This window comes from Canis lupus, chromosome 15, assembly GCF_048164855.1.
Source record: "Canis lupus baileyi chromosome 15, mCanLup2.hap1, whole genome shotgun sequence".
NCBI classification, from domain to species: domain Eukaryota; kingdom Metazoa; phylum Chordata; class Mammalia; order Carnivora; family Canidae; genus Canis; species Canis lupus.
In genome coordinates this window covers 28,146,772-28,407,409 of record NC_132852.1, presented here as the reverse complement: position 1 = coordinate 28,407,409, position 260,638 = coordinate 28,146,772, and the positions used below count along the sequence as shown (strand labels likewise).

The 260,638-nt window shown below is 38.9% G+C and overlaps 3 protein-coding genes, 1 long non-coding RNA gene and 2 pseudogenes across 13 annotated transcripts; 4 read left to right on the top strand and 2 right to left on the bottom strand.

Annotated features, from left to right (window-relative positions):
- Positions 1 to 34,317: 34,317 nt before the first annotated feature.
- LOC140605505 (uncharacterized) lies at positions 34,318 to 38,530 on the top strand. The gene is made up of 3 exons (XR_012008155.1): positions 34,318 to 34,454; positions 37,861 to 38,031; positions 38,121 to 38,530. It is a non-coding gene; the product is annotated as an uncharacterized lncRNA (long non-coding RNA).
- Positions 38,531 to 58,665: 20,135 nt separating this feature from the next.
- On the top strand, positions 58,666 to 149,684 carry TEX15 (testis expressed 15, meiosis and synapsis associated). 6 transcript variants are annotated; one of them, XM_072776350.1, is made up of 12 exons: positions 58,666 to 58,789; positions 73,311 to 73,386; positions 92,598 to 92,655; positions 93,903 to 94,053; positions 104,135 to 104,300; positions 123,716 to 123,953; positions 129,247 to 129,393; positions 130,503 to 130,665; positions 133,738 to 141,113; positions 143,124 to 143,182; positions 145,811 to 147,072; positions 149,602 to 149,684. In XM_072776350.1, the coding sequence occupies exons 4-12, from the start codon at positions 93,915 to 93,917 to the stop codon at positions 149,637 to 149,639; spliced, it is 9,588 nt and encodes a 3,195-aa protein (XP_072632451.1). In that variant the 5' UTR covers positions 58,666 to 58,789; positions 73,311 to 73,386; positions 92,598 to 92,655; positions 93,903 to 93,914; the 3' UTR covers positions 149,640 to 149,684. The 6 variants fall into 6 exon arrangements, with proteins under 6 accessions (XP_072632451.1, XP_072632453.1, XP_072632452.1 ...); XM_072776351.1 differs by lacking the exon at positions 58,666 to 58,789 and adding an exon at positions 59,767 to 59,916; XM_072776352.1 differs by lacking the exon at positions 92,598 to 92,655.
- Positions 149,685 to 167,192: 17,508 nt separating this feature from the next.
- PPP2CB (protein phosphatase 2 catalytic subunit beta) lies at positions 167,193 to 201,185 on the top strand. The gene is made up of 7 exons (XM_072776347.1): positions 167,193 to 167,350; positions 189,267 to 189,476; positions 191,845 to 192,018; positions 194,365 to 194,454; positions 194,595 to 194,756; positions 196,240 to 196,358; positions 200,480 to 201,185. Exons 1-7 carry the CDS (start codon positions 167,249 to 167,251, stop codon positions 200,550 to 200,552), a joined length of 930 nt encoding a protein of 309 aa, XP_072632448.1. The 5' UTR covers positions 167,193 to 167,248; the 3' UTR covers positions 200,553 to 201,185.
- On the top strand, positions 179,184 to 179,314 carry LOC140605555 (U4 spliceosomal RNA; annotated as a pseudogene).
- On the bottom strand, positions 187,541 to 188,408 carry LOC140604795 (RNA transcription, translation and transport factor protein pseudogene; annotated as a pseudogene).
- Positions 201,186 to 224,629: 23,444 nt separating the features above from the next.
- UBXN8 (UBX domain protein 8) lies at positions 224,630 to 256,741 on the bottom strand. 5 transcript variants are annotated; one of them, XM_072776342.1, is made up of 8 exons: positions 256,284 to 256,737; positions 252,399 to 252,521; positions 247,659 to 247,729; positions 239,955 to 240,077; positions 237,043 to 237,180; positions 234,837 to 234,878; positions 228,851 to 228,925; positions 224,630 to 225,732 (listed from the first exon to the last, which is right to left on the bottom strand). In XM_072776342.1, exons 1-8 carry the CDS (start codon positions 256,369 to 256,371, stop codon positions 225,565 to 225,567), a joined length of 828 nt encoding a protein of 275 aa, XP_072632443.1. In that variant the 5' UTR covers positions 256,372 to 256,737; the 3' UTR covers positions 224,630 to 225,564. The 5 variants fall into 5 exon arrangements, with proteins under 5 accessions (XP_072632443.1, XP_072632445.1, XP_072632447.1 ...); XM_072776344.1 differs by lacking the exon at positions 228,851 to 228,925 and having other exon boundaries at positions 256,284 to 256,741; XM_072776346.1 differs by lacking the exon at positions 239,955 to 240,077 and having other exon boundaries at positions 256,284 to 256,741.
- Positions 256,742 to 260,638: the final 3,897 nt, after the last annotated feature.

Genomic DNA, 260,638 nt, shown 5'->3' with positions numbered 1-260,638 from the left:
TTGGCCTATCATTATTAGGTTTTTAATATCCAGTCACGTAATTTGGTAGGCTTTGCGAGTTAAATTTCCACGAGGTTGAGCTCTTTTCTGGCATGATTTACACATCTTTAAAGCTCACCAACCCAGTTCATGCTCCATCTCTGCTGTATATTAGCTGTACGATCTTGGACATTTCCTCATTGTACAATGAAGACAATAATAGTGCCTATTTCATTAGATTATCAGGGATTAGATGACATGCAGAGGGATCCCTGGGTGGCGCAGCGGTTTGGCGCCTGCCTTTGGCCCAGGGCGCGATCCTGGAGATCCGGGATCGAATCCCACATCGGGCTCCTGGTGCATGGAGCCTGCTTCTCCCTCTGCCTGTGTCTCTGCCTCTCTCTCTCTCTCTCTCTGTGACTATCATAAATAAATAAAAATTAAAAAAAAAAAATTAAAAAAAAAAAAAAAGATGACATGCAGAATATTGTGTGGCACATTGTAAACACTCAAAAAACAACATCTTCTACCACCATGTCGCCACCATCATCATCAACAGGCTACCAGAGTCTATTAGTTGGTACATCTTGAAATCTTAAATTGTTTCCACCCAATGTAAAAACAGCCACTCGGAGAAGTCAATTCATTAAACATTTCATGTGACCTAATATAGACAAAGCTCCAGTTCTGCATTAGATTTTTTCCCCCACTGCCTTTCAGCTGATTGTTTTTGGCATTATAGAGGAACAGACCACGGAAAGAAAATTTCTTTCCATCTAGCCAGTATTTTCTCCCTTTGGGAAAATTGCTGCCAACAGGAATAGTCACTTAAACAGCAAGGGATGGCTCTTCTCTTTCAGGGCAATCTCTTCTTGTTCTGGACATTATCAGCCCACTGATTAGGTAGCAGTGAAAACAGGTCACTGCAAGTGCTTAGCGTTTGTATTTGAGGCTTTCTCTCTCGCTCTCATCACTAAACTGTAGAAGCTGTTGGAACAAAGCAAATTCATTCATTGCAAAAAAAAAAACAAAACAAAACAAAACAAAAAAAAACCCTCAGGCTTGAGTTTCTGCCCCTTTTTCCTTAAAAAGATTTCAAACAAAATTCATTTTCTCTACAAAGATAAAGCAAATTTGTTTTGCCCTTTGCCCTATATGTTCAATGGATTTCTTACACAAAATCCAAGCTATATCTTCCATTTCTCTTTTAAGTTTAAAGAAAGCTACTTATAAACAATATCCCATGGTGGGAAAGGAAATAAGGACCATTCTGAATGACGATGATTTTAATTCCAAACATCAGCCTTTGGAGCAGAAAACATTAAAATACCTTAAGAAACATCACCTTAGGTCTTTATTCCTCACTTCTCTGTATCTTTTCCCCAAAAGCAAAATCTTAGGTCGACAAACTTCTCACTTAGAAACTACTCATTCACAGTATTGTCAACCTATTTTCAGGTTAAATGTTGACTTCTCACTACTGTATCGCTGGCACCTAGCACATAAGTAAGTATCCATTACATGAAAATAATAATGCTGAATGATTTTCTTTATTTTACCATAATTTAAAAAAAATGCTTAACTTTATTTTTTAACTTTTTTTCTTCCAAGTTTTTATTTAAATTCCAGTTAACTAACATATAGTATAATATTAATTTCAGGAGTAGAATTTAGTAATTCATCACTTATACACAATATCCAGTACTCATTACAAGTGCACTTCTTAACCCATCACCCATTTAGCTCATCCCCCCACTCTCCTCCCCTCCAGCAACCATCAGTTTGTTCTCTATAGTTCAGAGTCAGTTTTATGGTTTGTGTTTCTAACCCCCCCAACTAAGTTCACCTGCTTTGTTTCTTAAATTCTAAATATAAGTGAAATCATATGGTACGTGTCTTTCTACAATTGACTTGTTTCACTTAGCATAATAGTCTCTAGCTCCCATGTCATTGCAAATGGCAAGATTTTGTTCTTTTTTATAGCCAAGTAATATTCCAGTGTGTGTGTGTGTATGTCTGTGTGTGTGTGTGTGTGTGTGTGTACACACACCCCATATCTTCTTTATCCATTCATCAATCGATGGGCATTTGGGCTCTTTCCATAATTTGGCTATTGTTGATAATGCTTATCAACATCAGGTTACATCAGTATCTCTTCAAATCAGTATTTTTGTATCCTTTGGGTAAATACTTAGTAATGCAATTGCTAGGTTGTGGGGTAGTTCTATTTTTAACTTTGTGGGAGTTTTTTTTTTAAGATTTATTTATTTATTTATGATAGACGTAGAGAGAGAGAGAGAGAGAGGCAGAGACATAGGAGGAGGGAGAAGCAGGCTCCATGCCAGGAGCCTGACGCGGGACTCGATCCCAAGACTCCAGGATCGCGCCCTGGGCCAAAGGCAGGCACTAAACCGCTGAGCCACCCAGGGATCCCTGTTTTTTGGTTTTTTTTAAGCAGGCTCCGTGCTCAGTGTGGAGTCCAATGTGGGGCTTGAATTCATGACCCTGAGATCAAGAGTTGGACACTTAACCAACTGAGCCACCCAGGCACCCCTCTATTTTTAACTTTGTGAGGAACCTCTCTAAGGTTTTCCACAGTGGCTGCACGAGCTTGCATTCCCACCAACAGTGTAAGAGGGTTCCTCTTTCTCTGCATCTTCACCAATATCTGTTGTTTCCTGTGTTGTTCATTTTAGCCATTAAGACAGCTGTTAGGTGATGCCCTATTGTAGTTTTAATTTACACTTCCCTGATGATCAGTGAAACTTTTCATGTGTCTGTTAGCCATGTGTAATGTCTCTTTTTGGAAAAATGTGTATTCATATCTTCTGCTCATTTTTTAACTGGATTATTTGTTTTTTGGGAACGTTGAGTTTGATAAGTTTGTTACAAATTTTGGATACTAACCCTTTATCAGATATGTCATTTGCAAATATCTTCTCCCATTCCATAGGTTGCCTTTTAGTTTTGTTGATTGTTTCCTTCACTGTGCAAAAAGTTTTTATCTTGATTTCTTATTTTTTAAATATTTTTATTTTATTTTTATTTATTCATGACAGACACAGAGAGAGTGAGAGAGGCAGAGACACAGGCAGAGGAAGAAGCAAGCCCCATGCAGGGAGCCCCACATGGGACTCCATCCCAGGTCTCCAGGATCACATCCCAGGCCAAAGGTGGCGCTAAACCACTGGGCCACTGGGGCTGCCCAGATTTCTTATTTTTTAAAAGAAAGATATATACAATGTAGGTATGTAATCAAAAAGAATTCTAAGAAAAATCACTCCTTTTGAGGACTTGTAAGTAGATAATGCAATCTTGCAAATTACTATTCTTCTACTTGCTCAGAAGAGGTGATTTATTAAAGACAAATGTAAAAAGACCAATTAGTGCCTATGTTAAGCACTTGGTAAAATCAGAGATGGTACTCTTTTTTTGGACTAGGCCTAATTTTGGTTCTTTTAAATAAATTATAGGAAAAAGTTTTAAAATGTCAAAAGACACAGCACCAATAAAAATAATTTTTAATGCCTGTGTATTCTGTAACCAAATCAGAATTAAACAACATTCAGGTATTGTCACACCAGTTTTAGCCTTCTTTATGGGAGTTCTTCCCTGTTTCATATGTTTAATCAGAGATAGCCCTCCCCACACTGAACAAAAATGTGAGCATAATGTTTCTCACTTGTAGTGGTTTTCCCGGACTTAAAGGAGAAAAAGCATCTGGCCCTTTTTAAAATTTCTGATACAGAGGTGCCTGGCTGGCTCATTTGATGAAGCATGTGACACTTGATCTCAGGGTTGTAAGTTTGAGCCCCACGGTAGGTAAAGAGATTGTTTAAAAAAAATCTTTTTTAAAAAAGCTTCTGATGTAGAGAAGAGGGCAACAATGACCTCTGATTGTATTTCTATTACCTTAGTTAAGAAGGGATCAGTAGACAGGGCCCTCTCTATTCCCTAGTACTAATATTAATATTTCTATTAGTTCAAATATTAGTACAATATTAATATAGTTCATTTTATGCTAATATTAACACAAATATTAGTGATTTCCCTTAGGAGCTTTGCAAACATCACACATTCCATTTGTGGTGATAATGCAAATTTTTTTTCCAGGAAAAATGCACACAGATCCTGATGAGACTTGCTTAAGAAAACTAGTTAACAGTCACAGTTATGTATTTCTTTTTCTTTTTTCCCCAAAAGAGGAGGGGAAGTAAATGTATAATGAGTATCAATAAGCTCAGGAGTATAAAAAAGAATTTTACCTAAGGTCTTCTAGAATAGAACTCCAATGTATAAATAAAATATTTACATTAAAAAAACATGCAAATTGACAAAATGTAAATAGATTTACTTTCAAAGTGCTGCTAGGGTCACTCCTAGTTAAAGAGTATCTATGGAAGTTTTTTGTTTTGTTTTTTTTTTGAAATTGGAGAATTCCTTTTTCTTTTTTTTTTTTAGAAATGTATTTTTCTTTAATTTTTATTTATTTATGATAGTCACAGAGAGAGAGAGAGAGAGAGAGAGAGAGAGAGAGAGGCAGAGACACAGGCAGAGGGAGAAGCAGGCTCCATGCACCGGGAGCCCGACGTGGGATCCGATCCTGGGTCTCCAGGATCGCGCCCTGGGCCAAAGGCAGGCGCCAAACCGCTGCGCCACCCAGGGATCCCCCTTTTTCTTTTTTTTTTAAGATTTTGTTTATTTATTCATAGAGACACAGAGAGAGAGGCAGAGACACAGGCAGAGGGAGAAGCAGGCTCCATGCAGAGAGCCTGACGTGGGACTCGATCCAGGGTCTCCAGGATCATGCCCTGGGCTGCAGGCGGTGCTAAACCGCTGCACCACCGGGGCCGCCCTGGAGAATTCCTTTTTATATAAATCTTCTAACAACTTGAGTGTATATTGAATTTTCTTACTAGACAATTCATCAACAGGTAAGTGAATTGAGATTCACTATGGAATGGTCTAGTATGCATGTAATACTATTCAGCAATGAAATGGACCAAACTACTGATTGAGAAACTGACCTCCATGGGAGCTACTCCCCAAAAGCATTATGAAAATTTGACCACCAAAACACCCCACAAACACCCATGGACCCCAACTTTTTCCAGGAAATGGCTGGCCACAGAACACTCTTTCTTTTTTTTTGAAATGTCCCCAAACTGCTCAGGTTCCCCATTGCAGGGTACCAAGGACTACCAAATACCTGAAAACCAATTAGAAAGTCTCCCGCTTCCCCAAGTCCCACCTTAATAGAACACTTGCCAGTCAGGGACTATCTCAGTATTTCCTCTTTTTGCTCCATAAAACTTACTTTCCCTTCTAATACATCTGAATCCCTGCTGAAGCAAAAGTGATGACAGATGGGTTTCCTTGCCAAGAGTAAATGAATAAACAGTCTTTGTTAATCTTGTCTCAGACTTAGTTTTATCTTTGACATGATATACACAAGAACATGGATGAATCTCAAAAGTATGAACTTGCTTGAAAGAAGCCAGACACTGTATGATTCCATTTATATAAAGTTCTGGAGCAGGCAAAACTAAGTTATGAGGATAGAAATCAGGTTAGTGGTTGCTGCTGGGAGTGGAATCGACTGAAAAAGCCCTGAAGTATCTTTCTGGAATGATGAAAATGTTCTATATCTTGATTCAGGTGGTGCCTATACCGATATATAGTTTTTCAAAGCTCATTGATCTATACACTTAAGACTTGTGCATTTTGTTGTATGTGAATTGTACCTCAATTTTGCAAAGTGAGAATGTCTCTGGTTTGGAAGAGCTAGAAATTATAGCATTCAGTGTCCACCCATGATTGACTTAGAAAAACCAAAGTTTGGATTGCCTGGATGGCTCAGTCATTTAAGCATCCAGCTCTTGGTTTCGGCTCAGGTCGTGATCTCAGGATCCTGGGATTGAGCCCCTCATCAGGCTCTGCATTCAATGGGAAGCCTGCTTAAGGGTTCTCCCTCTCTCTCTGCCCTTCTCACCCCCACTCTTTTGCTCTCTAAAATAAATAGATATATCTTTTTTTTTTAAAGATTTTATTTATTTATTCATGAGAGGCACAGAGAGAGAGAGAGAGGCAGAGACACAGGCAGAGGGAGAAGCAGGCTCCACGCAGGGAGCCCGAAGCGGGACTTGATCCCGGGTCTCCAGGATCACACCCTGGGCTGAAGATGGTGCTAAACCACTGGTCCACCAGGGCTGCCCTAGATATATCTTTTTAAAAAAGAAAAACCAAAGCTAATTCTGTGCCTTATAAGGAAATCCACCATCTCTCTAATGAACTCCAATTCTTATGCCCCTAAAGCTGGCAATAGAGGAGGAATGTCTAGAATAAAAATCATAATCACTATTTCTTGAACTTTTACCATGTTCTTCACATATATTACCTCATTTAATCCCCACAATAACCTTCGGAGGTAGTATTATTTTATCCTCAGATAAGAAAAGAGAAAACATAGGCCCAGAGAGATTAATAAACTTCTTAGTTTACTAGTAAATTGGAACTAGTAAGTGGAGAAGTCAGTAGGAAACCCAGGCAGTTTGATCCCAAAGTCTATGATTTTAATCATTGTGCTATATTGGAGAAGGGGCCAGTTGGACATCACAGCCTTGGCTTTGACCTCAAAATTCACTTTGTCTTTGGAAATTCTCATTAGCCTGCTGTTACAAGACACCAAAAAATAATATGTCATTTTAAGAAGTTTATTTCTGCCTCTCACAACAGTCTGAATGACGGTGCAATTTGGTAACCAAATCTGTCTACATGATCCTTCAGGCACCCAGGCTGATAGCTGCCCTGCAGTCTCAAAGTGGTTTCCAAGGACACTTTGGTCTTCATCTTTCCAGGCAACTGGCAAGAGAAAAGAATGGTCACCCAAAGTTAGGGGGGATCTCCTCATAATCAAGTGGAAAGTCGCAGAGATCATTTCTGTGCATTCCATGGGGACTCTTTAGGCACAGGGCATACCTAGCTGCAAGGGATGCTGGGAAATGTAGTCACTAACTATGCAGTGTAGTATAGCATAAGTCTTTTATTATGGAAGAAACAGGGAATGGATTTTGCTGGACAGTTAGTAGTCCCTACCATATTACCCTAGACATATATACATCATTCATAATTTCCCTAGACACACCTAAAACAAAGCTGGAATATTAGATAAGATTATACTTTTGGGAATAGCAAAAGAGGAAGAAATAATGCACAATATACCACAAAATAATGTGTCCTAAAAGGTACCATTTGTTTGCTAATGTCTTTTCCCACATCCTAGTCTATTTCATGAAGTAAGTACTATCGCAATCCTTGCTCTTTGTAGGAGTCAGAGGAGAAAAGAACTACAGTCAAATTTAGCTCAGGGGAAAAATAACTATCTTTTGGAAGGGACACACAGGTAATCTAAAAGATATTCTCATAGAGTGCCTGGGTGTCTCATTTAGTTGAGAATCCCTCTCTTGATTTTGGCTCAGGTTGTGATTTCAGAGTCCTGGGATCAAGCCCCACATCAGGCTCCACACTCAGCAGGAAGTCTGCTGGAGATTCTCTCTTTCTTTTTAACTTTGCCCCTCCCTACCCCCACTCTCTTGCTCTCTCTCTCTAAAATAAATAAGTAAATCTTAAAAAAAGATATCCTCACATAGGAAATAAAGTAGAATTGATTAAACTACTTAGAAAAGAACTAGAAAAAGAAAGTTCTGAATATTATTCATTCAACAAATATTTATTAAAAAGAAAAACAAATGTTTATTGAGCATCTATTATAAGCTACTGTTTTTTTTTTTTATAAGCTACTGTTTTAAGTAACGTAGACACAGCAGTAAAAAATCTCCCTGAGCAAACCTTCTTAATCATAGAGTTTGCACTGTAGTGGTGGAGACAGATAATAAACAAAATAAGTAAGGGAAATATATAGCATGTTATGTGGTTTTAAAATGTTATGGAGAAAAAAGAAAGAAAGAAAATGGAAGTAGAGGGGCACCTGGCTGATTCAATCTGTAGTGTATGTGACTCTTGATCTCAGAGTTGTGAATTCGAGCCCCACATTGGGTGTAGAGATTACTTAAAAATAAAATCTTTAGGGGCATCTAGGTGACCCAATTGGTTAAGCCTCTGACTTCAGCTCAGGTCATAATCCCAGGGTCCTGAAATCGAGCCCCACATTGGGCTTTGCGCTCAGCAGGGAATCTGCTTATCCTTCTTCTTCTCCTTCTGCCCCTTCTCCCCCACTCAGGCTCTCCCTGTCTCTCTGTCTATCTCCTAAATAAATAAATAAAATCATTTTTTAAAATCTTGGAAAAAAAAGAAAATGGGAGAAGAAAATATTAGAGTGGTTGTTTGCAATAAAGATTGGTCAGCTACTACTCAAACCCGCCTTTCTCTTCCTCCTGGGTACATGGCTAAATTACATTTCTCAACCTCACTTTGTAGTTACCTGTGGTCATGTGACTGAGCTCCACTCAACTGTGCATGAGTAGATATGATACTCATGTCTGAAGGATTAACTCAAAGAAACCACTTACACACAATCCTCTTCTCTTTCCCCATTTGGTCACTGAATGGAGAGCACTCTGAGAACTTAGAGGGGAAGAGAACCACAGATAGGATTCTGGGTCCCAAAATGACCATATGGTGGGCTGGCTGTTCTTCAATCAGAAATCCCAAAGAGGGCTTAAATGAACAAAAAGTAAATGATGATTTAGTTCAGCCAACTTAGGTTTGAGAATTTATCTGTTACAGAATATTATTTACTTTAACATAGTAATCAGTACCAAAAAATATAAATTATGAACCACTAGACCAGAGCCTCAAGAAGGAAGGGCCATAGGTCCTTGAATGGCTAAGTACAAGGCCACCAACCAACCCAGAGCACCCAATTGGATTTTGTGTAACTAGGAACTACACAAATCATTAAATCATTAAAAGGTGTATGTTCAACCACTGGATTTTATCTATTAGAGCAACTAGTATTATTTCCTCTGACTAATCAGGGATACTGTATTATGTATAGTTTCTTTTTGGCTGCATTGCTCTGTCATTCTCCTGTTTCTCTTTGAAGACTAGAGCTCTGGGTTCCCTATAATTTTGGCCGGAAATGAAATCAACTCCAGCCCTGACTATACATGACCTTTCAAGTACCCAAACTCATTTATCTGATTCAGACTCATTGTCACAGTTCCAGTGTCTCAAAAGCAAAAATCTAATTGGCGCATCTAGTACCGAGTATCTCCAACTTGTCCTAGAGCTGTGCTAGGGGAAGGTGAGTGTCAATGGGCAGAACAATATCTAAAAATACAAAACAAAACAGTGAACAAACAACAACAACAAAACCCCACAACACTGGATAGGAAATATCTGATAGTCCTAGATAGTCCTGGATAAGAAAGCAATGTTTGCAAAATTTACCATAAATACTATCTTTGCATCTCTTATCCAGGACCCTACACCCAGACCTCCCTGAAAACCTTCTTTAAAATCTAACAAGAGCAAGACCTCAAATGGGATACATGTTCCCTGTTATACATTCTATTCTGGTTTATTGAGTTAAGGTCAATTGGATAAATGACACCAGGAAAAATTGATTCCTTCAAAGAAAACTCTCACTCAATAGGGGGCATGTTATTCCCAACATCTGCAACACATTAACCAAATCTAGATTTGGCACAGTAACCCCAACATGATAAAAGAATTATCCATAGAGTAACAAGCATGGCAAATATTTTGATCATGGTGAACTACTCTCAATTGCCTTTCATCATTAATTCCTTCTCTTCCCTGTAAGAATTGGGGGAAAATATATTACTTTCACTTTTCATAAGAATTCTTGACCATTATCACTTCTCCTGAATCTTCTATTGAAAGATGTCAGTGGCCCAGCGGTTTAGCACCGCCTTCGGCCCGGGGTGTGATCCTGGAGACCCAGGATCGAGTCCCCACGTCGGGCTCTCTGCCTGGAGCCTGCTTCTCTCTCTGCCTGTGTCTCTGCCTCTCTCTCTCTCTCTCTCTCTGTCTGTCATGAATAAATAAATAAATAAATCTTTAAAAAAAAAAAAAAGAAAGATGTCTGAGGGCTTGAAATAGCAGAACTCCGGAACACACAATCATCCAAAAACTACAAGGAAATTTCATGCCTGGGTACCAGGGAATATGACTTCTGAACTCCATGCAGCTACCCAGGAGAAGAGGGCAAATCCTTTGGGAAATCAAGGAGATTCTATGGATTCCTAAAGGGTTTTGGGGACATGCTGAAGTCATGCTGCTGTGTCTAGTATTGCATGCAGGTTGGACGCAAAGGAGATGAAGAAAGGGCAAAGGGCACATGTGGGAAAGCTTGTCAGGACAGGGGAATAGAGGAACAATAGAGGGAGCAAAGGAAACACTTTTTTGAAGGATTAGAACTGAAAGATTGCCTCCAAAATCCTCTTAGGATTTTTTTTTTTTTCCTCTTAGGATTTTAAGTGAAGGCCACAACTGGTTACCTAGTTGAGCCTGAGACAGTGTTTTTCTCCGCTTTCTCCATATTCTGCACCATCCCTTCCCACCCCTCACCACAACCCAGCCACAACTCCACTGCAGACACACACACACACACACACACACACATACACATACACACACCTCATCTTACTATATCCTAATGTGTATTTCCCATCATCAATTCACTTCGGTGCCTTGTAGTCTTTTTGCTCTAATTTCTTCTCAAGTTTTAAAATGCTTCCAAAATTATTTTTTAGGGATGGCTGGGTGGCTCAGTGGTTGAGCATCTTCCTCCAGTTCGAGGCGTGATCTTGGTGTTACCAGGATGGAGTCCCGCATAGGGTTCCCCATGGGGAGCCTGCTTCTCCCTCTGCCTATGTCTCTGCCTCTCTGTGTGTGTGTCTCATGAATAAATAAATAAAATCTTTTTAAAAAATTATTTTTAAGGACTCAGAAAAGTAAGAATACTATAAATTACAATATCAAGGAGTTGAAGTGTTTTTTTTTTTTTTTTTTTTTTTTTTTTTTTTTTTTTATTTGAAGTGTTTTGATTTGCCAGTGGGAGTCCCATAGTATTTATATATCCATCAGGGTCTCTGATAGTCCTAGTCCACTTTCATTACTTAATAAGACTTTTCATCATCCTGGACTTTTCTGTAATACTAACATTAATGCTAGGGACTAACGTGTCTGCAAAATTCATACATTGAAACTCTAATGACCAATATGATAGTATTTGGAGATGAGGCCTTTGGGAGGTAATTAGGTCATGAGAGTGGCGCTCTTATGAGTGGGATTACTACCCTTATAAGAAGAGACACAAGGAAGACAATCCCTTTCTCTCTCTCCCTGCCATATGAGGAAACATACAGTGAGGTGGGCCATCTGCAACCAGGAAGAGAGATATCACCAGGAAGTGAATCATTTGGCACCGTGATCCTGGGCCTCCCAGCCTCCAGAACTGTGAGAACTGTTTGCCGTTTAAGCCACTCAGTCCATGGTATTTTATTAAAGCAGCCTAAGCTAAGATAATTAGAGTAAGAGGTACTCAGGGAGCAACAAGATTGTGTCCACTCAATATGAAATTGGGAGAAATAGCTCCTTTGTGACTTGTGGATAGCTTATTTCCTGGCCCCCACAGTATTGCCAGTAAAAGTTAATTTCATATAATGGTTTTAATTCAGCATCACTAAAATTGACTTGATCTTTTAGAAAACAGATTATAAAAGAAGAAAATTTACCTGAAATGTTATTTGCTTTAGAAAAGGTTAAGCTAAATGGATAGGGTGATAGTTGTACAAGATTACGAATATATTTAATACCACTTGGACTGTATACTTTAAAATGGTTAAACTGGAAAATTTTATGTTACATATATTTTACCACAACGAAAAAGACTACACTTATATTTAAAAAAGACAAATCAAATAGAGCAATGCAAAGAAAAGGCCATTGATCAATAAAAGGTTCTAATACCAGAATTATTTGGTTCTCAAGCACAAGAAAGGCAACTCGAATTTGCTTATGCAAAAATCAAAAAGGGAAAAGAAAAAAATGTGTTGGCTCATGTAACTGAAAAGTTAAAAGATAATTTTTTTAAATTTTAGTCATTGCTAGATTGCAATATTCATTGTTATCATGACTTCTGTCTGCGACTATCAGCTGTGCTTTCCCCTGCGTTGCAGGTTTCATTCTTTTATGCAAGTTCTCCCCAGATGATAGTAAAAGTGGCTACACACAGCCTCAGGCTTATATCCTAGCACCTTAGCAACCACAGCAGAAAGAGAATGTTCTCTCCCAAAAGTTCCAATAAAAATTCTGGAGCTAATTTCATGGTCTGACTTGGATGGGGGCCATTTCCTGAGCCAGTTACCTTGTCAAGGGGCAATGGCACACTCTAATTACCCAAGCCTGGGATGTGTTCTTACTTTTACTTTTACTTTTTATTTTATTTTATTTTATTTATTTGAGAGAGCGAGAGAGCATAGCAGAGGGAAGGGCAGAGGGAGAGGGAGAAGCAGGCTCCTCTGTGAGCAGGGAGCCCAACATGGGGCTCAATCCCAGGACCTCATGATCATGACCTGAGTTGAAGGCAGACGCTTACCCAACTGAGCCACCCGGGTTCCTCTTTTCTTTTTTTTTTTTTAAGATTTTATTTACTTATTTGAGAGAGAGAGCACAAGAGAGATGTGTTTTCACCTTTAGAGCAAGGAGATAAAATCAGTCCCACCTAAGTCACCTAAACTGAAAGTGAGAGGGAAGTGATTTCCTAAGAAAATTGAGAGGGAGTTACCAAATAGGAGGAGAGATATTGGGCAGGCAAAAAAAACACAGATATCCAGGAAGGATACAAAATAGACACTGGGACACTTTTGCCAAAAAAAAAAAAAAAAAAAGAAAAAGAAAACCAATGGAATCATTTACAATCTAAAGACCGAGACAAAAGTTTCTAACTTTATTTGATAATATCCCATTAAGATGAGTGTTGCTTCTCTGACGGCTTGCTGGGTTTTGACCCTGCATTCCTCTATAGCTACCACTCTCTTTTTCACTTTCCTTCTTGGCCAAGATTCTTAAAAGGCTTTGAGACTCCCACGTAGAATTGTCTGAAATGATAAACTTCATCACCACTCCCCTCTCCTTCCCGCCCCCCACCCCAAAAGTTAACATCATGGACTGCCAAGTGCTACACACTCAGTGTGTGTTAGAGATTGAGTCTATGTCTTTGGCCTTGTACTACATCAACTTCTCAGACTGTTTCTATGGGAGAAAGAGCTGACTTTTGCAGGCTAGAATTACATGAATACACCTTCTGTGTCTTTTCTTGATGTTCTCTGTCAGGTTAGAGGAGAGCTCCCAAATCAAACAGATAGAGCATGAAACTCTCAGCTTTCAGAGTTCCTGCATGTGGCACCGATAACACAGAGTGGCAACGCCCTCCAAGCTCATTTGACTTTGTTCTTGCATTACCACTGGAGGCACACACAGACTTCTTCATGTCTGACCTTGACCAGAAAGCACACAGATGGCCAAGAAGATAGCCTTATGGTGGTAATCATATTCACCACGTAGTTAACAGAAATATAACGAATCCTCCCTTACAAACCCCAATTTTTTATTTCCCTTCTTCATATTACTATCTAGAAATATAACCATGTGGTTAAATACTGAGCAGAAATACCACTGTGTCAAGATAACGAATCGCCTTTGCCACCATGTTCAACTGAGGATCTTGTCATCATTATTCCATTGGGCCCAACAATGGTCAGAAAAAGGAAGGCTGATTCCTGAAGCCATGCTTAAAATCCATAAAGGCTATCTGGGATACACGTGTGAGGCAGAGCAGACAGGGGTTGTCTTTTCTCACTCTCTACTAATGCAAGGAAAGTGACCTAGCTTCACCTTGGAAACCAAAAAAGAGCAGAAAATTTCAGCATTACATTAAAATATCAGTAAATTTAGAGACCAGAAATTGCCACAGAGGGGCAGTCGTTATGTGGGCACTGAAATAGGAAGGAAAATCCCAAATGAGCTCATAGTCACTGGAAAGATTTTTAAAAGGGAGAATCAGGTTGAAAGAGAAAAACACACACACACACAAGCAAAGTTAACAGGAGAAAACAGGCATATTTGTCATTCAATCTAGGAGGGATAAAGAAAACCAGAGCCAAATAGATATTGTGCCTACTGGGGAAGAAGTAATTGAAACATGGTGAAAGGAAGTTCATAACAAGAGGATTCTGCTATGGTCTAGCATGAAACCAAAGCCCTGTCACTTAGATGGGAGGTGAGAGAAGTAGGCTGAGGGAATTGCCCCCTCTGTCAAACCAAACTGAATAGGATACATTGAGGCTATTCAATGTTTTTCCATCTCAAGCTACAAATTTCTCTGTAGTATTGTAGCAGCTTGAAGCAGATATGAACTAGTGACAGTTGGTTCTAGAGAATGTCATGATCAAAATTTAGGTTTCAGAGAAATCACCATATCTTTGTTATCTTGCAGCCCTACACCTAGAAAAGTGGCAGGCACATGGTAGGTATTCAATAAATATGGAGTAGTTGATTCAGTTGTAGCAGATGTAGCCAGAGCCTTGATCTTGTCCTCTCAGCCCACCCTGAGGTCACCAGCGGTCTCAATTGTGAAATCCCTTACTTGCTCAAGGCTTCCATTGTGTTGGTCCTAGTCTAGCCATAGCTAAGCTTTAGGCTAGAAATGCCTGAGGTGCTCACCTGGACCCATACGACTTGTGGCAGCCCCCACGACCATTTCTGACCAGAACCAGTGTTGTGGCTGTACTACCCTTGTGGTTCTCATTATGAGCCCAGGAATAGAGGGCAGGAACCTGGGCCTGGGCTCTACCTTTGTGAGGATCAAGGGTAGGGTGCCTAGGGTTTCTCGGGTTCACCCTTTATTGGCAAATATAAAACAGAAGAGTGGGAATTAGGGTGCAGGAAGGGAGAAGTGGGTGTCACTCAAGTAGTCAGTTATCCAGGTTACCCAGGGCTTTCTAAAAGGGGAACTTGATGGGTGGGGTGGCCTGGTTTCTTATCTGGTTGTTTTGCTAGTAGCTACATCCTACAGTGGGCAATTTGTTCATTCAGGATGGGTGTCTTTGAAATGGATACCTCGGCAATTAAAAGTTTAAAGGCAGGCACTTATACTACAGCTTCCTCAGCTTCCTCGCATTTCTCACCTGCAGGACCTGTCAACCTGGGCACTGAGCAGACCACAAGTGCCACAGGAACCATCCTCAACTAAAGAGAGGCAGAAGTGAGGAATGTAAAAACTTCCTTGCTCCTGGGTGAGACAAGTCTGAGTGTCTCTGAGTAGGTCCCTAGAAGACAAACCATTTCCACCTCTGAAACCTGCTCACTAAAGAATATTTACTCACTTTCCTCTCTTCTGTCTTATTTTTCCAACCCTGTAATATACTTCCTGGGATAACATCTGAATAAACTAGTTGCACCCAAATCGTTGTCTTAAAGTTGCCTTTTGGATGGTTCAAAAACTAAAACCAAATTACTATTAAATACGTATTAAGCCTATTAAGTGACTTTCTCATATTATTCCACTGCACTTGTGATTCCTTTCACAGAGTCTATGACCCCTGGGCTCTGAAGTTATTAGTCAGGGAGAAATGTGGTTTTGAATCCCATGAGACAAATTTTGTTACTCATCAGAGTGAATAAAGACTGAATATTCAGATTCTGTTGGTTATAAAGCCAAAGCAAGACATTCATTTATCAAAATTTTTAAAGAAATCTGAATACCAAACTGTTGAACCAATCATTTATAACCCATTTCCAAGAGATTTGTATTAATTCTAATATTAATTCCGCACGTAGACCCAACTTATTTTCGTCCAAATTACTTACCCTCTCAGTAGCTCCATTTTTCTTGTTTGTGGAATGGAGATAATCATGCTCACCAGCTCCTTCACAAGGACACTGTGAGGATTAATGAGTTAATGCTGGGGAGCACGTTTCTGCCTTAGATGAATGTTGCTATATAAATGCAAATTATTGCATTACAGCTAGGCTTACATGTGCTAATGCAATAACTTTTAGATTCTAGATTCTTTCATAATACTGAAAAATAATTCTAATCTGAACACAGCTTCCTCGATTTTTTTGTCCAAGAGAAAAAGCAATCAGTGTGAAGGGTAGCCAGGACGGATGGAGTTCCTCCAGATACTTTTTCTCAGGACTTCTCCCCATCTGCTAATTGCTCAGGGGTGGTGAGTCTGCTCCCTCCTCAGCTACTGTGCAAGTGATCATCCCTCCTTCACCTGCTGTGTGACCAGGTGTTTCCATCACTTCTGGAGCCCTTTGAGACTTATTTAAATGAGCTGTCTGCTTCTATTAAAAGAAAATCTTTCTATATCTTACTTCTTTCTCCTAATTCACCTCTTTGAAGCCTGACTATGTGGATTCTACATAGTCAAAGAGGAGAGGAGAGGAGAGTCTTTAATATCCCTCTGATCAAATTATCCCCTGCATAACACTTGGGCAACTTCCCTGATCTGTAGGATGATGTCCACTCCTTGGCTTGACTCTCTGCCTTCTCCCTTCCGAATTTGACCACAAGGCTCTTTCATCCCTCTCTGTCACTATTATCCTGCACAAAGAGAAAATCCTTCTCTTATCCACCTTTCAGCTTTGAACATCTGGATTTAGTCCTTGTAGGGCCCTTACTACCTGTGTGACCTTGTATAAATTCTTTTTTAGCTTAAATTTTTTAAAAAATCAACATATATGCAACGTGGAACAAAATTCAAAAGATGCAAAAAGCGAAAAAGCAAGTCCAATGATCTGCTGCCTGCAAGCTGAAGAACCAGGAAAGCTGGTGGTATAATTCAGTCCAACACTGAAGACCTGAGAACCGGGAGGGCAACCAGCCCTGGAGTTCAAAGGTACAAGAATCAGGAGCTTCAGTGTCCAAGGACAGGAGAAGATGGGTATCCCAGCTCAAGAAGAGAGAGTATTCAGTTCTGCTGCCCTTTTGTTTTATTTAGGCCCTCAACAGGTGGATGAGGCCCACTCACATCAGTGAGGGGACTTCTTTACTCAGCCGACCAATTCATATGCTAATTTCTTTTGGAAGCACCCTCACTGAAAAAAATAATGTTTTATTAGCTCTCTGGGTATTTCTTAACCACAAAACTAACCATCACAATATCTTTTTTAAAAGATTTATTTATTTATTTATTTATTTATTTATTTATTTATTTGAGAGAGAGAAAGAAAGCTCAGAGCAAGAGAGAGAGAGAGCAAGCAACCTAGGAGTGAACACATGGGCACAGGGGTTGGGGAAGGGACAGAGGAGAAGCCTCCAGGCTGAGCAGGGAGCCCAACAGATTCCATCCCAGGATGCTGGGATCAGGACCTGAGCTGAAGGCAGACACTTAACCGACTGAGCCACTCAGGTGTCCCCATCACAACATCTTATACTAATGTCATACAAATGACATTTCTTTGCTTTGTGTGGGTTTGTGTTTCACCTCTGCACGATCATACATGTCCATCCCTAACTCCCCCTAACTTTCCAGCTTCGTTTCAGATGTCCCTTATTCTTACTTGCTCTAGCCACTTAGGCATTTTAATATTAAATTTTTATTATTACCTAATAAAAACAAGGCTTTATAGTTGTGTGTTCTTTCTTTTTTTTTTTTTTTTTTAAGTAGAGGGGTTAGGCAAAATAGATGGAGATGATCAAAAGGTACAAAATTCCAGTTAGGACAAATAAGTCCTAGAGTGATAATGTACAGCATGGTGACTATAGTTAATAATACTGTATTGTACATTTGAAAGTTACTGAGAGAGTAAATCTTAAAAGTTCTCTTCACACACACAGAAATTCTAGCTATGTGTTATGGTGGATGTTAACTAAGCTTATGTAATCATTTCACAATATATACATATACAAAATCAATCATTATGTTGTACATCTAAAACAATGTCATGTCAATTATATCTCAATAAAAAAAATTTAAGTAGCACTACACATTTTCAGAACTAAAACAACAGTTCCCAAGTCACCCCCAATCATTGTCCAACCCAATTTTCAGCTCCTTTAAGTGTTTTTTGTGGTATTTGCAGATATTGTTATCATAATGCTCTGTTCTTGATTTATTGATTTCAGATATTATCCATGAACTCCTCCTAACAGTAAATAAGGATTCATAAACAATCATTTCTAATACTTCTCTGATAATACCACCGATTTAGATATATCACAATTTTTAAAAAAGAAAGCATTGTGATTTCTGTACTGTGATTATGTAATTATTGTTTACTACTAAACCAAAAGTATAATTTGGTTACATTTTCCTCTGGTCTTTTCTGGAGTTAACAGTTGATTCTTCTATTTCTTTCTTTTATTTTTATTTTCCTTTTTTCTTTATTAAAGATTTTCTTTATTTTTGAGAAAGAGAATTAGCATAAGCCAAGGCAGAGGGACAGAGGGAGAAGCATGAGTGCATGTGTGTTTTCTTAGAGCCCACTAGTCTTCTACTCCAATCTAAACTAATAGTTCTCTAGGATTTTGGCAGAGAATTCCCAGGACTTTCTATCTTACTTTTTTTTTTTTAATCCTAGGACTTTCTTTTGTCATTATCTTGGGAGTTCTCTCTCTATTTCTCCGTCTCTCTCTTTTAAGCAAACTCTACACCCAACATGGGGCTTGAACTCATGACCCCAACCAAGATCAAGAGTCTCACATTCTATAGACTGAGCCCACCAGCGAAGGACCCATCAGGAGATCTCTTTACCCCTCTTCTATGTTGTATCTCCTATTTCCTTGATCTCAAATCTACCTCCTTCTTTTTGTATTTCATCTCAGTGGAATATACCATGCAGATACTTCCTGAGAAAGAGTGCTTGTGAGGTAAATATTTCTGTCTGAGAATATGTTTATTCTCCCATCTGCATTTTTTGATAGTTTATCTAGGTAGAGAATTCTAAGTTAAAAATATTTTCCCTTAAGATTTTGAAGACAGGGGATCCCTGGGTGGCGCAGCGGTTTGGCGCCTGCCTTTGGCCCAGGGCGCGATCCTGGAGACCTGGGATCGCATCCCACGTCGGGCTCCCGGTGCATGGAGCCTGCTTCTCTCTCTGCCTCTGTGTGTGTGTGTGTGTGTGTGTGTGTGTGTGTGACTATCATAAAAATAAATAAATAAATAAATAAATAAATAAATAAATAAATAAATCTATTTAAAAAAAAAGATTTTGAAGACATTGCTTTCTTGCTTCTTTTTTTTTTTTTAAGATTTTATTTATTTATTCATGATAGACATGGAGGGGGGCAGAGAAACAGGCAGAGGGAGAAGCAGGCTCCATGCCGGGAGCCCTACGGGGACATGATCCCGGGACTCCAGGATCATGCCCTGGATCAAAGGCAGTCGCTAAACTGCTGAGTCACCCAGGGATCCCCTGCTTTCTTGCTTCCAGTGCTATTGATAAGTATGGCATCTTTCTAATTCTTGACTCTCTGCAAATATTAGGGATTTTCTTTATTCCAGTGTGGAGGATTCTTGGAAGACATCAGCAGCAGCATTTTTTTTATAATAAATTTATTTTTTATTGGTGTTCAATTTACCAACATACAGAATAACACCCAGTGCTCATCACGTCAAGTGCCCCCCTCAGTGCCCGTCACCCAGTCACGCCCACCCCCCCCGCCCCCCCTCCCCTTCCACCACCCCTAGTTCGTTTCCCAGAGTTAGGAGTCTTTATGTTCTGTCTCCTTTTCTTTTTTTTTTTTTTTATTTATTTATGATAGAGAGAGAGAGGCAGAGACACAGGCAGAGGGTGAAGCAGGCTACATGCACCGGGAGCCCGACGTGGGATTCGATTCCGGGTCTCCAGGATCCCGCCCTGGGCCAAGGGCAGGCGCTAAACCTCTGCGCCACCCAGGGTTCCCTCTGTCTCCTTTTCTGATATTTCCCACACATTTCTCAGCAGAAGCATTTTGAATCTCTCTAAATCCTCCCATAAAATAGAGTAATTATAGGGCAAAACAAAAATAAAAAACTAAGTAATGAGATATCCCCTGAGCCCCAAAGTACAAGCAGGTGAGGACAAAATAGCAGCATAGGATCTGCAATAGTATCTGCATTTAAGCAGGAGAAAAGCAGAGGGAAGCAATGAGAGTCTGATAGACTTGAAAACAGGAGAACCCCATGGCTAACAGGTATTCACTGGAAAGCACAGTGGGTCAAATTTAGAACTGCATCTGAATATGGAAAAGGTTTTATCCACTTCAGCAGCAGCTGAGAACAATAGGTCTTCTCCTTGTAAAATAAGCTAGACAAAACAAATATTAAATCTGTAAGTCAAGAAATCTTGTCTAAGTCTCTTCAATAAATGGTGCTGGGAAAATTGGGCATCCACATGCAGAAGAATGAAACTGACCACTCTCTTTCACCATACACAAAGATAAACTCAAAATGGATGAAAGATCTAAATGTGAGACAAGATTCCATCAAAATCCTAGAGAAGAACACAGGCAACACCCTTTTTGAACTCGGCCATAGTAACTTCTTGCAAGATACATCCACGAAGGCAAAAGAAACAAAAGCAAAAATGAACTATTGGGACTTCATCAAGATAAGAAGCTTTTGCACAGCAAAGGATACAGTCAACAAAACTCAAAGACAACCTACAGAATGGGAGAAGATATTTGCAAATGACATATCAGATAAAGGGCTAGTTTCCAAGATCTATAAAGAACTTATTAAACTCAACACCAAAGAAACAAACAATCCAATCATGAAATGGGCAAAAGACATGAACAGAAATCTCACAGAGGAAGACATAGACATGGCCAACATGCATATGAGAAAATGCTCTGCATCACTTGCCATCAGGGAAATACAAATCAAAACCACAATGAGATACCACCTCACACCAGTGAGAATGGGGCAAATTAACAAGGCAGGAAACCACAAATGTTGGAGAGGATGCGGAGAAAAGGGAACCCTCTTACACTGTTGGTGGGAATGTGAACTGGTGCAGCCACTCTGGAAAACTGTGTGGAGGTTCCTCAAACAGTTAAAAATATACCTGCCCTACGACCCAGCAATTGCACTGTTGGGGATTTACCCCAAAGATACAGATGCAATGAAACGCCGGGACACCTGCACCCCGATGTTTATAGCAGCAATGGCCACGATAGCCAAACGTGGAAGGAGCCTCGGTGTCCAACGAAAGATGAATGGATAAAGAAGATGTGGTTTATGTATACAATGGAATATTACTCAGCTATTAGAAATGACAAATACCCACCATTTGCTTCAACGTGGATGGAACTGGAGGGTATTATGCTGAGTGAAGTAAGTCAGTCGGAGAAGGACAAACATTATATGTTCTCATTCATTTGGGGAATATAAATAATAGTGAAAGGGAATATAAGGGAAGGGAGAAGAAATGTGTGGGAAATATCAGAAAGGGAGACAGAACGTAAAGACTGCTAACTCTGGGAAACGAACTAGGGGTGTAGAAGGGGAGGAGGGCGGGGGGTGGGAGTGAATGGGTGACGGCACTGGGGGTTATTCTGTATGTTAGTAAATTGAACATCAATAAAAAATAAATTAAAAAAAATAAAAAAAATGGACAAATAATCCTAAAAAAAAAAAAAGAAATCTTGTCTAAAAAAAAAGAAAACCCTTAAAACTACACATTGAAAAAGTACGCCAAATACATAATTATATCAACCTGAAAATCACCAATCCAAGACATTTCTAATAAAACTACTGGACTTGAAAGAAAAAATTATCTGAGCATCTAGGCACAAACAGCAAATGACATAAAGAAAGAAAATTAGACTGCCATCAAACTTTTATCAGCAATAGTTATGCAAAAAAAAAAAAAAAGAGTAATAGTTTAAGTTACTCAAGAGAAGAAAATGTGAGCCAAGGATTTTATATCCAGCAAAAATGACTTTCAAATATAAAGGGACAGGGGCAGACTATTATTACCATATACAAGCACAGATTTTCTTGCATGTTGTTCCTATGGGCCCTTCCTGTGGAATCTACTAAAGAAGAGCTTTGAACAACCACGGTGACTAGAAAGAGAGGTAGAACAACTGTCTGAGAACACTCATATACCAATGTTATATCTACACTTCGGGTAGGTGTTTCTTCATGCATCATCCTGGGAATTTAAAGGACCATTTCAATCTTGAAACTTAGTTCAGAGAAATGTCCTTGTATTATTCATTTGAAAAATCTCCTCCCCTAAAAGCAAAAGACAGGCGGGGTCAAGCATCTGGCTGGTTCAGTTGGTCGAGTGTGCGATTCTTCATCTCAGGCTTGTGGGTTCAAGCCTCACACTGAGTGCAGAGATTATTTAAAAATACAATCTTTAGGGATGCCTGGGTGGCTCAGCCAGTTGAGCCTCTGCCTTTGGCTCAGGTCATGGAATTGAACCCCTGCATTGAGTTCCCTGCTCTGCAGGGAGCCTGCTTCTCCCTCTCCCTCTGCCTGCAGCTCCCCAACTCATGCTCTCTCTCTCTCTCTCTCTCTCTTCTGTCAAATAAAATATTTTTTAAAAAAATAAAATAAAATCTTTAAAAAAAAAAAAGAAAAAAGACAATCCCTCCCTTATATATTTTTTTCTCTTCTGAAACGCTTATATATCAGATTTACTGGATGTCCTGTCTCTCTGCCTTTTTGTGATACATTTTGGGAGTTTCCTGACTTTATCTTCCAGCCTCTATACTGAAAGTTTCACTTTTTAAAATTTTTTAAAGATTTTATTTTTGAGTAATCTCTCCATCTAATGTGGGGCTCCAGCTCACAACCCCAAGATCAAGGATCAAATACTCTACTGATGGAGCCAGTCAGGAACCCCTGAAGGTTTTTTACTTAATCTCTCATATTTAAAATTTCCAAATATTCTATTTTTTTTTTAACAGAGATTGTATTGTTTCATGGATAGAGTATCATCTCTGACTTCTGTGAGGACATTATAGTTACAAGATTTTTCTTCTGCTCTTTATAATATCTGTTTCCTCTGCATCACTTTCCCAGCCTCTGTATTTCAGAATCCTGGCTTTCTTCCAGTGTATGGAGACCTGTAATTGTCCGCTCAGATTAAAGTGGAATATTAGGGAGCTGACTAAAACTCTGTAAGCATAGACTGGTTTGACCAAGGTAGGGCATTTAGGCAGGGACCCCGGTGATTTAAGAGACCTAAAAAAATCCATTTTAACTTTTTTCCTCTGGGACCATTCTGTTTCCCTAGAGAAGTGTCTTGTGGTTTGGTTTTGCTTTTTTTTTCCTGGAAAACCTAACCCCGGTTGCTACCATTCTGGGAGATGAACAGGGAAAGGTGTTTGATTGGGTGGGGCGGGCACTCTGCCTTTTCACTGTGCAAATTCTTATTTATGCTGCTTCCTGACAGTACTACACCTGACTCTCTGCCACACTGCCTCCTGTCCCCACGTGAGGAACTTCTCCCATTCAGTTTCTCCAGATTATAAACCTCTGGTGCCCTACAGAAGCTGGAGGAAAGATTGTCACTTAGCTATGAAATATGGGGAAAAAAGAACTGGAATCTATTTTTTTTTAGATTTTATTTATTTGTTCATGAGAGACACAGAGAGAGAGAAAGAGAGAGAGAGAGAGAGAGAGAGAGAGGCAGAGACACAGGCAGAGGGAGAAGCAGGCTCCCTATAGGGAGCCCGATGTAGGACTCGATCCCGGGACCCCAGGATCACGCTCTGAGCTGAAGGCAGACGCTCAACCACTGAACCACTTAGGTATCCCCAGGAATCTGTTTTATATATAGACTTTCAGCCAATCATTACTTTTAGCCCCATCAATCATTTTCTACCATCCACTCTTCCTAGTGCCTCCAGAAACTGACCCTTTCTATAGTTTTTTGGGAAGTGCGCTTTCTCTTCTTTGTCACCCTTATGCAAACATGTAAGTTTTTAGCTTTCTCTGTTCTGTGAAAGTTATTAATCACTCCTCCTCTGCTTAGCATCCTCCAAAAATTCGTTGACATGCTAGTCCGAGGTTGTGTCTGTTTCTCTTTACCCTTGTGAATTCTCATATCTCAAATTCATTTTCTGTCATGTTATTGGGTGTTGGGAAGAAGCAGCTATAAACAAACCTATTCAATGTATGTTTAAAAGGAAGTCCTCCTTTCTATTGCTTGAATAAAAGCATTGTGTTACTTTCAATGGCAGGGTTTTCACACTTGCTGTTTCCTCCCTATAAAAGGTTCTTTGTTCTTCCTTCACTCCAGAATATCCATTCACCTGATGTAGTGGGTTGAATTGTGTCTCTGGGGAAAAGATATACCCAAACCAGTACCTGTGAGTGTGATTTTATTTGGAAATGAGATCTTTGCAGATATAATTAAGGATCTCAAGATGACATCTCCCTGGATTAGGGTGGGACCTAAATTCAAGGACTGCTGTGATGTTCTTATAAGAGAAAGCAGAGGGAGGTTTGTAACACAGAGACAGAGAGAAGACCCAAAGAGGTCCCTGTGAAGACAGGGGCAGAGATGTGAGTGATGCGACCACCAGCCATGGAACTCCAGGAGCTGCGAGAAACTGGAAGAAGCAAAGATGTGTTCTCTCTTCGAGCCTTCAGAGGGAGCACACTCATGTCAACACCTTGATTTGGACTTCTGAGATCCAGAACTCTAAAAGAATAAATTTCTATTGTTTTAAGGTACCAACTTTGGGCTTATATGTTGGGGCAGCTCTAGGAAACTAATACTCTTGGATAATTTCAATTCATTCTGCCGGTCTCTGCCTAAACATCACACTAATATAGGTCCACCAAATTTGGTCCCTCTGATATATAACTTCATTGCATTGATTTGTAGTATTACAACAATTTTCTTCTTTTTTTAAAAAAAATTATTTATTTATTCATGAGAAACACACAGAGAGAGGCAGAAGCATAGGCAGAGGGAGAAGCAGGCCCCCTATAACTGGGAGCCTGATGAGGGACTCAATCCCAGAACCCCACGATGACGCCCTGAGCCGAAGGCAGACACTCAACTGCTGAACCACCCATGCGTCCCATAACAAATTTCGTTGCATAATCATTTGTGTACTTTGTTTTGTACCTATTTCTCATGAGGGGCAGGACTATATTAGTCTTGTTCACTCTTGTATCTATCTTCCTGACACATAGCTCCTACATCCAAAAATCAAATATTGGGGGTGTGCCTGGGTGGCTCAATCAGTTAATGATCCACTCTTGATTTTGGCTCAGGTCATGATCTCAGGGGTTGTAAAACCAATCCTTGTACTGGGCTCTGCTTTGGGATCCAAGAGAGGCTTGGAACCTGCTTAAGAGTGTCTTTCTCCTTCTCCCTCTGCCTCTCCCCCTCTCTCTCTCTAAGGAAAAACAAATAATAGGATTAGAGAGATAGAACAAACTGTAATATGTAAGATTTATTATAAATGCCAAAGAAGTAAAACGTGCAGAGAAAAATTTAGCCAGAGATTCCAGGAAAGTCTTTGTAAAGAAAGTAACCTTTAGGTTACCTATCCTCCCAGCAACCACAGCATCTATTATGGTGGGAGCAAATAAACATTTGTTGGTGGCGGCCATAATAGGTCCTTCAAGAGTTAATCATATTTCAGACACTATGGTTAAGTTGTTTTCTCCTCTGTGTCATCATTAAGCCTTGAAACAGGCAGAAGCAGATGCAGCATACTTTTCCCATCATATCTCAGGTTGGGAAAAAGTCAGTGAGTCTGTGGGCTTCTGTATTTATAATTTTTTAAAAGATTTATTTATTTATTTATTTATTTATTTATTTATTTATTTATAGGACAGGGGGAGGGCAGAGAGAGAGGAAGAGAGAGTCTCAAACACACTCTGAGTTGAGCACAAAGCCCAATGCAGGGCTCAATCTCATGACTCCAAGATCATGACTAGAGCTGAAACCAAGAGTTGGATGCTCAGCTGACTCTGCCACCCAGGTGCCCCTGTGTTTATAATTTTTTTTATCACCGTTTTACCAAGTATTCCTGAGGCTGGAGCAAGGTGTCTTCTAGCAGCTTTATTCTATACTTCTTTTTTTTTTAAGATTTATTTATTTATTTATTTATGATAGACACACAGAGAGAGAGAGAGAGAGAGAGGCAGAGACACAGACACAGGCAGAGGGAGAAGCAGGCTCCATGCCAGGAGCCTGACGCAGAACTCGATCCCGGGACTCCAGGATCACTACCTGGGCCAAAGGCAGGCACCAAACCGCTGAGCCACCCAGGGATCCCCTATACTTATTTTAATCTCTATATATCCTTAGTTTTGCACCCGGCACAACAATATATGGTTGATACATGTGTTCGTGTTGTGTAACTATATATTTCTGTGCTTCCCCCACTAATATGAAAGACCAAGGAGAAGACTATGACTACTTCATCACTGTGAGCCTCTCCCCGAACAAAATGCCTGGCATACAATAGGAGAGCAGCATATGTTTGTTAAATAAATGAATGTCACTTAGTGAAACTTGCTCTATCCCTGAAATTCTGGGATAGAATCCTCATTCTGGATAATTTCTAAGAGTTGAACTTTTTAAAACTGTGGTTATATTACATACATATGAGATGCCTGTAAATCAGGACTTAAACCAAATGGGTGCTCTTTTGGAGATGCTGGACCCAATTCCAATGCATAAGGGTGGGAAGTTTTCATACACAACACCTAGCAATTCTTGAACACCAACAAAGCATCCAAGAATTCAACACAATTCTGATACTGTCTACTTGGAGATAGCATCAGACTCCACAGGTTAAGAGTTCAATCATACTAGAAAGCCCTCCATCCCCCATTTCTGATACCAGTCACCAGCTCCAGGCTGTTTCGTGTGCTTCTGACTGAGAAGCTACAGATTGGAGGATCCAATGACCTCCTCCTTAGGTTTGATTAAGCTCACAGAACTCAGGGAAGCATGTTTACCACTGTATTAAAGTATATGAATCAACAGCTGGGTAAAGAGATACATGGGGCAAGATCCTGAACCAAGAAGCTTCTATATTCATGGAGCTTGGGCCTAAGAGGGATGTGGAAGCATTCTGGTTCTGAAACTCCCTAAAGAGGACAAAAAAAGTTGTCCTCTTGGGTTTTTATGGAGGCTTCATTACATAGTTGTATTGACTATGTTATTGGCCATTGGTTGATTCAACTTCCAGCCCCTCTCTCCTTCCCAGAGGCCAGAAGTTGGGGAGGACTAAAAGTTCCAGCCTATTAATCACAAGGTTGGGCCTCCTGGTCTCCAGCCTCTAGCCTTGGGTAAGGTCCAAAAGTCACCTTCATTAATAGCAAGACATCCGTTTCACCTTTATGGCTCTGAAACATTTTCAAGAACTGTGGATGAAGACCAAATATATCTGAGAAATCTATTTTGGTCATCTGAATGATCAAATATATGTATTTCTTATAAATCATTATATCATGGGTGCTCATTAATTCTCAGATCTACATCCATTGTTCTATTTATTATATGTTCCCATAAATAGGCATGGTGTAGAAATTCATCCACAGTGAAGCAAAAGACAAGAATAGCCACATCCTTCCTTTATACTATTATCACTAATGTTAGAATGTGGACCCATTAACCCTGATGGCAATTAAACAACAGGGAAGACAAGCATATGCCCAGAAGAAACACACTAGTATTGGGAGTCATGAAGCACACACATACATACACACAAGAGAGAATTCTCATCTCTCCAATTTGATAAGTAGTGTAAAAGACCTACTGGTTTGGCTATGTTGTTGTCCAACTGCTGTGATTTGCTCTCCTCTCCCAGAGGCCCAATTATGCATGTAATCAGAAAAATCTCTTGGAAGAACTAGTAGATGTACCACTACAACTCTGATCAGTGCAGTGGACATTTTGGGAATTGCACCTAGATTCCCTCCAGATTCCCTGAGAACCTTGAACTCTCTGGGTCTGCAAAACCGGCTTCATTGTCCCTGGCTAGAGGATAGCAGCCTGCCCCTTATCTAAAGACTACATAAGGCCCCAAGTGAAGCAGATGCCCTGTGCTCAAGACAAAATTTGCCTTCCTCCTCAGGTGTTGCCACCTCCTCCCCTCCTGGCCACTAAATTGATAAAGAGGAACAAATCTCACTGCAACCTGACTTGGGAGGTGCTGGCCTTGCCACAAAGAATATTTGCTGAAGGAGCTTCAAGAACGAGCTCCCAGACGAGTGGATGATGAGGGTGCTGGACCTGAGTGTACTAACCCGGACAAGGAAGACTTGAATATGAGGCACTATTACATCACTCAGATTTAATACCCAGGTCATAAAACCAGTTTTAAAGTACTTTTGAGGGTATCCCTGGGTGGCTCAGCGGTTTGGTGCCTGCCTTTGGCCCAGGGCGCGATCCTGGAGTCCCGGGATCGAGTCCCACGTTGGGCTCCCGGCATGGGGGCCTGCTTCTCCCTCTGCCTGTGTCTCTGCCTCTCTCTCTCTATCATGAATAAATAAATAAATAAATCTTTTTTAAAAATAAAATAAAGTGCTTTGAGATGGCTTTTAGAAATTTTAGGAGGGGTGGGTGGATAGCCCACATTAAAAGACGTGGAGGTGCCAGAAATGCCTTGGCAGAGTGTTAAGGATGGTATTTAAAGGCTCAAAGAAAAAAAAAAGGCTCAGAGATAAGATCCTGTCAGAATGAATCAATTATTTAAGACTCAAGAACCCACTCTGTTCCTTGTGAGGGCCCAAAAGACACTCCTTTCACTTATGCAATAAGGAATATTCTAATGAGAGGTACATAGCACCCTTGAGACACTCAGTTGTGAGGTCCTTCATTATCAAGGGCCGATGGTTCCAGATACTATTATGGCACCATTTGGGGGATACAGAGATACTCACACCATATGGAACCATTTTTCTTAATGACAATAGGGATGGTGGAGTTCCAGAATAGAATTCTGGAGGCCAGAAGACAGATCTTAATCACCAGAGACAAGGTGAACTTAGTTACTATGATGTTTGGCAAGGCTGGAATAGTTCATGGATGGTCAACTCATTGGAGCAAGCTACAAATGAAATGGGCTGCACTATAGCCTGTCCAATGAGACAGTGTTCTTGAAGACAGTGGTGAGGAGAAATCTGCTTAATGGACCAAGCTTCAGCTAGAGTGCCTGGTCCTCTACTAGTATGGAATAGTAGAGGTAGTAGTCTACTAGTACCTTACCAGAGTAAGGGTATCATGGACTCTTGGGCAGATACTGTTGGGAGAAGGGCCAGTGGGAGCCTTCCAACCCAGCATGGAGGAACAGTTTAATACCCACATTGTTTAGTATAGTCACTATATAGTCACAATAAAAAGTGAACTGAATTTTAGGCATTTTTACTATTGTTTGAAAATCTCTGCTGACAACACACACCCTTCTTGCCTACATTAGAGAGTTCTGCTATTGCTCCCCTAGTTCACCATTGCTCGTAAGCTGTGGTGAGTACTTTAGTTGGTTGGTCAGAGATCTGGAAGGAGTAAGACTGGGGACATGACAGCCTGTGGGCCAAAGTGTGAGTATTTCTGTATCCCCCAAATGAGCATCAGAGGGGATCCATTGTAGAAGATGCATTAAACAGCTAAGGACTTGCCCAAAATGTCAGACAGCTATGACTAGCCACCTGGTGCGTGCACAAAGATGGCCAAGATGGACGCTATGCCGGGCCTAGCAGTGTAGATGCCCTTTCACCAGGGCTGATTTATTTGCTATTGCAGCTGTTAAATGTACCTAGTCTGTCACTAGCAGGGAATGACACGGAGCCTGCAGTGTGGTATGTTTTCCTAGGGGGGCCAATTGGTGCCATGGTAACAAGTTAATTACATCAGATCCCTTCCAACCAGGAAGGGGGCAGTGACTGCTCTTGATGAGGCTTGACACATTTTTTTTTAATTTTTATTTATTTATGATAGTCACAGAGAGAGAGAGAGAGAGAGAGAGAGAGGCAGAGACACAGGCAGAGGGAGAAGCAGGCTCCATGCACCGGGAGCCCGATGTGGGATTCGATCCTGGGTCTCTAGGATCGCGCCCTGGGCCAAAGGCAGGCGCCAAACCGCTGCGCCACCCAGGGATCCCTTGACACATTTTCTGAGTTTAATTTCTTTGCCCACAATATCTTGGGATCCCACATAACAAAGCCTCACTTTGCATAGGAATGGAACCAATTAAGAGCAAAGGAGTGACAGCAAGAACCAAAGGCCACAAGATCCAATGGTCCAACCACAGATGGCATCACCTAGGCACAGCTTGCCTGATGGAGAGTTGGAATACTCTTAAAAATGCTCTTAAAGATGCAGCTATGGGACCAGCTTAAGAGATGACTCTGCAAGTTCAGATCACTGCCCTTCAAAATGCTATACCTTCAACCAACAACCTTTCTTTCTTTCTTTCTTTCTTTCTTTCTTTCTTTCTTTCTTTCTTTCTTTCGAGAGGGAGAGAGAGTAGCGAGCGGGGATGGAGGCATGGTGGGGGCAAAGGGAGAGGGAGAAAGAGAATCTCAAGCAGGCTCCATGCTCAGCACACAGTACGACACAGGGCTCGATCTCATGACCTTGAAATTATGACCTGAGCCAAAATCCAGAGTCAAACACTTAACCAAGTGAGCCACCCAGGTGTCCCAACCAATGGCCTTTAAGTGATGCTGTGCACTGCCTTCCACATCAGAACACAGGCCCAGAAACTGAGGAATGGAAATAGAAGGGGCACTGCTCACTATCACTCTTAGAAACAGACCCACTTGGAGAATTTGTCCTTTTTTTTTTTAAGATTTTATTCATTCATGAGAGAGACACAGTGAAAGAGAGGCAGAGACACAGGCAGAGGGAGAAGCAGGCTCCACACAGAGAGCCCGACGTGGGACTCCATCCAGGGTCTCCAGGATCATGTCCTGGGCTGCAGGCGGCGCTAAACCACTGTGCCACCGGGGCTGCCTGGAATTTGTCCTTTTTATCTTTATAAGTATAGGTTCTGTGAGTCTACATATCCTGGTTGCCAGAGAGGAAATGCTTCTGCCATGGGACACCATAAGAGTTCTGATAAACTTCAGCTACAGCTGTCACATGGTCTCTCAGTTTTCTTGCCATGAGAACAGAAGGCAGAGAAAAGAGTTACTACACTGATAGGGGCAGGTGACCCTATTCATCATGAGGAGATAGAGCTGAAGCTACAGAATGATGCAGAAGGGATGCCCCTGGGACTCAAAGAACCCACTGGGGCAAAGCATGCTGTCCTCATGCCCAGTTTTAACTTGAAATGGGCAATTGCAACAGAAATGGTATAAGGGCCTGGGAACCAGTGGCTGACCTAACAAGGATGAGGGTCTGGGTCATGTCAGTAGGAAAGCCCTCTGGGACAGAAGAAATCCTTGCTAAGGATGAGACAAACAAGAATAGGTAGAGGCAGGAGATGATGGATATCCATTATGACCTCCATACTGACTGTACCAATGGGGCCTTAGCTGACTTCGCCAATGTTCTTTTGGTAAGTTCCGGCCAAGAAATGTGACCAACCACCATCTTGAAAGAACCAAGACAGGACAGAATGAACCCAAAGTGAGATTCAAGCAGATCCAAGTGTTAGAATGAGGAGATTGTAGTGCCCACTGTTGGTACTTTACTGGATCCCCTATATTTTCCTTAATTTCTTCTGTGTGCCCCTCTCATTTCCTGTGGGTTTTTTTTGTTTGTTTGTTTGTTTGTTTTGTTGTTGTTTTTACTGGCTTGCATATGCAACTTTCTTCATACAACTGACTGAAAGGTACTGGAGCCTCTGCCCATACTTGCTGAGAGCCCAAAATACCTGGGAGAGGCCCTTACCAGTGACTGACTGGTGGGAGAGTATGAAAATCAAACTTCCTTGCCTCAAGTTTCCACAAACTCCGAGATGTAATTTATACCCCAGAGCTCCCCACAGGATCGTTTTAAGGCTAGTAATATTAACTGTGGTAAGCAGAATTCTCAGGTGGTGGCCAAGGACCCATACCCTTGTATAATCCCGTCCCCCTGAGTGTATGTAGAACCTGTGAATATGGTGGACTGCCACTCCTGTGTATTACGTGAAGGGGTTTTGCAACTGTAATTAAGGCCGTAAATCAGTAGACTTTGAATTGATTAAAAGGAGATTGGGGCACCTGGCTGGCTCAGTCAGAAGAGTGGGTGACTCTTGATCTCGGGGTTGTGAGTTCGAGCACCATGTTGGGTGTAGAGATTAAAAATAAAATATTTTTAGGGATACCTGGGTGGGTCAGTGGTTGGGCATCAGCCTTTGGCTCAGGTCATGATCCTGGGGTCCTGGGATGGAGCCCCGCATCAGGCTCCTAGGGAGCCTGCTTCTCCCTCTGCCTATGTCTCTGTTCTCTCTCTGTGTCTCATGAATAACTTATAAAAAATAAAATATTAATAAATAAGTAAATAAATAAATAAGGTGACTATCTGAAGTGGGCCTGGATCTAATCAGGTGAGTCTTTCAAAGAAAGCTCAGACCTTTCCTGAAGAAGGGAAGCTCATGAGGAGGTGACCACAGTCCAGGCAGGAGTTGATGACAGCGGAGCTAGGGATGGGGTGAGGGGAAAGTGGTCAGATTACAGATAAACCTAGAGGCAGAATGATGGGTTTGCTGATGGTCTTGATAGAGATTCTCTCAAAAGCATCCTCATGGATCTTCAGACAACTCTAATTCAACTAACAACTGATAAAGAATTCATTTTTTTGGACAGCTGTCGTTGACAGAACCTTCTTTTCTTTGGTGCGTTAAGTCAGCCTCGTCTGACTCTGCCATTTGGTCTCAGCTCCTGTGAAATGTAAGCACCTGACAGTTGGCCTTTTTGATTGCAGTGGAAGTGCCTGACATTAAGCTTTTGATTGCTAAGGCATCCACTTCTAAGGCTGCTTTCTCAAATAAACACATTGCCAGCCACCAGACTAAAAAGTTAAGCAGACCCACCTTTGAAGTTTCCTTTGTTTTAGAGATCTCTGGCCAACTTAGCTGGAAAGTTGACTGGAAAAACCATTGTTTTTCCTTTTCCAGTCTTTAGTTACCAATCTTATTTTTTAAATTTACCAATAAAGAGCAGAACCCTAGGCACTCAACCTGATAAAAGCAGAAACCCAGATGCACATGCACTCTCTCCCTGAGACCTCTTGTATGGTCCCAGACCAGCCATGGGCCCTCCAGGATCTGTGAGAAATAAACCTTGTTTTGTTTTGTTTGTTGGTTGGCTTTAGGATTTTATTTATTCATGAGAGACACACAGAGAGAGGCAGAGACATAGGCAGAGGGAGAAGCAGGCTCCATGTAGGGGGCCTGATGCAGGACTAGATCCCAGGACCCCGGATCATGACCTGAGCTGAAGGCAGACGCTCAGTCCCTAAACATTGTTTTTCTTTCCAAAGTTCCCTGATAGTCGGTGCTGAGGTGTATCTTATAATCAGAACGAGAATCACAAAAGCCATTTCAGCCACAACGTTGGCTCTGAAAGGGGAAATGTCTGTGGGGTCTCACCTTGGGCCTAGGTGAATGACCCCAGGCAGTCATAGCCAATAGCGTCACTATCAATGGGCTGAGGTTGGCACAAAACACCCAGTCTCTGAAATGGTCCCAGAGAAGCCTGCTCCCTCTTCCATTTGCCAAATATCAGCGACTGCTTACTCATGTCCTACACTTGGCAGGCTCAGCCTCATTAAAGTGAAAATCTAGTGTGGTAAGAATTAAGAAGCTCCCCTCAATACTAAGTACTGGGGGTATGGAAATAATTGATATACCAAAGAGGAAGAGAGTCCTGGAAGCCTGTGTAAGCACTGAGCCACAGCCTGCCTACAATTTTTCACTCCCAGAAGGCAAACAGATACACACCCACACTTATGGCTCCCAAATATAGCCAGTGTGTCTGATTTGTCTACTAAGGTTCTCTGCCCCCAAGCAATTTCCTTACTGAAAGTAAAGGTTGGTCCTAAATCCCAGCTTGGTAAACCATAATCCAGATTTCCTTCACTGAGTTTATTCCACTGTCTTTGCTCCAGAATTCTTGGTATTCCCCACAATGACTCTACTCTGAGTCTTAAGATTCTGGAAACCCACCCGCACAGCATTATGACCATTGCTATCAGAATCAAGTTTTCCCTTTGAAGAATATGCTGCCTTAGAGTCACCTGGAGTTAGCCACATCCCCATGAATTTGCTGGTTTGATTGCACATCTTTTCCTCAGGCTGAGCTAATGCCCCTGGGGTTTCTCCACAGCACTGCCCCTTTCTGCTCCTAGGTCCCTGATCCGGCTTGTCTGAATGTCCCAGCATGCCATGCAGCTGGGACTGTGAATTATGACATATGATTGAAAGAATGTTAGAACTTGAAGGAATCTTACAGATCATCTTGTCCGGTGCCTCTCAAACTTTTCTCTGAACCATGAATCTCAGGAAAAAACACAAACAATAGCAGTGAATACCTTCTCTTTACAGACAAAAAACAAGAAGCTAAGTGCCAAAGGTCTTACAGCCAGTTATGATTAAGAACTAATTACATGAAAATAGTCTATAGCATTTATTTATTATGAAGAGTCATATTCTTTTGGATCTTTTTTCTGCTAGCTTGGGTTCATCACTCACCTATAAGAATTTTGAGGACTAGTATGTGCACAGTTCAAATTAACTAAATCAAGCTAAATCAGGGATCCTGACAAGTATTGAAAACAATAATACTTAAGGTGGAATTAATTCTTTTAAAAAAAAATTCCTAACTTTATTGAGCTACAATTGACATACCACACTGTGTAAGTTTAAAGTGTACTAAGAAAAAATAAAATAAAGTGTACTAAGGACTTGATACATGTATAGAGTAAGAGATGTTTACCACAATAGTAATAACATATCTTTTAGTTCATGTAATTGCCATTTTGTTGTTGCTGCTGTTGTCATTATGATAAGAGAGAATTCTTTACTTCTGACGTTCACAAAAAAATAATAGTTTGACAATTCTACTTGACTAGAAACAGTAATCCTGATAGCCTGATGGGGAGGGTCACCATTTTTCAAATGGATTCAGATGAATAAAGTTAATATGCAGGGTATAAAGAAGATAATAAAATGTGTATGGAAATTAAGGTATTTTGGCAATTTAATTCTAAACCAGACTTATGAGGTATATTTTTCTTAACCAGTCATTTCAAAAAACAAAAATCACATTGTATTACGTACATTTTCCTCAGTTTCTTATCTAAAGAGCACAAGACTCTATTTTAATAAAATCTGAGCAACACAAAAATGATAAGAAATGGTTGAGAGAAAACAAGATTGAGGACAATAGATAGAGATGAAACTGGAAGTTTGAATCCTTTGAAAAAAGACAAGAGGCGATCTTGGTTAAATGAAAGAATCTTCAAGAAAGATACTAGGGCACTGTATTAAGCCTGCCAGGGCTGCCATAACAGAGTATCATAGTCTGAATGGCTTAAACAACAGAATTTTATTTTTTCACAGTTCTGGGGATTAGAAGTCCTAGGTCAAGGTAATGGCAAGATTGGTTTCTGCTGAGGCCTCTCTTCCTGGCTTGTGGATAGATGCCTTGTCTCTGTGTCCTTACGTGGCCTTTCCTTTGTGCTTTCACACATACAGAGACGGAAATCTCTGGAGTCTCTTCCCTTTCTTTTTCTTTTCTTTTTTTTTTTCTTCCCTTTCTTAAAAGGACACCAGTCCTATCAAATTAGCAGCCCACCCTTCCGACCTCATTTAACTTTTACTACCTCTTTAGAGGCTCTACCTCCAGTACAGCCACATTAGAGGTTAGGGCTTCATCTGAATTTTGGAAGGACACAATTCAGTCCGTAACAGGCACTTATTCAAGTTTTTCTCAATATTATGCACTAATTCACTGCTTTTTTGAAAGTTATCTTGTGTGTTCACAGAAGAGAAACAAAGAACTAGTGTCTGTCAGGGTAGCAGCTTTGCCACTGCAATACAATGTTTATTGTGTGAGTAATGGGTTTATCAGTCTCCAGAGAGCATGCAATACCTGCATTCACCTCCCATTTGATGTAAATGGAACACAGAGGATTTGGCCACTCTTCATCTTGTGACAACTCACTCTGCACTGATCAAATCGATTATTAACAGCTCCCTGCCTTCCTCATGATTTTGTTCAGGCCTTTGCTGTCACCGGGTAGCTTAGTTTTTTCTTTTCTGGAAATACTGCAAGTTTTCTACATATTGTTACCTTGGCAGTCATATATATTAAAATTGGTTCAACATGCTGATATCTGATACAGTAAAAATGGAAAATATTACAAAGGCCATAGATAAATGTGCAACTAAATATCTCCCTTGAACACCGAAGTTGTATGTTGGCAAATTGAACACCAATAAAAAATAAATTTATTATAAAAAAAAAACACTGTAGTTAATGGTGATAATAATGTTGGTTGATTTTATTAAGCCCTGTATGTAAAATGCTTTCCTTTATTTTTTTCACTTATTTTAGTTGTAAAAGCAATACATGATATTGTTTTTATCTTTGTTTTTTAAACCAACCCAGGAAAAATAAAAAATAAAAAAAAATAAATAAAAATAAACCAACCCAGGAGTATAGAGTAAAAAATTAAAATCTTATCTCCCTGGGGTACCTGTGTGGCTCAGCCAGTTGGGCGTCTGACTCTTGATTTTGGCTCTGGTCATGATCTCAGGGTTGCGAGATTGAGCCTGAGACTGAGGTGGGTGTGGGGCCTGCTTGGGATTCTTTCTCTCCTCCTTTTGCCCCTTCTCCCCTACCCACCTCCAGTTCATTCTCTCTCTCTCTAAAATAATTAAAAAAAAAATAAAATCTACTTACCTTATTCTTACCTATCTCACTCCCCACACTAGAAATAATCACGTAATCACAGATGTGTTTTTTTCTAGATCTCTTACTAAATACACACACACAGAGGCATGCACACACTCTCCTTCTCTTTCTGTGTGTGTTACTTTTTTTTTTTTTCAATTTTTATTTATTTATGATAGTCACAGAGAGAGAGAGAGAGAGGCAGAGACACAGGCAGAGGGAGAAGCAGGCTCCATGCACCGGGAGCCCGATGTGGGATTCGATCCCGGGTCTCCAGGATCGTGCCCTGGGCCAAAGGCAGACGCCAAACCGCTGGGCCACCCAGGGATCCCTGTGTGTGTTACTTTTAAAATAAAAATTGGATGATACTTTGTGTATTTGTGCATTTGACTCCTCAAATATATCATGAACAAAAGAGAGAGATGAAATGAAAATTGCAGAATGTTGATAATTGTTGAATCTAGATAATGGATACACAGAATTATATTATTCTCTTTATTTCCTGGCTAATACAAACATTCTTCAATGTGAGTACCAAAAAAAAAAAAAAAAAAAAGCAAAAACAAAAACAGACAAAAAAGCCTCATAGAAAAAAATCAAATATACCAGAGACAGGGGTAAAGAGTGGAAGAACTGGACGAAGTTATTCAAAAGGTATAAATTTCCATATATAAGATAAATTAGTAATGAGGATGTCATGTACAATATGATCACTACAGTTAACACTGCCATGTGGTATATTTGAAGGCTGAGAGAGTAAACCTGAAGACTTCACAAGGGGAAAAAAATTTTTTTCTTTTTTTTTTTTTGTATCTATATGATGATGGATATTTACTAAACTTCTTGTGGTAATCATTTCACAGTAAGTCAATCATTATACTGTACATCTTAAACTCATACAGTGCTGTATGTCAATCATGTTTCAGTAAAACTTGAAAAAATGTTCCACTGTATAGCATCATTTACAGAAGGAGACTTCTAATGGAATAATTGGATTTTCCATGTGTTATGTCAAATTATGCCTAATATCTCCTTTCTGCCACCAACCCCCTATCTAAACCAGGGGATACTTTATCACTAGGGTCAGTTCTAATCTTTGGAAGGCACTGAAGGAATTCTAAACCGAAAATATTGGACTTGATACCATCACATCTATTCTTCCATACTTCTGACATTTTACCTGAATTATTATGACCAGCATTCTTCCATCTTGTTCCACATTCCTTAATTCTAATCTTGGTCACCTTTCCAGGTTAGCAATCTTTTTAGGATCGGAGATCTGATTTCTTCTCAGTTGTCAATTCCAGTGGTTGATCTCTCTACCTTTTTTATTTTTTTCAGGTAGGTTCTATGCTCAACGTGGGGCTCAAACTCACAGCTTCAAGATCAAGATTTGCATGTTCTAACAACTGAGCCAGCCAGGCACCCCTTTACCTATCTATTTGCATCTCCGATTTTCATTGCCTCCAGAATTCACCTTTATTTATTCCACAAGCCTCTTAAGCACTCCCTATCTTACTTTTGGACTACCTTGAGATCAATATTGTTGATTTTCCAGATCTCTCAAAAATTTTATTCTGTCTGTTGACCTGGACTCCCTCCCCACCTTCCAGGACATTCTGTAGCTGCTATTGCAAGGCCCATTCCACCTTGTAGGTCTAGTTCAGAGTCTCCATAATCTCCCATCTACCTGTGATCTGGACTATAATAAAACTCTTCAAATGCAAAAAAGACCATTTTCTTCATACCTCAGAAAATGTCACATGTTTCTAGAAATGTATAAAGGAAGTGTCATTCTGAATTGAGAGAAGCCAGTAAGGATCAAATTATAATAGTTTAGGTGAAACTGGGAAAGACTCACTCTGTAAAGAGAGATGATGATGGTGTGAGTGATCTCATGAGGCTGGTTAAAGATGAGTATTTCAGAATAAATGAAATTGCACAGAGATTAAGGGATTATATTGTCATAAATAATAAATTCTACAAAGCAGAAATTGCTGACCAAAATAATACTGAAAAATAGAAGCTATCAATGAAAAGGAAACTTTTCAAAAAATCAATTGCCTGGAAATGTTAAATGACACCTCTAAATAACTCTTAGGTAAAGAAGAAATTAAAATTGAAATTAGGGCAGCCCCGGTGGCGCAGCGGTTTAGCGCCGCCTGCAGCCCAGGGCGTGATCCTGGAGTCCCGGGATGGAGTCCCACATCCGGCTCCCTGCATGGAGCCTGCTTCTCCCTCTGCCTGTGTCTCTGCCTCTCTCTCTCTCTCTGCATCTCTATGAATAAATAAATAAAATATAAAAAAAATAAAATAAAATTGAAATTATATAATAAAATTGAAAAAACTTTGAAATTACCAACTATTTAGAGTATAGCAACTATGTCACAATATAGTTAAAAATCCTATTCAGGGAAAATTCAATGCTGCTTAATATTTATATTAATAAGGAAAAAACATTGATAGATTATGCATTTACCTCTAGAAACAAAAAAGAGAGAGGGCGGCACCTGGCTGGCTCAGTCAATAGAGCATGTGACTCTTCATCTCAAGGTCAAGAGTTCAAGCCCCACATTGGGCATAGAGATTACTTTAAAAAATACACAAACAAAAAAAAGAAAGTAAAACAAAAGAATGTTTTAAGAACCACACTAAAATCAGAAACCATGAAGGAAAATATTTACAGGTCTAACTACAAAACTTATTTTTAAACTTCCAGAGCAAAATAGACCATAAATAATAATAAAATATAAATGACAAACTGGGAAAAATACACGCAGAAAATACATAGCAGAAATGTAATTAATGCATCTAGCATTAGTACATCTTTCAAATTGATAAAAAAAAATCATCAAACATTTCAGTAAAACAATGAATGGAGATTTAACAAAATTTGCAGAAACAGAAGCTAAGATGGTATTACACAGACTTTATTCTAATTAATAAAATCATGAATGAAAAAGGAGAGATCACAACCAATACCAAGGAAATATACAAATTATTTTAAAAACATTATGAGCAGCTATACGCCAATGAATTAGGCAATCTAGAAGAAATGAACACATTTCTAGAAAACCACAAACTACCAAAACTGGAACAGGAAGAAATAGAAAGCCTGAACAGGCCAATAACCAGGGAGGAAATTGAAGTAGTCATCAAAAACCTCCCACGACACATAAGATCATAAATTCACTGAAAATCAGAGAAACACAAATCAAAAGAAAAATATTTTGAATCAATGAAGCTAAGAAAAATTTGAAGAGAGATTTAGCCCAGCGCTGGCATGGGAATGGGAAACTGGCACTCTTGTCAACTACTGATAGAAGTGTAAACTGGTACAAATTTTATTTTGGAAGATTGATTTTGACAATATGTTTTGAAATTTAAAATTTGCATATTAATTCGGTGGCCTGAGCAAATGTGTTTATCTCACACCTGCCAAACTCGCATTGAAGTGATAGAAAAATACATAAAAAGAAGTTCTTGGGGTCCCTGGCTGGCTCAGTCAGTGGAGCATGTGACTCTTGCTCTACAGGTTGTGAACTCGAGCCTCACCTTGAGTATAGAGATTACTTAAAATCTTTTTTAAAAAGAAAGTTCTTTGCCCTATGGGAAAACTGTAAACTAAGAAACCTGAAACCCAATATAGAGGTCTAAATCCAGCTGAGCATCACTTTCACCAGTGGTTTCTAGGAAGAACTCCCAAGTTCAGAGTGAGCTGCCGCATGTCCCCTAGAGGCAAAATTGCCCTCGATAGAGAACCACTAATACAGATGTAGGGATGAACATGGCCCTATCTATACTGTCTTAACAATGATATTTGTGGTATGGGATTACAGAGTTTGACCTCTGATATGTTATTTGAATATATGATATATATTCACATACATGTGTACATTTCATAGCAGTCATTATTACTATTACTAAAAAAATTCTGAGGAGATAAAAGGTTGAGGCACACCATTTTGTACTCATTGAATAAAGACTGGGATTAAATAAAATCTGAATTATCTGAATATGTTATTCTGAGTTTAAGGGTAAAAATCCAAAATCTCCAGGTGAGAGAAACTGGAGCTGGTCAAACTGAATTGCATTTTATTTATTTATTTATTTGTTTGTTTTAAGATTTATTTAAGAGAGAGAGAGAGCATGAGTGGGAGGGGCAGAGAGAGAGAGAGAGAGAGAGAGAATCTGAAGCTGACTTCAAGCGCTTAGAGCCCAACAGAAGGCTGGATCTCACACCAAGATCCAACCAGAGCTAAAACCAAGAGTTGGAAACTCAACCAACTGCATGCACCACCCAAGCACTCCAAACTGAAATGCACTTTAGGAGAGAATCAGAAATAACTCCTGAGAAAATATACCTGTGGTATTTTGTGAGCGACTTGTTTTCTGAATAATTTCAGTGTGAGATCACCTGTTTTACCTTTACCTTGAAGAGTTTGCAGCACAGCTGAGCTAGGCAACGCTTTCAGGGGAGCCAACCAGAGGATCCACCACTGAGTGTATGTGTTACCTTCTCTTAGACTTATTGTTATTTCTCTAGTCTCTTCCTTTGTAGATATAAAGTCTTAAACATTTCCAGTGACCTATAGGTTAGACTAGGAATTAGAGAATCAACACAACATAATGTTTACTGGGTGCCAAGTAAATTCTCAGAATTCTGGATAAGAAAAATCACCCATGAAAGTAGGCTTCTTGCCAAAAACAACCCTGTAGAAAAAGAAATCCTGTGCTAAAATTTTAATAAATCTCTTGTATTACTTTATCAAGGTTTTGTAGGTAAAAGGATACATGCCTCAGAATAAGAAATTTAGCTATAAATTTAACTTCTCCTTTCTATTTTTTAAATCAATACAGTTCACATACAATAAAATGCACCCTTTTAAACAGTACACTGCAGTGGTCTTCAGTATATTCACTACCTTGTGCAATTAGCCCCAATATGTAATTCCAGAATATTTTTCATCACCCCCAAAAGACACCCATATCTGGTAACAATGACTCACCATCCCCCAGAGTCTCCTGGCAACCACTAATCCACTTTCCGTTCTATGCATTTGCCTATTCTGGATATTTCATAAAAATAGGATTATATAGTATGTGACCTTCTATGCATGGCTTCTTTCATCTAGTGTGATGTTTTGCAGACATCCATGTTGTAGCATGAATCAGAACTTCACTTCTTTCAATGCCTGAAGAATATCGTATTGTAGGGACATATTACGTTTTGTTTAGTATTTATTAGTTGACGGATATCTGAGTTTCTGCTTTTTGGCTATTAGGAACAATGCTGGTATGAACATTTGTGTACACTTGTGTAGATGTATGTTGTCCCTTCTCTTGTTTATATACTTAGCAGTGTTATTGCTGGACCAAATGGTGAATCTGTATTTAACTTTTTAAGGAATTTCCAGACCATTTTCCTTAGCACCTGCACCATTTTACATTCCCACCAGCAATGCATGAGGGTTTAATTCTCTACATCCTTATCAACACTTGTTATTTCCATTTTATTGACAAAGAAATTTAACTTTAAACTTATTGGACACGAATTTAAGATGAAATCTCAAAATGTGAGCATGCAAATGTTCTTCAGATATATACATTGCTTATAACAAACCCGAACTGGTTAGAAGAGGTAAGACAAGACTGATCTTCAAACTGACCTTGGGATTACAGGTCTGAGTTTGAACCCTACAAATTTTGTGACTTGAAGTTGTTAATCTCCTGAGGCTCTATTTTGCTATTTCCAGAATAGAAGCCAGGATTTGGGGTCCTGAATCTTATACAGTTTTGAGGGCCCGAGTTTAAGGAAAAGAATAAAAAATTATGAACACAAAATTGGATATGAATAAGAAAAGACACCATAACAAAGTACAGATTTAAGCAGTTGACAAACATCACAACATCACAAAACCCAGGAAAATAATATATTTTATTAACTACCTGACACACCGCTAATATATTTTCTCTCTGCATTTAATCTTCATTTTCTCTGAATACCTCTTTGTGTGATGTAAATGTTGTAGTACCATTTTCAGTGGTGAGAATAGGAAAACAATTTAGTCTTCCAGCTTGGTTAGATGATTTTTTATTTTACTACTGTTAGTTGGGATATTAAAACATAAGAATTCCTACATATATACTTGCTGTTGGAAGCTCTATTACAGATTTGTGTCCCACAGACAGAGGAATTCTGATAAATATTGGTGCTTTTGTACACATTTAAATCATGATGCAACTTCTCATCGTATATGCTAGACACAGAAGTGGCTGTGAGATACAAAAATATATGATATAAACTCAAATTAAATTAAATGTATCCCTAATTTTAGATCCCCACAATCACATCCTAAAATTACCCACAGCCCTTTAACACTACCCCCAAAGGAAGAGGGAAGTGGAAGAGGGGAAATGAAGTTTAATTCTTGATCTTAACCAACTGCCATTAAAAGATCTTTTGGGGGCATGTGTGGCTCAGTTGGTTAAGCATTGGGCTCTTGATTTCTGCTCAGATTATGATCTCAGGGTTGTGAGATAGAGCCCCACATTGGCAGCACACTCAGCGTGGAGTCTACTTGCGACTCTCTCCCTCTGTTCCTGCCCCCACTTGTACACTCTCTCTCAAATACATAAATCTTTAAAATAAAAATAAAAATAAAAGGTTTCCTGTAAATTTTAACCAAAACATACAGCCATGCAAAGACACTGTTGCAACCCCTTTCAGGATCTTGGGAGGGGTCATACAAATGAGGATCCTGAATCATATTTCTTTAGCTTCCTGATAAACCTACCTCTGCATATTTCATAGAACAGCTGTGAGAGTGAATGAAATAACATGTTAACTATTCACTTTTGTTTTACACAGAACTTTACACAGTTCCAATCTGTCCAGGATAGTCCATTTTCTACTGTCTAAGATCAGTGCATCTCAGTGGGTACATCTTTTCTTTTGGAAAAAAAAAAAAAAAAACAAGAGAAATCATCCTTTCTCCAGTCCTGCACACTACACAAAGCTATACTAGAAATAGAATGCCCTTTATGAACATGATTACCTCTATTTTTTTCCTCTAAGGCAGCTTAGTGTATGATATGAGCCAAAAAGTCATATGGAAATAATTTCTCTAAAGGTCAAGTTAATGTAATATATTAAAGGGTGATGACAACACCTAGAATTTCTAGAATTCTGTATAAATATATCAATATATCAAAGTATTTTTGTTTTGTTTTGTTTTTTTAAAGATTGCCCATATGGATTTTTTTTTCAAGTGTTTTCTAGTAAGAGAATTCTGCATTTCTAAAGAAGATTTTGATTGAGATTTTCCAATAAAACAAGAAAAATTGTTCAAAATAACTGATCTTGATTCTGTGTCTATTGGCATGGGCCCGAGGTGGGGTGGGGTGGGAGTAGGGGAGTGGCCCTCCCTGCTATAATCAGAGAGTGGAAGGAATAGAATTTTTCAAATTCAGAAGGCTGATTTACTCAGTCTTTTTTTTTTTTTTTTTTTTGATTTACTCAGTCTTGATGTAGGGGTTGCTCTGTACAGTACTGTGTGCACAGCTGCCCTCTACTGGATGGAACGACAATTTGCCCAAGTTCATTGAAACTGGAATTCAGTTATTCAAGTGTTCATTTAGCAGTTAACAAATATGACTTCCCTAAGTATTGTGTTGGTTTTCAGGGATACAGACATGGGGAAAAAGCAGTGCTTTCCCTCAAATGGCTCACAGAAAATTGAGGGAGACTCATAAGAAAATAAGTGACTGCAATCAGTGTTAAGTGCTATAATATTGGTAGGCATAAGTACTATTATTAGACTACAAAGAAAATACTATTTATTTATTTTCAAAGATCTTATTTATTTATTCATGAGATACAGAGAGAGAGAGAGAGAGAGAGAGAGAGAGAGAGAAGCAGAGGGAGAAGCAGGCTCCATGCAGGGTGCACCAATGTGGGACTCGATCCTGGGACTCCAGGATCATGCTCTAGGCTGAAGGCGGTGCTAAACCGCTGAGCCACCCAGGCTGCCCGAGGAAACACTATTTATAGTCCGTTTTGGTTTATTAACTGGTATGACTCCTGTTTGAGACCTCATCTGACAAAATTATACAGACATTCTCTAATTTTTACCTTGGAGCAGAGTTAGGGGTAGAGTTGACATAAAAACGGATGCACAATTAAATTTTAATTTCAGATAAAGATTACATAGAAAATACTTATATTATTGTTTCCTTTCCAGGGAAACATCTCTCAAAACCAAACGATTTAGAATTAAGTCTAAAAATATTTAAGAAAATTTTGGCATTTTAATATGTCTGAGTAATCTTAGGAATCTAGTTGAAATTGTATAGCTAAATAATCTATTTACACTATAATTTTAAGCCTATCTTAAGCTTACAATATTGGAACACTTTAAAGATATCAAGAAACACCATATTTATGTGTAACTTTTTAGCATCATAAAAATTATTTAATACTTGGGGAAATTTGTCAGTTGGACAACTCATATGTATCAAAGAATCATTGATTAAATTTAAATATATTAAATTTCCAAATGCAATTCAAAAAAATGAATTCAATTATCTAAGTTTATAAATGGGACCAAATATTTAGCAAATGCCCCCCCCCCTTTTTTTTTCAGAGAGGGAGAAGCGAAGGGAAAGAGAGAGAGAGGGAGAGAATCTTAGCAGGCTCCACACCCAGCAGGGAGCCTAAGGCAGGAGTCAGTCTCAGGAACCTGAGATCATGACCTGAGCCAAAATCAAGTCAGTCACTTAACTGACTGAGCCACCCAGGTGCCCTGCAAAAGGTTTTTAGAGTATTACTACAAATGTATACTTTAATACATTTATAAATCAAATAGTAAGATTTATAAGGTGGATTTAAAAGCTTTAGGAAGAACCAAGCTTTAAATCTATAACTTTAATAAATAGCACATTAATTTTACAAAAGCAAGGAATCCTGGAGTAACCTTTTCTGGGTGTAAAAGCAATCCTGAAGAATACAAATGCATACATTGAAGCCAGTCATTCATTGGATAAATATTTATGAAGCATTTACTATGTGTCAAACACAAGCACACAGTAGTTAACAAAAGAAACCGGAATGGGCTTAAAAGCATAGTGTTTGAGAGGATATGGGAATTACAGATTTTAGTCCAAATAAGCAGACATCAATCAATGGATAGAAGGAAGGGAAAATTCTATAAATGAAATAGCTGAGTATTCCTACTTGAGCCTAAGGAAAGATCCTGCAGTATAAAAGGAGGAAAAAGTAACATTTTATTTTCAAAGGAAGTGCATATATTTGAAAAAAACTAAGGGATGCCTGGCTGGCTCCGTTGGTAGTGTGTGTGACCTTTGATCTTGGGGTTGAGAGCTTGAGCCCCATGTTGGATGTAGAGACTACTTTAAAATAAAATAATTTTTTTAAAAAAAGGAAGAAAGAAAAACTAATAGAAGAAACATAATTTTAGAAAACATCTTTGTACTTGGAAAACTCAGAAAATATAGATAAGCCGAGGGATGAATGATGAGATTATAAATCAGTAGACTGTGATTAAAAAGGAGGTAGAAACAGAAACTGAATTAGGTGCCAAGTACAATGAATGGCAGAGTTAGAAAAGTCATTGTTTTGTGATCATCACGGTGAAAATTGATTTAGACAAAAAAAAAATCAGTGGATACCAAAATTATTAGGGACAAGTTTGATGATAAACAGGAACTATATACAGTCTCAAGGTATATACAGTCTCAAATGTCATATTCACTATAAAGGAAAAAAGTAATGTTACAGTGGAGAAATCTGATGGACACCACTTTAAATGAGGGATCAAAGTTAAAATCACCAGTAATAGGACAAACAGACATAATGTTCTTCCTGATGTGATTGAGAAGGATCATGGGATGCCTGCATGGCTCAGCGGTTTAGCACCTGCCTTCGACTCCAGGATTGAGTCCCACATCAGACTCCCTGCATGGAGCCTGCATCTCCCTCTGGCTGTGTCTCTGCCACTCTCTCTCTCTCTCTCTCTCTCTCTGTCTCTCATGAATAAATAAATAAAATCTAGAAAAAAAAGAGAGAGAGAGAGAGAGAGAGAGAGAGAGAGAAGGATCAGCATCATGTATGTGGTATTCTTGCCAAAACTAAATAACCTGATTCTAATTACAACAAACCCAAATTGAGAGATACTACAAAACAATTGGCCTATACTCCTCAAAACTGTCAAAGTCACAAAATACAAAGCAAAGCTGAGAAAGCATTCTAGGTTGAAGGAAACTAAAGAGACCTAATAACTAAATGTAATGTGTGCTTACTGATTGGCTCCTGTATTAGAAAAAAAATTTAAGCATTACTGAAATAAATGATGAACTTTGAATATGGACTATATTTTAAAATAGTATTGTAACAATGCTAAATTCTCTGAATTTATTTTTTTAATTCCCTGAATTTAATCATTGTACAATGGGTTATGTACAAAAAAGTCCTCACTTTGGAGAGGTAGAAGATGAAAGGTAAAGAAAAATGATATATGTAATTACTCTCATGCATTTCAGCAGTAGTAAAAATAACACATATATATTGAGTAAGAGGATAATAATGTATTCATAGAAAGATATCCTGATAAAGCAAATCTATAAAAATATTAATAATTTGCTAATCCAAGAGGCACATGGGTGTCTCAGTTAGTTAAGCATCTGCCTTTGGCTCAGCTCATGATCCAAGGATCTTGGGGTCAAGTCCAGCCTCAGGCTCCCCGCTTGGAGCCTGCTTCTCCCTCTCCCTCTGCCTGCCACTCACCCTGCTTGTGCTTTCTCTCTCTGTCAAAAGAATAAATAAATAAATAATCATTTTTAAAAACTGATGAATCCAGATGAAAATACATATAAGTTCATTGTACTTTTCATGAGATTTTCTGAGTTTTGGAAATGTTTTTTCAAAATAGGAAATTCCAAATAAAATAAAAACAGAACAAATTAGAGAAGATCTCACAGATAGAAGAAAAAAAAGAAAAGAAAAATGATAAACAGGAAGCTAACAAAAATGAAAAAGAACAAAAACATATCAGGAACATATTCCTGATAAACAGGAAGCTAACAAAAATGAAAAAACAAAAACATATGTTTCAGGAAACATATCTGGTTTCCTGAAGAAGCAAGAACAAACGTTATGTTATATATGCTATAATTAATGCAGTTATAAAAAAAACTGTTAATTGCAGGTAAGCTGGTTTGCAGGCAAAAGGGTCCATCAATTACCAGGCAAAATTAAGTTTTCTTTACTAATATTTAGGTATGTCTGGGTGGCTCAGCAGTTGAGCATCTGCCTTTGGCTCAGGTCATGATCCCGGGGTCTGGGATCGAGTCCCACATCAGGCCTATGGGGGAGCCTGCTTCTCCCTCTGCCTATGTCTCTGCCTCTCTCTGTGTCTCTCATGAATAAATAAGTAAGTAAAAACTAAAAAAAAAAAAAAAAAAGGAAGAAGGGTAGCTATAATAGGACCAATTAAAGTAGAAGTCAAAGGAAGGAAAAAAAAAACATTAAATCTGATAAAGAGGGTCAGGGGATGGGTGAGATAGGTGATGAGGATTTTTTTTTAAGGTTTTATTTATTTATTTATGAGAGACACACAGAGAGAGAGAGAGAGGGAGAGAGGCAGAGGGAGAAGCAGACTCCATGCAGGGATCCCAATATGGGACTCGATCCTGGGATTCCAGGATCATGCCCTGGGCCAAAGGCAGATGCTCAACCGCTGAGCCACCCATGCGTCCCACGTGATGAGGATTAAGGAGTGCACTTGTGATGAGCACCAGGTGCTGTATGGAGTGTTGAACCAATATATTGTATACCTGAAACTAATATAACACTGTAAGCTAACTGGAATTAAAATAAAAGCTTTTAGGAAAGGGGCACCGGGGTGGCTCATTCAGTTATGCATCTGCCCTTGGATCAGGTCATGATCCCAGGGTCATGGGATCAAGCCCTGATCTGGGCTCAGCAGGGTGTCTGCTCCTCCCTCTGCCCCTTCCACCCAGCTCCTCCCCCCTGTTCTTTCTCTTGCACGCTCCCTCTCAAATAGATAAAATTTAAAACAAAAAAGTTATAAAAAGATTTGTCCTACATTGATAAAAGATACACAAAAATATAATCCTCATAAAGCTTTTTAAAAATATTTTATTTATTTATTCATGATATACACAGAGAGAGAGAGAGAGAGGCAGAGACACCAATGCCAGAGACACAGGCAGAGGGAGAGGCAGGCTCCATGCAGGGAGCCCTATATGGGACTCGATCCGGGGTCTCCAGGATCATGCTCTGGGCTGAAGAGGACACTAAACCGCAGAGCCACCCAGGCTGCCCCCTTCATAAGGCTTTATGATACAGCTCTACATATATGAGGAGAAAGCAGTCATAAATTTGAGGAGAAATTGATAAAAACACATTTCTCTGAGTGCATGTTTCTCTGATTTCTTGGAAAGATCAAAAGGCAAAACATTAAGTAGAAAAAAATAAAAATTTGAACAGTCTGAATAATGTGAGTAGTAAGATAGATATAATGTGTGTATGCTAAACTTTATACACTGTAGAAAACAGCACTGGGAATTTTATAAATATCAACACATTTTAGGCTACATATTAAAACTCCAGTAAGTTCCCCAAAGCAAAATTGCACAGATAACATTTTCTGATTATATTGTAATTAAACTGGAAAATAAGAACTGAAAAAAAGCAACACCTAAATCACTTGGAAATTAAAAAGGCTTTTCCAAAGTAACTCTTGACATAAAGAGGAAATTAAAAATGTAAATATAAATTCTTTAGAAAATAACAATAATGGAAATGCTAAATATAAAATCTCATAGGATGATGCCAATATATGGCCTCAAAGGCAGACTCACAGTCTTAAAAATGTTTTCTTAATATTAAAAAGATGAAAATAAAATAACCAAACCACGAAGTTAATAAAAAATGAAGGATATTTAAGAAAATAATACTGAGGAGCAAGATGGTGGAGGAGTAGGCTCCCTGTATCACCTGTCCCCACCAATTTACCTAGATAACTTTCAAATCATCCTGAAAACCTATGAATTTGACCTGAGATTTAAAGAGAGAACAGCGGGAACACTACAGAGAGAAGAGTTTGCGCTTCTAACAAGCACAACTCATTTTTAGCCACTCTGCACTGAGCAAAATGACTAGAAAGAAGAACTCACCACAAAGGAAAGAATCAGAAACGGTACTCTCTGCCACAGAGTTACAGAATTTGGATTACAATTCGATGTCAGACAGCCAATTCAGAAGCACAATTATAAAGCTACTGTTGGCTCTGGAAAAAAACATAAAGGATTCAAGAGACTTCATGACTGTGGAATTTAGATCTATTCAGGCTGAAATTAAAAATCAATTAAATGAGATGCAATCCAAACTGGAGGTCCTAACGATGAGGGCTAATGAGGTAGAAGAAAGAATGAGTGACATAGAAGACAAGTTGATGGCAAGGAAGAAAGCTGAGGAAAAAAGAAGAAAAACAATTAAAAGACCATGAGGAAAGGTTAAGGGAAATAAATGGCAGCCTCAGAAGGAAAAAATCTACATTTAATTGGGGTTCCAGAGGGCACCGAGAGGGACAGAGGACCAGAAAGCATAGTTGAACAAATCATAGCTGAGAACTTCCCTAATTTGGGGAGGGAAACAGGCATTCAGATCCAGGAGATAGAGAGGTGGCCCCCTAAAATCAATAAAAACTGTTCAACACCTTGACATTTAATAGTGAAACTTGCAAATTCCAAAGATAAAGAGAAAACCCTTAAAGCAGCAAGAGACAAGAGATCCCTAACTTATATGGGGACAAATATTAGATTAACAGCTGACCTCTCCACAGAGACCTGGCAGGCCAGAAAGGGCTGGCAGGATATATTCAGAGTCCTAAAAGAGAAGAACCTGCAGCCAAGAATACTCTATCCAGCAAGGTTCTCATTCAGAATAGAAGGAGAGATAAAGAGCTTCCAAGATAGGCAGAAACTGAAAGAATATGTGACCACCAAACCAGCTCCGCAAGAAATATTAAGGGTACTCTGTAAAATAAAGAGGACAGGGGATCCCTGGGTGGCGCAGCGGTTTAGCGCCTGCCTTTGGCCCAGGGTACGATCCTGAAGCCCCGGAATCGAGTCCTACATCGGGCTCCCGGCATGGAGCCTGCTTCTCCCTCCTCCTGTGTCTCTGCCTCTCTCTCTCTCTCTCTGTCTATCATAAATAATTAAATCTTAAAAAAGAAAAAAAGAAAGAGGACACCCAAAGAAATAATCCACAAAAACAAGGACCGAATAGGTATTACGCTGACATTAAATTAATACCTTTCAATAGTAACTCTGAACTTGATTGGGCTTAATGATCCCATCAAAGATGCAGGGTTTCAGACTGGATAAAAAAGCAAGACCCACCTATTTGCTGTCTACAAGAGACTCATTTTATTTTATTTTTAAAGATTTTATTTATTTATTCATGAGAGACAGAGACAGAGAGAGAGAGACAGAGACACAGGCAGAGGGAGAAGCAGGCTCCATGCCAGGAGCCTGACGCAGAACTCGATCCCGGGTCCCCACGATCACGCCCTAGGCTGAAGGCAGCGCTAAACCACTGAGCCACCTGGGCTGCCCTACAAGAGACGCATTTTAGACCTAAGGACACCTACATTCTGAAAATGAAAGGTTGGAGGACAATTTACCATTCAAATGGTCCTCAAAGGAAAGCAGGGGTAGCAATCCTCATATCAGATAAATTAAAGTTTATCCCAAAGACTGTAGTAAAAGATGAAGAGGGACACTATATCATACTTAAAGGATCTATCCAACAAGAGGACCTAACAATCATGAATATTTATGCACCTAATGTGGGAGCTGCCAAGTATATCAATCAATTAATAACCAAAGTAAAAACATACTTAGATAATAATAATACACTAATACTGGGAGACTTCAACATGGCACTTTCTGCAAATGACAGATTTTCTAAGCACAAACTCTCCAAAGAAACAAGAGCTTTAAATGATACACCGGACCAGATATATTTCACAGATATTTACAGAACTTTACATCCAAACGCAATCGAATGCACATTCTTCTCAAGTGCACATGGAATTTTCTCCAGAATATACCACATACTGAGTCGCAAATTAGGTCTTAACCAATACCAAAAGATTGGGATAGTCCCCCTGCATATTTTCAGACCATAATGCTTTGAAACTTGAACTCAATAACAAGAAGAAATTTGGAAGAAACTCAAACACGTGGATGTTAAAGAGCATCCTGCTAAAAGATGAACCGGTCAACCAGAAAATTAGAGAAGAATTAAAAAGATTCATGGGAACTGGTGAGAATGAAGATACAACCATTCAAAATCTTTGGGATACAGCTAAAGCAGTCCTGAGAGGGAAATACATCACAATACAAGCATCCCTCAAAAAATTGGAAAAAACTCAAATACACAAGCTAACCTCACACCTAAAGGAACTGGAGAAAGAACAGCAAATAAAACTACAGCAAGCAGAAAAAGAGAGTTAATAAAGATTCGAGCAGAATTCAATGAAATAGAGACCAGAAGAACTGTAGAACAGATCAATAAAACCAGAAGATTGTTCTTTGAAAGAATTAATAAGATAGATAAACCATTAGCCAGCCTTATTAAAAACAAAAGAGAAAAGATTCTAATTAATAAAATCATGAATGAAAAAGGAGAGATCACAACCAATACCAAGGAAATATACAAATTATTTTAAAAACATATTATGAGCAGCTATACACCAATAAATTAGGCAATCTAGAAGAAATGGACATATTTCTAGAAAACCACAAACTACCAAAACTGGAACAGAAAGAAATAGAAAGCCTGAACAGGCCAATAACCAGGGAGGAAATTGAAGCAGTCATCAAAAACCTCCCACGACACAGAAGTCCAGGGCCAGATGGCTTCCCAGGAGAATTCTATCAAACGTTTAAGGAAGAAACAATACCTATTCTACTAAAGCTGTTCCAAAAGATATAAAGGGATGGGATACTTCCAAACTCATTTTATGAGGCCAGCATCACCTTAATTCCAAAACCAAAGACCCCACCAAAAAGGAGAATTATAGACCAATATCCCTGATGAACACAGATGCAAAAAATCTCAACAAGATACTAGGCAATGGGATCCAACAGTACATTAAGAAGATTATTCACCATGACCAAATTGGATTTATCTCTGGGATGTAATGTTGGTTCAACACTCATAAAGCAATCAACGTGATAGATAATATCAATAAGAGAAAAAACAACCATATGATCCTCTCAATAGATGCAGAGAAAGCATTTGACAAAATACAGCATCCATTCCTGATCAAAACTCTTCAGAGTGTAGGGATAGAGGGAACGTTCCTCAGCATCTTAAAAGCCATCTACAAAAAGCCTATAGCAAATATCATTCTCAATGGGGAAACACTGGGAGCCTTTCCCCTAAGATCAGGAACACAACAGGGATGTCCACTCTCACCACTGCTATTCAACATAGTACTAGAAGTCCTAACCTCAGCAATCAGGCAACAAAAAGAAATAAAAGGCATTCAAATTGGCAAAGAAGTCAAGCTCTCCCTCTTTGCAGATGGCATGATACTGTACATAGAAAACCCAAAGACTCCACCCCAAGATTGCTAGAACTCATACAGCAATTTGGCAGTATGGCAGGATACAAAATCAATGCCCAGAAATCAGTGGCATTTCTATACACTAACAATGTGACTGAAAAAAGAGAAATTAAGGAGTCAATCCCATTTACAATTGCACCCAAAAGCATAAGATACCTAGGAATAAACCTAACCAAAGAGGTAAAGGATCTATACCCTAAAAACTACAGAACACTTCTGAAAGAAATTGAGGAAGACACAAAGAGATGGAGAAATATTCCATGCTCATGGATTAGAAGAATTAATATTGTGAAAATGTCAATGTTACCCAGGGCAATATACACGTTTAATGCAATCCCTATCAAAATACCACGGACTTTCTTCAGAGAGTTGGAACAGATCATCTTAAGATTTGTGTGGAATCAGAAAAGACCCAGAACAGCCAGGGGAATATTGAAAAAGAAAACCAGAGCTGGGGAATATTGAAAAAGAAAACCAAATCACAATGCCAGATTTCAAGTTGTACTACAAAGCTGTGATCAAGACAGTGTGGTACTGGCACAAAAACAGACACATAGATCAATGGAACAGAATAGAGAACCCAGAAATGGGCTTTCAACTCTATGGTCAACTAATATTCGAGAAAGCAGAAAAGACTATCCACTGGAAAAAGAACAGTCTCTTCAATAAATGGTGCTGGGAAAACTGGACAACCACATGCAGAAGAATGAAACTAGACAATTCTCTTACACCATACACAAAGATAAACTCAAAATGGATGAAAGATCTAAATGTGAGACAAGATTCCATCAAAATCCTAGAGGAGAACACAGGCAACACCCTTTTTGAACTTTGCCACAGCAACTTCTTGCAAGATACATCCATGAAGGCAAGGGAAACAAAAGCAAAAATGAATTATTGGAACTTAATCAAGATAAAAAGCTTCTATACAGCAAAAGAAACAGTCAACAAAACTGAAAGACAACCTACAGAATGGGAGAAGATATTTGCAAATGGCCTATCAGATAAAGGGCTAGTATCCAAGATCTATAAAGAACTTATTTTTTTTTTAATTTTTATTTATTTATGATAGTCACAGAGAGAGAGAGAGAGGCAGAGACACAGGCAGAGGGAGAAGCAGGCTCCATGCACCGGGAACCCGATGTGGGATTCGATCCCGGGTCTCCGGGATCGCGCCCTGGGCCAAAGGCAGGCGCCAAACTGCTGCGCCACCCAGGGATCCCTATAAAGAACTTATTAAACTCAACAGCAAAGAAACAAACAATCCAATCATGAAATGGACAAAAGACATGAACAGAAATCTCACAGAGGAAGACATAGACATGGCCAACAAGCACATGAGAAAATGCTCTGCATCACTTGCCATCAGGGAAATACAAATCAAAACCACAATGAGATACCACCTCACGCCAGTGAGAATGGTGAAAATCAACAAGACAGGAAACAACAAATGTTGGAGAGGATGTGGAGAAAGGGCGACCCTCTTACATTGTTGGTGGGAATGTGAACTGGTGCCGCCACTCTGGAAAACTATGTGGGCGTTCCTCAAAGAGTTAAAAATAGAGCTACCCTAAGACCCAGCAATTGCACTGCTGGGGATTTACCCCAAAGATACAGATGCAATGAAACAGCAGGACACCTACACCCCAATGTTTCTAGCAGCAATGTCCACAATAGCCAAACTGTGGAAGGAGCCTCAGTGTCCATCAAAGGACGAATAGATTAAAAAGATGTGGTCTATGTATACAATGGAATATTACTCAGCCATTAGAAATGACAAATACCCACCATTTGCTTCAACGTGGATGGAACTGGAGGGTATTATGCTGAGTGAAATAAGTCAATCAGAGAAGGACAAACATTATATGGTCTCATTCATTTGGGGAATATAAAAAATAGTGAAAGGGAATAAAGGGGAAAGGACAGAAAATGAGTGGGAAATATCAGTGAGGGTGACGGAACATGAGAGACTCCTAACTCTGGGAAATGAACAAGGGGTGGTGGAAAGGGAGGTGGGCAGGGGGACGGGGTGACTGGGTGATAGGCACTGAGGGGGGCACTTGATGGGATGAGCACTGGGTGTTATGCTATATGTTGGCAAATCTAACTCCCATTAAAAAATATACCAAAAAAATAGAAAATAATACTGAATAAAACAAAAATTAATTTTCTAGATAATGGAAAACAAATGGTAGGGTATTTTTTTTTTCAGAATTTCAAAAAGGAAACAAAACTGAGAATAGGGGAAATAGAAACTGATATTGCAGTTTTGGTGTAGTTATATAGTGTTGCTCACAAGATAATTCTTTTGCTCAGTTTCATCATGACATTTTACCTTTGTCCTTTGTATACAGAGAGCAAACTAGTGGTTGCTAGCAAACTAGGGGAGTGGGGACAGGTGAAATAGTTGAAGTCGATTAAGAGGTATAAACTCCAGCTTATAAAATAAATCATAAGGATGAAAAGTACAGCATGGGAAATATAGTCAATAATACTGTAATACCTTTGTATGGTTACAGATGGTAACTACATTTGAGCATTTCATAATGCATATAATTGTCAATTTCAGTATGTTGTACACCTGAAACTTACGTATGTCAACTATATTTCAACTTTTAAAAATAACATCTATTTTTTTCCTACTGATGATATATGTCCATTTTAAGAAATTTGAAAGCTACAGGCCGCCCGGGTGGCTCAAGTTAAGCGTCTGCCTTAAACTCAGATCATGATCCCTGGGTCCTAGGATGTAGCCCCTAATCAGCGGGAGTCTCCTTCTTCCTCTCCCTCTGCCCCTCCTTGCTTGTGTTTTCTCTCTCTCTCTCTTGCTCACTTTCTCTTTCAAATAAACAAATAACATCTTTTTAAAAAAAGAAATTTGAAAGTTACAGAGAAACACAAAGGAGAAAATAAAAATCACCTATAGTGCTGCAACACACTTTCTTGGAAATCACTTTTTGCTTTTCTGTATACTTTAACCATGCAAGTATGCATCCCTAAATGAGCTTAGTTTTGCCTATTTTTTTAAAAAGATTTTTATTTGTTTATTCATGAGAGACAGAGAGAGAGGCGGAGACAGGCAGAGGGAGTAGCAGGCTCCATGTAGGGAGCCTGAGGTGGGACCTGATCCCAGAACCCCGGGATGACACCCTGAGCTGAAGGCAGATGCTCAACCATGATCCACCCGCTGAGCCACCCAGGCATCACAGTTTTGCCTATTTTTTAACTGTATGTAAATGGCAACTCACAATATGTATTCTTTTCTGCCTGATTTCGTTCCCTCACTATTGTGTATCTCCTCATGTTATTGCATATAAATTGTTGTTTTCATATATAAAACTGTTAAATATACCAGTGGATGAATATGCCACCATTTTCATTGACAGATATTTGGGTTGTTTCCAGTATTTGGCTATTATGAACAGTGTTGGTATGGAGTTCTTATACATGTCTCTTGGGTACAAGTTCCTAGGAGTACAGTTGCTTGGTACCCTAATTCTTTTTCTTTTTTTAATTTTTATTTTTAAATAGGCCTCATGTCCAGCATGAAGCCCAATGCAGGGCTAGAACTCACAACCCTGAAATCAAGACCTGAAGTGAGATCAATAGTCCAACAATTAACTGAGCCACCCAGGGAAGTGGAAAGGAAGGACTGAACCACCCTGGTACCCTAATACTTAAGTGTAAAAGGAAGGATAAAAGGGGCACCTGGCTGGCTCAGTGGGTAGAACTTGTCACTCTTGGATCTCAGGGTCATGAGTTCAAGCCCCTTGTTGGGTATAGAGATTACTTTAAACAACAATAACAACAACAACAACAAAAAAACAAAAGGAAAGATGAGGGTCAGTGAAGGAGAAAATGAGAAATAGATTAATTTTGAACTTTTGTTTAATATCAAATAGATTTTTAAAAATATTTTATTTATATGAGAGCAAAAGACAGCTCATGGGTTGGGGGAGGAGCAAATGGAAAGGGAGAAGGAGAAAGAGAAAATCTCAAGAAGACTCTGTACTGAGCCAGGGAAGAAGGGACTCAATCTCAGGACCCTGAGATCATGACCTGAGTCAAAACCAAGATTCTGTTGCTTAACCAACTGAGCCCCCCAGATGTCCCTGAAAACAGATTATTAAGAGGAACAATAAAATTTTATTTTACACATGGAGTAAAACTGGAACTTAAAATAATTTTTTAAAATACTAAGGTTTTATAGGCACATAAATAAGAAGTGGTTCTTACCACTTTGGGGAGAGTCACATATCTGAGAGTCTGGTAACAGTTATAGAACCTTTTCCGTCTAAATTGAACTTAAACATTTTCATATCGTGTTAGTGTATTCATAGATCCATGAAGCTCCCCTTTCAATCTAAATTAAAACAAAGGAGCAAAAACCTTACTGTGTACTTTTTTTTTTTTTACACGTCTCCTGTTACATTCAGGTTTTAAAGTACATTTAAAATTTGCCATATAATAAGTGACTATTGGGAAATGGAATGCTGTATCCTTTGGGTTCCTTGCCTCAACATCTTTACCCATAAACACTGCAGGATGCTTCAGGCATGCAAATGTGAAATTAGATCCAAGTTACTGTACTGGAGAACCTGGATTCTCTGGTCTACATACTCCTTGAATACAGCTGGAAGAGCCATGCAACAAAGATTTAATTTTCTGAATACACGGAGTCTTAAAAATCTTGATATCTCAGATCCCCCCAATTTGTGATGTGTTTGCTACCTTCAGGCTCAAGCCTTAACTAAGGCAGTTGGCCATTACCTGCGGAACAGGAATGGCCCTTTTTGGAAGGGCCATTACCCTTCCAAAATTTTTAAATTATAAAGTCAACCAAACATGTACCAGAATGGCCCCTTCCTAAGAACTGAGGATGCCTGGAGGCTTACTTAAGCAAGGCCCATTCGCCCAATTTAAGGAAGAGAAGCCAGGCTTTCATCTGGGTTGAAAGGGTGCCAGTCGCGGTAACATTCCATTCACGTGGTCATTCAACCAATGTTTGTTGAGCGCCTACTGTGTGCAAGCTTACTGAGCACGCAGCCCACGGTAGGACACCGACTGGCCTATGAAGTCCCTTCCCTCGCAGCCGCTAGCACCCCCTCGGGCCCAGCCCCCAGCACCTCAGAGCTCCTCAGGCCCCACCGCGTGCTCTGCGCAGCCGCATAAGCGCCCCCTCCCCGCCCAGAAGCCTCCGCGTGCGCACGTGCGGGGCGAGCCCCGCTTTGTTCCTGAAGTTTCCGAGGAAGCAGGTGCGAGCAGCTGTGTTTCGCCGGGAAGACTTGGGAGTCCGAGGAGCTGACTGGACCAACCAGGCTGCCGAAGGTGGGTGTGGGGCACGTGGCGGCAGGGCGGTGGAGACACAGGCGAGGTTCTCCGAGAATTACAGAGGGAAAGGCTATTATAACGAAACTCGCGGACTTTTTTTAAAGATTTTTTTTTTTTTTTAAGTAATCTCTACACCCAACGTGGGGCTTGAGCCTAGAACCCCGCGAGGGTCACAGGCCCCCCCACACTAAGCCCGCAAGGGCCTCAAAGTTCAAGATTCTTTACTTGAGCCCAGAGGAGGGCCCCCCCCCCCCGCCGTGGGCGCGGGCGCCCTGGTCCTGAAGGTGAAGTATCCGCTTCCCTCAGATGCGCCACTTCCCACGCTCGCGCCCCGTTTGCTCCGGTGCAGAGCGCCATTGAGGTCGCCCGACGCCTCTGTGGGCATGTGGGGAAGATGAGGCACGGGGTTGGAGGGGACCCTACAGCCTGGACGTGGCTGAGAACCCGGCTTCCGGGAGGCTCAGCTGCCGGAAGGTCGCAGGGAGCAGCGCGAATCCTGTGAGCCTCGGCGCGGAGCCTGGCGCCTCCAGCGTTCCTTCAGCCCGGGTTCCAGGCCGCGCGCGCCCTCCCCCCCGGCGGGGGCGGGGGCGGGGGCGGGGGCGGGGGCGGGGGCGGGCTCGCTGGGGGCGGGGCGGGGCCTCGCCGGGGCGCCGCCCCCTCGGGCCGCGACTCGGGCCCCACGCACTGCCCAGCGGCTCGCGAGCGCGGAGGCGAGGAACGCCGCCCGGGTGACTGCTGCTCTCGCGCCGCCGAGAGAGGCGAGGCGCTGAGCCGCCCGGGCCCCCCGGACCCCCCGCGCGAGCCCGCACTCAGAAGATGCCCGCCGGTGCCGGCCGCCCGCTGTCTCGCTGCAGCAGCCGGTGGACGTGGGGGCGCTCGGGTAGGCGAGGGCGGCTCGGGAGGCGGGCGTGCAGGTGAGCCCGAGGGGAGCCTCCTCCGACGCGCCCCGGGAGGCGGCCGCCGCGTGTCCGTGGCGCCTCGGCCGTTGTAAACAGGGCTGAGTGGAGGTTTTGCGAGACTGCTTCGCCTTCAGTTCTTGACGTCTTGGTTCACCTGTTTGAACGTACTGAAACTTTTCGGGTCCCACAGGGCTGTGGGTGTAGAGAAAGTCTCCTGACCGTCAGGTAGTTTGGTATGAGCCGCTACTGAAGCCCGTTCCTAACTCATCTCTTCTGAGGCAGTTTCCATCTTTTTTTTTTTTTTTCAAAATTTTGTTTATTTATTCATGAGAGAGAGACAGAGGGCGGCAGAGACACAGGCAGAGGGAGAAGCAGGCTCCATGCAGGGAGCCCAATATGGGACTCGATCCCGGGACTCCAGGATCATACCCCGGGCTGGAGGCGGCGCTAAACCGCTGAGCCACCCAGGGCTGCCCAGTTTCCATCATTTCCACTCTAGGGTCGGATATACTTGGAGTGCTCAGCTTGAGGTGCTCCGCCGCCCTGGTGGCGATGTGGGAGACACTGTTTAGTAATGAAGTTACAGAAAGTGAAAAGGTCCAGGGTTATTGGTAACCTCAAGGCTTTAAAAGAACACAGTTCCCCTCCAGTTTTAAAAACTGTGGGCTGCAAGTGCAATGTAAAGCACCCCAACACCGTAAGTGCACTGTTTGCCTTTTGGGTGACAGCAGAAATATGGGACTCTTTGGAAGTATACAGTGGAAGTGACAAGATTATATAATTCGTTTATTTAAGTTTTTGAATTTGCTTTTTGACAATTATGTGTTAACTCTGTGTAGAGAGAAGTGGTACAAGCTTTAAGAAAAGGGTCATTAGAGGCCAAGGCACCTGGAGGAGTGAAATGATTATTTATAGGTATTTTCAATGTTCTGTCATTGCTCATTTTCTTAAAAGCTTCTAATTTAAACACACACACACATCAAAACTGTCTTTATCTTATTGCCCAGATATTTTAAAATCTGAACTTAATCACAAAGATGTCAAAAGTTTGGAGACAATACCTAAATGTCTTGAATAGCCATGCACATATTCTTTTTTAAGATTTTATTGAGGCATTTGGGGCCCTTGACTGGCTCAGTTGGAAGACCATCTAACTCTTGATCTCAGGTCATGAATTTGAGCCCTGCTTGGGTGTAGAGATTACTTAAAACAAAAAAATTGTATGAAGAATTCATAGAACTAGGGTAAAATGGAATTAGCTTTAGAGGTTAATAGTTAACCAGTAGGGAAAATAGCATAAGTTTTATTTACATTTTCTGACATTTTAATTCTAGTGGCTAGTGATAATTTTAACATGTATTTCAGCCATATTTTATAGATTAATACATTAAAAGTGTTTTATTTTACAGTACATACATATGAAATTACCACTGTACACCTGAAACTAGTAAAATGTTATGTCACTTATATTTAAATTTTGTTAATGTTTTATACAACTAGTAAAATGTAATTATGCTACTTTTATTAATAACATATATCATGATGGTGCTTTACTCTATTGCAAGTGACTTGAGGATCACTTTTTCTCTCAGTACACCAACTACTATACTTGGGCATTTTTAAATTGTAAAGTTATTTTTTATTATACCAAAGGACAATATACTGTACTTGGATTGCAAAATTTTTTTTTAAGATTTTAGTTATTTATTTGAGAGAGAGAAAGGGAGAGAGTAGGAGAAGCAGACTCCCCACTAAGCAGAGAGCCCTACGCAGGGCTCAGTCCCAGGATGAGAGCTGAAGGCAGACACTCAACGGACTGAGCCACCCAGGCTCCCCCAAATTTTAAATTAGAGAAAACAATCACCCTTTTCATTATGCCTGAAGATTAATTTTAGAAAATTGGCAGTTATGTTTTTTGGTAAATGTGTTACTTTGGTCTGCTTCCTGTGTTCCTATTTTTTCTGTCATTTATTTCTAAATGCCTTTGCTTTCATGAAGGATTTAGGGGATTAGAAGTGCCTATAAGTTATTTTGTTAGATGTGATGGAATCTGATTAACTGCAAGCCTTAAACGTGTTGCATTATTGGGATTAGTTTTCCTTTAACAGTGCCTTTTTTTAAATCATATTTGTTACTTGTTTTTATTTATCAAAAAGGAACTTTTTGTTTAACAAATATTTCCAGAATACCAGTGTTTTGGGTTTTTTAAAAGATTTTATTATTTATTTATTTATTTATTTTTTAATTTTTATTTATTAATGATAGAGAGAGAGGCAGAGACACAGGCAGAGGGAGAAGCAGGCTCCATGCAACGAGAGCCCGATGTGGGATTCGATCCCGGGTCTCCAAGATCGCACCCTGGGCCAAAGGCAGGCGCTAACCTGCTGCGCCACCCAGGGATCCCCTATTTATTTTTTTTTTAAATATTTTTATTTATTCATTCATGGGAGAGAGAGAGAGGCAGAGACACAGGCAGAGAGAGAAGCAGGCTCCATGCAGGGAGCCCGACATGGGACTCGATCCTGGGTCTCCAGGATCACGCCCTGAGCAAAGGCAGACGTTCAACCACCCAGGAGTCCCAAGAATACCAGTGTTTTATTCATTACTTTTTGTGTCTGTTTATAAGTGATAATCTAGACTGATTTGTTTTTACTTTGTCATACTTGCGGTTTTATGAAGTTAATCTAGGTGTATGGTTAGATTGTCAGAAATAACTTTTCAGTAATAGCTCTATTTTACAAAGTGAAGTAAGGTTTCATAGTAAACTGAGCAAATTTCAGAAAATTTTAAACTCCTATATAGAATAAATTTGATGATTGCTTTAATGAGCAATTTTGCCTATTAAGATAGTCCCTGAAGTCTGGTAGCAACTCTATATCTTTGGAATGTATAATCCACATAATGCACAGCCTTTGTAATTACTGGTCTTTGAAACTAATGATAGTTGCTCCTGAGAGTCTGTCTTTAATTACAACAGCTGAGTCTTTGGCAGAGCTGCAGCTACTGCTTTCACTAGTGTGACTGTGGATATATGTGAACAATTAAATCCTTATCAGAATGTAATCTTCATATTGGATTCCTTGGTGGTACTTATTAGACCCTAGATTTATTTTGATTTTTAAGTTTTTCAGACAAGTTTTTTAGCCTACTATAACTCAACTGGAGGATTTGAAGGACAATATTGCAATAGGGAAAACCACTGTTGTATCTAGTTTGTCAGGATACAATTCTGAAACCTGCACACACACCTCAAGGGGGGAGTACTTTCTGCCAATGAAGGTAAAACTTAATTTCTTTTTCCCTTTTATAAGCATAAGTTTGTTAGCACTGGTATGTTTATAGGTGGAACAGCAAAACTGCAAAGTGCATGTGTGAGAGAAAGAGGAAGAAAGAGAAGGGGAATGACTAAATGGCATTTTTTATATTAAATCAACAGGACCATTGTAATACTCTTGTCTAAAAGTTCTTAACTTGGGATACGTGGACTTCAGTGATTATTTGAAGCCCCTGATTGTTTGCAAAAAAAAATGTGGATTGTGTTGATTTTTGCTGAGGAAAACATACAGCTTTATCAGACTCGAGAAGGTGTGAGCCCCTCTCCCCCAAAACAAATTTAGCAGTAATAAGCTTGAGGTTGTTTTATAGGAACACGTTACCAATGTTATAAACCAAGATAGCTAGATACTAGCAAAACTAGGAGTCAGACTTAAGTTTTTGACTACTAATCCTTTGCTACTTTCCACAAAGGTCCACAGTTACTGAACCTTATGGTGACCTTTTTTTTTTTCTTTTTCTTTTTTTTTTTTTTTGGTAGGCCCATGTTCTCTACTGTGTGGCTCATAAGTAAAGCTTTTAGAGAGACATTTCAAGTTATGGAAGAGTTTTAATGACAGGTCTTAACAGAAACTATGAGCAAAAAATGAATTATTATATGTAAAGGAAGACAGGAGCAAATACTTTCTGATATAGGTAGATGAAAGCTTTGCCATAATTTTGTGCCATTAATATAAAAGAACAAATCCAAAAAGGACAAAGCTTTTCTAAAATCAACAAATTCTCTGTTAGAATTACATATTATAATAGTGGTCAGGGAAGTCCATAAGCCCTTTGACCTTGGGCTTATACTTTTTTTAAGTTTCTATCCAAATTCAAATTCCAATTAGCTGACACAGTGCAACACCAGATTCAGGTGAACAACATAGTGATTCAACACCTTCACACAATACCCGGTGCCCATCATAGCAATCCCTATCACCCACTCCCTCCCACCATCAGTTTCTTTTCCACAGCCAAGAATCTGCCTCTTGATCTGCCACCCTCTTCCATTGAACCCCTTGTTCTGTCTCCTAATTTCTGTATGTGAGTGAAACCACAAAGCATCGTCCTTCTCCAGATGACCCACCCTACCCAGCACACTTTCTAGGTTTATATATCCTTCATTTTCTGTAGCATATATTGTATACAATGACATATTTAGACAAAGAATATGAAGCAACTTCAGGAAATAGCAGAAGGACAAATTTTAAAGAAAAGTTCTGGAGCACCTGGGTGGCTCAGTGGTTGAGCATCTGCCTTTGGCTCAGGCTGTGATCCTAGGGTCCTGGGATCGGGTCCCACATCAGGCTCTCCACAGAGAGCCTGCTTCTCTCTCTGCCTCTCTCTCTGTGACTCTCATGAATAAATAAAGAAAATCTTTAAAAAAAAAGTTCCTCAAATCCATCTCTCTTTCAAAAACCCAATGGTTTTGTATTTGCAGGTGTCTTTCAAGCCCATTTCAATCTAGCATTGTAGTTTTTCAAGTTTATTATGTGCCTGCCCATCTGAGGTATTTAGCCCATACAAATACATACACTTCATATGTTTTGCTCTCTTAAAGCTAAAAAAGAATAGGGCTTCACACGTCAATAAAATGGCTGTTGGGAAAAATGGATGAATATTAGATGATTAACATTAAACTATAAGAATTTAAAAATTACATCTCTTTATGTAATTAAACATGTGCTAATAATAGCCAACACTCAATAGCACTTTGTTCTATAAGTTAGTGTTGAATGTACTGCACATAATTAATCATACAGCAAAAGAATATTGAACTGAATTAACAACTTGAGTAGGTATTTGTTAATTTTTTATTTTTAATGTATAAAGAACTGAAGCACAGAGAGATTAGGTAACTGGTCCAAAGTTGCACAGTTATTAATAAGGGGCAGAGCAGGATTTGGAACTAGGTGATCTGGCTTTACCAAACTGCCACCAAAAATATATTTCTCTGATTTATGGCACAAATGAGTCAAATAATTTTCTTTTAAAAATAATTTATCTGAACTACTTATGTTAAATTTTTTTTTCATAAAGATTTTATTTGAGAGAGAAAAGATAAAGCAGAGGGAGGGGCATAGGGAGAGGAAAAAGCAGACTCCCCGCTGAGCAGGGAGTCCAACTCAGGTCTCCATCCCAGGACCCTGAGATCATGACCTGAGCAAAAGGCAGGCACTTAACTGACTGAGCCACCCAGGCACCCCCTTACGCTCAATTTTTTTAACAAAAGTTATTTGCGGGACGCCTGGTGGCTCAGTGGTTAAGCGTCTGCCTTCAGTCCAGGGCGTGATCCTGGGGTCTGGGAATTGAGTCCCGCATCGGGCTCACTGTATGGACCCTGCTTCTCTCTCTGCCTGTGTTTGCCTCTTTCTCTCTGTGTCTCTCATGAATAAATAAAATTAAAGCAAAAAAAGAAAGATTAATCGCTGCAAATTTTCTGAGCCTGAAAAAAAGCTAATGGCAAATTGTTCTGTTTTGTTCACCTTGTATTTATGGACTATCTAAAAGCAGGACTTACATTTTTAGCCTAATGGAAGACTAGCATGAGAAATGCCAAGAAAAATTATCTAAGTTCATTTCTCTGCCTAGGATGCTATAACCCATGTTCTAGTTAGTTTGGTTGTGGAGACTCGATAATACTCAAGTTTTGCCTACACTTTTCTTTGAAGTCTACAGTCTGTCTACTTGGTATAACCCCCACCAGGTTTATTTCAGTATCCTTAAGAAAGGGAGAGAGAGAAAACGAGAGAGGAAAGGGGGTGGCGGTGGAGGGAGAGAGAGATTCTTAAGCAGGTTCCATATCCAGTGAGGAGCCCAAAGGCAGAGCTTGATGTAGGCCTTAATCTTAGGACCCTGAGATGATGACCTGAACAGAATTCAAGAGTTGGATGCTTAACCCACTGAACCACCCAGGTACTCCTTAGACATTGCATTATTAAAATGCTTCTACAGAACTTTTGAGAAACCTGCTTGTTGCTACAGTCAGGTAGAATCTTAAAATGAATATAATGTTAGAAATAGACAAATTATATTAAAGTCCATTCTTGATAGGAGTATTAGTAAGGATGCATATTATTATTGCTAGTTGTTCTCTTGTCATGTTTAACTTAAATATAGGAAAAGATTTTTATTATTTTTAAAGATTTTATTTATTTATTCACAAGAGACATAGAGACAGAGAGAGGCAGAGACACAGGCAGAGGGAGAAGCAGGCTCCATGCAGGGAGCCCGATGTGGGACTCGATTCCGGGTCTCCAGGATCACGCCCCAGGCTGCAGGTGGCGCTAAACCGCTGCGCCACTGGGGCTGCCCTAAATAGTATCTTAAAAAAAAAAATTTCTTTTACCTCTGGCTCCAGCCATGCATTTCTTGTAGGTTCAGCAGATTGGAATTGGTAACTAATGATTGGTGGCTACATTTTCCATACAATATGTGTAGAAAGGAAGCTGCTATTGAATTTTTTGAACCAACATAGATAACTTAATATTTTAAAATGAAAAGAACACCTTGAATAACAAGAATGATTCAGGGCACCATTCATTGACATTAAAGGGGCAATCTGAGGAATACTATTGGTTTTTAATTAGAAAACCATCCAGGGCAAGAGGAAAAATTGATTTAGTGTTGGTCAGACCTAGTTAGAAATTTATCAAATAGTGCTTCATATATTACCTGTATACATTAATAAGAATGAATTTTGTGGGTTTTTAAATAAGACCAATTTTAGAGATGACTTTGTTGTTGGAGAAAACTGATAAATTTTCTACAAGGATTAAATAAGAAGCTCTTTATTATTCTTTCTCTTCCAAGAGTTTCATGTGTTTAATTCCCTTGAAAATTATGTGTCATTATCTTTAATCATCTGATTAGTTCTTTGTATTTCCCTAACGTCTTTTTAAAAATCTCATAATGGCAATAGATTAGTTACTAATCTTATTCCTGTGCCTTTACAACAATTCCCTAACTCCTTTTGTATGTGATTTTCTTCTGCTACACAGAGAATGCGCTCAGTTTGGAGTTCAATTGATTGATCTATTCATCTTTCACAGCCTGGTAGCACCATATTTTACACCCTTCTTTCAATACATCTGATTTTCAGGCAATCATTTCTCTGTTTATATCTGCATAGGGAGGAAAGAAGTGGCTTTAGGCTGGCAAGGTGGTAACTTTCTTGCTATTTCATCTGCTTTTCACTAGTTTTCAGTATATTAATTTAGAGGAAGGCATTCTTTGTATTTAATAATTGGGATCACTAAGTAGTAACAATCTCTCATTATGTTCGTCTATAGATTGATACATAGGAGAGGGATAGGTAATCCCAGATTTTTTTCCGTGTTGTGCAATAGCAAATTATCCTTTGCTAGTTTACTTCTTGGTGGAGTAGTTCTGTTTTGCTTAAGCCAGTCAGAACTTGGGCATTTGAGAAGGTTGAAGGAAGAACTAGGAGTAGAGGATTGAGTTAATAAAGCGTTGAACTGTTTTCTCACCTTTTCTGTGGCTGGGATGACCCTGGCCCCTTTGTGGAACCTGATCTATTTTTACCAACGCTCCTAGACTCCAAAGGGAAAGAAGCCAGGGGAGTCCTAACCCTTGGGGGCCCCTTAACTTTAATTATTCCCCTGATGAAAAGCAGCTGGACTAGAAGTACTCTTTCCCATAGCCTAGACTCTTGGGATAGTCTTTAAAGCATATAAATTACTTTTAACTTTACTCTCATTTGACCATGTATAATTAAATAGATACGGGATCCTCCTTGGGCCTGAAGGGACAGACTTCCCCAAATTTTTAGAGAAATTCATTTATATAGTATAGGACAATTAAAACAAAATTTAGACGTTCTGAATCACAACAAAATCATGGAAATGTTGGAGTACTAGCTTTTGCTTCTAGTTTAGGAAAACTTTCATATTGGAAGTTGGTTGAGGCAACATAGACACCTGAAGATAGGTTGTGATAAAATAGTTAAATCACATAGTTTAAAAAATAATCCATCCCCCCTTCCCTATTCTCTCTGCCATCATGACAAGAGACTCTCAGCAGTAAATATACATGAAAAGGTCTTGAGAAATGAACTGGTAATTCTTAGACATTTCTTTCCTGGAGTGCCCAAACTTTATGATGCCTGATCATCTAGATTGGTGGTTATCAAAGTGTGGTCCCTGGCCATCAGCATTACCTGGGAATTTATTAGAAAAAAAAAATCTTGGGCCTCAGCTCAGACAGACTGAATTAGAAACTCTGGAGGTGGTACCCACTAATCTATGTTTAATGAGCCCTCCAGGTGATTCTGATAGATGTTAACATTTGAGACCCACTAGCCTTAGATATCATGGATGGACCATGTTATTTTTTTTTTTTTGCTTTGCTAGTCCATTGCTTCAGTGTAAATACAATTATTACTTATCACTTATTTGGTATTGCCAGGAATAGGCAATTATGTTATTAATTATATTGTGTTAATTATTTTGAATGGTATCCAAATTAAAATTGTTGGTAGCTTCCGGAGTTCTCTTTCTTGTCTTTCCTCCTTGCTGAGTACCCTGGAACAAGGTAGCTGTTCGGTGATTACTTTGTTAGATGAATGGTTTGCCTGCTTCCCTTCCCACCCAACAAGAGGCATTCTTTTTTTCATTTCTTTTAGATTATTCCTTTGCAGGAGCAACATTAAAAATGAGGTTTCCAGTTAAGAACATTTCTTTCTCCTAATAGTGACACTAGTTGAAAAGATTGCTAATAACTAAAAAGGAAAAAGGAAAAAAGAAACAGTTCTTATGTAGCTGATAGAATGCTTTCCTCGGAATTATCTACCAGTAGATCTCAAACCTAGCTTACATCAGAATCACCTGGAGAACCTGTCAGATCACAGTTTGCTGGGCCTAATTCCTAGAGTTTTGGATTCAGTAAATCTAGGATTGGGCCGGAAGATTTGCATAGCCAGTAAGTTCCCAGGTGATAATGGATGCTGCTGGTCTAGGGACCACAGTTTGAGAACCACTGCCCTTGACTCACTGAGACCAAAAATAATAGGTAATTTCCTGAATATGAATGTTCCTGGTGCTTGTGTAGCCAGTGATCTATAATTGGAAAGTATAATATAATTGGATAACAAACTTACTGAATACTACCTTTTAGAGGTTTCTGGAAAATCTTTTTTAACACAAGACTTTTTCAAGCCTCTTTAAAAAGCAATTCAAGGGATGCCTGGGTGGCTCAGCAATTTAGCGCCTGCCTTTGGCCAGGGCATGATCCTGGAGTCCCGGGATCGAGTCCCACATTGGGCTCCTTGCATGGAGCCTGCTTCTCCCTCTGCCTATGTCTCTGCCTCTCTCTGTGTGTTTCTCATGAATAAATAAATAAAATATTCAAAAAAAAAGCAATTCAAGGGATGCCTGGGTTGCTCAGTGGTTAGCGTCTGCCTTCAGCTTAGGGCATGATCCCAGGGCCCTGGGATGGAGTCCCGCATCCAGTTCCCCACAGGGAGCCTGCTTCTCCCTCTGCCTATGTCTCTGCCTCTCTCTCTGTGTCTCTCATGAATGGATAAATAAAATCTTTAAAAATTTTTTTAAATGATTCAAAACTCAGCCACCTAAATAATTGAATTTGAAAGGGATAGATTCTTCCTAAAGCGTGCCACACAGATCATTTCTCTGCTTCTCTTTCACCTCAAGTTTTTTGAGTTTAGCTAAGCTACTCCACAGTATTGCTGCCTCAGCAATCATTTTGTTTGGCCAGGCAGCCTTTGGTGACCTTAAACTGACACTAGCCCCCTCATGCAAATGCGCACAGACTCAAAAGCACATGAAAGTTTATGAAATGACTTCCCCAACAGCCCTTCTGATCAGCAGTCTCCTGCCTCCCATTGCCTTTCCCTTAAGCGCATTTAATAAGACCCCTGTGTAGCTTAGCAAAACCCTGCTCTTTTGGTTTATACTGACCAATGCAGCTTAGCCTAGGAACACCAACATGCTTCACCCACAGACCCTAATAAAGGTGTGTGCCCAGGTCCTGCCTCTCTGTTTGCACTCTGCCTTGGTCTCCCCATGCGGCATGTCAGGGACTTCTTCCAGGACCTCTAAAAAATTCCTCTTGTGGTCTGTTGTTGAACCTTAGCTCATCATTCTGGCATCCTGTGCTCCACTTCATAAATGTTAATTTGACAAATTCATAACAAGCTTACCTAATTTTCCAATATTATTGGAAAACTACAAGTGCCTAAAGAACAGGAAAGTTGACATTTCTTGTGGATTTTTTCTCACAACTAAAGTTTTGTAGGCTTGACTGCTTGTCACTTGAGTTCTTACATTGTTAGCATCTCCTAAAACAGTTTAAAATGAGGTAAAAATGAGGTTCCCCCCAACTCTTTTATAAGCCTTTTTTTCTTGCTAAATGAGTGGTTCTAAAGAAGGAAATTTGAAATCTATCTGTGAATATAGAATTTTCATATTTGATAGAAACTTTATTTTTTATTTATTTATTTTTTTATTTTTTTTTGATAGAGAGAGAGAAAGAGAGAGAGAGAGAGGGGCAGAGACACAGGCAGAGGGAGAAGCAGGCTCCATGCACCAGGAGCCCGACATGGGATTCAATCCCGGGTCTCCAGGATCGCGCCCTGGGCCAAAGGCAGGCGCTAAACCGCTGCGCCACCCCGGGATCCCTAATAGAAACTTTAGTTGAATATTTTCAACCATACCAATATGAACGCATATCTCCCTCTGCAGATTTAATTCAGAGGTTACTGTACTGGATACGTTCTAGTAGAGAAAAGTCTTAGAAGACAGTTTGTTGTTGTTTTTTTCCCTTAATAAAATATCTCTCATCAACTTACGGAAAGGCTAACCAAATCAGTACCTTCTTTGTTAAATCTGTAGTTGGTGTTGCTCTGTAATTTCAGTGTCCCCATAGCCAATATTTCTCCCTATTTTCAGGGGTTTGCCTGTTTTGCTATTTTAGAAAGTCTGGAACAGTTCTGTGCAGGTGTTCTTGTGTTACTATCCTTTCCTGAGCAACTTTTATTAACAAATTAGGAGTATTGGTAACTTCTACATCTTCATACATACTTGTTTTGTACACACTCCAATTGTGGTAATTTATGTTTGCTTCAGATTATTATTAATGTACTGACTTAAAAAAAGTGTCCTTAGGTTACTACAATTATAGTAGACATGGAAATCAATTTCCAAATGTATATATTATCCATATAATTTTATTAAATATTTCATACCTTTATTGATATGTGAATGCCAGCTCTCATCATGGAAATTTATGAATGACAGACCATCGCTATTAAATTCTCAGAATTTTTAGTTTCCAAATTATTTGGTATTTTATTTTTATATGTCAGTCTCTTGTCCTTATTACCTTGGTTATATTTACTCCTTACAGTTTCTTTATGTCCTCTACTTTTATTTCTCTGGATCTCTTTGGCAGTGACACTTCATTAAAATACTTAACTAAAACATAGGCAAAATAATCAGTAAAGAGTAACATATTCTTTTGTTTTTATACAGTTTTAAAATGAGTAGTAGTGATCTTTTCAAAAGTAAATCTACAGTGTCTATTTTAAATACCTTTTTCAGGGCATTTGGGTGGCTCTGTTGGTTAAGTGTCTGCCTTTTGTCAGGTCATGACCTTGGGGTCCTGGGATTGAGCCCGAGTTGGACTGCTGCTCAGTGGAAGTCTGCTTCTCCTTCTCCCTTTGCCCCTCTTCCCCACTTGTGCTCGCTCTTTCTCTCTCTCAAATAAGTGAAATCTTTAAAAAAATAATATCTTTTTTATTTGTTTGAATGCTTAACTTGGAGAAAAGAAGAACTCTAGAATTTGGAGTCCAAAGTTTTGCTGGATGTTTCACTAATAAAAAGACACTTTTAAAAAATTTTCTTTTTAAGGTTTTATTTATTTGACAGAGAGAGCACAAGCAAGGGGAGTAGTAGCAGGCAGAGGGAGAGGGAGACTCCCTGCTGAGTAGGGAGCCCAATGTGGGTCTCAATCCCAGAACCCTGAGATCATGACTTGAGCTGAAGGCAAATGCTTAACCAACTGAGCCACTTGGTAACCCCAAAAATAGTTTTCTTAAAGAATGTGTAGCATTAAATTTTTTTAAAAGATTTTATTTGAGAGAGCTAGCATGAGTAGGGTGGGGCAGAGGGAGTGGAAGAAGCAGATTCCTCACTGATCAGGGAATCTGTCTCGGGGCTCCATCCAGAACCCAGAGATCATGACCTAAGCCAAGGGCATGTGCTTAAACCAGTGGAGCCACCCAGGGCACCCCAAGATGTGCAGCATTTTAATGTATGGAATAGTATCATATAGCCACCTGGGTGGCTCAGTGGTAAGCATGTGACTTTGGCTCAGCTTGTGATTCTGGGGTCTTGGAATTGAGTCCTGCATCAGGCTTCCCACAGGAAAGCAGGTTTGGGAAGCCTGCTTCTTCTGCCTATGACTCTGCCTCTCATGAATAAATAAATTTTTTTTAAAAAAGGAAATAGTATCATATAGATATTACATAACCAGTAGTATTATCCTGAAATCAAGACAAAAGTCTGTTATCCTGAAATCAACACATAAATGTGAAGCTAATTATAACAGATCATTAAGATTCAGCTAATTATATAATTGTTTGTGTTTTCATGTTGCATACAGTTACAGCTTAAATGTCTCCAAAAGAAACTTAAGAAATGGTTGGATAGTTTAGTGGTTTAGAACCCAGACATCAAGCCTAGGGGGAGTTGAAAACCAACTAAGCAATTGGTTAACCTTAGCAAGTTTCTTAAACTTTGGGAATCTCTCTGTTCTCATCTGAAAAAATGGAAATACTGCTACCAATCAGTGCAGATTAAATGAGATACTGTATATAAAGTACCTAGATGGTACATAGCATGTACCACAACTGTTATAATGACTTAATTAAAATTTTGGTATAAAACTGTCAGTGTTAGTGTTCAGTGTCTTTTGCTATATGTAAAAATCCAAGAACAAGCTCATCTGCTGTGTCACAATGTCATTTTGTGTACTGGATGACAACGTAAAAGTGGTGACCTGACTCTGAATAGCAGATGAGAATGTACTGAAGAGAGGAGAAAGACAATCAGAAAGAGGAATGAGAGAGGAGAAAAGAATGCAAGGATGTTATAGAGAAGGCACTGAGACATGTGGAAAACAGACCCCTTCCTCCTCACAAATGAGAGAGGACTAAAAGGAAAGCGGAAATCAGGAGGAAAAAAATGGAATGGACAATAAAGTGCTTGTTCTGGAGGGAGCTTCTGACCATAATTCTCTTCATGTCTCCTTTTTCTTTTTTGTAGGTATTCCTTTGTCATTTTTCATGTATGGACTGAATTCTGATCATAACTGTATGATGGTAGATTCCATTGAAGAGTGGTAAGTATTTCAAATAATGGTTTTGCTATTGCTGTTACTTATAATGCTGTATTAATTTTTTTCAACTCACTGTCAGTAATCTGCTTTACAGTTGACTTGTAAATAATTTGGCAATAAAAAAGATACATGAGGGGGATGCCTATGTCTCAGTTAAGCATCTGCCTTTGGCTCAGGTCCTGATCCTGGAGCCCTGGGATCAAGCCCCGCATTGGGCACTCTGCTTGGCAGGGGGCTGCCTCTCTCTCTGCCTGCCACTCCCCTTGCTTGTGGTCTCTCTCTCTCTCTCTCTCCTCCCTCTCTCTGTCAAACAAATAAATAAAATCTCTAAAAAAAATATACATGAGGAATATGTGTAGTCTTTCACATTTTGGAGGAATGCTTTTAAAGCGTCCTTTGCAGTAAATATTTATTGGGTACTTATTTTATGAGGATTTGTGATTGGAGCTTAAGATTGAAAAATGGGTAAATTATAGTCCAGGGGAGAACATTGGCCCAAACAAAATTGACCTTAACTTACCATAAGTATTCAATTTTTTATTAACTAAATTGGAAAGTCAGACCAATATGCAGATATTGCTTAGAGCATTTATGTTATTCGAGATTTGGAACTGCCTTTGAACCACTACTTAAAAAGAATACGAAACTTAGTTATTTTGTAGCCAGATTTCTTTCCTTGCTCCATTTTTAATCAAAAGTAGCATTGTCAAATTTGGTCACCCACATATTAATCAGATGGGTTTTAAATGATATTTGGTTGATTCTAAAAACAAAACATATCAGAGGATGGAAATTGGACCAACTGTTGACATTTAAAAAATAAAAGTGCCATAGTCAGAGACAGAAGTACTCTAAGGAAATAAGTTGTCTAAGTAGTTTAAAAGTTAGGAGAGTTATCAAGGCTCTAACTTATGAAGCTGTTAGATTTTTATGACATGGACTTACATATGCTGTACAGTTTCTTGCATATGCCTATATGTGGAACCACAGAGAAAATGAAAACAAAGCCTGAAAGTAGTAGAAAGAGATATAGGTAAAGGAGGAAGCAAAACATTTTATAGTTTACAATACAGATTTAAGTGTTACTGAAACAGATGAGAAAAGTAAAGATTAAGAGTAGACATTTAGTGAGCAGCAGAATCAGGACAAGAAACCCATGTCTGAAGACTTCTTGAACAGAGCCCTTTCTTTACTGTATCATAAATACTTCAAAAACATTCTTTTTCAAGCTAATTTTGTAAAGACAATTTGAAAAGAAAATGAGAAGTTGGATTGTTAAGTCACAGTGAACGCTATATAGCCAGGTTAGCCTCAGCTACTTGTAACTGGGCCTGAGGATTCAAGATATTTTTCTGCCAATGTGATCAGTTCCAGACTTTTTGCATTTGGGGAAAAAATTGCTTGTTCAATCTTAGCAACATCTTCAAAACAAATCTCAGAGCTCTTAATTTTTGTTTGATAATTCACAGATTTTTATTTAACATTTCATAATGTATTTATTACATTCAGCCTTAGGTAGTAAGATTTTATTTGTCCCTAGTAGTTCAAATTAATATAGTTTTTTAAAATAAATTTCTAGGAGGTTAGATAAATAGTACATCCTAATGTATGAATTTTCTTTTCATATAGCACATCTTTCTAGAGAAGTGGTTGACATGGGCACTGATTTTCAGAAGCACACAGTTGTACTTGTCTAAATCTTTTAAACCTAAGAAACCTATTGACAGAGTAGAACTGTTCTCTTGGGAGTTATGTTGGCTTTTTTTTTTTTTTTAAATCTTCCTTGTTTTCTGTAAGTGAGTCCAGGTAGCTACTGGAATTACTGTGTAGTTATTATAAGCCCTTGTCTCTGATTCAGAGTAATGGCCTCCAGGGAAGTAGGACTCAACAGATGGCTCATCTTTTCCAAAAGCATTTGATAATCTCCACATGGTGCTCTTTCTAAAAGATTCTGAGATTTGGCAGTGACAGAATAAACAAGATGATCAGAAAAGAAATAAGGTAGTCCTAATGTCCATCATAAATAAAATTTAAAATAAAATAAAACTTCATGAGCTTCCTCTGTTAAATTTTCCACTAATTTTATAGAAGATGGAGATGATCTAGAAACATTTTTTATTAAATAATTTCTACCTTTTGTGTATAAGACTGAGCAGGTTTTTTTTTTTTTAACTTTTTTTTTTTAAGTATTTTATTTGTTCATTCATGAGAGAGACAGGCAGAGACACAGGCAGGGGGAGAAGCAGGCTCCATGCAGGGAGCCCAACGTGGGACTCTATCCCAGGATTCCAGGATCACTACCTGAGCCGAAGGCAGACGCTCAACCACTGAGCCACCCAGTCATCCCTTTTTTAACTTACTTATTTAAGCAATCTCTACACCCAACATGGGCTCAAACTCAAAACCTCAAGATCAAAAGCCACATGTTCTACCCACTGAGGGAGCCAGGTGTCCTAAGACACAGTTTAAAAAAAAAAAAAAAGTCAACAACTTGTTATTATCATTGTTCTGGCATCCCTCTCTCCTCCTAAACCAAACCTCAAGAACTTGACAAGGATAGAACTTGCAGAGTCACTACTGTGATGAAATTGTGCTTTCTTAAATGTATGTGTTCATGAAGTGTAGGGGTGCCTGGGTGGCTCAGTTGGGCATCCAACTCTTGGTTTTGGCTCAGGTCATGATCTTGCAGTTGTGGGATTTTGAGTAGGCATCAGGCTCCATGGGGATTCTCTCTCTCCCTCTCCCCCCTCCCATCCCAACTTGTGCCTTTCTCTCTCTCCCAGAAAATAAAATTATAAAAAATAAATGCATGTGTTCACGAAATTTTGACATGTAAACCTTTGGATAACTTATAAATGTATCTAATGGGATGTGTGTCATGTAATAATGGCTAAATAGATATTGAATCTGAAATCAGTAAGAAGAAATTATCTGACACTCAGCCAGATGCTGCTGCCCAAATTGATAGACAAAAATCAGTAACATTCTGTAAGTGAAACAAAAAAATTACCAGATTTTACTGATAGCAGCTTAGGGGCATTCTCTGCTCCTTCAAGGGGTTACAAGCTTCTAGTCCATGAAAAACAACATATTTTTTTACCTCTTCAGTCACCCCTCTCTAATTTAAGACTTTATTGAAAATCTATTTGTGTAAACTTAGGTGTTAACCTTTGAATCATTATGCTATATGTTTTTTTTTTTTGTATGAGCTTTTTTTCTTCTCATGCTATAGATCACAATCCTTTTTTTTAAAAGATTTTATTTTCTTATTCACTGGAGACACTGAGAGAGAGGCAGAGACATGGGAAGAGGAAGAAGCAGGCTCCATGCAAGGAGCCTGATGTGGGACTTGATCCCAGGACGCCAAGATCACGCCCTGCGCCAAAGGCAGATACTTAACTACTGAGCCACCCAGGCGTCCCAGATCATGATCCTTTTGATTATGACCTTGCTCTTTTATGTTAGTTCAGCCTCACCAGTTGGAGAGCTTTGAAAATTCCTCCAGTATTCTATTCATATTTTCTCTCTAAGTGTTCTATTTGTTTATTATGGCATCCAGAAGAAATTTCTCCTTCCAATTTTCTGTCACCACCCGATTCCTCTCCATGGGCCTGGACCTTTCTGCTCTTGGTTTCCTCAGTGTAATGCTTCATTTCCACTTGGAAACTCTTCATTACCAGAAACCAATACTAGCCACTGTGCTAGTGTTACAGACACTTTAACCCTCTTTTTTTGAGGGAAGGAAAAAGAATTTATTTTACATAACTGATTGAAAAATAGTAATTCAGGAAATAGTAAATAAAATAATAATATGGTCTCATGCACCCTGAAGGAGGTGGTGCCCGATTTGGAGTTGTGATTGCTATGTCCAGACAGTCTCCTATTTGGAACTTCTGTGACTGCAGTCATTAGTCTCCTTCCTCCCAGACATGGTGCTGCCAATTTCCTTTACTCAATAGGCAGGCCTTTTAGGATCTGTAAAAACAATAGCAAAATTGAACTGTGTGCCCTTCTTTCTAGCTTCTGGGTAGACTTTTACTAAACTAGTCAGTTCTTTCAGTGTTGCATCCATCCAAGTGTAGTTCTGCAACTCGCTGGACGGCATGTTTCCACGGGAAAACTCGTCCATTCTGTGGTGGCCGCCGGTATTGGTGGTGAAGATATGCAGCAGTAGCAGGCACGTTTTTTCCTGATTTTTCTCCGGCTCCTTCTTAATTTCCTCCTGGGAAACGCGCAACTCCACTGCCATCTTCCTCCTCCCTTGTTTTTTTTTTTTTTTTTTCTTAAGTAGGCGGCGCAGAGCTTGAACTTACAACTGCAAGATCAAGACCTGAGCTGAGATCGAGAGTCAGATGCTCAACTGACTGGCACCCTTCTTTACTTTTTTTACTATGATCTCTTTTCTTGATGTGTCTCCCATTCCATCTTTCCTGTTGTGCTTTTTTAGCTTCATTATAATTTCTTTATCTTTAACCATTGTTGTTGGTTTTTTTTTCCAGCTGCTTTTGCCATACTTTGTATCATGATCGAAGCTAAATTTCCTCCTGGTCTCTTACTTCATTAATAATTTTCCTAAGGTTTTAGATTTCCTTTCCCCTGAAATGCCCACTATTGCTAAAGAGTGTCGTGAATGATTGTACTATACATTCATACCCAACTTGAAATTTTATATTACGTTCTCGGGATCTTATTTCACTACAAATATGTAACCATTTATGTTGGCACTATTTAAAAGATAGGAACTAGGGAAAGAAGAAACTTAGCTGTAATTTAGTAGAGGAAAGAAATAACAAAGGAAAGTCAGAAATAAATAAAATAGAGACCCAGGTAAACAATAACATAACATTGAACGTGATGACCAGTTTTTTTTAAAAAATAAATAAAATTGGGCAGCCCGGGTGGCTCAGCGGTTTAGGGCCGCCTTCAGCCCAGGGCCGCCTTCAGCCCAGGGCCTGATCCTGGAGTCCCGGGATCGAGTCCCATGTCGGGCTCCCTGTATGGAGCCGGTTTCTCCCTCTGCCTGTGTCTCTGCCTCTCTGTGTGTGTGTGTGTGTGTCTCTCATGAATAAATAAATAAAATCTTTAAAAAAAAATACTGATCTGTTCTATAATGATTAAAAAATAAAATAAAATAAAATTGACAATACTTTAACTATATTAACTAAGACAAAGAAGAGTGCCTGGCTGACTCAGTCCATAGAACATATGATTCTTGATTTTGAGGTTGTAAGGTTGAGCCCTACACTGGGTATAGAGATTACTTAAAAATAAAATCTGAAAAAAAGAGAAGACTCAAAAACCAATGAGAAATGGAAGAGAAAACAATACAACAGATAATCACAGAAGTATATACTATAATAACAGATTACTATAAACAGTTATATACTGGGGGACCTGGCTGGTTTAGTCAGAAGAGCGTATGACTCTTGATCTCAAGGTTGTGAATATTTTTTTAAGATTTTATTTATTTATGAGAGACACAGAGACAGAGAGGCAGAGACATAGGCAGAGGGAGAAGCAGGCTCCATGCAGGGATCCCGATGTGAGACTCAATTCCGGGACTCCAGGATCATGCCCTGAGTCAAGGCAGATGCTTAACCACCGAGCCACCAAGGCATCCCAAGGTTGTGAATTTGAGCTCCACATTGGGTGTAGAGAGTACTAAAAAAAATAAAAACTGAAAAACAAAAAAAGAATTATATACTAACAAATAACTTAGGGGGAAAAATAGTTAATTCCTAAAAACACACAGATTACCATGTGACTGAACCATGAATCCAAGAAATAGGAAGTCTTAGACCAATAACAAGAATGAAAGTTGATAATCTCCCAGCGCAGAAAAGCCCAAGACCACGTTTTCATTGGTGAATTCTACCAAACATTTAAAAACAGAATTAATGACAATCTTTATCAAAATCTTCAAAATCTTATAAATAATGGAATAGAGGGAACACATTCAAAATTATTTCCATAAGGTGTACCTGGGTGGTGCCATCGGTTAAGTGTCCAACTTTTAGTTTTGGTTAAGGTCATGTTCTTGGAGTCATGAGATGGAGCCCGGTGTCAGGCTCCGCACTCAGTGCAATCTGCTTGAGATTCTCCTCCCCTCTCCCTCTGCACCTTCTTCTCACGCATGTGCATTCTCTCTGTCTCTGTTTCTCAAATAGATAAATCTTTGGCTGTCTATAATTTTTTCCTTAGAACTAATAAATGCTTTTGTAGCCTGTTTTTCTATAAATCTAATATTTTTTTCTGCAAATGTGTTGGTACTTGTCAGTAATGGTTTTTTGAGTGGTAAGATATATAAGTTCCTTTTTCTTTTTTTTAATCTGGAGAATTCTCTTTTTTTTTTAAATTGTAGTTGATATACAATGTTATATTAGTTTCAAGTGTATGGTGAATTTTTTTTTAAGTCTTCCATTTCCCTGTTTTAGTCTAGACTGATGATTTCCTAGAAATGGTGTGTTACTCTCATCCATCCTAGGGTTACTGCCCGATGTTGTATCCATTCATTTTTTTAATCCCATTTTAGATTCAGTCTTTTTTTTCCCCCCAAAGCACATCTTCCAGTAGCTTTCTAAGAAAGGGTGTATGTTAAATATATACATGTATCTTAGACCTTGCCTACCTTTAAAAGACTTTCTCTTACCCATGTACCAATATTATGTGAGCCAGGCATGGTAAAAGAGCTAAAGCTTCTATAACTTTCTACCCTAGCCCTCTTTTTCCTAGTGTTACCTGAGTTATGAAACTTTAGTCTTACCAGTAAGAACACTGCATTCTGGTTGCACAATTCCTGTCTCTATTTATACTAATTCCATATTCGGTGGTGATTATAGCCAAAACTATCAAAGAAACAATATTTGGTCAAAGTATCCTTTGTTGACATAATCTATTAGCAGTGGTCTGATTAGAGATTTGATCTCACCATCTCTACATATCATGAGATGAATTAATTTTAAAACATTGAGATGTTTCCAGTTAGGATGAACAGAATCTAATTAATACTATTTTTATTTTTATTTTATTTTATTTTATTTTATTTTATTTTTTTACTATTTTTAAATTTATGGTTACTTCCTTAATAAAGTTAGGAATTCAGATTGATAAAAAATGTTAAACTCAAATAAATTATTTAAAGCCAAATTTTAATATAATTCTGGTTGTACAAGTTCCCCCTGAAACATTAGACCAGTTTTGTCATAATAGGCTGGATATTAGTTCAGGATGAGTGCCAGTATGATACTTTAAGAAATTTATAAAGTGTAATAGTTATAGTATGGAATGGTAAATGGAAAGTATTGGAATTATTGGAAAATAGTAAATTTTTGGTGGTCACATTTTCTTTGTTTTTGACAGCATTTAGCTGCCATTCAGTTAACACATTTGTATTTTTTCTGTTGTAGATTGCCATTTGATACAAGACCTATCAACTTAATTGTAATCTTTGGTGGGGGAGATAATAGAGTACATTAAAATTCAGTTGATTTTTAAATTTTTTATTTATTTCAACTTCTTATTAATTTTAATAAATGTCCTAATTAAACAACATTGAAATTTGAAAAAATTGTTTTCTGGAAATGATATGATAATTCTATCAGTCATCAATCATGGGTATATAATGAAACCCCATGAATGAGTGATAAGGAGGAGGAGAATATTTCTGTAGATCTGTTAAGCACAAATTTGTCTAAATCCTTCTTCTGTATGTATTTTTTTTCTAGCCTCACTTAGTTGTTCACCTGGTATAGAATTGAAAAATTTTTGTTGAAACTAACCAAGGTTGCTATACACAAGCTGATGACTTGCTTGCTATCATATTTCTTCTTTTCTTTTTTTTAAGATTTATTTATTTACTTTACAGAGAGTACACAGGGAAGGGTAAAGGGAGAGGGACAGAGCATCTTAAGCAGACCCCACACTGAGCATGGAGCCCAACATGGGACTCAATCCCACAACCCTGAGTTCACAACCTGAGCCAAAAACCAAGAGTCAGATGCTTAATTGACTGTGTCATCCAAGTTCCCCAGTTTCTTCTTTTCTAAATTATTCAGTTTTACTTTCTTTATATAAATGGCATCATACTTTAATCTTTCCAATGTGTTTTGACATTGTTTCATATAGCTTAGTTCATTTTCACTTGTGTTATATTTCCTGACGTATTATATACTATAGTTTATCCACTCTGGTGGTCAGCAGTGGACATTTCAGTTACTCAGTAACAGTGCTGCTTTGAACACTCTTCTACTTGCCTTTAGGTATACATGAATGAGAGCGTCTCTGGGGTAATAGTTCTCAGAGATTTGGGTTTTAAAATTTGCTGTTTCCACCTTAACTGTAGTGTAATGCAGTCCAGTTCAAACACTAGCCACTGACGCCTGGGTGGCTCAGTTGGTTAAGCATCTGACTCTTGTTTTCAGCTCAGGTCATGATCTCAGGGTTGTAAGATCATGCCCCATGTTGGGCTCTGCACTGGGCGTGGAGCCTGCTTGGGATTCTCTCTCTCTTTCTGTCCCTCCTCCCCTTCTCTCTTTCTCCCTCTCTCCCCCTCTTTCTTTCTGCCTTACCCCCTCTAAACACACACAACCACAAAAGCTCTCACACCTGGACTGAGTGGCAGACTCCACAAGACCTGAGTCTTCCACAGAACTTCCCTTACTTCGGATGCTAGTTGCAAGTGGGTTCCCGAAGCCATCCACACCTATGGCCAACTGGTTACATATTCAAGGGTTCCCATGGACCCCTCAACTTCAATAATTCACACAGAACTCTGGAAAGCACTTCACTTAAAACTACAGTTTTATGACAAAGGACATACATAGAATAAAGTCTTGGAGGTTCCTGAACACAGAGCTTCAATGACCTCTCTCCATGAAGTCCAGAAGCATCACCCCTTCCAGCACATCAGTGTGTTTATCAAGCAATAAGCTCTATTGAGCTTTAGTGTTTGGTGTTTATTGGGGTTCCATTAAGGAGGCACAATTGATTAAATCATTGTACATGTGGCTAAACTCATTCTCCAGCCCTTTTCCCCAATAGAACAACTGAAAAGTCCGAACTCTCTAATCACAAACGTCTCTTTCTGGTGACCAACCCTCATTTTGAAGCTGTGTAGGGTCCCACCATGAGTCACCTTTTAGCAAAACAAAGTCACTCCTTCAGGAAATTCCAAGGTTTTTTGAAGCTCTTTGCCAGGACAAAACCAATATATTCTTTATACAGGATCCCTTTCATTACCCTTCAAATTTAAGACCTAAAGAACTTTTGTTGATGAGGGTTACATCTATTGATATTTACTGTATCAAGTTAAAATCCAGAAATTTTTTCATTTAAAAATAATAACACATCCATCATGTATTAATATAAATATTTTAGTAAAAAATACTTCCCACAGAAAAGTGCTGTTGTTTTTCATTATTGCAAATCAGGCCTAATAGAAGTCAGGTGAATTCTCATACCTGCTTCTGCATTTAGTCTTTTGCGATTTCTGTTGTTTTGATCGAAGAATATAAAGAAATAAGACCTCACAGATACGTAGTTGCTGACACCTTGAAATGCTCTTGTGGGGACCCTCAGAAGTTTTCAGATCACACTTTGTGAATTGTTGCTTGAGTGTTGATGCCTAGAGAATGGAGTTGCTAGTCAGAAGATAATGCACATCTTCAACCTTAAAAGATAATAGCTGATTGTTTTTTCTAAAGTGACTGTGCCAGTTTACACAATCACCAGAAGTGTATGAGAGTTCTGGTTGCTCTGCACCTTTTTTCAGCATTTAATATTGTCAGACTTTAATATTTTATCCTCTAAGGGGTATGGAAAAAATACACTTCGTTGTAGTTTTAACTTTTGTGTTTTTGTTTCCATATGGCTAGTTACTGTTTAAATATGATGGATTCCTCACTGGTTTTTTTTTTAAGATTTTATTTATTCATGAGAGACACAGAAAGAGAGAGTCAGAGACACAGGCAGAGAGAGAAGCAGGCTCCATGCGGGGAGCCCAATGTGGGATTTGATCCCAGGTCTCCAGGATCATGCCCTGGGCCAAAGGCAGGCACTCAACTGCTGGGCCACCCGGGCGGCCCATCTTATAACCTTTAGTATTATTTTTGTCAACTTCAAGATTGAATCAACTTTACGGACTTAATATAGGAAGATTTTGCATATCCACAGTAGTAAGTATTCCTCAAAAATAAAGTATGCCTGTTCCCCCTTTCAGCAAATTTTTTATGACCCTCAGTTTTTTAGAAGTATTCCCAGACCATTTCTTATGCTTATGCTTAGGTATTTTATGTTTTTTGTTACAATAGTGAGATTATTTTTGTTTTTAAGAGTTTATAAATTATGAAGATAAAAATTAAGGTAATAAAAATATAAACTAATAAATCGCTCTCCACCCTATTTCTAAATCACTTATTATTCCTTTCTTCATAGGCAATTAATATTATCTTTTTCTTTTAAAGATAATTTATGCACACTTAGCTGAACACTCTTATACTTCTATTTTTATTCTGGAAAATTCTAACATATATGACGACAATACTATAATGAACCCCAGATACCATTTTCAAGCTTTAGCAATTATAAACTGGATAATTTTAAAGCAGACAACCCAGATATTATATCACTCCTTTTTTAGTATGTGTATGTTAAATCAACTAGTGATTTTATTTTTTTTTAAAGATTTTATTTATTTATTCATGAGACACACACACACACACACACACACACACACAGAGGCAGAGACATAGGCAGAGGGAGAAGCAGGCTCCATGCAGGGAGCCCAATGTGGGACTCAATCGCGGGTCTCCAGGATCAGGCCCTGGGCCAAAGGCAGCCCTAAACCACTGAGCCACCTGTGCTGCCCTCAACTAGTGATTTTAAATCAAGTTTATTGAGAATGCAACCTAGGAAAAAGCAATGAAATATATGAATTAGGAGTTAAGAAGCATGAAGAATAAAGGTAGAGATTTGAGCATAGGTAACTAAAAGTTGTAAGGAAATGGAGCAATACCACAACAGTACAAAGATAACATTGCCAAGAATTTCACATAAATGTCAAAGATACCAAAAATTAAATACAAGAAGTCCATGATATGCTTATACTAGAATGTTATAATGAAAATGAAGAACACCAGAGACAAAGAGATCTTCAAAAGCTGTCAGAGAAAAAAGATTTGCCCATAAATGAGTGGCAGTTAGATTGGAGGCAATTTCTTAATAGAAGCAGTGGATGGCAGTAAGTAGTGTGGGATAATAGCTTAAGAGTGCCAACAGAAAATGTCAGTCAGTCTAGAATTTTATACCCAGGAAGATTTAACCTGATATAGCAGGTCTTTCAAAAAAATAGAATTTATCCAGTTCTAAAATATTTAAAACATCCCCTTGAAGTTAGGGAAAGACCAATGCATCTGACATTATCACTTATATTTGGCATATGTTGGAACTCCTAGCCTGCCCACTAAGGCAAGCATAAGAAATAAATGGTATAATAATTGGAAAAAAGAAATAAACTGAAAATTGTTATATGCCCTTCATCATTTACAAAAGATATAGTTGTTTATGAAGACAAATTGTTAGAATTAACAGGAGCTTAGCAAGGTTCCCCAGGAGTCAATGTATAGAAACCAGTTTCACTGAAGGTCATTTTGCTCATAGTGGGTGCATTCACTCTGATACCAGACTGCCTGGCTTTGAATTCCAGATTCAACAAATACTGTCTACTGTATGTCCTTAGGCACATTATTTAATTTATGCTTTTTTTCATAATTTAAAATAAAGGGTATCTCCTAGGGATACAATGATTAAATGGATCAATATGTTTCTAAACCACTTAAATAAGTATTCCTAATAAGTGTTGCAGATGAATGTTAGTCATTATTTTTATCATCCTGTAAGCCATTTTAAACATTAGCAATGAATAAGTGAAAAATTTTTTAAAAGATAGCATATGTAGTAATTTTAAAATTATTAAAAACTTAGCATAAATTCTTTAAAACCTGTTATATCTTCATGGAAAAAAAATAAAGCTTTATAGAAAGATATTAATGACATGAATAAGTGGAGAGATAGCCCATGTTCAAGATAGAAAAACTAGTAAAACAGTGTCATTGATCAGTAGTAGGTTCAGTGAACTTCCAATTAAAACCTAAACAAGATTTCTTATTAGACAAACATTTAAAAATATGCATGTCAGAGCAAAGATGTTTCAGAAGAACAAGATTTCTTTTTTCTTTTCTTTTGGTTATGTCCAAACATGGATCACTTAACATGGTGTGATGTTGGTATAGGAATACAGATGCCTGGGTGAGTGTCTGCTTTTGACTCTGGGTGTGATCCCGGACTTCCAGGATTGAGTGCTGCATCAGGCTTCCCACAGGGAGCCTGCTTCTCCCTCTGCCTGTGTGTCTCTGCCTCTCTGTGTGTGTCTCTCATGAATGAATGAATGAATGAATGAATGAATGAATAGATAAATTAATTAATTAATTAATGTTTTTTTAAATATAAAAAAAGAATACAGAAAGATACCAACCAATACAACAGATCAGAGTGCCCAGAATATGTGCATATATGGGAAGTTGGTTTATGTTAGAGATACCATAGATATATAGGGAAAGGAAAGATTTTTCAAATAAATACTAGCATGATTTTTTACTCACATGGAAATATTGAGCCCTTCTTACTTATCTCAGACCAAAATTAATTTCAGGTGCATTAAAGACTTAAAGGTAAAAGGCAAAACTATAAAACTTTTAGAAGAGAATAGAGGGGATTATCTTTAAACCTTAGAATCATTTCTTAAATTTGATCAAAAGCAAAAATATAAAGGAAAAAAAGTAATTTCAACTACATTAAATATTTTTGTTAAAGTGAAAAACAAGTTTAAAAAGTGGAAAATTATTTGCAACAAGTGTAACTGGTAAAGACCTAATATCTCAAAAAGATTTTTTGTGCAAAAACCATAGAATAGGATAAATAGCCTCATAGAAAAGTGGATAAAAAAACGTGAACAGGCATTTCACAGGTTTGAAAACTCAAATGACCGACAAATATACTCAGTCTCATAAAAAATCAAGCAAATGCAAACTAACCATAGTGAAATAGCTTATGCAGATATCAGATTGGCAGAAATTAATGCCAATCAAATGAGATGAGGATATGGAACAACGGGAACTGTCACACACTGCTGGTGATAGAATAAAAATCTAGTACAATAAAAGATTGAAAAATTAAATAACAGGAAAATTAAAATTTTGCTATGGGAGGCAAATGCCATAAACAAAATTAAGAGAAAAATATTGCAACACTTATTATGACAGACAAAAACTAATTTCTCTGTGTGTAGAGTCTTTAAAAATCATTTAAAAACCATCTTACCTGTAAAAAGAAAAGATGGGAACAAATGATAGAAAAAATAAAATTACTCAACCTCATGAGTAATGAAAGAAATGCAAATTAAAACCTCAAGATTCTGATTTTGTTGTTGACTAAAATTAGTTGGATAACATACTAAAAAAATCTTCAAAGAGATTATTCTCTTCTTTCCTTTATGTAGGTAAAACTTAAAACAGTAATAAAAACCAGGTAAAGATGAATTATTAAAAGGCTGAGAAAAGAAAGCACTGCTTGAAATCAGGATTATGAAGTCACAAAAGTCAGAGGAAGAATGTATTATTTCAGGCATAGATTGGTCAAAAATATCAAATGTAGAGAGGCCAAGTAGTTTATGAGCCAGGAGTATCCTTACATGAGTGAGAGACTGATGTGAAAAATCATTAATTAATAACCGTTGAGGTAAAGTCAGAAATCAAAATAAGATTGAGGAGAAAGTGGGAGATGATCTAGATAAGGGCAAAGATGACTCTGGCAGATTCTGTTTTTGAAATGATTGGGTTTGAGCTTGTTTAAATACTTTTGAGCAAGATCCAGAGAAGCTAAGTGAGTAGGGATAAAATTCAGAATACAGTGGAAAGGGGCACCTGGGTGGCTCAGTCAATTGGGTGTCTCTGCCTTCTTCTCAGGTCATGATCCTGGGGTCCTGGAATCGAGTCCTATGTCAGGATCCCTACTCAGCAGGGAGCCTGCTTCTTACTCTCCTCCCTGCTCATGCTCTCTCTCTCTCTCTCTTTCAAATAAATAAGTAAAATTTTTAAAAACAAAACAATACAGAGGAGACATCAGTGAGACAATGGGAATATAGGAGAAAGAACTCTAAAAGGGGAAATCATGAGACCTAGTTTTTATTGTCCCTATTCCTAGATACTTAGTTGTATTGCATCATCTCTAACAGGTTGGCAAACTTTCTGTAAAGACTAAACATTTTAGTCTTTGTAGGCCATAGAGTCTCTGTCACATTTACTCAGCTGAGCTTTTCTAATAGTAAAGCAGCCATATAGCCATAAAGCAGCAGACAATAGATAAATGGGTGTGGCTGTGTCCCAGTAAAACTTACTATGGATATCATATACCTTTTAAGTGCCATAAAATACTGTTCTTGATTTTTTTGTCATTTAGTTTGTAGTCCCTATGAAAACTAACAGTGAGCTGTAACTTGCCAATCCCTGATCTATAAAATGAAAAATAAGACAAAAATATATTTTATCTTTACATTATACAATCTTAACTGAGGGATTCTTGGCTTAATGTCACTATATATGTAGTTTAACATATGTATGATCTGATTTAACCTTTTGTTTATCAGAGGTAATTCTTAGTCTGAAACATTTAACACTCTGCAGAACAACTCAGAATTTACTTTTGTGACTAAAGTTCTGAGAATTTTATTTATTCATCAGGAACTCTGTCCCAAGATCACTAGAAAAGCAATGAATGATCTTTGCCATATCATCATTATATATCATTACAGTAATTACTGTAATATTATAAAATAGAGTTATTTTTACTTAAGCATATTTTGGGATGGAACATGGATTAAAAATCAGTATTTGGTGCAAATAAAAGGTAATTGTGAAAAGAAGTTAAAATAGAACATTGTTATTTGCCAGAAAATCCTGAAACAGTCATTTTTTGTTGTTGTTAGAGATTAGCAAACTTTTAGACTTTTTTCTTAAAGATTTTTTAAAATTTATGTATTCATAGAGAGAGAGAGAAAAAGACAGAGACACAGGCAGATGGAGAAGCAGGCTCCACGCAGGGGGCCCGATGTGGAACTCAATCCCGGGTCTCCAGGATCACACCCCGGGCCGCAGGCAGTGCTAAACCTCTGCGCCACTGGGGCTGCCAACTTTTAGACATTTTAAAGATAACAAGCTGACCCATCAAAAGTTTGAGGGAGAACTGAAAAAAAACTTTCTAATTAATGCTTTGTGTATCTGCAGTTATTCTCAGTTACCTTATGTTAGGAAACCTTTTCATAAATGATAGCAGTTGAATTTTATTAAACTCTAGGGCTCTCTAAGTTTTTCCATTGAAACACCTAGCTATGTTATTAAGAATCTGACAGTAATCAAGTAAAAGATTTTGCAGGTTTATTTGGTAATCTCTAATCTCCCAAACATTCAGATTCTTAACGTTTGATGGTGGTCTTAGGAAACTCAGTACAAAAACTCTTTTATTTTTTATTTTTTTTTTTTTAAATTTTTATTTATTTATGATAGTCACAGAGAGAGAGAGAGGCACAGAGACACAGGCAGAGGGAGAAGCAGGCTCCATGCACCGGGAGCCCGACGTGGGATTCGATCCCGGGTCTCCAGGATCGCGCCCTGGGCCAAAGGCAGGCGCCAAACCGCTGCGCCACCCAGGGATCCCACAAAAACTCTTTTAAAATAGACTTTGAGAGATCAGATCTTTAGACTAGTTGACATAAAAGGGGTTTACTCTTTTGCTACCAACTTGTCGCTGAACAATGTATTACGATTCATAGTGCACACAGAGTAATACACTGTTGATGTTAGTGAGATATCTAAGGGTTAATTGATTAATTTCTAGTGTTAGAATCAACATCACTTCTAACCTGATTACCTTTGCAATACTGTGCTTCTTGACAAATTCTGTGACTTGGTTTCATAGGATGAGCTTTAGGAATACACACACAGTTAATTCTGTGCAGTTACAGTGTACAGGTGCTACAACCATGTGAGGTGTTGATACTGTTAACCTCAGAGAAGTTAGGCATTTTGCCTAATGTAACATTGTTAATTAATGGTAGAACCAAAATTTGAAACATTTTTTGCCTTACTTGCTATCTACCTCTGTGAAATAAAAAGTATATAAAGGCAAGCTAAAGGGGAAAGGTAAAGGCCACAGGGAAATGAATTCTGCAGAGCCAGGGCCAGGTCTTCTGTCTTCACCCTCCTCTGATTGGCATCTAGCGTGGCATATATGTCAGCAACGTGAAAGAGTGTGAGTCTCAGCTTGTAGGAGAAAATTTAGGTGGATAAAGTTTTAGATGGATGAATGAATTTTACTTAGGTAAAATATCATAACAGCCCACTGTTAAAAGGAAACAGAGATAAAGGAAACAAACATATTCTTGTTTTATTCTTAATTTAGAAGGTAGTGCTTCTGGTAGTTAGCAAATTCCTATAAATTTTTGGTAAATACTCATCAAATTATGAATGTTTCCATCAATTCTTCTTTACTAATTTTTTTTTAAAACTGTAGGTGAAATTTTTTTAGATTTTTAAAAAAGATTTTATTTATTCATGAGAGACACAGAGAAAAGGCAGAGACCTAGGCAGAAGCTCAACCATTGAACCACCCAGGGGTTCCTTTTTTTTTTTTAGATTTTATCTGCTTCAGAAAGAGTACAAGGATGAGCGGGGGCGGGGTGGGGGAGAGAAGCAAGCTCCTTGCTGAGCAGGAAGTTCAGTCTGTAACTCCATCCCATGACCTGGGAATCATGACCAAGCCAAAGGCAAACATTCAACTGACTCAGCCACCCAGACACTCCAATAAGTGAATTTTTAATTTGACTAGATGCTTTTTCTGCATCTATTGAGATAATCGCTTGATTTTCCTTTTTTTGAAGGTTTATGTAGGTTTTTGAAGGTTTGTGCCTGGGTGGCTCAACGGTTGAGCGTCTGACTTTGGCTCAGGGCATGATCCTGCAGTCCTGAGATCGAATCCCACATCAGGCTCTCTGCATGGAACCTGCTTCTCCCTCTGCCTGTGTCTCTGCCTCTCTCTCTCTCTCTCTCTCTCTCTCATGAATAAATAAATAAAATCTTTAAAAATATAAAAATAAAGATTTATGTAGTAAATGAAATGTACATATTTCCTGTGATAAATCTCCTTTGTGTTGCAGGATGAACTCAGCTTGTTTTTGATATATTAATGCTTTTATTTTTATTTTTTTTAAGATTTTATTTATTTATTCATGAGAGACACACAGAGAGAGAGAGAGACAGGCAGAGGGAGAAGCAGGCTCCATGCAGGGAGCCTGATGTGGGACTCGATCCCGGAACTCCAGAGTCACATCCCGGGCTGAAGGCAGGCGCTAAACTGCTGAGCCACCCAGGCTGCCTTGCTTTTATGTTTAGAATCAGTTTGTAACTACTAATTTAATTTTTTCTTAATAGTACTAAGATGATGAATTCTTTTAATTTCTTGAATCAGTTTTAATACATTTTTCTTAAAATTATTATTTTGTATAATTAGTTTTTTTAAAGATTTTATTTATTCATGAGAGACAGGTAGGGAGAGAAGCAGGATCCCTGTGGGAGCCTGAATCAGAACTCAATCCCAAGACCCTGGGATCAGGACCTGAGCCAAAGGCAGATGCTCAACACTGAGCCACCCACATGTCCCTAATCTTTTTTGTTGTTGTTGTTAAGATTTTATTTATTAGAGAAAGAATGAGCCCAACCAGGGGATGGAACAGAGGGAGAGAGAGAATCTGAAGCTGATTATACTCTGAGTGTGAAGCCCAACTCAGTGCTGAATCTCACAACCCTGAGATCATGACCTGAGCTGAAGTCAAGAGTCAGGCACTTAACTGACTGGTTATATAGATGCCCCTTATATAATTTTTAAATGTATTAGCTTAAAGCTGCTCATAATATACAAGTCCTATATGAATAGATGTTTTAGCTGTTGGGGAACCTTTCTGCTTTTGGTTTCTTTGTGTGATCTTTTTCATTCATTCATTCATGCAAATATCTGCTAAGGACCTAATAATATGTGCTGTGCCCTGTGGTTTAACTATTCTTGAAGTTTTTAGAATTGATTTTTCTCTACTACTCATCTAGAATAACTCAGGATCTCATAGGACAGCCTCAGCATAAATACTTAGAATTAAAATATATGATATATGTCATATATGTAGCATTTACATAGTGGTTAGGACTATTGTATATATTTTGCAGTATATAATGGAATATATTTTTGCATATGTATGTAAAAATAATATAAATTAATGGTTATGGAACTTATATATATGAATGTAAAGATTTGTATGAAATTGTTATCACTTTTACATGGCTGATTTGTTTGGCTGAAGTTAAAAGAGTATTATTCCTACTTGAAAAATTGCTGAGTGCAACCTATTTAATGAAGAACATTGAATACCATTGTGCCCTGAATATTCGTCTTTCATCACAGTTTTTAACTTAGCTACTTGGAGGGGCACCTGGCTAGCTTACTCAGTAGAGTATGTAACTCTAGATCTCAGGGTTATGAGTTCATGCCCCACATTGGGAATAGAGCTTACTTTAAAAAAATAATAAAAATAAATGCTTCCTAACTTAGCTACTTTGTGGCTAAGTATTATCCTAAGCACTAAGGAACAAAATCACTGAATTTCAGAGGTCTACTTTATTAGTAAATTCTATTAAAGGAACATTTTATAAGAAACCACAGAGCTGAGGGCAGCCTGGGTGGCTCAGCGGTTTAGCGCTGCCTTCAGTCCAGGACCTGATCCTGGAGTCCCGGGATCAAGTCCCATGTCAGGCTCCCTGCATGGAGCCTGCTTCTTCCTCTGCCTGTGTCTCTGCGCTCCCCCCCATTCATGAATAAATAAAATCTTAAAAAAAAAAAAGAAAGAAACCACAGAGCTGAAATAGCATTATTCATCTTTACTGAAAATACAATTTAACTATAGTTAAAAGCAATATTGAGTATTGTTGCAGTACTTGGCTCCTCAAGTATATTCAACTGATAGTATACCTTTGTGTACAGTAGGTATAGATCATGATTAATTGAAGAGGTTCTTTTGTAATTTAATTCATTAAATAAGTTACTCTTCCCTTCCAACACAGGGCTCAAACTTATACCCCAAGTTCAAGAGTCGTGTGCTCTACCAACTGAGCCAGCCAGGTACAGTGTATCTTAAGGGTATTATTGTTAGGAGGCAACATTACTAGTGTCTATCAATGAGACTGGATGAGGAAACAGACTGATTTTCTTCTATTTCTGTTGGTCTCTGTCCATTCCCTATTTTGATCCACGTTTGATTGGGAGACTGTAAGATTATCTTTCATAGGGATCCCTGGGTAGTGCAGCGGTTTAGCACCTGCCTTTGGCCCAGGGCGCGATCCTGGAGACCTGGGATCAAATCCCACGTCGGGCTCCCAGTGCATGGAGCCTGCTTCTCCCTCTGCCTGTGGCTCTGCCTCTCTCTCTGTGTGACTATCATAAATAAATAAAAATTAAAAAAAAACATTATAAAAAAATTATCTTTCATAAAGGGTGGAGAGGAGATTGAGGGCAAAATCTTTTGTGAGCTTTTTGTAGAATCTTATCCATTGTGATCCTTCTGTAGAATTTTGGCAACTCTTAATATAGATTATGATCTAAGTTTGGACTAAGCAGTTGATAGCTACCAGGAGGCCTGTGAACCATATTATGAAATGGTATGAAAAATCCATGTCTATATATATTTTTCTGTGTGTACGCTCCATAACTCTCCTTCAATACCTAGTATGAGTTTTACTTAAAAGGTTAAGAATCATTGTGTTGAATGGGGAGAGAGGGAGGGCTTCAGAGAGGAAGGAGAAGGGAGGAAAAGAAATCTGGTACTAGTATAAATATATAAGGTCTTAGTCCATTTAGTGATATTATGGAACAATAGCCAGTGAGTGACTGTTTAGGCAATCAATTATAGGGATAGTTGTGCAGAATTTGGTTTACAACTTTAATAAGTTTCTTCCAAAGGCAGAGATTCTGATTTAGAGAATATCATTCTATTCACAGAAATGTGTTGGCATAATACTTTAAAAACTACAGTATCTGGTGAGAATTTTACCAAATGTTAATAAAAATTGTTTGGAAGTTATTAAGCTTTTCAGGAACACAGACTTTTGGTTACCTAATTACAGTTACATATATATTACTCAGGAAAGGTCTATTAGAAACTACAAAATAAATACTCAAGGATTATATAAAAGCTAAAGTTGTTAATTTATTTTTTATTTTGGGTAACCTGGCAAATTGAGATTTGAATCTGTTGTGAATGGACCAAGAATAAATATTCAATTCTATGTAAAAGTTTTTAAAACATTTTACTAAGATTGCCTCTTATATATGTATTGACCTTTTGTTTAATAATTTGGGGTTGATTTTAGGCCACCAACAAAATGGAAATGAAAGAGATTGCTAAAAACAAGACACTATGGAAAATGAACTCAGTCAGTGAACCACTATTAGTCACTGGTGTAGAAGTCAATCCTCTGAAAAAATTCACTATTCCCAAGATCCGGAGGACAGCTGAGAAAGGTAATATTTACTATCTCCATGGAAGATGGGGTTATTTCGTAACTATTACTGCATTTCTCTGATTCTTACTTTATGTTCATCTTCTGTTTTGACTATATAAAATTAGGTTAAGTCATGCATTTAATTCCTTAAACACACGTGTACCTACACAAAGCTACATGGAACAGACATGTTCATTAAGTATACTTAAAAATTCTGGACATCATACGTAAAACAAATATTAGAAGACTTTGAAAGGTTTAGAGAAGAAAATGGACCAGTTAAGGACTCTGGTAATCAAGGAATGTTGTTACAGTAAGTTCTCTGGATTTTATTTTTTTGTTTCCTCCATGTCTTAGGTTGGATGCCAACAGTCTAGGAATGCCAGCTGGAACAGACACAGAAATCCCCAAGAAAAGTCTGTTCTCCCTTGCCAAGGACTGGGAAAGACATATCCTAGAAAAATAGATACCTGATTGACTATAAATACCTTACTCCTACAAAATACTAGGGGCAGGAAATAAAACCTGTACACCTTTGTCAGCAAAGGTTTAAGTGGAGAACTTGGACTTCCACTTAGGCCTTTCCTTTTATGGGTAACAAGTTCCCCTCCCTGCCATCCCCTACCTCTGCAGTGTCAGTGGTTTTCCACCCCTGCCCTCTGGTGATGACCCACCCCTTCTTACTTGGAGTAGAGTCAATGAAGACCAAGTAAAGAGCCTGGACTTCTATCACACCTACCAGTTACATAGCACACATCTCTCTCCCACTATGTCAGTAGAAGCTGAGTTAGGAGCACCGACTTCTACCCCTTCCTCATGGTAACAAAGCATCTCCCGACAGTGTTACTAGAGTGTCACTTTCCACTGCCCTGTGGAGAGCCAGAACTTCAGTCCCACCTGGTAGCAAAGAATAAGTACCTCCCTTTCCCTGCTGGTAGATTCCCTTGCTGGCTCAGTTTCAGTAGAAGCTTGCTAAAACCTAAGATCACTTAACATCCAAAATGACCAAGATATAATTTTTGAAATTTACCACCAACAAGGAAAATCTCAACTTGAGACAAGAAAATCCACAGATGCCAACACTCTGATGAAACAAAAGTTGGAATTATCTGACAGGGCTTTTAAAGCAGCCATTTTAATGATGTTTCAGAAAGCAATTATGAACACTCTTGAAACAAATGAAAAATAGAAAATCTCAGCAAAGAAATGGAAATGTAATAAAGAACCAAGTAGAAATTTTGGAACTGAAAAATACATAATTGAAATAACTCAGTGGATGGGTTCCAGAGATGAATTGAGAAGACTCTGGGAAGAGTCAGTGAATTTGAAGATAATAACAATAGGAACTACTCAGCCTGAACAACACAGAAAAAAAGTTGGCAGAGCTTCAGGGACATGTGGAACAATAATAAAAGATTAAACATTTTTTGTCTTCAGTGTCCCCAAAGTAGAAGAGAGTGTAGAAAAGTATTTGAAGAAGTATTAGCTAAAAATTTCCTAAATTTGGCAAAGAGCATATAGTCAAGGGGCTGAATAAGCTTTGATAAATAAGATAAACCCAAAAAAGTCCATGCTACAGCACATCATAATCAAACTCTGAAAACTAAGGATAGAAAAAATCTTGAAAGCAACAAGAGCAACCATATATCTATAGGGGAAAAAATTATTTAAGATTTATTTTTTTAGAGAGAGAGCACATGGGGGAGGGGGCACAGGGGGAGGGGGAGAGAAAATCCTCAAGCAGACTTCCCACTGAGTGTGCAGCCCAACACAGGAATCAATTTCAGGATCTCAAGATCATGACTTGAACTAAATTAGCCACCCAACCAACTGAGCCACCCAGACTACCCTGGGGGAAAGTGTTTTTAAAGTAAGTTCTACACCCATTGGGGGGCTTGAGCTTATGACCTCAAGATCAAGAGTCATACGTTCTACCAGCTGAGCCAGCAAGGTGCCCCAAAGGGGACAACTTTTTTGAATGATGGAAGATTTCTCATTAGAAACCGAGTCCAAAGGAAGTGGCACATTTTTCAAATATAGAAAGAAGACAACTGTCAGCCCAAAGTTCTGTTCTGTCCCTAGCAGAAATATCCTTCAGAAATAGAAGTAAACATTGTCAGATGAAGTAACAAAATTTTTCATCAGCAGATATACCCTGAAAGAAAAGTTCCCTTAACAAAAAAATGACAAAAGAAGCTCGAAACATTAGGAATGAAGAACAATAGGAAGAGTCAAAATATAGGGAAATTTAATGGACCATCCTTCTCTTGAGTTTTCTAATTGTATTTGACAGTTGGAGAAAGAAGAGTATTCTTTGATGTGATTCTCAGTGTTATATAGAGGAAATAATTATAAAATGAAATATTACCATTGGAGGGAACTGGGTGAATGAGAATAGGTTCTCTCTGTGTTATATATTGCAACTACATGTGAATCTACAGTTACCTCAGAATTAAAAATTTTTTACAAAAACAGATCAAAATGAATTTTTTAAATGTTTAAGTAACCCACAGGTAGTCAGGAAAATGAAATAGAGAATTGAACAATGAAGGGAAAAATAAAATAAACAGATAAATGGTAGGCTTTAAGCCCTAACATATCAGTTTTATTAAGTGTAAATGATCTAAACATATCAATTAAAAAACAGGTTGACACATTATATTAAAAAATATGACTCAAGTATACACTGTTGATAAATTCACTTCAGATACAGTGGTACATTTTTTAAAATAAACATAATCCGAAAGATAGGCCATGCAAACAATCAAAATAAAGTGAGAGTAGATTTATTAATAACCTATAAAGTAGACTTTTGAGCAAAGAAATTACCAGGAACAAAGAGGGATAATGCGCAGTGATGAAAGGGTCAGTCTGCCAAGAAGACATAGCAAACCCTTATGTGTATGCACCAAACGACAGAGTTTCAATATGTATGAAACAGAATTATTAGAACTGAAAGAAGAAATAGACAAATCCAGAATTATAGTTGGAGACTTTAGCACACTTCTCTCAACAATTGATAGAACTAAAACCAGACAAGGACCCCAATAAAAAGAATTTTACATCAATATTCCTGATGAGCATTGATGGAAAAATTCTCAACAAGATACTAGCTAATTGAATCCAACATGTTAAAGGGATTATTTACCATGATCAAGTGGATTTATTCCTAGGCTGCAGAGGTGGTTCAGTATCTGCAAATCAATCAACATGATATACCACAGTAATAAAAGAAAGAATAAGAACCATATGATCCTCTCAATAGATGCAGAAAAGCATTTGATGAAATACAGCATCCTTTCTTGATAAAACACCCTCAGGAAAGTTGGGATAGAGGAATATACCTCAACATCATAAGGGCCATATATGAAAGACCACAGCTAATACCATCCTCAAAGGAAAAAAATCTTGAAAGCTTTTCCCAACTAAGGTCAGGAACATGACAGGGATGTCCACTCTCACCACATAATACTAGAAGTTCTAGCCTAGCAGTCTTCAAGATACAAGCTTCTGCAGAGCGAAGAAACAATCAACAAAACTAACAGGTAACCTTTGGAATGGAAGAAGATATTTGCAAATGACATATCTAATAAAGGGTTAGTGTCCAAAATCTATAATGAACTTACCAAACTCAATACCCCGAAACCAAATAACCCATTAAGAAATGAGCAGAAGATATGAATAAACATTTTTCCAAGGAAGACATCCAGCTGGCTAACAAACACATGAAAAAGTGCTCATCATCACTCATCATCAGGGAAATACAAATCCAAACCACAATAGATATCACCTCACATCTTCAGAAGGCTAAAATGAATAACTCAGGAACAACAGATGTTGGGTAGGATGTGGAGAAAAGGGAACCCTCTTGCACTGTTGGGGGGAATGTAAGGTCTGGAAAACAGGTTGGAGGTTCCTCAAAAAGTCAAAACTAGAACTACTTTATGACTCAGCAATTACACTGCTAGGTATTTATCCAAAGGATACAAAAATGCTGATTCAAAGGGGCACCTGCACCCCAGTGTTTATAATAGCATTATCAACAATAGCCAAATCATGGAAATTGTCCAAATATCCATCAACTGATGAATGGATAAAGAAGATGTGGTATGTACACATACACAAACACACTGGAATCACACTCAGCAATCAAAAGAATAAAATCTTGCCATTTGCAACAATGTGGATGGAACTAGATGGAGTGTATTATGCTAAGCAAAATAAGTGAGAGAAAGTCAAATACATGATTTTGCTTATATGTGGATTTGAAGAAACGAGACAGATGAATATAGGGGAAGGGAAGGAAAAATAAGATAAAAACGGAAATGGAGGCAAACCATAAAAGACCTCTTAATTATAGAGAACAAACTGACATTTGGGGGGGAGCAATGGAGCAATGGGCTAAATAGGTGGTGGGCCTTTAGGAGGGCACTTGCTGGGATGAGCATCGGGTGTTTTAAGTAAGTGATGAATCACTGAATTCTACTTTTGAAATCAATGCTACAATATTAACTAGCTTGAATTTAAATAAAAAAATAATTGGTAGAACTATTAAGATAGAAAATCAGCAGTTGGGGCACTTGGGTGGCTCAGTTGGTTGAGCGTCTGACTCTTGATCTCAGCTCAGATCTTGATCTCAGGGTCATGAGTTCAAGCCCAATGAAGTCAAGCCCCACATCAAGAAAGAAAGCAAAAATATAGAAGAACTTAATACTGTCAAGCAACAGGATCTAATTGACATTTATACGTAAGTTCACCCAACAACGGCAGAATAGACATTCTTTTCAAGAACTCTTGTGACACCCATCAAGATAGACGTATGTTGGGCCACAAAACACATCTCAACATATGTAAAAGAATTGGAGTCCTACAGAATATGTTTTTGGACCACGTGCAAAGTAGAAATTAATAGAAAGTAATATGTAACTCTACAAACACACAGAAAATAAACATATTTATAAATATTCATGAGATTTCAAGGGAAATCAAAATATACATCAAATAAAAATGAAAATATTTCAAATTTAAGGGACACAGCTAAAGCATTGCTAAGAAATTTTTAACTCTAATTACTTACATTAGAAAATAGGGAGGAGGGCAGCCTGGGTGGCTCAGCGGTTTAGCGCCGCTTTCCGCCCAGGTGTGATCCTGGAGAACCAGGATCAAGTCCCACGTCGGGCTCCCTGCATGGAGCCTGCTTCTCCCTCTGCCTGTGTCTCTGCCTCTCTCTCTCCCTCTCTCTCTCTCTCTGTGTCTCTCATAAATAAATAAATGAATAAATAAAAATTAAAAAAAAAGAAAATAAGGAGAAAAGAAAAAGAAAAGAAAGTAGGGAGGATTTCATATCCTCCAGTAATATTGCTACTGGGTGTTTACCCAAAGAATACAAAAACACTAATTTGAAAGATCTATACACCTCTATGTTTATTGCAGTGTTATTTGCAATGGCCAAATTATGGAAGCAGCCCAAGTGTCCATTGACAGATGAATGGATAAAGAAGATGTGATACACACACATTTGTGCACACACACACACACACACACACACAAACTAGAATATTATTCAGACATAAAAAAGGCTGAAATCTTGCCATTTACAACGACCTGGGTGGATCTAGAGAGTATAATGTTAAGCAAAGTAAGTCAGCAGAAAAAGACAAATACCATACGATTTCATTCATATGTGGAATTTAGGAAACAAAACAGATGAATCTACAAAAAAAAGGTGGGAGGAACCCTCCAAATAATAGGTTCAGCAAGGTCACTCACTGGATACAAGATCAAAATAGAAAAATCATAGAAGCAGCCTAAGTGCCCAAGATGGATGAATGGATAAAGATGTGGTATATGTATGTACACACACACACACACACACACACACTGGAATATTACTCAACCATAAAAAAGAATAATATCTTTCCATTTGTGGCAACATAGATGGACCTAGAGGGTATTACACTCTGTGAAATAAGTCATACAGGAAAGCACAAATACTGCATGATTTCACTTACATATGGATTCTAAAAAACAAAACAAGTGAACAAACCAATCAAAAGCAGAAATAGACTCATAAATACAGAGAAGAAACTAGAGTTTGCCAGAGGGGAGAGACGCACAAACTTCCATTTATAAGTAAGTCATGAGGATGAAAAATACAGCCTGGGGGATAGTCACTAATATTGTAGTAACTTTGTATGATGACAGTTGGTAATTACACTTTCTGTGGTAAGCATTTTGTAATGTATATAATTGTTGAGTCACTATGTTGTATACTTGAAACTAATACAATATTGTATGTCAACTATGTTTCTATTTAAAAAAGAAAAATTGGGACACCTCGGTGGCTCATTGGTTGAGCCTCTGCCTTCAACTCAGGGCATGATCCCGGAGTCCCAGGATCAAGTCCCACATCAGGCTCCCTGCATGGAGTCTGCTTCTCCCTCTGCCTGTGTCTCTGCCTCTGTGTCTCTCATGAATAAATAAATAAAATCTCATAGATAGATAGATAGATAATAAGAAAAATCAGTTGAATTTCTTATATTAGCAAAGAATACGTGAAAATCAAAATGATATTAAACATGCCATTTGTAATAGCTCAAAACATGAAATACATGTGTATAAGTCTAATAAAACATCTACAGTATTTTTATGCTTTATTATTTTTTAAATATTTTATTTATTTATTCATGAGAGACACAGAGAGAAAGAAAGAAAGGCAGAGACACAGGGCTGAAGGCGGTACTAAACCACTGAGCCACCAGGGCTGCCCTGTTTTTATGCTTTAAACTGCAAAAGCTAGGTGCCTGCGTAGCTCAGTCAGTTAAGCATCGGACTCTTGGGCACCCAGGTGGCTCATTGAAGCATCTGCCTTTTTGGCTCAGGTCATGAACCCAGGATTCTGGGATCTGCTGAGCAGGGAAGCCTGCTTCTCCCTTTGCCCCCCCACCCTACCACTTGTGCATGCGCGCTCTCTCTCTCTCTCTCTCTCTCTCTCTCATAAATAAATAAATAAAATCTTTTTGTAAAAAAAAAGCATCAGACTCTTGATTCGGCTCAGGTCATGATCTCAGGGTCCTGAGATCAAATGCCACATTGGGGTCCATGCTGAGTGGAGCCTGCTTAAGATTCTCTCTTTCTCCCTCTGGCCCTCCCCCACCTTGCTCTCATGAGCACAATCTTTCTCTAAAAAAAAACTAAACTGCAAATGCTGATTAAAGAAATCAAAGAGAATCTCTTATTAGGGAGATATACTTACATTCATAGATTTGAAGATTCAACATAATGATACCATTTTTTTTTTACAAATTTATCTTTAGATTTATTGCCGTTTTTCTCAAAATCCCAGCAAGTCATTTTCTAAATAAACAAATTTGTTCTCAAATTTACATGAGAAGGCAAAGAAACTAGAATAGCTTAAACAATTTTGAAATAGAGAAAGTTTGTAATTACTCTGCTCAATACTAAGGCTTACTGTGTAGCTACAGTAATCAAGATAGTGTAGCAATGGCAGAGGGAAAGACACATCAGTGAAACAAAATAGAGATTCCAGAAATAGACCCACATAAATATGCTCATTTGATTTTCTTTTAGTTAATTTTTATGAAGGTATATTCAATTGAGGAAAGGTAGCCTTTTTGTCAAATGTGGCTGGAGCAATTGGACAGCATCCATAGGCAAGACAAGGAACTTCCCCCTACTTCACACAAAAAATAATTCAAAATGAATCGTGGTTGGAGCCCCTCGCTGGCTCAATTGGTACAACATACAACTCTTGATCTTGGGATTGTGAGTTCAAGCCCCATATTGGGTATAAAGATTACAAAACAGACTTTAAAAAATAAAAAACAATTGATACATTAACTTTATCACAATTAAAAAGCTATTTTCTGAAGGACTGTTAGTTAAGTGAAAAGGAAGCCTAGAGTGGGAGAAAACGTGGGGTTTTGGTTTTTTGAGGGTAATAGTTGACATACAGTGTTATATTATTTTGGGGTGTACAACAGTGATTCAGCAACTCTATACATTATACTATGCTCACAACTAGTGTACTTACCATGTGTTTACCATACAACACTGTTAACAATCCCACCCACTATATTCTCTACTCTGTATCTTTTCTCCCCATGACTTATAAATTTCATCATCAGAAGCCTGTATCTCCCATTTTACCCATCCTCCCATCCTACTTCCCTCGGGCAGTTATCAGTTTTTCTATTATAGGTCTGATTCTGCTTTTTATTTATTCATTTGTTTTTCATTTTCCACATATAAGTGAAATCATATAATATTTGTCTTTCTCCCTCTGACTTACTTAGCATAATACCCTCTGGGTTTATCCATGTTGTTGTACTTGGCAAGATATCATCTTTTTGATGGCTGAGTAATATTCCTCTGTGTGTGTGTGTGTATGTGTGTGCATGTGTGTGTCACCTCTTTATCCATTCACCTATTATTGAACACTTGGGCTGCTTCCGTATCTTGGCTATTGTAAATAATGCTGCAGTAGACATAGAAGTACATGTATCTTTTCACATTTGTGTTTTCATTTTCTTTGTGTAAAAACTCAGTAGTGGAATTATTAGATCATATGATACTTCTATTTTTAATTTTATGAAGAACTTCCATTTCCACCAATAGTGCACAAGGGTTCCTTTTTTTTTTAATTTACATTTTTAAAAGATTTTATTCATGAGAATACACAGAGAGGAGAGAGAGAGAGAGAGGCAGAGACACAGTCAGAGGGAGAAGCAGGTTCCATACAGGGAGCCTAACGGGCTCGATCCCAGGTCTCCAGGATCACGCCCTGGGCTGAAGGCGGCGCTAAACCGCTGAGCCACCCGAGCTGCCCCAAGTGTTCCTTTTTATCCAGATCCTCACCAATACTTGTAAGTCATGTATCTGAAAAAAAGTGCTTTCAAAACTCATTAGTAAGGGCAGCCCCAGTGGCCCAGTGGTTTAGCGCCGCCTTCAGCCCAGGGTGTGATCCTAGAGATTGGGATCGAGTCCCACGTCGGGCTCCCTGCATGGAGCCTGCTTCTTCTGCTTGTGTGTGTGTGTCTCTCTCTCTGTCTCTCATGAATAAATAAAATCTTTAAAACAAAACAAAACTCATTAGTAAGAAAAAAAGAGGGGGAGACAGTCCAATTAGTAAGGAAAAAGGCATAAATAGACATTTCACCAAAGAGGATGTATGGATGGTAAATGAACACGTAAAGAGATGTTCAGCACCATAGCCATTAAGGAAATGGAAACCACAATGAGTTATCACTACACAGCTGTTACAGACAGCTAAATTGAAAGAGTAGCAGTGCCCAGTGTTAGCAAAGATATGGAATAACCAAATCAGTCATATAACCAGTGGAAACCAGGTAGCTCAGCCACTCTTTGAAAAACAGTTTGATAGTTTCATTAAAAACTAAACCTGCAACTACCATATGACTCAGCAGTTGCATTTTTAGGCATTTATCTGAGAGAAATGAAAACTTACATCCACACAAAAACCTATACACAAATGTTCATAGCAGCTTTACTTGTAAAAACTAAAAATTGGCAACCATCTGGATTTACAGCGAGTGAATGGTTAAACTATGGTACATCCATACCATGGAATACTTAACTCAGCAACAAAAAGAAACCATCTATTGAAATAACTTAGTTGGATCTCAGAGGGATTGTCCTGAATGGAAAAAAAAAATCAATGTCCATGGGTCACAACTGCAAAATTCTACTTACAAAATATTGTTGAAATGACAAAAGTACAGAGGTGGAGAATAGATTTGTAGTTTTCAAGACTTAGAGGCAGAGAAAGGGAATACAATTATTAGTATGATTCTATTTCTAAAACAGCATAAGGGAGATCTTTGTGGTGATGGAACACTTGTGTATATCAGTTATAATGGTTGACGTGGATCTATACATACAACAAAAATTGCATAGAACGATATGTACACACACGTGCATGTAAAACTGGTAAAATCCTAAGATCTGTGAGTTTTACTAGTGTTTTTCTGGTTTATATTATAGTTATATGTGTCATTGTGTAGATGTACAAAAATATAATTTTAAAGTCAAATAACCACTTCCCTTTTCTTTATCTTTAGTTTACTTATCACCTTGTTGCACCAATACTAGAGAGTATAGTTTCATACATGATACTCTTAACCAGTGCCAGCTTGATGTAGACTGTGATCTACAATCATCATGGCAGTTTGGAGACACAAAACTGGTTCACAATGAGGATCTGGAAAAAAATTTTACTTCTAAGAGGTAAGTTCCTACCACCCAAAGGTGGTTGAGATTTGGGGGGGGTGTTCTTTTAATATTGAAGTCATGTATCAATTAGCAATTTCTACCATTTAAGATTTGGTAAGTATTACTAAGAAAATACAGAGATTGTTTATTCATTATTTTGTTGGCTTCTCATAGCCTTGAGTAATAGTGAAGAGCTAAGTGTAAGATTTAGAGGTTAATGTAGCCAGAGTTTCAGACACTTCTAATTTTTTAATCTTGGTAAATTTTTCAGAAGCATACATAAGCACATTTGTTAAGCACCCATTTTGTATATCCCTTGTGCCTCCTGCATAATATAAAACAGCAGTGAAAGTATTCAGAAAAATAACTTTTTCTTTTAATTGTTTAGAGACTTAGTTGATGTTTTAATTAGGCAGGATTGTATCTGGCTGTGTCTACCCATTCTGCTAGAGCCACTATTTTTTTCTTTAATTTTTTTTATTTGAGTATAGTTAACACGAGTGTTACATTAGTTTCAGGTGTACAAATATTTCTGATACTAATTCTTTAAAAGTACTACTTTCATAAGAAAGAAGAAAAGCGTATGCAAAATTCTCATTGTAAACATTTTATATTTATAGATCTAGATCTTATGTGAACACAACTTGTTCATTTTCTGAATTTCCTCCTTCACTAATTGACATTTAACTTAAAACCTGACTGTAGTTTGATCAAGGAAACACACTCAGAACTCATTTTGGAATGTTTTTGGTTTCTTTGTTTGTTTGTTTGTTTTAGAATTAATTCCTCTTGACTCATACTTATCCCCTGATATCACTTTGAGAGAATTGGTAGGAGTGACAGATTCAGGTGGTAGCATACATACTCTGTCATCCAGAAAACAGTTTTGAGCAAAAGTGGAATGCAGTGGGCATTTCCTGCCACTTCCATGTTGAAATGACAGTTTGATCAAAAATTTTTCCTGGTATTGTTCTTTGGTTTCAGTTCTTTTGGTATTGTAAAACTTGGTCCTTTTTCATAATGCCCCCTTCATTTACAACCTGTTGATGTTAACCAGAAAAATCAGAACAAGTACCCAAAAATATGAGACATGTTAGAACATTGCTAATAACCAACAAATGTAGGATTTATTGGTTTCTGAGTTATTTGCACAATTAGACAGACTCATTTGTTTCCCATAGTACATTATACTCATTTCATAGCTTAATACCGTGTGTTTTGTGTGATTTTCCTGCATTGTGAGTTTTATCTTCTTTGTTCTTATGTCCATAGTATGAAGCTGACAACACAGTGGGCACATAATTGTTAAGATACATTTTTATTTCATTAAAAAAAAACAGTGATGCTATAAAATGCCCTTAATTAGCCTTAAGGAACAGTGGGAAAAAAATAAAAGGAAAAATAAAAAGAAGGAATAGCAGAAGAAAATAATATAATGAAAAAAATACGTTAGTAACTGCCTCTGGCTATTCTTTCTTCTAAAGATATTTATTTATTCATTTATTCATTTATTTGAGAGAGTGGGGAAGTGGTCAGAGGGAGAGGAAGAGAATCTCAAGCAGACTCTTCACTGAGAACAGAGCCTGGCATGGGGCTTGATCTCACAAACAAGTGTTGGATGCTCAACCAGCTGAGCCACCCAGGTGCCTCATAGCTTTTCTATCATTCTCTTTAGAGGAGTTACTATATCTATGAGCTCAGCAAAAACAAGTATTTCCAAAAGGATACCAATTTCTACTTCTTATCTGCATTCTATCTACCACTTCTTAAGTCTGATAGTAGCAAAGGCATTAAAAATCTAAACATGGGGATGCCTGAGTGGCTCAGTGGTTGAGTGTCTGCATTGGGCTTAGGGCGTGATCCTGGGGTCCCGGGATGGACCCCCACATCAGGCTTCCTGCAGGGAGCCTGCTTCTCCCTCTGCGTATGCCTCTGCCTCACTCTGTATCTCTCATGAATAAATAAAATCTTTAAAAAATATCTAAACATCTGTGTATTCAGTCATTAAACATTTGAGTGCCTATTGTGTCAGACACTATATTTGATACCCTCAAAGAACAATGAATATTTTTTCCTGTCTTGAAGAATTCACATTCTAATTTAGAAGACATACAACTAAATATGAAATGTTATAATAAAGATATAGGTGCATAGATGAGGGACTGATTAGTCTTAAGAGTTTTGAAAGATGCTTTGAAGAGTTAAACTTGAGCTGATCTTAATGGGTAAAAGAGAAACTGAATTATTCTTAATTCTGCTGCCTTACTTGTATTAGTTTGACCTTTTTAAAAAAAATATTACTTACTTTTGGGGAACCTGGATGTCTCAGTAATTGAGCATCTGCTTTTGGCTCAGTCCATGATCCCGGAGTCCTGGGATCAAGTCCCATGTCAGGCTCCCCACGAGGAGCCTGCTTCTCCCTCTCTCTCTCTCTCTCTCTCTCTCTCTCTGTATCTCTCATGAATAAATAAAATGTTTTTTTTAAATGATTACTTTTAAATTTTTCAAATTTGTATGAAAGGATGTCGTTTTAAAGATTGTCAGTACCCAGATTAATGTTGTGATTGAATTAGTACTTGACATATCAGTTTCTGTTTACTTCAGATGTAGTCTGTGGTTAATTTCATTTAGTTTATTAAGAGTTGGTTTCAAGGGTGGACAGAAGTAAATCAGTTTGGGTCAGTAACACACTCCAAATGGATTGGCTTGGGTCTCTGGGGAAGAGAAGCCAATCTGATGTGGACAAGGAATCATGTTGCTTAAGCTACTGATAGTACCCTTGAGCTAAGAAAAAGACTAGTGGGGCAGCCCCAGTGGCTCAGCGGTTTAGTGCTGCCTTCAGCCCAGGGTGTGATCCTGGAGACCGTCCCACATCAGGCTCCCTGCATGGAGTCTGCTTCTCCCTCTGCCTGTGTCTCTGCCTCTGTGTGTGTGTGTGTGTATGTGTGTGTATGTGTGTCTAATAAATAAATAAAATCTTAAAAAAAAAAAAAAGCAGAACAAAGAGATGGAAAATACCTGGATCCTTGATGACATCTGGAGCTGTGGAATCTATCAATCCTGATAAAGGCTGCCTGATATCTGAATTTCTTGTTATAAGAAATCAACTTATTTTTAAGCCTAGTTGAGCAAGTTTTTGTACTTGAAGTTAACAAGCATTCCAGCTGATAGTTTTGTACTGGATAGGAGGGAGGTACTGGCAAATAAGAGATTCCTAATTATAGATATAAGTTGGATATTGGGAAGTAAGGGTACCAACTTGAGAAGTTGGTAATAATCCTTTATATCTTGGGGCATAACCATTTGCTTCATGAGGCTGTGGTTTTGGGAGAAGTTATACAGAAAATTCAGGATGTTGAAGTACCTTGATCATGTCCTGCTTCAACTCAAAAGGCCTTTAAAATTCAGATTTGTTAAGGATTCTTTCTTCTTATGGTCTGGTTTCACAGATCAGCTTCATAAGATTAGCTCATCTTCTCTGAAGTTAGTTTGAATTTGGGTTTAAAAAGGAGATTTAACAGGAGGTAAGTATGCTGCAAAGCACAAGTCTATTGCCTTCAACCTTTCCCAATATCTCCTTTTAAGTATTTTCTACAGGGTAAATGGAAAGTACTCAGGTTTATACAATAAAGATATATTTCAAGTGCAATTTAGGGGAAGAAATGGGTAGTTTCTTTCTTTTTTTTTTTTTTTTATACTCACACACAGAGAGAGAGAGAGAGGCAGAGACACAGGCAGAGGGGGAAGCAGGCTCCATGCACCAGGAGCCCAACATGGGATTTGATCCTGGGTCTCCAGGACCGCGCCCTGGGCCAAAGGCAGGCGCCAAACCACTGCGCCACCCAGGGATCCCCAAATGGGTAGTTTCTAATTGGAATGCAATAGGTAAAGGCCATTTCAAATTCTGAGCTTTGGAGGATGAGAAGGTTTCAGAGGTTTGTTGCCAGGAGACTGGAGGTCCTAATTGCAACCATAGTCTAAACATGATCTTGCTATGGTTACTAGCCTTTGGAAATTTGAAGGTAAAGAATCCTAGGTTCTTCTTTCAAAAGGATATACTGTTGCTAAGTGTCAGTTAATACCATTTTTGTGTCATTCTTCGTTTTTCTGGATTTAATTGTAGTTATTCCTAATTTTTTCCCTTCATCAAAGTATTTTTTGGTGTAGATAACTTAATCTTATTGCTATATATTGCCTAAATGGATGTTAACTATATACATTTATATTCAGACCTGTTAGAAATGAAGGCATATTACTCACAACATGTATCTAAAGTTAGATGCAGTAACTAGATGACACTTTGGATGGTTCCCTTTTTGTGAGGTGGATCGAAAGTGTTTTATGTGAGCATGAGCACTTCTGAAAGTGTATATGTTGGAAGAAGGATGTTTATGAAAGGTAGTCAAGTTAGTAGACTGCAGTCTTTCTAACAATTCTAAATCATCTTACATAATTTAGACTATTCCTTGTCTTATTCTCCTTTATTGGTTTACTGATACACAAGCCTAGCTTGTATGGCTCATTAGAACACAGCATGAGACTTGCCTGGAAATCCTGAGATGAAGTCAATGTCTTTGTTAAGGACTACAAGCAAGGAAACCTATAGGTCTAGTTGCTGCTTGGCAGCCTTCTTAAGACTTAGAGGAGCCAGAAAAAGAATAAAACTGTGAGCAGCAGTGTGGAGTGTCAAGGCAAAGAAACTTGAATTGTTAATATTGTTGAGCTAAATAAATTCAGAATCTGCCTGCAGTAGGCAGCATATTGCACTCTCAAAGATGTCCACATCCCAATTCTTAGAATCGGTAAATATGTTACTTTACATAAGAAAAAGGACTCTGCAGATCTGATTGAACTCACAGACCTGCAGATAGGTGATTATCTTGGGTTACCTGAGTGGGCCCAATATGAGTAAGTGGACTTACAATATGAACTCTTAGAAATGTAGAGGAAGGCAGAAGAATGGGTCAGAGAGAGGAGACAAAAGAAGAATTTCAGAGGGATTCAGCCTGCTTTCCCTGGCTTTAAAGATGGAAGAGGCTTTATGACTCAAGGAATGTGGGTAACTTCTGGAACCTGGAAGCAGCCTTCAGCTAACAGCTAGAAAGGAAATGGGATGTTAGTCCTCCATCTACAAGCAATTAAATTTTGCCAAAAAATGAAGAGATCCTCTCTTGGAACCTGAGACCAGAACACAATCCAAGTGATATCTTTATTTTAACCCGATAAGACCTATATTGGACTTATGTCCTGCTTAACTGTAAGATAATAAACTTGATTTGTTGGGGGCACCAGGGTGGTTCTGTCAGTTAGGAGGCTGACTCTTGGCTTTAGCTCAGATCATGATCTCCGGGTCCTGGGATCGAGCCCCGTGTCAGGCTCCCCTCCGAGTCCTGGGATCGAGCCCCGTGTCAGGCTCCCCTGAGCAGGGAGTGTGCTCTGGGATTCTCCGCGCTCCCTTTGCCCCTCTCCTAACTCACACTCTCCCTCTAACATAAAAAAATGAATCTTTAAAAAAAAAAAAAAACTTGATTTGTTTTAATCCACTAAGTCTGTGGGCATTTATTACAGCAGCAATAGAAAATTAATACACTGCATTATCTCCAGACTTCTTGTGTAAGTTAGAAGATTTTTCCTTCTAGCTTTGAAATATGATTAACATATGACACTGTGAAAGTTTCAGGTGTATAATGTGATGATACATTATGAAATGTTTACTGTGATAAGGTTAGCTAACTCATCTTTTACTTGACTTAATTAACTATTTTGTTTGTTATTATGGTGAGAACATTAAAGCTTTATTATAGCAGCTTTCCAGTATATGATACAGTATTGTTAACTGCAATAACCATGCTGTCCCATAGATCTTCTGAACTTATTCATCTTATAATTGAAAGTTTGTATCCTTGACCAGCATCTATCTCCCCATTTCCTCAATTCTCTAGGCCTGGCAATCACTACTCACATCTCTGTTTTTATGAATTTGATGTTTTTAGATTCCATATATAAGATCATATGGTATTTGTCTCTCTCTAACTTAAAGTAATGCCTTCAAGGTCCATTCATCTTGTCACAGACTGAAGAACTTCCTTCATTTTTATTGCTGAATAATATTCCATTGTGTGTGTGTGTGTGTGTGTGTATACCACATTTTCTTTATCAGTTCATGTGTTGATGGATACTTAGGTTGTTTCCATGTCTTGGCTATTGTAAGTACTGCTGCAGTGAACATGGTGGGTGCAGATATCTCTTTGAGATGGCAGTTCCATCTCCTTCAGATACATACCCAGAAGTGGGATTGCCTGATCATATGGTAGTTCTATTTTTAATATTTTCAGGAATCTCCATACTATTTTACATAGTGGCTGTACCAATTTATATTCCAATTAACAGTGCACCAGGGTTCCCTTTTCTCTTCATTCTCACCAGCACTCTTTACTTTGTCTTTTTGAGAACAGCCATTCTGACAAGTATGAGATAATATCTCATTATGGTTTGATATGCATTTCCCTAATGATTAGTGGTGTTGAACACTTATTCGTGTACTTACTGGTCATTTATGCATTTTCTTTGGAAAAATATCCATTAGAGTTCTCTGCCATTTTTTAATCAGATTGGTTTTTTGCTTTTGAATTGTATGCTCCTTATGTATTTTGGATATTAACCCCTTATCAAATATATAGTTTATAAATATTTTCTCCCACTCCATAGGTTATTTTTTCTTTTTGTTGATTCTTTTTGCTGTGTAGAAGTATTTTAGTTTTATATAGTCCCATTTGCTTATTTTTGCTTTTGTTGCCTTTGTTTTTGGAGTCAGATCCAAAAAATGATTGCTGAGACCAGTGTCGAGGAGCATACTGCCTAGGTCTCCTTCTAGGGATACATGATTTCAGGTCTTACATTCAAATCTTCTATCCATTTTGAGTTAATGTTTATGTATGGTGTAAGGAAGTGATCTAGTTTCACTCTTACATGTGGCTGTCCGGTTTTCACACCTTTGTTGAAGAGACTATCCTTTTCCCATCGTGTATTCTTGGCTTCTTGGTCATAAATTAATTGACTGTATATGCCTGGGTTTATCTCTGGCCTCTCTATTCTGTTCATTGATCTCCGTGTCTGTTTTTATGCTAGTACCATGCCATTTTGATTTTTATAGCTTTAAACTGTAATTTGAAATCAGAGAGCATTGTGCTTCCAGCTTTGTTCTCTCGCAAGATTGCTTTGGCTATTCGTGGTCTTTGTGGTTCCATACAAATTTAGGATTATTTATTCTATTTCAGTGAAAAATGGAATTCAGTAGGGATTGCACTGAATTGTAGATTGCCTTGAGTTGTATGGATATTTTTTAAAATCTTAACTTTTCCAATTCATGAGCAAAGAATATCTTTCTTCATATTTGTGTCTTCTTCAGTTTCATTCATTAATGTCAGTTTTCAATGTACAGGTCTTTCCCTTTCTTGGTTAGATTTATGGCTAGGTATTTTATTATTTTTGATGTAGTTGTAAATGGGATTGTTGTCTGAATTTCTCTTTTCTGGTAGTTCTTTTAAGTGTATAGAAATGTAACAATTTTCTGTATATTAATTTTGTATCCTGCAACTTTACTGAATTCATGTATGCTAAGGGTTTTTTGGTGGAGTCTTTAGATTTTCTGTGTGTCATATCAACTCATCTGCAAATAGTGACGGTTTGACTTCTTCCTTTCCAATTTGGATGCCTTATATCTCTTTTTCTTGCCTAATTCTTCTAGCTAGAACTTAAATACAATGTTGACTGTTTAGAGCAAGTTTGAATTCTTAGTAGGGTAAATCCTATATCTTCATTTCTTTGTGCAAGTTACTGGAGGTTTACTGTATGCTTTTGGTGGAGACCTATTTCCCTGATTCTTCATAATCCTCATAGCTTTGCATAAGTGTCTGTAAATTTGAAGAAGTGGTCATCTCTTCTAGACTTTATACATTGAACTTTGGTCTTCACCTGCAGATGGGGCCATGCTAGAATGTTGGTTAGTGGGACAGGTTGCTAAGTGCAGGGCCTGTGGTTGCTCCAGGTGTTGGTTGTTGGGTGAATAACAACTCATTGTATCATGCCTTGGGTGAATAGCAATTCATTATAGACAATTGTGTGGTTTTTGGTGAGTGCTGCCAGGCATTCTCATGAGATAAAAAGGCTATTGGGATTTTCAGCATCTCCTCCTGGTCCATCAGATAGGGACCAGAGTAAGCAGTGGTAATGGCCTGAGTCTGTTATATGCATACACTCAGTTGTAGGGGCCTGTGTTGTGGCAGGGGCCAGTTGCTAATGCATAGGTAGTGGTGGGTGCCAGGAGAGGCAGCAAGGGCCAGCCAACAGCACGTGTGCACTGGCAGCTGTGGGAATCCTGGCTGTTGTTCATTACCATGTTGGCTGTATCTCACCCTGGACACATGGCAGTATAGAGGTTAATGATGGGGATGGGCCAAAGGATATTCAGGTGCATAGCTGGAGTGGCAAGCTGCAGGTGAGCCTAGTGATACAGGCTTGACAGAAGACAGGACTTGATCTGGGCCTTCATGCAGCTAAAGGAGCCTTGGCTATGGGTGTGGTCTAATGTGGCTGCAGGTTCTTGCCATGGTGTGCACATAGCAGTTTAGGCTGGTGACAGATGTTTAGCCAACATCATGTAAGTACACAGCTGGAGGAGCTAGCCCTGAGCACCTGCATGTTGGTGGGTCAGCTGCAGGATCTAGCTTTGTGTGTTACAGTCTTGGAACCAGAGAGTCTTCGGCTGGCTTCTGGTAGAAGATGGGTGGGGAGATTCAGGTGGCTGGTGTCAACAAATATAAATACCTAAGGGTCTGAAACTAGTGAAGTTTGCAGGGGTATGCTGCAGCTGCACTGGCTGTCAGTGTCATCTTTCAGTGGTGAAAGATGCTGGTGGTATTTGCTGAACAGTTAGGGGAAGGTGGTTGCTCCTACTGTGTCATTGCAATTGGTAGCCTCTGCTTTTCTTCCTTGTTCCTAGCAGTTTCTTTGTGTCTCAGCTTTGCCATTCTCCAGTTAGGGTAAAACCAAAGCTGATCCTTGATCCTTCGTATAGTGCCTCTACTAAGGTTGGGGAAACTGGTTATTCATCTCACTCTCACTTTCCTGGTGAGGGGAACTCTTTTTATCTGGGGAGTTCCCTCTTGATACTGAACAATGTCAGCTCAGTGTGTGGAATGGTACAGGCAAATTGAAGCTCTTCATCCTTCCCTTCTTGTGCAATTATTCTCTGACTTTTTGCGCCACCATGTTGCCGAACTCCAAAGCTCCCCCAGAGCTGTTTTGTTTATAGATAGCTATCTTACTGTTGATCTTTGTTGGGGGTCAAGTGGTAGGGTCTGCTACTCTACCATCACTACTCTTGAATCAAAAATGTACTTCTTTGGAGGCACCTTGGTGCCTCCATTGGTTAAGCATCTGACTCTGATTTTGGCCCAGGTCATGCTCTTAGGGTTGTGGAGTGTAGCCCTGTGTTGGGCTTCTCACAGGGCTTGAGGTTCTCTCTCTTCCTCTCCCTCTGCCCCCCCCCATCCCCATTCTCTCGAAAAAGGGAAAAGAAATTTACTTCTTTTGTAAACTTAGTTAAATCCCAATTTTTCTTACCTTGTTTATGCTTTATTTCATATATCTTACTTTCTGCCGGCTAGACATTGATCACTTATCAGCAGTCTGATGGATTTGAAAACAAATTATTTTTCCAGCTCTCCAAAGCCAGTTACTTCATTTTCTTTAACTGTTTCCTAAAAAATATACTTATGCTTACATTCTCCCCTCCACATAACCCCAGTAGCTAAACAGAGTTCTTTTGTTTCCGGTTAAAGTTTGAGATATGATACTAAAAGTGTTTGATTTACTCAACAAAAAATTATTCACTACCTATTATAGACAAGGTATCTTGGAAATCTGTATAATTTAATTAATTAGGATATGGGCATTCCACCTGAGGCACTTATCCCTTTTATTCTATTGTAGTTGGTTTTGGTAGATAAACATCATAGTAGCACACAGTCAATTTTAAGTTCACGATCTTCCAAAAGATATCCAAATTTCTAATATTGTTTCTACCACTCATTTGTTGTGCTGTGTTCACTTATACATAACTTCTCTGTCCACACAAATTTTCTTATCTAAGTTTTTACATTTCCTTACTTAATGTTTAATAAAATGGTGGTAAAAAAAAAAATAATGACCAACCCATAACCAAGAGTATTTCTACAGGCTGGGTTGATTTTAAACTTTCCACTCCAGAGCTTAAAGTATGTATAAGGTACAGGGCTGACAGATTGTGACACTTCCTCCTCATTAGTGTGCCTGCATAAAAACAGGAGGAAGTATTTTTGGAAAATTATTCTTTTTTTTTTAATTTATTTTTTATTGGTGTTCAATTTACTAACATACAGAATAACCCCCAGTGCCCGTCACCCATTCACTCCCACCCCCCGCCCTCCTCCCCTTCTACCACCCCTAGTTCGTTTCCCAGAGTTAGCAGTCTTTACGTTCTGTCTCCCTTTCTGATATTTCCCACACATTTCTTCTCCCTTCTCTTATATTCCCTTTCACTATTATTTATATTCCCCAAATGAATGAGAACATATAATGTTTGTCCTTCTCCGACTGACTTACTTCACTCAGCATAATACCCTCCAGTTCCATCCACGTTGAAGCAAATGGTGGGTATTTGTCATTTCTAATAGCTGAGTAATATTCCATTGTATACATAAACCACATCTTCTTTATCCATTCATCTTTCGTTGGACACCGAGGCTCCTTCCACAGTTTGGCTATCGTGGCCATTGCTGCTATAAACATCGGGGTGCAGGTGTCCCGGCGTTTCATTGCACCTGTATCTTTGGGGTAAATCCCCAACAGTGCAATTGCTGGGTCGTAGGGCAGGTATATTTTTAACTGTTTGAGGAACCTCCACACAGTTTTCCAGAGTGGCTGCACCAGTTCACATTCCCACCAACAGTGTATGAGGGTTCCCTTTTCTCCACATCCTCTCCAACATTTGTTGTTTCCTGCCTTGTTAATTTGCCCCATTCTCACTGGCGTGAGGTGGTATCTCATTGTGGTTTTGATTTGTATTTCCCTGATGGCAAGTGATGCAGAGCATTTTCTCATATGCATGTTGGCCATGTCTATGTCTTCCTCTGTGAGATTTCTGTTCATGTCTTTTGCCCATTTCATGATTGGATTGTTTGTTTCTTTGGTGTTGAGTTTAATAAGTTCTTTATAGATCTTGGAAACTAGCCCTTTATCTGATATGTCATTTGCAAATATCTTCTCCCATTCTGTAGGTTGTCTTTGAGTTTTGTTGACTGTATCCTTTGCTGTGCAAAAGCTTCTTATCTTGATGAAGTCCCAATAGTTCATTTTTGCTTTTGTTTCTTTTGCCTTCGTGGATGTATCTTGCAAGAAGTTACTATGGCCGAGTTCAAAAAGGGTGTTGCCTGTGTTCTTCTCTAGGATTTGGATGGAATCTTGTCTCACATTTAGATCTTTCATCCATTTTGAGTTTATCTTTGTGTATGGTGAAAGAGAGTGGTCTAGTTTCATTCTTCTGCATGTGGATGTCCAGTTTTCCCAGCACCATTTATTGAAGAGACTGTCTTTCTTCCAATGGATAGTCTTTCCTCCTTTATCGAATATTAGTTGCCCATAAAGTTCAGGGTCCATTTCTGGATTCTCTATTCTGTTCCACTGATCTATGTGTCTGTTTTTGTGCCAGTACCACACTGTCTTGATGACCACAGCTTTGTAGTACAACCTGAAATCTGGCATTGTGATGCCCCCAGCTATGGTTTTCTTTTTTAAAATTCCCCTGGCTATTCGGGGTCTTTTCTGATTCCACACAAATCTTAAAATAATTTGTTCTAACTCTCTGAAGAAAGTCCATGGTATTTTGATAGGGATTGCATTAAACGTGTATATTGCCCTGGGTAACATTGACATTTTCACAATATTAATTCTGCCAATCCATGAGCATGGAATATTTTTCCATCTCTTTGTGTCTTCCTCAATTTCTTTCAGAAGTGTTCTATAGTTTTGAGGGTATAGATCCTTTACATCTTTGGTTAGGTTTATTCCTAGGTATCTTATGCTTTTGGGTGCAATTGTAAATGGGATTGACTCCTTAATTTCTCTTTCTTCAGTCTCATTGTTAGTGTATAGAAATGCCACTGACTTCTGGGCATTGATTTTGTATCCTGCCACGCTACCGAATTGCTGTATGAGTTCTAGCAATCTTGGGGTGGAGACTTTTGGGTTTTCTATGTAGAGTATCATGTCATCGGCGAAGAGAGAGAGTTTGACTTCTTCTTTGCGAATTTGAATGCCTTTAATGTCTTTTTGTTGTCTGATTGCTGAGGCTAGGACGTCCAGTACTATGTTGAACAGCAGTGGTGAGAGTGGACATCCCTGTCTTGTTCCTGATCTTAGGGGAAAGGCTCCCAGTGCTTCCCCATTGAGAATGATATTTGCTGTGGGCTTTTCATAGATGGCTTTTAAGATGTCGAGGAATGTTCCCTCTATCCCTACACTCTGAAGAGTTTTGATCAGGAATGGATGCTGTATTTTGTCAAATGCTTTCTCTGCATCCAATGAGAGGATCATATGGTTCTTGGTTTTTCTCTTGCTGATATGATGAATCACATTGATTGTTTTACGGGTGTTGAACCAGCCTTGTGTCCCAGGGATAAATCCTACTTGGTCATGGTGAATAATTTTCTTAATGTACTGTTGGATCCTATTGGCCAGTATCTTGTTGAGAATTTTTGCATCCATGTTCATCAGGGATATTGGTCTGTAATTCTCCTTTTTGGTGGGGTCTTTGTCTGGTTTTGGAATTAAGGTGATGCTGGCCTCATAGAACAAATTTGGAAATACTCCATCTCTTTCTATCTTTCCAAACAGCTTTAGGAGAATAGGTATGGTTTCTTCTTTAAACGTTTGATAAAATTCCCCTGGGAAGCCATCTGGCCCTGGACTCTTGTGTCTTGGGAGGTTTTTGATGACTGCTTCAATTTCCTCCCTGGTTATTGGCCTGTTCAGGTTTTCTATTTCTTCCTGTTCCAGTTTTGGTAGTTTGTGGCTTTCCAGGAATGCGTCCATTTCTTCTAGATTGCCTAATTTATTGGCGTATAGCTGTTCATAATATGTTTTTAAAATCGTTTGTATTTCCTTGGTGTTGGTAGTGATCTCTCCTTTCTCATTCATAATTTTATTAATTTGAGTCTTCTCTCTCTTCTTTTTAATAAGGCTGGCTAATGGTTTATCTATCTTATTAATTCTTTCAAAGAACCAACTCCTGGTTCTGTTGATCTGTTCCACAGTTCTTCTGGTCTCGATTTCGTTGAGTTCTGCTCGAATCTTTATTAACTCCCTTCTTCTCTTGGGTGTAGGATCTATTTGCTGTTTTTTCTCTAGCTCCTTTATGTGTAAGGTTAGCTTTTGTATTTGAGTTCTTTCCAGTTTTTGAATGGATGCTTGTATTGCGATGTATTTCCCCCTTAGGACTGCTTTTGCTGCATCCCAAAGATTTTGAACGGTTGTATCTTCATTCTCATTAGTTTCCATGAATCTTTTTAATTCTTCCTTAATTTCTGGTTGACCCTTTTATCTTTTAGCAGGATGGTCCTTAACCTCCACGTGTTTGAGGTCCTTCCAAACTTCTTGTTGTGATTTAGTTCTAATTTCAAGGCATTATGGTCTGAGAATATGCAGGGGATGATCCCAATCTTTTGGTATCGGTTCAGACTCGATTTGTGACCCAGTATGTGGTCTATTCTGGAGAATGTTCCATGTGCGCTTGAGAAGAATGTGTATTCAGTTGAGTTTGGATGTAAAGTTCTGTAGATATCTGTGAAATCCATCTGGTCCAGTGTATCATTTAAAGCTCTCGTTTCTTTGGAGATGTGCTTAGAAGACCTATCAAGTATAGAAAGAGCTAGATTGAAGTCACCAAGTATAAGTGTATTATTATCTAAGTTATTTCTTCACTTTGGTTAATAATTGATTTATATATTTGGCAGCTCCCACATTCGGGGCATATATATTGAGGATTGTTAAGTCCTCTTGTTGAATAGATCCTTTAAGTATGATATAGTGTCCCTCTTCATCTCTCACTACAGTCTTTGGGGTAAATTTTAGTTTATCTGATATAAGGATGGCTACCCCTGCTTTCTTTTGAGGACCATTCGAATGGTAAATGGTTCTCCAACCTTTTATTTTCAGGCTGTAGGTGTCCTTCTGTCTAAAATGAGTCTCTTGTAGACAGCAAATAGATGGGTCCTGCTTTTTTATCCAGTCTGAAACCCTGCGCCTTTTGATGGGGTCATTAAGCCCATTCACATTCAGAGTTACTATTGAGAGATATGAGTTTAGTGTCATCATGATATCTATTCAGTCCTTGTTTTTGTGGAATGTTCCACTGAACTTCTTCTTAAAGGGGAATTTTAAGAGTCCCCCTTAAAATTTCTTGCAGAGCTGGTTTGGAGGTCACATATTCTTTTAGTTGCTGCCTGTCTTGGAAGCTCTTTATCTCTCCTTCCATTTTGAATGAGAGCCTTGCTGGATAAAGTATTCTTGGTTGCATGTTCTTCTCATTTAGGACCCTGAATATATCCTGCCAGCCCTTTCTGGCCTGCCAGGTCTCTGTGGAGAGGTCTGCTGTTACCCTAATACTCCTCCCCATAAAAGTCAGGGATTTCTTGTCTCTTGCTGCTTTAAGGATCTTCTCTTTATCTTTGGAATTTGCAAGCTTCACTATTAAATGTCGAGGTGTTGAACGGTTTTTATTGATTTTAGGGCGGGATCTCTCTATTTCCTGGATCTGAATGCCTGTTTCCCTTCCCAGATTAGGAAAGTTTTCAGCTAGAATTTGTTCAAATACATATTCTGGCCCTCTGGCCCTTTCGGCGCCCTCGGGAACCCCAATTAAATGTAGGTTTTTCTTTCTCAGGCTGTCGTTTATTTCCCTTAATCTATCTTCATGGTCTTTTAATTGTTTGTCTCTTTTTTCCTCAGTTTCCCTCTTTGCTATCAACTTGTCTTCTAGGTCACTCACTCGTTCTTCCACCTCGTTAACCCTCGTCGTTAGGACTTCTAGTTTGGATTGCATCTCATTCAATTGATTTTTAATTTCTGCCTGATTAGCTCTAAATTCTGCAGTCATGAAGTCTCTTGAGTCCTTTATACTTTTTTCTAGAGCCACCAGTAGCTGTATAATAGTGCTTCTGAATTGGCTTTCTGACATTGAATTGTAATCCAGATTTTGTAACTCTGTGGGAGAGAGGACTGTTTCTGATTCTTTCTTTTGAGGTGAGGTTTTCCTTCTAGTCATTTTGCTCAGTGCAGAGTGGCCAAAAGCAAGTTGTATTGGGAAAAGGAGAAAAAGAGAGGAGAGAAAGAAGGAAAGAAAAGAGAAAGAGAAAAAAAAGGGAAGAAAAAAAAACGAAAAAAAAAAGAAGAAAAAGAGAAAGAAAAAGAAAGGAGAAAAAAAGGGGGTGGGGGAAGGAAGCAAATCAAAAAGCAAAACAAAAAAAAAAAAAAAGAACCACGGGGGAGTATCTTCTGATTCTGTGTACTTTAAGTCCCTTGGCTTCTCCTGGAAGTTGTCAGTCTAGCTGGTGTCCTGGGGGAGGGGCCTGTTGTGCTGATTTTCAGGTGTTAGCAGTTGGGGGAGCTGCTGTGCCCCTGCCTGGTGCAGGGCTCAGTGGGGGTTGTTTACCCCGTGAGGCCGCAGGAGGAACAGCCCCAGTGACGGGGCCAGCTCTGGAAACCTGGATTCAGCTCCGGCAGGAACTCCGTCTGCAGGGCCTGGAGGCTCCGGGGCGGGGCCGCTGATCTGCTCAGCTCGGGGCAGGAGCTTCCTTGCTGTCCTGAGCCCTCCCGGCCTCTGCCTGTCCCGGGGGAGGCCGGATCCTGGGCTGTGTCCCGGCGCCCTGTGCTCCGGGGCCTGCGCTGTTGGATTCGCGCTCCCGGGCCGCGCAACCCCCTCCGCGGAGCTGCTCCTGGAACCGCGCAGTTCCCTCCGCGGAGCCGCCGCCCGAGCCCCTCCGAGCTGCTCCGGGTCCCGCCGCGCTGCAGCCCTTAGGGAGCTCGGCGCACTCTCCTGGGCGCGCAGTTGCTCTGTTACTGTCCCAGGGAACCCGAGGGCATCCTCGCCCTCCTGGGTCCTGCTCCAACTTCCTGGAGCCCCTTTCCCCCGGGAAGGTCGGTGCAGCTCCTGCGTCTCCGGGACGGGGCTCTCCTGTCCTGGGGACACTCGCCTCGGCCTCAGCCCGGCTCCTCGCGGGGCCCCTCCCCCTTGGAGGCCTTTGTTCCTTTATTTCTTTTTCCCCGTCTTCCTACCTTGATAGATGCGCGAACTCTTCTCACTGTAGCATTCCAGCTGGTCTCTCTTTAAATCTCAGGCCGAATTGATAGATTTTCAGGATAATTTGAAGGTTTTCTAGGTAATTTGGTGGAGACAGGTGATTTGGAGACCCTACTCTTCCGCCATCTTGCTCCTCCCCCCCTGGAAAATTATTCTTAACTTATTACTTGTTTCTTTATATTTAAGATAATATAAATATTGCAGCATTATTTATAACAACCAAATGATGGAAGCAGCCCAGGTGTCCATCAACAGATGAACGGATAAAGAAGATATGGTGTGTGTGTGTGTATATATATATATATATATATATAATGCAATATTACTTAGCCATAAAAAAGAATGAAATCTTACAATTTGCAACAACATGGATGGCCGTAGAGAGTATAATGCTAAGTGAAATAAGCCAAGCAGAGAAGGACAGATACCATAGTATTTCACTAATATGTGGAATTTAAGAAACAAAACAAAAGAACAAAGGAAAAAAGAGAAGCATAAAATGGACTCTGAACTATAGAGAACAGATGGTTACTGGAGGGGATGGATGAACTAGGCAAAGGGGATTAAGGTTACACTTACGGAACGCCTGGGTGGCTCAGTGGTTGAGCGTTGGCTTTCAGCTCAGGATCTCATTGAGCTCCTCACAGAGAGCCCGCTTCTCCCTCTGCCTGTGTCTCGGCCTCTTTCTCTCATGAATAAATTTTTTAAATCTTTAAAAAAAGAGAGACATTTACCTTGACAAGCACTGAGTAATATATGGAATCGTTGAATCATTATATTATACACCGGAAACTAACATAACACTGTATGTTAACTACACTGTAATTAGAATATTTTAAAACTTCTAAAGGATAATTTTTTATTGCTCACTTTTATCTAAATATTTAGTCCTAAATGATTTTCAAGTGTTATTCTGAAAACATATATTGAAAACAAGAGCATATTCAGTTTTATTACTAATATAAAACTCAGAGAATATTTTCTACTTTAATTTTAAAAGGTTTTTGGAGCTCTGGGTCAAATCTTTATTAAGTTATAATTACATTTTAGTCAATCCTTTAAGAGGATATAGTGCTAAGCCACTAAGATGACTGGATAACACAAAGAATTATTTGGCCCAAAATGTTAATGGTGTGTGCCACTGTTGAGAATCCTTGCTCTAGGGTTTTACACACAGTGTACCTTCATGTAATGTCATATTCATGTGTAATGTAAGAACCTTGCAACAATGAACATTTTCCTTCCTTCCCCCCAAACTTTGAGCTGTTGTTAGTACTGTCATATAGGAATTCCTCCTAGGCACGCTCAGAAAGTTAATACTTTTCCAGATTTTAGGGAAAACTAGTTGAGAAAGTACTCTAATTATTCTGTAATAATTAGACCTTATCGACATTGATATCTTAGTAGTTCATAGAATTACTGATGTTACGTTGTAAGCAAGAGCAGGAGATAACAATATGTGGAGTTCAGAGTTAGGGTTGACATTTCCGGGAACAGGACAAAATGGTCATGATCTAATCAGTCTTTTTTTTTTTTTTTTTAAGATTTTATTCATTTATTCATGAGAGACACACAGAGAGATGCAGAGACACAGGCAGAGGGAGAAGCACGCTCCCTGTAGGGAGCCCGATGGGGTACTCGATTCTGGGACTCTGGGATCAGGCCCTGAGCCAAAGGCAGACACTCAACCACTGAGCCACCCAGGTGTCCCTAATCAGTTAGTCTTCCTTGTACCTGTTGCCATGTGTTTTGTGGCCCTGTATACTGTAAACATTAAGTTATTCATGCAAATAAAATAGATACTAATATGCTGATGTGCTTAGTGTAATTTATACAAACTCTGTGAGTGGTATTCCAGGAAACAACAAATATTGGTAGCATGTGGTATTCAAGAACAGTTTTCCTTTTGTTGTATACACATTACTTTCTAGGTTCTGAAATTCTCCACTGCTGACAATCATTTGGAATCACATTTCTGTCCTATTCTAGTGATCGACCTCTCTACTATATCACCTAGTATGGCAGACATAGCTGCTACTATGTAGATTCCCTGTCTAATCTGCTAGTTGGGGTATATGTCTTATACAGTTAAGTGGCTCTTGTTATGGAATATAAAATTTGAAGAGTGTGTACTTCAGATTATAAGTGTGTGTACTTCTTTTCTGAGGATGATTAATAATTTCCTTACTTCTGTGATAGGAGTACTCTGTAATCAAATCCTAGCTTGTTTCTTCCAGCTATTACCTGGACCCCTGAAAAATAGAGAATGTCCCTAATAATTTACCATGTATGTATCTCTATATATTTATTTAAGAAATGCATGTTCTTTAATCCATAGCACAAATAAGAACTTGAGGAACGCCTGGGTGACTCAGTGGTTGAGTGTCTTTGGCTCAGGTCATGATCCTGGGGTCCGGAGATTGAGTCCCACATCGGGCTCCCCGCAGGGAGCCTGCTTCTCCCTCTGCCTGTGTCTCTCTGCCTCTCTCTCTCCATGTCTCTCATGAATAAGTAGTTTTTAAAAAAAAGAATAACTTGAGCTCTGGAACTTAATGAGCAAAAGTTCATATACATAATTCCAACTCTGTCACCTTGCTGTTTTGGCAAGTTACACTCTCTGAACTTAATATTCCTCATTTTAAAAAGGAGTCTAACAGAGGCAAGGGAGATGAGGGGGAAAATGGCTATAACAACAATAAAATAATAACAATAGCAATCAATTTTTGGAAAATTCATAAAAATTTCAAAAAAATTAGTGTGCTAGGTTTATTAGTAGCATTCAGGAAATGTTAGCCCTTATTATCACTGGCCTCTACCGAGTGTAGTCCATAATTCTGGATGAGTAGTTATCTACTTCTTGAATTCTTTCTTTAGATGATTTTCAGCCTCACTTGTTATTATAGGATAATGATGCTTCTGAATGTTATCAATAGTTGTCTTGTTTTCGAACTGTTGTTAATCTGAAGTATTTACCTTCTCCTTGAAAATTCTGTTAATATTCTCATTTAACTATACACAGTTTGTTTTGCCTTAGGTCAGAGATGCGTGAGAGTGGAAGACATGGCAGAGAACTTGAAGAACATTTCTGCTTTTTAGCACTTTCTCAGAATGATGTGGCTGAAATATATCAAAATGGGATAAGTACCAGAACATCTACGTTGAAGATACTAGGAAATCCTCTTCTTGGAACTTATATGTTTAGACATGTTGATGTTGCTTTGAATTATGCTCATAGTAGAAGCACTACTGTAGAAAGTATTATAATTTTTAAGGTGGGTAGCATAAAACAAATACTAAATATTATATTCAGCTGCTTTAAATTGACCTGAAACATATTGTCCTTTCAGTATGAATTATTAGTGTTTTTAAGTTGCATTATATAAAATAAATAATACATATATTACTTTCATCATCATGATGATTTGGAATTTTCCCCTATTTCTGACTTTAGTTGGGTATGCAGCATAAAACAAAACTCCAACTAATTAAATACAGCCATTATCATCTTTGTCTTTCCAATTTATATTTTTTTCTGTCTTAAATGACTCTTCTCTCTCTTTTGTTCAGACTATAATGAATACTAGAGTATTTTAAGTATTTTTCTCAAAACATTGGTTATAGTAATTCTGCCTTAAGCTAGTTACTAAGCTCTTATTCTTTATTTTAGGTAATAGCATTATACAATGTTAATTTCTTTTTTAATTTTTTATTGAAATGTAATAGACATACAGTGTTACATTTGTTTCAGGTTACAACACAGCAATGTTTCTTAGTTTTGATCATTTTGCCATGCTTATGAAAGATGTTAACTTTAAGAAAACCTGGATACAGGTATATAGGACCTCTGAAAAGTTTCACAACTTTTCTGAAAGTCCAAAATTACCCAAAATTGAGAAAAAAAATAAGTCTTACCAAATCTTAAGCATCAATAAGTGTGTTTAAGACACACTTTTATAAAGTTTTATTTTATTTTTTTAAGATTTTATTTATTTATTCATAGAGAAGCAGAGAGAGGGAGAGGCAGAGACACAGGCAGAGGGAGAAGCAGGCTCCATGCAGGGAGCCCAATGTGGGACTCGATCCTGGGACTCCAGGATCATGCCCTGGGCCGCAGGTGGCGCTAAACCGCTGCGCCACCGGGGCTGCCCTATAAAGTTTTATTGTAGCTTTGTCAGGACTACTAAAATCACAGTAAGTAGGCAGGATCCTCAGGTTTATAACATAAGATGTGTGTACATAAAACCATTGCTTCCATTGGAAGGTCTCAAATATTATCAAATTCATAAAGCATAATTTATTTTTATATTAAAAAGTAATACATACTCATTTTAGAAAATTTGATGCATACTAAGAAATTCCAAAAAGCCCGTTAATAACCACAGTTAATTTTTTATATATCTGTAGTCTTGTATATATAGATAGATATGCATGTATAATGATAATTAAAATGTATTCTTTATATACTGTATAACTTTTTTTTCATTGATTATAAGACAGAGTTTTCATTGCATTAAATAAGTATTCTTCTCCAATAGCCTTTTGTTGTTGTTGTTTAATTTTTTTTTAAGTAAAATCTCTACACCCAGCATGGAGCTCAGACTTAAAACCCCAAGATCAGTAGTCACACACTTTACCAGCTGAGCCATCCAGGTGCCCCTCTAATAGTCTTTTGAATAACTAACTACATAGTATTCTACTATATAGCTCTACCATAAGTCTGCATAACAAATTTTTTAATTTGAGGTTATAAATTGTTTGGTTTTTTGTTTTGTACTTTTAATTACTACTTTGTTCAAATACCCCTTGTAGGTATTTTACACACAACTCTGGTTATTTGCTAAGAATTAATTGATTAATTCCTACCTAGAAATCAGATTAGGAACCAAAGCTATGTATACTTTCATAGCTTTCGATATGTAATGCCCAGTTGTCCTGAGAAAGGTTATATTATACTTTTTTAATAATCTTTACCAATCTTAAATGTAATTTAATTCTCATTGTTGGTTCAATTTTTTTTTCATAGTTACTGCTGAGTTTAAGCATTCTACATATATTCCTTAATAATATATGAGTGTGTGACTCTTGATTTTAGGATTGTGAGTTCAAGTCCCACACTGGTCATGGAGCCTACTTAAAAATTAAAAAAAAATTTTAAATTAAAAAATATAGTTGTCTATTTATATCCTTTCCCAGTTATTATCCATTCATTAAAGTATATTTTGAATATACTTTGAATTATATTTTATCACTTAATATTTTCTTTTTTAGAAAAATAAACTTTCATTTTGGAATGAATTTAAATTACAGAGAAGTTAAAGGTAGTACAGAAAGTTCCTGTATACAGTTCACTCAGTGTCCCCCCTAATGTTAGCATTTCATATCACTATGGCACATTTGTCAAAACTAAGAAAAGTAGCATCATATATGTCAATTATATTTCAGTAAGAAAATTAAAATAATAAAATGAAAAGACTAACATTGGTACAGTACCGTTAACTATAGACTTTATTTGGCTTTTGCCAGTTTTCCTACTATTTTTTTCTTTCAGTACCCAAATGCAGTATATCACATTACATTTAGTATTTTTAATTTTGAGTGAATGTATTATTATTATATTGAAAAATAACACTAATAGAATTGCTGACTTTAATTAAAATGTGCACTTGTCATATTAATTGTACTTTCTTTTCCCTTATTTTTTACCAGTTAATTATGTTTGTGGTTTGGGTTTTTTTTTTTTTAGGATTTAATTTATTTGAGAGAGAGAGTGAGTGTACAAGCAGGGAGAGTGGAAAGGGCAGAGGAAGAGGGACAAGCAGACTCTGTGCTGAGCACACAGCCAATGTGGGGCTAGATCCTAGGACCCTGGGATCATGACCTGAGCCAAAGGCAGACACTTTACCAACTGAGCCACTCAGGCACCCCTGTTTGTTTTCCAAACACAGCCACATAAGTGTTCCTCACTATATCCTACTCAATGCCATTATCTTCACCCTGATCCAGATTAATATATATATGATACATCATAGTCTTACTTTATTTTATTATTATTTATTTTAAATTTTTAATTCCAGCATAGTTAACATACGGTGTTATTTTAGTTTCAGGTGTACAGTGTAGTGATTCCTGAGTTCCATATATTACTCAGTGTTCATCAAGATAAGTGTACTCTTGGAGCACCTGGGTGGCTCAGTTGGTTAACCATCTGACTTGATTTCAGCTTAGGTCTTGATCTCAGGATCATGAGTTCCAGCCCTGTGTTTGGGCACCATGCACCACCCCCCTGAAAAAAGATGTGAGTACACATCTTTTTTAATCCCTTTCACCTATTTCACCCATCCGCCCCCTCTCTGATAACCATCTGTTTGTTCTCTATAGTTCAGAGTCTGTTTTTATGGTTTGTCTCTCTTCTCTCTCTCTGTCTCTCTCTCATAGATTGTATACCCAGTATGGGGCTTGAACTCACGACCTTGAGATCAAGAGTCACAAGTTCTGCTGAGCCAGTGAGGCATTCCTGTCAATTTTCCCTTTGCTCTTTTGTTTCTTAAATTCCACAATTGAGTGAAATTCTTTGACTGCCTTATTTCACTTAGCATTATATGCTCTGGATCCATCCATATTGTTGTAAATAGCAAGATTTCATTCTTTTTTATGGCTGAATATATTCAATTGTATACATACACCAAATCTTTATTTATCGTTGGACACTTGGGTTGCTTCCATAGTTTGGCTGTTACAAATAATACTGCAGTAAATAGGTGCCTATATCCCATTGAATAAATATTTTTTATTCTTTGGGTAAATACCCAGTAGTGCAATAGTTAGATCATAGGGTAGTGTTATTTTTAATTTTTTTGTGGAACCTCATACCATCTTCTACAGTGGCTGCATCAGTTTGCTTTCCCACTGCGAGTGCACAAGGATTCCTTTTTCGCCACATCCTTACCAACACTTGATTTTTGAGTTTTTTATTTTAGCCATTCTGGCAGGTATGAGGTGATAGTAGTTTTGATTTGTATTTTCCCTGGTGATGAGTGATATTGAACATCTTTTCATATGTCTGTTGGCCATCTGTAAGTCTTTGGAGAAATGTCTGTTCATGTCTTCTGCCCATTTTTTAACTGGATTGTTTTTCGAGTGTTGAGTTTTATAAGTTCTTTATACATTTTTGGATACTAACCCTTTATTGAATATGTCATTTGCAAACATTTTCTCCCATTCAGTAGGTTGTCTTTTAGTACATTCATTTGTTTTTGATGTACAAATGTTTTGAAATGCCTTATGATTTCATGGTTTTGGTTTATGGGTTCTTGGCACATATGCTTAGAAAAGAATTCTCACTTTGAGATTAGATAAATGTGACATATTTCTTTCTACAGTGTTTGCATCACTAAATATTTAACTTGTTTGGCACTTATTTTGGTCTATATATTAAGAAGGGAATTTAATTTTTTTCATTTGTCTCACACCATTTATTGAATGTTTTTGGTTCATTTATTTCAAATGGTACTTTAAACATACTATATTTTTACAGATGCTTGGATTTACCTGAAGCTTTTTATTTTATTCATTCCCTGCCCTCCCCACCCCACCCCCGCTTCTTTTTGTGGTAGTAACATCCTTTTAAAAAATATTTAGGAGTGCCTGAGTGGCTCAGTTGGCTAAGTGTCTGACTCTTGATTTTGGTGCATTTCATAATCTCAGTTGTCCTGAGATCGAGCCCTGCATCAGGCTCTATAGGATTCTCTCTCTCTCTCTCTCTCTCTCTCTCTGCCCCTCCCCTCCTAACTCAATCTCTCAAAAAATTAAAAGAAAACAAAAAAATTTAATACCTTGGAAGTGTAAGTCACCTGCCCTGTTCCATCATTCTCTTATCTCTGACCCAACATTTTTTTCTAAAAATTTTTTTCCAAATTTTCTAAGCTATTCTTTTTTACAGAGAGAGAGAGAGAGGCAGAGACATGGGCAGAGGGAGAAGCAGAGTCCATGCAGGGATCCCATTGTGGGACTCGATCCGGAACTCCAGGATCACACCCTGAGCTGAAGGCAGACACTCAACCACTGAGCCACCCAGATGACCCTTCTAAGCTATTCTATTTTGTTTAGTCTTCTAGATAAGTTTTTAGACTGACTAAATTTCATTTCTACAAATAGATTTTCTAAAAAAATTTTTTTAACATTTTATTTATTAATTTATAGAGACACAGAGAGAGGCAGAGACGCAGAGGGAGAAGCAGGCTCCATGCAGGGAGCCTGATGTGGGACTCGATCCCAGGTCTCCAGGATCAAGCCCCGGGCTGGAGGCGGCACTAAACCCACTGAGCCACCAGGGCTGCCCCTATTTTCTAAAATTTTAATTACAATTACTAGAGTATTAGAGTTTAATTTAGAAAGGGAATTGACATGATTATAACTTATCCTAGTCATCTAAGACATGGATTCTCTCTCCATTTGTACTTTTTTCCTTAAAAAAAGAGTTAGCCTTACTTTGCGTTCTAGCATGAGAGTTTAAAATGTTCTGGTGTATTTTTATGAACCTTCTTTTTGCCTAATTTTTTTTTTTAGGTTCTCTTTGGAAAGGTGAAGAAAATTCAGCCTTCAGTGTGTAAAAACAAAGTTTCTTTGGATCCTTCTCCTAATTTTGATTGCCATATGTCAAGAAGTGTACCTTCTCTGAAAGATACCATTGAGTTACAAGCCTACAATTCAGCAGTATGTTAACTTTTTAGGTCATTTGACTACTTGAAAGTGACATGCTTCACTCTGTATGATACATGACTTAAAACAACTTCTCAGAATATTAAATGAAAATCTCTTAATTTATTCAATATAATAAGAGCATAAATAATTAGTATAAGTTGTATTAATATTTGTGATCTAGGAATGTTAGTAAAAAAGTTTCCAAATTTGCATTTAACTATGTTCAGAATACAGTGACTGCTTTCTTTTTTTTATTTCTTCCATAGATTAATTAATTCCTAACTAGCAAAACATGACAACTTTTTTATAAAAAGCGATTTTGAAATAATGTTATTGATTTTCTCTACTTTGCAATAGGAGAAAGACTTAATGTGTTCATTATGCATGAAACATTAATTTTCTATCATAAATTGCTGAAACAGTAGACCCTTCTTCTTCTATAGAAGATTAAATTATATGTAATAAACATTGAATATCATCATATATATGATTAAATGAAGATAAATTTTCTAGAAGTATATATATGCTCCCACATGTAAAATGTATTGAGCTATTGTTATTTTTCTAATTGACGTTTTCTTCCAACTAAAACATTACAGGTGTTCACAGCATATGCAAAACATTGAACTTTTAATAGAAAAATACTTTTTTGTTCAAAAACAGATCATTTCTGCTGCTGCCCACACTGATACCCTACCAAGGAAAATATGTGTGGTTGGCAGAAAAATTTATAGTTTTAAAAAAACTAGGATTGAAGAATGAGGAGAAGCGGCAGGTATATAGAAGCCAGTGAATAAATATCATGCAGTCACACAGCTTTTAAAAAATATGAGCAGGGAATCCCTGGGTGGCTCAGCGGTTTAGCGCCTGCCTTTGGCCCAGGGTGTGATACTGGAGTCCCGGGATCAAGTCCCACATTGGGCTCCCAGCATGGAGCCTGCTTATTCCTCTGCCTGTGTCTCTGCTCCTCTCTCTCTCTCTCTCTCTCTGTCTATAGTAAATAAATCTTTAAAAAATAATAATAATAATAAATAAAAATAAATTAAAAATATGAGCATATCCAATTCTGCTAACACTAATTAGCTTTAAAATGTTCTTTTTTCCCCTTCTTTATCTTTCAGGTATACTTCTATGAATACAATGTTCTTTCAAAGCCAGTAGATAAACCTAGGCAATGTCTTCCATATGCAATAGTAACAGTAAAATTTATTGGCCAAAAAATAGATAATGGGCACCTTATAACATCTTTGAGATTCCTCTCAAGCGGATTTCCTAAGAGGGCTGGTAAGATACATCTATTATTCTGTTTCACTAGCATTTGTGCATGTCTTAGAACTTCTGAGTATTATTTTTGAATACATTATGAATATGTAACCAAAATAGTTGTGCTTTAACCTATTTTTTATTTAATGTATGTAGAATTATAATGCAGATATTTTTTATGACTGCTTTTGCCCAGTATTATGTTTGTGTGGTTCTATGCTGTTAGGTATACTTGTAGTTTTTTCATTCATACATATGTATTCACATGTATTATTCCATTTGTTTGTTGACTATACACTATTTCCCTGGGGATATGTGGATATTTGCCGGTTTTCCTCATATTGCAAACATTGCTGTTTTAAACATTTATGTGTCTCAGTGCATATGTGTATAGAGTATTAAATATCTACATCAGAAATGTGCAACTTAATCCAAAGAGGATATCAACTAGTTTTCAGAAGCAACTGCATCAGGTTACATAATTACTTTATATCCTTGCCAACACATACTTTTTAAAACATTTTTTGTTTCTGCTAGCTTACAGAATGTAATATGTTATCATCATCATCTTAAAAAGAAACTGTGTAAAAAAAAAGAAAAGAACTATGTGCTCTTAGAAAGCTATCTTATCTCTTTCCTCTCAGTCCCTTGCCCTTAAAGCAGTCACTAATATACTTTCTGTCTTTATGTATAGCTGACCCTTGAACATGGAAATTTGAGGTACCAACCCCCTTGCAGTCAAGTCATGTATGACTTTCGACTCTCTGAAAACCTAACTGCTAATAGCCTTGTGTTGTCTGGAAGCCTTACCCAGAACACAAACAGTTGATTAACACATTCTTTGTAGTTATATATTCAATATACTGTGTTCTTACAATAATACCTATTTCTTAATTTTTACTGGCATTTTTAGGCTACCTCGTTCATCTGTGAGTTTTTTTTAAGTTGTGGCAAATATCAAAAAAATTTTCCAATATATTAATTGAAAAAAATCCATGAATGAGTGGACCCACACAGTTCAAACACATATTATTCAAGGATCAACTGTATTTGCCTATTGTGGGCATTTAATATAAAGGAAATCATAAATATGTGAAGTGGCCTTTTGTGACTAGTGACTTTTCACGTAACAGTATTTTCAAGGTTCTTGCATATTGTAATATGAATTAATACCTCATTCTTTTTCATGGAGTAATATTACATTGAATAGATACACTATATTCATCAGTTGAAGGATGTTGGGGTTGTTTTCATCTTTCGGCAATTATGAATAATTCTGCTATGACCATTCTTGTACAAATTTTGGTGTAGACATGTGTTCACATTTCTCTTGGTATATACCTAGGGTTGGAATTGCTAGGTCATATAATGACACTATGTTAACCATTTAAAGAACTGCCAAACTGTTTTCCAGAATGGCTGCACCATTTGCATTCACACCAGCAGTGTATGAGTGTTAGGATTGTCCACTTCCTATGTTATTATCTGACTTTTTCTTAATAGCCAGCCCAGTGAATGTGAAGTAAAGGTTTTCAGGGTGTAAGTTTTATGCTGCTTTTGTTAAATTTACTTCCCCCTTTATTTTCTTCCTTTTTAAAAATTTTCTTTATTTATTTCCCTCCTTTTTTGGCTTTGGGTTTAGTTTGCTCTTTTTTTCTGGTGTCTTAAGGTGGAAGGTTAGGGTATTGCTTTGAGATCTTGCCCCTCTGATAATATATGTATTTACAGCTATAAGTTTCCTTGAAAGTACTGTTCTAGCTGCTTCCCATAAGTTTATGTTGTATCTTCATCTTCATTTTCATTCATCTCAAAATATTTTCCCATTTTCCTTTTATTTGTCCCATTGGTTTTCTTAGAGACATGTTATTTAACTTCCATGTATATGTGAATTTCCCAGTTTTTTCTGTTACTGATTTCTCATTTTTTGTCCACTGTATCTCCTACTCTCAAGAATACATCTTTAGGGGATCCCTGGGTGGCGCAGCTGTTTGGCGCCTGCCTTTGGCCCAGGGCGCGATCCTGGAGACCCGGGATCGAATCCCACGTCGGGCTCCCGGTGCATGGAGCCTGCTTCTCCCTCTGCCTGTGTCTCTGCCTCTCTCTCTCTCTCTCTCTGTAACTATCATAAATAAAAAAAAAAAATTAAAAAAAAAAGAATACATCTTTATTATGGTCATACTTCTACTATAGCTTACTATAATTAAAAAGTATAATTACAAGTGGTTATATAATGTAGAAGTCTTCAACAAAGCTATCTTTCAATATATTGTGATATAGAATCTCATGATACATCCCAATAATATGATTATAGTTTCACATATGTCATAAATCTCACCATCAATTTCTCAACATTATGAGGTTTTTTTTGGTATTACCTATGAATGCTTTGTGAACGTTTTATTTGGTAAATATGTATTTTTACAAGTTCCTTTGTTTATTACATTTAGTTCTTTATGAAATTGTAGGAATGAATTCCTATAAATTAGAAAATATGATTCCATTTTCCAGATTTTTATCTATATATATTATTTGCAGAAATACCTATTTCACTATGGAGCAGGGGTAGTGCTTTTGCTCCTGAGGAGGATTTTATGGACCCTTTTTGCTCTTTTCCCCTGTTTCCCCACCTCATTCCCCTTTTCTGTTTTTCTTCTCTCCTGACAAAGAGAAAAGCAAGGTAACAATAGATGAAGACATTTTTGCCTTATTAATATGAAGATTCTATTATTAGGTATCTGAATATAGGAAATTAATACAAGAAATACCTAGTCTTTGAGGTCTTTGAGCAACATGTTTTTATTCCTTTTTAATTTTTCTCTTTCTTTGTATTTGTCAGAATTCAAAAATTTTTATGGCAAATACTTTTTTTAGTAAGGTCTGTAGGACAGAGTTTCACGTTGCATCATTTCTATTGTATGATTTGTCATTCATCCTCTTCTCTCCTTTTTTCTGATGAGACCTTCCTTAATCATCATTAGGTTATTTAATGAACTTTCAGTTAAAACCACTGTGACATAGTTTACTTACATTAAGAGTTGAATGTAGAAATCCTTTTCCTTCCTGTTTTTTCTTATTTTTTTATCATTTCCACAGAAAGAACATGCTCTCTGAATAACTGTACAGTGGCCAAAAGAATTGGAAAAGGAAAAGATGCTACTGTCATCTTTGAGCATTTCAGGAAACCTGTAGATCCATTTGTTCCGGAAAACTGTTCTTGCAGTGTACTAAATGCAGAGATAAATCCTTCCAATGCAAATATTTCAAATACCTATGGAAATGTGCAAAATGGAAACATTTCTATACATGAAACATACAATGGACAGAAGGAGCACAATTTAGCAGAATGTAGAGACACGTCTCAAGTACATATATGTGATTCAAGTCTTTCATTTATTCCCAGTGGTACCAGAGAAAGTGTTAATGGTGACCTCATGTTAAATTTGACACATTTTACAAATGTTTTAAGTGGTCTTTCTGCTGCTTTTCCCCTTCGTAACAATACTGGCTCAAGCACAGTTATTACTTCAAAACTCATTAAAGACCCAAGACTGATGAGAAGAGAAGAAAGCATAGAAAAACATAATAATATTGCAGGCTTAAATGAGATTTTGCCACTTGAGAAGAGTTTAGATTTTGTTAATTCAGGAATAAACCTATCATCGATGCCAAGTAATTCTGCCTCCTCATCTGAAATTGTGGCTGGTGATCATTCTGTGCTTACTAGTTGTTTGGACACCCCTTGCTTCAAAATTTCTCTTGACAATTCACAGTCACAGGCGCACAACTTGGACTTTCAGAGCTATAATTATACAACTCCCAATAAAATGGCAGGACAGTGTAAGGGCCAAGACAATTTTTCCTCCCCAATGTGTTTGCCAAACATAGTTTCAGAAGTTGAAAACCAAAAACACAGTGAGGGAGAAGTCCAAAGATCCCAACAGAGAAGCAACATCCCACTTTTAATTGAAGAAAAAGATGAACCACATAACTCTTATGAATCAGTGAATACTTGTATAAGAGGGTACAGCACTCACATCTCTCAGAAATCATGGTCTTCTAATTCAGAAACTGTATGTCAGACTGGTCAGCAAATGTCTACAGTTTTTCCTCTCCAAAGGAAGGAAAACATAGATGGGTACATTCAAAACATTGAAAAAATGAGAGACTTCACTGACCCAGAAGATAATTCCAGGCATGGAGAAAAGCAGATTTTATGGAAAGAAACTGAAGCAAAAATCAGTCCAATAGATAATTACATTTCTTTGTACCAAGAATGCAAAGGGGATGAGAGTCATGATTCTTTTGGGAAAAATTCTGATCAAATATTAATTACACAAGAATTAGAAATACCAAAATCTTCCACATCTGCCACAAAGGATAAATATAAGTTAGACCATCTAGCATTGGAATTACAAAGTAATCTTACTCCAAGAACAGAAACCCTTTCACAAAAGCATCCTCAACCTTCTTTGGAGTATGAAGATAACATTCATACAAGTTTTGCAGTTTCTCAAAAACTAATGGAACTAAAATTGGAAAAGCCAAATGAGAACTGTGTTAGCATTATGACTAATGCTTTCCAGGAAGCAAAAGACATTCCCCAGGCCAAAGAACTGCCAATTGATGGGGTTATTTCATCTCATGACGTTAAAACAACTCATGACAACTCAAATTGCAGCGTATCTAGAGAACATATCTATGTCCATAGGAAAAATGAAAATGATCGCATGTCATTGGAGAACATGCAAAGAGACTGCAAAGTAACTTTTCAAATTGCTGATAAAGGTCAAAGTCATACTTTGTCATGTAATGCAGAGTTGCACAATGATATACACCTGAATATTGATTTCAAAGAACAAGGAGATCATGATAAAGAAAATGAAAATGAGACTAAAGAGGAAAACACTGCTTTGTCTACAGAAAACAACAGAGTAGATATATGTGGACATGAGAAGCAGGGTTCTCATACAAACAAAAATTATGCCAATATAGATGAAAGAAAGGAGAATAAAAATTACAATAATGTAGAAATTTTGAGTTCTGAAGAATTTTGTACATTTAATTTGACTGGAGGAGAAAAATGCATATCAACAGAAGCTACATTTTTAGATAGTGAAAATACTGTCACTGCCATAAAACAAAAAGATACTCAAAATACAGGCAGAAGTGTAGAGCACTTGACTTCCATAACATTTCCCCAAATTGCAGAGTCTTCAGTGCATGTAGCCTCAAATGCTGCAGTACAGATAGCTGGTAGTATGGTGCCTACATTAGGCACAAATCATGAAGATCACCAAAGATACCAGATTAAAGAGGCTTGTTCTTCTGAGAGTCTAGATTTTGGTTTATTAGTAAAACATAAGGTTTCTGACTGTGAAATGGATATAGATGACAATCAATTACATGAGTCATTTCATCAATCAATAAGTGACAGCTCAGTTCTTCAAAGTTTTGAAGTGGAAAATAAGATTGAAGTAGGATCAGAACAGTGTAATGATGCTTTTCTAATTCAACAAGATCCTCCTAGCCATGGAAATGTTCTGTATGAAGAATTTAGGGCCTCATTTGAAGCTCTAAAGTCTCGTATTGATTGGGAAGGTCTGTTGGGAAGTAATAATGGGGAGAGGGAAGTTTTGAAAAGCTCCAAAAGAAGGGAGAATAATGATCAACGTTATTCTGAGAAAAGTAATTGTCTTTATTCCTCTATACAAAAAAACAAAGCAGAACTCTGTCATCCAATTTTACTTCCAGATTTACAAGTGAGAATCACTAATATATTTCTGCCAGGATTCAGTCCCACTTCTGAATCCCTTGCATTGAAAGATAAGTTTTGCAAAAACATAACTAAAACCACAGAACCAGAAATAAACAAGGAGGGTAAAGTGCCAGGATTTGAAATGTATTCCCAGTGTTCTGGTGAAAATTCAGGTTATTCACTTGAAGATGAATTTGGTAATACAAGACAAGAATCAGGACTGGTGAGTAAATCTGAAATCTCGCATTCTCTTGACGTGAATCATAATACACAAGGGAATCATGCTTCTGAAAAACAAAACAGTGGACCTTTGCTTAGTGAACCCTCTAATGTCACAACATTAAATAATGAAAGCAGATATTCCTTGACAAAGTCAAAAACTAATTGTAATGATACTAGAAGTAAAAAGGACACAGAATCAAAAATTAGCAAAAGAAAGCCACGTGTGCCTTTTAAGGATGAGAATATGGCACATAAGGATTTAAGAAATCATGAAATTTATGGCAAGAGGAGGAGGCTAACCAGTCAAGATTCATTTGAATGTTTTTCTTCATTATCCCAAGGACGAATTAAAACCTTTTCAAAGTCAGAAAAACACATTAAGAGTGTCCTGGATATTCTAAATACTGAAGCATCTTTATGCAAAAGCAAACGTCTTTCCAGAAAACTTGACAGAGCTGTTCTTCACTTAAAAAAAGCTCATAGGAGAGTTCACACATCTTTGCAACTTATAGCTAAAGTAGGAGAAAAAAGAAAAGGCCCATTACCAAAATCATATGCAATAATATGCAATAATTTCTGGGAAAGTTGTGACCTTCAAGGTTATAGCTCTGTGTCTGAAAGAAGATATTATTCTACTAAACATTTTTTGTCAAAAAGAAAATACGACAAGCCAAGAGAGAAAAGGGCTTTGGGATTTGAAATGGATAAATCATTAACTCCTGTATCAAAGCACAAGTCTTACCAAGCAAGTAGAGAGAGAATCACAGAGTGTCTTTCTAACACAAATGTGGCCAGCAGTGTCTCCAGTCACACCACTGTTCATGTAAGAGAATTTTGTGATCAAGAATATCCTGAATCACAGTTAACCCTGTGCTCTACACCCCAAAGTACAAGTTGGTCAACTTATAACAAGAGCAGTATGAGAAGTCTAAGATCATCAGAACTTCAGACATTTTCTGGAAAAACTGGGTGCCTGTTTTCCCCACCCTGCCCAGATGAGAAACTAACTAAAAAAGAAAATCAAATTGGCATAAAGTTTTTATCTAACATGAGTAAATATGAAAAGCCTGGGAGCCATTCAGCAAATCATAAAATTAAGGATACAATGAAAGAAAGCCATTCTGAGACTAATAAGGTAATAAATAAGAGTAATTCAGTATCTTTAAGTAACATAAAAGAAAACAATGTAAGTTTTAGCAGAGACAAAAATTATGATGCAACTTGTATAACACACACAAAGGTAAAAACTGACATAGTTATTTCAGTTTTGGAATCAAATGTGAAGCACTTTTTAAACGTTGATATCTATAAACCAGATAACCTTATTTTATCTGGTTATAAAGGAAACCTGGAAGTAAATTTTCCTATGGAAGAATGGACAGCTCCTAATCAGAGCTCCAAACCAGGCATTATTACAGAAGACTTCCTTATGGACCCATTAAATCTAACTCTGATAAGCCACAAAAAATACAACAGTGTTCCTCAGTTGTTACCAACTACTCCAGTGACAGACAATGAAGTAGAATCTTCAGAATCTTATTTGGATAAACAGAGAATTTTTGCTAAAGATTCTTTTGCAACATCCACCAATGTACCAAACTGTCAGCCAGAATGTGGTGGAAAAGAGTTTCTAAAGGCAGAACAATGCTCTTCAAGTCATTGCTTCCATATAGATGGGAATGAATCAAATGTTCTTGAGAATCCTAAGTTGGGTCTTAAATCCGTAACTGAAGAAGGTAAAAGTTACAGGAAAAATACAATGAAGAGGCTATTTTTCAATGATAGTTCTTTGCCCTTAAAAGATAATGTAAAGGATTCTTCTTCAAAAAAATGTATGGCAAAGACAGACATTCAGGCCAGAACAATGTGGAAAACTAAACAAGCAGAAAAAGCAAAAGATTCACTTCATAGAAAAAGCTTGACTGAAGGATCCATTGCTAAGACAGAGTACAAAAATCAAAAGAATAAGACCTTAGAAGAATCCTCCTATTTAGGTGAGAAAAGAATTAGAAATAACGTGATTGATTCTCATCTAAGCATTGAAGATATTACTGAGGCAGTAGTCTCTTTGAATAACCCAATTTCTAATCATCTTAGCAAAAGAGAGAAAGAAGGGGGAGTTAAAGTTGGTAATGACTCTCATTCTGACTCTGCGTTGCATTCAGAAATAGCCTGTAATTCCAAACCAGGCATTATAAGAATGAATCATGGGCCTGCTTTACATAGGCACTCTCAAACCTCCCAACCCTCTACTCCTCAGAAGATGGCTACATCAAACATGAACGGATTAAAAGAAAAACATTGCTCAGCTAATCATTCAGCTCTTATAGCTAGGCTAATTCAGATTTTGAGAAGGGCAGATGAAACATCATCTTTGCAGATTCTACAGGAAGAAACTAAGGCTTGTCAAAATATTCTCCCTTTATTTGTTGAAGCTTTTGAAAGAAAACAAGAATGTTCTCTTGAACAAATCCTGATTTCAAGAGAACTATTGGTAGAACAAAACCTGTGGAAAAATTGCAAACACAAATTAAAACCATGTGCTATTGACTCCTTGGTAGAACTCCAAATGATGATGGAAACTATTCAGTTCATTGAAAACAAAAAAAGAGTCTTAGGAGGTGAACCAACATTCCGAAGCTTGCTTTGGTATGATGAAACATTGTACGGTGAACTGCTTGGTAGACCACGTGGATTTCAACAGCAATCCAATTTCTATCCTGCTTTTCAAGGAAGGTTAAAATATAATGCATTCTGTGAGTTGCAAAACTATCATGATCAATTAATTGAATTGTTTGAAGAATCCAAAAGGGAAAACAACTCATACTATGCATTCTTAAAATACAAACGACAGATTAATGAGTGTGAAGCAATAATGAAGCATTGTTCTGATTGCTTTGACTTTTCTCTCTCTGTTCCATTTACCTGTGGAGTTAACTTTGGAGATAGTTTAGGAGACCTAGAAATCTTAAGAAAAAGTACTTTAAATCTGATTGGTATGTATGGGGACTCTCCTAAAGTTGATTCCTGTCCAGGAAAACAAGACCATTTGTGGATTATCATAGAAATGATCTCTTCAAAAGTTAATTTTATTAAGAACAATGAGGCAGTAAATATTAAAATATCTCTTTATGGTCTGGAACATATCTTTTTTGATGCTGCAAAAAGTCTTGTTTGGAAAGAGAGGAGACAGTCTTTCTGCAAAAATTACTCAGGAAATAAAAATAAAGAAATGCTACTCAAAATGAATCAGTATGCTTTTTCTAAGTTGAAAAACATATATGATATGTTGTCTAAAGACTTAAGCAGTGAACAGATTTCCAGTATTGAGCTTGAGAATACAGAGATTACTTCCAGAGCATCAGATGATCTAATAAACAAAGCTACAGTTAACATTGAAAACTGTAGGTTTAACAGTACTTTGCCTTCACACCCAGATTTCTGTTGTATTAGTGAAATATTGGATCAGGCTGAATTTGCAGACTCTAAGAAATTACAGGAACTCACTTTGAGATGTACTGAACACCTAGAAATTTTAAAAAAATATTTTCAGATGGTGCAAGAAGAGAACATAGATAATATTTTTATCACAGAAGAAAATGTTTTGGACATGGTGAAAAACCACAATCATGGGGCTATAATTTTAAAACCTGCAGCCATTGAAACCTATATTGAAATTGTCATGCTTTCAGAAACAGTTCACTTTCTTAAAAACACAATGGCAAAGAATTTAGACAAACAGAGGTTTCGAGGTATGCTTTGGTTTGATTTGTCACTTCTTCCTGAGCTGATTTGCTGCCAAGAAAAAATGACTTGTTTTTCATTTCTTAAAGATAATTCAACAGATTGCCTTTGGAAGGTCATAGAGACTGCTATTTCTGAACTGAAGAAAGATCTGGATATTATTTATAAATATGATGAAGCTGTTAATTGCTCATATGCTCTTCATTTGCTCTCAAGAGAACTTGAAGAGCTTTCAGAAATAAAAAAACTTCTAAAGAAGTCTGAATATTCTGTTTCTACGTATATTGACTTTGTGCCGTATATAGCATCCATAAATTATGGAAGCACTATGACAGAGTTAGAATACAATTACAATCAGTTTTCTACACTGCTCAAAAACCTAATGGCTGCCCCTCAGAAAGATTTAGGGAAAATGGCTCATATTATGAAAGTCATGAAAACTATTGAACATATGAAGATAATATGTGCTAAAAATGCTGAGTTAACCATTTCCTTTATTCTGTGCCAAATGCTACATAACAGAAAGAAGACTTTCCCACTGAAGAGAAAAGAAAAAATAAATACGCATGTAAAACCTAGGAAGAGTACCAATAAATCTAGTACTTTTATGAAGGTGCCCTCAATTTCAGAGTGCATAATGAAAAATGTTTCAAATTCCTCTAGAAAACGATCTACTACTGTAGACCAATGTGAAGACTCTCAGGAACAAGAGAAAAACACTACTGTTTTCAACTGTAAAAAACAAAAGGTAACATGTTTTAAAACAAAACCTGTGTAAGTGTTACTTTTGAGAACAAATCTACTCTTCAAACAGGTAGTTTTCTGATTGGTAAAAATAGAGAATGCTTTGACTGTTGCCTTGCAAATGAATTTAAAGAACTGGATTGGGGTGCCTGGCTGGCTTAGTCGATGGAGCATGCAACTCTTGATTTCTGGGTCATGAGCTTAAGCCCCAGAATGGGTGTAGAGCTTATTTTTTTAAAAAAGAAAAGAAAGAATTCCTGATACCTAAAGTGATATGATTCTATATATGAGAAACATCTTGCAGATGTCTACTTTAAACTAAAACTTACTTAATTTAGAAAACATTTCTTAGAAGAATATAAATCTGTATAACTTCTTAAGGGATAATCCAGTGTGAATGTAAGTTAGTAATTTATTAAGTAGCTTCTATATAACAAGGCTACACTTAATGTAGTGAATATTAAAAACTGGCTAGTGGAGCCTGTGTTCTTGACCATTATCATCCACATGGAAAAATAGGACACATATTTTTAAATAGATGATTATGAGGGAATTAAAAGAAGTCCTACCTAAACATTTTATTTAGCAAATCATAGAAAACATTTTCTTTTGTACCTGGCACTGTTCTAATGATTTCACAAAATCTTTGTGATGTAGGTACTATTACTATCTTAAGGTATAAAACAGATCCATAGAAACATTAAGTTACTTTCCCAGGGTCACAGGGTTAGTAAATAGGCAAGCCCAGATGTAAAACTAGGCTCCCGAGCCCATATAACCTAACAACCTACACTCAGAGGCTTCTCTTAAAATTTTTTTAGGATTTCTCAGTTCAGAAGTAAAGAGAAACCTATATGCACACTGAAAAGTAGGAATTCTTTCTCGGGCTATTGTAATTGTATTTGTTAAACTAGTTCTGGTGACCAGGAAACCAGTCATTTATTTCACTGTTTATAGGAAAATGCTTAATAAAAGAACAGTTTGTAAGCATACTTCCAAAACACAATAAATACAAGTTGTGTACTCTACATCAAGAGTAAAATGAGGATAATACTTAAAAAGGTATTTTAAGTATTGAGAAGAAAAGAAAAAAAATGGAGGTTTATTTTTTAATTTCAATGAATAGCACACAATGAAGTTTTGCCTTAAATTAGGAAAAAACGGTTATCTGATGAAGGTTAAAATAAAGAAGGGGGTATCTAAGTTATGGAAATAATATGGGCAAAAATACAATGTTTATTGACATCATTTGAGAAGTGAGTTTAAAATTAAGTCTAGAACAAAAATTTAATTTAGTGGACAACAGTAAGCTAAGATAGAGAGGAATGTTGTTTCAGATTATAAAATGTCTTAAATATAGGTCCAAGGAGTTTAAACTTTATTCTGTATTTATTGAAGGTAATGTCCTGTGAAATGTGTTGTAGAAAGAGTGATGTTTTACAGAATAAGAAAAGAAAGTCCATATTTGACAGACAATTACTTAACAATGGGACTTAATGACTGATCTACTAAAAAGAGTATGTTTTTAAAAAGGGCAGTTAAAATTGGACTCCAAGATTTGTTATAAGATATGGGGATAAAGGGATCCCTGGGTGGCGCAGCGGTTTGGCGCCTGCCTTTGGCCCAGGGCGCGATCCTGGAGACCGGGGATCGAATCCCACGTCGGGTTCCCGGGGCATGGAGCCTGCTTCTCCCTCTGCCTGTGTCTCTGCGCCTCTCTCTCTCTCTGTGACTATCATAAATAAATAAAAATTTAAAAAAAAAAGATACGGGGATAAAAAGAATGTTGCAGATTGCTTGTTTAGAAAAGTTTCTCCAGACATTTATGACATATGGGAAGTCCAGCAGAGTCACTGGTTTTTAAATGGGGAGGATTAATGAACGTAGCTTATGACAGTGCATTTTAGATGATGACAGAACAAGCAATTTTAAGTATCTGATGTGAAAATAATATTTATGTTGCATTTTATACCATCACCAATGTAGGTTTTCTTTATAACTTTTTAAAATGTAGATTGACATGAAAGATGTCACAAAAGTCGACAAAGAAAAGACAACATTCAAGCATCCAAGGTAAGAGTTGCCATCAGCCCTATCTGAAGAAAAACTAAACAAAATTAAGCACATATTAAGGAACAATACTAACACATTTATTTATATACTTCTATTGGATCATGCATGTAACTGAGAGGAAAAGAGTAAGGTTAGGAGGGAGAATAAGATTTCAGATTATACAGTGCATTAAGGTTTAAGGAATTTGAACTTCATTCTGTAAGTATTGAAAAGTAATGTACTGTGAAATGGGTTTTTTTTCAGTGATTTAAAGGATAAGAAGAGGGATCCCTGGGTGGTGCAGCGGTTTAGCGCCTGCCTTTGGCCCAGGGCACGATCCTGGAGACCCGGGATCGAATCCCACATCGGGTTCCCGGTGCATGGAGCCTGCTTCTCCCTCTGCCTATGTCTCGCCTCTCTCTCTCTCTGTGTGTGACTATCATAAAAAAAAAAAGGATAAGAAGATTCTGAGTAGAGTTAGAAGTAGTAGTAAGTTAGAAAAGAGTGATGTTTTTAGAATAAGAAAGTACAATTCGTATTTGACAGACATCATTTAAAGAATTCATGGGGATTAGTAACTGGTTTGCTAAAAAGGAGATAATATGACAAGTGATTAGACTGAGTTTTTTTAAACTTGTGGGTATTACTAGGCAGATTTCAAAATTGGTTAAAAAGATAGAAATTGCTGACTTATATTACTAAGTGGGAACTTAGTCATCAACATATATTATAAATGTACTACTATTTCATAAAAGGATGTTTAAACATCATAATATAGGAGGAACATGATTTCAAAAATAAAGGCTAGTTCTTTAAACTTAATTATTTTTATGAAAAACTCCCTACATGGTTCATATTTTGACATGAGATGGCACCACTGAATATGTTGACCATCTCTAATTTCATTCAGCTCTCTGCAATTTTCAAATTATCACAGGCTTCATTTATTCACATCTTTTTTCCATTTTGTGAAGGAGAATGAGTAATACAGAATTAAAAAGATGAGCATTCTCGTTTCTGTCTTACTTGGTTTTGGTTCTTTAAATCTACATTTTATTTATTGCATTTCTAGAATCCTTTTCTAGAATCTTTGGTTGTGTAGTGGCATAAAGATGAAAAGGGATAACATAAACCATTTCTATAATCGTCTTAGCAACTAAATATAGGTGGTATTTGCTACTCAAAGAATCAGACTTTGTCTCACATAGCAAGAAAATGAATCCAAATAGAAGGTTAATACAGGGTGCTTGGGATCCCTGGGTGGCGCAGCGGTTTGGCGCCTGCCTTTGGCCCAGGGCTCGATCCTGGAGACCCAGGATCGAATCCCACATCGGGCTCCCGGTGCATGGAGCCTGCTTCTCCCTCTGCCTATGTCTCTGCCTCTCTCTCTCTCACTGTATGACTATCATAAATAAATAAAAATAAAAAAAATACAGGGTGCTATTTTCATGGGAGAATATTCTCTAAGAGAATGCATAAAAGAGTAACCATACAGGCAGCTGTCAATCTATAGGGTTAAGACATCACTTAAAGATTGGAAATGTGGGCAGCCCGGGTGGCTCAGCGATTTAGTGCTGCCTTCAGTCCAGGGCGTGATCCTGGAGACCTGGTATCGAGTCCCGCATCAGGCTTCCTGCATGGAGCCTGCTTCTCCCTCTGCCTGTGTGTGTCTTTGCCTCTGTGTGTGTGTCTCTCTCATGAATTAATAAATAAAATCTTTAAAAAAAAAAAAGATAGGAAATGTGATAAAGCCAAAATTGTACTTTCTGAAAACTGTCAAAGTATTATACAGGATTGGATAAGAATGATGATGTTGTCACTAAAATGCCTTTTAGGGGAGACTGGATTAGGTAAAATAAAATACAGAGCTGTTAGTTTCATGATTTAGATACACAAACTCCAGGCCCAAGATTAATTTCTTTTGCATGGGAGGAGTGATTATTTTTTTCTTTTCATCATGTTCTTTTCCACATGTAATTCAAAGAATTTGATGAGACACCAAAAAATATAATCATCCTGGGGGACCTAAATTAACTATCTTGCTCTAGACATTTCCATAGTGAATGCTTCCTTCAGCCCGGGTGAGACTTTCTAAATTTAGGTAGGAATGTCAGGGATATTAAATTGGCATCATATTTTGGAGGTCTGTGTTTCCTCTTCTCAACCTTGAACAAACAAATATCTTAGTAGTTCCTGATAACAGAAGATGATTTTTTGGCAGGGGCAGGGCACAGCTGGTGGTTTTGTCAGTTCTATATAGCCATTTACAAGTAGAGAAGATCAACAAGTTGGAAATATATGAATGCAAAACTACAGTAAAAAAAAAACTGGATGTAATTTCCTACTTCTAAAAGCCGCTTTTAGGAAATGTCCAATGCATAAAATAATTACAATATTGATGCACTGTATATATTTCTAAATGTATTAGAAATACATTTGAAATGTGGAGTATATCACATTCAGCAGGAAAAAATCTGAATTCAAAACAAGGGAGTAAAACTGGGGAAATAAGTTACCCAAATACTGCTGATAGAGAAAATGTAAATCTTAAGAATTCTCCTGAATAAAAACTTCAAATATGTGTTTACATTAAGATTTGGGGACTCCATGTATTTTAAGTTGTTTTTATGTGTGTGTTATACTTAATAGGACTACAAGATCTCATCCCGAAAGTGAAAGTGAAATAGGACCAAGTTCATCTGACAATCTGAAAAGACACCATGTATCTCCAAAAAAGGTTGAGGTGGAAAGATCACTACCTGGCTCAGTTTTACCTTTAAAGAACTTAAAAGACATTTGCACATCAAAGTCAGAGGGCAAAATATATGTAACTAATACTTCACCTGATACTTCAGAAGACTTCACTGGACAACAGGGGAACTTAAATAGCATGAAGAAAAGTAATGTGAATTTTAGTGCTACTGAAACGAGTGATAAGAAAGATTGTTCTTCTTTTGCAATTTGTGAACAAAGAAGTGTAGATGGCAGAATATTTCCAAAAGACTGCAGGATGCCTTCACAGAGATTTCTTACTCCTGCAGAGAAATCTTGTCCCTCAGACATAAAACCAGGAACTGATGCTTCTCCTCTGCCTGATGCATCAGTGCTCTCAAACCCTATTTTCCATTTCATTGGGGACATCCCTGCCAATTTAGGAATGAATGATGACACTGTCTTTGAACTGCAAGATAATGAAATATTAAATTCATCTATTAAAAATTCTGCATGCACCAATGCTACAGAACCCAAACTTACCCAGAACAAATCTCCTATTCTGCATGTAAATAAAACTCAGCCTGCAAAAACTGAGTTAAAAGAAAAATATATGAAGGATACTTTGAGTCCCAGTACTATACCTGTTGAAGCATCTGAGAACTTAACCCTTAATGTAAATCAAACAGCAGAATATTCTTTTTCTGAACAGCAGAATAATGAAAATTCAAAAGTCCTAACTCAGAATGCTGCTGCATATTGGAATGAACTTCCACGGTCTGCATGTACCCCAATATATAATTCTTCTGAGCATTCATTTGGAACTTCATATCCTTACCATGCTTGGTGTGTTTATCATTATAGCAGCAGTGGCAGCAGTTCCCTCACACAGACATATCGTGGAATAACATCATATGAGGTACAGGCACCTCCTTCTGGGATGTTGACTGCAATTGCAAGTACTGTCCAAAACACACATCCTAATCTTTTGTACTCTCAATATTTTGGTTACTTTGCTGGGGAGCCGCAAGCAAATAACTTTGTGCCAGTGGATGGGTATTTTCAATCTCAAGTGCCTGTTTCTTACAATTTTCAGCAGCCGATTTTTTCACAGTATGCTCCCCATCAGCCATTCCAACAAGCTGTATACCCTTACCCTCCTGATTCAGGTGTGCTTCCAGAAGCTCCTTGGACATATGGTGAGTTTTAGAAGTTTTAGTGCTCTATTGAGTTTTTACTTTTATTTCTTTGTACATTTATGTAAATGAAATTTACAGCAGGTGATGATCTATAGCAGTCATTTTTCTGTGCAGACTTGTAGAATTGTTCAAATCTTAGGCAGAGTTGAATTATGTTGTCAGATGGGAATCCGATCGTCAAAGATTGAAACAAAAAGAATCGGTAATATCACTAGTATGTCCTTCAGTAAAACCCAACTTTGGGAAGTAGTTAAGTAAATTATTCTTAATCCATTCCATGAAATACAATGCAACAATCACAGGGTTTATAAAAGTTTTTAATGACAGTTTTTAAAACTTTGTCATATATATTTACCTGTGTAAATAAAGAAATGCCTAGAAATACTGAAATGAAAGACACCAACATTTTGACTTGTCTGCCTCTGGGTGATAAAATTGGGGAATTGTGGAGAGAGTTTTTTATATTTTCTAGATTTCCTACCATGAAAATACATTATTTTGATAAATGGAGACGAAGAGTAAAAAACCAAGTTGGAAAGAAACTTCAGTCAGATAAAGCAACCTTTCTCTTTCTCTTGGTATTCTAATACAGTATATCTGGCCATAAGTGAATGGAACAACTTGGTAATTGCCACTAGAACTTGAAATTTTTTTCTCTTAAGTACAATTCCATTTGTAAAATATCATAATTAAAACATAGATTTTTAAGATTAAATTGAAATATAGATTTACCAGCATAAAACAAAATATAAAAACAATGATTAATCATGCAAAAACTACAGTTATCCATTAACATCCCAATATTCTACCATCAGAAGTAATATATACTGTAAGTAAAGCTTAACCTAATCTTTTATGGTCTTAAACAGAAAAATGCAAGAGAATTTCTTTCAAGTTAAAAGGTTGTTTCCTGGGACACCTGGCTGGCTCAGTCAGAAGAGCATGTGACTCTTGATCTCTACACATTGGGTGTAGAGATTACTAAAAATAAATAAACTTAAAAATAACAATAAAAGGGGAACCCTGGGTGGCTCAGCGGTTTAGCACCTGCCTTCGGCCCAGGGCGTGACCCCGGAGTCCCGGGATCGAGTACCGCATCGGGCTTCCTGCATGGAGCCTGCTTCACCCTCTGCCGGTGTCTCTCCCTCTCTCTCTGTGTGTCTCTCATGAATAGATAAATAAAATCTATAAAAAAAATAATAGCAATAAAATAAAAAGTTGTTTTCCAACTCTAGATTCTTATAAATTAGTAAATAGAAAAAATTAATTGAATTCATTTATTCATTCATTGTCTGAATTGGATAAGAAGCAGCTTGTTAAAATAGTTCTGTTTCTAATTTAAAAATCTGATCACAGTAGCACCTCTACATTGGAGTTGCCACTGACACTCTGTGACCTATAGGATAAAATTCAAATATTTTAGCGTGGAGTGCAGAGTCTTTCACAGTTTATACAGCCTCATCTCCCACCACTTCCACCTTTGTATTCAAGTCACGTTGAACTTCATCCTGTTCTCCCATGTGACATTTCCTCTGGTACTTCATAGTACTTCTTGTGTGTGTTTCTCACATGATAAAGCATGTGAGTATTATATGGTATTGTAATTACCTGTGTATCTTTCCCTTCCTATCCCGGTCCACAAAATAATTTAAACAGGAATGGAAATTGTTCACCTAAAACAGAACCTGAAGAAAAACCTGTAGAGGAAAGGAGAAAGACATAGGAGTGGAAGTGGGGAAGTATATGACGGTGCTTTATCCTTTTTGATTAATTTGATACACTGCTGCTGTAATGTAAACACACCAAACATAGTAGATGCGGCGAGTCTAAACTAGAAATTTTCATTTCTGAAATAGGAAATCTTGAATGTAATTGTTTCATTAACATAAAGGTTTTCAGAGTTTGAGCTTTCTCTTGTTAATAATTAATGTTTGTGATGCTTAAAAAAGATATCTCTGAATCAAATCCAGCTTTGATTCTCAAGAATTTTAATTGTTAACCTACTTGGTTATATTAGTCAAGTGAAAATAAAGGAAAAGAAACAACTATCTACCTATTGTATTATTCAAAAGTAACTCTAAAAATATTACAAGGCAATAAGCCACCTCATTTAGTTTTCCTAAGTGCAAATAATCTGTAGAGTTCACTTCTCATGCTTTCAGGAACTGCATTCTTCTAAAGGTATGAAAATCCCTGTGACCCATTTCTTGATGTTTTGCTCTTGATGCTTATATTCAGCACCATAAATGGAATTAAAGGAAGGGGCTAAATGAGCTCTGTGTGTGAGACACATTACATCCTTAACCCCGTTTATCTCTCGCAGAATACCTGTAGAGACACTATTGTTCTTTTACAGATAAGGAAAGTACTGCTTGGAGAGCCTTATATAACTTTTTAAGATCCCATGGCTATTAAAGGGCAGATGTGCAGTTTGGCTCTAACTTAAGTCGGGTCTTCCACTGTACTATTACGTACCATTAGTCGGCATCTTTAACTTATCTCAAATCTTTGTGGCTTTTTTTCTTTCAGTTCCATGCCAACAAGAACCCTTTCAGCCAGGACATTGAAAAAAGCCTTCTGTCTACTGAAATAAAGGGGATTTAACATGTTTTTCCAAGTATTTTTTACTTACTTTTTTTTGTTTTTACATTTTTTATATGTAAATATGGTAAGAAACAGAAACCATATAGCTCTTTATAAAATGTTTAAATCAACAGTATATCATATAATGTAATTGGAAACATGTCGATTTCTGACATCTTAAATACCAAAATTATTTCCATGCAATATTTTAGTGAATGTAGTAGGCCATTTTCAATATCCATCAGAAACATTAACAATATTTTGAAATTTATATTTTGAAATGTTTCCATCACAACTGTTACAGTTATATAGAGATTATTTTGAGATTATTCTAATGGAATAAGAGTAAATGTAACATTTGATATGATTAAAATTAAGCAATAGTAGTAAAATCTTTAAGATTTTTCTGATATTTTTAATACATTTATGCTAGCATTTTGCCTTTTGACTCAGACTAAAGAAGGATTTTTTTTACTTGAATTAGTCAATTAGACCAATTATTTTATAATTATTTTTTTTATTTTATAATTCTTGATACTTCATATAATTTACAATTCTGTGTCTAATGGGAAATTCATTTCTATATTTTCTAATTTGTACTTGTAAAATATGTTTTAATAAGGAACTTGGTTTGTATATGTTCAGTGTTTGTTCTTGAGTAGAGATTTTTAAAGTTTCTATGTTTGAAGTAGTTTTATATCATTGTATTGAATTTACAGCATATTTAATTAAAACTTTTCCCATGAGCCCCTTCCACAAGATTTATTTCCTTTGTATTTCACAATTCAAACATTTTTTAAAAGTGATTTTGTAGCAGATAATAAGGAATAATTTCTTATCCTTTTGCCATTAGTTTAGTCAATATTTTAGTAGTTTAAATAATGCACCACAAATAGAAGTTTTTTAATGCTCTGGTCATAGGTTTTTTTTTTCCTTTTCCAATGTTCCACAAAAGCAAAAAATGTCTCAGAGATAATCATCATAGAACAACTGGGATTATAGTATATAAATGTGGTCTTCAGCACCATCTCTGCCCATCAACACCCATTCCTGTTTCCTGTCAGATTCTAGCTATAAAGATCCCACACAACTGGATAGACCTTTCTCAAGCCGCAGTGGGCCCAAAAACATGACAAGAAATTTGCATTGGCTAAATCTAAACAGATAGCTAGCAGAGCCTTAATGTTTTCTCAAACTTTCTATGTTGGCAGACTTTTCATGTTACCTAGTACAAACCTCTAAAAAGAGTTTAATTCAGCCTAATTTATTGTAGAATAATTTTTCAATTTAGAAAAACACTTAGAACCCCCAGGATAAGCCTCTTTACTCACATCCACCAAATAGAATGGAATTTGGAATACTTTAGATTCTTCTCTAACAGATCTTTAAATGAGGAAAGTCAAGCAAAGAGCTGCAGCTGAAAGAACTAAGGAATTTGAAGACTATAGAATTAAAGCAATATCAAAACAACATGGACAGGAGAGGAGGATAGGGAGGTTTGTCCATATAGCTGTTTTATTTGAAAATAGTCTATAACACCTGAACTCCTGAACAGTAATACTGTGACTTAAAAAGTGACTTTGTCTCCATCATTTGGTTTATGTTTAGTTGTGGGAAAATGTTACAGATTTATTATTTAAATGTCTCTATTAGGTAAGCCAGAAGTTAAATGTTAAAAGGATATTTTCTTTAAACAATGTTCAGATTCTGTTAATACTGTTTTGTGATACTTTTATTTCAAGAGTTTTGATTTCTTCCAAAAAAAAGACACCTTATTTAAATATTCAGTTACATTTTAAAATCTACACTTTGAAATATAACATGAAAAACTGAAGCATTTTCTTCCCCAACCCCCCGCTCAAATATGTGTTTTGGTTCTAAAAGTAAAAGTAGAACAAATTAAAATCTGAGCAAACATTATTTTTAAAAACCTGGTTATTTGCAAATATTATTGTTCTGGAATTAAAGAGTTACCTGAATAAACCAAATTCCTTCTAGTTTCAGTGTTTTTTTTCTTTTGTGTTTCTTGACTAATGAACAAAGATACAAATGGTCCTTGGTTTACAAGTACCCATTACATGAGAAACAACCCACAAAGAACTGACTAAATAAACTGCTAGAGACTTCCTCCCTTCCTCCAAACTTCCTTACTGCCTGGAGTTTCGTAGGACAAGCCAGAGTCCTTGCCTTCATGCAGTTCTCATACCATTAAAGAGAGGTAAGTGATACACACATAAGTAATTTCTTTCACATCATGGGAATATGGAAAAAAAACAAAATAATGGAATAGAGAATGATTACATGATTGATATATATGCAAGCTGAGATGTTCAGGGAGGTAATCAAACTAACTTCTATATTCTTTTTTTTGTGATTTTTTTTTTATTTGTTTATTCATGAGAGACACAGAGAGAGAGAGGGGCAGAGACACAGCAGAGGGAGAAGTAGGCTGTATGCAGGAAGCCCGATGTGGAACTTGGTCCCAGGACTCCTGGATCACACCCCAAGCCAAAGGCAGATGCTCAACTGCTGAATCACCCAGGAGTCCCTAACTTCTATATTCTTATGTTTTAATTATATCACTCTGCCTTCCACATAGAAGTGCCGCTTAAACTTAAGTTCTGAATCTAGCCAAATACAAGGCTGTACCCCCAATTTCACAATGAGAGAATTCCCAAAACCGTTTTTAATGAACTTAAATACATAAACTTTTAGAGACATGGATGTATGCTTAAATATCAATTGTGTTATATAAAACTATCTAAAATTCTTTTAATTAGAGTATCTGGATGGCTCACTTGGTTAAGCATCAGACTCAGTTTCAGCTCTGGTCATGAAATGGAGCCCTGAGTCTAGCTCCTCCACTCTCAGCATGGAGACTGCATGGAATTCTCTCTCTCCCTTTGCCCCCTGCCCCTGCTCACACGTGCTCTCTCTCTCTCTCTCTCTCTGAATAATTGTTTTAAAGATTTTATTTATTTATTTGAGAGAGAGTACAAGCAGGGGGGAGGGGCAGAGGCAAAGGAACAAACCGACTCCTTAATTCAAGACTCCCTACTCAGGACCCCTGGGATCATGACCTGGGCCAAAGGAAGATGCTTAACCTACTGAGTCACCCAGGAACCCTAAATAAATAAGTCTTTTAAAAAGAAAAATTGGGGGCAGCTCAGGTGGCTCAGCGGTTTTGCGCTGCCTTCAGTCCAGGGCCTGATCCTGAAGACCTGGGATCGAGTCCCATGTCGCACTCCCTGCATGGAGCCCGCTTCTCCCTCTGCCTCTGTGTGTGTGTGTGTGTGTGTGTGTGTGTGTGTGTGTGTGTGTGTGTCTCATGAATAAATAAATCCTTTAAAAAAGAAAAAAACTTTTAACTCATTTTGTAGAACAATGTCATTGTATCCTGTCATGCATCTTTGACATCAATGTCTTTGTCATCATTAGAGCCTTTTTGAGTTCTATTACAATGTTCCAAGGCATATCATCCTTACTTATAAGTTTTTTGAGGTATATGCTTTTTAAATCTGTGTACATATCCAAAGTTTCTTTTCCACTGAAGTCATTTCAGGCTAATTTTTCCCTAAAGACATTTTTTAAAGTAATGACTTAAGTTTTCAAAATAGAGGAAGGCTCCATACTTTTTTCGATGGGTATAATTTTAAGAGCAAAAAATAGTATGTTCAGGAATATGTGGTTTCTTAAAAAAATCTTTTATAGACATAGTTTGATTTCAGTTTGTACAATATTGATAGTGCTTGAGTACCATGATAAACTCCCAATTGTCCATGCAGTTTGAGATTGTGGAGGAAGAAAATGTAATTATTTTTGTAAGACAAACACTTTAAATTCTGACAAATACAATTGTAAGAGCAGTGACTTCAGATTCCCAGTTAGGTTACGAAAAGAAACAAAGAGGTTGCTTAGTAATGCAATGTGGAAATAAGATTAAAAGAGCCCGGGTGGCTCAGCGGTTTAGCGCCGCCTTCAGCCCAGGGCCCGATCCTGGATACCCAGGATCAAGTCCCACATCGGGCTCCCTGCATGGAGCCTGCTTCTCCCTCTGCCTGTGTCTCTGCCTCTCTCTTTCCCTCTCTGTGTGTCTGTCATGAATAAATAAATAAAATCTTTAAAAAAAAAACTCAAAGATTAAGACAGGAAAATTCTATAAGACTATAAATCCTCATTTCCTGAAGTGTACGCTCTGCTGCCTGCTTTATTGTTAACTTCTTATTTCTGAATCTTGTAACCATTAAAGAATCCCTCTGGCAATTTTAAGAAACCTCCTTTGAAATACTCTTTGGAACCCTTAATCCCATAATACACCGCATTCTAATTTGTTGCCACAGGAAACTGCAAATATCTTGGGATTTGTAACTCCTTTCATTTTTAAAGTCTATTTTCCTTTATTAGGTAAGAATAACTTAGATCTGGGGCACCTGGGTGGCTCAGTCGGTTTTAAGTCTTTGACTCAGGTCATGATCCTGGGGTCCTGGGTTCCAGCCCTGCTTTGGGCTCCCTGCTCAGTGGGGAGTCTGCTTCTCCCTCTGCCTATGCCTACAGCTCTCCTTGCTTGTGTGTTCTCTCCCTCACTGTCAAATTAAATCTTAAAAAAAAAAAAGAAATTAGGGATCCCTGGGTGGCGCAGCGGTTTGGCGCCTGCCTTTGGCCCAGGGCGCGATCCTGGAGACTCGGGATCGAATCCCACATCGGGCTCCCGGTGCATGGAGCCTACTTCTCCCTCTGCCTGTGTCTCTGCCTCTCTCTCTTTCTCTGTGACTATCATAAATAAATTTTAAAAAATTAGATTTATGACATTCATTTTTTTTAATATGAGTATCTTTGTTTTGAGAAAACTAGTCAATTGAGCATATTTGGTTAAAGATTGCATTTACAATGAGGCAGCAACTATTGAACATCAGACTTGTGCTAGAAGTATGCTATTCTATTTGCACGTGCATCAACTAATGTTTATATCAACCCCATAAAGGAAAGCATTATTTGCTTATTTTATAATGCCTTCATTCAGAAGGCCCTGCAAGATCCCTCCAGTCATCTTTGTGTATATCAGTTAATAGTTTCCAGTATCGTTGGTTTGAAAAGAATGTAAGATGTCTTAAGTTTCTCTTCTTTGACATGTCACTTGCTTTTTTAATTCCAGACATCAATTTATGTACCTTATACATAATCCTTTCTTTTAAAATTTGAATTACAGAATATGCAAAAAGCATTACAGTAATTTTACATTTTTGCATGTTTGATTAAAAATTAATTGTTCTATGTGCATACAAGTATTTCTAGTCCTTTGGCTAGGATCATTTTAGTTGTATTGAGAAGTGAATGTATTTTTCATGTTGGGAGTTCTGCTATATCAAGTAACTAATGACTTCTACTCATTCTCAACCAAGGTGTTCTGAAACCTCATCTGAATATTAATGAAAATATTACTGCTAACTGTAAACTTGAAAAATAGGGTGATAAATTTTGTTATGTACATTTCACCATTAAAAAAATAAGAACTCTACCAGGAATACTTGAACCAGGGATATGTTCTATGGGATGTGCCTGTACTTCCTTTTCTTCCTGGGGTAAACTGAGGGTTCAGCCAAGGGATAATGCTATTTCTCTTTGTCAACTTAAATCATTCCATGGGAAATGGGGTGTGATGTGTATCCCTTTTACTTCCCCATAATGCATACACCCACATACATGAGTGGAATACTTTAGGTTATAATCACATGTGTCCCCTCTATCTAAAGACCTCTGAACTTTTCAACATGTATAACTCAAAAAAGGTTGTTCAAGACTCAGGCTAGGGTTGCCTTACTCTTCTAAGTGTTCCAAATTCTAGTAGGATGAATTATATAGTCTTAAGACCTATTAACACCAACAAGAAGCATCTCACATTATTTACCTCACTTTGTTTTAACGGCTGGTTTCCTGCATGTCTCTCCCACTCTTTTTTTTTTTCTTTTTTTGTCTCTCCCACCCTTAACAAAGATTGTACACTGCTTTCAAGCCAGAGATATCTCATTGATTCTTCAATTCCAAATGTCCATCATACTGCTGAGCTCAGAATATGCTTAATATACATCTGCTGTTTGTAACTTAGAGTAAATACCGAATGGAATGGATTTTCATTTTGTCTTTTCAAAAACAAACAAACTTGTCAATACCATCAGATCTTTTCTGATTTTTTTTTTTACTCTAACCGCCAAGAGGAACACTCAGGATAAAATATTCACTAACAAATTGCTTTTACTTTGCTATTTGATGGGTACTCACAGAGGTTATAGGAGAACTTTTTCATTATTGCAGGTTCCTAGATCAAGAACCCAAAAAGCAGGATGAGAAAATTGTTTTTTAGTCCATCCCCAATATTTTGCCCTGAAAAATTAGTGGAAGATCACAAAAGTAGCATCGCTGGCTGAACAGGCTGTATGTGAGCATTTTCAATAGATGACATATTTGAAACATTACTTTGTTTTATTTGGTATAGTTGACCTGTCGGAAAGGTTTAAGAGGGTGGGTATAAAGCCAGGAAATTATCAGAGAAGTAAATGGTTTGGGGATAATGAGAAAGGAAGAGAGGTAGAGAGCCTGCCTCTCATGAGGGATATGGAGCAGAATAAGCTTCAGAATAGCATTTGAAGAGAATAAGTTTGGGGCGGGGAACAATCAATTTTGAAGAAAGTGCCACCCATCTCCCGAACTTTTACAACTGGCAAAGCCGAAACTAAACCCGTTAAACAACTCCCTCTTTTTCTCTCTTCTCCAGTCCTAGCAACCACTAGTTTGTCTCTGATTTTGACTCCTCAGAAACGGAATCCTACAATATTTGTTCTTTTTTGACATTTCACTTAGCATAATGTCCTCCAGGTCCATCCATGTTGTAGCATGTGTCACAATTTCCTTTTTAAGGCTGAACAGTATTTCCTTGTATGTATATACTCGTTTTGTTTATCCATTCATCCTTTGAACATTTGTGTTGCTTTCATTTTTTGTCGATTATGAATAATAATATGAATGACTGATGCACAAGTATCTCTTCAAGACTGCTTTTCATCAGTGAGGGAGACAGAACACGAGAGACTCCTAACGCTGGGAAACAAACAAGGGGTAGTGGAAGGGGAGGTGGGAGTGGGGGGGGGGGATGGGGTGACTGGGGGACGGGCACTGAGGGGGGCACTTGACGGGATGAGCACTGGATGTTATGCTATATGTTGTCAAATCGAACTCCAATAAAAGAAATATACCAAAAAAAAACCAAAACTACTTTTCAAGGGCGCCTGGGTGGCTCAGATGGTTGGGCTTCTACAGCTCAGATCATGATCTCTGGGTATTGGGATCGAACCCCACATTGGAATCCCTGCTCAATGGGGAGTCTGCTTCTCCCCCCCCCCCACCCCTCTCCCCTGCTTGTGCTTTCAAATAAAATCTTTTTAGGGAAGATTGGGTGGCTCAGCAGTTGAGCATCTGCCTTCAGCTCAGGGTGTGATCCCAGTCCGGGGATGCAGTCCCACATCGGGCTCCCTGTTAGGCGTCTGCTTCTTCCTCTGTCTCTGCCTCTCTCTGTGTGTGTCTCATGAATAAATAAAATATTTAAAATAAATATTAAATTAAATAATATTTCCAAAAAAAGACTGCTTTTCATTATTTTGGATGAACCACCCAGGCACCCCATGTTTGTGTTTTTTCATTGTAGTCATCCTAATGGATACGAGGTGATATATCTTTGCAGTGTTGATTTTCATTTCCCCAATGCTGCATTTGGCTTTTAATATACAAAACTCACTATATATTTTTTTCAGCCAGTTTAATATTGGAAAAAATATACCCCCCACATTTGATGAAATGTTTAACAACATGATGTATAGAAAAGTCTTGTGACATTCCAAAGGCAAAGATAGATCTTTTAGAATCCCATTTTTAGAAATGCCCCAAGTGTCAAAAATAGGATACGTATCTTGATATCACAGCCAATACTCAAGATGAACTTTTCTTAGCTATTGCATATTTGTCCTAACGGCTTTTTTCCACATTTATCTTTCATGTGTAGCCCTTGGTATGCCTGGTACCTGTTATGAGTCCCATGCCAGATGAAAGCACATTGAAGAAATTTGTAGATAGAAAAAATAACTAGCATATACAAAGCTACTTTTTATTAAAACCATATTGTTTGGATGCCTGGGTGGCTCAGTCTCAGTGGTTGAATGTCTGCCTTCGGCTCAGATCATGATCCGCGGGTTCTGGGATCGAGTCCTGGATTGGGTTCCCCACCCGGCAGGGTGGGAGGGAGGCCTGCTTCTCCTTCTGCCTGTGTCTCTGCCTCTCTCTCGTGTGTGTCTCTCATGAACAAAATCTTTTTTAAAAAATTTAAAATTAGGGACGCCTGGGTGGCTCAGCAGTTGAGCATCTGCCTTCGGCTCAGGGTGTGATCCCAGAGTTTCGGGATCAAGTCCGGCATCAGGGTCCCTGCAAGAAGCCTGCTTCTCCCTCTGCCTATGTCTCTGCCTCTCTCTATCTGTCTCTCGTGAATAAATAAAATATTTAAAAAATAGTCAATTTTTTTAATTAAAAATTAAAGAACATTGGTGATCAGAAATCCATGTTTTAAGCATTTTATACTCGAACATGATAGCCTGTTATTTGTATATGGATAATTTATCATGTTTTTGCTACATTTTAGGAAATTGGAAATTTGAGGCTGGCGTGTGCATTATAATTTTTCCCATTTAAAAAATTGGAAAATGGGCTCCTGTTGATGTAAAATGATCTTGTTTTCAGGTAAGGGTTACTGATTTTTACCTCTATTTGTATCTGCAGAATAAAAAAGTTTTTTAAACAGTCACAAACTTACAGAAAAGTTGGAAAAGCTTTTACTCTTGAACTATTTAAGGGTAAGTTACTGACTTGATTCCTCACCACTCCTGAATACTTCAGTGTGTTTTCCTACAAAGAAGAAAATTCTCCTACATAATAGTGCAATCATCAAAATCAAGAAATTAAAACTATTACTTTACTACCATCTATCCTTAGACCCCGTATAATGTTCACCATTTGTCCCAGTGGTGGGCCTTACAGCAAAAGGATCCAGTTGAAAACCACATGTTGTATTTCATGGCCAGGTCTCATTAGACTAGAATGTCTCCTCAGTCTTTTCTTGATTTTTGTACCTTGACACATTTGAAACATAATTTATAAAATGTCCCTCAGTCTGAGTTTATGTGGTATTTCCCTATCATTACATCTTCATCTGGACCCCTGCTTTTCACAGTGAACAAACATATACTAAGAGTTAAACTAAAATGTAGACCTAAGACTGGGAATGATTTAAGACTCAACAATCCCAAAAAGGAAAATCAAATGGATTTGGCAACAGTTTCTGTTCAAAGAACTTCAGAGAGAGATGACAGACTGAGAAAAGTTACTTGACACAAATAAAACTAGAGACTGACATATAGAACATACTCCCAGAAATCAACAAACAAGAATATTGAGCCTCCTGTGATTTGAATAGGCAAATCACAGAAGATGATGTCCAAATGGCCAACAAATGTATAAAAAGATGTTCAAACTAACTAGTAGAGGAAAAATGCAAATTACAATGAAATACCACTTCATACTCCTCAGAATTTCAAAAAAAATCAGAAAAGTAGGTAATATCATTGGAGAAATTAACTACAGTGGATTCAGACAGTGGAATAGTATACATTAAAAGTTAGAAGCTAAATACTAAATCCAGTAATGGTCACCATTTAGTGAAGTTGGAAATAAATGTATACATGGTACAATACAAATATATTTAAATGCATATGAGACATAATAGTATATATTTTACATGGATAATTCAAGGATATATGTCAAATACATTAAAGAATACTTTTCAAGAGAGAGAAATGAGATTCTGTATCCAGGAAGAAAGAGAAAAGCAAGGATTTTGCACAGACTTGTTGACAAAATGCCTAAAATAATTATACCTATGCATCTGAGAACCAAAAAAAAGTGGGGAGTTAATTTCTACAAAATGATATAAACTATATACGTGAATTTTAAAAATTATGTAACTATGGCAACATTTTTTAAATGTTAAGATGACAATAAGCTAAATATAGTTGTAACCAAGACTGGAAATGTCATAAGTTCACCTGTCAAAAGATGTATTAAGATAAAAACTTTATGTGTTGCACTGTTCTGTCACTAATTCCATGACAGTAAATGGGTGTATTGCAATTCATTTCAATTCTGACACTACATGGTGTTAGAGCCCTCAAGTGATGTACAAAGTCCTTCACAAAACTGTCCCCATTTCAGGACACAGCCACTTCAGCTCAGCCAAAGTTTCAGGTGTACCCCATACAGGCTACAAATTCAGGGGTTCCCATGACCCTTTTAGATTCAATAATTTGCTTGAACAAGTTACAAAATTCACTCAAACACTATAGTTATAATTATAGTTTTATTATAAAGGATAGGTCAGGAAGAGCCAAACTAAGAAATGCGCAGAGCAAGTTTCTTGCCAGTGAATGGGGATGCAGAGCTTCTGTGTCTTCTCTTCTTGTAAAATCCAGGCACCTTACCTCCCAGCACATTGATGTGTTCACCAACTTGGAATATCCACAAGAGTTCTGATGTCAAGAGTTTTCGTTGCGTTCCATTATGTAAGTATGCTTAAGCAAATCATTGATCACGCAATTGAGCTCAATCTCCAGCTCCAGCTCCACATTCAGGCTGGCCCAAAGTTGGCTGACCCATCATACGATGTGTCTTTTGAGTGATCAGTCCCCATTCGGAAGCTATTTTGAGGCCGACTGTGAGTTACCTGGTTAGTATAACAAAGACACTCCTGGGGTGCCTGGGTGGCTCAGTCAAGCATGGGACTCTTGATTTTGGCTGAGATCATGAGCTCAAAATTGTGGGATCAAGCCCAGTGTTGGACTAACACTCTGGGCATGGAGCCTGCTTGAGATTCTTTCTCTCTCCCTCTGTTCTCTCTCCCCCTTCTCTCTCTAAAACATCAAACAAAAAAAGAAAAACAAAAGATACTCCTATCACTCAGGAAATTCCAAGGCTTTTGGAAGGTTGGTGTCAGAAACCAGGAACAAAGACCAGATACATTCTTTTTATCTTTTTAACTATTTTTTAAAGTAAGATCTATGCCCAGGGCATCTGCGTGGCTCAGTGGTTGAGTGTCTGCCTTTGGCTCAGGTTGTGTATGGTCTTGCGGTTCTAGAGTTGAGTCCCGCATCAGGCTCCCCATGCCTGCTTCTCCCTCTGCCTATGTCTCTGCCTCTCTCTCTGTGTCTCTCATGAATAAAAAAATAAAATCTTAAAAAAAAAATCTATGCCCAATGTGCAGATTGAACTCATGACTCCAAGATCAAGAGTCCTACTGAGCTAGCCGGGTGCCCCCAGATACATTCCTTATCATACCACTGTTACATATAAAAGGTGTTATAAGTGGAAAGATAAACAATCTTCACAGTTTAATATTGGGTAAAGATTTACCAATTGTCCTGTAGAAAAGAAAATTGGTGATATATTAATAAGCAAACTTAAGATAAAATTTGAGAGTAATAAGTTATAAAGTTAATATCAATACATAATATATGAATGTATTATACATAATATTGTGTACTTTAAAATTGGAAAAATTTTTAGGAAAAAAATTTTAAGACCCCAGAAATAGACAAATAAGGATTATTATGGGAGATTTTTCACTTTATTGGCCTGTGATATATTTAGTAGATTTAAATAAGGCCATAGAAGAAATGAAAATATAAATAGATAAATAGACTCAGAACAACTTTTGCTGTTCTAGCTTTCAGTGTTATTATCAGTGGCTTTTTGTGCAGTGCAGAAACATGGAACATTTTCAGGTGATTTAATCCCAGTATTCATTGACTCATAGACAGTTGCTGAGTACTCTCAAGTGTTCTCCTGTATTTTATTTCACGTGTATCTCCAAAAACAGCTCTCAGAATGAATCAGTACATCAAGCACTTTGTTAAATGAAATCTTTTGCTTCTGTCAGTATTTAATGTATTTTATTTACTGTATTTCTTATCCACAAGATCTTATTTTACTATGTTCACTGTTGTAAAACATTATTCCCCGTGATACTCTTTTCCAGTTTGATTACTACTTTTCGGTCTTTGTATCCAGTAATTTGGTTTTTAATTACCTGAGGTACCTCCACTTTCCAATTTCCAAACATTCATAGCTTTCAGATCTTGAGTCAGAATCCATCTCAACACTAATTTTTAAATGATTTTGTTATTTTTAAAACGATTAATAACTCATCCAATTCTTGACATTTACTCCCTACCTTGCCTGTTAGCAACAGCACTAATAAATGTACCAGTGTGTTTCTTAATTACTCACTGACTTTTTGCATCTTAATTTCCTTGAAGGCTCATCATGTGAGAAAACATGCATAAATAAATTTTGGATAGATATACCTTCTGTATGTGTGACAGACTGTTCTTTGCCTACTCAACAGCTATCCCTGGTTAGGCATGCATTTCTTTGCTGTTAACCAAACCCCAATTTTGTTCAGATACTGCATGGAGTGTCCTTGAAATAGGCGGAATATACATCCCTGCTCCAGATCTCAGGAATTATTCATAATTAAGCCACTCATAGTAATCTAGTTTGGGAGAAAAATGAAAAATGGACAAATGCAAATTAAAAACACATGAGATACCATTTCTCATCTATCATTTTGGCAAAAGTTTAAAAGCTTGAACATGTACTCTGTTGGAAAAGCTATGGGGAAACAGACACTCATACACTGTGGGAATGTTAAGTTGTGCAATTTCAATAACAGCAGAAATTGTCAATATCTAATGAAACTACATATGCCTTTACTCTCTGATCCAGTAACCCTGCTTGCAGGAATTTATTTAGATGATAAATCTCTCATATAAAATGTAAATATATTATTTGTAATTGCAAAATCTTGGCAATTACCTAAATGCCCAAACATTCAGGCATAGTTGAACAATTATGTTACATATACCAAGGGAGAACTATGTAGTTGTAAACAGAATGAGGACAATCTATATGAGCCAACAATGAGTGTTTTCTGTGAAATATTAAATTGAGAAAAGCATAGGAAAGAGGGAAATACATATGCATATTTTTGCATAAAAGAACACTGGAAAACGTAGAAAACAATGAAACTGGTTACTACATAGAAAACTGGGTGAATGGGATAAGGGAAAGAGGGACATTTTTCTGAATTCACCTTTTTGGATAAGTGTTACTTTTGGAAACTTACGTAATGTTCTACATATCAGAAAGAAAAAAAAATTTTTTTAAGCTGATTTATTTATTTTTATTTTTTTATTTTTTATTTATTTATGATAGTCACAGAGAGAGAGAGAGAGAGAGAGAGGCAGAGTCATAGGCAGAGGGAGAAGCAGGCTCCATGCACCGGGAGCCCGACGTGGGATTCGATCCCGGGTCTCCAGGATCGCGCCCTGGGCCAAAGGCAGGCGCCAAACCGCTGCGCCACCCAGGGATCCCTCAGAAAGAAAATTAAATCAGTAAGGATGGAAGTAACTTAAACTATACACACACACATACATCACATGACCACTCTTAGGCATCTTTTTTTTAAGTAGGGCATTTTTTTTCTTTTATTCCAAACAGAATTGTACAGTGGATACTAGCTAGGCTTCCAGCAATCTCTGCTATACAGTGTTGACTAGAATGAAAATTATGGTATCAAAATTGTGATGTGTAAACAGGAAGATACAAGTAAAACGCATAGCATCTAGGAAGGACTCAAAAAAAAAAAAAAAAAAGCTAAACTTTTCAGAAGCACCATTTTCACAAATTCATTTCCCTACTCCAACTCTAAGAACATTCTCAACGTTAATTCTGAACACATTTGCTTCTACTTTGAGGACCTCTCTCCCCAACCACTATCAATAGCTATTCAGGAGAGACAGAGAGGCAGAGACATAGGCAGAGGGAGAAGCAGGCTCCTCGCAGGGAGCCTGATAGGGGACTCCATCCCTGGACCCTGAGATCACGCCCTGAGGCAAAGGCTCAGCTGATGGGCCACCCAGGCATCCGAATATTTATATATTTTAAAAGAACCCAGTCAGTTGTGTAAGAACAAAATCTAGCATATAATTTTAAGGCAAAGGATCTGCTGAAATCAATGATTTTAAAAAGTATTTGACCAAAAGGAAAGAGGTAAACAAATACAAATGAGAACACTTCTGGTAAACAAAAAAAATTAGAAGTGGCTTGCAAAAAAAAAAAAAGAAGTGGCTTGCAAACCTAAGATTAAATGCAGTTTTATATGGTAAGTGATGAGTAAGGATCAGAGATTGATGATTATGTTCCACAAGATGAAACACACAACATGTATATACATACATGCATGGTAGAAGAAAAGAGAAAGAAAGTTGTTTAAGAATTATAGTTTGGGGGGATCCCTAGGTGGCACAGCGGTTTAGCGCCTGCCTTTGGCCCAGGGCGCGATCCTGGAGACCCAGGATCGAATCCCACGTCGGGCTCCCTGCATGGAGCCTGCTTCTCCCTCTGCCTGTGTCTCTGCCTCTCTCTCTCTCTCTCTCTCTCTCTTTCTGTGACTATCATGAATAAATAAAATTTTTAAAAAAGAATTATAGTTGGGGGGGGGGCAGGTGGTTCAGCAGTTTAGCGCTGCCCTCAGCCCAGGGTCTGATCCTGGAGACCCAGGATCGAGTCCCACGTCGCCTGCTGCTCCCTTTGCCTGTGTCTCTGCCTCTTTCTCTCTCTCTCTCTGTGTGTGTCTCTCATGAATAAATAAATAAAACCTTTTAAAAAAAGAATTAGTTTTTTTAAGTAAGATGCCTTTACAACCAAAATACCAAAAACTGATAATGCAATCACCAAGTCCCTTTTTTAAAAGATTGATGGACTGATTTATGATAGACAGAGAGAGAGGCAGAGACACAGGAGGAGGGGGAAGCAGTCTCCATGCCCGGAGCCCAATGTTGGACTCGATCCCGGGACTCCATCCCAGGACTCCAGGATCCGCCCTGGGCCAAAGGCAGGAGCTAAACCGCTGAGCCACCCAGGGATCCCGACCAAGTCCCTTGACTGCTCAGCCAACCTCAGCTTTCCCTACTCTGATCGGACTGCAGAGGTCAGAGAACATAATGCAAAATAAAAGTAGAAATCAGGCTGACTTGGGTGTTCATTCCTACTCCATCAGTTCCTATCTGTGTGACTAGATATGTTTTTGACCCCCTAGGTGTCTGTTTCTTCACCTGTAAAATAGAGGATGATAGTAATACCTGTGTCATAGGATTATTGAAGGATTAAACAGGAAGATACAAGTAAAACGCATAGCATCTAGGAAAAAAAAAAGCTAAACTTTTCAGAAGCACCATTTTCACAAATTCATTTCCCTACTCCAACTCTAAGAACATTCTCAACGTTCATTCTGAACACATTTGCTTCTACTTTGAGGACCTCTCTCCCCAACCAGTATCCATAGCTCCCATTTCTCCTCTGGCTTTTTGTTGTTGTTTTGTTTGTTTTGTTTTGTTTTACTGTTCTCAATTCTCTAGGAACTTCAGAAATACCATCCTCATTTGAGTTCTGAGCTCTCCAGGCTTGGCTAGAATTCAGCCTCCTTTAAACCTCTAATGTCCACAGAGACTACAACATCTATTGCAGTTAAACAGGTGCCAGGCTCTTCAGTATTGTTTCATCACCTTTTCATGTTTTGTGCTTCTCTTCCAGCCTTATTTTGCACCATATGACCTATTTCTATTGATTAAAGTAGCTTTCCAGACCATAATATTTCACACGTGTTCTCTACCAAAAAAAAAAAAAAAAAAAAATCCTTGCAACTTCTTTCCTCTTCTTCAGACAAATTCAAAGTTTTGCCTGGGAAGAAGGTTCAAAATTCAATTCCAATGCCACCGTCCTAAAGCTTTCTGTAACTGCTGCCCAGGAGGGATAAGGCATGTTGCTCCCCTACTGTACTATTGGATAGGCACTTGTAAAATGTTTCTTCACAACCTGAAAAGGTAGGCCTTTCTGAGCCCTTTTAATAGATGAGGAATCTGAAGTTGGGAGAGATTTGGTGATTACCCAAGGACACTGCTATGAAGTTGGCAAAGCCAAGATCCCAGCGCTCGCCTCCTGACAGAGGATGTTGCTCTCGCCTGGGTTAGTGGCAGTATGTGTCTTCTGTAGAGTCCGTATGGCTGCTTAGCACCTGCTCTACAAGGGATGTGGCACTTAGCAGGTGCTCAGTAAGTATTTGTTGAATGTCCAAATCATTAGAACTCAGTAAACACTGCAGAAAATGCAGTGAAGAACGCTGGAGCTGGAAGGGACACAGACTGTTATCACGGAAAAATCATGAAAGGGAGGCTTGGAGAGCCGCCTGGGTGGCTCAGTCGGTTAAGCGGGGGACTTGGGCTGGGGTCGTGATCTCGGGGTCCTGGGATACGGCTGGGGTCAGGCTCCCCCCACTCCCTCCCTTCCCCCCAGAGGAGGCATCTGCTTGTCCCTCGCCCTCTGCCCCACCCTCCCCTCGCGCTGGCAAGCCGGGGGGGGGGGGGGGGGGGTGGACCTAAAAAAAAAAAAAAGAAAAAGAGGCTTTAAGATGTTAGGGTCCACGGCTAGTTGGCGGCAGGGTTAAGGCTAGAAAGAATCCATTTATAGACCCAATAAACACTGAATGCTTGGGATCCCTGGGTGGCGCAGTGGTTTGGCGCCTGCCTTTGGCCCAGGGCGCGATCCTGGAGACCCGGGATCGAATCCCACGTCGGGCTCCCGGTGCATGGAGCCTGCTTCTCCCTCTGCTTGTATCTCTGCCTCTCTCTCTCTTTCTCTCTCTCTGTGACTATCATAAATAAAAATTAAAAAAAAAAAAAAAAAAAAAAAACACTGAATGCTTGCTCTGGGAGAGTGCCTGACTCTGGGGGGACAGCGCTGCAGGGGAAAGGCCCAGGTTTCCCAGCTCCTCCCCAGAGTGCGGAAACAGCACTGCAAGAGGCTAAGGTGGGCCTACGTCCCCAGAGAAAAGGATGTGAAGAAAAGGCTTTCACCCAAGTGGGAAAGGAAGAGAGAGGAGGGAGGAGGGAGGGACAGGAGCCCGCCTCGGCGCCATCCCCGGGCCGCTTGTCCGCCGAGCCGCACGGGGGCGCTGCAGCCTTCTTGCGTCCCGAGCCCCGGCGGGCGCCGCCGGCTCCCCGCTCCCGGCGGAAATGCCCGGGCGCTGACGGAAACCCGGAGGGAGGGCAGCGAGGGAGCGAGGGAAGGGGCGAGAGAGCCGGGAGAGGCCGGCGGCGGCGGCGGCGGCGGCGGCTCGGGGTGAGCGTCCGGCGGGTGGTTCGCCGAAGGCCCGCGCCGCGCTCCCGCCCACCTCCCCGCGCCCTTCGCCGGCTGCGGGGCGGGCGAGGGTCCCCGCAGGCCGCGCGCCGGGAGCCGCCCGCTGGCCTTGGGCGGGGCGAGGGGCCCGCAGCCGCGCCGCCCCGCTCCCTCCTCTGCCGCTGGGAGCCGCTGGCGGCGGGAGAGGGGAGCGGCGCGCGGGGCGCGGGAGGGCAGGGGCGGGGTGGGGGGAGGGAGGCAGCGGGCCGCCATGGACGACAAGGCGTTCACCAAGGAGCTGGACCAGTGGGTCGAGCAGCTCAACGAGTGTAAGCAGCTGAACGAGAACCAGGTGCGGACGCTGTGCGAGAAGGTAAGCGAAGCGGCCTGCGGGGGCGGGCGGCCGGCGGGAGCGGGGCGGGGCGGGCGGGGCGGGGCGGGCCGCTGCTCCCCGGCCCCCGCCCTCCGGAAGCCCCTGCGCCGGCCCGGGGAGCCCACGCCCCGCTTGGGTCGGGGGGATTCCTGACCCTAACGTCTCACGTGCGCGCCAGCGGCGGGGTAATCCAGTGCGAGCTTTTGCTGGAAAATGCACCGAAAGTGAACCTGGATGGTCTTAATTATTAACCGAGCTTGTTAAGAGACGTAGGGCTTTTCTCGGGTGAATGGGGGGGGGGGCTGGGGGGCTCAAAAATCAGCAGCTTGCAATGTGCCAGCCCGTTTGTCTCTGGAGGGGTGGGCGTAGTGGCCGACGGATGGGTAAACCGAGGCTGACTTCGATCTCAGCACGCGGCGACTGGTCTTCGCACGGATTCTTGATTGTCCGAAACCAGGCGGTCTGTCTTTTAAATTGGACCACAGGGGCACCTGGGTGGCCCAGTGATCGAGCGTCCGCCTTTAGCCCAGGTCGTGCCCCCGGGGTCCTGGGATCGAGTCCCACGTCGGGCTCCTCCTCGCAGGGAGCCTGCTTCTGCCTCTGCCTGTGTCTCTGCCTCTCACGAATAGATAAATAAAAAGCTTTAAAAAAAAAAATAGTTTGGCCACAGTGATAACTTGAAATGATAGATGGGCTACGTGTCTTTGATTCAGGGCAGCCCTTTTCAAAAGTTATTTCCGTTTCTGTTATATGTAAAGTGTTTGGGGTTCTTTCTTTTTCTTTTTCTTTTTCTTTTTCTTTTTCTTTTTCTTTTTCTTTTTCTTTTTCTTTTTCTTTTTTCTCTTGTCCCAGGGTAATAAAATCTGCAAGTGATAAACTGCTCACAGTCGTCCTTGACTGGGTGATCTTGGACAACTTTCTTGAATTCTGTGTCCATTGTTTTCTTAACCGCTGGAGTTGTTTCACACTCTTCATCTTACCGGATAAGTCTTGGAATTTTTCTCGTTCGGTTTTTATGATTGGACTAGATAACTTTCACACATTTTTATGGAAAAAGTCTGTATGAAAGAGTAACCAAGTTCTTTTTCTTTTTTTAAGATTTTATTTATTTATTCGTGAGAAGACAGGCCGAGGGAGAAACAGGCTCCATGTAGGGAGCCAGACGCAGGCAGGACTCGACCCCAGGACTCTGGGATCACACCCTGGGCTGAAGGCAGATGCTCCACGGCTGAGCCACACAGGTGTCCCTAACCAAGTTATTCTTAATGCTGTTGGATTTGTTTGTATTCTTAAGGCATAAATCTAAGACTTTTTTTGAGAGTTTGTGTTTGGAAATCGGAATGCCTTAGAAATGCATTGGAGAGGGCATTCCTTTTTTTTTTTTTTTTTTTTTTTTTTTTTAAGATTTTATTTATTCATGAGAGACATAAAGAGGCTGACACAGGCAGAGGGAAATCGCCTCGTAGGGAGCCCTATGCGGGACTGAATCCCGGCCTCAGGAATCACGCCCTGAGCTGAAGGCAGACAGACGCTCAACCCGCTGAGCACCCACCTAGGCATCCCCAGTAATAGGGCACTCTTAAAATTATGCAACTTAGGGATGGAGGAATAATAGCTAATGTTAAGTTAGAATAGTTTTTAACAAGTGTAATGTTGCCTAGCACTTTTGTATATTATATAACTCGTTGCGGGACGCCTCCGTGGCTCAGCAGTTGAGCGTCTGCCTTTGGCTCGGGGCGTGATCTTGGGGGTCTTAGGATCGAGTCCCGCATCAGGCTCCCTGCATGGAGCCTGCTTCTCCCTCTGCCTGTGTGTGTCTCTGCCTCTGTGTGTGTGTGTGTCATGAATAAAATCTTTTAAGTAAATCACTCACTCACTCCCTCTTTGTTAACAGGAGAATTTCTGTAAATAGGACTGCCAAGCCAGTGGTATTTTTTTCTTTCTGAAACAAACATTACTTACAGCTTCAAGTAGACATTCTGTGTGCTTGTTTGATAACCTAAAATTTCACGAGTCTTAAATTTTACATTTTAAATTCCTTTCTCAAATTTTACATTTTAAATTGTTCTCTTGGGCAGCCCAGGTGGCTCAGTGGTTTAGCGCTGCCTTCAGCCCAGGGCCTTGTCCTGGGGACCCGGGATCGAGTCCGGCGTCAGGCTCCCTGCGTGGAGCCTGCTTCTCTCTCTGCCTGTGTCTCCCTGCCCCCTTCAAATAAATAAATAAATTTTTCTAAAAAAAAAATAAAAAATAAATTGCTCTCTCAAGGTCTAGTGTCAGCATTCAATCTTAAAATACCTAGTCTTGAAATTAGTTGAGTCAGTTAACCCTGCTATGAACATTAAAGACTTGAAGTTATGAACAAAGCTGATGTTGAATCCCTTTGACTCGCTAATAGTTTTGATATATTCCTAGAGAAGAATTCAATCACACTTAAATCTTTTTGTTTTTGTGGAGTTTTTTAAACTTTTCTTTAATCTCTATACCAAACATGGTTCTCGAACTCACAACCATAAGATCAAGAGTGGGATGCTTATCTGACTGAGCTAGCCAGGTACCCCTCAGTCACAATTTAAGTCTTGAGGAGGCTTTCTGTATTTATCCAGAGATAAATTCTCCAGGCATCCCTGGAGAATGTACTTCAAAAGAGATTTTATATAAAATCTAAAATCTGGGGATCCCTGAGTGGCTCAGTGGTTTGGTGCCTGCCTTCGGACCAGGGCGTGATCCTGGGGTCCTGGGATCGGGTCCTGAGTCGGGCTCTCTACGTGGAGTCTGCTTCTCCCTCTGCCTGTGTCTGTGCCTCTCTGTGTCTATCATGAATAAATAAATAAAATTAAAAAAATATAAAATCTAAAATCTTAAATTCCCATTCAGGGCACCTGGGTGGCTCAGTGGTTGAACATCTGCCTTTGGCTCAGGTCGTGATCCCCGGGTTCCTGGGATCAAGTCCCACGTCAGGCTCTCCATAGGGAGCCTGCTTCTCCCTCTGCCTATGTCTCTGCCTCTCTGTGTATGTGTCTCTCATGAATAAATAAAATCTTTAAAAAAAAAAAAAAAAAAGATTGAATTCCTGTTCTAATTCAGGTTGCCTAAAAAACTGAAGGAGTCAGCTGAAATTGAGACTAAAGTGGTACTGATGAAAGCCCTATTTTGAGGTAGTGGCAAAAATAATATCCATCCTAATGCCAAATGGGAAAGAAATACAAGAAGTATGGATATGGATGGTCTGGCCTTCGAGGTTAATTTCTGCACAGAAAAAAAAAAAAGTTTGTATAAAATAGTAAGGCATATCTTTTGAAAAGACTAGCTCTTAAATTAGCAGTCCAGCTTTTTTTTTTTTTTAGCAGTCCAGCTTTTGAAGCTAATTGCAAATTTGACTTATGTGTATAGAGAAACTGTTTCTGTGATTCATTTCTGCATCAGCAGTGTGTACAGTAATTTTAAAAGATAGTGTGCCTGGAGAGCCAGTCTGGCACTGTTCAGGACATTGTGTGACTAGAACTATATTTAATTCTTGGTAGATCTCAGGAAGAGAAACATTTTAGTCTCTTTTACCTGATAAACTTTATTTTATACTGAAGAACCTCCCTTGTGGTACTCTGAGTAGATAGGGAAATTTAGTCTATTTGTGTGCTAGCAGAATCTTTATTCTCATGATTATAAAGTGCCTACTTAGAAAAATTTTGAGGCTTTTGTAAGAATATAAATATGTAAATATTATGTAAGACTAATGGATAGGTTTTTGGGTTGTGGCTTCAGCTTTGAAATAAACAGAAATATCATTAGGATATTACTTACCCCATTAATGTGAAGTAGCATGCTTAAATTCCAGAATGTCTGAAACCATCTTAATGAAGATTAGATTCTAGTAAAAATGAATGATTTTTGTGCATAGAGAAAAATCTCTTGGATTACTTTTTTCCTTGATAGATTGTAGCAAAAAATTAGTGGTCTTAACAGCCAGAAAGCATAACTGGTACTTCATTTTAATTTCCCTTGAGCTTTGGTGGTCCATTTGACAGAGTCTAAAATGCTGTGATGCAGAAAGTAGTTCCTTCCTTTCTTAACTATAACAGAATGACCTGATTACAGTGGAATATAAGGTTAAAACCCAATTCTTCTGACTGAACCACTTGTTTCCATTTCTTATCTAAGCCAGCCTCTCATAGCAAACAGGTAAAGAAACTGAGGCAAACTAGACTAGCATGAACTACTAATGACTAGAGCAGACTTTTGAAAATCAATTCATTTCTCTACTTTATATATGATGTGTGAAACAGTATCTGTAGGTAGATGAAATGAAGTCTACATTACATACCTTTTTTTTTTTTCATATGGACTAGTGATTTTGTAGCATATGCATTCTAATTTGAAGACCTGCAGAAATTTTTTCTTCATCTTTTCTTCAGGATAAATACTATGAGGGACTTAGTGAATGAATTTCTTTGGTAAAAGGAAACAACATACCATGCTTTGAAGATAAAAATTAATGCCAAAACAATCACTGTATTTTAGACTTTATAAACTATATTTTCTGAACTTAGTCTTTCTAATGAGAATGCATTAAAATCATAGACATATCTATTGTGTATGAGAATTTAGGTTTACTTTAGATTAAATAGGAATTTTGAATTGTTTTGGACTGATTTCCTTATAATTCTCCTTCGTGTAAATGTATGTTAAGTGTAAACCTAGGGGGCACCTGGGTGGCTCAGCGGTTAAGTGTCTGCCTTTGGCTTAGGTCATGATCCCCAGGTCCTGGGCTTGAGTCCTGCATCGGGTTCCATGCAGGGAGCCTGCTTCTCCTTCTGCCTATGTCTCTACCCCTCTCTCTGTGTCTCTCATGAATAAATAAAATCTTTTTTTTTTTTTTTTTAATGTAAACCTGATCTTGGTTCTTCAGAATAACTTGTGTAAAGAAATATTTTCTTTCACACTGTTCCTTTATTAATGATTAAGTCTTGTCTGTACTTCCTATATAACATTACTTTTCAAGTCTTTATTTCTTTAATAATATTAAGCTAGGGAATGAGGTCAGTTTATTACAGATTTGGTTTCTTTTCTAGGGAATAAGGGAGCTCAGGCTTAGACTTGGTTTGTTGTCTCTTGTACTCTGAGACAGTTTACTATGCCTTGCAAACTGTCCTTTGAAATAACTTTTTTGAGCAAGATTTGAAATAACTTTTTTGAGCAAGAGAATTATATTATAAACTTGAGGTGCAATCTGAGATAACTGAATTGTACTACAGTAGCACTATGATATAGTACAAGTGTGCAAAATTACATTGAAGATCTAAATAATATTTTATACAAAGATAGTCATTTTATTTTGAGAATGGGATGGGAAGGTGAGACTGTCCTTACCAATTCAATTCAGTCTCTTTTTCTTTAAGATTTATTTTTAGAGCATGAACAGGGGGAGGGGCAGAGGGAGGAGAAAATCTCAAGCAGAATCTTCACTGTGGACCCCCCATGTGGGATTTGATCTCACAACCCTGAGATCATGACCTGAGCAAAAACCTAGAGTCAGAGTCACCCTGGTGCCCCTCGCCCATGCAGTTCTACGTGAAACTTTGTTTGAAGTGACTTTTTAGCATTTTTTTTTTTTTATTGTGCCAAGGAAGTGTATAGGCTAGGCTTTAATTTTGCTCTTTCCATGTCATAGAGAGTAAAGTAGTTATAAAGTTTCTTCTACCTGGATAAGGAGAATTGCCTAGGTGCAGTCTTGCCTTTGCTTTAGTAGCAAGAGAGGTACTTGTTCTGTGGGAAATGAGAAGAGTGGCTAAATAAATGCTGTCATTCCATTTTTACATCATAGATTCAACACATTTTAGTTGTACTCCTATGTGCCAGACACTGTTCAAAGTGCTGGAAATTCAGCTGTGAACAGAAGAGGGGACAAATGATAAACAGATTTAATAGAATACCAGATGGATTCCTTGTAGAAAGAAAAAGCAGAGGATAGGGGAGAGTGATGGACTTGAGCTTGGAAGGCTCTTTTAATAGAGTGGTCAGAGAAAGCCTTGCAAATTCTTCATAAGGTAATTTACTTTCGTGATCTGAATGGGTATTGCAAGAATTAGAGGGCACAGTTCCCAAGACTGCCCTCATGTGTGACACCAATTACGTGTTCAATTGGTCCCAGAACTGCTCTCTCAGGTTCAGTAATTCACAGGAACGCTTTGCAGAACTCATTGAAAGCTGTTATACTTGTGACTACAGGGAAAGTATACAGTTTAAAATCAGCCAAGGGAAGAGACACACAGGGCAGAATTTAGGAAGGCCTGGTATCTTCCATCTCTAGTTCCTTCAGAGGCAGACTGGACAGTGGGTTACCCAAAGCCCTCATTATAAATCAGCTTGTTAGACTGTCCAATGGTCAAAGCCCCCAGGCAAAGACACTCATATGAAGCAGGACATTCTGGGGCCCAGCAGTTGCCTCCCAGTAGGCAAGAGCATATGTCAGACCTCTCTCTGAGTAGGGTTCTTAACTACACAGGTCTTTACTGCACAAATTTTAGGTGACAAAAACTTTCATAAATAATCAATGGAAAAATAATGCCAAATACATGAAGAAAACATGGGTACATTTATCAGAATCATACTGTGTAGGATATAAGGTTATTTTCCTGCTAATTGAGATGGTATATTCTTTGTTGTAATTTCATGACATTTTCTTTTGGATTTTGTAAACTCTTTGCAAATGCAGAAAGTTAGCCATTTAATGTTTAAAATATTCTTTCCCTGGGGCATCTGGGTACTTAGTTAACCATCTGTCTTGGGCTCAGGTCATGATCCCAGGGTCCTGGGATGGAGCCCCACATAGGGCTCTCTTGTCAGTGGGGAGCCTGCTTCTCCCTCTGCCTGCCACTACCCCTTCTTGTGTTCTCTCTCTTCTCTCTGTCAAATAAATAACATATTTTTAAAATAAAGTAAAATAAAATATTCTTTACCTTTATAAAAAATTTCTACTGGACGTTTTAGCATTTTTGTGCAGTCAGAATGGTCCAGCTTTTCCTTAAACTTTGTGTGCTTAAGAATCACTTGGAAAGGAAATAAAGAGTTGAGGTTTCTTAATTCCATTCCAGAGACTGATTATGGCTTGGCAATCCAAAAATCTGCATTTTTAAAGACATCGCAAGTCTTATTTCCAGATTGCATTTTGAGAAATGCTACTTTGAGGAATATGCTAAGTAAGATTCTGATTTACCTTTTTTCTTAAGTTTGGATCAGCTTCCAACAGTTTCTTTGTGCTTTCAGAGCTTCTTTACTGAGATTTTTGCCAGTGTCACTTCCTCTGGGATATCTTCTTTCTTTTTGCCACAACCTCTTTCTTCATATATGTCAATAAGTTTCCATGTTTATTTATGTTACTAAGTCTATTTCCTGGCTGCCTATCTAGAGTCTCTCCAAGGGCACCGCATCCTGCAGTCAACCATTTTATATATATTTCTTAGTTGAATTTCATTTCCAGTTTTACCTCTTTTCATTTCTTTGCTCAGTTTTATCGTTGTTGACCAAATCCCTCTTTTAAGTATCCAGTTTTGTAAAATGTCACAAGATAAGGAGGCAATATAGCTATATACTTTGCTGTCTGGATATAAACCTAGTAACAGATGTGCTATGAACCATCCCTAAGAGACTTTAAAAGAAGTGATGTGATTGGTTATTGATCACGATGCCATACCTTCTGTTTATGTAGTGACTTGTATACCAGCAGCAAAATTTTTAATTGCAGTAAATACAGTGTGTTAACTCAAATTTCAACCATGTTGTTAGGGACCTAATTAAACCACAGTGACTGAAATTCGTGCATATGGGAACTAACACAGAGTGAAAACTGGCTATGTAGAGAGAAATGATTGGGTAGGATTCAAAACTACTAAATAATCTTGTTCTAACTCCATTGGGCTACAACAGTATTTCTCACATTTTCATCATCTCGGGAAAGAAACTGTGCCCATTAGCAATCACTCCCTATTCTCCCCTCCTCCATCCCTTGGCAGCCACTAATCTACTTTCTTTATAGATTTGGCTATTTGAGGCATTTTATATAAATGAAATCATGCAATATGTAGTCTTTTGTGTCTGGCTTCTTTTACTTGGCATAAAATTTTCAATACCCTTCCATGTTGTAGCAAATATCAGTGCTTCATTCCTTTTTATGGCTGAATAAAATTCCATTATGTGGATTTAGCTCTGCAATTGTTTTTATGACTAAGTTATTGCCATCTGGAATTTTTTTAAGTTTAAAATTATTTTTTCAGATTTAAAAAGTAATACATACTTTTAAAAATGTAAATACCTTACAAATGTAGGGCAAAGAATGCAAATGCTCTTTACTATTGCACCCACCTTCCCCAGCCACTGCCCTCTTACATCAGGGACAAATGTAGTCTTCCACAGTTTGGTCTTGCTGTGCAAAAATCATGTGTTGGGGAGTAGGGTATTTTTGGTATATTGTTTTTATTAAAATGGGATCATTGGTATAACATCCTAAAACTTTTCCCTGAGCAATCATACTGATACTTGACTATTGCTCAACTGAAAGGAAAGGTTTATTTCCTTGTATTAAAAAAAAAAAAAAGGTCAACTGTCATTTATGGAAGAACCTTGTAACTACATGGCTAAAGTCAAAAACACAAGAAATAGCAAGTGTTGGTAAGGATGTGGAGAAGGAACCATTGTGCACTGTTGGTAGGATGTAAATTGATGCAAGCACTGTGGAAAACTGTAGAGTTTCCCCAAAATATTAAAAATAGGATCATCATATGATCCAGTAATTCCACTACTATTTCCAAAGTAAAAAGAAACATTAATTAAATAAAATCTTTGCACCCTTATGTTTATCACAGCATTATTTATTTATAATAGCCAAAAAATGGAAGCAGCTGCAGTGTCCAGTGATAGAAGAATGGATAAAGAAGCTGTATATATGATACTGCTCAGTAAAAAAAGAATGAAATATTGCCATTTGCAACATGAATGGACCTAGAGGGTATAATGCTAAGCGAAATAAGTCAGGGAAAAACAAATACTAGATTATTTCACTCATAGATGGAATTTCAGAAACAAAACAAATGAACAAATAAAAAATGAAACAAAAAGACTCTAAAATAGGGATCCCTGGGTGGCTCAGCAGTTTGGCGCCTGCCTTTGGCCCAAGGCGTGATCCTGGAGACCCGGGATCGAATCCCACATCGGGCTCCCGGTGCATGGAGCCTGCTTCTCCCTCTGCCTGTGTCTCTGCCTCTCTCTCTCTCTCTCTCTGTGAGACTATCATAAATAAATAAATAAATAAGACTCTAAAATACAGCAAACAAACTGGTGATTACCAGAGGGGTGGGATGAGGACACAGGTGAAATGGATAAACGGGATTACCAGTACCTTGAACACAAGAGATATATGGAATTGTTGAATCATTCTCCTGTACACATGAAAACTAATATAATACAGTATAAACTATACTTGAGGAAAAAAAATAGATCAAATGTCATTTATCAAGAATCTTGTAGGGGGATCCCTGGGTGGCGCAGCGGTTTAGAGCCTGCCTTTGGCCCAGGGCGCGATCCTAGAGACCCAGGATCGAATCCCACGTCTGGCTCCCGGTGCATGGAGCCTGCTTCTCCCTCTGCCTATGTCTCTGCCTCTCTCTCTCTCTCTCTCTCTCTGACTATCATAAGTAAAAATTTAAAAAAAAAAAAAAAAAAAGAATCTTGTAGGGATCCCTGGGTGGCGCAGCGGTTTAGCGCCTGCCTTTGGCCCAGGGCGTGATCCTGGAGACCTGGGATCGAGTCCCACGTCGGGCCCCCTACATGGAGCCTGCTTCTCCCTCTGCCTGTGTCTCTGCCTCTCTCTCTCTCTCTCTCTCTCTCTCTCTGACTATCATGAATAAATAAATAAAATCTTTAAAAAAAAAAAAAAGAACCTTGTAACTGTAGGAGGATGGGCACCCTGCTTATTATTAACTTAGCTTTGCAGAACTTTTCATTTAATCTCACCTGTTTCACAGATCAGTCTGTTCTGTGGCTTAAGAGAGGGGTGGTTTTTGTTTTTTTTTTTGTTTTGTTTTGTTTGTTTGTTTTTTCTTTCATGAGAGACATGGGAGCAAGGAGCTGGGAGCCTGACATGGGACTTGCCCTAGGCTGAAGGCAGATGTTCAACCGCTGAGCCACCGGGGCATCCCTGTTTTGTTTTGTTTTGTTTTGTTTTGTTTTGTTTTTTTAAGATTTTATTTATTCATGAGACACAGAGAGGCAGAGACACAGGCAGAGGGAGAAGCAGTCTCCTCGCAGGAAGCCTGATGCAGGGAACTTCATCCCTGGACCAGGATCACACCCTGAACCGAAGGCAGATGCTCAACAGCTGAGCCACCCAGGCATCCCTGTTCTGTGGCTTTCTTCAGATGAATTTACTTATAATGTTTTAGAACTGATAATTTATGTGTAAATAGAGGGGACAGAAAATCTGCATACTGACTCTGCCAAAACTAGATTCAGTGGTTTCTCATTAATGTGGCTCTGGTAATGGGCACCAGCACAAAAATAGAAATAGAATGTCACCTTTTGGGCAGAGGAGATTTTAGCATGTTTTCATATTCTGTGTTCCTAAAACATGGGTAGAAGGGAAAACGTTTCATTTCATCCTATTTTATTTGAACATTATTCACAAATTTTTGTTTTCTCAGTTCTCTTCCTAAATAGATTTGGTTCATAGCAGCAAAAAAGAATATGTCTTTAAATAGGTGAGAAAGGAAACAAGTTTGAATGGCTAGGTATACAGCATTGGGTGCAACAGTAACAGCTTCCTGCCAAGTGGCATCCCACAGCCATTCACATTACAGGTTTAAAATTAGTCTTATAGGTGTCCTAGACATATTTAAAAATTTGGGTGCTAAGTAACATTAAAAATCATTCATGACTTTTACATATAGAATCACAAGTTGTAAAGAAGAAAGTTGACCTAGTGGTCCTGAAAATCTGTAGAAAGGCCTCGTTTTAATGTCTGGGAATTTTAATTTGGGGGAGAGTTCCCACCATCCCCGTTAAGAATGACTCACGGTGCCTAAACTGTTACACAGACGGTGTGATGCTGAGCACATGCTTTCCTCACTTTGGTAAATGCTAGGCAGGGGTACCTATGTTACCAGGTCCCAATTACAGATCCTGGGCACTAAGTCTCTAGTGAGCTTCCCTGGTAGTCAGCATTTCACACTTGTCATAACTCATTGCTGCAAGCATCCTGTGCACTCTGAGGCTTCCCGGGAAGAGGACTTGGAAGCTTGCACCTGACTTACTCTAGACTTTGCTTCCCTGTGCCTTTTCTCTTTGCTGATTTTAGTTTGTATCCTAATGTTGTAATAAATCATCAGTATGACTCTATACTGAGTTCTGTTGGTCTTTGTGAATCACTGTCAAACCTGGGGATGTTTTGGGGGGCCCCTGACACACAAAAGTTTTTACATTAAGAATTTTAAGTATTAGCTGAACTGTATACTTCTACCAGTACGACACAATTTCCCTGAAGGCAAGCCAAAGTGATCTTACAATAATATGATCGCTCGGTGAGCCAGGTATCTGAAGAAAAGGTAGAAGTTAAAAATCCAATGTTTAAAAAACATCAGAGGATCTATACAATGGAGATAAAAATTGGGGGAGTGGGGTGGTTATCACACTGGCCTGAGAAGTACTGTCTTCACTACTATGTAGTTAGAAGCTCAGGGAGTATAACTGAAACATACACACATTCTGTATCCAATCTTATTAACGCATCCTTGTAGATTTGTAAAATCTGCTGGTTTAAGATAACCATATATTCTTAAAAGAAAAATTGAGCTTTGTGCAGTGGCAGTATCATAGCCAATGAGGTTTATCCGAGGTGCAAAATTCACTAATTGAAAACTTAAAAGAACAATTGCATTGGATAATATTCGCATTTTGGTGCTTTTTATGTTTATATTTAAAGTAAGACAGTAAATGATAGAGATAACATATCAAGCAGATTTGCTTTTCAGAGTTGGAACTGATTGGTTGAGATAGATAGATAGATAGATAGATAGGTAGATAGATAGATAGAGAGAGAGAGAGAGACACAGACACCTGGGTGGCTCATCGGCTGAACATCTGCCTTCAGCTCAGGGCCTGCGGGATTGAGTCTCGCGTCGGGCTTCCTGCATGGAGCCTGCTTCTCTCTCTGCCTGTGTCTTTGCCTCTCTGTCTCTCTTTCTCTCTCTCTCTGTCTTTCATGAATAAAATCTTTTTTAAAAATGAAAAAAAAATAGATGACATCAGCTCCAGTTGAACTTTCTACTGATTTTTGCTATTCAGTAGATTTGTTTTCTCCTCAACAAAATTGGGAAGCTCTCATATGGAGTAAACTTGGTAAAAAATTGTTTCATTTGTGATTTTTAGACACTTTTGAACTATTTGTCAGACCCTGTGTTAGAGGACTGATAATTTAAAATTTCCTTGAGGGCGTCTGGGTGGCTGTGATTGAGCATCTGCCTTTGGCTCAGGTCGTGAACCCAGGGTCCTGGGATTGAGTCCCTCATCGGGCTCCCCGTGGGGATCCTGCTTTCCCCTCTGCCTGTGTTTCTGCCTCTGTGTGTGTGTGTCTCTCATGAATAAATCTTAGAAAAAATTTCCTTCAGTTGTAATTGGAATTACACGTTGCAGCAACTCTACCTTACTCTAGTTGCATGCCAGTGATACATTGGAGCAGCAGGGAGCTTGTCTCAGCTGGCTAGTAAGAGGTAACAGGAATGGCTGAGTGAGACTTCTGGGAAAGTTTTGTAAGATGGATAAACTAGGCTAGCATGTACTCTCTGGTCCTTTGTCCTTTCTGCCTTCTTGCTGAAATAGGGTACCAGATACAGTGACTAGAGATGCACCACCATCTTGTGACCACAAGTTGGCAGTTTGGTTTACTGAGGGTCACAAAGAAGGTGGGTGTAAAGAGTCCTGCGGTGATGGCCCTTAAGGGCCACAAATCCAGGGACACCTACCTCCAGGCTTCTCATTAATGTGAGAAAAATAAGCCCACAGCTTGTCTTCTCTGCCCCTCCAACCAGAAAAGGATAATTTCAGTAATATAATAAAATAATGCATTTACCAAACAGCTAAAAAATCAACGCTTAAAGAATTTCAGTTTGGAAAAGAAGAGCTATTCCCAGATTCTACATGCGGAAGTAAGACTGCATATCTTTTTTATTTCAGTGATTTCTACACCCACCATTGGGCTCAAATTCATAACCCTCAAGATCATATTTTAGAATTACAGACCAATAGATACCTTTTCTAAATGAAGAAAGTGAAAAGTAAATAATTCTTAAGGTTACACAGTTAGATTTGAATCAGGAGGAGAGTCGCTATTTCCTGGAAGATTTCTATACACATATCTCATTCTAACCAACCACAGGCAAAGAGAAGAAAAAATATGGGCTACATTGTTCATAACTCTTAGGAAAGTCTACCAGGCTAACTTAAGCAGAAATGGAAAAATGTATAGTAGCCTAGAATCAAAAGGAAAGCTGGAGAACCCAGAAGGAAATTTTACAGGAATTAAGAGCTAATGGAGCCCACAGTCAAAATCATACCTTAGAAATGTTTTAGAACGCTGGAGAGGACAGCTCTTGGAATAGAACTTGCCATTGTCCCTACTGCTTAGGGTCACTTCAAATTAAAAGTCAGGGCTAGGTGCACCCAGTTGACCTAGATGAATCCAGAAATAGACTTTGTGATTCCTACAACATAAATGCAGACTTTCCTTGTGATTTGTTTTACATATTCTAACTTTAGTACTTTGGATTAGAGTAATAGGACACCAACAGTCACTGAAAACAAGTTGCTGTGAACAAGATACACGTCTTTGTAGAAATATGAATCTGCTTACCTTTTATATGATCTCTCACATTACATGTTGGTCAACAGAACAGGCATTAATTAGCATAGAAATTTTGAAGCTTCTTAGGCTCCTGACCCCTTTATACTCTTAGCATTTAGGGATTGAAAAGAGCTTTTCCTTATGTAGGTTGTATTACTGATATTTTATTGGCAAATAAAACAAATTTCAAAAAATAAAGTTTTTTCAACAGTCTCAATATTACAAATCTTAGAACTATTAAAACCATCAATATTACAAAATCTCCTCACCTAGACCTAAAATAAGTTTATGATGTTACAATATAGGAAAATATAACTTTAAATTATAGTTTAAGTCCATTAGTATAAAAAGAGTTACAAGCCCTCTTCCATTTAACAATTGAAACAGAGATGGCTAATTCAGAGCTTTATATTTCCAAATACTCATACAGTTTCTTAGGATTTCCCAAAAATGTGACTGCCAGTCAATGATTTTTTAAGACATATTATAGTTTATTCTACAAATATCTCTAGATGATAGAGGTCAGTATGTTTCTATTCTCTTGTGTGCTATAAATATTTTCCCAGGCTTCTCCTTTATCTCTAACTGTATACAGAAAGTTTTATTTTGTTTAGTTGAGCCCATCTAAGCCAGCCTGTTGATGCTAGAGAGTTTCCCTGTTCCTCTCTTTATCTCTAGTGCCTGGCCTACAACAGATACTTTACAAATAAATGTTTGTTGCAGGAACACATAAACGTTACATTCAGGAATATTTTGATGTGTCGGGTGAATGCTATGTATGGTGTACATCAAAGTGAATGGTTTATCAGCCTAATGAATGTTGTCCCATACAATTACTATCTGTTAAGTAACTTTTTCTCTGTTTTTGATGTTTCCTTTAGTGGATTTTTACATGTGATTAGCTGGCTAAATTCTTAATATTCTGATTTGAGGATTCTATTTAACTGCAAAATTTCGGTTACTCCTATTTAACTTGAAAAACAAATTACTTGTTGCTTGCTAAGTAAATGACAATTTTAAGCTTTCTCATTTTAAGCTTGTTGCCATTGGCTTTTTTTTTCCCGTTGATAGTTCCATTGCAGGAGGTTATGTTGCTTTTGAAAAACCTCTGCTAATTGTTTTCTCAGTCTTCAGCTATTTTACCAGGATCCTATTGACTTTAGGATTTGGATTTTATAAACTCCTTAAAAACTTTCTTCTTTACCCCCTGATGTATCAGTGGTTTCACTGGACTTGGCTGACTTTGCTATAAGTATTTTGCCCCTATGAGCTAAACCAGCTACTTAACATATTTAAAAATTAGTAGAGCAGCTTCTTAGAGTGGACCTCCTAGACAGTTTTCCTTACTTAACAGATGAGCATGTAGTAGTTTTATGACTTGCCTTTTTCATTTTTATATCAAATACTGTTTATATCCAATATCAGTATTAGGTTTCACATATGTAACAGAAAACCCAAAGTAAAGGCTTAACTAAAGTAGCAATTTTTGTACTTTTCTTATGTATAAGCAAATACATAGATAAGCACTCCTGGGATGATACGGTAGCTCTACAAAGTTGCTAGGAAACCAGGCACTTGCTGTATTACTTTTCTGTGGTTACTGTAACAAATTATTACAAACTGCCTGGCTTAAAAGACCAGAAATATATTTTCTCACAGCTCTGGAGGCCGGAAGTCCAAGATCAAGGTGTCAGTAGGGCCATACGCCCTCTGGAAGCTCTGGGACAATCTGTCCCTTGCCTCATACAGGCTTCTGGTGGCTGCTGGCATTCCTTGGCCACAGCACTTCATTCTATCTGTCTTCTGGGGATGTATGTATCTGTCTGTCTCTGTCTCTCTCAAAACTCATTTAGGATCTGTCAGGATAATCTAGGATAAGCTCCTCCTGTCAAAATCCTTAATCGCATGTTTTTCACGTGAGATAATATTCACGGGTTTTGATGATCAGGAAGTGACTGTATCTTTGTGGGTGTTTTTTCAGCCTGCCACATCTTCCAGCACTCTGCTCTGCTGTTATGAGGGAGCAGCTCTTGTCCTTGTGGTCTGACATGGCCTCTGGAGTTCCAGCCATTGTTACATAAACATTCCAGGAAACAAGATGGAGAGTGTTGAAGGGCATGCCCCCTCCTTAAGGAAACTTTCTGATCCCCATGTAACAGTTCTTATATCTCACTAACCCGAACTTAGTCTTATGGCCCTTTTTAGCTGCACAAGAGGCTGGTACTATGGATTGAGTATTTGTGTCCTCCCAAAATTTATATATGAAGGCTAATTACCAATGTGATGGTATTTGGAGGTGAGGTCTTTGAGAGATAGGTTATGAAAATAAAGCTCCCATGAGTGGGATTAGTGCCATTATCAGAAGAGACACTAGAGAGATGATTTTTCTCACTACAATGTAAGCATGCCTCTACAAAACAGGATGAGGGTCCTCACCAGGAATCAAGTCAGCTGGCACCTTGATATTGGAATTTCCAACCTTCAGAACTGTGAGAAAGCAGTTTCTGCTGTTGAAGCCACCTCGTCTATTGTGTTTGTCATAGCAGCCTGAACAAGGCAGCTGGAAAGTAGTCTTTGAGCTGGGAATATGGCTACCTTGACTACAATTATATTAATTATGGAGAAGGAAGGAGAGAGTAGACATTGAGGTTAGGCAGTCTTTGCCTCAGATCACCTTACATTTTGTTAGCTACTGTCAGTTACTTTCCAAAGAAGATGTATAAATGTACATTTTCACCAATAGGGTATGAGAACAGCCTTGCTAAAAAAAAAAAAGAAAGAAAAAAGAAGAAGAGCCTTGCTAACAGTGGGTAAATGTCATTTATACCAATCTCATGGATGGAAAAGAAGCATATGTTTGTAGCCACTGCCCCTTTGTTTACCACCTAATGCATCGGGTTACTCCAGATGTGGTCTGGCCAACAGCAATGAAAATAATTACCTGCTGTTTTTCTGACTACTAAAAATGATGTGAACAACCAACAGGAAAAAAGTTAAAGGACAGGAAATAATCAGTAACTGAAAAGAGACATAGCCCCGGGCTGTGATCACGGAGTGACACAATGAGGTACCACTCCTTACTATACCCTGCCACTCCAAACTATGTGCATGAGCCAGCAAAACCCAAAGGATTCTCATTGATATCCCAGTATCTCTGAAAAGAGACAGTTAAGTGGGATCTTGAGCTCACTCCTCTTTTATCTGAGAAATAGTGGAAATGGGTATTGGAAAGAAATGGGGAATGACAGGGACAGAATTGAATGCATCAAGACTGCTCAAACTAAGACAACACATTGGCTGGGGAACATGTCCAAAGCCTGAGAGTATTTTCCTGTGGGAATGGAGTGGCCCCTAAAAACCCTCAGTTTGTAGGCATTCTAGATCCCACATTCCCCCTTGTGAGCCCTCTCACCTTTCTTGGCTACAAAAAGAATTTCAGTTCTTTTGCACCTTGACTTTAAACCTGTGGTTCATTGGGGAAGTACAAATCAACTCCACATGTTGGTAGAGTGGGAGTTAATAAATGTCACACAATATGTTGGAGTAAATAGAAAGTTTAGACTGATAGCTCAGTGACAAAGGGAGAACAGCATGGCAAGCAAATAACTGCCAGCAAGGAAGGAATATATAGCTTGGGAAATACACTATACAAAGAACCCAATATAAAAAAGCAAACTTCATCCTAAGGAACAGGAAGAAACAGTGTGATACATGACGATGTTGCCTTGGGAGGTAGGGCTTCTGCCATTCGAATCCAGACAAATGCTCCCTCAGAGGAGTCCACGAAAGGAAAAAACAGGATGGCAGTTTATTTTCCTGTTCCTTCTTTCTCTTTTCCACTGGTCAAGATGCACACAATGAAATGACTCCCACCTATTTCCAGATTGTGCATCCCACTTTCAGCCCCTAACCATGTGGCATTCCATCCATGTCTGGAAATAGAGGAGCAGCTTGGCAGAGTCCAGGCCCAGCGTGAGGACCACGTCCACAACTTCAGCCTAGATTCTAGCCAGCTCAGGGCACCATCAGTGATGACAGCAGTACAGTTCAAAAGACTGCTTCTTCAGGAAAATCTGAGAGAGTATAGATAGAGGTTGTTTCCAGTACAAATAAGAAATCAGGAAACAGAGTATGGGTCTTTACAAAAGGATGGCACTATATAAATAATGCTGGACTAGCTGATTAACCGATAGGAAAAATAAAGAAAGAATGAATCACAGGGTTCCTGCCTGGCTCAGTCACAAGAGCATGCGACTCTTGATCTTGGGAGTTTGTAAATTCGAGCCCCGCATTGGGTGTAGAGATTACTTAAAATCTTTTAAAAGAAAAAAAATCCCTACATTATATCATATAACAATTTCCAGCTGAATTAAATACCTGTTAAACATGAAAAACAAAACTAGGATAAAAAATGCAGGAGTGCCTTTTTTTACCATCTTCATGGAGAACAGGGTTTTTTGTTTTTGTTTTAAGCTTTTATTTGTTTAAGTGCGCACAAGGGGTTGGGGGAATGAGGTACAGAGGGAGCAGGAGAAGCAGACTCTTTGCTAAGCAGGGAGCATGGCACAGAGCTCCATCCCAGAACCCTGAGATCATGACCTGAGCCGAAGGCAGGTACTTAACTGAGCTACCCAGGAGCCAGCCCCTGGAGAACAATTTCTAAAAGAAGACCCAAGCAGCACAGATCATAAAGAGGGAAAACTAGTACAACTCTATAGGGAAAATATAAACCAAATAGAAAAATTAGCCTAATTTTGAGTTAAGCATTTCACCAAAAAAAAAAAAAAAAAAAGACCAATAAACATTAAAAAGCCACTTAAGGGCAGCCCGCGTGGCTCAGCGGTTTAGCGCCACCTTCAGCCCAGGGTGTGATCCTGGAGACCCGGGATCGAGTCCCACGTCGGGCTCCCTGTGTGGAGCCTGCTTCTCCCTCTGCCTGTGTCTCTGCCTCCCTCTCTCTTTCTCTCTCTCTCTCTCTGTGCCTCTCATGAATAAATAAATAAAATCTTTTAAAAAAAAAAGCCATTTAAAAAAAAATTTACCTGTCAGAGGTGCAAAATAAAATACTATTTCACACCCATTGGCAAGAATGTTAAGATCGGTTAACACAGATGCAGAATGATAGGAACTCAAAATTCATGCTTTTAATGCTCTTTAGATCATATCTGGCAAGGCAGATATCTGTCGCTAAAATTCTACTCTCCTACAGCCTCCACTTTTCTGTGCTGGGTCCTACCTTAAGTTTCATCCTTAGTGTTTGAATTCTGTTGCCATGTCATTTTCTCTGCCATCACCCTCACATATTGGGTTGTTTCTTACTCTTAGTTTGTATGTCTACAATGGGCCCAGTTCTTACCTCTTGTTCTTCTTGGTTTTCTGTTCCTAATCTGCCACAGATCTGGAAACTCCATAAATAGCTTATTAGAATTTTGCACATAACAATAGGGCCAGAAAAAGCCCTAACAGACTCTTCTGGCAGGTTAGTGGGGAGGTACATCTACTTTAATCATAATCTGCTTTATACTTCAGAGGCCTTTTTAATTTGCTCTGATTCTGGGCTCTTTCTATTAGAGTTGCTGGGTAGATGAGGTATAATGTTAGAAGGTGTTTACCAAAAAATTAGAATAACTGATTTGTAACTTTATTAACCTTTTTAAAAATGCAAATAAGGGCCATCCGGATGGCTCAGTCATCTGTCTGCCTTCCTCTTAGGTTGTGATCTCAGGGTCTTGGGATCGAGCCCTACATCAGATTCTCTGCTCAGTGAGGCATCTACTTCACCCTCTCCGTCTCCCCCTCCGTCCTGTTTGTGTTTGAGTATGCTCTCTCTGTCTCAAATAAGTAAATCTTAAAAAATAAAAATGCAAATAAGATTATTTGTTGAGAGGGAAGAAAGGGGGGGCTTTTTGTTTTGTTTTTAAATAGGCTCCATGCCCAGCGTGGAGCCCAGGGCAGGGCTTGAACTCACAACCCTGAAATCGAAACCTGAGCTGAGATCAAGAGTTTGACGCTTAACTGACTGAACCACCAGGTGCCCTCCAAAAAAACAGGGTTTTTTTCCACTTTCCTGAACTTTATTAAAGAAAAAAACTATGGGGATCCCTGGGTGGCGCAGCGGTTTGGTGCCTGCCTTTGGCCCAGGGCACGATCCTGGAGACCCGGGATCGAATCCCACGTCGGGCTCCCGGTGCACGGAGCCTGCTTCTCCCTTTCCCTCTGCCTGTGTCTCTGCCTCTCTCTCTCTATGTGTGTGACTGTCATAAATAAATAAAAAATTTTTAAAAAAAAGAAAAGAAAAAAACGATGGTAAATCTTGAGAACATAATCAATTTTCTAGGATTCTTCCCTTGAAAATGTGACATTTGATTTCCAAACACATGCCAGAGCGTACATGGTTCCCAATTGTACTAATCAGATGAGAAGCTGAAATCCTAAAACGTTCATCTTCCAACTTTACCCAGTCTGTGGTCTGTCTTTGGATCAGCAATAATTGCCTGAACAGCTACTATGGCTTCGTTAATTTTTGTCTGTAGCTCTCTGAGCTCTTCTATATGCAGTAATCGCAGAATTTGAGCAGCTTCATTAAGAACTGCATCTCCTGTGTCAAAACCAAGAACGTGTTTATCTAATGCTACAGGCAAGCCCTCTTTTGTTTGGTTTGCTTTGGCAACTGCATCTTATGTCAGGCACTCCCGTACCAAAATGCGAATTGCCTTAAGCATTACCAGGTAATCATCATGATGCTGAATCTGAGGAAGGTTAGCCAAAGCCATTAAACCAGTCTTAAAATCAGGATTATTTACATCCAAATTGATCAACGGCTCGGCATTTTAAGCTGCGTTGTCAGCAATCTTTGTATTTATAGGGTACCAAGTCCTTGTATTTTTCAGCATTATCTCTATATTGAAGTCTAACAGCTAAACCAAGAAGCCAGTCAATTGCTTCTTGTCGATCTTGAATCTTGAAAGGACAGTTAACATCTCTGAGATACTTTTCAAAGAACTTGGGCCAGTCACTGCTGTGGATGTTTCTTAAATTACCTCTGTCTACAATCTTGTAGTGTCTGATTTTCTGGTCTTCAAGCCAAACAATAAAGTTTCTAAATTCTGTTTCGTCTTTGCAGTTGAAGCCAGCCAGGTTGTGGTGGTAGAGGGCCATCAGCTTGCGTCAGAACATGGTCCTCGTGTCTCCCAAAAAACGGTTTTTGAGATAGAATTCCCATTGACATCTTTCTCATGAATATAGTGCATTCATTTAGAGTATACAGCTCACTGCCTTTTAGTATAGTACAGATATGTACATCACCACAGTATTAGAACATTTTCATTACCCACCAAAGGAACCTCTTGTACGCTTTTATCCCTTACTCCTCTCAGCCCTAGGCAGCCTTTAAATCTTTCTGTCTCTGTTGATTTGCCTCTTCTGGATGTATCATGTAATTTGAGTCATAATACATATGGCCATTTGTGACTGCCTTCTTGCATTTAACAGTGTTTTCAGAGTTGTGGCATGTATCAGTACTTTTTACTGCTGAATAATACTCCACTGAATGAGCAATATCACATTTTATTTATCGCCTCATCACTTATTGGACATTTGGGTAGTTTCTACTTTTTGGCTATTATGAATAAAGCTGCCATGAACATGTGTAAACTTAAGTTTTTATTTCTCTTAAGCATATACCTAAGAACAGAATTGCTGGATCACAGGATAATTCTGTTTAACATTTTGAGGAACTAAAAAAAAAAAAAAAAAACATTTTGAGGAACTGCCAGACTGTTTTCCATGGCAGCTGTACCACTTTACATTCCCACCAACAGTATTTAAGAGTTCCAATGTCTCCATATCCTCAGAAACATTTGTTACCTTTTAAATTTAGCTATCCTGGTAGATGTAAATTGGTATCTCATTGTGGTTTAAGTTTTATGATTTTCTAAGACTAATTTCAGATGTCTTTTTTCCCAGTATTTATTTTAATATGCAAAAAAATGACGTTTTTAATGATTTCATTCCTTTTTTTTTTTTTTTTAACAGGCTAAGGAAATTTTAACAAAAGAATCAAATGTGCAAGAGGTTCGTTGTCCTGTAACCGTATGCGGAGATGTGCATGGTCAATTTCATGATCTTATGGAACTCTTTCGAATTGGTGGAAAATCACCAGATACAAACTATCTGTTCATGGGCGACTATGTAGACAGAGGCTATTACTCAGTGGAGACTGTGACTCTTCTTGTGGCATTAAAGGTATGATGAATGAAATCCAATTTTTTTTCCAAACTTAAATGCGAGGGTGGCTATATTGCATGTCATCTGTTCTATTTTATGATCTATTCAGTTTATAGCCCCTTAAAATATAATAGTTGGTTTTACACCTTGTAAAAGAGAATGAAAATGATGCATTGAACTTGCCCTGCCTACTTCTGTACCATTCCCTTAGGTAATTCACAGCTGAAGTCTTGGAACCATTTTTTACTTAGGCAGGTATCCCTCATATACAGTCAATTAGCAAGTTTTTTTTTAATTCTTGCCTTGAGAAGTCTGTTATTCCGGTTTCTATTTTTGGCACCCAATCCATACCTTCATCACTTCACAGCTTCAGTTAGTGTAAGAGTATGGGAACTAATGTTTCTGACCCCTCCAAATTTGCCTTACATGTGTTTTAAGATTAAATCTCCGTTATTTAACACTTTCCTGTTGTTACTTTTCTGCTCCCAAACTCTTCAGAGATTCCATGTTACCTATAGAATCAAGCTCAGACTCCTTGGCTGGCCCTTTTTAGTGTAGCCAGAATTTGTCTGCCAGTAGTTGGTAGCATAAATTCTGAGTCTCCAGTCAAAGAGTTTCAGTGCTCTGCCTGTCTTCATTATTTCTTTCTCTGATTTCCCCATAAGGTCACCCTGATTTCTTAAGTCTTCTGCCAAGACTCAGTTACATCTTCCTTGAAGCCTTCACCCATTTTAGCCTTACTCCTTCTACACTCAATTACTGGGAAACTTACTTTCCCACCCCTTATTTATATTGCATAGTGTTTTGTTTTGTTTTTTTACATCTTTTATTTTTATTTTACTTTTTTGTTTATTGATTGTCTCTGCTGACTGAAATGTGCATCAAGAGGAGCACACTATGAATTTGTGTTGTTTTCTATCGCATCCTCCAAAGAACAGTGCCTGACTCATAGTGGGTGCTCAGTAGACGTTTGTGGAATGACTGAATGAATACATGTCAAACACGGAATTTGGAGAAAATATGACTTGTGATCCAACTCTTCTTTAACTTATTAGCTCTTGACCTCAGGAGTAACTTTTTCTGAGTCTCAGCCTCATTTAACTCATCTGTAGCAAATCGTCCATGGACCAGTCTCCTTGTTCGTGAAACTCGAATCCAGTCTTTTTATTTAGGCTCCAGAGTAGTTTCAGGATGTTTCCCTACTGTTAATCTGCATGGGTTAGCTCTGTTCTTGCAGCAACTGCACTATCAGTTATGAAAGATGCCAGACACCATGCCAGTCCCTTCAACTCTTTCCTCTGCTGAAGCGATTGAAGGAGCTCTGAAGGAAACACTTTAGCTCCTCACTGCGCAGTTTGAATGTATTATTTACATCTCATACCTCGTAAGTGAGATGAGTCTCTAAACAGAAGTCATCGATTAATGTTTATGTGGATCTGGCACCTAGCTTTAAACAGTGAGCTTAATTTTGGACACTTAATGGTAGTTTATATGTATAAATTGAAATACAATTTGCGCTTTTAGGTTAATTTGATTTACAGAATCTGTTGCTTTTTCATACTTATCAGACACATTCCTAACTAAATAGTATGCTATAAGGTATGTCTCCGTGTTTTGTTATGAAAAGGAGACTTTAAATACATTTGAAATCTTGTCCAGATTTGGCAAGGGCCTGTTTTTGTTAGCAAATAGTCTTTCTGTGGGAAATAAAAATTGAAAGTGGAGAAAGAAATTAATATATAAAGGAGTTTATCTCAGGTACAAATCTGTAACCTTCTGTATTCATTCAGCAATAAGACATCATAGTGTTGTGGAAAGACCTAGAAGACTAGTGATCATATGAGGATGAAGAAGATATTAAAGACCAAGAATCAGGGATCCCTGGGTGGCGCAGCGGTTTGGCGCCTGCCTTTGGCGCAGGGCGCGATCCTGGAGACCCGGGATCGAATCCCATGTCGGGCTCCTGGTGCATGGAGCCTGCTTCTCCCTCTGCCTATGTCTCTGCCCCTCTCTCTCTCTCTGTGACTATCATAAATAAATAAAAATTAAAAAAAAAAAAAGACCAAGAATCAGATACAATTTTATTATAATAGCAGGTATCAGTTAGTAAGGGTTCCAGTGAGGGTGGTATAAATAGAAATGAAGAAGGACTATAAATATTTTGAAGGTCAGTCAATAATGAGAAAATTTTTAATTTTGAAACAGAATTAACATTTAATGTAACAGCACACAAAATATAAACATTTAAAGAATTGGGTCAGAAAAAAAAAATAAAGAATTGGGTCAGAAGTTAATGTGCTTAAAAAAAAAAAAGTTGTTAATGTGCTTAATGTAATTCTAGTAAAAATATGTTTTATACCATGAATTTCTTTTGCTCTTCATGCAGGTGCGTTATCCAGAACGCATTACAATATTGAGAGGAAACCATGAAAGCCGACAAATTACCCAAGTATATGGCTTTTACGATGAATGTCTACGAAAGTATGGAAATGCCAATGTTTGGAAATATTTCACAGATCTATTTGATTATCTTCCACTTACAGCTTTAGTAGATGGACAGGTGTGTATCCGCTTGTTTGGTGGGTGGGGGAGGAATGAAAGAAAAGATTTTCGATTAGTAATTTAGGGTTTAGATTTACATGACATGATTTCTGCATCTCCTTGGCTTTTTCTGCCTCTTTTCCTTCTAATTAAAATCTCAGAATAGTGAATTAGGATAAGTTTTATGTACATTGTGACCGGCAGAGTTCCCTTTTGTCTCAGATATGTGTGTAAATGTTTCGGCCAAAGAATTTGTCAATATGATTTTTCTGTTACAGATAAATATCATAAATAAATAAATAAATACTTAAGATCCTGAAGTACAGTATTAATAAAGCAAAGCTGTTTTTTAAAACTATCTCCAGGGCAGCCCTGGTGACGCAGCGGTTTAGCACCGCCTGCAGCCCGGGGTCTGATCCTGGAGACCTGGGATCAAGTCCCGTGTCAGGCTCCCTGTATGGAGCCTGCTTCTCCCTCTGCCTGTGTCTCTGCCTCTCTCTCTCTGTCTCTATGAATAAATAAATAAAATATTTTAAAAATAATACATAAATAAATAAACTAGTTCCATACATATACAGTGTTTGCTGGTTACCATTAATAACTTTTTATTCCTGTTTTCATGGTAATTGCAAGCAGTAATATTGTATATTACATCTCTATTAAGAAGTACATGCTTTGTTTCCACCTGTAATGAGTATTATAGACATACTGTAAAACATTCAGAAATATAAGAAAATTGTGCAAGTTTCTATTATCCCAGTTTCTAACATAATCACTGTGAACATGAACTGATTTAACTTTTTTTTTTTAATTTAACTTTAAATATAAAACATGTGGTACCAAAAAATAAATATATAACCTATGGTACAACTGTACAGTTCCTAAACTGCATAAAAGCCCAGAATTGTCATAGGCATAATAGATCCATTCAGAATTTGATTATAACCTTTTCTGTGTGTCCTAACCTGCCCCTTCCCCTACTCCCTCAAATAAATAAATCTTAAAAAAAAAAATGGCCACCAAAAACCACTAAGAATGAGAAATAAGACATTACTATCAGAGGATGGGTCTGGGGATAGATATTTTACCCAAAACATACAAAACAATGTATTTTTCAGTTTTGTCTTAGAAATTCTTGCTAGTGCACTGAGCAATAAAAATAATTAAAATGGGGCAGCGTGGGTGGCTCAGTGGTTTAGCGCCACCTTCAGCCCAGGGCATGATCCTGGAGACCCGGGATCGAGTCCCATGTCGGGCTCCCTGCATGGAGCCTACTTCTCCCTCTGCCTGTGTCTCTGCGTCTCTCATGAATAAATAAATAAAATCTTTAAAAAATAATAATTAAAATGTATAAACATTGAGAAGAAATTAAGAAATATTTTGCTAACAACATGATTATGTACTCAGAACTCTAAGAAAGCTGAAAAGCTACTGGAGCCAATAACAGGAATTGGTAGTGTCTTTGCTGTAAGAGAAGCAACAAAACTTACGTGTTAGCAGGAAATGTAATGGTGAATCCCAAGAATAAAGATCCTATTCACTAGAGAAGGGGGAAGAAACACTACAAAATATTTTAGAAATTTTCCACAGAGGGGATCCCTGGGTGGCGCAGCAGTTTAGCGCCTGCCTTTGGCCCAGGGCGCGATCCTGGAGACCTGGGATCGAATCCCACGTCGGGCTCCCGGTGCATGGAGCCTGCTTCTCCCTCTGCCTGTGTCTCTGCCTCTCTCTCTCTCTCTCTGTGTGTGTGTGTGTGTGTGTGACTATCATAAATAAATAAAAATTTTAAAAAAGAGAAATTTTCCACAGTGAATATTATTAAACTCTATTTTGAAAAGAAGAGCTATCAAGATTTACATTTTTAGGGGCAGCCAGGGTGGCTCAGTGGTTTAGCGCCACCTTCAGCCCGGGGTCTGATCCTGGAAACCGGGGATCGAGTTCCCACATCAGGCTCCCTACATGGAGCCTGCTTCTCCCTCTGCCCGTGTTGCTCGCTCTCTCTCTCTCTCTCTCTCTCTCTTTCTCTCTCTCTCTCTCTCATATGAGTAAATAAAATCTTAAAAAAAGATTTACAGGGATCCCTGGGTGGCTTAGCGGTTTGGCGCCTGCCTTTGGCCCAGGGCACGATCCTGGAGTCCCGGGATCAAGTCCCGTGTCAGGCTCCGGACATGGAGCCTGCTTCTCCCTTCTGCCTGTGTCTCTGCCTCTATCTATCTATCTATCTATCATGAATAAATAACTAAAATCTTTAAAAAAAAAAAAAAAAGATTTACAATTTTTTAAAGATTTATATTTTGTAACCATTTATTTTACTCTGAATTAACTTTCAGCATTTAAAACTTTTTTTTTTTTTATTCACAAACAGATATTCTGCCTCCACGGTGGCCTCTCTCCATCCATAGATACACTGGATCATATCAGAGCTTTGGATCGTTTACAAGAAGTTCCACATGAGGTAAACTTAGTTTTAATTTTGAAAGGAAAGAAATATAACCACATTGTGGTAAAGCTAAATTGGTTAAACTTGACTGTTAAATTTTTTTTTTTTTTTTGACTGTTAAAAATGTCTAACATGTACTTAATTTTCTTGGCCAGGGCCCAATGTGTGATCTGTTGTGGTCAGATCCAGATGATCGTGGTGGGTGGGGTATTTCACCTCGTGGTGCTGGCTACACATTTGGACAAGACATTTCTGAAACATTTAACCACGCCAATGGTCTCACACTGGTTTCTCGAGCTCACCAACTTGTAATGGAGGTATGATGATGATTTTTATTTCAAATAGATCTATGTCTCTGTAATAAGGCTTCATGAAACATTCCTCCCTATTAACTAAACAAAAGGAGAAAAAAATTGAGCTGGTTTTAACAAATAGGGGAAAGTCCTAGTCAATTGCAATTTGAATGTCAATTGCAGACATGGTTCTTTACCTCCAAGTTTCCATGTGTATTTTGCAAACATAAAGATATTCTCATGTTACTACAGTATAATTACCACAGTCTAGAAGTTTGCATTCATATAATACTATGATCTAAACACTTCATTTGAATTTTTTTAGTATCTCACTAACATTATTGTTTGGAAAAAACGTAATCGTGTGTATGCTTTTGTAATCTAATCCAGGATCTGACTGAATGCTACATTCAGTCTCTTTTGATATGGAAATAATTCCTTGGATTTTCTCTGTTCAGTGAACAGTTCTTTGATTTTATGTTGTAGAAATATCCTCCATTTATGGTTTGACTGATGTTTCCTTAAGATTCGGGGTATGCATTTTGGGCAGGCACACCACAGCATGATGTGATATTCTCCCCAGTACATCATATTAGGGTCAGCTTAGTATTTTTTAAATACTAAAGGAATATAAATAGAATTTTTATTCTTTTAAATCAGAGAATAGCTTCAAAATGTTAGAGAAAACTTCAACCCAATTGTGGCATGAGGAGTTAATAATGGAATATATGGTTAATAAGGAATATAAATTCATATGGTAAAGGTAAACATAATCATATCAGTAATCCTAAGAAATGTGAATGGATGAAAATGTTTACTTCCCTAAAAATACTGAGACTCTGAATTAGATAATAAAAATTCAGCTGTTACTTGGGATGAATCTAAAACATAATGAAAAACATAAATAAAAATTAAAACTTAATGACACTACAGACTATAAGTAGAGGGGAAATGGTATATTGGAATATCAATTAGGTAACTTTCCAAAATACAGCTAATAGTGTTCATCAGAATACCTCTAAGATAAAGAGTATATATAGAAAGAGGTCATTACTGATGAAAATTGGTCCAGTTCTCTAGGGAAGAAATAATTCTGAGTTTGTGTTTACTTAGTAATAAATAGGTTGAAAATATATAAAGCAAAAACTGATAAAAGGAAAAATTGAATCTTCCATCATGGTGGGAGAAATTTTAATACATATTCTAGCCAAGACCTGAAGCATAGATTTAAATAAAACAACACTATTACTGAGCTCCATGTCGCAGTACCCTGTGCTCAGCAGTTAATATTCAACTGGAGGTTCATTGGAGGTGTGTAGTGTGTGTTTTTTTTTTTTTTTTTTTTTTTTGAGGTGTGTAGTGTTAAGGATGAACGCCATTTAAGGCAGCATAGAAGACTACATTTCCACCAAGAATATTTGTGATTTCTGAATTTAGTTTTCTAAATTTACCCATGTCAGGAGTCTGATTTTATAGTGAAATGTTGGTGTTTTTCTTAATGCTGCAGGGATACAATTGGTGTCATGATCGGAATGTGGTTACCATTTTCAGTGCACCCAATTACTGTTATCGTTGTGGGAACCAGGCTGCTATCATGGAATTAGATGACACTTTAAAATATTCCTTGTAAGTAACAGAAAAAAATGTAATTGTATATAATTGCTTTTAGAAGGAAAAAGTTAAATGTACATTATTAAAATTAGAGGATTTCTGCTTCTTCTGCTTCTGTAATAGTGGCGTGAGGAACGTGCCAAACCCTCTCCCCAACAGAAACAATCACTTAACTGGAAAAAGTTATTTTAAACAATTATTGTAGATTTCTGAATGTTGTCCTAAATGCATACAGCCCATAGAGAAACACTTATTTTAGAAAATCTAAATATCAGTAGTAGGGACACCTGGGTGGCTCAGCAGTTGAGCATCTGCCTTTGGCTCAGGGTGTGATCCCGGAGTCTTGGGATCAAGTCCCACATCAGGCTCCCTGCGTGGAGCCTGCTTCTCCCTCTGCCTGTGTCTCTGCCTCCCTGTGTCTCTCATAAACAAATAAATAAAATATTTTAAAAATAATGATAATAAATTTCAGTAGTAACAGCCAGCATCTGTGGAATTTGAGCCACCACCTGTTCCCTTCCCATCTTTCCAGATCCCTTGTATAGAAGCTACTCCAGAGTCAGTCTGCTCTGGGCCCTGCTCAGATTTTTCTCTGGTTTTAATCTGTAAGCTTCTGTTAACTAAACAGTTATTTAGAGGTTCCCTCTGGGTGGCACAAGCCACTTTTTGGTCAGAGGTTGTGCTCAAGCTTCTTTGGTCATTAAAATTTTAGGGCTCAGGACTCCTGGATGGCTCAGCGGTTGGGCATTCAGCTCTGGGCATGGTCCTGGAGTCCTGGGATTGAGTCTCCCATCAGGCTCCCTGCATGGAGCCTGCTTCTTCCTCTGCCTATGTCTCTGCCTCTCTCTCTCTGTCTCTCATGAATAAATAAAATCTTTAAAAAAAAAAATAAGGGCTCCCCCTAATCTAGTGAGACCACTGAGAATGTATATGGCTAAGAAGTTGCCATCAAAGTTGAAGAAATTCACATTTTGGTTCACAATTCAACCAAGCACTAGTATCTTGAATTCTCCTCGCTTGATTAATTCTGAGAGGGTTCAACTTTAAGGATGCACATAGTGTCCTTTTCCAGACTGTCGGAGATGTATGTAATTGGGATTTTAAGCCTGACTTCCTAGGATTTGCTCCTGGGTCAGAGTAACTTCTTCAGACAGTATTTGATTAGAGATTGTGTTTTAGCCCCTAGTATCATTGAGGATTATACCCTTTTGTTGATTAATCTATGTATTAGTTTCCTAGGGCTGCTGTAACACATTACCACAAAGTGGGTGTGTTAAATGGAATTAATTCTCACATTCGTGGAGGCTAGAAGTTTGAAATCAGGGTGTTGGCAGGGTGATGTTTCTAGGGGAGAATCCTTTCTTCCCTCCCCCTAGCTTCTGGTGTCTCCTACAATCCTTGTTTTATATAGATGCATCACTCCAGTTTCTGTCCTCAAATGGCACTCTCCCCTGTGTATCTTTGTTTCTTCTTGTAAAGATGTAAAGATACCATCAGAATGATGGGGCACCTGGGTGGCTCAGTTGGCTAAGCCACTGACTTGATTTTGGCTTAGGTCATGATTAGGGTCATGAGATAGAGCCCCATGTTGGGCTCCATGCTGAGCGTGAAACCTGCTTGAGATTCTCCCTCTGCCCCTCCCCCATTCACCCTCCTCTCTTTAAAAAAAAGGGGGGGAGGGGGATGATGATACTACCAGATTGAATTTAAGGCTCAGCCTAATCCAGTATGACCTCACTTTAATAACATCTGCAAAGACCTTATTTCCAAATAGTGTCACATTCTGAGATTCTGAACAGACATGAATTTGGAGGGTAAACTATTTGACGCAGCATAGTCTGTATGTGACTTGGAAATGTTTTCAAGAATACCCTAAATGCAGGGTGCCTGGGTGGCTTGGCGGTTGAGCATCTGCCTTTGGCTAAGGGTGTGATCCTGGGATCTGGGATCGAATCCTGCATCGTGCTCCTTGCGGGGAGCCTGCTTCTCTGCCCCCCTCTCTCTCTCTCTCTTATGAATGAATGAATGAATGAATATCAATCTTCTTAAAGAAGAATACCCTGGGGATCCCTGGGTGGCTTAGCGGTTTGGCACCTGCCTTTGGCCCCGGGTGCGATCCTGGAGTCCTGGGATCGAGTCTCACGTTGGGCTCCCGGCATGGAGCCTGCTTCTCCCTCTGCCTGTGTCTGTGTCTCTCTCTCTGTCTCTCTATCATGAATAAATAAATAAATCTTAAAAGAAAAAAATAATACCCTAAATGCTACTCTAATTGTTCCTGTGTGGGTATAGCTAAAATATGTGCACAGTCATGTTGATGTGATCCCAGGAAGGCTTTTCTTGACTCTTCTTTTGTGTACTCTGTTTCTTAGAAATTCAGCTGTATTACAAATGTGTGCATATTGTTTTTGCACCCATATGCCCCTGGTTTTTAAATCCGTTAGGAAAATGCAATTATACTGTCATTTATAATTACTGTTGTTTCTTAACTGGTAAGTTGAATCCAAAAGAAGAATATGAATAAAAATGAGAAGGTTAATATAACAAAATATTTGAATACACATGCTCTCCTTTCTCAACTTCTGTAAGGGCATGAGGTTGTATGAAATAGTAATTCTAACTGCCTTTTGGGGGTTATAACATAACATCAGATACTATATAGGAACAAATTTCTCTTTAATTCACTAGAATTTATAAATCTGCAGTAGTATTCCGTAAGTTAAGTTCTTGCGCAACTAGTAATACAATAATTTAGGAAAAATAACTGAAGTTATTAAATTAAAATGGCACACTAGAAAATATCCTTTTAATAAAAAGAAAGAAAGCAGTTAAAGTGGGAATCAGGAAACAGGAAAAGAAAATGGCAGGTATAAATCTAGTCATATCAATATTAAATGTGAGTGGTTTAAGTAATGCAGTCAAAAGGCAAAGATCAGATTGTTTTGTTTTTTAAGATCCAGCTTTTGATAGCTACGGAAAACATAATTTAGATTAAAAACAAATGGGTTAAAAGTAAATTAGGTGAAAAAAGATATACCATGCTAATAGCAACCACATGACTGCCGAACTGGTTATACTAATAATTAGACAAAATAGATTTCAAAGTAAAAATTGTTACTAGACATAAAGACATTTCACAATGATGAGTCATACGTTGAGAATTACCAGTTGTAAACATATGCACTTAACTATGGAGCAAAAATGAACAGAATTGAAGAGAGAAGTAGACTTTTATTCCACTTTATTGGAGTTGGAGACTTTATTGCACTTTCAGTCAGATCACCAGTGACATAGAAGATTTGAGAAGTACTATAAACATTTATGAACACTGCACCCAACAGTACCAGAATATGATTTTGTCACATGCACATGGAACATTCTCTGAGATTGACTATATGCTGGGCTATCAACCAAGCCTCAGTAAATTTAGAAATATTGAGGGATGTGTGGGTAGCTCAGTCCGTTGAGCAGCCAGCTCTTAATTTTGGCTCAGGTCACCTCAAGGTCATGAGATCAAGCCCCACCTTAGGCTCCACACTGGGCATGGAGCTTCCTCAAGATTCTCTTTCTCTCCCTCTGCCCCTCAAATATTGAAGTCATACAAAATATGTTCTCCAAACACAAAGGAATAAAACTAGAAAACTGGAACATGTATTAATATGTGAATTTTTTTTTAAGATTTTATTTATCTGAAAGTGAGTGAGCTCACAAGCATGGGTCGGGGCTGAGGAAGAGGGAGAAGCCGACTCTGCACCAACCAGGGAGGCTGACACCAGGCACCCCTAATCATTCTTAATCATGAGAGACTAAATGCTTTCTGTCTGAAGTCTAGAAAACAGACATGGCTATTTTCACAACTTTTATTCAACTGATAATTATATTGCAAATCTTTTATGCCAGGCACTGAACCAGACATTTTATCTGTTTCAGTTAAAACAGATAAAAGAGGTTCATCATTGAACCTTTGGGAGATAGTTTTATGGAAGAACACACCTGCAGCGACTGGCCCAGGGTCATTCCAGTCATAAACATGATAAAAGTGGAAATCAGTACTGCTCTTTATACTACAGTGTCTTATTCTTTGATTGCTTGCAAATTCAAGTCCTTTAACTATTTGCTTTCTTTTTTTCTATTTATAGCCTTCAGTTTGACCCAGCACCTCGTCGTGGAGAGCCTCATGTTACCCGGCGCACCCCAGACTACTTCCTGTAAATTTCTCCTGGGAAAAACTTGCCTTTGTATGTGGAAGTATACCTGGCTTTTTAAAATATATATATTTAAAAACAAAACAAAAAAAGCAACAGTAATGTATGTGTTTCTGTAACAAATTGGGATCTGTCTTGGCATTAAACCATATCATGGACCAAAATGTGCCATACTAATGATGAGCATTTAGCACAATTTGAGACTGAAATTTAGTACACTATGTTCTAGATCGGTCAGTCTTAACAGTTTGCCTGCTGTATTTGTAGTAACCATTTTCCTCTGGACTGTTCAAGCAAAAAAAGGTAACTAACTCCTTCATCTTCTTTTGCACTTATTTGGAAATTTTAGTTATAGTGTTTAACTGGCATGGATTGATAGAGTTGGAGTTTTATTTTTAAGAAAAATTCACAAGCTAACTTCCATTTAATCCATTACCCTTTATTTTATTGAAATGTATAGTTAAATTAACTGAAGAAAAGATTCTTGGGAGTATGTTGTCATAACATTTTAAAAGGTTTCCCTTCATTTAAACTAAATTACTGTTTTATGTTGATCTGCATATTTCTGTATATTTGTCATGACAGTGCTTGCATCCTATTTGGTGTACTGAGCAAATAAACTTTCCATTTTAAACAAAAACAGATTGGTTTACTGTGGTACACTTTAAATGAAAAGTTCTGCTATTTTGACACTTGATAAAAAAAAATAAAACCTTTTAACCTGTGATAAACAGTTGTGTTGAGATAATTTAAGTATAATAATATTCTTTGTATAAGGCTTATATTCAGAAGAAAACTTCAAATAGTAGGATCGTAACTTATAGACCATAAAAACAATTTTTATTTCTAAACATCATTTCAATAGGTAGTTTGTGGGCCACCTGGAGTGGCTCAGTCGGTTTAGCATCTGCCTTCAGCTCAGCCTGGGATCCTGGGATGGAGTCTGCTTCTCCCTCTCCCTTAGCAGCTCCCCCTGCTTTGTGCTCTCTCTCTCAAATAAATAAAAATCTTTTTTAAAAAAAATTAGGTAATTTGTGTTAATATATTCAAGTATGGAGTATATACTAAAACTGTAGAATGTTCTGTAGCTTAGAAGACTCTTAAAAGCCAAAGTATATTTTTATCCATTGGCTTAGAAAGAAGAGGAAATTAATCTCCAAAAGAAAATTTAGTAGAAGTAGTATACTAATAGCACCATTACTAGCGTATAATATAAATTCCAAGTAGGAGGAGGAAATGTTGAGGGTGAGTGGGAGGGTGGAAGACACAACTAAATTTAAGTCTATATTTATAGAAGAAAACAAGATGATAGAGTAACAACAATGGACAGAGTTCTCTAGTTAAAAGAGGGCCAAATTTGATTTTTTAAAATCCAACTATAGGGCTGCCCTCAACTCTTTATTAAGTCAAAGATGTAGGTATTTTTAATAAGATTGTTATAATAGAGGGGCAACTGGGTGGCTCAATTAAGCTTCTGACTTGATTTCAGCTCAGAATCATGAGATCGAGCCCCACATCAGGCTCCACTCTCTCTTCCTCTCCCTCTGCCCCTCCCCATCCTTGGCAGCAACCTCTTTGACATCAGCTGTAGCAACTTCTTACTAGGTACATCTCCAGAGGCAAGGGAAACAAAAGCAAAAATGGAATATTACGACTTCATCAAGATAAAAAAAGCTGCACAGCGGGCAGCCCGGATGGCTCAGCGGTTTAACACCTGCCTTTGGCCCAGGGCATGATCCTGGAGACTCGGGATTGAGTCCCACATCGGGCTCCCTGCATGGAGCCTGCTTCTCCCTCTGCCTGTGTCTCTGCCTCTCTCTCTCTCTCTCTCTCTCTCTCTCTCTCTCTCCTGTGTCTCCCATGAATAAATAAATAAAATATTAAAAAAAAAAAGCTGCACAGCAAAAGAAACAACAAAACTAAAAGGCAACCTACAGAATGGGAGGAGATATTTGCAGATGACATATCTGATAGAGGGTTAGTATCCAAAATCTATAAAGAATTTACACACTCAACACCCAAAAAAACAAATTATCCCCAGTTAAGAAAAGAGCAAAAGTCACATTTTTCCTTTAAAAAAAAAAAAAATTTTATTTAGGGATGCCTGGGTGGCTCAATGGTTGAGCGTCTGCCTTTGGCTCAGGGAGTGATCCTGGGGTCTGGGATCGAGTCCCACATCGGGCTCCTTGTGGGGAGCCTGCTTCTCCCTCTGTGCTGCTGCCTCTCTCTGTGTGTCTCTCATGAATGAATAAATAAAATATTTTTAAAAATAAAAGAGATTGTATTTATTCATGAGAGTGTGTACACAGAAAGAGAGGCAGAGACACAGGCAGAGGGAGAAGCAGGCTCCTCACAGGGAGCCCAATGTGGGAGTCGATCCCAGGTCTCCAGGGTCACACCCTGGGCCAAAGGCAGGCCCTAAACCGCTGAGCCACCCGGGCTGCCCCACAAACATTTTTCCAAAGAAGATGTGCACATGGCCAACAGACACATGAAAAGATACTCAACATTAGGGGACTACGAATCAAAACTGAGATACCACCTCATACCTGTCAGGATGGCTAAAATCACAACATGGGAAACAACATGTTGGCAAAGATGTGGAGATAGGGAAACCCTTACACTGTTGGTGGGAATGCAAACTGGTACAGCCACTCTGGAAAACAATATGGAGGTCCCTCAAAAAGTTAAAATTAGAACTACCCTATGACCCAGCAATTGCATTGCTAGGTATTTTCCCAAAGGATACAAAAATACTGATTTGAAAGGATACATGCACCCCGATGTTTGTAGCAGCATTATCAACAATAGACAAATTATGGAAAGAGCCCACATGTCCACTGACTGATGAATAGATAAAGAAGAAATGGTATATGGGGCATCTGAGTGGCTCAGTTGGTTAATCATCCAACTCATAATCTCAGCTCAGGTGTTGATCTCAGACCCAGGGTGGAGCTTACTTAAAAGAATAAAAAGGGATGCCTGGGTGGCTCAGCAGTTGAACGCCTGCCTTCGGCCCAGGGCATGATCCTGGAGTCCCAGGGGTCGAGTCCCACATCAGTGTCCCTGCATGGAGCCTGCTTCTCTCTCTGCCTATGTCTCTGCCTCTCTCTCGCTGTGTCTCTCATGAATAAAAAAATAAAATAAAAGGGTTTTATATATATTTATATATATAAAATAATATTCCATTATCTCTCTCTACCGATAGAGATTAACCAACTTAGCCACTCAGATGCCCCATATACCACCTCTTCTTTATATAGATATCTATATATACCTAGAGATAGATAGTGGAATATTATTCAGCCATAAAAAGAATGAAATCTTGCCATTTGCAATGACACAGATGGAGCTAGAGAGTATATATAATGCTAAGCAAATAAGTCAGAGAAAGACCAGTACCACATGATTTCACTCCTATGCGTAATTTAAGAAACAAAACAGATAAACATGAAAGAATAAAAGAGATGAAAACCAGAAAACATACTCTTAACTGCAGAGAACAGAGGGTTACCGGTGAGTTGCTTCTAATTTGAGCTGAGGAGGGCGCCTGGGAGGCTCAGCGGTTGAGTGTCTGCCTTTGGCTCAGGGCATGATCCCGGGGTCCTGGCGAGTCCCACACGGGGCTCTCTGCAGGGAGCCTGCTTCTCCCTGTACTTATGTCTCTGCCTCTCTCTGTGTGTCTTTCATGAATACATAAATAGTTTTAAAAAAATTACAAAAACAATCTTGAAACAAGTAACATTGTGAAAACACAATGGTCCAAAATTTTTGGGATGCAGCAAAGAAGTTCTAAGAGGGAAATTTACAGCAGTATGTGCCTACCTTCCCGACAAGAAAAATCGGGAACCCTGGGTGGCACAGCGGTTTGGCGCCCGCATTTGGCCCAGGGCGCGATCCTGGAGACCCGGGATCGAATCCCACGTCGGGCTCCCGGTGCACGGAGCCTGCTTCTCCCTCTGCCTATGTCTCTGCCTCTCTCTGTCTCTCTCTCTCTCTGTGACTATCATAAATAAATAAAAATTAAAAAAAAAAGAAACAAAAATCTTAAGTAAACACAACTTAACCTTACCCCTAAAGCAGCTAGAAAAAAAACAAAGCCAGTGGAAGGATAAATATAATAAAAATTAGAGCAGAAATAAATGAAATAAAAACTAAAAACACAATAGAACAGATCAATAAAACTGGGAGCTGGTTCTTTGAAAAGATCAACAAAATTGATAAACCTTTAGTGAGACTCATTAAAAAAAAAAAAAGTGAGAGAACTCAAATAAAATCAGAAATGAAACCCTGGGTACCTCAGCGGTTGAGTGTCTGCCTTTGGTTTGGGGCATAATCCTGGGTCCAGGGATCAAGTCCCACATTGGACTCCCTGTGAAGAGCCTGATTCTCCCTCTGTCTCTGTCTTTGCCTCTCTCTCTCTCTTTTATTCATGAGTAAATAAAATCTTTTATAAAAGAAGTGAAAGAGGAGAAATAACAATTGACACCACAGAGATACAAAGGATTATAAGAATATTATGAAAAACTATATGCCAACAAATTGGACAAACTAGAGGAAATGAATAAATTTCCTTCCAAAACTGAATCAGGAAGAAATAGAAAATTTGAACAGATAGGTTACTAAGCAATGAAGTTGACTCAGCAATCAAAAAACTCCCAAAAAACAGAAGTCCAGGACCAGATGGTTTCACAGGTGAATTCTACTAACAATTAAATATGACTTAATACTTCTCAAACTATTCCAAAAAAACACAAGAGGAAGGAAAGATTCCAAATTCTGAGGCTGGAATTACTTAGATACCAAAACCAGATAAAGTCCTAACAAAAAAAAAAAAAAAGAGAGAGAGAGAGAGAGAGAGAGAACTACAGGCCAGTATCTCTCATGAGCATAGATGCAAAAATCCTCAACAAAATGTTAGTGAACTGAATCCAACAAAATATTTAAAAATCATTCACCACAATCAAGTGGGATTTATTTATTACAGGGATTTATTTATTACAAGGGTGGGCTCAATATTCACAAATCAATCAACATGATATATCTGATATATCAACAAAAGAAAGGATAAAAACCATATGAACATTTTAATAAATGCAGAAAAAATTTCAACAAAGTACATCTATTCATGATAAAAACTCTCAACAAAATAGGTTTAAAGGAAATATACCTCAACATAATAAAGGCCATATATGAAAATCCCACAGCTAACATTGTATTCAATGGGGAAAAATAGATTTTCCTCTAAGATCAGGAACAAGAAAGGATGCCCACTCTCATCACTTTTATTCGACATAGTACTGGAAGTCCTAGCCCAGCAATCAGATGAGAAATAGAAGGCATCCAAATTGGTAAGGAGGAAATAAAACTTTCACTATTTGCAAATAATATGATGCTATATATAGAAAACCCTAAAGACTTCGCCAAAAAACTACTAGAACTCATAAGTGAAATCAGTAATGTTGCAAGATAGAGTGTTAATATACAGAAATCCACAGCAGGGGTGCCTGGGTGGCTCAGTTGGTTAAGCATCTGACTCTTTACCTTACCTCAGGTCTTAGTTCAGGGTTGGGAGCTCAAGCTCATGCTAAGGCACAGAGCCTACTTAAAAAGAAAGAAAGATGGGACACCTGGGTGGCTCAGCAGTTGAGCATCTGCCTTCAGCTCAGGGCTTGATCCTGGGGCCCGGGATCAAGTCCCACATTGGGGTCCCTGTGTGGAGCCTGCTTCTCCCTCTGCCTGTGTCTCTGCCTCTCTCTCTCTTTCTCTGTCTTTCATGAATAAATAAATAAAATCCTTAAAAAGAAAGAAAAAAGAAATCCACTGTCTTCCTATACACTAATAATGAAGTAGCAGAAACAGAAACTAAGAAAAAAAAAACATTTACAAGTGCATCAAAAAGAATAAAATACTTAATAAACTTAACCTAGGAGGTAAAACACCTGTATTCCAAAAAAACTGTAATAAAACACTGATGAAAGAAATTGAAGATGACACAAATAAATAGAAAAATATCTATGTTCATGGATTGGGAGAACTAATATTGTTAAAATGTCCCTACTACTCAAAGCAATCTACAAATTTAACGTAATTCCTATCAAACTACCAACAGCATTTTTCACAGAATCAAACAAATAACTGTAAAATTGGTATGGAACCACAAAAGACTCCAAATAGGCAAATCAATCTTGAAAAAGCAGCACAAAACTTAAGTATCATAATCCCAGATTTCAAAGATGTACTAATCAAAACAGGAGGGTATTAGCACAAAAACAAACACACAGATCAATAGACTAGAGCGTCTAGGGCAGCCCGGTTGGCTCAGCAGTTTTGCGCCACCTTCAGCCCAGAGTGTGATCCTGGAGACCCCCGGGGATTGAGTCCCTGCATGGAGCCTGCTTCTCCCTCTGCCTGTGTCTCTGCCTCTCTCTCTGTGTCTCTCATGAATAAATAAATAAAATCTAAAAAAAAAAAAAAAAGAATACAGTCCAGAAACAAACCCATGATTCTATGGTCAGTGAACCTATGACAGAAGATGCAACAATAGGAAAAGGAGGGGCACCTGGACAGCTCAGCGGTTTAGTGTCTGCCTTTGGCTCAGGTCATGATCCTGGGGTCCTGGGTTCGAGTCCTGCATCAGGCTCCTCACAGGGAGCCTGCTTCTCCCTCTGCCTATATCTCTGCCTCGCTCTCTGTGTCTTTCATGAATAAATAAATAAAATCTAAAAAAAAAATAGGAAAAGGAAAGTCTCTTCAACAAATGGTACTGGGAAAACTGGACAGCTACATGCAAAAGAATGAAACTGGGCCACTTACACCATACACAAAAATAAATTCAAAATGGATTAAAGACCTAAATATGAGACCTGAAACCATAAAATTCCTAGAAGAAAACATAGGCAGTAATAACTTTGACATCAGCCATAGAAACGTTTTTCTAGATAGGTCTCTTTTGGCAAAGGAAATGAAACCAAAAATAAACTATTGGGACTACTCCAAAAATCTTTTGCACAGTGAAGGAAATTATCAACAAAGCAAAAAGACAATCTACTGAATGGCAGAAGATATTTGTAAATGATATCTAGGATAAGAGGTTAATATCCAAAATATATAAAGAACTTAACTCATTACAAAAAAAAAAAGATCAAATTAAAAATGAGCAGAGAATACAAATGGACATAGTTCCAAGGAAGATACATAGATGTTCAACAGACACATGAAAAGATGTTCAATCATCACTTACCATTAGGGAAATGCAAATCGAAACTACAACGAGATACCTGTCTTAAACCTTAACCCTATCAGCATGGCTAAATTAAAAAACAGAATAAGTAAGTGTTGGCAAGGATGTGAAGAAAAAGGAAATGATGGAAATGCAAGCGGGTACAGCCATTGTGGAAAACAGTATGGCAATTCCTCAGAAAATTAAAAACAGAATTACCAGGGCACCTGAGTAGCTCAGTCAGTTAAGTGTCTGCCTTTGGCTCAGGTCATGATCCCAGGGTCCTGGGATCAAGCCTCGCGTTGGACTCCCTGCTCAACAGAGAGCCTACTTCTCCCTCTCCCTCTGCCTGATGTTCCTCCTACTTATGCTCTCTCACTCTCTCTGTCAAATAAATAAATAAAATCTATTTTTTTAAAAAATAGAATTACCAGGCAGCCTGGGTGGCTCCCCGGTTTAGCGCTGCCTTCAGCCCAGGGTGTGATCCTGGAGTTCAGGGATCGAGTCCCACGTCGGGCTCCCTGCATGGAGCCTGCTTCTCCCTCTGCCTGTGTCTCTGCCTCTTCCTCTGTCATGAATAAATAAATAAAATCTTTTTTAAAAACATAGAATTACCATGTAAGCCAATAATTCCACTACTCGGTATTTACCCAAAGAAAATGAAAACACTAGGGACGCCTGGGTGGCTCAGCGGTTGAGCATCTGCCTTTGGCTCCAAGCATGATCCTGGGGCCCTGGGATCAAGTCCCACATGTGCTCCCCATGGGGAGCCTGCTACTCCCTCTGCCTGTGTCTCTGCCTGTGTGTGTGTCTCTCATGAATAAATGAACACACAGAGAGAGGCAGAGACATAGGCAGAGAGAGAAGCAGGCTCCCTACAGGGAGCCTGATGTGGGACTCGATCCTGGGTCTCCAGTATCACACCCTGGGCTGAAGGCAGCGCTAAACCGCTGAGTCACCCGGGCTGCCCTAAATAAAATCTTAAAAAAAAAAAAAAAATAGAGTACACTTATCTTGATGAGCATTGAGTAATATGCGGAATTTATGAATCACTCTATTGTACATCTGAAACTAATATAACACTGTATGTTAATTATACTTGAACAAAAAAATAACAAAAGTTGTGAATGTAGAGAAATTGGAGCTCTCTTATGTACGATGATACAGCCCCTTTGGGAAATGTGGCAGCTTCTTAAGTATAAAATTACCTTATGACCCAGCAATTCCACTCCTACATCTACCCAAGAGAAACTAAGATAAATGTTCACATGAAGACAAGTATGTAAAATATTTATAAAAACATTAATTGTAAAAAAAATAATAAAAAAACATTAACTGTAAAAAAAAAAAAACATTAATTGTAACAGGTGAAAACTGGAGATAATCTAAATGTCCACCAACTGCTGAATGGATAGACGGAAATGTTATATTCAGGGACGCCTGGGTGGCTCAGTGGTTGAACGTCTGCCTTTGGCTCAGGGCATGATCCCCGAGTCCCAGGATCGAGTCCCGCATCCGGCTTCCTGTGTGGAACCTGCTTCTCTCTCTGCCTGTGTCTCTGCCTCTCTGTGTGTTTCTCATGAATAAATAAATAAAATCTTTTTTAAAATGTTATATTCATACAATTATAAAGTACCATTAGTAAAAAAGAGTGAACTGAAACATATTACAACATGGATGACCTTCACAGCATGCTGGTGACATGAGAAACTACATATTTATGATTCCATTAATATGAAATACCTAAAAAAGATAAATTTAGGGACAGAAGGAGATTAGTGGTTGCCTTGGCTGGCCATGGGAATGAGAAGCAACTGTAAATAGGCATGAGGAGTCTTATTGGAACAATGAAAGTGTTCTAAAACTGATTTATGGTCATAGTTATTTCTCTTGGTAAATTTATTTAAAATATTTTTTAATTTATTGTATTTAAATGCAATTAACATATAGTATATTATTAGTTTTAGAGGTAGAGGTCAGTGATTCACCAGTCTTACATAACACCCAGTGCTCATCACATCACATGCCCTCCTTAATGCCCATCACCCAGTTACCCCACCCTCCCACCCCCACCTCCCCAGTGACCCTGTTTGCTCCCTATGATTAAGAATATCTTATGGTTTGTCTCCCTCTTTTTTAAAAAATTTTATTTATTCATTCGAGACACAGAGAGAGAGAGGCAGAGACACAGGCAGAGGGAGACGCAGGCTCCATGCAGGGAGCCTGATATGGGACTCGATTCTGGGTCTCCAGGATCAACGCCCTGGGCTGAAGGCAGGGGCTAAACTACTGAGCCACCCGGGCTGCCCGGTTTGTCTCCCTCTTGATTTCATTTTTATTTTTCTTTCCCTTCCCCTATGTTCATCTGTTTTGTTGCTTAAATTCCACATATGAATGAGATCATATGATAATTATCCATCTCTAACTGGCTTATTTCATTTAGCATAATACCCTCTAGTTCTATCCACATTGTTGCAAATGACAAGATTTCGTTTTTTGATGGTTGAATAATATTCCATTGCATATAAATACCACACTTTTTTATCCATTCATCTGTCAGTGGATATCTGAGCTCTTTCTTTTTTTTTTTTTTAATTTATTTTTTATTGGTGTTCAATTTACTAACATACAGAATAACCCCCAGTGCCCGTCACCCATTCACTCCCACCCCCCGCCCTCCTCCCCTTCCACCACCCCTAGTTCGTTTCCCAGAGTTAGCAGTCTTTACGTTCTGTCTCCCTTTCTGATATTTCCCACACATTTCTTCTCCCTTCTCTTATATTCCCTTTCACTATTATTTATATTCCCCAAATGAATGAGAACATATAATGTTTGTCCTTCTCCGACTGACTTACTTCACTCAGCATAATACCCTCCAGTTCCATCCACGTTGAAGCAAATGGTGGGTATTTGTCATTTCTAATAGCTGAGTAATATTCCATTGTATACATAAACCACATCTTCTTTATCCATTCATCTTTCGTTGGACACCAAGGCTCCTTCCACAGTTTGGCTATCGTGGCCATTGCTGCTATAAACATCGGGGTGCAGGTGTCCCGGCGTTTCATTGCATTTGTATCTTTGGGGTAAATCCCCAACAGTGCAATTGCTGGGTCGTAGGGCAGGTATATTTTTAACTGTTTGAGGAACCTCCATACAGTTTTCCAGTGGCTGCACCAGTTCACATTCCCACCAACAGTGTAAGAGGGTTCCCTTTTCTCCGCATCCTCTCCCAACATTTGTTGTTTCCTGCCTTGTTAATTTTCCCCATTCTCACTGGTGTGAGGTGGCATCTCATTGTAGTTTTGATTTGTATTTCCCTGATGGCAAGTGATGCAGAACATTTTCTCATATGCATGTTGGCCATGTCTATGTCTTCCTCTGTGAGATTTCTGTTCATGTCTTTTGCCCATTTCATGATTGGATTGTTTGTTTCTTTGGTGTTGAGTTTAATAAGTTCTTTATAGATCTTGGAAACTAGCCCTTTATCTGATATGTCATTTGCAAATATCTTCTCCCATTCTGTAGGTTGTCTTTGAGTTTTGTTGACTGTATCCTTTGCTGTGCAAAAGCTTCTTATCTTGATGAAGTCCCAATAGTTCATTTTTGCTTTTGTTTCTTTTGCCTTCGTGGATGTATCTTGCAAGAAGTTACTATGGCCGAGTTCAAAAAGGGTGTTGCCTGTGTTCTTCTCTAGGATTTGGATGGAATCTTGTCTCACATTTAGATCTTTCATCCATTTTGAGTTTATCTTGGTGTATGGTGAAAGAGAGTGGTCTAGTTTCATTCTTCTGCATGTGGATGTCCAATTTTCCCAGCACCATTTATTGAAGAGACTGTCTTTCTTCCAATGGATAGTCTTTCCTCCTTTATCGAATATTAGTTGACCATAAAGTTCAGGGTCCACTTCTGGATTCTCTATTCTGTTCCACTGATCTATGTGTCTGTTTTTGTGCCAGTACCACACTGTCTTGATGACCACAGCTTTGTAGTACAACCTGAAATCTGGCATTGTGATGCCCCCAGCTATGGTTTTCTTTTTTAAAATTCCCCTGGCTATTCGGGGTCTTTTCTGATTCCACACAAATCTTAAAATAATTTGTTCTAACTCTCTGAAGAAAGTCCATGGTATTTTGATAGGGATTGCATTAAACGTGTATATTGCCCTGGGTAACATTGACATTTTCACAATATTAATTCTGCCAATCCATGAGCATGGAATATTTTTCCATCTCTTTGTGTCTTCCTCAATTTCTTTCAGAAGTGTTCTATAGTTTTGAGGGTATGGATATCTGAGCTCTTTCTATAGCTTGGTTATTGTGGACATTGCTGCTATAAACTTTGGGGTGCAGGTGTCCCTTCAGATCATATTTGTACCTTTGAGGTAAACTCCTAGTGGTGCAATTGCTGGGTTGTAAAATAGCTCTACTTTCAACTTTTTAAAGAAATTCCATACTGTTTTCCAGAGTGGCTGCACCAGTTTGCATTCCTTATAAATCTTTTTTCTTTTGAAGATTTTAAGTAATTTCTACACCTAATGGGGCTTGAACCCATGACTCCAAGATCAAAAGTCACATGCTGTAATCACATGCCAGCCAGGCATCCCCAAAAATCTTGTGTTGTACCCTTGAAATGGGAAATCTTTATATATAAACTATACCTTAATGAAATTATTTACAGAACAAAATAAAACTTGCGCAATGCAACCAAACTATGAATGGAAAATTTATGACTAAATGCTTGTATTGTAATAAAAGAAATGCTGAAAATTATGACCTAAGTGTTTTTGACTCCAGACAAAGTAAAAGATTGGAGCAAATATAAAAAAAAAAATAGTTTCCAGGGTGCCTGGGTGGCTCAGTGGTTGAGTGTCTACCTTTGGCTCAGGTCGTGATCCCAGGGTTCTGGGATCAAGTCCCGCATTGGGCTCCCTGCAGGAAGCCTGCTTCTCCCTCTGCCTATGTCTCTGCCTCTCTCTCTGTGTCTCTCATGAATAAAAAATAAAATACAAATAAATAAATAAATAAATAAATGTATGTATGTATGTATCCAAAGAAAAGAGCAACAGAAGGAAAGTTGGTCCTTGAAGACTAACAAAACACAAAAGAGAAGGGGGCACAAAGAAAACTGTGAATTTGCAAAATAAAAGATACAGAAGGCTAAAAAAAATTAAGAGAGTCTATGAATAATATTTGCCAATAAATTGAAAACAGAAGCAATGAGCAAACTACTAGAGTATCTTGACCTTATGGAACTGACTTAAAAATAAATGCAGCCTAAATACTTATCTCACCATTAAAGTAGTTGAATCCCTCATTTAAATCTTATAAAGAATACACTAAGTACCAATGTCTCTAGCAGCATTAGTCACAATAGCCAAAAGGTGGAAACAACCAAAATGTCCATCCACAGACAAATGGATAAACAAAATGTGGTATAAACATCCAGTGCAATACTATTCAGCCATAAAAAGGAAATTGATTTATTTTACAACATGGATGAACCTTAAAAACATGCTAAGTGCAATAAACCAGACACAGATTGACAAATATTGTATAACTCCACTTACTTGAGATTCGTAGAATAGGCAAATTCATAGAGACACAAAGTAGAACAGAGATTACGATGCCCAGGGGAAAAGGAGAAGGAGGTAATGAGTTATTATTTAATGGGTATAGAGTTTGGGATGATGAAAAAGTCCTGCAAATAGTGGTGATGGTTGCAAAATATTGTAAATATACCTTATGCTACGGAAGTGAATACCTTAAAATCGCTAAAATGATAAATTTTGTGACAAATATTTTACAATGAAACAACTTAGAATCAGCTTTTTTTTTTTTAATTTTTATTTATTTATGATAGTCACCAAGAGAGAGGGAGAGAGGCAGAGACACAGGCAGAGGGAGAAGCAGGCTCCATGCACCAGGAGCCCGACGTGGCATTCGATCCTGGGTCTCCAGGATCGCGCCCTGGGCCAAAGGCAGGCGCCAAACCGCTGCTCCACCCAGGGATCCCAGAATCAGCTTGTTATATTCACACCCGGAGAAAACAAATAAACAAACAAACCTAGTGAGATTTTCACCAGGATTGTATTGCATCTCTATTATTTTGGGGAGAATAGACTTTTTCACAATGTGCCGTAGCATAAGTCAATGAAGATGACATAGCTCCTTTAAGTCTTTCTTAATTTCTCTCAACAATGTATTAATATTTGGTGAATTCCTGCCATATAGTTGATGGTTCTTAAATTTTTATTTATTTATTTGAGAGAGAGAGAGAGAGAGAGAGAGAGCACAAGCGGGGAGGTGGGGAGCAGAGGGAGAAGCAGGCTCTCCGCTGAGCAAGGAGCCCCAAGGTGGGACTCGATTCCAGGACCACAACCTGAGCAGAAGGCAGACGCTTAAAAAACTGAGCCATCCAGGCGCCCTGCCATATATTGGATTTTAGAGTGTTGTCGGGATGCAACGACCAGTGGCTCAGCAGTTGAGCGTCTGCTTTCGGCTCAGGGCATGATCCCAGGATCTGGGATCGAGTTCCGCATTGGGCTCCTTGAAGGGAGCCCACTTCTCCCTCTGCCTCTGTCTCTCATGAGTAAATAAATAAAATCTTTTTTAAAAATGTTGTCGGACAGCCCCGGTGGCTCAGCAGTTTAGCACCGCCTTCGGCCCAGGGTGTGATCCTGGAGACTGGGGATGGAGTCCCACGTCAGGCTCCCTGCATGGAGCCTGCTTCTCTCTCTCTCTGTATCTCTAATAAATAATATTTTTTAAAATGTTGTCAATGACCCTTTTCTTTCCATTTATTTTCCAATTGTTTATTGATAATAAATAGAAATGTGATTTTTAAAAATACATATTGTGCCTGTATCCAGTAGCCATACCAGAGGCACTTAATTCTTATACTTACCAAAAATTATTTTAGGGGTGCCTGGGTGGCTCAGTTGGTTAAACATCACTCTTGATTTCAGCTCAGGTCATGATCTCAAGGTTGTGAGATTGAGCCCCATGTCGGGCTCTGTGTTCAGTGGGGAATCTGCTTGAGATTCTCGCTCTCCCTCTGCTCCTCCACCTGCCCTTTCCCCCTCTCTAAAATACATACATACATACTTTGGATTTTTTTGTTATAAAATCATGTTTTCATGAATACAAAGCTTTTATTTTTTCCTTCACAATCTTTATTTTTTTTAATTAAACTTTAACCCCAACGTGGGGCTCAAATTCACAACCCCAAGATCAAGAGTCACACCCTCTATGTGCTAAACCAGCCAGGCGCCGCCCCTTTAGCTTTTCTTATGTGTTTCCTATTGCATTAGGTAAGACAACCGGTATTTCATGTTAGCTGTAGGTTTGGGGGCTATTTATCTATTACCATTATTTATTTTAGACAGCATCTAGTTGGGCATTATTTTTTAAAGATTTTATTTATTTATTCATGAGAGACACAGAGAGAGAGAGGCAGAGACACAGACAGAGGGAGAAGCAGGCTCCACGCAGGGATCCCGACATGGGACTCCATCTGGATGGAGGATCATGCCCTGGGCCAAAGGCAGATGCCTGACTGTTGAGCCACCCAGGTGCCCCTGGTTGGGCATTATTTTTAAATCCAATCTAACACTCGGTCTTTAACTGAGGTATTTAAACAATTTAAATTTAATGGGATTATTGGTATGATTAGTTTAAAATATATCATCTTACAATTTTTTTTCTATTTGTACCATACATTCCTTTTATATATATATAATTTTGGATTAAATATACTTTATTTTTATTTTAAATATTTTATTTATTTGACAGAGAGCGTGAGAGAGCACAGGCAGGAGGAGAGGCAGAGGAGAGAGAAAAGCAGGCTCCCAGCTGAGCAGGGAGCCCCAGTACAGGGCTGAATCCCGGGACCCTGGGATCATGACCCCAGCAGAAGGCGGTCGCCTGATTGTGACCTCGGGGTCCTGGGATGGAGTCCCGCATAGGGCTCCCCGCAGGGAGCCTGCTTCTCCCTCTGCCTGGGTCTCTGCCTCTCTGTGTCTCTCATGAATAAATACAATCTTAAAAAAAAAAAAAAAAAAAAAAAAGGCGGGGCAGAGGGGGGAGGAGGAGGCGGAAAACTAGTCGTAATCAGTTAATTGCTCTACCAGCTGAAACTGAGATCCTAAAAATAACAAGTTCCAAACCATGCAGCAGTTTTGGATTTCTGCTTAGGCTCATGAAAGCTGCAAAGAATGTTTCTCTCAATCTAACAAGGAACAGCTGGATGCTATACAAAATCATAACCTCTTTGCGCCTCAGATTGCTGAGGCTGCAAAGAATCCATGGAACCTGAATTCCAGAGAGGGGTAATCCACCCCCAGGAGAGCCAGGACACCCCCACGTTCTTCCCTTTGGCAGAACAGGACAGAATTGTGGGGGTTCTACAAGCGGATAAGAAAAGCCCAGGGAAGATTTTAAACATTTTTTTAAAGATTTATTGATTTGATTATTTATTGATTAGAGAGAGAGAGTGCATGAGAGAGCACAGGCGGCGGAGAGGGAGAAGCAGGCTCCCCACTGAGCAGGGAGCCCAATGCGGGCCTCAGTCCCAGGACCCTGAGATCATGACCTCAGCTAAAGGCAGACTCAACCCACTGAGCCACCCAGGTGCCCCAGATTTTAAACATTTTTAAAGGGGTGGGCTATGCTATCACTTTGGAATGGGACTGGCTATTTGTGGGTCTTGGTGCTAAATAAAAATGTGGGAAACCTTGCTGAACAAGGAAGAGTTCAAGATGATGCCGGCCGAGCATTAAATCAAGCATAAGGACCCGCTCAGTGTGGGTGTGTAACTGCCCAGGGCACAGCCGTGGGGCCAGCCCTGCCGCGGCCTCAGCCGCGGAGTTTCCGCTCACCTGAAAGCCCTTCACAGGTGTTCCTGGGACGGGGCGAGAGCCTGCAGGAGGACCCGGGCGGGGGTGGGGGGCACCCTGGTTGCAGATCAGGCGACTGGCGGCTGTGGAGGAGCAAGCCTAAGCTCCCTAGCTTTCCGGGATCCTTCACCCCTACAAAGCCAGAGTCCTAATCCACCGCAGGCGGTTCACCGAGAACCGTGACCACAGGACCCTGGCATGGATTGTTTCCGGAGAAGCTGTAAAAAGCAAAATCGATCCGCCTCTCTCGAGACACAGGTGAAAGATGCGTTGCTGCTGGAGGAAGCGCAGAAGCAGAAGTGTTCTGGTAGATGCAGCCCAGGCCGCTGCTCCTGCGGGGTGCGCACAGCACAGCCACCCTCCGCCGGCCCCAGGCAAAGGCGGACTTGGGTGCCACAGGTGGGAGGAGCCCGAGTCTTCCTCGGGAAGCCTCACCTGGGAGGCCGGAGCGCACCCCCCCCACCCCCCACCCAGCACGAGCTGGAGGCCGCGGCAACGCGCAGGGTCAGGGCCTGCGGGAGGGGGGCGCTGGGAAGCGGAGGGGAGAGCCCCGCACAGGACACCTAGGCCCCAGCCCGCCCCGCGATTCAAGGTGGTAGCAGCAGCCCCCCCCCGTTGGCGGAATTGAGGGCCCTGGGCTCGGAGTTTGGGGAATGATAGAACCCTACCCCTACTGAAAACATGTGCCAAAATGCAACAGGCCAGACGTACAGACACGCAAGGACTTCATCACCCGCAGACTTACCTACAAGAAATATTCTTTAATATTTAATACTCTTTAATACTCTTTTTAAAATAAAAGTCTTTAAGGCAGAAGAAAAAAATTTATGTAAGATTTATTTATTCATGAGAAACAGAGAGAGAGAGAGAGGCAGAGACAGGCAGAGGGAGAAGCAGGGTCCCCATGGGGAGCCCGATGCGGGACTCGATCCCAGGACCCTGGCCTGGGATCACGACCTGAGCCAAAGGCAGATGCCCAACCACTGAGCCACCCAGGCATCCCGCCTCCTCCCTTAAGGGAGAATGGCACATTAAAATTTTTTTTTCCTTTTTTTTTTTAGAGATGGCTCTATGTTTTTCCTAGGGAAATTTTTTCCTAGGGAAAAAAAAATTTTTTTTAAAGATGGCTCTATGCTCATTTTCCCCCATGACAAGATACCCCTTAGTGTCGTAGTCGTAACAGGGCAACCAAAAGTGACATTTATGTTGTTTTGATAACAGGTAGCTATTGTATTACCAAGTTCAAATGAGTCACCTGCCACATGAGTCCATTACAGTGCAGTTTACAAAGTAAAGAGTACCTGGGTGGTACCTGGGTGGCTCAGTTGGTTGAGCATCTGGCTCTTGGTTTTGGCTCAGGTCATGATCTCAGAGTCTTGAGATCAAGCCCCACATCAGGCTCCATGCTCAGTGGGCAGCCTGCTTGAGATTCCCTCCCTCTGCCCCCATGCCTTCACTTTCTCTCTCAAATCTTCTTTTGGAAGATTTTTTTTTTTTTTTTTGGAAGATTTTATTTGAGCCCTTTGCCTCCGGACTTCTCTGGGGCCAGCAGCCACCCGACCAGGGGCCCGGGGCTCAGCCGACTCCCGTGGGCTCTGCGTCAAACCAGCAGCCAGCAGGTGGCTGCGCGGTGCCCGCACCTGTAAGTGGGTCAAAGTGCACAGGGGGCTCGGCTTCCTGTCCTTGACCCCGGGTGGGTGTCTGGGGCACCAGAGCAAGCTGCACATGGAGGGCTTCCGGAGCCTGAAGGAGGGTGAGGCGGGGGGCCCACCTTTAAGACGTCTGCTAAAGGCTTGGAGCCTATCCGGGTCACCGCCTGCTGGGGTATTTGTATTGGGAGTGGGAGGCCGCCCAAAGGGAAGAACACGCAGACGTGCAGGTCACCGGGACACAGGTGCTACAACTGTGGAGGCCTAGGCCACCATCCAAGGAGCGCAAGCTGCCACCCCAGCCCAAGAAGAGCCACTTGTGCCAGGGCATCAGCCACAGGGTGGCCTCGTGTCCACTGAAGGCCCAGCAGGCCCCCAGCTCGCAGGGAAAGCCAGCCTACTTTCTGGAGGAAGAAGAGATCCATAGCCCTGCCCTACTCCCAGAGGCCCAGCATTGAGCTACAGTGGGTGGGGGCAATCCTTTTGTGATCAGGAAGTTTGGAGGAGCAGGCGTCAATGGGCAGAGTGGAGAAAGTGGGGACAAGGTGGTAGGGGGCAGCTGGCTCTGCCATAGATCTCAGGCCGGGGTCCCACAACATCACCCCCTCTTCCTTCTTGGCCCAGGGTAGGGGGGAAGGGGTGAGGCAAATGAACTACAACCATGCTCTATCCAAATGCTTATGGAGGGTTCTGGAGAAAATCCCTCCTCATGTGCTTTACCTGAGTCTCCACCCTCAGATTTCCAGCTTTTGAAAGTGGCCTGGATAGGGAAGTTGTTTTCCTTTCAAAGAAGGACATGTAGGGCAGCCCGGGTGGCTCAGCGAAACGTTTAGTGCTGCCTTCAGCCCAGGGCGTGGCCCTGGAGACCCAGGATCCAGTCCCACTGTGGGCTCCCTGCATGGAGCCTGTTTCTCCCTCTGCCTGTGTCTCTGCCTCTCATGAGTAAATAAATAAAATCTTAAAAAGAAGAAGAAGAAGAAGGAGAAGGAGGAAGAAGAAGAAGAAGAAGAAGGAGGAGGAGGAGGAGGAGGAGGAGGAGGAGGAAGAAGAAGAAGAAGAAGAAGAAGAAGAAGAAGAAGAAGAAGAAGAAGAAGAAGAAGAAGAAGAAAGAAGAGGAGGAGGAGGAGATGTAATAATAATTTTTCCCAAGCCAGAGTGTAGAGTTGAAGCATGAGACCAGATTGGTGGGCCCCACCCATGAACCACTAGACTCTGTGGGGAGGGAATCTCTAAGGCGTAAGGCAGGGGTTTTCCCACGTCGTATCCCATAACCCACTCTTGGGATAGGGTGTGGAGGACGGTCCCAAGCAATGGGTTGTGATATAGCCACAGGGATTCTTGGAGGAATAGCTACAGACCTCCTGTTCCTAAACTTAATCCCACCCCATTCTGGGCCGATAGGATTTTATTTATTTGCTCCCTTGGACGACAGCACCTTGGGCCCCACTTTCTCCAGGACGCCAACTGCACTAGCTGTGTGCGAATGACGTATCTTGTTCATTTTAACTTTTTTTTTTCCGTAATATAAATATTCTGGTTTTTGTATTTTTGTGTATTTTAATCTTAAGGCCCTTGTTCCTGCACTGTGTTCTCAGGTACATGAGCAATCTCAGGGATAAGTCAGCAGCAGCTCCAGGTCTGCTGCTGGGGCGTGATCCCAGAGTCCTAGGATCCTAGGATCCCGTCCGCATCAGGCTCCCTAAAGGGAGCCTGCTTCTCCTCCCTCTGCCTATGTCTCTGCCTCTCTCCCTGTGTCTCTAGTGAATAAATAAATAAAATCTTAAAAAAATAATAATGAAGCTAAGTTGAAATAGGATTCAAGTTAGTGTTCCCTGGGGCTATTTTTTTTTAATCTAAAGCTATTTTAAGTCAGCTTTCTCATATATCACTTGACAAATTTACAAGTCTGTCCTTTTTTTTAAATCTTAAGCCAGTTAGTATCATGGAAAATTATACAAAATTAGAAAGAAGCGTGTAAGGTACCCCAATGTATTTTTCCTTAAGCAGGAATACTTTTTTATTACCAGGGAGAACTATTTGGAGTGCATAGCCTATTGAATTACCTCATTTTTGCCAATTAGAGCTGGCTTTTCTGCCACAGTGTTCTCTTGAAACCCCTCTACCTTCAGTGTTTCATGGGAGATGAGGTTTTAACTCAGTTGCCCCATGACTTAATCTCCTTCTAGTGGAAGATTGGAAATTGGTCTAAACAGGAAAAGCTGGTACAGGAAGGAACATTAGGAGAGGCCGCACCAGCTGAAAGGTGCAGAGGGGAAGCCAGGATTAGTCAAGGGTTGTCTATACGTGTAATAAAAGATTCCTGTTCCAGATTTCTAATCCCAGGGCATGGGACTCACTTTACATACCAGATCCATCCCTCGCTGGATTGGGCTAGGCCTACCATGCACAGCAGGGTGTGTGTGTGCATGCGCGCGCGTGTTTTAAAGATGAGTTGGTAAGGATAGGTTTAAGAATAGAAACTCTGGAACCCACCTTGAGCTGCACAGGGATGGGGTGTATGAAGCAAAGGCTAACTTTCTTAACCTTTATAAATTCTGGGCTTTTCTTGTTGACTTCCAGAGAGACCATAAGCCATGGCTCCCTTGCAGTGTCCAGAGCCAGTGTCCTGCACTGCTGCGGCAGTGATTAGGGTCTTGGTAGCTAAAGGATAAAAGACGGTTTTACTTAATATGCTGTGAGATCACCACAAACCTACCTGACGCTGTTGAAATGGGGCAGATGCAATAGAACACATTGGTGATGTGTGTATGATCCTGGGTTCTTGTCTCCCCTGCTTGCTGCCTCCTCTAGTGATTGTATTTGTCTGGGTTTTGTAGGTTTTCATGAATAGCTGATTGGGTGATGGCTAGGTGGCCTGGTTTGTGTAAATATAATGTGTTGGTCTTCCCCCACCCCCGAAAAAAAAAAGGATTTTATTTGAGTGAGAGAACGAGAGAGAGACAGAGAGAGCACATGGGCGAGCATGAGCAGCTAAGAGGGGCAGAGGGAAAGGGATAAGCAGACTCCCCACTGAGCAGGGAGCCCAGCTCGAGGCTTAACCAAATGCCTATCCAGATGCCCCTTGAATAAATAAATCTTTAAGAAAAAAAAGTAAAGCATGCACAGAGATGAAGAGTAATAAAATTAGGAGAAATTAAAGATACGCGGCGCATGTGCTAGAGAGAAATAGGTTGTATAGTGCCCTCCTGGTCATTTTGACTACATGCTACATTTAAATACTCAGAATATTATTTATTATACTTAAGATGTAGGTCTTTTAGTTCTTCAATTTCAGTTCTTCACTCAAGTGTTTTTTTTTTTTTTTTTTACTCAAGTGTATTATTAAAACAATAGGGGCTCCTGGTTGGCTCAGTGGTTGAGCGACAGCCTTTCAGTTTGGGGCGTGATCCCAGAGTCTCAGGATCAGGTCCTGCATCAGGCTCCCTGCATGGAGCCTGCTTCTCCCTCTGCCTATGTCTCTCCCCCCACCCCGTCGCTCATGAATAAATAAATAAAATCTTAAAAAAAAAAACCAAAATAATAATAAGCAGGCTAAGTTGAAATAGGATTCAAATTAGTGTTCCCTGGGGCTATTTTTTTTTAATCTAAAGCTATTTTAAGTCTGCTTTCTCATATATCACTTGACAAATTTACAAGTCTCTCCTTTTTTTTTTAATCTTAAGCCAGTTGGTATCATGGAAAATTCTACAAAATTAGAAAGAAGCGTGTAAGGTACCCCAATGTATCTTTTCCTTAACTTTATTTATTCAGCTAAATCTCTACCTACTGTCCTCTCCCCATTATTTTGAAGCAAAATTTTGCCCTCATTCCTATCATACTGTAGCATGTATCTGTAGAGAGATTCTTTTTTTTAGATTTATTTATTTATTTATTTATTTATTTATTTATTTATTTATTTATTTATTTATGATAGACACCGAGAGAGAGAGGTAGAGACACAGGAGGAGGGAGAAGCAGTCCCCATGCCGGGAGCCGGACGAGGGACTCGATCCTGGGACTCCAGGATCACCCCCTGGGCCAAAGGCAGGCGCCAAACCGCTGAGCCACCCAGGGATCCCCTTTAGATATTTTTTCTATCGCACACAATGCTATTGTCACACCTAAAAATAATTCCTTAATTATGTTCCTAACTTTTCCAACTCATTGCAAGAAGACTATAGTATAGAATAGTAGTATTACCGAAGAATTTAAAGATTTAAGGCATCTCTAATTCCCTTCCCTACACCCAGAGGGAAGAATTAGCTTTTGTAACCAAGGAAACAATTAACCATCTATCATTAGCACTTCAGCTATACATGCAACATAGTGTTTTTTGTTTAAAGAAAAATGTATTGCTACGCAAAGAAATTGGCCCTAATGATTTTTGTGTTAGAAATTGGAGGAACAGGGCAGCCTGGGTGGCTCAGCGGGTTAGCACCACCTTCAGCCCAGGGCCTGATCCTGGAGACCCAAGATCGAGTCCCACGTCGGGCTCCCGGGATGGAGCCTGTTTCTCTCTGCCTGTGTCTCTGCCTCTTTGTCTCTCTGTGTCTCTCATGAATAAATAAAATCTTAAAAAAAAAAAAATTGGAGGAACAGAAGGAAACTTTATTCCACAAATTTTAAGGACTATTTGTTAATTACTAAAATTTTGGCTTTTTAAATGAGAATTTTTTTTTTAAGATTTATTTTGGTGGGGGGGGGGCGGGGAGGCCAGAGGGAGATGGAGACTCTCAAGCAGACTCCCCACTGGGTGAGGAGCTCCATCCCACAACCCTAAAATCAGGACCTGAGCTGAAATCAAGAGTCCGATGCTTAATTGACTGAACCATCCAGGCGCCCCATATATATATATAAATTTTTTTTAAAGATTTTATTTATTCATGAGAGACACAGAGAGAGAAAGAGAGGGGCACAGACACAGGCAGAGGGAGAAGCAGGCTCCATGCAGGGAGCCCGATGTGGGACTCAATCCCGGGACTCCAGGATCAGGTCCTGGGCTGAAGGCAGCGCTAAACCGTTGAGCCACCCGGGGATATATATATATATTTTTTATGATAATCATTTTCTGTAGTCTGTATCTTTGGACATGTTTGTGGATGGACAACTGAAAATAGAGCTTATGAAAGTCTGTGATTGGAACAGGTAAATATGGAAGTGTTCATTTTCTTTTGTATTCCTATCTGCATTTGAGTCTACTTCAAATAATAATGGAAGCTTACTGACTCTTCAAAGGAATTCTAAGACAAGTTACCAGCCACTAAAGAAACTAAAGAATCTATCCAGAACAGTAAAAGTCGTTCATCCCAAGGATATCTTATTCCACCCCCCGCCAGGACATCTTTAAAAAAAAAGAAAAAAAGAAAGGCCAATACACAGAGGAGTCAACTTTTTTTTTAAAGATTTTATTTATTCATGAAAGACAGAGAGAGGCAGAGATACAGGCAGAAGGAGAAGCAGGCTCCATGCAGGGAGCCTGACGTGGGACTCAATCCCGGGTCTCCAGGATCGCACCTTGGGCTGAAGGTGGCGCTAAACCGCTGAGCCGCTGGGGATGCCCAACTTAACTGACTCTTAACATAGAACATAAGAAAAGAAAAAGGGAGTGACCAGAACAAAGAGCTTTTTAGACCACACTTGTGAGCTGAACTTGGTATTATAGCATATGAATATACCACTGCAGGAAAACGAAATAACCAGATTTAAATATAATATATATACATATATACACATATATTTAATTTACCTATAATGTTTTCATTGTTTTATTTTTAAAATACTGATCCTGGAACTTGTGAATGTTCCAATTTAATGCAAGGTGAAGTTAAATAAATTTTGACATTAATTCAGTAAACAATTCAGTAAAATTAATTCAGTAAAACATACCTATCAAAAAACGTTTTTAAAACTTTTTTTCATTTTTTTTGTCACCCAGCACTCACAAGGGTAAGTGCCCTCATTAATCCCCATCACCTATTTCATCCATCCCCCCGACCTCCCCTCTGACAATCATCAGTTTATTCTCTATAGTTGAGTCTGTTTTTTTCCCTTTGCTTGTTTTACCTCTTAAATTCCACGAGTGAAATCATGTATTTATCTTTCTCTTATTTTGCTTAGCATTATACTCTCTAGCTCTATCCATGTCATTGCAAATGATAAGATTTTGTTCTTTTTTATGGCTGAGTCATATTCCAGTGTGTGTACCCACCTCTTTATCCATTCATCAACTGACAGGACACTTGGCTGCTTCCAGATCTTGGCTGTCGTAAATAATGCTGCTACAAACATAAGGGTGCACGTATCCCTTTGAATTAGTATTCTTGTATTCTTTTTTTTTTTGTATTCTTGTATTCTTTGGGTAAATACCTAATAGTGCAATTACTAGATCACAGGGTAGTTCTATTTTTAATGTTTTGAGAAACCTCCTTCCATACTGTTTTCCACAGTGGCTGCACCAGTTTGCATTCACACCAAGAGTGCAAGAGGGCTCCTCTCCACATTCTTGCCAACACCTGTTGTTGTGTTTTTGGTTCTAGACATTCTGACAGGTATGAGGTGATATCTCATTGTAGTTTTGATTTGTATTTCCCTGATGATGAGTGATGGTGAGCAGCTTTGCATGTGTTTATTGGCCATCAGGATGTCTTCTTTGGAGAAATGTCTGTTCATGTCTTCTGCCCATTTTTAATTGGATTATTTGGGGGGGTTTGGGGTATTGAGTTGTGTAAGTTCTTTACATATTTTGGATACTAACCCTTTATCAGATTAAAGAACTTTAGAGCATTAAAGACCTTTGAAATGTCTTTAATGTCTTTAAGGTTTAATTTCTAGAAATACAGCAGAACAAACATTCCTACTTAACAGGCATTAGAGAATTTGACTGAATCATGAAATGTTCAGTGTGACAAGGTGGACCAAAGAGGCAGAAAACCGAGTCATATGACTTTGTTTTTCAACACAGCGATAGATGATGTCGGCTAGGAAAAATACAAATCTTTGAGTGCTTACCAAATACATCTTTATCTAGTTTTCATTTGGTACACTGTAAAATGGCACATTCCAAAAACTATTATATACAGAGTAATCCTTTTCTAATCCTCTGTCCCTATGTTCCCAAGGATATCAACATTACAGTGTTTATCTACTTGAGCTGAATCAAGCCAATGGCGTAATTTCAATGTGAATCCTTTATTGTCCTGTAAGGTCATGGCATAACTGATTTTATGTAGAACAGGTAGTTCTCATTTCTGAATTAGCTGCTCTGCTCTCTCTCTTCCACGTTGAGTACAGTATCCACTGTTATTCCTATGTCCTGTAGTGACCAGCCTCCCCCCACTTCCAGAGGCCGTCTGGGAAAGGAAGTAGAAAGGCTGTATAGGGATGTGTGGTACCCGATTTTCTTCATCCAGTCAAATAAGACCTAGAAGATAAAAAGTTTAGCTATCAAATACGGAGTACAGTTGTGCCCCTCGAGGTCACCAATGATATTTTATAATTCTTTCACTGTTAAATCCTAGGGGTAACAGCATGATTACCCCTAGGAGTAATGAAACAGAACCTTCTAGAGTATAAAGGAAAATAGCATGCCAAGAATCGTGAAATGCAAATACCTTTTTTGTTTTGTCTTTCTAAAGATTTTATGTATTTGAGAGAGAAAGTGAGTGTGAGAAAAAGCATGAGCAGCAGGGAGGGGCAGAGGGAGAGGGAAAAACAGACTCTCCACTGAGCAGGGAACCCGATTTCAGGTTTAATCCCAGGACCCTGAGATCATGACCTAGTGGAAGGCAGATGCTTAACTGACTGAGCCACCCAGGCACCCCTGATGCAAATACCTTAAATACCTTTCCAAAGTTTCAGAGAAGGCCTAGGGACTAAAGGCACTGATTGACAGCAGGGACATTTAACACTTAGGAAAGACCCAACCATAGAGAATAAAAAGGTTATTCAATTTAAAAGTTGAGAACAAAAAGTAAGCTTGGAAAAAAGTTATTTAGAACAAAATCTAAGCCAAGAGTCCACATCAAAATGACTCAGGAACTTTGTCACCAGAGACCTGTCCAGGCCCCAGTGACTCTGCCTTATGATCCCCATTTTCAATGGGCTATTCCTATAAATTGAGGACATTTCCTGTTATGAAGATTTCCACAGTAACTGTCAAAACTTCCAGGTACTACTGTTTAAAAGTGTCTGCCAAACGGCTGTTTGCTGCTTTCGGAAGAAAGCTGGATCCTAGAATGTTCTTGGGGGAAGCTAGAGTATCAATTACAGATACTCAATTATAGATAATCTCTGACTTCTCCGGGTAACCACCATCGAAGAATCTACTGATATTCCATGTAATAAACATACATCTAAAAAAATAAAAAAATAAACATACATCTAGGTCATAAAGCTTCGTAATTTTCCAATATTTGGATATGCCTTAATTCAACCAATCCCTATATAAACACACACCTTTGATCATTTCACTTATTTCCATAGAATAGATTCTCATAATGAAATTAATGGGAGCACCTGAGTGGCTCAGTCAGTTAAGTGCCTGCCTTCAGCTCAGGTCAGGATCCCACAGTCTTGGGATAGAGCCCTACATCAGGCTCTTTGCTCAGCGGGGTACCTGCTTCTCTTCCCTCTGCCCTTCCCCACCCTGCTTGTCTTCTCTGGCTCTCTCTCTCAAATAAATAAAATCTTAAAAAAAAATTAATGAACCAAAAGATATAAAGATTAATTATCCTTAGGAACAGAGGCCCAATTTATATTCACATGAACAATTAAGGAGAATCACTGTTTTCTCCACACACAGGCCAAAACTGCGTACTCATCTTTTTAATCTACAACAATCTAATAGGTAGAAAATTGTGTCCCATTTCAGTTTGCACATCTTTGATTCTAAGTAAGGCCAAAATTTTTGATGTCACTTGTTTTTTTCTTTAGGAAATCCTTCATTTTTTTTTTATCTGCCATTCTACTAATTTCCTTGATTTGTACAATACCTCATCATAAAGAAATGACTATCATATATAGATGTAAAATATTTTTTTCTGAAGTTTTAGTTTTATGAACTTTCTCTCTTTTTTTAAAACAAGATTTTATTTATTTGAGAGAGAAATCACAAGTGGTAGGGAGGGGCAAAGGAAGAGGGGGAAGCAGACTCTCCCCTGGGCAGGGGGCCTGATGTGGGGCTTGATCCCAGAGCCAGAGCCAAAGGCAGATGTTCAACCAACTGAGTGACCCAGGCGCTCCTTAACCTTTCCTTTATAGAATTTTACATTTCAGGGCACTTGAGTGGCTCAGTTGGTTGAGCATCTGCCTTCAGCTCCGATCATGATCCTGGGGTCCTGGGATCCAGTCCCATGTTGGGCTCCCTGCTCAGCGGGGAGCCTACTTCTCTCTCTCCTCCCTGGCTCATGCTCTCTCTCGCTATCTCTGTTGCTATCTCTGTCTCTCTCAGATAAATAAAATCTTTATATTTTTTAAAAGATTTTATTTATTTATTCATGAGGGACACACAGAGAGGGAGAGAGAGAGAGAGAGAGGCAGAGACACAGGCAGAGGAAGAAGCAGGCTCCATGCAGGGAGCCCGATGTGGTGTGGGACTCGATCCCGGGACTCCAGGATCACGCCCTGGGCTGAAGGCAGGATAGGCTCTAAACTGCTGAGCCACCCAGGTGTTCCAGATAAAAAAAATCTTTTTTTTCCCCCAGATTTAATCTTAAAAAAAAAAAAAAGAATTTTGCATTTCTATGTAGTCAAATCCTTCAATATTTTCCATTATAGTTCTCAGCATGCTCTTCATAGATGGCTAAATCCAACAATCAGGACAGAAAACTGTTTAGACATACTTTTTTTTCTTTTTTTGGAGTGTTTAGACATATTTCTAATAAAATGCAAACTTAAGTGTGCTTAAAAGTAGAAATATGCCAAAATATTAGCAATCTGCCTTGGTGTCAAACAGCAGATCAAGTCTTTTTTCTATTTTCTATTTTTCTAGATTTTCCAGAATATGGCTAATGAATACAGCATTGATTTTAAGAGAAAAAAAGAACCCCTAAGGAATGATCTAAAAATCACATAGAGATTTGAAAGCATCTTGTCTTTTTAAAGATTTTATTTATTTGAGAGGGAGACAGAGATAGCAAGAGGGTAGCAGAGGGAGAAGCAGGCTTCCCACTGAGCAGGGAGTCTGATGCAGAGCTCAATCCCTGGGATCATGACCTGAGTGGAAGGCAGACGCTCTACTGACTAAGCACCACAGGTGCCTGGATTTGAAAGCATCATATCTACCAAGCTGTGAAAAAGTAATTAATAACAAAAACAAAAAATAGGAAAAGAACTGAAAAAAAAGAAGTGTTGCAATCACAATTCAGAAAGATCCAGCATGCCGAATTATCAAATTTCTGCAACACAGAGTACATATAATCCCCTCTACCCTCACCTGAAGGGAGTACCAGACAAGAAAGTGGTAATACCTCCCCCACTGCATGAGAGTAAATTACTGTCAAATTCAACAAAAGCATTTCTCAAAATAGGGATTTCCTCACCTGTGAACTGCAAGACTTCAAAAATCTTCTTCTCAGGACATTCCCGCTTGGACATCGGAGAGCAACAGTAACTACCTAACGAGTAAAAATGTTCAAATAAGAATTCCAGTGCATAGGGCTGCCCTGGTGACCCAGTGGTTTAGCACTGCCCTCGGCCCCGGGTGTGATCCTGGGGACCTGGGATTGAGTCCTGTGTTGGGCTCCCTGCACGGAGCCTGCTTCTCCCTCTGCCTGTGTCTCTGCCTCTCTCTCTCTCTCTCCATGTCTGTCATGAATAAATAAATAAAATCTTTTTAAAAAATGATAAAAAAAAGAATTCCAGTGCACTGCTCTTGCAATTCCAAAATTGCTACTCTTGTGAAACGTCCATAATTCTAAACAGTTTGTGTGGGGGGTTTGTAGGCATTTAGCTCTGAGAGTAGTAGGCCAACATAAAGATCCACATAAAATTCACTCTGAATATAAAAATGCCTTCTGAAATGGAAGAACATCTTCCTACTGATGGAGATCAGTGACAAAGCCCTCCAGAGAGGACAACAGAAACTACATGCTTCTGTCTGTCCAGATGGTATCAAGGCTGCACGTGGGCTTCAAAAATTCATCTACCAAACCAAGAAGATCCTGTGCCATCCCAGTCTAGAGACAAGAAAAACACTGGACTGGAAGGAAACAGTTTCCCAAGTTACTCTATCATTCCAGCCTGGAGTTGGTCCTAGGAGCTGGGATAGAGCTCCTGCTCTATCTGCATTATGTACTGAGTTTCCCCCATCATTTCTCCTTGAGTCAACAGTTAAATAGCTAAAAAGAGCTTGCAAATGGCTAGTTAATATTAAAAGACATTTAAAGGGCAGCCCCGGTGGCTCAGCAGTTTAGCGCCGCCTTCAGCTCAGGGCGTGATCCTGAAGACCCGGGATCAAGTCCCATGTCGGGCTCCCTGCACGGAGCCTGCTTCTCCCTCTGCCTGTGTCTCTGCCTCTCTCTCTCGCTGTGTTTCTAATGAATAAATAAATAGAATATTAAAAAAAATAAAATAAAAGACATTTAAAAAAAAGTAGTCATTTTTTTCTTTTATTAAAAAATAACTGTCAGGAAACCCTTTCTTATGGTTAACATTATCATAACTGTCTTGGGAGTTATGCAGGCATCATAGGACATAGAAATGGTGGTTTTGCAGCAGCACCTATCCTCCACAGGAAAGCCATGTTAGAAAATATTTCCATTCAAGTAGGTATCTGATTCATATCCAAACCAGTGCAATGCTGTGTTGTTAGTACTTCTAATAAGTTTTATAATAAAAAAATCACAAAACAACTAAATCACAGATTAAAAGCCAATTTTGCTTATTTTTAGAAACAACAAAATTTAACCTTTATAGTGAGGTTTCGTTCAAAGGTTAATGATCTGGAAGCAGAATTAAAGCCAAATGGCTTATGAGAAACTAGGGTTAAAATCTAGTGAATTAAAAATATATATTATAGTGAATTAATGTTTCCCATTATGATTAGATTACTCAAGGGAAATCAACTATCATTGTTTGAAATCTAGAATTCTTCTGTTACTACAATTACTATGAAAGTTGGTTGTGCCATTTCTCCTAATGTTACTGACAGCGTATGGACTGACAAATGAACAGGGGAACACAATCCAAATTGGAAAGTAAATCATTATGCCAAACACAGATTGTTAAATGAAATCTAAATTAAAAGTGGCAGCAAGGATAGCTGGCTGGCTCAGTCTGTGGAGCACCTGACTATTGATCAAGTTCAAACCCTACGCTAGGTGTAGAGATCACTTAAAATTTTTTAAATATTTTTTTTAAAAGCAGCAGGAATAATTAAAATTTGATTCCCAGGGACTCCTTAAAATGAAAGATAGTATACATAGTGAAAATAGTTGATGGTAATATAGTTACATAATGATTTACAAAATTTTCAAGTCATCTTCAATTCTATAGTTATTGTCTTTTCAATTTAAAAGTATAAGTTATATCTGGTAAATATTCTGGATTCTAGACTACCAGGACTTATTTCCTCTACTCACTTATTTTTTTTTAAAGATTTTATTCATTTATTCATGAGAGACACAGAGAAAGAGAGAGAGAGGCAGAGACACAGGCAGAGGGAGAAGCAGGTTCCATGCAGGGAGCCCGACGTGGGACTCGATCCGGGGTCTCCAGGATCATGTCCTGGGCTGAAGGCGGCGCTAAATCCCTAAGCCACCCAGCTGCCCCACTCACTTATTTTTTAAAAATTTTATCTGTTTGAGAGGCAGAGAGAGAGAGAGAGCGAGCGCATATGTGCATGCATTTGAATGGGGGTGGGAGAGGCCACGGGAAGGAGAAGCAGACTCCCTGCTGAGCCCAGGGCCTGACCTGGGTGCTGGAGCCAGAAGCAGATGCTTAACCAACTGAGCCACTCAGGTGCCCCTCCTCTCATTTCTAAATTCTTACCATATTATTTTAGAACTCTATGGATGGTTGCAATACTAAATAAATAACAGGCACTTAAAAAAGTCAGAGTGTACTGCTCAAGCGAGAATAGCATTACTTATATTTCAAAATATTTCCCTTTCCTATCAGAAATCCATGGAGTCATTAGTTTGCTCATCTATTAGTCCACTCCTAAATCCAAGCAGCCTTCCACCAGAATAGGAATTTCTTATGGCTCACTATCATAGAGTCACAGCTACCATATACAGGAATATACATACATATATAGTAAAAGCTCCATCTAGTTCTGAAAACCTTTTAAATTAATCTTAGGGGGCAACCTAGGTGGCTCAGTTAAGTGTCTGTCTTTGGCTCAGGTCATGATCTCAGGGCCCTAGGATCAGGCCCCATGTGTTCCCTGCTCAGTGGGGAATCTGCTTCTCCCTCTCCTCCTTGCTTGTGTTCTCTGTCTCAAATATATAATTTAAAAAAAAGTTAGTCCCTTCCCTTAGCAATACAGAATTATAAAGATGTTTCTCTATTCTGTGGGTGACACCAGACATTTAATGGGACTAACTTTAATAAGGAAATAAGAGATTTCATGAAAATCATAATTTCCAGCATCTCTAAAGGTAAAATTATTTGTATTCATAAAACAGTTATATAACTTAGGGATTAAAATATATTTGTTATAGGGGGATGAGGGTGGAGGGATAATTTTAAAAAATATATATACACACACACACACACACACATATTTGTTATGATGGAGGCAAACTTAATATATGATGATAGGGGATAATAATGCAATATGATAGGTAATGACTGTTAGTTGCCAGAGCAAAACTGTTAAGCTGACAAAATAGGAAACAGCATTTAGCCAAGAGGACTACATAACTTAACAAAGATAAATATCCTAAAATCTTGAGTAACATGGTGTATCTCTCGTTCTCTACTTCAGGCATGCCTGTTTTACTCTGAAAACACTTTATTAGGGTGATAGGATAGGTTGGAAAGGCATACTCCTCAAAAGAGAATGCTTTCTCTCGTTTTTAACTTTTTTTTTTAAATCATATTTTTCTGAGAATGGGGGTGCAGGGAGGGCAGAGGGTCAGGCAGTCTCCCCGCTGAGCACAGAGCCCAATGCGGGGCACAATCCCACAACCCTGAGATCATGACCTGAGAGGAAATCAAGTCGGATGCGTAAGTAACTGAGCCACCCAGGTGCCCGTTTTCATCATTCTGAGTAAGTTGGCTGTGAAGGAGGGCAAAAGCCAGGCAGAGAAGTCCAAAGGGACCACACTAACTGCCCAGAAGCAGGTCTTTAGATCAAAGGTAGGATTAACAAGATCTAAGTCAATGAAAGATGGAATGGGACATTTAAAGTCATCTATGGAAGGAAAATTAACAGCCTGAGAATGGTTGGTGGGAATTAAGGATTTTTGCATTGAATTCTTAGAAATCTACAAATAACAGCAACTGCACAGATAGAAAATACCTCCCCAATGAGGACTGATAAAAATATTTTAATATTTATATATTTTTCTTTTTTCTCGCTAGTTTGAGAAATAACTGACATACATCACTGTATGAGTTTAAGGTGGTTTGATTTACATATATTGTGAAATGATAACAGGTTCTTATATAGATAAAATAAAAAGAAACAAACAAAAAGATTTTCCTTGTGATGAGAGCTGTTATGATTTACTCTCCTGTGTATCATCCAGCAGTGTAAGCTATAGGCATCATGTCACACACAGTTTTTCTCATGTAATGTAGAACAGGCTACAACGTAAAAATATCAAGTAGTACCAGCTGCCCATTAGTGGCATTCTTGACAAAATCTTATTATGAAATCTCAAAGTCGACCGCAATGATTAATACAATATATACATGTGGTACATATATGTTACATGTCACTTTATGTAACGATTATTTGCCATAATTTTATTGACTTTATTTACCAAAAACAGAGCTAAGAGGACCAAAAATGAGTATAGAGCCAAAGCAGGGAGAAAGAGGTAGGGACAGTGTTGCTTACAGAATGAATACGGGAAGAGCAGAGGCTGAGATCTCCCAGCAGGCACCGGGGACGCTTCCCACCTGTGCCTTCAGCTTTAGGGAAGGAGATGGGATGAGATGGTTTTTGAGGTTCATTCTATGACTCTGACGAGCACTTTAATGAGTAAACACAAAATACCATCTATCAAGTATTAGAAAAGGTTAGAGAAGAACCAAAATGGAATGGCCATAAATAACTTATAAAAAGGGTAGTAGTATTGGCTTGCCTGTTAGAGGTTTCTTTTTTTTTTTCTTTTTCTTTCTTTCTTTTTTTTTTTTTTTTTGTGACAGAGGTTTCTAAAGCTTATAGGGTCATAGAGCTGAGATCCTCAAGAAACACCTGACTGCTACCCACCATCACAAAAAAGGTGCAATTTAAATAAAGCACGCATTGACAACATGACCTCTGTGATCCATGCACCTTTGGTGACAGACTGCTGTCCTGTAGGACTGAAGTTATGTGTTTTAAAGCCAAGAGTAAATTCATAAAAAAGTAAATTCATAGACAGGTATTCCCTGTCAATCCTGAGCTATATTTAATTACTTCTGTGTTATAAATGGTCGTCATGGATACCAACCCAGTGCTTGATGAGAAGTGAGAATATAGAGTGTGCAGGTCAGGATGGACAAATCACAGACTTGAATTTGTTGGATATCACAGAAAGGAATTAGAAGTTGTTTTTCTTTTTTTAATTGTGTTTCTCCTGGAGGGTCAGGATCTGGATTGTACACTTCATTGTCTCTATTTTTGTATGACTTTGGGATTTTCCTCAGATGTCCAATGTACTCAACTGAATTGCTGAGAATGTGTTGATAAAAATGAGACCCTCCCAGTGGCTTTCCTGGCAGCCTCAAAACCGGTTTTCAAGGAGTAGAACAGCCCAGTTTAGAGCCCTAAAACATGGAAAACCATCAAGGTTTTCCTTCACCCGAAGGACTTTTTGGCTTTAAAGACAGGTGCCCCCAGGACATTGGAGACCCATCTGGAACTCAGCTGGCCAACTGGAGGAAGGCAGCAGACACCATAGCAAAGCCGCCAGGCAGAAGGCTCCTCTACCCTGAGTGGAGGTTCAGTGAGACCCTGCCCCCAAACCTGCACGCTATCCTTCAATTCAAACATCTACACAGTAGCTGCATTCTTTAGTTCCTCTACTTTAAGTGGAAAACCACAATTTTAAGTAATCCTATTATCCTGATTCTGTTTAAGTAACTCCTTTGCTGACCTAACGTTCTAGAAAAGCCCAGGTATCCTCCCTCTGCCTGATGCAGTGGGAGGGCTCTGAAACCCTTCAGGGTAAAGCCAGCCACTCCAAAGCAGGTCGGGAGTGGAGGGGTTGAGATTACAGCACATTCAAAACAGGCCTAGTTACAGTGTGATCGCATAAACATGGGTGCTTTCTTCTCTTTCTAAACTCAAACTGAGATCAGACATACGCACTTGATGTTAAAGAAAACAGAGAATATATTTAATTTCCAAAGGAAAAAAAATAAGCTTACTTCTTCAGCTGCTTCAGGAGGTTCTTCAGGTAGATTAAGAACCTAAAGAAAAGTGAGGGTGTGTAAGAGGAATGTAAATATTTTGAAGAAGAAAAAAAATCAGTCACAGTGAGAAGAGTTCCTTTTAATACAGAGTTTAGGTACATTTAAGCTTAGTGAAGTCTTTTAATAGACATTTATAAAGAATTTACAATATGAAAGAGCTCAATAAACATTTTTGGACAAGCAACTTTGTGCTAAGTAGATTATAATAACAGGATGTGAGATGACAGCTACCCATCTATGTGCATGTAAGAATCTTATTTTTATGATTTTCTAAGATATATAATATTTAAAGAAACAAAGGATAAATATTAAGTTTAACAGACTCCAAATTATTTAGGTTCATACATATACACAGTTAAAGTGCATATTTTTCTTTATCGGCACTCGTCAGGGGCTGGGTAACTACCATTCACTTTGGTTGTCTTCACAATTTACTCACATTTCCCTAGTTTTACTTATCCATGACAAAACCAGGTGTTCAGACCATTTTCTCTCATTAAACACCGTTGCCAACAATTTCATCTTTGGGGATGCTTTTTGCTTTTTCATACTACTCATGTTTTATAGCATTTTATCTAACCAGCATTAATTGCATTTTATCAAATAAACCATCTGTTTTCCTTTGGTATCAAAAGCATATGACAGTCACCAAAATTTACCATCAACATGAGACAAATCACGTTAGTAACAAAAAGCAAAGAATCCTAAATTTTTACTTAGTCCTTACAATTCATTAGATCTTTGTGAAATGCTAGAAATAGTTCAGTGACCTGATTGCCCCCTTCATGCCCCATTAAGGGGCCAAGAGTCCTCAGACACAGAAGCAATACATGAGAAACTATTTTCAGGGAATATATGGCCTCCCAATTTTCCCTAAGAGCCAGTGCAAAGAGACTTATTTCCAACCTTTGCCACTTCCAAATGAGAGAGAGGAGACAGGATTGAAGATTGTAAAGAACAGAAGAAATAGGGGCAGCCTGGGTGCCTCAGCGGTTTAGCGCCGCCTTCAGCCCAGAGCATGATCCTGAAGACCCAAGATCGAGTCCCACGTGGGGCTCCCTGCAGAGAGCCTGGCTTCTCCCTCTGCCTATCTCTGCCTCTATCTCTCTCTCATTCTGTGTATCTCATGAATAAATAAATAAAATCTTTAAAAAAAAGAACAGAAGAAATAATAAATCTGAGCACTGTTCCAAAGTGAATGGTTGCTAACCCATTTCCTAGGAGGGCCACTAAGAAAAATGATACTCACGTGTTAATAATATTACCCACTCACTAGGGACGCCTGGGTGGCTCAGTGGTTGACATCTGTCTTCGTCTCAGGTCGTGATCCCATAGTGCCAGGATGGAATCCCACATTCAGCTCCCCACATGGAACCTGCTTCTCCCTCTGCTCATGTCTCTCTCTCTCTCTCTCTCTATGTCTCTAATAAATAAATAAAATCTTGGGGATCCCTGGGTGGCTCAGTGGTTTGGCACCTGCCTTTGGCCCAGGGCGTGATCCTGGTGACCCAGGATTGAGACCCTCGTTGGGCTTCCTGCATGGAGCCTGCTTCTCCCTCTGCCTAGTCTCTCTCTCTCTCTCCTGGTCTCTCATGAATAAATAAAATCTTAAAAAAAAAATTACTTACTAAATAGGAGCCAATCATGTCTTAGATACCCACAGGAATGTATCCTTTAGTAATCATTATATTTTTCATTTCTACATAACTGAATTCCTTCATCAAAAAGAACAGAGTATCTTCAGGATGCCAGGGTGGCTTAGCAGTTGAGCATCTGCCTTTGGCTCAGGGCATGATCCTGGGATCCAGGATCGAGTCCCACATTGGGCTCCTTGTGGGGAGCCTGCTTCTCCCTGCCTGTCTCTCTGCCTCTCTCTGTGTCTCTCATGAATAAATAAATAAAATCTTAAAAACAAAAACTGAGTATCTTCAAAACCTATTAGCATTTACTTTCATGTCTTCCTTCTATGTGGGGTTCACAGCATTAATAGCAAATAGGAAAAGTGATTCTCAATGAAGCTGATCCCTTTGTAAGATAGTGGGAAGATACCACCTGGATTAAAAGCCAGTCCTAGTTTTCACCCAGTATACCACCTGGCCCAGAGAACAATATTCCTACTGCACACTGATAAAATTAAATGAATAGGCATTCGGTAATGAACCTCCTTCTGCGTAGGCTGCTCAGCAGATGGTGAAATTTTGGTTAGAGGCTTAGGCAAGTTCCTTCTCTTTGCTGCTTCTCTGTTTGATGTTTCAAAAGATGTCTGGCTCTCATTTTCAAGCCCCAAATCTTCGTCACCCTGGTCAAAAATAACAGACAATTTCTAAATGCTCTCTATTACCACCTTTATTCCATTCACAGTGGTTATTTCTTTTACTATGATGGCATTTCAGTAGAAAAACAGAATTTCGTTGGGGTGCCTGGGTGGCTCAGTCATAAAGCATGGAGCTCTTAATCTCAGGGTCATGAGTTCAAGCCCCACATTGGGCATGGAGCCTACTTAAAAAAAAAAATAGGGATCCCTGGGTGGCGCAGCGGTCTGGCGCCTGCCTTTGGCCCAGAGCACGATCCTGGAGACCCGGGATCGAATCCCACATCAGGCTCCCGGTGCATGGAGCCTGCTTCTCTCTCTGCCTCCCTCTCTCTCTCTCTGTGACTATCATAAATAAATAAAATAAAAATTAAAAAAAAAATAATTTAGTCATTATTAGGCCCAGAAATTTAAGGTATATCTCCTTAGACAAGAAAACATGGAGTTTAACATCTTGTGGAAACTACCCTTATCTAGCTCTGGGGCTCTCTCTGATAGATAGGCCAAGACAGCTTCTTCCATTTTAACAGATCCCCAAGTTTTTTAGTAGGATGGAAGAAAGAAGAAAATCTGAATATCGTTTTCTCCTTTCATGAAAGGAAGCAAGACTAGTGCAAGGGATTATGCCTTAAAAGGCTGTGGAAATAGAGCATGTACATAAAAACATGTCTGTATGTGACCAGCAATACTTTCATAGCTGAACGTGGCCCTGTCATATATAAACATATTTTAGTTATATATGAACGTATTTTGTTCTCAAATTCAAACTCTGACCTTTCTTTTGAATTAATCACTTTAGAAGGAAAAGGATTTTATTCCAGAAATCATAAAGATTACTTTATTAATATTATTCATTAAAACTTTTTCACACGCAAAAAAATTGTCAAATTCTCAGATACATTTATTAGCTCAATAATGCCTTTTTGCCAATCTACTGACCTGTAAATGTTCCCTTCATCGGATTAAAAAGGCCACCATTTTAGTGGGCTTTTCCCCCATTCCTTTGCCCTAAGAAAACTTGGAAGAAGCAAGGTCAATGGGAATCAGGAGGTTTTTATGCTCAATAATTAACTGGCCAAACTTAGGCTGTCTGACTACAAATTGCCAGGTTTCAGCTGATGCCCATACCTCCTCTTAGCAATTAACATTCCAATTCTCACATTCTCAATTAATTGTCCTAAGAACCTTAAGTCATAACAATGGCAACGGTCTGCTCTGTCCCTGACTTCTTGTCCTCGCTAACTAGATTAAAATATATGCTAGAGGAACACATGGGTGACTCAGTGGTTGAGGTCTGCCTTTGGCTCAGGGCATGATCCTGGGGTCCTGGGATCCAGTCCCACATCAGGCTTCCTGCAGGGAGCCTGCTTCTCCCTCTGCCCAAGTCTACTTATTCTCTCATGAATAAGTAAATAAAATAAAATATATACTAGTAGTGCCATGAAGACACAAGGCTAAAAGCAAGGGGCAGAATGACTAATTCACACTGTGACCATTTCCAAAAAAGATGTGGCCAGCTAAAATCAGGCTGTCAGTGTCCAACACCAAAAAAACAAACAGAAGACAGACTCAGAAGTGAAATCACTCCCCAGAGCAGGTGCATTTCACGTTGCACATCTTTCACAGTAATTTCATTACTCACTCTTGATTGCTTTATTACCTATTTAGCATTACAAAATGAATAAAAACTGATTCTGCTTCACTATAAGAATCTTGCTAACCTTTACAGGATCATTTTCTTTACAAGATGGTAAAAGGCATGATAGAAACAGAAAGCAAAAAAGAAACAAAACCCCAAAAAGTGTTTAGGACAGATATGACTTTATACATAAAATCTGTGACCAGTTACTCTAAAACTTCACTCCTTTATGAATATCCCTTTTCCTCTGTAACAAAACTTGAAATTGTTGGGACACCTGGGTGGCTCAGCAGTTGAGCACCTGCGTTTGGCCCAGGGCATGATCCTGGAGTCCTGGGAATGAGTCCCACATTGGGCTCCCTGCATGGAGCCTGCTTCTCCCTCTGCCTACGTCTCTGCCTTTCTCTCTGTGTCTCTCATGAATAAATAAAATCTAAAAAAAAAAAAAAAAAAAACCTTGAAATTGTAAACTTCCAGTAGCAAATGACAAGTTCATACACAATGCCAAAAGCAAAAAAGAGTCAATAGTTAATTTGACTTTATAGAAACAAAGCCAAACATAATGAGTATCATGTGAGTTTATAGTACCAGGAAGATCTTACTTAAGGAAAGATCTGAATTTCCTCATAAAACATATGGTGACTGATCAACAGTTTTCTCAAAGACTACCTTATGTGAGAGCTTCTCAGGCATCTAAGTTATACACTCTTTGGGCAACAAAAGCACTTAATTAGCCCTTCAACACACAAATATGCTCTATATACAATCATAATAAATAAAGACTCCTAAAAAACAGACCATACTAGCAGTTTAACATCATTTGAAAATTTTTAAAAATCAATATATATGATGGGACACCTGGGTGGCTCAGCGGTTTAGAGCCTGCCTTTGGCCCAGGGCATGATCCTGGGAGTCCCGGGATCAAGTCCCATGTCGGGCTCCCTGCATAGAGCCTGCTTCTCTCTCTGCCTGTGTCTCTGCTTCTCTCTCTTCTCTGTGTCTTCCATGAATAAATAAATAAAATCTTTAAAAATATATGTGATATACATTATACGTTGTATGTAATATACATATGTTGCATATATATGAGAATTCAAGAAAAGAGTGAGAATTATTTTCTAACCCCAAGTTTATGACCGGTGCTTAACTTCCAGGTTTCACCTGTCATCTGATAAAAGCGCTCTTCCAGTTTTCTCAATTTCATTTCCTGGTGAGGTTTTAGAACATTCTCTATGTATCTGCTGGCCTGTTCAAAAAAAAAATAAATGAGGCATTGTTACTTTAACATTCCTAAGATTTTACGTCTATAAAGTTATGAAGATAAAGAACCAGGTGAAGAAACTGGGTTTTCACACTAACTCAATTTTGCCAAAAAAGCAGCATCTTCCATGTTTACAGTACTCTCTAAAAATCTACATTTATACATAATGCAGATAAAAACAAATGTTCTATATTTATGTTTATCTGGAAGTCTGTCTCTATAGCCTTTAGTGTGTTTTCATTTCTTTTTGTTTTAATAAGATTTTGTTTTTTAAGTAATTAAAAATGACTTTTAAGTCATTTATTTTTAAGTCATCTCTACACCCAACGTAGGGCTTGAACTCACAACCCTGAGATCAAGAGATCACAAATTCTGTGCTCCACCAACTGAGCCAATCAGGTGCCCCTTGACTGTATCTTCAATGCAATGAAAACTACTAGGTGTTAGGGACATAAAGATGCATAGGATGTGATTCTTGACTTCTAGGAGCTTCACATCAACACCATCTGTTGAAGGCATGATGCCCAACACATGAAGTCACTTGGAAGAACGTTCACTGAATAGCTTAATCATAGGAAAGTTAAACATATTTTTGGACTTAAAAGAAATGGAGAGTCTGGTTTTAAGATGACACCGTGAAATTATTTCTGCCTCCTTCTCCTCTTGAAACTCATCCCTAAAACCAAGAAACAAGAAAGAGAAACCTAAATTCCATCACTGGTGAAACAAAGAAATACTACAGGCACCAAACCCACTGTGTGTAAGGACCTATGGAGGAGTGGGGTAACTGATAGCACACAGTGAGAAAGCTGCAGCCTAAGTGTCTGCAGAAGAGGAGCACAGGAAAAAGAAAGCCAGAGTGCTCCACAGATGCAGAACAATTTAGGAAGAAGACACACCACATACCATGGCTGGGATGTGGGGTGAGGTGCAGAGCTGAAAATGGGGAGTGGCGGAGGAAGCCACACATCAACCAATGATGAGATTGTAGTGAACCACAGATGTCTTTGCATCTGAAGGAAAAAAGGGAGGTAAAAAGGGAAAAGAACTTTTGGACCCCCACACCCAGTACCCTACTGCATACCCAAGGATGGAAGGTTTATTCTCTGGGAATATAAACCAGAGAGGCTCGAGAGTCCCAGATCCCAGGCCGAGTGCGAGCAGGAGTGCAAACTGGAAGCACGTTGTACATGAAAATGTACAGATCGACAATTGAGACTCCCAGCCGCCTTCCCCACTTGACTCAGACTGCTGCCAGTCGGGCTTTCGCTCCCAAGGTGAGAGAATAGAGGTGCCCCTTCTGGAGAAGGTGAATGGCAAAAGAACAAAGAGACAATGACAAAGTTAAACTACTCCTCCATGACCCAAAGGGTAAACTGGTGTACACCCGACACCAGCAGACAACCATCAAACCCTGCCCCCATACACAGAAATTCCAATTAGCTTTATTTTCCTTTTGTTTTATTTAAGTGCAACTTACAAACATTAAAGAATCCAAAGCTTGATGAAATTTTACAGATGCATATTCCATCAAATAACTTTTTGGTGCATCTTTCTTAAAGCTCAAAGGACAGAGCCAAGGATTACCACACGATTAAAGTCTCCAACACAAAAAATGGAGACTACAATTAACAGAGAAAATGGAACCTGAAAAACCACACTGGAATTTTGAGGTTTAATGGCGCAGTATCTCAAAATTCTAGTGATTTTCAATCTGCAATTCTGTGCCAAATCAAACTATCAATCAAGTGTCAGAAGAGAAGACTTACCTTTTTACAATGCGAAGCCTCAAAATTTTATTTATCAGCAGGTATGCATCTGTACAAGTTGGGCACTTCACCATGCACACAGACTATACCAAGATACTGATTTATTAATTTTCTTTTGTCCAAAGAGAGAACTTCAATGAGTTAAAGACTTTTGCCAAACTAAAGAATCCTAACTTTACATACCCTTAGGAATTACCCATGCCAATTACAGATAGTTGGCCCCTAGATGTAATTATAATACTAATTATCATGGAAGGCTTTACAATTAATAGTTACTTCCACAGGAAATAACATTAAGCTTCAAAAGTTCAAATATTTACAAGAGAGCTTCTTACAAAAAGATCTCACAACAACACTTACTGTTCTAAATTCAGATCAGGGTAGTTACACGTGTAGTAATCTCCCAACCCCTAACAAATACATAGACTTTTACTCTTGTGATTTGTTTTCAACCTTCACTTGTTTACTTAAAAAGGAATCATTTGTTCACCAGAAGAACAAGTTGTTTAGATGTTGAAACACGTTGATAACAAATTGAAAACAAGTTGATAGCTTTCAAAATATTAATGTCCTTGTACTAAGGCCTTTGTAAAGAGTTTATGTTTTTAGGGACACCAGGGTGGCTCAGCGGTTGAGCGTCTGCCTTCAGCTCAGGGCGTGATCCCACGGTCCTGGGATCGAGTCCCACATCGGGCTCCCTGCTTGGAGCTTGCTTCTCCCTCTGCGTATGTCTCTGCCTGCCTCTCTGTGTCTCTCATGAATAAATAAATAAAATTTTTTTTAAAAAGTTTGTTTTTAGGGGCAGCCCCGGTGGCGCAGCGGTTTACCGCCACCTGCAGCCTGGGGTGTGATCCTTGAGACCGGGGATAGAGTCCCACATCAGGCTCCCTGCATGGAGCCTGCTTCTCCCTCTGCCTGTGTCTCTGCCTCTCTCTTCGCTCTCTCTGAATTAATAAATAAATAAATCTTTAAAAAAAAAAAGAAAAAAGTTTGTTTTTAATATTTAGGTGGAAGTCCACAGGAGTCTCCTCTTTCACAAAGGTTAATCATCAATCTGCTAACTACCTGAGTGCTTACAGTTCAAGGTCAAGAAGTAAGTGTTAGATAATCATCCATAGTAAATGTAATTCCTAGACAGCAAACACAATCTTGAATAGGATATGGCAAAAGCAATGCTAAAAAGGAAAGTTATAGCTATGAACATCTAATTAAAGAAGAATGATTTTATTTATTTTTATTTTTAAGATTTTATTTATTTATTCATGAGAGACATAGAGAGAGAGAGAGGCAGAGACACAGGAGGCGGGAGAAGCAGGCTCCATGCCGGGAGCCTGACGTGGGACTCGATCCCGGGACTCCAGGATCGCGCCCTGGGCCAAAGGCAGACGCCAAACCGCTGAGCCACCCAGGTTTCCCAAGAATGATTTTAAATCAACAAGTTATCTTTACACTTTAAAAAACTGTAAAAAGGGGATCCCTGGGTGGCTCAGCGGTTTGGCGTCTGCCTTTGGCCCAGGGCGCGATCCTGGAGTCCCGGGATCGAGTCCCACGTCAGGCTCCCGGCATGGAGCCTGCTTCTCCCTCTGCCTATATGTCTCTGCCTCTCTCTATGTCTCTCATAAATAAATAAATAAACAAACAAACAAACTGTAAAAAGGACAAACTGGGACACCTGGGTGGCTCAGCAGTTGAGCATCTGCCCTGCGCTCAGGGTGTGATCCCAGAGTCCCGGGATTGAGTCCCACATCGGGCTCCCTGTATAGAGCCTGCTTCTCCCTCTGCCTATGTCTCTGCCTCTCTCTGTCTGTGTCTCTCGTGAATAAATAAATAAATCTTAAAAAAAAAAAAAAAAGAACTAAACAGAGAATAGAAAAAACAACCAGAACCAAAATTGGTTCTCTGAAAGATCAACAAAACTGACAAAGCTTTAACTTGACAAAGAATAAGAGAAGGCAAATAATTAAATCAGAAATGTGAGGTTATTACTACCAATCTTACAGAAATAAACAATTGCAAATCATCAAATCAGAAAACCAAGATGAAGTAGACAAATTCCTAGACACATACAAATTGCCTAAACTGATTCAAGAAGAAACAGAGTATCTCAACAGACCTAATAAACATTAAACATTAAAAACCTCCCAATAAAGAAAAGTAGGACCAGATGGATCTATAGGTGAAAGAATTCAAACCTTTAAGGAAGAGTTACCACTGATCCTGTTGAAATCCTAAAACATACAGGTGAGAACAGTTCTTTCTCAATTAATTCCATGAGGTCAACATTATCCTGATATCAAAGCCAGGCAAAGACACTACAAGGAAAGTACAGACCAATATCCCTTATAAATATAGATGCAAATATCCTCAACAAATTCTAGCAATGTAAATCCAATAGCATATAAAAGGATTATAGGCCAGCTAAGTGTGATTCACCTCAAGAATGTAAGATGTTTCAACATAAGAAAATCAATCAGTGTAAGACATATTAATAGACGGGGAAAATACGTTATCATCTCAATTGATTAAGAAAAAGCATTTTACAAAATTCAACACTCTTTATAATAAAAATACTCAGAAACTAGGAATAGGAAAGAACTTGCTCAACATAACGAGTGTCTAGAAAAAACCCATAGCTAATATCACATTCAATGGTGAAAGACTAAAAACTTTATAAGACCAGGAACAAGACAAGGATGCCTGCTTTCACCACTGCTATTTAACACTGTTTAGAAGTTTTAGCTAGAGTAACAGGCAAGAAACAGAAACCGTGCCATTTGGGAAAGACGAAAATAAAACTATCCCTATTCTCAGATGACATGATCTTATATAGACATAAACTGGAGATACTACAGGTTCAGTTTGCAATAAAGTGAGTATCTCAATAAAGCAAGTCAAATTAATTTTCTGCTTTCCCAATGCATATAAAAATATTTATACTACATTTATACTATAGTCTACTAAATATGCAATAGCATTACATCTACAAAAACAGTACATACCTTAATTTAAAGATACTTTAATGTTAAAAACAATACTAACCATTATCTGAGCTTTCAGTGAGTTGTAATCACCGATCACAGATTACCATGATAAATAATGAATAAGTTCGAAGTATTACAAGAATTACCTAAATGTGACAGAGACATAAATTTACCAAATGCTGTTAGAAAAATGGCACCTACAGACTTGGTTGATGTAGTTGCCATAAACCTTCAATTGGTTAAAAAAAAAAAAAAAAAAGTAGCTGAAAAGCACAACAAAGTACAATAAAACAAGATTTGGCAGTATATAGAAAATCCAAAGAATCCACACACAGCAACCATTAGAGCTAATAAATAATGAACAAAGTACCCGGTACAAGATTAACATGCAAAAATCATTTGTATTTCTATACACCAGCAATGAAAAATCAAAAAAGGAAATTAAGACAACAATTATATTTAGAACAGCATCCAAAATAAAATACGGGAAATAAACTTAGCCAAAGGGTGAAAACTATGTACACTGAAAACTATAAAATACTACTGGAAGAAATTAAAGATATAAAATAAATGGAAGGACATTACAGGTGTATGTACTGAAAGACTTAATATTGGGACGCCTGGATGGTTCAGTGGTTGAGTATCTGCCTTCAGCCTAGGACATGATCCCGCAGTCCTGGGATTGAGTCCTGCCTGCATCGGGCTCCCTGCATGGAGCCTGCTTCTCTGCCTGTGTCTCTGCCTCTCTCTGTGTCTCTCATGAATAAATAAATAAAATCTTTAAAAAAATAAAATAAAATAAAACACCAATACTTCCCAAAGCAATCTACGGATTTTGTTGTAATCCTTCTCAAAATACCAGTCTTTTTTTTTCTTTAAAGATTTTATCTATTCATACATGCTAGACACAGAGAGGCAGAAATACAAGCAGAGAGAGAAGCAGGCTCCATGCAGGAAGCCCGATGTGGGACTCGATCCTGGGACTGCAGAATCACTCCCTGGGCCAAAGGCAGGCCCCCGACCGCTGAGCTACCCAGGTGTCCCCCAAAGGCCTTTTTTTTTTTCCCCAAAGGCCTTTTTTACAGAAATGGAAAAACAAAACAAAACAAAACAAAAAAACAAAAAAGGAAAAGCCAACTCAAATTCATATGAAATTGTAAAGAACCACAAATAGCCAAAACAATATTGAAAAAATTAAATTGAACCCCTACTTCAAACCATATACAAAAATTAACTCAAAGTGGGTTAATAGCTTAAATATAAAAGCTAAAACTATACAACTCTTAGAAGAAAATATATAGGAATAAGGGACGCCTGAGTGGCTCAGCAGTTAAGCCTCTGCCTTTGGCTCAGGGCGTGATCCCAGAGTCCAGGATTGAGTCCCACATCAGGCTTCTTGCATGGAACCTCCTTCTCCTTCTGCCTATGTCTCTGCCTCTCTCTCTCTCTCTCATAAGTAAATAAAATCTTAAAAAAAATAAAAAAAAAAAGGAATGAATTTTCATGGCTTTTGATTTGGCAATGGATTCTTTTTTTTTTTTTTTGGCAATGGATTCTTAAATAGGACACCAAAAACATGAGGATCAAGAGAAATAAACAGATTTCATCAAAACTTTTGTCATCAAAGAACACTATCAAAAGAGTGAGGGGATCCCTGGGTGGCTCAGCGGTTTGGCGCCTGCCTTTGGCCCAGGACGTGACCCTGGAGTCCCGGGATCGAGTCCCACGTCGGGCTCCCTGTATGGAGCCTGCTTCTCCCTCTGCCTGTGTCTCTGTCTCTCTCTGTCTCTCTCTCATGAATAAATAAATAAAATCTTAAAAAAAAAAAAAAAGGAGTGAAAAGATAACCCATACAATGGGGGAAAATACTTGGAAATTATGTAACTGATAAAAGGCTAGTATTTAGAGTACATAAAGAAAAAGAACTCATAAAAAAAAAGATGGGGGCAGCCCAGGTGGCTCAGCAGATTAGCGCCCGCCTTCTGCCCAGGTCGTGATCCTGGAGACCTGGGATCGAGCCCTACATTGGGCTCCCTGCCTGGAGCCTGCTTCTCCCTCTGCCTGTGTCTCTGCCTCTCTCTCTCTCTCTCTTTCTCTGTGTGTCTCTTTCATGAATAAATTAATAAAATCTTAAAAAAAAAAAAAAAAAAAAGACAGGATGCCTGGGTGGCTCAGAGGTTGAGCTTCTGTCTTTGGAGTCCTGGGATCAAGTTCTGCATTGGGCTCCCTCTGCCTATGTCTCTGCCTCTTTGTGTGTGTCTCACATGAATATTTATTTATGAGTAAATATTTTTAAAAAGACAAAACTCAATCCAAAAATGGGCAAAGAACCTGAACAGATATCACTGTAAAGATATAGGAAGAGACATTTCTCCAACAAGCACACAAAAAGATACTCATCATCATTAGTCATTAGGGAAATGCTGATTAAAACCACCGTGTTATAACACTTCATACTCATTACAGTGGGTATCTAAAAGGAGGTGGGGATGGGATAATAAATATCAGTAAGGATATGGAGAAATTGGACCCCTCAGAAACTGCTGGTGAGAATATAAAATGGTATAGCTGGTGTAGAAAACAGTTTGGTGGTTCTTCAAAAAGTGAATACAGGGGGCATTGGGTGCCTCGCTCAGTGGCTGACTGTCTGCCTTCAGCTCAGGTCATGATCCCAGGGTTCTGGGATCAAGTCCCATATCAGGCTCCCTGCATGGAGCCTGCTTCTCTCTCTGCCTGAATCTCGCATCTCTGCCTCTGTGTGTGTGTGTGTGTCTCTCATGAATAAATAAAATCCTTTAAAAAAAATTATGCTGTACCTTTTCACCCTGTGCCTCTTGTTGTTTTTTTCTGACAAGTTTTTGCCGTTTCTCATTCTTCTCTTCTTCTTCTAAAACAGCAAACATAAAAGTGCTTTTTATTTCCAAATATCATAAATTGAAAGTTTTCTCTGAAAGTAGTCTGTAGACAACATTTTGGAGACAAGAAGAGACAACCTTTCAAAAAACAGACTATTTTTCAAATAATGAAAATGACATATATACAGACAGTTCAAACAAAGAAATCCACAAGTAAAATCTATAAGAAAAGGTCTGAGACAACAATTTTCTGACATGTATTAATATTAAATAGTTGTATTTTTGGTGAGGAGGCTTCAAGAATGACTATGGGAGCACCTGGGTGGTTCAGTCATCTACACATCTGCCTTCAGCTCAAGTTATAATCCCAGAGTCCAGGATTGAGTCCCAAGTCAGGCTCCCTGCTTAGGGGGGAGTCTGCTTCTCCCTCTCCCTCTGCCCCTCCCCACCTCATGCTCTCTGTCAAAACAATAAAATCTTAAAAAAAAAAAAAAAGAATGATTATCTTGGGGAGCACCTCGTTGGCTCAGGTGGTTAAGCATTCGACTCCTGATCTCAGCTCAGGTCTTGATCTCAGGGCTGTGAGTCCAACCCCTGCATTGGGCTCCACTTTACTTAAAAAAAAAAAAAAAAAAAAAAAGGACTCCTGGATGGCTCAGGAGTTGAGCATCTACCTTTGGCTCAAGTCGTGATCCCAGCGTTCTGGGATCGAGTTCCACACTGTGCTCCTGGCAGGGAGCTTCCTTCTCCCTCTCTCTGTTTCTCATGAATGAATAAATAAAATAAATAAATCTTTAAAAAAAAAAGTTGGATTTTTCATGTAGGCCCTTATAGGGCTTCAGCAGCTTCAAGACATGCCATGGAAACTCATTACTGCACATGAAGTGTGGAACACTGCACTACAGACATGAGTACCATTTGGTCACCCTTGGACATGATCATAAAAGCAACATGCCTGGGCACCTGGCGGTTCCAGTCAGTAGAACATGTGACTCCTGATCTCGGGGTTGTAAGTTCAAGCTCCACATTGGATGTAGAGATTTCTTAAAAATAAAATCATAAAATCATTAAAAAAATAATAAATGCAACATGCATATACTCTAAAGCTGGGATGTTTGGCAACTCCCATGACTGAACCAATATTAAGTTATTAGCTAAATGGCAAGAGAAAGGATTTTTGCTGTTTTATATTCTGGGTACACTAAGTTAGTTAGTTAAAGTAGGTTTGAGTTCACAACCCTGAGATCAAGACCAAAGCTGGTATCAAGAGTCGGATGCTTAACCAACTGAGCCATCCAGGAGCCTCTACTAAGTTTCATTTAAATTAATTTCATTTAACTGTGTTCTCTTAAGGAATTATCCATCCTTTTGAAAAATATATCCCTTAATGTGCCTGGCTCCTTATTTTTTTAAAAAACATTTTATTTATTTATTCATAGAGACACAGAGAGAGAGAGGCAGAGACACAGGCAGAGGGAGAAGCAGGCTCCATGCAGAGAGCCTGATGCGGGACTCGATCCAGGGTCTCCAGGATCATGCCCTGGGCTGCAGGCGGCCCTAAACCGCTGCACTACGGGGGCTGCCTGCCTGGCTCCTTAAATAGGAGCATTCCTTTGTCAACTACTTTCTTTCCTGGCAATAAATATTTCCTCAAGTTTATTAAGGGGAAAGATTAGGGCAGTAGCAAACCACATAGGAAATCAGGAGGCCACTAATCTGCTGTGTGATGAGTCAGACTTAATGATCTTAAGACTCCCTCCTGAACTCTGAGTCAAAGAATACAGCTTCTAAATAAATCAGTAACAGGTGGTTAAGGGGCCTTAATCCTTTTTTTTTTTTTAAGGAGACTCCATGCCCAATGTGGGGCTTGAACTCATGACCCTGGGATCAAGAGTCATATAATCTATCAACTAAACCGGCCAGGTGCCCCAAGGAGCTTTAATCCTTAAAGCCATTGAGAATTGACTACTTCTGAACTTTGATAGACCTCATCATGCAAATCTTTATAAAACATGGAGGATTAAAATTTTGGATGAATCTGAAGTCTTGTATCTCAACATCTGATGACACTAGGGAAGATAGAAAGTGTATAAACAAGCTGATTTTTTACTAATTTGAAGAAAATCTGACAATACTTAAGCACTTTATGCAGTTTTAATTACTTCTTTTTTTTTTTTTGGAAGATTTTATATATTTATTTGAGAAAGAGACCAAGAGCAGGGGGAGGGAGAAGCAGTCTCCCCACTCAGGAGGGGGACCGACATAGGGCTCGATCCCTGGACGCCAGAATCATGACCTGAGCTGAAAGCAGACATTCAACCAACTAAACCACGCAGGCACCTCTCTCTCTCTCTCTCTCTCTCTCTTTTTAAAGATTTTATTTATTTATTTGAGAAAGAGAGCACAAGCAGCATGGAGAAGGAGGAGGAGGCTCCGTGCTCAGCAGGGAGCCCAACATGGGGCTCGATCCCTGGACCCTGGGATAGTGACCTGAGCTGAAGGCCGACTCTTAACAACTGAGTCACCCAAGTGCCCAGCTTCTAACACTTTTAATATTATTAAAGGCTTTTAACAGTTAAACATTTTACTCATCAAAAATAAGAACAAGCATGGTTTCCTAAAGTTAGGAGTAAGCACCTAACTCTACAGATAAATAAGTGTAAAGAAAAACTACCGCAGTGAAATGAAAGATAAACTAGGTTGAAAAGCCTTTACAAATTAATGGTAGATACAATTACCAATTGTTGAATAGTTTATAAACTGAAAACCTCAAAGAACAATTAAACTGCACAATTTAGGGGCATCTGGGTGGCTCAGTTGGTTAGGCATCATGGGCTCAGGTCATGATGTCAGGGTCTGGACTGAGTCCTGTGTCAGGGTCCCTGCTCAGCAGGGAGTCTGTGTCTCCCTCTCCTTCTGCCCCTCTCCCTCCTTTCCCCAACTCCTGCACCCATACGCATGTTCTCATTCTCTCTCTCTCAAATAAAATCTTTAAAAATAAATAAACTGGAGCATCTGGAAGGCTCAGAGGTTGAGCATCTGCCTTTGGCTCAGGTCGTGATCCCAGGGTCCTGGGATCAAGTCCTGCACTGGGCTCTCTGCGGGAACCCTGCTTCTCCCTCTGCCTCTCTCTCTCTGTCTCTCATGAATAAATAAAATCATTTTTTTATTTTTTTTTTATTTTTTTTATTTATGATAGGCACACAGTGAGAGAGAGAGGCAGAGGCAGAGACATAGGCAGAGGGAGAAGCAGGTTCCATGCACCAGGAGCCCGACGTGGGACACGATCCCAGGTCTCCAGGATCGCGCCCTGGGCCAAAGGCAGGCGCTAAACCGCTGCGCCACCCAGGGATCCCCAAAATCTTTTTTTTTTTTTTAAAGAATCTTTTTTTTTTTTTTTAAGATTTTATTTATTTATTCATGAGAGACACACAGAGAAAGAGAGAGAGAGAGAGAGAGAGGCAGAGACACAGGCAGAGGGAGAAGCAGGCTCCACGCAGGGAGCCCGATGTGGGACTCGATCCCGGGTCCCCAGGATCACACCCTGGGCTGCAGGCCAGCGCTAAACCGCTGCGCCACCGGGCTTCCCCCCAAAATCTTTAATAAATAAATAAACATGGGGATCCCTGGGTGGCTCAGCAGTTTAGCGCCTGCCTTCGGCCCAGGGCATGATCCTGGAATCCCAGGATCCAGTCCCACATCAGGCTCCCTGCATGAAGCCTGCTTCTCCCTCTGTCTGTATCTCTGCCTCTCATGAATAAATAAAATCTTAAAAAATAAATAAATAAAAATAAATAAGCTGCACAATTTAAAATTAGAGAATTTGCAATGTATTATAGAAATGGTATCATTTCAAATGCATATAAAGGATAATGTACAATTTCCATATAAAGGATAATGTACAATTTCCTTTATATGCATATAAATGTTGGGTTTAGGGGCAACTGGGTGATTCAGTTGGTTAAGCATCTGCTTTCAGCTTAGGTCATGATCCCAGAGTCCTGGGATTGAGCCCCACGTCAGGCTCTCTGCTCAACAGGGAGTCTGCTTCTCCCTCTACTCTTCCCTGCTCATGCTCTCTCTCAAATAAACAAATAAAATCTTTAAAAAAAAAATAATGTTGGGTTTAAGGGCATCTGGGTGGTGCAGTCAGTTGAGTGTCAGACTCTTGGTTTCAGTTCAGGTAGTGATCTCCAGGTGATGAAGCCCCTTGTTGGGTTCCATGCTCAGGAAGGAGTCTGCTTGAGATTCTCTCTCTCTCTCTCTCCCTCCCTCTGCCTCTCCCACTCATGCTCTCTCGCTCTCTCAAAATAAATTTTTTTTAAAAAATTTTAACTGGCGATTTATCGTCCATTAAAAATCAAGAAGAGGGGCACCCAGGTGGCTCAGTTGGTTGAGCACCTACCATCGGCTCAGGTCATGATCCCAGGGTTCTGGAATCCAGCCCCCCACTTTGGGCTCCCTGCTTTGTGGGAAGCCTGCTTTTCCTTTTCCCTCTGCCTGCCACTCCTCCTGCTTGTGCTGTCAAATAAATAAAATAAAATCTAAAAAAAAAAAAAAATCAAGACAAAAGTTGCAATGATTACCTTGAAGTGGCATATCACAAATTAACAGTAAATGGTTCTTGTTATGCAAAGTTCTAGAATCAACAAAGAATTTAAGTATAAAATTATAAAAGGGTAGCATAAACAATAAACTTACCTTTCAGATATACTTGAGATGATTTAAATGAATTAAGCCATGAGGTAGTCACAGAAATAATTAAAGTAAGAAGAGCAAGCAGTAAGAAAATCCGACCACACAGCAAAATTAGATCTTTAACTCCTTATAAAGGTAAAGAAAAAAAAATTACTATTAAAATTCAAGACACTTTTCTTGATATTAATAATAAAGAGTAAGGCATTAAGATTATTTAGAGTAGTAAAGTACAGTAAAAGCTAATATATGCAACTGTCTTACGATTTTTTTCATATAGTCTCCTTAGTAAGCTAAAACTCATTGCGGATATCATTACCAAAACAAGTTTTCAGAAAACAATTTTAGAATAGCTTCTGTCTCAGAAATACAATTCAAGTGACTGGCTACATTATAAACATTATGACTATCAATAACGCATAAATTCTGGTTTCCCTCTGTCCAGAGGAAATAAAATTATCCCATTGGGAATTAAATTTTGACAGTATCATCTTGTCAAATTCTCATTCTATTTAAAAAGTCATTCTGAAACATGAAATTCATATTTCTCATAGTTAAATTATGTTCCTGTATACTTCTCTATTCCTCAATATTAATTCAGTCATTTGCAAAGAAAATTTCTTTTTTTTTAATTTTTATTTATTTATGATAGTCACAGAGAGAGAGAGAGGCAGAGACCCAGGCAGAGGGAGAAGCAGGCTCCATGCACCGAGAGCCCGACGTGGGATTCGATCCCGGGTCTCCAGGATCGCACCCTGGGCCAAAGGCAGGCGCCAAACCGCTGTGCCACCCAGGGATCCCCGCAAAGAAAATTTCTATATACAACCATGTTTGCCTAGAAAAAAGTAAAAATTCAGTATTTTGTCTCATTTTAAGAATAAATATGAAAATCTGGGATCCCTGGGTGGCGCAGCAGTTTGGCGCCTGCCTTTGGCCCAGGGCGCGATCCTGGAGACCCGGGATCGAATCCCACGTCGGGCTCTCGGTGCATGGAGCCTGCTTCTCCCTCTGCCTGGGTCTCTGCCTCTCTCTCTCTCTCTCTCTCTCTCTCTCTCTGTATGACTATCATAAATAAATAAATAAAAATCTAAAAAAATATATGAAAATCAAATGAGCAAAAGTGTAATAAGCACCTGCACTTCATGTAACACAATTTGCTATATGGTGAGGGAGCAAAAATAAAGTTGGGTTAAAAATAATTTCTATGCTCCAGGAGTTTTTAGTTTTGTAGCTCTAAAAGTTTCCAGGCAAAGGTACAGAAAAACCATCACATTCAGGGCTGGTAATTAGTCAATTTAAGATTAATGAAGAAAATATATATACAGACTTAAATCTTTCTTTCTTTCTTGAAGTATCATTGACTACACTTGTGATAAAGATTTTATTTCTTTTAATTTAATAAATTAATTTATTTTTAAAAAAATTTTATTTAAGTAATCTCTGTACCCAGTGTGGGGCTCAAATTCACAACTTGGAGATCAAGAGTCCCACACTCTTCTGACTGAGCTAGCCAGGTGCCCCATAAATATTTCATTTTTAACTGAAAAGCGATATATGTTATCCTTTTCAAAAACAGCAATTTAAAGTTGTTTAGAGAAGAGATACTTGTTTTGCCTCACAGTCCTCCAATTTTTGCCAGCATTAGCTGTTGATTTAAGTGTTGTTCAAAACAACACCTAACTAAGTCTAGGGTATCAGAAAAGTAATTTAATACCGACAGTACTGGGGACCCCTGGGTGGCTCGGTGGTTGAGCATCTGCCTTCAGCTCAGGTCGTGATCCTGGGGTCCTGGGACTGAGTTCCGCATCCGGCTCTCCGCAGGGAGCCTGCTTCTCCCTCTATGTCTCTGCCTCTCTCTCTCTGTGTCTTTCATGAATAAATAAATAAAATCTTAAAAAAAAAATACCTACAGTATTGGTATTTAGAGAAATCACTAAGTTATAGGATTTATGTTCCATAATACTGCTTTTGTGTTCTAACAAGCAAGCAATTTGCAAATGTCATATGGGAATATAAAAGAACTAGATTTGTGTGTACATCTTTCAAGTAAAAAATTACTTAATTAAATCGATTTTTTGGATACTTATTCTCAAGAGTCCATGTGCAGGGCAATCAACACTTGTAGTATTTGACTCCTTCCTGGGTGGGGGAGAGAGAAATATACAAAGCTAGGTCTCATCGTGGTCTCTACTTCAGAATTAAACATAAAGGGCAGCCGGGGTGGTTCAGCGGTTTAGCGCGGCCTTCAGTCCAGGGCCTGATCCTAGACACGGAGGATCCAGTCTCACGTTGGGCTCCCTGCATTGAGCCTGATTCTCCCTCTGCCTGTGTCTCTGCCTCTCTCTCTCTGTGTGTCTCTCATGAATAAATTTTAAAAATATAAAAAAAAAATTCAACATAAAGAGGGAAACATGAAGGTTAAACCCACCACTAATATATCCAAAAATGGACTGATTCTCCACAGGTCCACCATTTTTCCTGTTTTCCCTTTATCACTCCAACAACCAACTACTTAGGGTTGTTCAATTTCATAGGTAGGAGTCATTCTAGTCATTCTTGATCCCTCCTCTCCCATTAATCCATCCACAAATCCTGTTGATTCTACTTTGTAAATATTCCAAATCTGTGGCACCTGGTGGCTCAGTGGCTGAGCATCTATCTGCCTTTGGCTCAGGTCGTGATACCAGGGTCCTGGGATCAAGTCCTACAGGGGGCTCCTTATAGGGAGCCTGCTTCTCCCTCTGCCTGTGTCTCTGCCTGTGTGTGTGTGTGTCTCATGAATAAATAAAATCTTTAAAAAAAAAAAAAGGGATTCCTGGGTGGCCCAGCGGTTCAGCGCCTGCGTTTGGCCCAGGGCGCGATCCTGGAGACCCCGGATCGAATCCCACGTCGGGCTCCTGGTGCATGGAGCCTGCTTCTCCCTCTGCCTGTGTCTCTGCCTCTCTCTCTCTCTCTCTCTGTGTGACTATCATAAATAAATAAAAAAATTTTTTTTAAATCTTAAAAAAAAAAATTCTAAATCTGTGAACATTTTTTTCATCAGTTATCATCCTAGTCTAGGCCATCATCACCACTTGCCTACTTCACTCAGAGCCTCACTTGCTTCACTGCTTCCACTACAGCCTCCTTTCCACACATTCTCCACAGAATCCACTGACTGACTAATAATCTCTTCGCCCACTGTGGAGCTTGAACTCCCGGCCTGAGATCAAGAGTCGCACGCTCCACAGACGGAGCCAGCCAGTCCTCTAGTGACTCTCAAAGCCTTAGGGATGCGCTTAACCTCCGCCAAGTCTTGTTTCCTCAAGCGTAGGATGAGGATTCTACTAAGTACAGACGCCCCCTCCCCCCCCCATAGTTATAATACAGATTGGATAAGATAATGAATAAACAGCACTTAGAGCGAGGCTTGTAACAGATGCCCAGTGACATGTTATCATCTCAAGCCACTCTCCCCCTAAGTCTCCCTGATCCATCAACAGTGGTCTTCAGCCCTTTCCTCCAACAGGTCACAATTCCTTTCGTCTGGAATGTTTGGACTCTGGCTCCGTAGCATTTCCTTATATTCCTTAGAAGGCCTCTATCACCTCACCCTACTTCTTTGTGAGCGTTCAAGACAATCTGAAAGTAGCGTCTACGCGCGTCCTGCGCTTCCCGCCAGCCTGCGTCCCCTTGCACGCGAAACCAGACGGACGCCTCCTGCGCGAAGACCGTCGTCGACCTCCCTCAGAGGGGCTGCGGACCCGGCGCCAGAAGAGACGGGCGCGGTGCAGTCTGGGAATTGTAGTCCCGGACGCCGAAGAAGACGCGACCGCGAGACTGGAATTCGATACAACATTCATGGGAAAGTTATGCGGCTGAGAATGCCAGAAGGGAAAAGACAACACTTACCTAGATCAGGGCTCCCACGCCGGAGCTCCAGACACAAGATGGGGAGAGCAGAGAGGAGGAAAATGCCTACAACCCCACGAGAAGCCATGGTGGCGGGAGCGCCGCGTCCGGGCGGGAGCCCCGCCTCTTCCGGTTGCGCCTTCCTCTGGACGGTGAGGAACGGAGCCCTTAGTGAGGGGGTGGTTTTCGGGGTCGGCTAGACCCTGAAGCCCGGTCGTTGGTTCGGCTACGATAGCCCCTGTTTTTGAACTCATACCCTGTAGCCTTATATCAGAAGAAATGCAGATCATCTCCCCACGTCACATTATGTCCAGAAGAGATGGCGTGCCTGGCAGCCTCCCTCCCTGGCCAGATGTGAGAAAGCAGAGCTTGGGCGCTGGCGGCTGCACCCGGGAGGCCGGCCCGCAGCGCTCGTCCCTCGGCGGCGAGCTGGACTCCGGAAGCTGTGAAAAAGAACTCTGAAGAGTAAAGCGTATTGGAAGATAAAGTGTAGTGTTATTGTGAATGACTTACCTTGGCGTCATGGTTCTATGACCTCATTGCCATCCCATGACTCGCCTCTATGGCGCTTCTGCCCACCTGCAACTCTTAAATGACAGTGGTCTCCACAGTTTACAAAGTTTCTTGCTTTGAAGTTTTGTGTTCTGGCCCATCCATCAGTCCTCCCACCTCACCCTTCTGTGGAGTCCAACACATTTATTGAACTCCACAGTGTGCCTGGTACTGTAGAACTATGGGAAATTCAAATATATGTAAGTTACTAAATTTGTCCTCAGGAAACTCAATTTACTAGCCCTGCCTGTAAACAGATAAATACAGGGACGCCTGGGTGGTTCAGTGGTTGAGCATCGGCTTTCAGCTCAGGACAGGATCCCAGTCTGGGGATGGAGTCCATCCCGCTCCCTGCAAGGAACCTGCCTCTCCCTCTGCCTATGTCTCTGTCTCTGTGTCTCATGAATAAATTCAAAACAAAACAAAACAAAAAAACGGATGAAAACAATACAGCACTTGAGTGCTATGATAGGGATACCCACCCGGTACAATGAAGTCTACCCCAACGGTTTGGGGGGAAAGCCTTCATATTGTGTTGTAAATGTCAGGAGTTGAGTGGAGGATTGGCAGTGAGGACCAAAGGAAGAGTGGGATTATTATTTTTTTTTTTTTAATTTATGATAGTCACAGAGAGAGAGAGAGGCAGAGACGTAGGCAGAGGGAGAAACAGGCTCTACAAACCGGGCTCCCGACGTGGGATTCGATCCTGGGTCTCCAGGATCGTGCCCTGGGCCAAAAGCAGGCGCCAAACCGCTGCGCCACCCAGGGATCCCTGGAAGAGTGGGATCTCAAATTTAGGAAGCAATGCAGAGGAATTACCAGTTTAAGTATATAATGGTTTAAATAGTTTAAATATTAAATACTTAATAGTTTAAAATAATGCAGTTTAAAGTTTGAATGGAGGGACGGCTCAGTGGTTGAGCATCTGCCTTTGGCTCAGGTCGTGATCCCAGGGGTCCTGGGATCGAGTCCTGCATCAGGCTCCTCACAGGGAGCCTGCTTCTCCCTCTGCCTATGTCTCTGTCTCTCTCTGTGTGTCTCATGAATAAATAGTAAATGTTATAAAAAATTTTTTTAATTTAAAAAAAGTTTGATGGGATCCCTGGGTGGCGCAGCGATTTGGCGCCTGCCTTTGGCCCAGGGCGCGATCCTGGAGACCCTGGATCGAATCCCACGTTGTGCTCCCGGTGCATGGGGCCGGCTTCTCCCTCTGCCTGTGTCTCTGCCTCTCTCTCTCTCTGTGTGTGACTATAATAAATAAAAATTTAAAAAAATAAATAAATAAATAAAATAAATAAAAATAAAAAAAGTTTGAATGGAGGGACACCTGGATGGCTCAGCGGTTGAGCATCTGCCTTTGGCTCAGGGTGTGATCCCAGGGTTCCAGGATCAAGTCCCAGATCAGGCTTCCTGCATGGAGCCTGCTTCTCCCTCTGCCTGTGTCTCTGCCTCTCTCTGTGTGTCTCTCATGAATAAATAAATAAAATTTCAAAAAAAAAGTTTGAATGGAGATGTATACATAGGTTGGAGTTAGGCCCAGAGGGAACTTTGCTTTGTATATGGGCTAAGAACTTTGTCCTGAACCTGAAAGTGCAAAATAGGAAGGCACAATCTCAAAATCAATTCGGTGAAGTAATATAAATTATAACATGACATACCAATTAAATAATTAAATATATTGACTCACTAAGAGATTCTTATTTGTTGTCTGTATGAACACAGGAAAAGAAAGTTCCACAGTTCTTACCATCTTCATTTTTATACAGTTTCCTCCTTTAGGTATTTTTCTTGTTATTGTTCTCTGGTTTTATATATTCCATTTTTTTTTTTAAGATTTTATTTATTTATTCATGAGAGACAGAGACAAAGAGAGAGACAGAGACACAGGCAGAGGGAGAAGCATGCTCCATGCAGGGAGCCCGATGCAGGACTTGATCCTGGTACTCCAGGATTATGCCGTGAGCTGAAGGCAGACATTTAACCGCTGAGCCACCCAGGCATCCCTGGCTTTCTATATTCCTAATTTCATCTGTTGATAGCGCCAGTGAATTTCTGTCAGGAGAGTAAAGTGGAGGCTTGCAAGTACTCCAGGGTCATACACATTTTCCAAACTTTGTCCATTGTGAAATCTCTCTCTGTCCATGTGATTATCTATGCTAACTCCTTGCAAAAAGACCAGCAAAATAATCCGTTTTAGTAAAACCAAGTTTCCCACCTACTACATTAAGGGAGAATACTATCTTGACAAAGTCTTAATAGTGTCTCAGAGAAAAGGTCAAGGATTTTGAAGTTTAGATTGGAGTGGTTTAAGGTGGGCTTTTCGATTCCTTTGTGAGTACCTCACCGGAATTGGACATAGTGCATGGTATAATAGTTTAGTACTGGTGGGCTGAGCAAGATACCAGACTTGACAGCAGGTGAGTTTCCTTTTTTTGGTAAAGAAGGGGATTTGCCAATTGAGTGATGAGTTCAACTTCTCAGTACCTGAGAGGGAACCTTTTTACCCAGATGAGCAACCTATTGTTCAGATAAATGGATTTTCAGGAAAATTTAAAGTTAATGAGTTATGTACTGACAGCCTACTTACGGGCAAGAATTTCCTGGAACAATAGTAGAGTCATTATGGTGATTTATGTAATTCTTTTTTTTTTTTTTTTTGATTGATGTAATTCTAAGTGATTATAACCCATGGGCTACAGATGTCTCAGTTCTCACAATACAATCTTATAAACATCCTTGGGTATAGTATAAGAGAAAGAGATTTTAAAATCTACATACTTCATATTAAATTATTAACATTCTTAAAACACAAATTTCACATTTTTCTTAACAAGTGATGCAACCTGTTCATGTATTAAAAAGTAGGATTGCAAAGAAAAAAAAAGTAGGATTGCCAACATATTTAAAAATTATATATAATTGGGCAGCCCTGGTGGCTCAGCGGTTTAGCGCCACCTTCAGCCTGGGGCGTGATCCTGGAGACCTGGGATGGAGTCCCACGTTGGGCTCCTTGCTTGGAGCCTGCTTCTCCCTCTGCCTGTGTCTCTGCCTCTGTGTGTGTGTGTGTGTCTCTCATGAATAAATAAATAAAATCTTTTTAAAAAATTATATATAATCATATTTGGTAAGGGGACAAATATTTATTAAAATGTAGCCTGAATTATATACATTAAGTGTATCCAAAATGCTTTTGTGATGAAATTTTGGAATTTTACATTTTAAAAACTCAATTAGTTGGAGCGCCTAGCTGGCTCAGTCAGTAGAGCATGCAACTCTTGATCTTGGGGTTGTGAATTTGAGCCCCTGTGGAGTATAGAGATTACCTATTTTTAAAAATACTGTTTAAAATTTTTTTTCAGGGCAGCCCAGGTGGCTCAGCAGTTTAGCGCCGCCTACAACCTAGCGCGTGATCCTGGAGACCCCGGATCGAGTCCCACACCAGGTGCCCTGCATAGAGCCCACTTCTCCCTCTGCCTGTGTCTCTGCCTCTCTCTCTCTCTGTGTCTCTCATGAATAAATAAATAAAATCTTGGGAGGTAGGCGGGGGGGGGGGGGTGACTGAGGTGGGCACTTGACGGGATGAGCACTGGGTGTTATTCTGTATGTTAACAAATTGAACACAAATAAAAAATAATATTATTTAAAAATAAATAAATAAATAAATAAAATATTTAAAAGTAAAATAAAATAAAAATAAAATAAAATTTTTTCAATATTTTATTAAGTTATTTTTCAGACAAGGGGTGCCTGGCTGGTTCAGTCTGAAGAGCATGTGACCCGTGACCTTGGGGTCATAATTCAAG

What these genes read in the sequence shown, in the direction of transcription:
- TEX15 (XM_072776349.1), top strand. An exon ending in CGGATTTCCTAAGAGGGCTG is followed by an intron (nt 130,666 to 133,737) that starts GTAAGATACATC and finishes TCATTTCCACAG; the next exon opens with AAAGAACATGCTCTCTGAAT. An exon ending in AGAAGCTCCTTGGACATATG is followed by an intron (nt 147,073 to 149,601) that starts GTGAGTTTTAGA and finishes TTTTTCTTTCAG; the next exon opens with TTCCATGCCAACAAGAACCC.
- PPP2CB (XM_072776347.1), top strand. Translation starts at nt 167,249, where the DNA reads ATGGACGACAAGGCGTTCACCAAGGAGCTGGACCAGTGGGTCGAGCAG. An exon ending in CAGCTTTAGTAGATGGACAG is followed by an intron (nt 192,019 to 194,364) that starts GTGTGTATCCGC and finishes ATTCACAAACAG; the next exon opens with ATATTCTGCCTCCACGGTGG. An exon ending in GACACTTTAAAATATTCCTT is followed by an intron (nt 196,359 to 200,479) that starts GTAAGTAACAGA and finishes TTCTATTTATAG; the next exon opens with CCTTCAGTTTGACCCAGCAC.
- UBXN8 (XM_072776342.1), bottom strand. Translation starts at nt 256,371, where the DNA reads ATGGCTTCTCGTGGGGTTGTAGGCATTTTCCTCCTCTCTGCTCTCCCC. An exon ending in GCACCGGTCATAAACTTGGG is followed by an intron (nt 237,181 to 239,954) that starts GTTAGAAAATAA and finishes ATTTTTGACCAG; the next exon opens with GGTGACGAAGATTTGGGGCT. An exon ending in TGAAGTCTTGCAGTTCACAG is followed by an intron (nt 225,733 to 228,850) that starts GTGAGGAAATCC and finishes TTTATCTTCTAG; the next exon opens with GTCTTATTTGACTGGATGAA.